The sequence below is a fragment of the Artibeus jamaicensis genome, unplaced genomic scaffold, assembly GCF_021234435.1.
Source record: "Artibeus jamaicensis isolate MK-2021 breed Jamaican fruit bat unplaced genomic scaffold, CSHL_Jam_final scaffold_754, whole genome shotgun sequence".
NCBI lineage: Eukaryota > Metazoa > Chordata > Mammalia > Chiroptera > Phyllostomidae > Artibeus > Artibeus jamaicensis.
In genome coordinates, this window is record NW_026522054.1 from 2,910,719 (window position 1) to 3,199,076 (window position 288,358).

General features: G+C 43.8%; 6 protein-coding genes and 1 long non-coding RNA gene across 8 annotated transcripts in view; 4 read left to right on the forward strand and 3 right to left on the reverse strand.

Annotated features, from left to right (window-relative positions):
* Positions 1-20,475: 20,475 nt before the first annotated feature.
* Positions 20,476-28,543, reverse strand: LOC119044424 (uncharacterized). The gene is made up of 3 exons (XR_005081608.2): positions 28,412-28,543; positions 25,929-25,989; positions 20,476-20,676 (listed from the first exon to the last, which is right to left on the reverse strand). It is a non-coding gene; the product is annotated as an uncharacterized LOC119044424 (long non-coding RNA).
* A 391-nt stretch (positions 28,544-28,934) lies between these two features.
* On the forward strand, positions 28,935-96,962 carry AHCTF1 (AT-hook containing transcription factor 1). The gene is made up of 36 exons (XM_037138821.2): positions 28,935-29,295; positions 39,499-39,626; positions 41,413-41,666; positions 45,021-45,201; positions 49,253-49,460; positions 50,919-51,035; positions 55,298-55,382; positions 56,368-56,518; positions 60,187-60,319; positions 60,399-60,580; positions 60,984-61,045; positions 61,785-61,913; positions 64,900-64,990; positions 66,023-66,112; positions 67,831-67,971; positions 68,619-68,723; positions 69,557-69,650; positions 70,216-70,339; positions 70,498-70,554; positions 71,354-71,500; positions 72,252-72,439; positions 74,757-74,901; positions 74,981-75,112; positions 75,839-75,989; positions 76,432-76,582; positions 76,932-77,039; positions 78,458-78,635; positions 80,179-80,385; positions 81,026-81,425; positions 82,710-82,836; positions 85,067-85,146; positions 87,351-87,559; positions 89,061-90,903; positions 94,342-94,475; positions 95,538-95,605; positions 96,690-96,962. Exons 2-36 carry the CDS (start codon positions 39,506-39,508, stop codon positions 96,880-96,882), a joined length of 6,786 nt encoding a protein of 2,261 aa, XP_036994716.2. The 5' UTR covers positions 28,935-29,295; positions 39,499-39,505; the 3' UTR covers positions 96,883-96,962.
* A 284-nt stretch (positions 96,963-97,246) lies between these two features.
* Positions 97,247-142,608, forward strand: LOC119044470 (kinesin-like protein KIF28P). The gene is made up of 24 exons (XM_053659550.1): positions 97,247-98,160; positions 102,349-102,543; positions 110,571-110,774; positions 114,566-114,601; positions 115,921-116,145; positions 117,890-118,044; positions 120,970-121,081; positions 123,163-123,230; positions 123,654-123,763; positions 124,775-124,927; positions 125,135-125,430; positions 126,841-126,931; positions 127,889-127,943; positions 128,967-129,090; positions 130,101-130,245; positions 132,021-132,139; positions 132,767-132,874; positions 135,891-136,165; positions 137,588-137,722; positions 138,431-138,597; positions 138,775-138,881; positions 139,084-139,231; positions 139,436-139,629; positions 142,456-142,608. The coding sequence occupies exons 1-24, from the start codon at positions 98,092-98,094 to the stop codon at positions 142,606-142,608; spliced, it is 3,444 nt and encodes a 1,147-aa protein (XP_053515525.1). The 5' UTR covers positions 97,247-98,091.
* Positions 142,609-145,512: 2,904 nt separating this feature from the next.
* Positions 145,513-163,684, reverse strand: SCCPDH (saccharopine dehydrogenase (putative)). The gene is made up of 12 exons (XM_037138822.2): positions 163,391-163,684; positions 161,678-161,790; positions 159,060-159,140; positions 157,006-157,135; positions 154,809-154,858; positions 151,486-151,616; positions 150,724-150,841; positions 149,444-149,563; positions 149,295-149,351; positions 148,086-148,197; positions 146,698-146,779; positions 145,513-145,775 (listed from the first exon to the last, which is right to left on the reverse strand). Exons 1-12 carry the CDS (start codon positions 163,578-163,580, stop codon positions 145,670-145,672), a joined length of 1,290 nt encoding a protein of 429 aa, XP_036994717.2. The 5' UTR covers positions 163,581-163,684; the 3' UTR covers positions 145,513-145,669.
* Positions 163,685-177,219: 13,535 nt separating this feature from the next.
* Positions 177,220-241,749, reverse strand: CNST (consortin, connexin sorting protein). The gene is made up of 11 exons (XM_037138824.2): positions 241,501-241,749; positions 214,505-214,969; positions 207,649-207,854; positions 204,831-204,861; positions 202,918-203,004; positions 202,345-202,459; positions 200,764-200,785; positions 200,504-200,600; positions 195,100-195,992; positions 185,770-185,905; positions 177,220-183,050 (listed from the first exon to the last, which is right to left on the reverse strand). Exons 2-11 carry the CDS (start codon positions 214,917-214,919, stop codon positions 182,845-182,847), a joined length of 2,208 nt encoding a protein of 735 aa, XP_036994719.2. The 5' UTR covers positions 214,920-214,969; positions 241,501-241,749; the 3' UTR covers positions 177,220-182,844.
* A 72-nt stretch (positions 241,750-241,821) lies between these two features.
* On the forward strand, positions 241,822-258,994 carry TFB2M (transcription factor B2, mitochondrial). Of its 2 annotated transcripts, XM_053659617.1 has the most exons (8): positions 241,822-242,322; positions 243,451-243,539; positions 247,099-247,249; positions 247,586-247,734; positions 250,506-250,595; positions 253,544-253,606; positions 256,087-256,250; positions 258,245-258,994. In XM_053659617.1, exons 1-8 carry the CDS (start codon positions 242,013-242,015, stop codon positions 258,420-258,422), a joined length of 1,194 nt encoding a protein of 397 aa, XP_053515592.1. In that variant the 5' UTR covers positions 241,822-242,012; the 3' UTR covers positions 258,423-258,994. The 2 variants fall into 2 exon arrangements, with proteins under 2 accessions (XP_053515592.1, XP_053515593.1); XM_053659618.1 differs by lacking the exon at positions 250,506-250,595.
* A 5,036-nt stretch (positions 258,995-264,030) lies between these two features.
* The window catches only part of SMYD3 (SET and MYND domain containing 3), a 460,068-nt gene continuing 435,740 nt past the window's right edge, over positions 264,031-288,358 (forward strand). Inside the window, exon 1 of the mRNA XM_053659583.1 lies at positions 264,031-264,473. Within this exon, the coding sequence (XP_053515558.1) occupies positions 264,310-264,473 (164 nt within the window). The 5' untranslated portion in view covers positions 264,031-264,309. The remainder of the gene's footprint in view (positions 264,474-288,358) is intronic.

Consider the following 288,358-nt stretch of genomic DNA (forward strand, 5'->3'; position numbering starts at 1 on the left):
GTTACCCCACCAGCCCACCACCCCCTTTTGAGCCTTCCAGGTGATTATGATGTGCCCTCAAGTTTAAGAATCCCTGACCCAGATAAATCCATGCCAAGGGTCCTCAGAAGGTAAAAGAAGAAGAGAGGGTAGGAAATGACTACCCGAGAAAAGGCTTCCGAGACCTTGCCGAGGGGAGGTGGGGATGGGACCTACGGATGAGGCTGTCTGGGCAAGACAAAGACCCTAGAGACGGGAAGGAAGTGACAGTGAATAAAACACAGATGCAGTCATAGCTCTTTGCTCATACTGTACTAATTTGCAGCAATGTCTAGAATATGATTTACCCATTTTTGCCACGTAGAATGCACACTTTTTTGCACAAAGTTTTGAGGGAAAAATAAGGATGCGCATCATAGGTGAGTGCAATGACTGCAAACCAGGAGTATAATAATGGGGGTCTCATAATCCCGCGCATAATGCACACAAAAACGCAGGTGCACATTACACACAGCAAAAAACAGTAATGACAAAGAGTATATTCACAGAATATTGACGTAAAATGTTCAGTATGAGCTCCGTGATGTAAAATGTGTGTGCATAACAGTTGGCATATAGAAACACATCTGAAAAGTTTTCATCAAAATGTTAATATTGATCATTCCTGGGTGATGGATTACGGATAATTTTTATTTTTTCTTTATACTTTTCTGGTTTTCTCCCCAATTTTTCCATGGCAAGCAGGTATATTTATAACAAATTTTTTAAAAAATAAAGTGAGGAGCTTGTTGGGTCAAAACAGTCATTTAAACAACTTTGCACGGCACTCTCCAAGAATTCATGCCGCACAGATAATTAGCACCCATTAGCGCCACCTGTCCCACTCGTGCTAAAACAGGGCATGAGGAACACTGGGTTCAGAACGTTACAAAGGGATCGTTAAACTCACTCGCTCCAGTTCCAACCAGCACAGCAGGGAGAGCTGCAGAAAAAACGAGCCGGAGCTCACCCTGCAGCACCCTGGCCTCCTCCCCTGCACTCTGGGCCCCTCCCCAACAAGAATGTGGGGTGCTGAGTGTTCTCAGCTGCCCAGCAGGACCTGTGTCCCTATGGATGGCTTTGTTCAGAAGCCCCCACGCCTCTAGGCTTTACACCCCTGTTTCCTAACAGGGAGAGGCCCAAATGCAAAAACAAAACAAAACAAAAGACAATGAAAGAGCCCTTAAAAGCCAAAAAAGGAAGAAAGGACAATGGAACGTGATGTAAGGGCCACTGAGCAGCCAGTGACTCAGCGCTTCTGTGCCATCAACACCAGCTGCAGCCTGTGGTGGTCACAGTGGTGGCAGTTCACAGAACAGCCACACAAGCACACATACGCAAAGCACACACATGCGCACACACACATGCACCGGGCAAACATCCCACTGCCCGGAAGAGTGGCAAACATTCTGGCTCACGGCTGTGCTGCAGACAAGACACAGAATCGAAGATTTCCGCAGCTGTGAACCTGGCAGAACGTGTGGGGATGTAGCATGCTAATTCAGCTTTCCACTAACATCTTTTATCGAGACTCTTTCCCTAAAGAGCCGGACATGTGTCCCTGGGGTCAGAGTTTCCAAACTGAAATCTGTCTCCGTCTGCCAGCACAGCTATATCTCATTCTAACTCCAAAATATCACACGATGAAATTAGGTTACTGTGGTAAATTTTTAAATGTTGGCTTCTCAAGGAGATTGGGGTGGAAGTGAGGGTGCAACCCCCACCCTTTGTGAGTCATGGAAGGGGCTGGGAAGATTTTGCACAGACTACAAATGGAAATGGAAACTGTCCCATGGAATTTTGACTCAGGCAATAACTCTGTCTGCAAGTGCATCATCCTATTAAGAGATGCATTTTTACATTTGGTCTGAACCACAACCCAGAGTCCTTGAAGTAACCCTGCCCCAGAGAACCCTACAGATCACGCAGGTCCCAGGGGCTCCTGAGAGCCACCAGGTCCACACATGGAACCAGCCCCACTCGTGAGATGTTATCCAAAAGCCACTTAATTTTTGTTGCCCGATACGCCTTCAAAATTTATCCCCCAAGGAAAGCTCTTCTGACAGTTGATGAAACCTCATAGACTGCAGAACTGCTCTGCTCATTCCTATGTATTAGATCATTCTACGGACAGACATTTAGATCACAAAACACGGCCCCATTTAAGAAATTAGGTATCTGGACCAAGTATGCAAAACATCAACATGGTCATATTCATCCCAAGGTGGAGTGTGACAGCAGCTCCCGCAACGGGACTGGGGGTAGGAGCAGAGGTCAGAAGACAATACCATTCTTCTCAGGCTCCCTAAGGACCTGGCAGACAGTTAAAAGGACTCTGTCCCGGCCTGTTACTTTGCTTGTCTGTTTCAGTTTTGTTTAGCAGCCTGGTGCCATCCTCCCTGGCTGCCCCCCCGACACACACACCGATTCTCCTCCATGATCCCTCATCTCCACGCCTTCTCAGCCCACCGTGGATCAAACTCAGGATGTCCCCTGGCCTGCTCTGTTATCCCCGTCCTCTCTCTGTCAGAAGGCCCATGTTGGTTGGTCCCAGCTCTCGGTGGGAAGGCAGCTGTTCCCTAAATGAAGCCCTCTTTTCTCGTTCTCCACCTATTCCCATTGCCGAGGCTGCTGTAACTTTCTCAGGCATTCCCCAAATGTAGGTTCGTCTCTTGCAAGACTCGATGCCGAAGAGAACACCTCCCTCCCAGGCCTACCCTTCTTAGAGAGGCCAGTCCAATTGTAATTTTCCTCACAAATTCCCCTCTCTCCATTTTCCTGATCCTTCTATATCCCTTCATGGAGGGAGGGTTGTGAAAAACAATTTCCAAACATCTCCTTTGAAATTGTACTTATGGCCAGTGTTACAACACACACACCTCAAATGAATATACAGTGAGTCCTCACTTAATATTGATTGGTTCTACGACTTTAAACAAAACAATATAAAAGGAAAACAATTATACCCTAGGCTAATTGATATAAACAAGAGTTAAGTTCCTGCCCTGATTGTCGTGGCTCAGTTGGCTGGGCATCGTCCTGCAAAACAAAAGGTAACCAGTTCGATTCCTAGTCAGGGCACATGCCTGGGTTGCAGGTTCAATCCCCAATCAGAGTGCATAATGAGAGGCAACCGATCAAAGTTTCACTCTCTCTCTTCCTTCTTTCTAAAAATAAGTAAATAAAATCTTTAAAAATAGAAAAGAGTTAAGTTCCTAAGGCAGCACATCAACATTCTAATGAATGGACATTGAATGAACCTACTGTTGAACCAAACGAGTTACTCAGAGACCAGACCTGCTGTACTATCAAACCACCACCTGTGTGGGGCACATAAAAGCTCTCATCTATCAAATGAAAATAATAATGTCTGCTCCCCTCCCCACAGAAGTACCGGTGGGGTTTGGACAAGACCCCTCATGTTTGCTTGGGAAGGCTGTGCGCATCTTTTCCCAACACTCAAGTTCTGTGATGTCACATTGGCTGCTTGAAATCAGCCATGGTGAGAGTATTCACACCATGGAAATGAACGAGTGCTCTGTCTTGGAGCCTTCGCGCCCTCCCCACCCATAACTGGTCATTAAACATTTACCAGCATACCTACCACCACGTGCAATTGTAAATGCAATAAATCTTACTGTTATCTGTTTTCTCCATCGGGAGCCTTTGCTTCACGTAGGAATAGCCCTGGGAGTGGCCAGCCAAGATGTGCCGAAGGAAAGGACAATACAGTTAGTTCCCAGGGACTGAGGAAACACCTGTTTTCTGGGAAAAGTAACTTACCAACAGACAGGGAGAGGAGTGGGAACACAGCTGGGGTGGCTAGAGTGCCCCCCACCCCGCCCATGCAGGGGCGGGGGGCACACAGAAGTCTCCGCTCTTGCAGGTGCCAGAAGCTGGGAACTGGCACCGAGGTCCCACAAGCGGTGTGGCCTCCACGGACCCATGGCTGTGCTCAACCTCCGGCCTTTGAAGGCAGCAGAATCTAGGACAGTGAAGGCCACTCCACAAAGAGGAAACAAGGGGGCTTCAGGAGCCATCAGGGATGAGGGGAGCTTCCAGAAGCCAGCAAGACCAAGAGGGTCTCTGTCATCTGCCTCTAATAGGCATGCAGTCTACGTCTTTGCTCATCTGGTTTGACATCCAGGGCGAGGATGGGCTGGACTCCAAGGACAAGGCTCGGGGTGTGTCGGGCCAGTTCCTGTGATGGTTATAATGTTCTCTGGACAGAGGAGGCGAACAGAGGGAAGTGTGTAACTAAAACAGCCTGCGGAATGACCCAGTGAATGCCAGGTTCCTAAAGGAGCTTTAACGTGCTGGGCGTGCGGACACGGAGCCCCAAGCAGGTGAATTGCTTCAGCAAACCTATGACCCATGAGGCCCATTTGAGAATCTGTCACCTTGATTCCTAAGGGAGAAAAACTTTTACAAATCAATTTCATTCTTTTTTCTTTATTTCTGCAGGTTCGTTTTCTTCGTGCACTCGTTACCTTTCCTGAAACTGGGTCTAATTGGATTTTTTCTTTTTCTATCAGCCGTATATAGCCCCATTAACTTTCTAATACTATTAGGGAGTCTTTCAATTATGTTAGAAATTAATCCAAATTTGCCATTCTTAAAAATGTTTAAATTTCCATGCAAGTCAGTCCCCTTGACCTGGTTTTCTTTTGTCCTCTTGGGGCACAGAATCCCTGATAATGACACCTCATGACTCACCGCAGGAGACAGAAGGGCATCAGGGTCAAAGGGTAGTGGACTCCTGAAACTGAGGAGGGACAGAACCTGAGAAGAGCCATTTCTTTCTTCCCCAGATCACAAGTTACGTGGGAGAAAAGTTGTCAAACACTAGCCTTGCTTGTTTTTTTAAATATCAACTTAGGAGGGTAGAGCCACGAGAAAGGGGAAATTAGATACTCATTTAAAGACGTGTTTGATGTGAATGTTGGGTAAACAGCCACTCTATTAGAGAGTAGTGATAAATTATATATAATTCAACATCCAAATTTAGATAAGTGAATTTAGTAAAACCAGAAGCTGTGCTAAGAAGTCTCAGAAAAACACTTACAATGCCATCCAAACACTCTAAGGCTTAAATGACCCCAGGAAGGACTCCTTGTGGTTAACTGGGTCCATATGCATAATCGGAGTCTGGGAGCTGTTTCCATGGGATTTCTCACGCACACTGCATGTGAGGAATCAGCTGCAGACGGGGCTGCTGAGCCTTCTGCACCGAGCTCCTGCCCACTGAGTCAGCTTTATAAGAGAGCCTCCAGGATGGAAATTCAACAAATAGGAATGAAAATTTTCCACATCCAATCAGAACTGCAGAGCTCCATCCTCATTTGCATTTTGATCAACCAATCACACAGGCTCCATTCTGATTAATGAAGACAGTGCTATTTGGGCCAATAGAACTGTGAGTACTTGCAGTTCTCATTTGCATAGAAATTAGCCAATCAGGAATCAAGGGCAGGCACTCTTCTCTCTGTGAGCCAGCTTCATCTCTACCTCAAAAATTCATACTTTTAGTTTTCTCCATAGGTCGTGTTTTCTCGATTTGCAAACTGTTCACCTGAATAAAGTCTCTCCTTTATTCGCCCCAGAGTAGGGACTCCTATTGGCATTGGATTGGGGTCAGCCACCTTTTGCTGACAATAATGATTCCAGATCTAGAAATAACAGGGCTTCCTGCCACTGAAAGTGAGTCCTGTTTACAGCATCGACCCCCAGGCTGACTTTCCATGGAGTCTCACGACACAGGTCTCAGGCCCCAAACTGCCCTGTAGGGCCTGACAAGAACCTGGTGGTTCTATTACCCCAACTTAAACCTCTTGGAGCTTAGTTAAGTGGGTGAAGAAAGTGACTGTGTCTCTACCCCCAAACTGTTATGTCCATTACTATACTACCATCTAATGGCAAGGAGCATTAAAACACAAGTGTAACCTGGTCCAGGGACCACTGAATACTCATAACTTTTTTCTTCCTGTCAAATAGTTACAATGTATCGCTCTGTCTCTCCAGGTAAGTCACAAGGGGGTCCTGTAGTTCATGAAATATGGCTCCAGATCTAAGATCCCTGGTAGAGAGAGAGAGTAACGAAGTCTCTAAGGGGACTCTCTGAAAAAAGATGGTATCAGCAATAGGGAGGACAGAAAGACTCCTAAAATACCCTAAGAGTGTGTGAGGTAAGAGAAAACCATTCCTTAAGATAGATGCTCAAACTTTCCTATAAACAAGAATTTAGTGACAGAAGGATTTGTAGATTATAGCACATGTGTAATGAATTATTCTCTTACAGGGAAGAGGCTAAAAATATAAATAAATAAGCCCAAACCCTAGGCAGAGACTATCCACTGTTCTAAAATTACAATCCCATAGAAAAAAAATTGAGTTGTTTGCTGTGTAAGAAAACAATAACATATTACCAGGCCTTTGACCTCTGCTCCCGCTGGTCAAGATCTTAGATTATTAAAACTTACTTGGGGATTTTCCTCCCCTTGTTAAATGTTGGGAGTGAAGGTTGTTTTGGGAAATTTACTGAGTGATGAAAACAAGGACTGCCCCTTACCATCCCCCCCACCCCCGTCATGCTCTCTGCTTTCTCCAAACGCACGGGACACACATATCAGGGATTTTTCCACTTCCTGAGCAATTCCATTAGTGTCACCGATAATTCAACTCACACCACATACGAAGATAGCCAGAATGCCGAGAATTCCAGGAAAACAGCTAGCTGGTCCACGGTGCATCAAGGTTTGCTCAGGACCCCCAGAGAGGGTCCTCTGTGGGGCTGGGTGGCTGGCATCGGCCGATGACAACCAGATACCCAACCAGTGTGTGGGGGACGAAAGGCCGTGGCAACAGCAAGCATGACGGATAGGTAGAATTAAGACCCCCTGAAACATGGCTTTAAACACCAGTTACCTTGTGAAATATTGGGAAATGTCATCCATAAACAACCTAGAAATGCGTACTGCAAGTTGACTTCTGTAGGGGAAGTGGGCAGGGGTCTCCCTGAGACCAGAGAAGATGCTTCCAGGGTTGAGACCCAGGTGGATGCGTGCCTTCCCAGACGGCCCCTGTTCCCAACTTTGGGAGCACGGAGGAGCACAGTGTGCTGCTAAGTGAGACCCACATCTAGAAGCACACGACTGTGCATCTCTCCCTCTCCTGACCTTTATGTCGGTCAGCACACAGATACGACCTAAATGAATAGTTCTCTGAGTGCTGTCAACAGGGAAGTTGGAAAGGACTTTGAAGAACGAACTCAGTAGCAACAACAGCACCTAGGGACTTGTTAGAATGCAAATCCTTGGGCCCTTCGCCAGTCCTATTGAATCAGAAACTCTGGGGATGGGTTTGTGTTTTAACAAATTCTCGGGGGATTCTGATACACACATAAGCTTGAGAACCACCATGCTAAGTGAAGACACTGAAGAACCACTTAGGGATGCAGTTTGTTGGTTAACAGATGGCCAAGTAGAGCTCAAACCTGAAGCTCTGGAATCAACGCTTTCATGGGCCCACTCAGCTCCCTCAAGTGTCAAGCAATGTCACCTTGGTCCATGCCACCTAAGCAGCTCTGACAGGTCTGTCCACCTCCTGAGCCTGGTTACTGTCCCTGGGAGCTGGTGCAAAGCTGGTAATCCACAGTAGAGCTAAATAGAGTGGTCCCTGAGGACACTCTATCTCCCTACTTTGTTCTTTAATCTTTCCGATCAGTGGTTCACTTCCAGGTCCAGCAAGAATGGTTGGCAAGCGGTGGTTGTTAGGTGGGAGAAACACTGGCCTGGAACAGTGAGGTCTCGCTGTGCTCAGAGGAAATAGCAGGGCCCGGTGAACAGCTCAGGAACTGAGATAGCAACAGAACCACCTCCATCACCGCGGGAGAGAGCACAGAAAGCCACTTATTTCAGGGGTTTCCTTTCTTCTGATAATTACAAAAGTTACAGAGAAGTGTACATAATACTTCAACTAAAACCTGTATTCCCACCACCTAGAATTAATGACCGCGAACACTGTGTCAAATTAAAGGCAGTTTTTTTTTTTTAATGCCGTGAAGTAACCGCACAGAGCAATGAGCTGGGAGAAGGTAGGAGAACAGAGGGGAGCAGTTAGAACAGGGAGAAACAAGATAAGTACAGTATTTCTGAAAAAAAATTTTAACAAATAATATCCTCATTCTTTTATCGGAAAACAATGCGACTGTGAAGTTTGCACATAGCTCCTAATAATAACTTGTACATTCGCCTCAATGGAGGATGGAGAGCTGGAATTTACAAATAATAAAGGGCAGAAAACTAGCTGCAGAGGAAGCCCAGCTCTTTTCCTTGGGAATAAACACAACATGCTTTTGGATGACCCTGCCCCTGAAGAGAGCAGGAAAGAAATCAGGCTGGTGCAAGAGAAATCAGGCTACAGATCATTAAAACATAAGGCTTTCCCATCTCTGTTTAGGAAATTGGAGCCAAAGGCCCTAGAAGAGAGAACCATCACCAAGGGCGCTCCCCTCCCTGGCCGACCTTGGACTCCATTCGTTGTCACCCACGAAAGCCAGGAGGCGTAAGAGCATGTGCTGGAGCAAGGATCATGGGTCGCTGGTGCTTGCTCCAGGTGGACAAAGGATGGAAATGTCAAGGCTGGAGGGCTGGTGGCCGGAGAGGACAAAGCCATGCAGTGCTGAGCTGGCCAGGGAGGAGGCAGGAGGGACTTGTCATCTGTGCTCTGAGCCAGCCACTTCTGCAGCCTCCCTGGCAGCCCCTGTGACAACCTTTGGAACCTCCGAAATGAAAGGACCTGTGGCACTGGAGACCTGCCCTCTGTTCTCTGATAAGCTCATTCTATCAATAAAAGGAAGAAAAGTTAAAATACTCATCCTCCCTTCCTAATGCAACCTTCCAATGTAATTCTTGCTCAGACAAACCCATTTCCCTGACAGGCAGGGCAAAGATGGCGGTGGGGGGTTCCCTTTGACTGCACAGAGGACCAGCGAAGCGGAAATCCAGACTCAGTATCCACTGGGTACCTACTGGTAAACTGAATACACTCACTGGAGAACTGGATGAAAGGTAAGCATGCAGCCCCACTGGGCAGCCTCAGCTTCCCTTCCTGCACCCCCGTCTCCGGGTGCACAGTGTGACCCCACCCCCAAAGAAATGCTACGTGACATCACAGGCTTATCGAGGACCAGGTGCACCAACTCCCCACCCACTACACGCACACACTGCTGGTGTGGCCTCCTGGATCGTCAGAACCTCTGTCAGTGCAATGGAAACCTGTTGGTGGCTGCCAGAGACCAGAGCCGAGAGCCGAGGAAGCCTGCAGAAGTGTTCAGGCTCATTAAAAACCAATAACAAGAAATGGAATTTTCACCTGGTTTCCTAGGATAAAAATATCGGGGGCAGGAAAAGCGGAATATGTGGGTGGGTGGGTGGGTGAGTCTTGCTCATGTCCTGACTATGTCGAAATGTATTCTTTCAGCCAATAAACATTTTGAAACCTACTGTGTGCAAAGCTCTGCATTAGATTCTGTAAACAAACATGAGTGAGATGCAGGCCCTGACTTGTAGGGGCTCACAATCTAGAGGAAAAAGTCACACATAAAAACTAGAAAATCGTATTATAGGTTCCATAATAAAGGCTCATTCATCCACTCAACAAAGATTTATTGTGCACGATGTGCCAGCTCCAAGTATGAACAAATAATTTTGAGAGCACGGAGGCCAAATATAACTCCCATTCCTCCTTCCAACACGAGGGATGTGACAGAAGAGGCCCCACGCACCCGCTGTTCAAGGGTGAGGTCCCTATCTTCCTGTCTACCCCTTGTACCTGGTGTGTGCCTCTCCGATATTCAATAACGGCTACTTCCTAAGAGTGGGTTTCCTGTCCTGTTACTCACTAGGCGATTTCAACCTAATCTTTCTTTGCCATGTGTTCATTAATTCTACAAACACGTACTGAGCACCTGCAACATGCGAAAACCAGAAGCTCCACGCTTGTTCGTAGCTCTGTGAGAGGAATAAGAAGAGCATCACCGTACAGGCGGCAAACACGGGGTCCCCGTGAGGGCATGCAGAGGGGGAGTGGGCTGCCACTGTTGAAGGCCGGGCAGATTCACGTGACATTCAGGCAGACGGAAGGAAATCCGCAGAGCCGGTGGGAACGTCTGGCAGCCTTCATTCCGGAGCGGGGCAGTCCACGCACGCCGCAAGCCAGCTGTTGCACCCCGACTCCCTTACATACTAAACGCACACAAAGCTGGCAGGATGCCAAGATATTATATAACACAGTGTGATTCTGCGCATTCGGGCCTGTTCTCAAGGTTATGGGAATGCTGCTTATCAGCCTGGTGAGGGGACCCGGTGACTCCATTTCCCCTACAGGAAGCCGGAGGGGAAGGGCCTGGGAAGGGTTTCTGGAGAAAAATCCAAACCGAGTCTCAATGGAGTATGTGTGGGACAAAAACCAAGTTGCATGTGTCAGAGGGACAGCCTTTCAGGCAAGAGGACAATGTCAGAAAGGCCTAGAGGGGAGATGCAGCGTGGACCATGGGGACCTCCAAGCAATGCAGCCTCTGGAGCTGCACCCTTCCAAATACTTGCTCTGCTGAGAGCTGATTTGGAGTCCAGCATGTGTCCTTCAGCTGACCAAATTCTTGAGAGGGGGGCGTAGCAACTAGAGTGCCAACTGCTTAAATCGGCGTGACTCTGGCTGGTGGTCCAGATGTTCCCGTGGCAGTGAAATTCGGATATACACAAAGGGATAAACTGCATGAGCATGAAATTGGAGCAAGGTGCAAAGTCAATGATCTTGTCATCGAGTTATGACAGCCACACTGTGTCTCCAGACCACCATCTGGCCCCTTGCCTCTGTAGCCGAGCTTCCGGGACACTGCACCTCTCTCATACCCCACATACCCCCCACATTCCACCCCTGGAATCTGGATTCTACGCCAGCTTCTCCCTGGAAGCTGCCTTCACCTGGATCGCAAATGCTCTCGTTGTTGCTAAATACAGGATTCCTTTTAGTCCTTCTCATTCTTGGTGGCTCTGCAGCTTTGGACCCGGAGACCTCCTCTGCTCCCTCCACCTCTACAACCCTCTCCTTCCTCCCTCCCTTCCTGTGTTTCTGGCTGCTACCTCTCAGGCCCCTCTGCATCTTCCTTTCTCCTGGCCAGTCCTGAAATGATGCTTTCCCCTTCCGCCCTCCCTCTAGGTGGGCTGGCAGCTTCAGTTGCCATCTCTCTATATTGTCTAAAGATTCCCAAATCGCTATCTGTGGCTCAGGTGGGTTTTCATAAAATTGTGGTGAAATACACATAAATGTTCCACCATAACCACTTCTGGGTCCGCTCTTTATCACAACTATTTTTTTAAAAGGAGACTTTTCTTTTTTTCAACTGCAGTTTACAATCAATATTATTTTGCATTACTTCCAGGTGTACAGCACGATGGCTAGACAATCACATACTTTACAGAGTATCACAACCAATTCTAAGCACGCAGTTTAGCAGCACTTACATTCACACCGTTGTCCAGCCAGCACCCCTGCCCATCCCCAGCACTCGTTTTCATCTTGTAGAACCGAAACTCTGCACTTACTCATCAACAGCTCCCCACTCCTCGCTCCCCCAGCCCCTGGCAACCACCATTCTACTTTCTGTCTCTGTGAGTTGGACTCCTCTAGCTGCCGCATATGGGAGGAATCATACAGTATTTATTGTTTTGTTTCTGACTCATGTCACTTAGCATATTGTCCTAAAGGTTCATGTACGATGGAGCATGTATCAGAATGTCCTTCCTTTTTGAGGCTGAATTATATTTCACTGTATATGAGTATATTATATACACCACATTTTGCTTATCCATTCACCCCTCACAAGCTTGGGTTGCTTCTACCTCCTGGCTGTGGTGAAGAATACCGCTACGAACGTGAGTGTATAAGTCATCTCTTCAAGAACCTGCTTCCAGTTCTTTGGGATATACACCCAGAAGTGGGATGGCTGGATTGCATTACAGTTCTATTTTTAATTTTTTGAAGTACTGCATACTGTTTTCCATAGTAGCTACACCATTTTACATTCCCACCAAGGGTCCCAGTTCCCCCCACATCCTCTCCAACACTTGTTACTTTCTGTTGTTTGTTTTTTATATTAGCCATCTTAATGAGTGTGAGATCCAAATGGCTTTTATCAGCTCTGGTCTTGCATAGCCAACTGCCTACTGGACATCTTCAACTGAATATCCCGGAGAACCCTGAACTCGCCTTGCCCCAGATGAACCTTTGCCCCCAAGCCTGATTTCCCCCTGATGCCCCCGTTTGGCAAACACTACTACAGTTCCCCCAAGTGCCACAGCTGGAGACCTGGGTTTCTTTCTTGTCAGTTGCAGCTGATAATACTAGCTCCTTCCGCTGTTCAAAATCCTTCAGAGGGCTCCCCAGTGTCTTCCAGATAAAGTCCGAAGTCCTTAGAGTGACTCTATAACCTGGCCCTTTATGTTTATAAGGTCTTCTGATTCAAGCCTTATCTCTTATCAGTTCCTGGCTTTGTCATGTAGGCTTATAATGAATGACTAGTGGTTGCCCAACTGCGTTACTCAATAATTACGATTCCTCTGACCAGGAACTCCTGATACCCCCCTCTCCAGCTCCCTCTCCTGCCTAACTCCGTTGAGTGTCACCTTCTCTGGGTCCCTCCTCGACTGGGCTGGGTGCTCCTGCTAATGCCCCCAGAGCACCCACCCTGTGCTCACCTCTACCACACTGCCCTCCCCTCTATTCTGTGGGTACTTCTAGGCTCTGGGCTGTCATTTCTTTATCTTTGGGTCCCCAGCGTCAAGCACAGAGCTTGCCACAGACAAAGTGCCTGCCTGGGTGGTCAAGGAAGGCTTCCTGGAGGAGATGACAAGCAACCTGAGTCCTAATTAATGGCCAAGATTCAGCCAGGTGAACACAGGCCTTAAGCAAGGGAGGCGACGTGCAAAGATGTAGGTGTATGGTACAAAGTGATGCATCAGAGAAGCACAGATTATTCAAGGCGGCCAGAGCACATGACATACAAATGACCAGAAAAAAGGCTAGGGCACATTTGTCAACAGACTCGGAGGAGGGCAGTTTCTGGGAAGAGTACTCAAGTATAGAACTATTACAGCAGACCAGTTACGGTTGGTGCATGAGCACCAGCATGCCAAATTCAGGAGCAAACAAATGATAAGAGATGAATGTGGTATCTTCCCAGAGGATGTCTGTTTGAACTAAGTGATGGATGGGCCATTCACCTGGGAGATCCTCATCACACCTGGCTGAACTGATTAAAGCATTATGCTAAAAATAATATTAATACTAATCAGGTATCGAATATACACTAAGATATAGTGAAATAATATTAATAAAGCAATGGACTGAATTTGCAACACTTCAGGAAATCAGAGGTGGAGGGAGATGCAGTGAGGTCAGCAGACACTGGAGTTCCTGAAACTGGGAACGGCCAGTTCTGCCCGCTCTCGGAGACCAAGAAGTCAGAAGCAGTAAGGAGCACAATCAGGAAGGGTGGGGAGGGAGAGAGGGAAGACTCGGTCGAGGCGAGCCTCTGGCAGAGGAGATTGCAAATGGGGATGGGGAGTCCTGTGACTCATCCTGCAGAGTAAAGCCCTTCGCGCAGGGCTCAGTCATTTGAACCTGTTTCCATCAGCCTTTCAGAACTGGTCTTGCCTTCTCCGCCCCTGCTCCTTCCAGCCCCACTTCCCTACATCCAAACCCGCCTTCCGACTCTGGGGGGAGACAGTCCCTTTGGGCTTTTCCCATCTCCCCCGACAGAAGGGAGACGCGCTAGCCTAGGTGACCCGAGTCTTGGCTGCCCAGACTGGTGGGACGGGAAGAGAGAAGAAAGGTTCTGCTGGGCCCCGGCCGCTTTGCCTGAGTGCTCGGAAGGGCGGGGGGGGGATGCAGCGCACAACCACCGCAGCTGAAAATAAAGCGAGGCCCTAGCCACAGAACGACCGGGTAAATGCAGGCCTTGGCCCCCACATGAAAAGTTGCCTGGTTAAGTCAGCTCAGAATGGCTGGAGAAAGAACTCTTTTCTGGGAATTGAGAATGTGGGGAAAACTCCCAAAGGGAGACAAAATCACAGGCTGCAGGAAACAAAGTTCAGGTCACAGAGAAAGTGACCGACTGGTTTTCACGTGCTGCCACCTCCTGGGAGATTTAAGAACTGCAGAACTGCCAGTCATGGCTGAGGGAAGCTTACTCAACCTCCAGGTTCTTAGGGTGCACCAGCACGTGAGAGGCCTACGACAATGTCCTGGACCTTGACGAGGTTTTAGCTTAGCACAGAAGATGAAAGTAATGGAAAATTTGTTGTAAATGCAAAAGAGAGAAGCGTGAAAGCCAGAACTCTGGAATACTCTCCACCTGCAATCCATCATCAAGTTCTCCCAATCCCAAATCCAAAATACTCCTTAGACCAACCCGCTTCTCTCCATTTCCACATCCTTCTCTCCTGATCCAACTCACCCTCTCCCCTAGCCTCCTCTCCATATACTTCTTCTTTCCCTCAGTCCAAAGATTGTCGGGTTGAGACCAAGCTCCCTGCCACTTCCTCTGATGCCCTCTCCTCCTTGCTTCCTCTTATCTGCACACAGAACTTCCCTCAGTTCCCCAGATGAGAGGAGCTCTTTCATGCCTTCAGGACTTTGCTTCTTGAGTCCTTCCATTAGGCGCAGTCTTCCTGATCAAGGCCCTCGATCTCCTTCAGCCCATGTGCCCTGCAAATGGCCACTCCAACGTCACTTTTTCAGGGAAAGCTTCCCTGGCCTGGAGGTCACAGGCCCTTTTGCTCTCTACTCTACAATTGCTCGTGCTTTCCTTCATGGCAAACATCACAGTTTAACTGCGTACACCTGCATCAGTTCATTAATACTTCCTTCCTCCGCCAAGCCTGTAAACTCAACCAATGCCTAGTATGGTAGGTGGCATACAGTGAATACTGAATAAATACTTGGGGAATAAACTGGATGGGCCTGTGGACTGCTTATGTGGAAGAAGAGAACAATTTGCTTGGCTGGATGAGTACAGAAGTGAATTCTTTACTGTGGCAGTAAAACAGGACCGGGGTGTCCATGCCACTTGCTGGGATGCTTTGACCACAGTGGCATCTCCATCCCAGTGGCATTATTCAGTCCTGGGGATGATGCCCAGGGTGGGTCAGTGGTGGGGGAGGGGAGGCGAATGGCCCCAGGGGTGAATGGAGCAGAGAGCAGGGAAAGGTAGTAAAGAGACACCATTAACGTTAAGCCACTGGACTGATGACCCCTAAAATCTTGAAGTACTTGCTCCAGGTTTCTGAGCGAGCGATGCTGTGCATACACTGGGGGAAGAGTCATAATTACCCACTTCCACTTGAGTGTCACATCCTGGGTCTTTGGCTAGTTGGGTTCATTCATTCCTTAACCTTTATTTCCTGTCTTCCAGGAGGTTATACTGACTCTTGACCTCCAGAGGGCACCCTAGAGGTGCTGCTAAGCAGCCTGTCATGCACTGAAGTACTGTTCCAGGGTCAGTGGAACCCAATGGAGCAGGCTGGGTGGGGACGTGTAGGAGCGTGTCCCCTGTATGGTGTCTGCTGTGGCCAGGGGAGTTGATTAGCCACGTGGTTGGTAGAACACACAGCAACATAGGTATGCACAGTGGCCATTTGTTTTTTTTAATTGCACGGCAACAATGGGGATTGGGATTTAAAGGAGTTCACTAAAGGAAGGTAGAATATTGGCATTCATTTATTTAAAAAGCTTTTATTAGGTACCTCCATGCACATAAAACGACAGGTAGCAATACAAGACTGCCACATGAAAGGCATAAACAGATTACGGGCTATAGCTGCTGGAGGTAGCTTTTAACACGTATAAAACTTCTAATGAAGTGTTATGACCTATTAGAAGAATGATACACATATGATCTCTTCTTTAATGATACTGCTAAAGATGGCAATTGTGAGTTAAGTATATACTCTTAAGAGTTTTGTCCCATGGTTTTGAAGTAGGTGATTTTCTTGGCCACCAACTGACCCAACTATGAGTTTCAATCAGTGAAGCAAGTCAGGACGCTCACCTGCAAGGTGAACATTTAGAAAATCATAAATAAAATAAAAACCCTTCAGCTCGAAAGATCTCCACAGATCTTTTTTCCTTTGCAGTTGCTTTTACCATTCTTAAGAAGAGAGATAGCTTTCTTGAACTATTTGAGAACTGACCTGAATTAGTGGGCAGAAATGCAGAAAAGAACTTGTCTTGCCTTACCACTCCAAAGGGAAATGAATTGTTCTCTGGGGCCTCCACACGGGTATGAAACACGGGGAATATTCTATGCTACTACACAGCACCAACTTATCTTTTCACACATGACAGATAACACTACAGAAAGCAGTGGGCCACCACACACAAAAAAAACCTCTAGACAGATCAGTCACCTTTTATTGTGCAAAAAGGCATTCAGAGCACCCTGTGTGAATATAGCAACATGCGTCTGGGTCCGTGAGAATTTTCAGGGTGGCAACATTGTTCCCTCTTTAAATACTGTACCTTTAGTGTTTCAGATACAACTATGGTTCCCCTTTTACTGATATGTTTACAATTTCTTTGTAGAAAAAGAAGAGAGGAAGTATTACAATACGATTACGTTTCCTTAAATAATGACAGGGCAAAACGTGTGAAGTCTCACAGGAAAAGAAAACAATTACACATTCTTCATGACGCTTCCTGAAGGAAGATTTCCGGAGGAAAGACTAGACCGTGCAAAGCTGGACTTTCAAGTGCAGGCTGGTTGGTTTAAAAAGAGCACCTTTGTGAAATATGTAAGCTGGTATATTAACAGGCATTGACTTCAGGTGAAATTGTTTACTTCATGAGGACAACCACCTTCCAAAATACCTAACCGTAGCTATGAAAACTGATACGGTTGCCATAGAGCTAATGAATCAGAAACACTGGCAATGTTCTGACTGCCCAGGAAAATAACCCACTGCTGCCTGTCTTCAGAGTTGTCCCTGAGAGGGGAGAACCGAGAAGGTCTCGCCTCTGCCTTCCTTTGTTCAGTAACAAACACAGAGCTGTGACACATTGTCAGCAAAAAGGGCAACCTCAGTATTCCAAGTTCTAAGGTGCCCGGTTTAGTGTTCTCGGCAGTAACCGGTCATTCATTTTCAACATTTCAATGCTTCATGGTGAAGAGAGACTGTATCTGAGCAGCTGATGTCAGGGGAGAGTGACGATAATTTATAAGGCGTTTTGAGTCTTCTCTCCTACGACTGACACTCAGTTTTCTAAATCAATAACAAACATGCTTTCCATCTCAGGATTTCACTGTTCCTGCGTGTTACTATGGCTGCATAACAAATTACACTAAAACATGATGGCTTGAAGCACAATAGTCATACATTATACTGTGTGTCATTGCTCACTGTTTCCGTGGTTAAGAGTCAGACCAGGCCCTGAATGGACGGCCGGTGTCTGATCCGCAGCGTCCAGGGCATCAACTGGGAGCTGCAAAGGCTGGCGCTGGAGTCCCCTAAGGACCATCGACTCACACGCTAGGAGTGCAGTGGATGCTTGCTCCTGGCGGGGGGCTGCTGGGGCTCTCAGCCAGAATGTCTTCATAGAGCCCCCCATGGGGGTTGAATTTTCTCTTCATGTGGGGGCTGAGTTCTGAGGCCACATATCCCACGAGAGAGGGAGAAAGCGATGGAGCTTGTATCCTTTTTATGGCCTAATCTTCGAAGTCATGTATTTTGTGACTTACTCCCAACCTCCAGTGCTTGCCTTACTGGGGCAGTCACAAGTCTCTGCCGGAGTCAGGGGAGGGAATGCCGATGGCAGTGCTCTGTGTGAGAAGGGTAGGTCTCACTGTGAGAGCAGGGAAAGAACAGGGGAGATGTATGGGTGCGGCCACCTTGGGACAATACAGTCAGCTACACTGTGCTCCTAGGAAGATACTGGAGAGCCACCTCATGATTTACATTTTAACGTTTTATTATAACTATGACATCTGCTCATGTGGAAGTTCTAGAAAGAGAGAAAAAGTGTGCAATCTAGTCCTACCACCCAAACCAACCGCAGTTAAAAAGGATTAAATTTTTCATAGAGTACACATACACTATTTTCCCCTGTGATTTCTTCCACCACCTTTTCTCCCCAACTTTGAATGGAAAACTTGAAAGAGTAGTTCAAAGGTCACCCAATCACTTTCCACATAGATTCAGTATATATGAACATTTTGCAACACTCGCTTTATCTTTTTTTCTTACTGAACCAATAGAAAGTTACTTTCAGATATCATAATACTGCCTCTAAATATTGCTATTGCAATGCGCATCTCCTAAGAATAAAGACATTATCCTAACAACACCATTATCATCTAAGAAAAATAATAATTTTGTAATATTATCTAAAACTCACTTTATATTATGATGATTCATGATGATCTTTCATAGCCTTTATTTTTACCCCTCAAACAAGGTTAACGCTGGGCAGCTGGGGGACGTTGGCTGGTTCCCTGACCTGGCTCCTGCGCCTTGGTACCCAAGTCTGCCAAACACAGGCTTAGCGGCAACATCCTTGTCCACCCATGGAATTGTGGAGAGCATTGCATTCATTCACCTCCACCGATACAGGACTTAGTGGACACCCACTGTGTGCTGGGCATGGATGCACAAGACACATCAGTGTTCCAGACACAATAGGAAAAGAATGGGGTTTCAGGGTTCATGGGCTTTGCTGTGTAAATACTGGGAATTGTCACTTCAGGTTAAAGGACTGAAGCAAATCTTGGGGAAAAAAAAAAGAACTGCTTTGTATACAATAAAATGGATTTGGATTAAAACCGAATTACTTCTGTTCTGCGTAAGTGGAGAACGCAAATGAGGAGGTTAGCAGTACCGAGTACAGTGACCGCATGGGACTGTAGAGGATATCAAGTCACTGCACAAAGAGGACCTTCTGCTTCTGACTAAAGAAAATGACATGTGTGCCTTTCGTCACACAGTACAGGCACACCTGGAAAACAGTTTGGGCTCAGTTCCAGACGACCAGCACAAAGAAAGTGGTAATTATTTTGCTGGTAAAGATCTTGCCTCCAACTTGTAAAAAATGCAAAATCTTTGAAGCTCAGTAGAAACAAGGTACGCCTATATTTTCTCCTTTTGACTCCCTCCATTATTCATTTTCTTTGTACCAAATAAGCAATAACCGAGATTATTAGAATTCAGAGATGGGGAGACTTGCAGGGGTAGAGCTGGAAGGGGTGGAGCTGGACTATAGGTCACCTGGTCCAGATTCCACAGTGTTACAGATGAGCTCATCCGCGATCACTTCAGAGGCATTTTCATGAAACTTGAGGCTCCAGGCACACGTGGTTTCCATATGCAGAAGCCCGATTTCAAAATCCTGCACATTAGATAAGACAATGGGAAGCTCATATTATCCTAACCTTGATTCCTCATCTTGGCTCTCCTGCCGTCACTACCTTGACCGTCCTGCGAGAGCAGACTCAGTAAGATCGCCTTTGTATGACGGTGATTGTCAGTCTGGAGATCGAAGTCACGCTACCGAAACACAGTGAATCTTCTCCAACAGTATGGGCCGAACGAGCGACAGCTAAGACTTAGATCATGTTGGAGCCCTTCCCCTGGAACAGCTGACAGCTGACAGGCTTTGCGTGTTCCCGTGCTTGGCTTTAGGCAGCTGGGCAATGTGGTCAAGGAGTGCAGCCAGCACTTGGGGGTGTTCCTCTCCCGGTTGAAAGTTCTTAGCACTGTGGGCTCTCAGGGAAATGAAGACAAGCTCTTTCTGTTACTTTAGGGGTCGTCTGATTGGCAAGGGGGTCTGGCCAGCTGAGGACGGATCCAAGTCATTTGTTCACTCATATGAAGTGTCCCTGTGGTTCAGAAACAGTTGTTCTACTAAGGATGGCAGAATAAAGGACGTCAGGATTTATGATAACCCCGAAGGGCTGTCCTCTTGGGACTTCTTAGGGTCTTAGTCAAGTCCCATGTGCTACATTTACCCTGAGTGTTAGGCTTGTTTTTATAAGATTCTTTGTTTTTATTACCAAGGGTATCCCGTAGGTTTTCTTAAAATAAACAATCCGCATCTACGATTACAGTTTCGATGACCTTCTAGAATACATCAGGAAAACTACAGCTGGCAATGCCATGTTAATCCACTTGAAAACCCTGGAGTCTGCCAATGTCCTCTTACACCTCTGCGCATATGATAAGGAAGCATGTAGCGCAGCAGACAAACCCGGTCCTGAGCCAAGATTCTAGGACTGTGATAAAACCAAGCTATTGGGGGACCTTGGGGAATGCTGGTGGGGACGTCCCCTCCTAAAGCATGGCCCGGGCCTGGTCAAATCCTTTTCCTAGACTTTATGCCAGAGACTTAAACAGCATAAAAAACATCAGAGAAAGTTCATTGTTTTTAATACCCTCTGCCTGATTAAAAAGGCAAAAGTGACTTGCAATATACAGAGAAACACAAAAGAAGGCTTTTTGTTATCACCTGTACAAAATACAGGAAGACACAAGGGAAATTGTGAGTAATTTCACCCGTGGTCCTAGTTTTCATGAAGCTTCCATCGTAGGGGTGAAGGCAGCACTTGGGAAGCTAGAGAGTAAACAAAGATAGAATATGTCAGCTGGTGCTGTGGAGAAAAAGCAGGGTGAGCCCTGGCTGGGTAGCTCAGTTGGTTAGAGCGTCATCCTGATACACCGAGGCTGTGGGTTCGATGCCAGGTCAGGGCACATACAAGAATCAATCAGTGAATGCATGAATCAGTGGAACAACAAATCGCTATGTCTCTCAGTGCGGGCAGTATGAAAAGCCCAAGGTTGGGGAGCGGGGATCGGGGAGTCAGGAGGCTGAAATGCAGTGACATGAGGCTGATGGCCTGGGCTGTTATCAGGGAGGAAGGCTTTGGTATTTTCATTGCTCACTCATTTAGGGGAAAGACATTGAGCTGCAAAGAAATGTAAAAACACCGTATTGGTGGAACTATTGCAAAACTTTAAATTTGTCGTACTGTTGTCGTCTAAAGCTTCCCAAGGCACTAAAAGTCTGAAATGGTGATAGACAGGATGACTTCCCTAACTGAAGCCAGCCCATCACTGAATGGGAGGCACCTTGGCACAGACTACAACCAAGGAGTTAGAACCCCGCGCTGCTCTGAAGAGAGTCCAGCTGAGGTTCTGCCTCCACAGTTCAACCCGGCTGCACCACCGCGAGTTGTAAATGACAATACATCTCTCGAAGAATCTACTTCTCATTGACAACCAGAGGTGAATTCTCCAATGTTTGTTTTTGACAGACACCTCTTTATCTTTTTCCTGTCTTGTTCCCCTAAGTCCATGAACAGGAGAAAACGTGTATTCATTCATACATTCATTCAAAAAATTTAAAAAGGGGAAACCTACAAGGTGCTAGGTACCTTGCTGAGTACTGCAGGGGGAAAAAAGATGACAAAGACATTGTTTCTCCTCTAACAAAGCTCACAAGGCAGTCAGGAAGATAACATAGAAAGTAATCTGAGTAGAGTGCAATAGACGCTGTAACGGACCCTTGAACCCTTTCCTATTTCCAGGCAGTAGGCTTCTCCACTATGCAAACAGCGACATCGTGCATGAACTGCCTTTGTCTGGAGTGCCCCTTCTATTAACTGGCAGCCAGCACATCAGATTATAGCCATGATTATGGTGCAAAAAATTTTTTTCTCATTCATCAAGCCGGAAATATTTTGTTTCTCTTTTATATCTCAACTGTGTTCTGTTTCCTAATTATCCATGCTGATGGTTTAAAGAGAGCAGGGGAATAGATTTTATTTATTTTGTTTGCAGATGTGTCATAAAGGGTAATTTATTTTCTTCTCGTTGAAGAACATGAGAGACAGGGAGTTAGGAACCCTGGGGCTGTCTGTGTAGGTTTGCCAAAACACAATACGACTTTGAGCAAAAAAGCTTATTGAAACAAACTGCATTAGGTCATTTCTAAGGGCCCTCTGACTGCGATAATCTATGATTTATACACAAAATTATACATTAGGTGGGTTAACATTTAAACCAATGACCAGCAACTCAAAGGAAAACTTTTAACGCAGTGATGAAATATAACCCATTACTTATGAAGAACAATCCATCCAGACACTAGAGAAATATGTTCCATACTATCGCATATTGTTCTCATTTATGCAGCTTAAATAAACCATCTGATGTCCAATGAAGCACTGGCGATAGCCAATCTCTGGTAAGAGTTTAAAGCTGACTCCATGTTTTCACACATCACTGTCACAACAAATGAGGAAACTGAGGCATGCAGAGTTTCAGATCCTTATCTACGGATGCCCAGCCAGCAAAGGGTACTGGTAGAGATCAGGACTCACATTTACATCATCTCCCTCTGAATTCAGTGTTTTTGTTTCACCATGCTGCTTCTGGGAAGCTCTCAGGAGGATGTTGCTTTAAACCACATGCTGGAGGTGGGGGTTGGGGTGACCCTACTTCGTGTGTCAAGGCTGGTCTAGAATGGGGTGTGGCTCAATCAGGCTGATGTTCCTGGCCTGTGGTGATGGTCTGGGGGAAAGGAGAAGGCTGACATGAATTGGGGAACTACTGTTTCAGACCCCCTCCCCTCCAGGAGTTAGACAATAGGCAGATTTGACATGTGCCAGCAAAAAATAGCAAAGGAAAGAAATGACTCTAATTAAATAACATTAACAAAAGCACTTGGTTCTTAAGGACTCTGCCTACAGCTGTCATTGAGGGGCTTATTGAGATTTCTTCTCTGTAACAAATGGTTTTCAAATCAGCTGGAATTATACCCTCGCCTGCCAAACTGTTTTTCACACATCACTTCACTCTGTAATGCTTCTGCAACACGACTCCAAGTCTTACAGTGTCAGTGGGATTGCATTTTACTCTTTGAAATCTTCATGACCTTCAAACTGAAAGACTCTTCACCTTTCTAATCTCTCAACACTGGAATGCAAAAGGCAATTCTTACACCACAGTTCTGGTGTTCCCCACCCCACCCTCCTTCTGAAGGTTAAGGTTTCCACTGTTTACCTGCATAGGAGATACCTCCCCACCCTTATTTGCTAAAGATAAACCAAGTGTCTATTTTCCAAAAGCTGCTCCATTGATGAGGCGTGTGTCTTTGTCTGAGATCAAATTAATAGACTGCATAATTGATCACTGTGCTGATCACCCAGAGAATATAAAAGCCTCCCTACTAGGCACTCTCCCTCTCTGGGGCACGCCTACGACTTTCTTCTCCTTCATGTGTGTACCCCCTAATCTCTAGGGCCCTCATCAGACTAGGAACCCAGGGAGCAATGGGCAGTGGCAGCTCCTGCTGGGCTCACCCCCTGAACCTGCCTCCAAAGCCCCGTTTCTCTGACTTCACAATGGGCCAGAGCACCCTTGGCTGGGCCCCTTCCTGTAGTTTGTTCTACCCTAGGCCCTCCCTTGTTTCACTGTCCCCAGCCTTAACAAATGTACTCTCAAAATAGAAAAAACAAAAAAACGTCCCTACTACACCCAAACAAGTGTTGTGGGAACATGTACAGCAAGGGTGGGTTTTGTTATTCACTCTTTTAACCAAAGCACTGGATTATATTTAATATCTGAAACTGGCAGAGTGTATTAAACTTTCGTGTTCCTAATCTGCTCCAAAGGTGATGAAGGGTAGTTGCCTAACTTTAAAATTAGACCCTTCAAAATAAGAGAATGCAGGATCATAAGAACACAGACATCTGGGAGATTACAGAGCTTTCCTTCAAAACCACTCCAAACATAAAAGTGACAGGCCCTCTTTAAAAGTGTCTTTTGTCCAGCTGGTGAGAAATGAGTCTCTGACCCAACCAACTGTAGCAAATAAATGTCTGGACCCAAACCAGAATGTGAAACTAGAATATTCCCATGACCGACTAGGATACTGAGTGTTATCATAATCAGCAATAAGATACTTAAGAAAGAGTTGTTGCTCTCTTTAATACTAAAAAATTTTATTAAAATATTCCAAACAAAAAGTAAATTTAGTTTAATTATTATGTCCTGATTGCATTGCTGAGGGACGTAGGTACTGGCCTCATCAAGCTTTGTATCTCCAATGCCTTGAGGAACGAGTAGCTCATTAAAACCATTCAATAATATTTGATGGATAAACAAATAAGTGACCTGAGAAAAAAACTAAATGCAAAAGTACTACCTGAGAATTATTAGAATCCTCAGGAGGTAATTTTGGTTACATTAAAGTTTTGTATTATTTTCTTCACTAAACAGGAATTAGGTGGTCTACTCAAATAATTCACCTCTAAACCCTAAAGATCTTCTACATTTAAACTTATTTTCAGGAGAAGAATGCTCTAGAGTACGCTGAATTTTATTCTGGACATTTTACTTAGGACATCCTAGCTAACATCTTATTCCAATTTTCAGACATTTCTTGGTGAAAAATTGACACCGTGTTACATATGCTTTTCTCTAATCAAATCCAACGAATCTACCTGAAGCTTATTAAAAAACCATCCCCACAGTTTATCATTTCAACCCTGTAGAGAGATTGTTTTGACTACTAATTGAAAATGCTTTGAAAACTTAAAGCAGTATGCAAACGTCACAGTGAATACGGGTCGTGCGGGTTCCATGGGATTAAAATACACTCACGAGAAAAAATAAGGCTGAGAATCCATCTGATAAACAAGGCACAAGACATCTGTCACGACGAGTGACCTATCTCCTCACTGGAATATCAGACCTAACTGTTTTCATTTGTAATACTTTCCAACTCAGCAGAGCAGACTTTTCCTACCCGGTTTCCTTGGAGGCAGGAAGATTCAGGCAAGTGAGAGGTTCGTGACTCATGAGCATATACTGGCACCGCCAGTCACCACCAGAAGCATACAACTCTTACTTGTGCCCTACGGAATCCAGCTTGACAAGGCTCCAAGGCAAGCATGAGTCTTCAGAAACTAAAGGTTCGAAATTTAACAATGCAATGATATATGAGTACATAGCTTGTAGCCATGTCTAATAGAATTTCAAGATCCCTCGTATTACTGGTTTTCTTTGGGGCTAAGCAGCAGTGAAATCATAACTGTGATCGTTTTAGTTAAAATATACTTTTTTTTTTAAGAGAGAGAGAAGAAGGGAGGGAAAAAGAGATGGAGAGAAACATTGGTCAGTTGCCTCTTGCACTTGGCTCCAGTGGGGACCTAACTGGCAAACGAGGCTGGTACCCCCACCAGAAATCCAACGGGGGACTTTTTGCTTCGCAGGACCTTGCAAAAGTCGACCAACTGAGTTACACCCGTCAGGACAAAATACACAGATTTTTTCAAAGTAACTTTGGAAGAGGAGAGTGTAAAAAAAAAAGAAGGGAATAGGTAGAAAGGAAGATAATTTTTAAGAAGAGATTAATTGTGGCATGATGTTTATGACAAAATATTACCGATGTTCAGAGAAAGAAAGAAAATCTGTGGCTTTGGGGAGTATCATTGATAAAAATTTTTTTTCAAGGGTATATATTTTAATGACAGAAAAATATTTATATTACGTTTCTTTAAGAACTCTAAATTTGACTTAATGTCTATTTTTTTTTAAATCAAAACAAATAAAATCCACCCCTAAGTATCTGTGGCAAATCATTTAACAATCTGTTTTTTCATTTACAAAGCGAGGTCTTTGGCCTAGAGTATCTCTCGAGTCCCTTTTAATCTAATATTGTATATTTTGCTTTGAGTGGTAAAATCAATAAATATATACTCATTCACTAAACAGTTATTTTAGCCCTTATTTATATACTAGCCACTATGCCGTCCCTGGAAATGCAGTGGGGAACAAGAAAGATAATGACTCTTCACTCACCAAGCGTATTGTCCATTGGAGAAATCACATTTGGGGCACTGCTTATTATAACCAATAATCTCTACAAAAATGATGAAAATGGAACTGTTAGGACAGAGGTATTGCCTCTCTGTGCGATAAATTTGATTTTGTTTTCGTTATTAAAACATCAAGTATTCCCCCCACCCCCCCCACCCCCGCTGCTTTGCAAAACAAATGAGATCTAATCCAGAACACTACAGGGAGGTTCTAAATTTTCTGAAATCAGTTGGCTATTCCTCACTACCAGGATGCTGGATTGGTATTGAAATACTGTCTCTTGAATAAACATTCCAGATGGAAGCAAGAAGGTCCACATTATCATTTTCTAGGCCTTTTACCAAAATAATGAACGACCACATGTGTAGAAAGGAAGTGAAGTGAAGTGAAGTTCTGAGCTGGGTATGTACTACCCTTTAATCTTTGCAACAGCTCCACAAGGGAAACAAATAGTAGCATCCTTTCTTTTTTGATGAGAAAACAAGCTAGAGAGTGAAGAAATTTGATTACAGTCATGCTGCTAGAGTAGTGAAAAGAATGAAAATCGGTTTGTCTGGCTCCAAAAGACCATATTCTTTCTACTACACAATGCTTCCTCCGGAAAAGTGGAGCTCTGAAGCCGAGTTGACCAAAGTTCATGGTATGGAACACTAATAAGGCAAGATCTTCCACAAGCCTAAATGGATTCATACCATGGTCAAGTAACTTTTGGAATGCCAAGCATGTTCAAGGCAGTGAACTAGTACATAAAAGAAATGTTTAATTTTATTTAATCAGCTTTCCCCCAATCTTCTTTGATGATTAAACCCAGGTTTGTTTTTTTTTTCACTTAACATTATTAATGTCTCTTGAAAACAACTTAAATAATTTGGCATATGCTTAGTTAAATGACTGAAAGGGGGAGGCTTGAATGAGAGTTTCAAATTGGAAATTCAAGCTTACAAAGCAATTCAAATGAAAAACTAGGTGTTATGAGGGAAGGATTTAAAAAAGTTTAAGATACAGTCTGTGCTCTCAGTGTAGCTAGGAGATGGGGGTCGTGGGTGGATGGAGTCAGAAGCAAAAAGGGAAACAGACGTAAAGGAATCACGGACATTTTCACTGCAAGTACTTAGTGATTAATGTGGGCGGAAGGTAAAAGGAAGATTTGGGAGAGAATGGAGGCTTGAGCTGCACCCTGACCGGTATTAAGATTTCGATAAGGGGATAAGAGGCTGGGAGACACAGAAAAACAAAAATATGTTTGGAGAAGAATGAAGAAATGATTTTCAGGAACTATGTAGGTAAGTGGAAAAGGCAGGGCTCATCCAGATTATAGATAATCAAACAGAAACCATTCTGTTGGTAATAACGGAAAGGGATGATTAAAACCTGGAAGATCAATTACAAAGTTGATTAACCTAGATATTAAGTGTGATGAGACAAATTTTTGGATTTTACAATTGGCAGGGCCCTTACAGCCAAATTAACAAATGTCTACCTAATGAATCAGTAGATCTTCTAATCCACTTACTCTTGCTCATCTGATAACATCAGCCCAGAGGTCACTTAGTTTTCCTCACCTCACACAGCTCACTAGCAACATACTTGGGTTGGAAACTCATGTCTTTGGACTACCAAGAAGGACAGGACTCACGAATTGAGCATAAAATGGTACCAAAGAAAGTGCAGAATGGGGAGCACAGCAAGGACATAAATCAACACATTGAAAAGGTCCATTTAAAATAAACAACCAAAAACCTCTTTTAACTCCTTCTTTGCAACAACTTAGTCCAGTCAGTACTTTTTGCAAACAAGTATGTTATGCTTAGAGGTTTCTGCCAGTTAAAAAACAATCATAGAAAAAAACTGCATTTGTAAAAGACAACATACCTCAAAAAACACGAGAGGGTTAACAGGAAAAGATAAGCTTTTTTAAAATAAACTTCTTTTTTGATTAAAAAAAAAAAAAATCAGCCTGCCCTGGATGGTGTGGCTTAGTGGTTTGAGCTTCAGCCTGCAAACCAAAGTGTCACCAGTTCAATTCCCAGTGAGGGCACGTGCTTGGGTTGAGGGCCAGTACCCCAGTAGGGGGTGTGTGAGAGGCAACCACACACTGATGTGCCTCTCTTCCTCTTTCTTCTTCCCTTCCTCTCTAAAAATAAATAAATAATCTTAAATTTTTTCTTGCAGCAAACCAGTGTGTCTGCTACAGCACACCTGTAGAAAATCGCTGCTTTATTCCTTTAAAAAAATCGGCCTGCTTGAATCGTCTCTACCTCACGTTATAGTCCTTTTATTTGGTATTCAGTATTTACTATTACCTATACATACCATATCTATTTGTTTGAAACGTGTATGAAGCTTCAAAGATACTAACAACAAAATAACAACAAAAAAGCTCCATAATAAAACTCAAGGGTGACCAAAAGGTAACACTGATTTGAAAGCACATTCCGGTATTCCCGCATTAGTTTGGTGCTCACCTTTAGCACCAGAAGTAGGAGCACAGAGAAAGAATAACACCGAGGGCAAATGGGGTTGCCAGCAGGGCAGAAAATAATCACTTGTCCGCCAGCAAGTGCAGCCAGACGATAATGTAGCTACTCTCCCGCCACAGACGTGACGCCGCGGGATCAAAAGGCAGGCGGAGCCCGCCCAGCGCGACTACGGTTCCCGACACTGCGCAGGGCCCACGGTCTGGTAACCCCAGCCATTCAGCGCCCAAGGCATTGTGGGAATCGTAGTCTTTGTTCCCCTCAGCTCTTTGGAGGCGGGCAGATCCTGTTTTATCTAAAGCACTGCCCTTCCCGACCCTACTTCCCTTTCCTCCCTTTTCTTTCCCCCACCTTCCACGCGGAGTTTAAAAATTCCCGCGGCGCTGCACGCCCCCACCGCCAAAGCCAGAACACTCGCGAGAACTCGGGTCTCCGCGCCGCGATCTCCTTTCGGTCTCCCCCTCCCTCGCCGCACTGCCTCTTCCCTCCCCTCCGGGGCGTGTGGGACTCGCTCCGTCTGCCCTGGGTACTGCGCAAAGGAGGGCCGGCGCTGTCCAAGCGGAGGAGGCAGAGTCGCGTGGGGGAGGACCCGGAACCGCGGCGCGGGCAGCGTCTGCGTTTCAGTCGCTGAGCGGTCAGCCGGCCCGCAGCTGGCGCAGGCAGTCTCGGGCTCTAAGGTGGTCGGTCCGGGAGGACGTCGGCGGAGGCCCGCGAGAAGAGAAGCCGCTTCCGCGCGGCGGAGGTGCGCGCCTCCTGCCCGTGGCGATCGTGTCTCCCGGGAGATGCTGTGACGGACCCGCGCGGGAGGAGCTCACGCCTCGCGCCCCACTGGACTCGGCGGCCCCGGCGGCTCGGTCACCCGCCTTTCCCAGGTAGGTAGGGGGAAGGGGAGGAGGGTGTTGGGCTCCTGCGGCGGAGGGCGGGTCTGCGCGGCCTGGGCCCCGAGCCGCTGCCCGGCAGCTCTCGCAGCGCCCTGCCCGCGGGGCCCGCCTCGTGCCGGGCCTAGGCCGGGCTTTCACCCGCCCAACCGGCGACCGCGTCCCGGCTGCGGACCGGGCCCGAGGGGGCGAGCGCGAGCGTTGGCGGTTGCAGCACGCTTGAGACTCGGCTTATGTAAGCTGCGGTTCGGGCACATGGCGGCGGAGACGCGCTTCGGTGTTTATTCCGCGATGGCAGCCAGGACCTCACGGTCTTTCGGTTCGACCTGGGTGGGATCTCCTCCCCTGGGGACCACCGAGGGCATTTTGAGTTGGTTGTACGATGGTCTGTACTCCACTTGCTGCTGGACTTGGCTCGGGTGAGTCCAGGGCTGGGAAAAAGTTTGACTCGTGATTTAAAAGGTACGGTGACTTGGTCCGGGGACGGAGATTTAAAACCACCGTACGTCTTGAAGTGGGTATTAAGTGGCTCTCACATGTTAACAGCCTGGAGAGTTAAAATAACCGTACACCTTGGAGTGGGTATTAATTTGCCCTGGATCCACCTGGAAATTCTAGGACAATAACTTTTGTTAATGGTTGACTTTTGGGGGGGAAGTTTATTTGTAAGAGCTGTTCTTTCTTTCTTTTTTTTTGAATAGACAGTTGGAGAAGTATTTGGAAGAACCTGGGTCCTTTAGGATAAAATATAAGTCTCTTGGAAACTGTAAACTTCATTTTATTTTCAAATTATCGTAAGGAACCAGGAGATTTGAAGAGCCTCTATCATGAACTATCACTGAGTGGGCCTGTGGGGAGAGAATAAATTAGGATAGGTTTCCTTATTCGTAGTATTTAGCCAGGGATAGCAAGCCCAGCTCCCATGAGTGCTTGAGAGATGCTCCGTGTTAAGCGCTAAAAAGACTGCATCTTTCTGTACCGTCGCTTTTGATACTAATTTTTCAGTAACCTAGTACCAAAGTGTCACCAAAGTGCACAACAGCAGTAATTATTTTTCTAAAGATTCTTAGGCGGCGATTTTGTGACAGACACCTCTGGATTTGAGAGGAAGCCAAACTTTGTTTCTTTCTCTCCTAACCTTGAACCTTTTTGGGAAGTCTTCCCTGGGAATGCTACCTGCCTGCCCGGGTTTAGGACCGTAGTCTCTGCAACAAGGCTCTTCTGTTCAGCCTGAGCAAGTCACACACTACACTTCAGCTACTCCAGAATGATGATCCTGGGCCCATTTTCTTAAAGATGCACTTTGATGTTCTTTGCTCATGTCTTTTCAGCCTCTCTGCCTTTTTTCAAGATCTCAAATTTCAAATCCTTTTTAGTGTAAATACCATCTTTTCTATGCACTTTCATTTCTCTTTATTCTACTTTCCTGGGATCTTACAACATCTATATTGAATACCTCCATCATGGCATTTATTTGCTCTGATATTCTAATGGGTATGTATCTCCTCTTCAGAATGTAACTCCTTTAGTTCAGGAAGTAGGTGATCTTTCTGCCCCTACATTCCTTTTCCAGTACAATGTTTTTAAAAGTACTTGGGGATTACTAAATGTTTGAGTTGGAAAAAATCACCTGCTAAAAAGTTCTAAGTTCTGGGTCCACTGTTTACATTTAAATCATAATTGTCTTTTTGAGTCAAAAAGAAAATATAAATCTGCACAAAATATTTTGTAGAAATGTTTGCTCAGTGTAAGTTGCAGTATAAATTACTGAACACCTAGATGAACAATTAGTTTTACATTCTGTAGTGGAATTTAGCCACATTTGAGGTTGTGTATTCTGTATTAATATCATTCCTAGTAATTTTGCTTTGCTTAAAACTGAAACTGTATATTTAAAAATAAATTAGGCCCAATAATTGAGGGTTTTTTTTTTTAGAGCAGTTTTAGGTTCATAGCAAAATTGCGTGGAAGGTACAGAAATTTCCAGTATAGCCCATTCTCTGCCTCAAGTCATGCATAGCTTCCCCCACCCAATCAGATGGATGCTGAACGTACATCGATATGTCATTGTCCATAGTTTACATCAGGGTTTACTCCTGGTGGTACACATTCCGTGGGTTTGGACAAGTGTATAACGGCATGTATCCGCCATTAGTGTCAAAGTAGTTTCACTGCCCATGAATCTTGTGTTCTGCCTATTCCTCTCCCCCTCTCTGCTAACCTCTAGCAACCACTCATCTTTTTACTGTTTCCAGTTTTGCCTTTTTTCAGAATGTCATATAATTGGAATCATGCAGTGTGTAACCTTTTCAGATGGGCTTCTTTCAGTTAGAGATAAGCATATAAATATCCTCCATGTCTTTTTGTGGCTTGACAGCTTTTTTTGTAAGCACTGAATAGTTGTTGTATGGATCATACCACTGTTTCTCGATTTACTTACTGAGGGGCATGTTGGTTGTTTCCAGGTTTTGATCATTATAAAGCTGTTATAAACATCCGTGTGCAGGTTTTTGTGTACACATGTTTTCAGCTCCTTTGGATAAATACCAAGGAATGCAATTGTTGGGTCATACGGTATGAATATCTTTAGTTTTGTAAGAAACTGTCAAACCGTCTTCCAAAGTAAAGGTACCATTTCGTATTCCCACCAACAGTGAACGAGAGTTCTTGTTGCTCGACATCTTCACGGCATTTGGTATTGTCAGTGTTCTGTATTTGGCTAAAATACTAGAATTCCACTCTGAGAAAATGTTTTTCTAGGCTGAGCATGTTTTCTGCAAAAGAGCATGTACATGTTAATTACCTTCAATTTACAATCACTGCAGTTCTGCCAACACACAGGTAATGCTCAGATCACCTAAGCCGTGATGTTCTGAATGTTGTTAGTTATACTAATTTCACTAACTGCCCAAGATTTGCTGGGATAAAATTCACTGTCACTTGAATCATTTGGCTGCTTTTGAAGATGAAGTCCAGAGAGCTCTCAAATGATTCTTTCTTGGGATTGCTTTCTAGACATTAGTAATTAGCAACAGGTCGCCCTGATCCTGTCTAGCACCACCGGCAATCACAAATGACAGGAGAGGAATCGCTTCACTTGCTTCAGGCAGAGCAGTTCCGTTGTTCCGTGTCTCACACTGTAGCCATGAGAAAAATCCTACTCTGGGTCCAGGGCAGCTGATACAGTGTTACTGCTGGTTAGTGTCTTCTGCAGGGTCTGTTTCATCCTCAGAAACAAGGTTTTGCCTGTCGTATTTATAGAAATTTCATCATAAAGATCCTTACACTCGACATCTTAAGAGGATTGTTTTTGTATTATCTTTTTAAAAGTCCACAGGCAACACTTTTAATTCATTTTAGAGCTCCATTCATTACTTTTAAGCTGCAACCTGCAGGTCTGCTTCTGTCTCATTGCCAAAGGCCTGAGGCTGCTTACTATCACTTTAGACTGGGACAGAAGCTGCTGTGACTTCTTGATATTTTTGTTTTGTTTTTTCTGTTGTTCTGTTTGTTTTAATCCTTGCCCAAGGCTATGCTCACTGATTTTTAGAGAGAGAGAAGCTTCAATCTGTTGCTTCCTGTTGTGCCCTGCCTGGGGGTGGAACCTGCAACCTTTTGGAGTAGGGATGACACTCCAGCCAACTGAGCTGTGTTTCTCTCAAGACATATACTATGTGGAGCGTCTTTTCATGTGCTTGTTTGCTATCTGTATATCTTCTTTATTGAGATGTCCGTCTAAGGTCTCTGGCCGTTTTTAAATGAGGTGGTTTTCTTGCTGGGTTTTAAGAATATTGAGATAGTTTTTTTTTCCTTTAATTGAAATTATTGCTTAATGCGTCTATTCCTGACCCTGCTAGTATTTTGCTGTCCTAATTTACCACGTTTATAACCTATTCATTGCAAGTCGTTGTGACCCTCTGGAATTCACAGGAATAAGAGGTGATTTTTGCCTTTTAGAAATTCATAGTATAATAGAGAAGACAGGCAAACACGGGTAATGAATTTTAAAAACTACATTTGGGTTGCTAACACAAAGATGAAAAGAAGTGATCTTAGAGATGAGATTAAATATGAAATTTCGGAAGCTGTATGCAGACCGCACTGGGAATCTCATCTGTGTCTTGGGCTTTGGCCAGTGGAGGTAGAAGGAGAAACAGCATAAATAAAAGAATGAAGGGGTAGGCTATAGCAGACTGAGGAAGTAGGTGGTTTGTAAAGATAATCTGCCACTTCCAGAGTGTGGAGAGCCTTGATTGCCTCTGGCTGAAGACGTTCCTTCTAATATGCAGCAGGGAGTCATTGAAGAGTTTTGAGAAGGGGAGTGATGTAAGCCGTGTGTGCACTGTCAAGAAAATATTTAAACGTTTTTACAGTGGCAGCCAGCACATTGTTCTTGCTGTGCCTATCTAGACCTTGAGAAGTTGAAACTTGGTAAGTTACTTTTTAGAGGTTGTATGTCACAAAAGCTTTTTTCTTTTGGAACTTAAATATGATGTTTCACTGTCATATGCCTTGCATTGTTTTCAATGAAAAGTCTCCTGCCGTTGTTGTGTTTGTTCCTTTGCGTGGGGTGCTACATTTAAGATCTCTTTGTCCCTTGGTTTTGAAAAAATTTTGGTGGAGTTTTTCCATGTTTCTTGGGCTTTGAGGTTCACTGACCTTTTTGGATTTGTGGGAGTATAGTTGTCATCAAATTAGGAAAAAAGTTGACCATTTGTTTTTCAACTATTTCAGTCTTCGCCTTTTGGAGATTAGTGTTACAAATATTAGGGCATTTGAGGTTCTGCTACAGCTGGCTTTTTCCTTCTGGCCCCAGCCTTTCTTCTCTCTCCGATTCGCTTTAGATAGTTTTCACTGTGGATGCTTACATTGACTACAACTTTCTGTGTCTAATCTGTCAATCTCATTCAGTGAATTTATCATCTTTAGAAATTCGATTTGGTGTTATTCATATCTTCCAGATCTTATTAACATGCCCATGCTTTCCTCTCTTGGACATAAAGTCTAGAATAACTTAATTATCCTCATCTACTAATTCTAACCTGTGTGTCATTTTTAGGACGGTTTCTGTTGGTTGTTTTTTCTCCACTTATTATGGGTTGTATTTTCCCACTGCTTTGCTTGCAAGACCATTTTCTGAATAACTTGTTAAAAAATCGATTTGAGAGAGGGAGAAAGAAACATCTATTTGTTTTGTTGCACTTATGGATGCATTCATTGATTATTTAAAAAAATTTTTTTTATTTATTTACTTTTAGAGAGAGGGTAAGGGAGGGAGAAAGAGAGGGAGAGAAACATCCATGTGTGGTTGCCTCTTACGTGGCCCCCCACTGGGGACCTGGCCTGCAACCCAGGCATGTGCTCTGACTGGGAATCGAACCAGCAACCTTTTGGTTCGCAGCCTGCCCTCAATCCAGTGAGCTACACCACCTAGGGCCATTGGTTGATTCTTGTATGAGCCCTAACAGGACTAAACTGGCATCTTCAGTGTATGGAGATGATGCTCTAACCCAGGGGCACCCAACCTCTGGGCCGTGGACTGGTGCTGGTCCAGGTCTGCTAGGAACTGGGCCACACACCAGGAAGTAAGTAAGCTTGAATGTAATGAACTTGAGTCACCCTGAAACCATCACTGCCCCTCCCCCCTACACACACACACACACACACAGCCTGTGGAAAACTTGATTTCCACAGAACCAGTCCCTGGTGCCGAAATGTTTTGAGGACCACTGCTCTAGCCCACTGTGCTACCCTGCAGAGGTGCCTGACGATTTTTGATTGGATGCCAGACATTGTGAATTTTGCTTTTTAAAAAGATTTTATTTATTTATTTTCAGAAGAAAGGGGAAGTAGAAAGAGCGAGAAACATCAGTGTGTGGTTGCCTTTCACATGCCTCCTACTGTGATCCAGCCCTCAACCCAGGCATGTGCCCTGACTGGGAATCAAACTGCAACCCTTTGGTTCTCAGGCCTGCGCTCCTCAATCCACTGAGCTACACCAGTCAGGGCTGAGCTTTGCTCTGTTGAGTACAGAATGTTTTGGCATTTCTCTGCATGTTCTTGGGTTTTGTTTTGGGATACAGCTGAGTAACTTGCACACACTTTGATTCTTTTGAGGCTTGCGAGCTTTTCTTAGCTCTAATTTTTCTCCCTGCCCCTGAAGCTACCGATACCTTTTTGAGTATTCTCTTCTGTGCGCCATATCTCGGGAGGCTTTTCCACTGTGGAGCTCTCCCCAGCGTGTTGTGGACTCTCGGGATTGGCCTCCTTTTCTTCTCCAGTGGTTCATTCCTGGGCCTCTGGTAGTTTCCGGGTGGACTTGGGTGGATCATACGAAGATTCAGGGAGCCCGCTGCAGATCTCTGGAGCTCCTTGTGTGGCCAATTGTGGCACAGTGATCTGCCCGTGGATTCTAGCTGCCTTTGGCTTTGTGGTGTTCTCAACTCAGAGACCCTTGGGCTCCGGCTTTCCCTCTCCGCTCTGCGTCCTAGACACTCCATACACAGTCAACTGGGGCAGCCCTAGAGGTCATCTTGTTTAAAAACGTAATTTTTAAAGATTTTTGAGTTAATAGTGATGAATCTAAGTTTTGGGGGGCAGTTGGTCACGTTTTAAATGATAAAATAGCACTTATACAGTAAAACAAAAATTAAAATTGATCTTTTGTTAACTTAAAAAATTTTTTTTCACATAAATTTTTTTGTGGGGAGGGTTTAAGTACTTGCCAATTAAAGCCTTGAATAAAGAATAAGAATGGCGAGGAAGAGCAAGAAACTAGAGGTCAAAAGACCATAGACAGTCTAGTTAGAGATCTGCCATTTAACAAAGGCTGAGTCATTGGGGATAGAAATGGTAGGAATTCAGTGCTTCGTGTGTGTGTGTGTGTGTGTGTGTGTGTGTGTGTGTGTGTGTGTGTGAGAGAGAGAGAGAGAGAGAGAGAGAACTGAGCAGTTTCTGGTGAACACATCCTACATGGTAAGGGGAGGAGAAGGAAACCATTTATTCATGTATTTAACCTATATTGTGTACTTCCTCCGTAGTGTGGAGACTGCTGGGGTGATGAGTAAGGTACACGTGTGTCTCCTGAGAGCTTGCAGTCAGGCTGGGGACACAGAGAGGCATTTGTGGGGTGGCGAGTGCCATACATGATGGGGAAGTGCCAGATACCCTGGGATCAGATAGGATTGTAGCTTAAGGCAGATGTGGTGGGGTGGGGGAGGGTTCGGGGGTTGCGGAGAGTTCCTCGAAGAGTCATTGTTTTGGCTGAGTCCTCGGAGTTTTTGGGTAAGTGATGTCAGGTAGCGTGATTTCTCAGACTTTGTTATTCTTTCTCAAAATTGCTATCTTCTGTATTTTCAAAGTTTTACTCAATTTAGTTTTAGTTCTGTTTTTAAAAAACTATTTGTCATTATTTTATAAAAATGAAAAGTTTTTAAAATTCAGGTCGTACCAAAAAATGGAAAGAAAAATGGGTCATCCCAAATTTGGATCACAAAAGTGAGCAGTACTGACTTTTTATGACTATTTCAGACGTCTCTGTGTGCAGATCCACAGAGAAGGATTCACACGGAGACTCATTTTATGAAAAGGAATAAGCTGAATGCTGTTTTTTAGAAAATCAGTTTTGTGGGAAAAATAAAACAAAATTTAAGGCACAGCTGGTCAGGGCTCGTGGGCGGGTTGTGAGTTCACACGGAGATGCGCCCAGTCAATATTTCTCACGTCAGTGTTTCTTTTTCTCCCTCCCTTCCCCTTTCTCTAAAAGTAAATGAGTACGATTTTTAAAAGGTGGTGTTTGGTTTTTAAGAAGGTCTTTTGAGTGGCTTGTTCCACTGTTATTTTCCCATGGGTTTCAGTGTGATAGTATTGGTTTTCCTCTGTGAGAGTGACTTGGGTTGAGTGTTACAACTGAGTCTGGTCCCTGCTGGAAAACTTTTTACCTGTTGAAGTGACCTGTTACTGGGATCACTCTCCTGGCAGGAAGACACCTGTGGACTTTTAATGCCTTTCTCCCAAGAAAGCAGCACAGTGTCCTAGATTAATAAATGGCCCTGGCTGATGTCTGCGGTGCCTGTATCAAAGGCTTCCAGACCTAAAATTATCTTCACCCCATTATTACTTTACTTCTTTCCAAACTGCAGGGTATTAGAATTCCCCAGATTTTTTTAACTCACTTTCTTCTGTATTGCTTCATGTCGTGCACATGTGTGCACATATTCACGTGCACACATTTTCCAGATACATAAGGAGGGTGTGGGTAACACGTGTAACTTCTTCCTCCACCAATATGTGACTTCCTTGCTGGAAATGAAAAGCAAATTGTACCAATAGCATTAATTAAATAGTCCATACTTCCTTTCTGATTTGAAATATCTAAACAGGCTTTTTATTATCTGCTGAATGTTTGTAGTTCTGTCTCTAGATTATCTGTTTCATTCATCTGTTTGTTCATTACTAGCGTGTATCAAACTGTTTTTTAGCCCGTTCTTTACTATTAGTGTTACATTGGTGGGGGGCGAGGGAATTCTGAATAAACATGGTACGTCTTCTCCCTCTATTGTCTATTAATTGTTGAGTGGGTACAAAGGAATATTTTTAAGTTACAAAGAGTCACAATGCAGTGAATACCTATGTACTTACCACCGAATTTTGGAAAAAGAACTTTACTGTTACCTTGGAGTGTCGTGTATATTCCTTTCTATTCTAATTCCTTTTTTCTCCTTTCAGAAGTAACTACTGTGGATTTTGTGTTATTTTCTTGCTTCATTTGTAGTTTTGCTACATATGTTCTTTTCATTAGGCAATGTTTTGTTTAGATTTACAGTCTTTGTAGCTTAATAAGTTACAATCATTCTAAATGTATTTTCTGCTTGTATTGTTTAATGTTGTATTCTGATGTTCGTTCATATTGTTGCATGTAGCTGCAACATTATCATTGCTCCTTTGAGTTAAACTTTATTTCATTTTTTTCTAGAAGTTCCATTTTTTTCCTCAAATCCAGTTGACCATTTTTTATTTTAATTTGTAAAGGTTTTTCCTCACTAACAACCTTAATCTTTAGACATATTAAACATACTATTTTCTGATTATTTCACTATCTGAAGTCTTTGACAGACTCATTTAACTAGCTGTTGATCATGATATCCTAATTCTGTTTTGTTATTTTGACTGTAGGTTCATTTTCATTGGAACTTCATTTTTGAGAACTCAGATTCCAGAGACTATTTGGTGGTTTCTTTGGCTTACTTGGAGCATTACCAGTCTGAGATTACTTGATAATAAATTCTTCATCTGAGTATTTTCACATAACATAGCTTGAATTCTGGCCACTAATGTGCATGAAGGGGAGTTTTACTTTTCTGAGTAGAGACTGACAGCCTAGGTCAGATCGGGCGGCTTTATTCTTCTCTGTCCTGCACCATGGGTGCTCCCTCTCACCTTTATGACGACGACAGAGCCTCACGGAGTTTAATGTGCGGTGGTGGGTTGGGGAGCCTCCTCTTGACTTATTTGCATTGGCTCTGTCAGCCATAAGCTTTGTCTTCTTCCTCTGTGGCCCTCAGAGTGCGGGAAACACGATCAGGGTCACCGGATTGGATTCGTAGCTCGTCCTTGAGGCTCAAGCCAGCTTGCTTGCCTTCCTACTGTTCTTCACTTTTGGCTTTGCTAACTCATGAACCACCAAAAAAAATACTTTTATATTTTAACCATCTTTTTTGGTTGTTTACAATGGGAGTCATTCAAAGAATCTAGTCTTCTATATATTGGAAATGAAGGCTAATTTAAAATTTTTTCTATCTAAAGACATGTATTAAACTCAGTACCTAAGGTTACTGTGGGTTTGGATATTTTTTCATGGACTTTTTTCCTTTCACCTTAGTGGTAATTTTTCTCATATATATTAATATTTTTGGTGTGTGACGTGTTCTTTTAGAGTATGTCATGCAATAAGATTAATTCCAGGGAATCATGTATATCCTTAGAACAACTGGTTTAATGAATTTTTACTTTCCTGGGGTTGTTTGGGAAATAATTGTCTTAGGAGAGAATAATACCTTGAACTTAGAAGCACATAATATGTATTTCATAATTAGATTTTAGTTGTAGCTTTTAAAGTTTTGTGGGGTTTTTTCTTTTTATTCTGGTTAGAGATAGTAGAGATATATATCATAATAATGTCTTTTAAAAAAATTACAGTGGAAGTATGCAAGACTTAACAGCACAAGTGACTAGTGATCTTCTGCAGTTCCCAGAAGTGACCATTGAAGCCCTTGGAGAAGATGAAATAACTTTAGACTCTGTACTTCGTGGGAAGTTTGCTGCAGGTAAAATGTTGCTGAAAATTTACTAATTTGATTGATTTGTAAGATACTAATAAGCATCTATTGCGATTTTGTTACAGTGAGTGAAAAGCAGAGTCTGGTTAGAATGGTCTTAATGTAAATATATTAACATCTACGACTACAGCTGTAATAGCATCTACGTACTCTAGAACATGTTTTCAGTCACTCTCTGGGGGGGGTATAGTTTATTTTTATTATTAAAAGTACCATATATTTTATATCTTTTAGTACTGAGTGTCTACATTTGGAAAGTAGAAATAACATACAGCTGGCTTTTCTTTATAATTAGTATCTTTTATTGCTGAGTTTGAAGTAGAACCTAAACAGTCTTATAAATAGAAAATTTCTCATTTTTAGGGCCCTAAATAAGACAAAATATTCAGAAAGTCTTTCTGTCATTCCATTAATCTGAACAAGATCTCAGTATATGTTTTGGATTATATCATACAGCAGAAAACTGTACCAAAGAAGCCATTAAACTATGGATTTCATTTTAGTGAAAGATACTGCAGCTGACTTTTCTGAAAGTGAATATCATAGCCATCTTTCCTAGCAGGAAGACAAGCAAAGCATGTTTATTGGTCAATTAGCTATTTACAGTGCTATTCTCTTGAATATTAAAAGTAGGAGCAGTATTAAATACATGCTAGGCACGGTGACAACTTTTTACTAAGGTGAAGTATTAGACTTTTCTAAGCAGTCGCTGTTCTGTGTAGTTCACACTCAAGTAGTGAAGCAGCTTGGTCTTAGTTGCGCAGCAGGTGGCACAAATGAGCTCTGAACCCTCTGTGTCACCACTGTGCCGGGCTATTTCATCCAGCCCCATAGCCTCCCCCTCCGCCGTAATCTAGTGTATCCAGCTATCTCTTAACCTAGATGCCTGAGAGACGTTGCATATTTAGTAGTGAAAGTTACCACCATCCATCTAGCAGCTCAAGGGAAAATTCAGAGTCTGTTCCTGATTCTCCTGTTTCACTCAGGGAGCCGTATCTTAATTCATCAGCAAGAAGATCCTTTTAATTCTGCCTCTAACATGAACCTTCAGTCCATCAACTTTACCCTCTTGATGGCAACCAGTCAAGCATAAGTATCTTCTCCCTGCTTCTCTGTGCTTACCCCTTGTGGTTCATTCTCTACATAGTAGCTGGAGGGATATTTAAAGGCATAAATCAGATCCTCAGTGTCCTGCTTAATAGCTTCTAGTTACTTTACATTGCATGCAGATTAAAATCCAAACATGACAAGTAAAGGGCCAAGAAGGGCTTATAATATTTCCTATTATGTTAGTTATGTCTCATTTGGAATTTGAACTCTTCTGGAATAGAGTCATGTGTTAACATTTTACGACACCTATTTTAACCCTTAAGGTATAATGTAGTTAAAGTTTGAGCTTTGGAATTATACAGACTTAGGATCCCAGTTCTGGCTCTGGTTGGTATTATAGCGGTGCGACCTTGGGCAAATTATTTAACGGTATGAATGTTTGTTCAGTGGCTTTATCTCTGTTTTAAGGTATGACAAAGAGTAAATGAAATAATGTATTTAATCACATAGTATGGCTCCTTTACTGACTGGCTATATTATTGTGACAGTAGTTCAATTTATTTTGCTGAATTGAGGACCACTCTTTTATAAGTGTTTAGATTTCAGTTTGGAGATATGTAAAGTTTTGTATAATGAGCTATTATTATACATGTAAAAAGCTTGTAATTGTGTTGAGTACATACAGTATTAAAATAAGCAACATATTTGCTTTCTTTTCTTCTAGGAAAAAATGGACTTGCTTACTTGAGTTGTGGTCCACAACTCGAGGTAGTGCATTCTCTGACGGGAGAGCGCTTGTCTGCGTACAGGTTCAGTGGCGCGAACGACGAGCCCCCTGTAATCCTGGCTGTGAAAGAGTTCTCTTGGCAGAAGAGAACCGGCTTGTTAATTGGATTGGAAGATGCAGAGGGGAGTGTTCTTTGTCTGTATGACCTTGGGATATCAAGAGTGGTCAAAGCAGTTGTTCTTCCCGGAAGGGTAGGTACTGTTTAAGATGCGTGGGCATTCTGTTTTCAAAACTGAACCCCTTCTGGTTACACAGGCAGTTCCACTTTGTGAAAATTCACTGAGCTGTATATGCACTGCTAATTGGTTCACTTATATGGAAATGTGTTATTTTTCATTAAAAACTTCAAAATAAAAAAGTTTATAAAATACTTTCAAAATATTTACTACTGTGGGCATTTTTTGTGTGTGACTACAGCTGGCCCTTGAACAGTGCAAGGGTTAGAGGCGCTGATTCCTCCTCACCCTCCCTACCCCAGCACAGCTGAAATCTGCTTATAACTTTTGACCCCCCCCAAAACTTAATAGTCTGTTGTTGACTAGAAGTCTTACTGATACATTTAACATATACTTTGTATGTTACACGTGTTATGCACTGTATTCTTACAACAAAATAAGCTAGAGGAAAAAAATCTCAAAAAAAGAGAAGTGGATCCGTGTGTAGAGTTCAAGCCCATGTTGTTTTTAAGGGGCAGCTATATAGCCTTGGAGCAATATGGAAAACATGTCTCTTATTAGGATTTGAATGGTATATTCAAGTAGTGGTTTCACTTATAATTACCATTTAGTAATTCTGATATCTGTATGTCCTCCATATGCCAGGCATCTTACCCAGTAGTAATTATAGAAGTACTTTGAATTTGATTTGTCTTCAGCAGGTTTGTAGCTACTCTTCCATACGTGGTGAGAATGTGCATACACCTAAAATGCATGCCCACACACACCCATATAAAGTCATAGGAGAGTAGAATTCTTTCTACACTTAGTGTGAAAAAAGTATGTACTTTAGATGTGCATAAAAATGTACGCATGGCCCTTGCCACTGTGGCTCAGTGGGCTGGAGCATCATCCCGTGCACCAAAAGTTGGGGGTTCAATTCCTGATCAGGGCACATACTGAGGTTGCAGGTTCAGTTCCCGGTCAGGGTGTGTATGGGAGGCAACCAATGGGTGTTTCTCTCCCTCTCTCTAAAATCAATAAACATTTAAAAATTTAAAAAGTGTATGTATGTATATATATGTAATACATATAGTCAGGGGTTTTTTTTGTTTTTTTATGGGGTTTTGGGGTTTTTTTTAGATTTTTTAAAGATTTTTTTACATTTATCTTTATAGGGGAAGGGAAGGAAAGAGGGAGAGAAATATGGTTGCCTCTCATGTGTCCCCTGCTGGGAACTGGCCTGCAACTCAGGCATGTGCCCTGACTGGGAATCAAACTGCGATCCTTTGGTTTGCAGGCCCATGCTCAGTCCACTGAGCTACACCAGCCAGGGCTATAGTCAGAGTTTATAAAGTTAAAAGGGAGGTTAATGACAAAATATATGTTTACAGTTGAGGAAGAGTCTGTGGGCTAATGTGGAAGTCTGAAGTAATTTATAGCCGAGTATCTCATTTGTACTTGCTGGTGGTGGTGATTCTGAAGCAGAATTAACTTAGTAATACATATATTGAGTGCTTACTATAAAAAGCTATGCTAGATTTTGAGGATAAGTAGATGAATTGAACTTGGTTCCTGCTGTTAAAAAGCTTATGGTCCAGCAGGAGAAGACCAGTACTTGAAATCTTATCACCAGTGATAAATATAAGTACTTTCATAAATTTATCCATTTGGAACACGGAAAACACCTGAATAATTTCTACTCAAAAAGATTGGACATTTCAGGCAAAAGGACAAGAATGTAAAAAGTCACGGTGTATGGAGCATTTGGAAAACTAGGCTTATTTAGAATCACCCGGGGAGAGAAAGTAAGAAGTAGGAGCCAGAAATGGTGAAGATTGAGATTGTGAATAGCTTTGTTTGCAATTAGGGGCTTTCTCCTCAAGTCTATGGCAGAATCATTTAAAATCGAAAGCAGAACTCAAGTGTAAAGAGCTCCCGGGATTAGGGTAGTTCAGGTAAATGATGATGAACTGAGCCAAAGAAACCACAGTAGAAGCAGAAGGTGGGACAGCTTCAGTGTATGCTCTGGCGATAACACAGACAAGGCAGGACTTGATTATTTGCATTAGAGTAATTGAGAAGGAACTTATCTAAGTTTTTGCAGTTCATTTCAGTGGGTGGCTGGTATTACATGGGAAAGAGGATCTAGGAGAAGGAAAGGATATGAAGAATAGTGATAGGTAACATCCAAGGAAACTCAAGTAGCTGATTTTGGGGAGTAGGGCACGGTATTCCCTCTTAAATTTGTGTGCTTTTAACTGTCTTATTTAAAAATAAAATGCAATAGCATTATCGTTTAGTCCATATAGTATTTGTATGAGGAATGTAAGCTGTGACAGATTCCTTACCCCTCCCTGAGGAGATTAAAGAAAATATTCTTTAGTATTTAGAGACATTATTATCATAATTTAGAAAAGGAACACAATCCATGAGATTACATCTTTCAGAATTAGGAACACTATGGAATGTTTTGTTTACTAATGAAACACAGAGCCAGGCTCTAGTCTATAGTAAAAAAAATTATAGCCTGAAACAAACTCTCATTTTAAATTAACGTATATAACATTGATAACAAATTTCCTCTTTCTAGGACATTTATCAGCATTGTAGTAGAAATCACCAAATAATTATCACATAACATACCTGATTAATTTTGTAAATTAATAGGAAACAGAAGGAAATCTAAGTATAAAATAAAATATGGAATATTAGGTACAGACGTTCATGAGATGAAGGGAAAATACAACTCTAATGCAGCTACAGTATGATTTTCTTTAATTGCAGTCCTTGTTAAATGTCAGTGACTCAGTCACTGCTAACGCTTTGTGTGAAGTCCATTATAATGTAGCCCTTTTGAAGAACAGTATACCTCTATTGGCTGTAAGGCATAAACAGGACCCCCCCTTTTTTTTTAAGAGTAAACAGTAAATTTTTCTGGAATGCTTTACTCTTACTCCCCTTTAAGAGAAGAGGCTATATAATCCCAGAGTAGGCAGTTAAGAGCTTTAAAGTGAGAAAAATCCAGGTTTGAGTTTTACATGTAATGAATGTATGACTTGAATAACTAATAACTTTCCTAAGCCTCTGGGTGTTGCATCTTTAAACAGATGCAATTATAGTCCAATATCAAAGGGTTATGATGAATATTAAATAAACCAATTAGCACAGTTCCTGGCTTATATTAAATTCTCAATAACATCAATATTTCAACTGCATGACTTTTAATATACTGAAATAATGGTATAATTTTATATTGGAAGATTTCATTATGTTATTCAGATTCATAACTATCAAATGTATATTAATAATTTTACATTAGAAAATGTTTGAAAATGTCTATTATACCTACTAACCTGCTGTAACATCATCATATGTTCTACTTTCTAGGTAACAGCTGTCGAACCTATAATTAATCATGGCGGAGCCAGCGCGAGCACACAGCATCTGCACCCGAGTTTGCGATGGCTTTTTGGTGTGGCGGCTGTGGTGACTAATGTCGGACAGATCCTTCTTATTGACCTATGTCTTGATGACCTGTCGTGCAGTCAGAATGAAGTAGAGGCATCAGGTGATTGATCAGTCTGTGCTTGAAGCCAAAAATCAACCACCTCAATATTCTGATATAAGGGGCTGATTTTTTAAAAGGCAAAAATTTTTATATAGAAACTTCTTTAGGTATCTTTGTTTCTTTTATTGTTTGGACCTGTGTTTTAACGTTTTGGGCACTCGATACTTTTTACATTTTACGTGTTTTATTGATGAAGTATTCATATATCAATGCAGGTATTGAAAGAAATAGGGATATTGATTTATTTGTTTTCAGATATATACTTGCATAATATCTATTACTAAGTAAATGCCAAAAGAAGAACTAAAAGGAATAAAATCTTGAACCTTATCAAGATTTCATTATCAACTCTGACTGGTGTGGCTCAATGGGAAAGGTTGCTGGTTCGATTCCTAGTCAGGGCACCTGCCTGGGTTATAGGCCAGGTCCCTGGTGGGGGGATTTTGAGAGGCAACCAGTCGATGTTTCTCGTGCACATCAATGTTTCTCTTTTTCTTTCTCCCTACCTTCACCTCTCTCTAAAATAAACAATTAAAAAGAAATAAGATTTTATTATCCATCCACGTAGGCTGTAGCCTAGTGCTTTGACATTCTGTTTATGCTGCTGTACTAAGACAAGACAAATAGAGGAATTTACTAGGAAATAACCGTGACTGAAAATCTTCTCTCAAAAAAGAACATCCCAAACTAATGCTAATCAAATTTTTTAAAAAGTGAAAAGAGGCAGTGTTTTCTATTTAATAGGAATCCTTATATTAGCAGATTTACTCGAGCGCTTTCAGTTTTTGGTTTTTTGTTTAATTTATGGGCTCTTGACTAGTTTATGTAGGAAGAACTGTAAAGCTTTTTAAAAATGTATATTTTCAGGAAAGGACTGTTAGACCTTCAAGAAACTTTTTTTATTTTTAGAGGTTTGTTTTTTTTTTTTTTTTTTTTTTTAATAATGTTGTTTCTTTTTTTTAGAGAGGGGAAAGGAAGGAGGAGAAAGAGAAGGAGAGAAACATCAATGTATGGTTGCCTCTCACGCGTCCCCACAGGGACCTGGCCTGGAACCCAGGCAGGTGCCCTGACTGGGAATCAAACGCGTGACCCTTTGGTTTGCAAGTCAGCACTCAGTCCACTGAGCCACACAGCAAACAGGGCTGGAGGACCTTTTTAATTTTGAAAGCAATCCTGTACTATTGAAGATCTGTTCATTTACAGATCAGCTGTGAAAAAGATAAATGATCAATATTTTATCTCAATTTATAATAAGCATAATCAATGAAAACTGTTAGTATGTAATAAAACTGATTAAAACTGCAAGCTGTAAAAGTTTGACCAGAATTTGATTGAAGTACTTAGTCATTTGAACTAAATTTAAATCTTCAAAATAAAACCTGAAAAATTTGACTTTGTAAAAGTAATGGTTATATAGGCACTTAAGAAAAAAAATTTTACAATAATGAAAAATACCTTAAAAATTTTATGTGTACAAAGGCCTGGTTAATAAAACCCTGGGTAAAGTTTAAATTAATGAAAATAACTAAAAATGAATTTGTAATCTATTAGAAATGGTTTAACTGTACTTAATAGAGAATTGATAAAGGAATTAAATAGTCTTGAAGTTTTGTTCCAGAGTGTGTTTTGATACGATATCATCACAGGTGTAAGGTTAATTAAAATGCTTATATTCATAATTAAAACTTTTCAGAAAAAAATAGAGTTAAAACATCCTTTATTTCAGAAGTCAACAATGAGTAGTTGAGTTAGGACAAGGGTAATTTTATAATTAAACTCTGTATTGTGATCAGAGGTCCAGAACCATTATCTCAATTATGAAAATTAAGAAGGCATTGAATTTTTATAGCACACAAAAAATTGAGTTTTAGAGTTCAATGCAAATTTGTATGAAAAATAACTTATGATTACAACTCTTACTTTATTGAAATACACATAACAAAGAGAATGAAGTTCCTTCCCTACTTATAAAGACAGTTCTGCACTGTTTCCAAACCTAACGGTATTTCTTACACATCCTGCCACGAAAGTACATGTAGAGGCCACCTTTTTTCTTAAATAAGTCTACAGTATCTCACAGTGTGAACTGTTTATTTTGGCAAAATTTAATCACTTGCTATTTTCTGAAAAAATAATCAGAAACAGAAGGGATCAGGAGGGTAACTGTTCAAGAACAATGGGATAATGATTTTTGAGCCCCTTCATAATAGCACTGAGGGAATCTACCATTGCACAACAGTTATATCGATATACAGGCCTGAGTAGTTTTCTTAAAGAGTGCTAATATCAAGCAGATAAAAGAATTTAAGAATTCACACATACCCATTGTCTAAATTCAAGTTAGTTTATAAAATTTCTATACGTGCATGTTTCTTCTATTCCCCATTCCTTCAGCATTAATTTAAAGCAAAGATTATTTTACTACATAATCATGATGTCATTACCACTCCTAACAACACTAATACTAATTCCTCGGTATGGTCCAGTGATTTTTAACCACTATGCCATTTGAATTTATAAAACATACAATACCTGATTATTTAGTCAGGGGCAGTGGCCTCTTTTCCCTCAGATTGTTAAAACAGTGACAACAGCCAACAGGACAATAGCCATTTGGAGTGAATTAATCAAAATTATACCTACTTCTTTGCCAGATCACGAAAAGATACATATTTTGGTGTGCTACAGAATTTTAATTAGCTTACGTGTACCATGAGATGAAAAAGGTTGAAATCTTTGGTACAATCTAACAATCAGATTTCCGTGATCGTCTCTAAAGCATCTTTTGCATTTAGATAGTTTGAACCAGGATCCAGGCAAGGTCCACACATTACACTTGACATCTGTTTTCTTGAGGCAGAGCAGTCTTCTCTCTGTCCTCTTTTATTTTTAGCAACACTGACTTGCTGAAGAAGTTATCTGGAATAATGCCCCACATTTTGGAATTACCTGTGTGTTCCGTGTGTTACTTAACATTTTGTATCTGATTAGATTCATTCTTAACATTTGGGGAGGATACTTCAGAAGTACCGGATATTTCTGAATTGTCATATTGTATCACATCAGGAGACACATGGTATCTTGTTCACATTTAGTGATCGCTGGGTTCAGATGATGACAGCATGATCCTTCCTCTTCCTATTTAAAATTTCCCATCAGTCTTTGTGACTATCAGAGGGAGATGTTGCTACTGACATCTAGAGAGTAAAAGTCAGGGACACTGCCTCACATCCTACAGTGCACAAGACAGCCCCCACCACCACCACCCCGAGAAGAATTTACCTGACGTTTTTATGTCATTAGAGCTAAGTCTAACAATCTTGTTCTAAATTAATTGTTTTATTTATTGAGATTGTGGCCTAAATCTCTTCTTTCATTAGGTGATGATTTTAAACTTCTGTTAATGTAAAGAAGAATTTTCTCGTTAACTAGGGCTATTTGTTTAACCTGAAACACAGTTTTTACAGAAAATGCAGATAGATGCTTACCGTTTAAGTACTAATTTTTAGAGTAAGAAGCTGGTACCTGCTTATTCCCAGTGATTCAGTAAGGTCTTCTGTAGGTGAGCAGAGCAGAAACTCATGAGGTTTGACCTACTTAATGTGTTTCATTTATTTCCTTCATTACTATTTTAAAGTTATTTTTCACTTATAGTTTGCATTCTGTATTACTTTGTATTAGTTTCAGGTCATTTGTTGTTTTTTGATGCTTAAAATGTTCTCTTTCATGTAGCCTGACAAATTCCTCTTCGACTTTAATCATTTTCTAGGTTTCTGACACTAAAATGTACCAGGCTCACCTTCTATATTTTCTGCCCCCTCCCTGAAAACCAGACTTTTCTCCAAGAGATATGTGTGGGTTAAAATTACATAATTAAATGTATCTTGAAAATTAATGGCATTTCAGTAGATAACTGTGGCTATTTTATAGTTCAGCATATTTTATCACTAATCTTATTTTGATTGACCCCAGTGGTCTTCAGTTGCCACTTGAAAAGACTCATTTTCTTTTACGTTGTTTATAGTTTATCTCACTTTTTTTTTTTTTAAAGACCTTGAAGTTATAGCTGGTATCCCAGCTGAAGTACCACACATCAGAGAAAATGCAATAAAAGAAGGGCGCCATCTGTGTTTCCAGTTAGGAAGCCCATCAGGAACAGCCATTTCGACTCTCAGTTACCTGAACAGGACGAATCAGCTCGCTGTCGGTTTTTCTGATGGCTACCTGGCCCTCTGGAACATGAAAACTATGAAGAGGGAGTATGTACAGCTTTTTCCTGGGATGAAATTTTTGGCGGTTTCTGATATAACTTGTACTCTATAAATATTTAAAAATTAGCCTAAGGAGAACAAGGTAGGATAGATTAATGATTGAAAGAGTGAATAATTTTCATTGTATTAAATTATGACTTGATATAAAGGAATGGCGTTGATGTTTTTAGTGTATATTTAAAAGGTATGTCATTTGTTGTGTTCAGTTTGCTAGTTAAGCATGACTCTGAAGATGAACTGTGTATTTGTAGAGTGTGAGTTCTTTCACAAGTACTTTTTTTCATGACTATATGTATAAATACGTATGAAGTGGTAGTTTGCAGTTGACAAAAACAAAGGCTTTTTAAAAAACTGGAGCTCTAAAGTACTGCTTAAAAATTTTTATGCTGTGAAAAACCCCAAATACAATTATACTGATACTTTTCATTAATGTTTGTGGTGTTAAAATTACTGGGGAACTAACCCATTAATGAGGGAGGTAGCAAATAGGCAGTAATAGGTTTTTAATTTAATCATTAATAGTTAAATAAATGCCTATTTGTATCTTGTCAACTTAATATTCATTTTTATCAAGGTGTGTTAGACTGCCATCTTGAGTAATTTATCTTGCTGATCAGTCAACAAAATAGGCACCCTTGGAACTTTCTGCTCTTAGTCAGTCTTGCCAACAAATTGGTACCTACTTGCCAATTTTGAAATAAAGAAAAGAAAGGTGGAAAATAAGAGTATTCCCTCATTCCCTCATCTCAAAGAGGCCCATTTCTTACCTTTAGGTTCTTTGATAATATTAGAGTATTACAAGCCCCTTAGGTAAACACAGACTGTCTTTGTACTTCCTCAAAGTCCAAGTCTGCTACACGGTAGCAGTGAAGTGCCAATGCTGTTTACTCTGTAGCAGCTCCCGGTGGAAAGTTCATCTCAGCTCTCTTTGCTGATACCTTTTTACCAGCCCTTGTCCTTGAGTTGCTCCTGAGAGAGTACCTGGGGAATCGGGCTTCTGCAGTGTCTTCTGTAGCACTGTCATTTCTTGGCTAATTATGCTTTTTAAGGTGTTTTGGGGGACTATTTGGATTCTAACTCATTTTGTTGTAGTAATGAGGAGACTGACTGTCACACCCACACAGCTAAAATGGAGAGCTGTAGCGCTGTTTCACCCTGTATAGGGTACGTCTTAGTGTGCAGCAGTACATAGTGGCACTCACTGATACATGCTGGAAGGACTGGTTCACAGCGCGTAGGTGAACGAGCCTTGTAATTTTGATCCTTCCAGTTCTTCCTGAGGGATGGATGCCATGCCCGTTGTCTTGTCTTGTCCCCCTGTGTGTTTTTAAAGATAAGATGCTCACATGAACAGTAGTAGCTCTAGTGCAAAATCTTACATTGAGACACCTTTTTTCCACATAGCTATAATTCAAAAGCATGTACTAATTTTTGTGCCTTTTCTAGATACTACACACAATTGGAAGGTGGAAGGGTTCCTATATATGCTGTTACTTTTCAAGAACCTGAGAATGATCCTCGTAACTGCTGTTACTTGTGGGCTGTTCAGTCTACACAAGATAGGTAAGTGTGATACCGGTGGTTTTAAAAAATACTTATCAGAATGGAGCAGCAGTTAATTACTTTTGGAAATTTTGTACTTTGTACTGTGTTGTCTCTTTTTAGTGAAAGCAACATAATTCCATGAATTAGGGAATGGTAGTTGAAGTGATTTGAAAAGTTAAATGATTATTTCTGTGTGTTTGAGTAATACTTAGACATCAGTGAGAGGAAGTTGGGTTTGCGTGACTTGTTTTCAGTGTTATTTCCAAGAGTAAGCCAATTCAGATGAGCAAGCAACCTCTTATTACTTTGAGCAATTTTTATTGGTGTAGTGTGTTCTCTTGTAAGAACATTTTTCTCTCTTTTTTAAAAAAATTTTTAAACTTATTTATCTTTAGAGGGAAAGGGAAGGAGAGAGGGAGAGAAACATCAGTGTATGGTTGCCTCTCATGTGTCCCCTGCTGGGAACTGGCCTGCAACCCAGGCATGTGCCCTGACTGGGAATTGAACCTCGATCTTTGGGTTCGCAGGCCACGGCAGCCAGGGCACATTTTTCTCTTTTACTATCTCATTTCTTTTTTTTTCTCTTCATTTTACACACCTCATTATTTATCCCTAATGTTCATAGTCCTTCTACCTGCCTTTGCAGTATATTTTTAGGATTAATTTGGTGAATTCTTCTGTCATAAGCTCTGGTTTTGTCTAACTACAGCTAGAGATGAATCTTTCTTTTCAATTTAATTTCCAGTGGCTAAGCTTGTTCCAGTGCTGGATCAGTATAAGTATTGATTTTCTTTTATTTCTCTTATTTAGTTCTTTTTTGGTGAAAATGAAATTAAAATTTGTGGTATAAATGCCATGGTCTTGACCACTCACTGCTTCCGGTACTTTCTCTTCCCAAGTCCCATTAGATTTTATGTACTTGAGTTGGGGACAATACTGGTTTCTGTGTTAGATGTCTCCACTTTTGGGGTCTTGTCTACCTTGCACTGTAGTAAGTGAATGAATGAAGAAATGACTTGCCCCTTCTGAAGTCTGTCAATTCTGGAGAAAAGCTGAACATCACAGAGACAGACGCCTCTCGCTGGGTCGGGTCCGTGCTCCGTCACCTGAGTATGGTGTGGGGCAGCAGCACTGAGGACTGGGCCTGGTGACGGCTGGGCCTGGTGGGGGGGTGAGGGCCCTTGAAACGACTCTGTGGGCCGCTTACTTTCACTGCTGTTTCTTCTGATGATGGTTTCAAAAATGTATTCTTTCTGTGGGTTTTTTTTTTTTTACTTTTTCTAAATTCCCACACTAAAGTTTAGAGAGCTTTCGTCTTAAAATTGGAAGTGATGCTCACTCTGTTCTTACAACTACAAAACTATCTGAACTCTCTGCTTCTGACTTTTTTTTTTCTAAAATCCTTGTGAATTATATGCATTTCCCTTAGTCCTTTCATTCTAAGCACAAAGGAAACAGTTTAAAATACAGGCAGAATAATGTTGTTGTTTTTTTAACTGATCCTCTTATTTTTTTTCATTATCCAAAACATTGAATAATTAACAAATGAGAGTAATTCTCTAATGATTTTTAGACCACTTTCTAATACCCTAAATATTCTTTTACTAAGACAGGTTTAATTTACTTTGTAATTGAGATTTTATATTCCTAAATAATTGTTGTTGCAGTCATCAGTATTATTGATGAGATTTTTTTTGGGGGGGTGGTATTTTTGTGGACTTTTAGTCGATGATTAGGGCCCTCAAATTAGTAGGTCATGCACCTCTCTGAGAATCTGATGATTGCTTATATATGTTGGTATATGTTTCCACATAAAATTTAAAGCACGGCTCCTTACCTTTGGTCCACAGGTAGACATAGGGCAGTCTGTGAGCTCCAGTGAATTGTACACAAGGTTATTTACCTTTTTTGTATATGTATATAAACAGTACATGTGTATACATCAGGAATACTGCTCTAAATTGTTCATAATCTCTTATGTTAGAGTATGTAATGTGACAGAGTCTCTTCCATATCTCCCTCATCATTGAATTTCTTAGCACCTTGTTGTTATTTTTTATCCCCCCTCCAGCATCTTACTATATTGTTATTAATAATACATGGACAAGACCTGGCTGGTGTAGCTCAGTGGATTAAGCGCAGGCCTGTGAAGCGAAGGGTCGACGGTTCGATTCCCAGTCAGGGCACATGCCTGGGTTGCAGGCCAGGTCCCCAGCAGGGGACACATGAGAGGCAACCACACGTTGATGTTCCTCTCCCACTCTTTCTCCTTCCCTTCTCTCTAAAAGTAAATAAATAAAATACTAAAAAAGAATAATACGTGGACAAAAATAATATAAATTTAGATTATAAGTTCAAGTCAGAAAGACTAAATCAGATGTGGTCTTTTTCTCCTTTCACATCAGAGCTATTGTATGACAAATAAAGGGGGAAATCTCACTGTAAAGTGACTATAGCACTACAGAATTAACATGGGCGTCTGTCTGCCGCAGTGCTGATCAGTTACAATTAAAGCCACATTTAGTTTTGTAATAACTGACACGTGAATGAAAAACTGACTTGTGTTCTCTCTAATGTTGGTTGTATGCAGTATATCCTGTTTAATCTTTGGTCTTTTAGAGGCTGTCTTTGCATCATGATTTATTTATTTATTGGACAAAATCATCGAGCATTTATTATATGCTAATAATCGTTCTAGAGAATGTAGACAAATTTCTGTTCTAGATCTTATATTTCAGTGAGGAAGACAGACAGTAAACGTATTAGTCAGTATATTTAATATAGTTTCAGAGAGTGACACAGAAAAATAAAGCTGGGAAAGGAGACACAGTGGGGTGGAGTAGGGAACTGATAGTGCAGTTGGGAGATTTGAACGGAGCCGATGAGCGGGAGGAAGGAGAGCCCTGTGAAGACCTGGGGTAGAGAATCCGAAGGTCTTAGTAAAATGTCTCAGGGGACAGGCAGGGTCAGTTAGGGTGGGGCACAGAGCAGTCACAGGTGAAGCTAGAGTAGGAGAACTAGTTTTACTATCCGGGGCTGCGTAGGCAGCAGTGTTTCAATTTGGTCTTGTTGCCCTACACCAGTGAAGTCCATTTCTGGTGGTAGGGCCTAAACATCTGTGTTTTTTCAAGGGTCCTCTGGTGATCAAATAGTAAGCAATCAAGATTGACAACCACTGGCCTCAGAATGAGAGTAGCTAGAGAAAAAAATAGAGCTGGGAAGTGAGCCTTGCAGACCTTCCGTACTTGGAAATAGCGACTGAGAACAAGAGGGCAGAGTAACCAGCACAGGACTAAACATAGTGTAGTGTGAGGAACATGAGGCCAGCACGGTGTCCTGGAAGCCAAGAAGAAGAAATGTTTTAAGAAAGATCTTGCCCTGACTGGTGTGGCTCAGTTGGGCAATGTCCTGCAAAGTGAAGGGTCACTGGTTCAATTCCTGGTCAGGGCACATGCCTGGGTTGCAGGCCTGGTCCCCAGTTAGGGGTGTATGTGACAGGCATTAATTGATGTTTCTCTTCCTCTCTTTCTCCTTCCCTTCCCCTTGCTCTAAAAATAAAATAAAATAAATAAAATCTTTAAAAAAAAAGATCAGCTAATAAGAATAAGAATTTAAATTCAGACAGTGTGGCTTTGAAATCTGTGCTCTTAATACCTACTGCATTCTGTACTTGAGTAGTGCAGGATCGATTTGGTATATTGCTTTATGTTCTTATTGTATCATTATCATCCTCATGGCAAAAGGGCAGCATCTTTATTTTATGTAGCAGCCTTAACAATACGGAGGATGAGACCAGAAAGAAAGCGTAGAGGACATGGAACAAAGCCAAACATCTTAAGGAAGGTTTCTGTAGTTGCCATTGGATGATTATGTTTACATGCTATTGGCTAGAACTTGAGCCTGCCGTACATAGCTGCAAAGGAAGCTGGGTGATGTAGTATATTGTAGGCAGCTGTATGCCTGACTAAAGCACAGCTGTTGAAGAAGGGGAGGAGGAGTACTGGGCAAGCGGTCTCTGATATGTAAAGTGTCACCTAAAGTATACAGACACTATCGGCTTAACTTAGTTAGAATAAAAAAATTAACAGTCAGTACTTATTTCAAAGGACAGCATTTTATGAAAACAACCAAATAAAACTGAATTCTTCACAGTGACCTTAGTTCTATTACATGCTCTCAATGTCGTATGCAAACTAAATTGGTTTGGACAGCAATAGATGTTTAATATAATTAATATGGTAGTATTTCTTAGGAGAAAGGCTAATCTTTTTTTCTTTCAGTGAAGGGGATGTGCTGAGTTTTCATCTGCTTCAGCTGGCCTTTGGTGATAGAAAGTGTTTGGCATCAGGACAAATCTTATATGAGGTAAATGGTAACGGTAATACAGCTTCATATTACCATTTTAGTCATTGTTTACCTGGCTTAAGTCTTTGTGTTAAGATGCTGAACAGTTATTCTTACATTCAAGTTAGTAAAATATTCATAATATAATGGAAAACATATTTGATTAGGGATTCGGAGATCAGCTGTTTTACAGAGGTAGCACTATTAGCACTACAGGTATCATTTGCTTCTCAAGTGAGCAAATTTGACAAAAATGAAGCTTATGGCCCAAATGGTACCAGGAGAAATAACCCCACTTTGCTGCTCTAATGTACCAAGTGGTGAACCATGAGGTAACTTTATAAACAGTTTTGTCAATGACAGTTAATTGTAAAAGGATAAATGCATCTAGCCTTTCACATGACTGTTTTTCTGGCTGAATTTTTGAGATAGTGGGGCGCTGCTAATAGCCACATTGGTCCACCCTCTCATGTCATTCTCTAGAACAGGTTTTCTTAACCTAGTGCTTGAGGGCTTAGGGACAGGAGTCTATGAGTCCCTGAATTATATGTGGCATTTTTATGATTGTGCATTTTGGGGGGGAAGTTTCCTGTCTTCTATCAGATTCTTACAGGGATTGATGAGCAAAAAACCCCCCCAAACTACGAGCTAATCCCGAGCAAGAATGTCAGTGAAAACACAGGAGTGGGTTGCTAGCCTCCAGTGTGTGCATCCAATTCCAGTGGTTAGTCCAGTTTATGTGCCACCCAGAAGTGCGTGAGTTTCCTGTGTTTGCTGACAGCTTTAGAAGATTTATTGGTATTTCTGAGAGACTAAAGCTAGCCTTTTATTTAATAAGTGGTTTATGCTCTATAAATTTTAGAGCCCCTGTAAATGATATGTTCTCTTCAAGATTTGTTTTCTTTGTATTGTGTGAGAAATCTTTAAACTTAGAGGATATTTAATTTTAGAATGACTTTTTGCTTAGAATTCTGTTCGGGTACAGATTTCTGTGCATTTTTTCCAGGGGTTAGAGTACTGCGAAGAAAGGTACACACTGGACCTCACAGGTGGCATGTTCCCTCTGCGGGGACAGACCAGCAATACCAAACTGTTGGGATGCCAGAGTATAGAGAAGTTCCGGTCCCATGGTGACAGAGAGGAAGGGATGAGTGAAGGTAAGATTAGTTCAGAGTACTCCTGTATGCCATGTGAATGCTTGATTTAAGATTTGTCTTGATTTAGCCCTGATGGGTGTGTGGTTCAGTGGGTTGAGTGGTGGCCTGCAGATCAAAAGGTTGCTGGTTTGATCCCCAGTCAGGGCACATGCCAGGGTTGTGGGCCAGGTGCCCAGTAAGGGGTGTGGGAGAGATAACCAATCGATGTTTCCCTCCATTCCCCTCTCAAACAAATAAAATCTTTGAAGTTCCAGCCAAGATAGAGGCGTAGGTAGGTATACTTCACCTCACACAACCAAAAGAAGGAAACAACCAATTTAAAAATAAAAAACAAGCAGCACTGCCAGAAAATTGAACTGTATGGAAGTCTGACAACCAAGAAGTTAAGAAGGAACCTTCATCCAGACTGGTGGGAGGGGCACAGACGGGCAGGCGGGGTGCAGAGGCTGTGCCCCTCGGAGCTGGGTGGCAAACCGAGCAGCCCCACATCCACGTGGGAATAAACCGGGAGGAACAGTGGAGAGTGAGACACACTGCAACTCGGGGCTGGAATGTCGGCAGAATAAAGCCTCAGCATCTGGCTGTAAACACGTGGGGAGCTGTGGTGGCAGGAGAAACTGCCGCTGTCTTGAAAGCAGAGCAAAAGCCACACCAGTGCACTGTTCCCTGTCTGACCCCTCCCCTCAGACAGTGCCTCAAGGCAGCAACGTGGGTTGCACCGCCCTGGCAGATACCTGAGGATCTGCCCCTTTCAACATAACAGGTGCACTGAGACAAAAAAATATGGCTCAAATGAAAGAAGAGATGAAAACTCCAGAAAAAGAATTAAGCAACGAGAAGATAACCAACCTATCAGTTTAAAACATCGATAATCTGGATGCTCACAAAAAATTGATTGAGTTCAGCTTCAAAATACAAGAAGTGAAGGCTACACAAATTGAAATAAAGCAGAATATACAGGGAACCAACAGTGAAGGGAAGGAAATTGGGCCTCAATCAATGATTTGGAACAAAAGGAAGAAAAAAAATTCAGCCAGAATAGAATGAAGAAACATTTTTTTAAAAGCAGAGGAGAGGCCTAGAAACCTCCGGGACAACTTTTAAATGTACTGACATCCGAATCATAGGGGTGCCAGAAGAGGAAGAGCAAGAAATTGAAAACTTGAAAAATAATGGAAGAAAACTTACCAATCTGGTGAAGAAATAGACATACAAGTCCAAGAAGCTCAGAGTCCCAAAGAAGTTGGACCCAAAGAGGAACACACCAAGACATAAGAAAATTGCCAAAGATTAAAGATAAGGAGAGAATCTTAAAAGCAGCAGAACAGAAGAGAGTTGCCTACAAAGGAGTTCCCATAAGATTATCAGCTGATGTCTCCAAAGAAACCATGCATGCAAGAAGGGGCTGGCAAGCCCTGTCTGGTGTGGCTCAGTGGACCGAGTGCCATCCTGGGAACCAAAGGGTTGCTGGTTCTATTCCCATTCAGGGCACATGCCTGGGTTGCAGGCCAGGTCTCGTGTGGGGGGCATGTGAGAGCCACACATTGGTGCTTCTCTCCCTCTCTTTTTCCCTCCCTCCATCTCGCTCTCAAAATAAATAAATAAAAACCTTTAAAAAAAGAAGGAAGGGGCTGTCAAGAAGGATTCAAAGTCATGAAAGGCAAGGACCTACATCCAAGATTACCCAGCAAAACTATCATTTAGAATGGAAGGGCAGATACAGTGCTTCCCAGATGAGGTAAAGTTAAAGAAGTTCATCATTACCTGCCCTTTATTATATGAAATGTTAAAGAGACTTACTTTAGAAAAAGAAGATCAAAACTAGGAACAGTAATATGACAAACCCAATGACTATCAACAACGGAACCTAAAAACAAACTCAGCAAACAACTAGAATGGAACAGAAGAATCACAGAAATGGTGATCAGGTGGAGGGCTATCAATGGGGAGGAGGTAGATGGGGGAAAAGGTACAGGGAATAAGAAGCATAGTTGATAGGTACAAAATAGGGGGAGGTTAAGAACAGTAAAGGAAATAGAGAAGCTAAAGAACTTGTATGTACAGCAAATAAACATGAATTATTGTATGAACAGCAAAGTAAACATGAATAAGTGGGGAAATACTGGGGGGAATGGGGATAGAGGAGAGAAAAAGAATGGGACAACTATACTAGCATAATCAATAAAATATACTTTGATTTTGGAAATTTAATTAAAATCTTGATTTAAAATTTATGATACATACTGGTTTCTAGAGTTTACATTCCTGGTAGTTAAAAAATTGGTATAATCAATTTATCCAGGGCTACATGAGGTACTGGGTATTTATTCTCCACGTAGCTATATAGAACTCATGAATTGAACACTTGAAGGAAATGAGGGATTCTTGTATTTTAATCTAACACAAAACAAAAATGGTCTCTAGTTTTGACAACTGTGAATAATCTCTGAATAGTCTATGAATAATGTTTCTTTTTTTGAGACATGACAAACATGCCTTGGTTGTCTCTCATTTTTTTCTGTTTTTAATGTTTTTTAAGATTTTATTTATTTTTAGAGGGAGGGAGAAAGAAAGGGAGAGAAATATCAGTGTGCGAGAGAAATATTGATCAGTTGCCTCTTGCACACCCCCGAACCAGGGACCTGGCCCACAACCCAGGCATGTACCTTAATCAGGAATCAATTCAGTGACCTTCCAGTTTGCCAGCCAGGGCTTCTCTGTTTTCTTTAATATGATTCCATCTTCCTGGTAAACATTCTGACATAGTAAAAATTGCATAGACTTTAGAATCTTACATGGATTCAAACCCCAGATCTGTCACTAGTTGTAACCTTGACAGACTTGATCATTTCTCAGCCTACATGTCTCTGTCTGCGAGTGGAATGATCAAGCTACAACCTTTTGCTCTAAGGGTGGGTGTTAGGGTTAAATGTGCTGATGTGGTAGGTTCATTCAGTTCTGAAATGCTCACCAGAACCATGCTTTGGTTCTGGTTGGGATTTATTTTCATGGGTAGCTCATTCGCCCAGGAGTTGTCTCTGTTTTCGGCCCACATCTCTGTTAGTGATCCAGTTTTCACATCCAACCAACCTTGTCAAAACCAGAACTCATCAAACTCTCCGACTACCCACTTGTGTCTTTTCTGTATTTCCCATCAGTTGGGTCTCATGTTTTTACTTTCCTTTTTCCTTCTATTGATGTCTCTCATGTTCCTGTCTTTTCATTCCATGGTCACCACCCAGGTACTTGTCTTTTTTACTCCTTTACCATATGGCTCGCTCAGTCCTTCTCAGCCCCAATTCCTCTAAAGAATTAAGCTCTGAGGTCTAAAGGCATTCATTTTAGGTGTTGATATTCTGGTACTAGCTGTGTGCCACTTTGGGAGATTATTCATTCAAATCATTTTCTTTCTACCTCTAAACCTCAGAGCTGACAAGATGTTAACCAAAATGAGCCAGAATAGAACTTTTTGGAGGGGTAGTTTTTGATAAGGTGTTTTGAAATATAAAAAAATCAAGATACAAGTGAATGAATCTCTGTTTACAAAGCACGTGACAAAAATGTGTTTTCACAAATTAAATAATTTATGTACAAGTCTTGTTATAAATATTATTTGGGGTTTTTACTTTGAGTTTATTCTATCATTTAATACTAGCTTTTTCTTTTAGCACTGTCTCCTGAGACAAGTGTATCAGTCTTTACTTGGCAAGTGAATATATATGGACAAGGAAAGCCTTCTATATATTTGGGGATTTTTGACATAAATCGTTGGTATCATGCCCAAATGCCAGATTCATTAAGGTATGACTCTCTTTTTTTATTCGATATTTGTATCTGTAGCAGTTTAGTGAGTTAATAATTTTGTAAAATTTTCTTTTAGATCAGGAGAATATCTACATAATTGCTCTTACTTTGCTTTGTGGTCCTTGGACTCTGTTGTAAGTAGTACTTCTCCACATTACATCTTGGATATATTGGTACAGGAGAGAAGTTTAAGTCGAGGAGTCTGTCCTTCATATTCACCTCCAGAACAGTTTTTTAACCCAAGTTCGTATAATTTTGGTATGTATTACCCTAACCTTTTGAAAAAAATAGCATATAAATATGTATGTGTGTATTTATGTGAAATATATGTGTATATGTATATAGTATTATCCATCTCATTGTCAGCTAATATATGGATAACTTAGGAAATTAATTTGATAACATATACATGAGAAATGTCGTACATGTTTTATAAAGAAATTACTGTTTTGAATTTGCTAGAAAAGATAAAGTATTTCATATTTAGTGCATTTGTGGTAAGGTTTAGTTTCTTGTTCGGCTAGAAATACTTGTAAAAATATTTTAAAATTTATTGTAATAATTTGATACTTTGGCTAGGAATCTGTTAAGATAAATTCTGTTGTATCATTGCCATCTCAAATATAATATTAAAGTGGGTTTTTAAAAATCTTTTTTCTAGATGCCACTTGTTTGTTAAACTCTGGAGTTATTCATATAACTTGCACTGGCTTTCAGAAGGAGGTAGGTAACAGCGCGGAAGTGTCTCCTACTGAACTCAGGTCACCGCACGGGTTTAACTTGATGGCAGCTTCCACTAGGCTGGTGAGGGTTCCTGGGGTGTCTAGCAACTCCCTGTGGGTGTTAGCTACTGGAACCCAGGGAAAAGAGCAACGTAGGTCATTGCCACACCACATCCCTTTTTCTCCTCCCTCTCAATTCTCCTCAAAAGCTTACTAATAAATAAAGCCATGCAAAGAAGGTGCCTCGCACAGTGACAGTGCCCGGCACAGTGGTTGTTGATGATGTGTTGAAAAATACTTCCCCAGGAAAATATCAAATGTAAGACCTTTTAATTAATAATCAGCTAGATGTGGATGCATGCCATATTTATATATCATATCAGATCTCTTCTATATTATGCCAAGGGTTTTGTGTGTGTGTGTGTGTGTGTGTTTAGTTCACTGAGGTTTGTCACCAAGTCTGTCAGCTTTAGAGAAGGTAACGGGATTACCTTTCATAAAAACACAAGGTATGGGAAGTATCCTTAACGGTTTTATTTATAATTAGGAACCATTGATTTAGCTAAACAACCTATAAACTTTTCCTTGAAAGAAGTTATGGAAATGTAGTCTTCCACAATTTCCATTTTGGTGTTTAGTTTTATTCAAAATGTTAAGTATAAAATAGGGCAATGAGTTTATTCAGTATTCTTAAATTTGTTTACTTGATTGAGTATTGATATCTTACTGATCTGTTACAGACTTTAACTTTTTTAAAGAAATCAGGACCATTTATCAATGAAGTCATTTCTGATGGTTATAATCGATGTCTTGTGGCTGGCCTTCTCTCACCAAGACTTATTGATATTCAGCCTTCCAGTTTAAGTCAGGTGAGGTGATTTTTTAACTATGTGTTTTTGTGTATAATGTTACTGTCTCTCTTCAGGATTAAAATCTATTAGATAATTTCTGCAAAAGGAGATTAAGTAGAATAATGCTCAATCTACATGATCAGTAACTGAGGTCTTGGATTTGACTTAAAATTCGTACTCCCAGGATCCAGTTGGCCATAACTTGGCACCAGGTTCACTTAGCTATGTAGATATGATAGGAAAGCAAACATAGCATGCCTGCATCAGGCACGTCATAGGTAAAAGTCACTATAACAGCGCAGGGGCCCTTTTCCGGCCCCCAGAGAGATAGCATAGGTGCAGGAGAACAGAACCACTTGAGTAGCAACCATGTTGACTTAGGTGAAGCTCATGATCTCTAGCAACAAAGTATGGTCCCTGAATAGTCCCTGACATCAGCTTCACTGGAAACTTGTTAGGGTACATATTCGTGATTCCTGCCCTAGAGCTACTGAACCAGAAACTTCAGGAATAGAGCTCAGCAATCTATTTTAATAAAGCTTTTGATGTGATTCTGGCACAGTATTTCGATAACCACTGCTCTAAAGAAACAAGTGTCTTGTGAAAGCCTATTGGTGAAGATTCCAGTTTCCTGCAAAACAAGATAGTTATAGGACTTAGACTTAGTCATGCAAGCTAAAATCTTAACTTGCTAGTGGTCTTTAGTCCACTCCAGTTTTCCTAGACCCAGTACATTTTACCAATCAGGAGATGCCCAGTGATAGCTTGTAATACACATTTATTTTAACTAGTATTTGCTAGTAAAGTATGCTAGAAGAAAGTGACCCCAAGTCACTGCTTGGGCAGAAAGAGTTAAGTTTAAATAATTACAGGTAAGTAACATCATAAGTTGGTGGGGAAAGCCTTTTAAATATGTATTCAGTGTAAAGATTGGTGCTCATTGTTTACCACTTACAGCCAATATTTAATTTCTTTTTTGATCTCTCTCTCTTTTCCTTCTTTCCTCCTTCCTTCCTTTCTTTCTCCCTAATAATTAATTTCATGGAAATAAAAACCATCAGGAGATTTTAACTTTTGTTTTTTCTGGTATTTTCAAATGGCCTTAAAAAACAAAAACAAAACCCCTGGCCTAGGCTGTCACTCACACTACCTTAACTTTATCTTAACTGTTTTTTGTTCTTTGTGAAACTCCTTTAGGCAAATGTTTACTCTCCTGAGTTGATCTTCTACTTACCTTATCTTTATAGCTCTTTGTCTCTGTTGCCTCTGGTTCATTTTTCTGGGAGATTTTTTTTTATTATCATCTTCCCTTTTTTCCTATTTTTAAAATTTGAATCTGATTTTAAATTTCTTTGGTCATTATTCATAGTCATCTGTTCTTTTTTATGGATGAAATAATACTCTGTGTATGTTTAAGTTTTACTTAGTTCTCTGTATTATCTCTATTTTTTCTGGAGTCACTTTTTATTATTTTAGTCCTTGTGATGCTAATGGCTATCCTTAATGCTTAGTGGCCCTTAGTTGCTGTTTATATGTAGAGTGAGTCAGTGGCAGATTATGAACTGTTCAGTGTGGGGGAGTGCATCCCGAGGCGTTCCTTAGGATGATAGACTAGGCGTGTACCCTTCCGTGGGGAAATCCCAGGTGTTTTCTGGGGACATTCAGCTCTTCCAAATATCCCTGTTAGGCTGGCCTCCTCAGTTCCTTGTGCAGGGTGACAGAAGGGACTGGATTCATGCACTAGTTTTAATCTGTTGTCTGTTTTCAGTCCTGTGTTTGACCACCTTTTCCCTCCACTTTCCTCTGTTCCTGATTTTTCCCAGAATTTAGCCTAATATTCTGAGAGCCAAACTGACTCTATTCTCATTTTTTGTTCCCCTCTGTGGGGTCTTTAAAACCTGTTCCCTTCACACTTCTAAATAAGCCACATTCTCTCCATTCGTTACTGCTTTTCAGAAATCTGTTTAAGCTGTTTTATCTCATGAAGCCTTTTGTGTTTTTGTCCTTGTTGACTTAGACCATTCTTTACACGATTTTTTTTTTTTTTAAGTAACAGCTTTGTTGAGATATGATTCATCTACTTAAGGTGTACACCTCAGGGGCTTTTGGTATGTTCAGGGAGACGTCAAGCTCTTGGCCCATTAAATTTTAGAACATTTTCATCACTTCCCCCCAAATCTCATACCTATTAGTAGTCACCCATTTCACTCCACTCTTTTCCCCAACCTCTTGTACCACTGACCTATTTTCTGTCTTTATAGATGTGACTGGTTCTTTAACTCAACGTAATGTTTTCAAGTTTCATTTATGTTGTCGTATATATTAGTACTTCATTCCATTTTATAGCCATCTAACATTCCACTGGATGAGTATACCACATTTTATTTCTCCATTTTCAGCTGATGGACACTTGTTTGGCAATTAGGAATAATTCTGCTTCGTGTAGACTTCTCGTGTGGTCATCTGTTTTCATTTCTCTTATGTGTTTGTACCCAGGTGTGGAATTGCTGGTTAAATGGTACTTTTGATTTTGAGGAACTATTAGACTATTTTTCCAAAGTGGAATTTACCATTTTATATTCCAGCCAGCAGCTTATCGGGATTCCATTTTTTCCACATCACCAATGCTCATTACTGTCTTTTTTATTTTTTTACGTTTTATTTATCATTAGGAGGGTAGGGAAGGAGAGAGGGAGAGAAATATCAATGTATGGTTGCTTCTCGTGCATCCCCCGCTGGGAACTGGCCTGCAACCCAGGCATGTGCCCTGACTGGAAATTGAACTGCATTCCTTTGGTTTGCAGGTCTGTGTGCTCAATCCACTGAGCTACACCAGCCAGGGCTCATTATTGTCTTTCTGATATAGCTATCCTACTAAGTCATAATACTTTTTTTTTCATAATGCTTTTTAAGCCTTTAAATTTTTGTATTCTGACCTACATAGAACATGCTACTTGTGAGTCTGTGATCATACATCTTCCTTATTAAATTTCCTCTGCTGTAGGAAGAACAGTTAAAAGCTGTATTGTCAGCAGCAGTCCACACAAGTTCCCTGGGGCTTTTGACTGGATATATCAGGAGGTGGATAACAGAGGGTAAGATGACACTTAATGAAAACTTACTTTTCTGTTTTGAAAATTATCGACTCACTGTCTGTGCGGGATGGTTAGTTACACTTCACTTGGAGCTGTTCATTTGCACGTTCACATTCAGGTGCACGGTAAGAGGGCAACAGAGAAACGTTGTGTACTCTTTCCTGCCAGTCCGCTGCCGGCCCGCAGCGCAGTCTGCAGGCCTCTGACACAGCATCGAGTCAGCGTCCCCAGGGTCCCCTCCTGCAGCTGAGCCCCTGACCCCCGGCGACAGTTGGTCTCCTTTTCTGAAATTTTGTCATTTGAGATATGTTCATAAGTGGAATCATACAGTATGTAAACTTTTGGGACTGGCTCTTTTTCACTCAGCAAAATTCTCTGGGGACTTATCCAAGCTGCATGCATTACTCTCCTTCCTTACAAACACATACACATTATTTTCGTTCGGAATCATTTGAGAATATGTTGAAAACATCATGCTTCTTTTCAGTATAATTTTCTTCTAAGAACAAGGACATTCACTTACAAAAACCATATTGTAACTATAAAAATCATGAAACTTAACACTGCTGACATGTAGATTAGATAATCTACAGAATTTACTGGAATCTCACTAATGACCCAGTGATGTCCTTTACAGCATTTTTGGACAAGGGGAATCCAGAGTTCAATCCAGAATATATGTTGTATTTAATTTTCATATCTTTTTAATTTCTCAAGTTGGTATAATTGCTAAGCCTTTGTCTTTCAAAAAATTGACATTTTTTTGAGAAAGAATATAACCTTGTTATTTTGTAGACTGCCTTTCAACTTTGTTGATTTTTTTCTCATGATTAGATTCAGATTTTAGACTTCTCACTAAAGGGATGTACTGTACTGAAAGAGATACGTGATACTAGTTTGTCTCCATTAATGATTATTTTTTCCTTGCTCACTTGGTTAGGCTGATTTTCTGTCAGGATTCTCTGCTGAAAGTTACTCTTTTTTTTGTTTGTAATTGGTAATCTTTTTTTTTTTTTTATGTTTACGAATAAGAACAACCAAATTCTGCTGCTAATTTGCGCTTTGTTCTTGAATGGACATGGAATAAAGTGATTCTCACAAAAGAGGAATTTGACAGACTATGTAAGTTTTATATTAAGAAACCAATAGTGATATATTTTTAAGTACATAATAATAATTCTAATCATTTTGAAGTTATAAACTGTATAAAGAAAGCCCAGAAGAAAACTTTGTTTTAATATTAGAATGACAAAGTTATTTGTTGATGAAGATTTTGCAACAGATGTTAAACTAGCAACATGTTGTGTCCACAGTAGCAAGTTTCAGAATTATACCTTACGTGTATCATACGTCATATACCTTATATGACAGCCACCAGTATATGGATGTCTTAGTTTAATTTATAAAACGTGCTTATGATTAAGAAGAATATGCCACTAACCTCAGAAGCTCTTCTTCTCACTCATTTTTTATTTAAAATATGTGTATAAAGAAGCTTAATAGTAGGGTAAAGCTCATCTCTGTTTTCTAAAAGATGTTATCAATGTGCCAAGCAAGTCATTTTCCTTCTTGATAGTCTTGTGTGTTAGTCTGTTGTACACTTTTTTTGAGGTATCTTGAGAGTATAAAAAACTCATTATGCCCAGTTTGTGCAAAACTAATATTAAAGGGTAATATATGATTGCCCTGTACATGATAGTAAAATTTATTTAGAAATATTTTTTTAAATCTTCATTGTATTTTTTCCATTACCATTAGTCCCCTTATACAAATGGATTTAAAAAATTGTATTTACAAAGATTTTATTTATTTATCTTTAGAGGGGAAGGGTAGGAGAGAGGAAGAGAAACATCAATGTGTGGTTGCCTTTTGTGCGTCCCCTGCTGGGAATTGGCCTGCAACCCAGGCATGTGCCCTGACTGGGAATTGAACTGCGAATGTCTGGTTCGCAGGCCCGCGCTCAATCCACTGAGCTACACCAGCCAACGCAAAAAAATTGTATTCTTAACAGGATTTTAAAAAAGAACTTTTTAGAGAGAGAGAAACGTCTTTTTGTTGTTCCACTTCTTTGTGCGTTATGTATTTCTTGGGTGATTCCTGTATGTGCCCTGACTGGGGGATTGAACTTGTACCCTTGGCTTACTGGGATGATATTCTAACCAGCTGTGAGCTACCCAGCCAGGGCATAAATCAGATGATTTGATTCAAGGAAGGAAGGCTTTAGAATTAAGATACTTGTTTTCAATTACATATTACATATTACACATATATTATTGCAGTTACATGTTGCAATATCAATGCAATTAATATTAATGCAATTAAATCTTCAAAAGATGTAACCAATAGCAACTAAAATGCCCTCCCAAAGGATATGTAAATTGAGCCTTGAATTTGAAAGGACAACTGAGTCTATAGTGAATTATAGCATCCTACAGTTCTACTGTAATAAGTCTATACATGAGTCTTCATTTTAATGTCTCACGTTTGAAGACTGGAGGTGGACAAAAGTTCTTATAAAATATTAATTGCAAAACAGGGTATATAAAAGTAATGGTATAAAAGACTTATTTGACGGAGAAGCACTTAATGAGGACAACTGATTTTTAGTGAATCTGAAGTTGAATCTGTATCACTGTGCTAACATACTGCTTGCTTCACACTACATTAAAAAAATAATAATTTGTATCCCTTCTAGTTTCCTTGAGGGTGTTTGCCACTTTTGTTAATATCATAATACATAGAATGATTCTGTTGTCAGTATGAATTTGAGGAAGTGTGCAGTTGTGAGTTGAATGCAGATTTACTGTGTCGAAACTAAGTATGTATTTTATCCTTGAAAGGTACCCCGTTGTTTGATGGTTCGTGCCGTTTCATCGACCCACAGACCATACAGTCTGTTCAGCAGTGCCATTTGCTTCTTAGCAATCTTAACACAGTCCTGAGCTGCTTCGTAACAGAGGCCCAAGAGATCACTGAAAGAGGTGTGCTGTTTGTCTTACATAATGAACGTTTTATTAAATTCTACTTCTTGACTTCAAGAAAGAATTCCTGTCTTAGATGGATCATTGTGCAGAAGGCTGTTTTTTTTTCTCAAATGCTGGTATTTTTTTAATGAAAAGCTACAGAATATTATTAAATGTAGCATGAGCCAATATTTAAATAGTCCGTGAGAGATTTGGGAATTAAATTTAATGCTATCAAGGTGGTGTATTCATAGTAGAACTTAAAGTTTTTTGAACTATTTTAAAAATAATTAAGTTTTTATTCAGAGGTCACTGTAAATTTTTTCTCTGATTTGCCATTTAAACAAAACAGTTCATTTTATTCAAAGGCCTGGTATGAACAACCTGTATGAATGTTACTGTATAGTTTGCATTAATGTATAAATTTGACTTCTGAAATTAACTAAGTGGAGATAAGAGTAGCTAAGATGGAAGCATATTTACCTAAAACATCTGCTTTAGTTGAGTTAGCGTTTTGTAAAATTTTTGTTCAAGCTAAGTTTGTTAAAAAATCTACATACGTTGTTAAAAATCATCAAGGAACTAATTAGTTCTTTGAAAACTCTTGAGTATCTGGATATCTTATTTGGGGTTGAAAGTTAACTGATATTTCCCGTCTTTTACAGGTCGTATGAACTTAACCAATAAGTGTATGGTTTCCCAGCTCATCTGTCAGTATGCACAAATGGTTCTTTGGTTCTCTCATTCTGGTCTTTTACCAGAGGGCTTAGGTAAAATATTTATTTAATCTATAAATATTAACTGAAAGCTTCTTTTTTGTCCCTTTTTTTATTGATGTTCAAAAGAAAGTTTCTTAAGTCTTTATAATTTTGTTGCTGTGTTTTAGTATCTTGGGTTTTCTTGCTTCCACCTCCTCACTTATGTTTTCTTCTATCCGTCACTTCTTACCTCCTTTGTGTCTTCAGTACCTCACCCCGTGCCTGATACACAGGTTTCCATCCATATTCATTGGATTGAATGACATTTTGAAGGAAAGAATATTTGACAAAGCGTAGCTTCAGAGAGTTGGTTTAGTGCTACCACCAGCTATATTTAGTTCCATTCCATAGAACTATGCATTTTATAATCTAGTTTGTCAGTCTTTTCTCTTAAGGGATTTTTAATGTGGCTATTACCTAATATGATTTGCCATCATTTAAATAATCTCCTTTTATCTGATGATTACTGCCAATATCAAGCACTAGAGAATTTTGACTTACTATATTTGTTTAGAATGTACGTACTTCTAAGGTCTCTAACTTCCTGCATTTCCAGGATTTGCGTTAGATTTCATGTGAACGTGCTTCTCCCACTGTTCATAATTGCTGTCAGTCCTCTTCTTTCCTAATTCTCTTAGCATCCTTGTTGTTACAGATGTTTATGAGAGACTAGGTTTCTCATCTATGCATATATTAATAAAGGGATGGGTAGTCTTAAATTTAGGGAGCCTACAAATTAAACAATATAAAATTGTAGTAAAAATATCAGTGTGTGTAACCTAAGTATTATTGGGAATTTTGGAAATATTACTAGCTTTTTTTCCAACTCTTAAAAAAAAATCTAGATGATGCTGTGCAGTTGTCAAGGTTATACTACAACTACCCTGTAATTCAGAACTACTACACCAGTCGCCGACAGAAGTGTGAGCTTTTATCAAGGTATAGTACATCCAGAACCTTCAAGCAACATTTTAGAAATTTCTTCTCTAAGAAGTTGAGCCTTTGGAGGTAGAACAGAATTCATCACGTTATAAGATGATTAAATGGGTGGAATTCTCAGCAAAGTATCAGAATTGTTACCAACATTACTGTTTTATTTGTAATGTTTGTGTTGACCTAATAATGGTCACACTTTTATTTTAGAACTTGAGTAAATAGCTATTATTTCCTAAGTAAGACTGTTTACCATGATTCATTCTTAGAAAATCTATAACTTAAGCATGTATTTTTTCTGAGAATTCTTACTCAGAAAAAGACTGGAAGCTGATATTCATTTTTTTAAAAAGCATAAAATATATCACCAATTAGTTATTTTACATTTTTTCCATTAACAGTTACATTTCAGCACTTGGAGGACTCTTTTCCCCCCCCCCCCCTTATTTCCCCCTCAACTCTTTTCCCTTTGATAGTTGGGGTCATTACTTTTGAGTTTAATGCTATTGTTTTGATGATAATAATAATGACCACCGGCATTAAATAATCCAAAATGTTGCCCTTATTGCAGAGGGAAGTGGAACCCTGATTATTTGATGATCGATGGAATGGTTTCTCAGTTAGGAGATGGAGTTGAGAAGCTGTGGAAACGGGATGAAGGCGGAACAGGAAAATACCCTCCTCCGAGTCTACATGTAGGTTTGCAGTAATACGATGCCACTTATGGCGTCTGCAGAGCTGTGGGGTGGGAGATGTGCTTAGTTGTGTTTTCACACTTGGCACAGGCTCGGGAAGAGCAAAGAGCTTGAATGAATGAGAATATAAAATGCACTGAATTTTTTCTCTTTTATAGGCACTACTTGACATATACCTACTAGACAATGTTACTGAAGCAAGCAAACATTCTATTGTATCCTTTAAAATTTTTAGTCAAATAATTCATGTATTACTAAAATCATAAAATTTGATTTTTTTTAAAGGAAGGGTTCTAAAACCAAGATCTGTAGGTTGGATTCAAGTGGTCTATGATTAACCTAAAACTACACAAAATTTTATGTTCATTTTTGTAGGGATGGAGTCCATATCTTTCATCAGATTCTTAAATGTGGCTGAAACACTACCTAAGTTAAAAAGAGCTGTTCTAAAACATTACTGGCCAAGTAGTCGTTCTCAAATAGGTTAACTTATGTACTGAATAAACTACATTTACGTTAGCTTAACATTACCTTAACATTACCTTAGACATTGTGTTGAGCCCTGTGGTCTTTGCAATAAAGGTTTTATACTAATATCAGTTATTAGTTTAAAATGTGTTTATAATTTATAAATAAGTTTATAATTTATAAGATATGATATGCTTGCTTAAGCTTCCAGGTTTTGCTGGGTAACTGGAATTTTGCCTATAGCTTTTGATTCTTGAATTTGCTAAGCTACTGGTTTCATAAAGAAGGTATGCTTTAATTCATCTCCTTTGTAATTAACTAAATACAACTGATATTGGTACTTAAAAAATTGAGAATGAAGTTGGTTGCGGGATTAGCTGTTCCCACACTTGATAAAACTATACTTCCGGTAGCTGGATATCCATAAATGCTTTTTGAGCACTGCAGTCTTTAAAGAATCTCTCCTGCTATGTTCTGTTGCTGCCAATTACAAATATGTACATAGTTTTTCTTTTTGTTTATTGTCCTTAATCATCTTTTTAAAAGACCATTTATTTGCTACTTGATATTATATATTCCTTCCCAAACAAAACAGATACTGCCATTGAATCATTTCCAACTGCCTTTGCCATTTCTTGGGACCAGGTTAAACTTATTCAAGGGTTTTGGCTGATAGATCATAATGACTATGAGGTAAGTCTGTTAGTTCACATAGAATGAAAGCTTCTGTAAACTATAAAAGTACATAATGATTAGCCCTGGCCTGGTGGCTCAGTTGTTTAGAGCATCGTGCCGTACACCAAGGGGTTGTGGGTTCTATCCCCGGTCCTACAGGAGGCAGCCAATCGATGTCTCCCTCCCTCCCTCCCTCCGTCTTCCTTGCTCACCTTTCCTCTCTTTAAATCCTCAGGTGAGGGTTAAAAAATACATAAACAAATAAAAATATGTAACAATTAAATTTGATATTAAAGATAGGATACAATCTACTTCTAGAGGTAATGTAAAGAGTCAGTTTAACCAGTACCGTCACTGACATAAGCAGTAAGAATACAAAGATAAAACAGTTAAGAACCGCAGGTTTCTCACTGCCTAAAGAAGAAAACAAACAGGTAAACAATTACTAATAGTGCCAGTATGGTGATTATGTTAGAAAAATGTTTAATGTTTTGAGGGAACCACAAAAATCAGGATTTGGCTTTGATGTAAGAAGTTGGTGATGAAAAGATTTTATATAATAGCCTAAGGAGGTCTCAAAGTATAAGGCTTTTGATAAGGCTTCTATTGAAAGTATATCCTAGATTAAAATAGATCTTCTGTTTATATTTACGCTGGTTTTATCTTGATTTTTGTGGCTTTAGCAGTGCCCCTCTTTTTAAAGATACGCTACTTTGCTAAATGCAGAGCATCATATTTGTATTTACCAGTTTTCCTGTTTATGTTGCAGAATGGTTTGGATCTTCTGTTTCATCCAGCTACTGCAAAGCCTGTGTCATGGCAGCATGCAAAGCTCATTCAAGCCTTCATGAGTCAGGGCGAGCACAGACAGGCCCTCAGATACATTCAGACGATGAAGCCGACAGTGTCCAGTGATACTGATATTATCCTTCACATCGATGTGTTGCTGCTTAATAGGTAAGTGCATATTTTGAAAGTACCATGGAACTCCTGATTGTGTCTGTTAATACGATGGAATTGATGAAATGGGTAGTAATATGTTTTGCTTTTGCTGTATTACGTTATAATCAGTGTGATATGTTTGCCACCATTTATACTATAGCAGTATTGCTGTTATCGTTGTGTTTGTCATTCATTATATTAATGGTGACAAGTTAAATGGCGTGACTGATAATGTAGTAGTCTGGTAATTGCATTTTCTTGTTAGCTGATTAGTTGGGGGGATTGCTTAGAATTGATATTTCTTCCCAAATTGTAACGATATACAAATCATATTGTTTTCTTTTGTTTTTGGTCGTTTTCCTTGGTTATTTTTATATTTTTGGAAATTGGTCGTTTTACTCACCCCAAGTTGTCATTGGTAAATGAAACAGCAAGTTAGTGTCTTTACTATGAAAGTTAAGTTTTCTTTGTTCTCTTTGGTTAAATAGAATGTATTTCTGAGGGGAGAGGGTTAAATCAGGAGAAGAGTTCTGTAGTTTAATAGTAGGTTGGCTAAACATGTAGAAACTTAAGATGTCCTTAAAAGTAATGGATTAGGCAGTATTTGAGGAAAGAATTTGGGTGAACAAAAGGGATTGGCTAGGCCCTGGCTGGGTAGCAGAGTTGGTTAGAGCGTCACCCCAAAATGCCAAGGTTGAGGATTCAATCCCTAGTCAGGGCACATATAAGAAATAACCAATGAATGCATAAATAAGTGGAACAAAAAAAGTGTTATTTCTTCTCTCTTTATCTCTCTCTCAAGATCAGTTTTTAAAAAGTGTTTGGCTAGCTTTAAAAAAATGTCTAGAATGAATGTAAGAAGGTAGAAGTGACAAAGAGCTTTAATACTGGGTTGGCAAGTAGCATGTAAATTTTTCTCAGTCCCATGTAAGCTTCTTCAGTGACTTTACAGAAGTGGTAATTGATCACTAATGCTTACATCAAAGTGCAGGTGTTGGAACCTTAGGAAAAAAACACCTTTAAAGATTTCATTCATTTTTTAGAGAGAGAGGAAGGGGAGGAGAAAGCGAGGGAGAGGTTTGCCTCTCAACCGTCTGCCTCTAGTGGACCCCCAGCCCCGGGGGCCTGGCCCACAGTCCCCGGTCCACACCAGCGCATAAGACTGCTGTGTTGTCTTCAATTTGATTCCGTGGTCCTTTGATTCGTCCTGCCTGTTTCTCTGATTTGCCGGATTCTCATTTCCTCTTCCTTTACCATAGCAAACATTATATAATGTAATTTCTAAACTTTGTTTCTCTTAAGTACAGTGAAGCTTCAGGTATCCACTCTCCAGAAATCTAGCAACATTGTGTCCTATATACTACATTCAGAAATAAAAATAAGGGACCACTCATTTTCCTAACACTTATTTCATTATGAATACTAATGGCTATCACTTGGTTTATATACTCCATTTCTTATATAGGTCATGAATTTACCAGTCTTTATTTTAGTATTTGTTATTACTTCAGTAAAAACTATAGCTAAAGCTTCCCACTATAGTCAGAATTACTGACTGACTTAGAATTGGGAATGATTTTGTAAGAAAATTATTTCCTTTATGTTCCTATTTGCTATTTTTTTATTCTGTCTACTTCTGCCTTGAAAGTTACCAGTCCCTCAGAAATTCTAAGTGCCAGGTTAAATGTCATCTAATAAATACATAAACATTTATGGGCCTTGTTTATTGGTAAATTTCTAAAATAATAATCACTCTACTGGTTTAGATTGTCTTTAACTAAACAGTACACCATGAGGAACACGGCTTTGTTCAGTGACCTGTTGCCCGCAGAAGGGTATTTCAGTGACCACACATGGCACCTCGTACTGTCTAATTTGATAAAGTTCTGCAGCCAGATCCTGCTATAGATCAGCTAAAATCTTCTGTTACTAAGCTTAAATTCTCTTCCTCCTCATAAACAGTATGGTTGTTTCCATCTTGATTCATTTTCTTTCTTACTCTTCTTCCTCATGCTGTCACTTTTTTAAGAGCCTGCCTTTCTCTGTCACACCATTTAATCTTTCCGTTTTATCCACACCACGTTAGTTTTCTATCTTGACCTTTTTTGTTTTCCTATCATTTCACACTCCAATGGTACAGAACAGCATAAAATTAAGTCTGTAGCATGCCTTGTTTACATTAGCAAACTTGGTTATGCGGTGATCAGTATTCTATGAAAGTGCCCTTAAATTACATGTACAAAGTATCTTTGAGACTCTTCAGGTGGACTAATCGTTTTGAGCATTTTAAATAGCTTCTGTGAAAGTAAACTTTGGTGAACACTGATTCCAGGTGCATGATTGAGGCCTGGACTGTGCTGCGGCACCACTCCAACAGACTGAACGCAGAGGGGTTGTTGAAGCACACGTACAAGGTCTGTCAGGAGATGGGCCTGATGGAGGACTTGCTGAAGTTGCCGTTTACAGACACTGAGCAGGTAATGACTCGCCAGTGGAAACTTGTCAGCAATTCTGCATATATTAGTAGCTTACAGAAATCTATTATGTTCTTCCTAGGAGTGTTTGGTGAGATTTTTGCAGTCCAGCACCAGTGTCCAGAATCATGAATTCCTTTTAGTTCACCATTTACAGCGTGCCAATTACATCCCTGCCTTGAAACTGAACCAGACTCTGAAGAGCAATGCCATGGTATATAGTTCACTTGTTTTATTACGGGAGACGAGAGAATAAGGAAGACCAGCAACTTGGTTAGACAAGAGCTTGTAGTTGTGGAACTAACTACTGGGCTTTATATCAATCTGAGCTTGGAGAATCAGTCCTCCTCTTAACCTTCTATAGCAGAATTAGGAACAGGGATTTATTATTTACTTAAACAGAAATGGCATATGTAAAAGAATTAAGTGTCTGTCGATCATCTTGCCAGACTAACCACTTTCCTCAGGGACGAGAGAGTGAGGTGGAGCACAGCAGTAGAAAGTACCCAGCGTAGAGAGCATGTGTTTTGGGGGGCAGGCTGATCTTAGTTTGCTGCGTCCTTGGAACATCTCTCTCTGTCTTGGGCTCCTCACATGTAAGATAGTAACTCCTCTTTCTGAGGATGTACAGAGGTGAGTGGGTGTGAAGTAACAGGTCCATATTACTGACACATGGAGAAGCTTAGTAAATGACAACTGGTGTTTTTATGAGTTAAGAAGAATCGAGGCTGGATAGGAAAGACTTGGAATGTATTGATGGATAAGGTTTGGTAAAGTAATTGTGTGTATTGAAGAGCACACACAATTACTTGATTTAGAAGAATGCATAAGTAGGGAGGAAGGAGTTATTCTTGGATATTCATAATTATATTTTAAACATAAACATATCACCTAACATGTTTGAAGATTAAATTTTTACCAGTTATGATATCTTCAATAGAATGATCGAGATCCTCACTTGCGGGAGAGATCAGTGGCTCGAAATTCTATATTAGACCAATATGGGAAAGTTCTTCCTAGAATCCATCGAAAATTAGCCATTGAGCAAGCTAAGCCTTACCGTGTATCAGCACTGTCAATTATTCGAAAAGGTAAGGTTTCATTGAAAAATGTCTACGTATTAAATTAGAAGACAATGATTTACCTTCTGCCACCATCACTATCTTATATTTCAGCTCATTTTTGCTTTGAATTGTCACAGTGGTGCTTTTTTTTCCTATTGGCCATTCTACCCCCTAAATGTAAGGCTTTCTTGGAAGCTTTTACAGTTTATTTAGTAATGTAATAAAGAATGAAAGAACTTTATTTCTTTTCAGACTCCTGTCCAACATTTAGAGAGCATGTAGAATAATTTTTCATTGTTTCCTAGAAGCCCAAATTGTTAAATTTCTGCATAGATGTTGTTAAACCAAATACAGTTTTAACTGGACTCTTATGTTGTAATCTGTTTTCCAGTTACTTATATATTAATTTACTATCAATAAAATCCTGGTGTTAGAGATGACATTAAATCCTACATTCTTCATTTTACAGTTTCTCGGCCCAGACCATTATCAGCTGTTCCAAAACCACCTGTAATAGGGAGTGTGTTAACAAGATCTACTTTCATCCATAACGTGCTATCTAAAGTTGGAGAGGTTTGGAAAAGTGAAGAACCTAAAAATAGCATCTTAGCCTGCAACAGGTGTGTTTCTCTTACACTTTTTATGGTCATCTTACTTGTTAATCTTTCCTGGGTAGCAGCAGCATTCATAAACATACCAGCCTTAGAGTTTATTAGTGTATGTAAAAAGGAAAAACTCTCTATGCTGGCTACTTTCTTACAGAAGAATGTTTTTTGTCTTTAAAAGCAAGTATTTTTGTTGGAAAAAGCAAATATTTTCATTGGTATTTGTAAATCATCAGAACTGTTCAGAGTTAAAAAAAAAAAACCAAGCCTTTCTCTACCATCTGGTTTTACTTTCTTAATATTAGTTTTAATTTAATGTTCCTTGTGATACCTAATCAAAAGTTACATTTCATTTTCTTCGTAGTCCTAACATAGAAGGACCATCTCCTGTAGTGTGTTCTCTCCCAGATTACGAGCTGCCTGGGGCATTCATCGGAACACCAATCTTAAAAGCATCACAGAAAGTTTCGAGGTAAGAATTTATTAAGTCGTTTTTAAAGACACAATGTTTGGCAGTAATTACACTAGTTTTTCATTATTTTTAAAATTTTACAAATTGTTTTAATTTCTTCAGTGAGTTTTTAGTGCTTGCTTTTTAAAATAATTTGGGCAGTAATACAGTAATTGTAATAAATTTTACATCAGCTGGTGGACTACTTAGAATTTTTGCTTAATGATTTCAGACTGCTTAGAGCAGGGCTGTCGGATTCATTTTCACCAGGGGCCACATCAGCCTCACAGTGCCTTTGAAGGACCCAATGTAATTTCAACTTGTTAACAGTTAAGGAGTAGTTACATTTATACAGTCCTAAAATTAAAGAGAAGCAAACCTCTATTAAAATTACAAGCAAAATGAAGACAGGCATTGTGGGTAATAAAAATGTAGACTGTTTATTGAGAAATCAGAAAAGGAGTGACCTATATGATCCACCAAAAATTGTAACCTGAAAATTTTACTTTCCGGTTTCAATTATTTATTTATAATTTGAGTTTTTAAGCTCTTTGGGACTATGCCTGCTTAATACAAGTCATCAGTGAGGTTGGTCTTATCATTTGATATGAACTGGGACCACAGCATTAGAGAAAACAGTTACGATTCCATTTTTCTCACTGACCTCATTAATTTGAAAAAATTGACCTTTTTTTGTTGGTGGTCAGTCTAGTCTTTATTGTGATAAGAACTGTAAAGGTAGACTAAACTGGTATTTGTTATGTACATCACATGGAAGTGAAAGGCATTTTGATGTGTAGATGAAAGTGAATTGTAGCAAGTGGATTGCTGGGGAAGTGTTGCTGTATTGTCTTTAGTATTTTAAATCATTAGCAGTTCATCTTCATTTGAAAATAAATGCCTGACATATAATATAGTAGGGGCTCATTAAACATTGGTAAAAAAGGGAGGAAGGAAGACTAGAATTTCCCCTGACCTCCACTTTTTAAAAACCAATTGTTATCTACAGTTCTTTTCTACTTTTGCTGCTGAATTACTTTCTGACTTTTTAAAGATGTATTTATTTTTAGAGAGAGGGGAAGGGAGGGAGAAAGAGAGGAAGAGAAACACCAGTGTGTGGCTGCCTCTCACATGGCCCCTACCGGGGACCTGGCGCACAACTCAGGCTTGTTCCCTGACTGGGAATCCAACCAGCGACTCTTTGGTTTGCAGGCCCATCTGCTGAGCCACACCAGGGCTGATTTTCTTGCATTTTCGAACATGCATTTAATTAATGCACTTGACTGAATTTATATTTATATTCATGTAGTTATCATATTTATCAGTGATTGTAGAAGCCTGAGTAATTAAATGGAATACTAAATTCTCTTGTTTTATTTGTATAACTTAGGAAAGGAAAACTTCTGGTAACTTTTTTACTATGTGTACTCTCATTACAGACTCTTGGATTTAGTCGTTCATCCTGTTCCACAGCTTTCTCGATGTTTGGGGTTTATTCAGCAAACCCCGCCAAGATTTTCTTTGGACCTAACATCCAGTCCACAATTAAAAGGATCCTATCAAAATACCTCCAGAGCTTCAGAGTTACATTTACTTGAAACTCCTGCTGTAGTTAAGGTGAGTGTTACTAAACAGACTTTACAGAATTTATCCTTTGTGCTTAACTGGCATTATACTCTCAGTTAACAAATGTATTGTTCTGAAAGTAATGCATGGCTCTGTGTGGTCATTGTAAATTGGCCCGCATCCTTTGAAAAAACGCTTTCACGTTCTTTGGTTTGCTTTATTTTTTTAAATTCTACTACTGATAGCATTTTGCTGTTGTTCTGTCTAATGCTTTTTAGTTCTCAGGCTTATTTAATTCTCTGACTCCTTTGATGCAAGTATAAACTGTTAGTCTTTCCCACTAACAGATACTTGTCTGTAAATTGTTTCCACTTCACTCTCTCTGATAAATTACTATCTGAGAAAACACAAAACTAAACTTAGGATGACAAGAGTGGTTTTTTCACCTTCATATTGTCATAATGTTTTTACATATGTTATCCCCTAGCTCCTTGTCCATTTTTTTAGATCCAAATTCAGAATCTTTTTTTATTGTTTTAAAAATTATTTCTTGATATCTAGCATTGGTAGTGAGCCAGGGAATTTTCTTATTTTTCAGATTGACTAAAAGGTACTTCAGTAAATGCTCATCCTAAAATAAGTTGAAAAGAAGGTTACTAAGACTATTAACTTCCTGACACTTAATATCCAATACAGAATCTCTCTCTCTTTTAATCAAGAAAAACAATCAAGCCCCGGTTGGTATGGCTCAGTGGATTGAGTGCTGGCCCATGAACTGAAAGTTTGCCAGTTGAATTCCTAGTCAAGACATGTCTGGGTTGCAGGCCAGGTCCCCAGTTGGGAGCGTGAGAGAGGCAACCTATTGTTGTGTCTCTCACATATCAGTCGTTCTCTCTTTCTCTCTCCCTTCTCTGCTCTCTAAAAATAAATCAATAAAACCTTTTAAAAAGAGGGAGGGAAACAATAATTTTATAGTGTCTACGGCTAGGTTTAAATGAAATTAAATCAGGATAATTTTGTACCTGCCGCCAAAATAATCTGGGGGGGGGGGATCAGTACAATGTTGTAACAGATTCAGTAATCTAATGGGGGTTTTACTACCTAGTTTCTGTGCTAATTATTTTTATTCACTATAATAAATCTTAAGAGGCTTTTTATTAGTAATTTAGGTACTGTTGTAGTCTAAAACATTCTTAAAGTCATTCTCATTGATTTAGATCATATTGCTATAAATAAGCTAGACTGTTCATCACACAGTCTCATCTCTTTAACCTATATAAAGTTCTCTAACCAATAGTTAAATAATTTATCTTACCTGTGCACTTTTTAAAAGTTGACTTTAAACTGGAAGTAACCAAAGGCTTTAGAATAATTACAAATGGACTTTTATATTTTGTAGTCTTCAATATAGAATGTTGTAAATAGTTTATTTTCGTTCCAGTGGTCTGTAATAAAACCTGTTATTGATGTGTTTATTGGAGATGAGAATATAGCCATCTCTGTGACTCAGGTGACCCTGTCTGTCCTTATGTGTGTGACTGTTACAAACACTAATGGACTCTTTCACTCTTTTTCCACTTGCTCTCTGTCATAGAAAGCTAAAACTCTGGCCATGTCAGTTACTTCCTCTGGATTTGCTGAGTTCACGCCTCAGTCCATCCTAAGGTCTGGTCTTCTTCGATCAACACCTTTAGCATCTCCCTCTCAGTCACCTGGAAGGTCTCTTACTCCTCCTTTACGACTTAAAGAAACTAGAATTTCATTCATGGAAGAAGGCATGACCACAAAATGGATTGCTAAAGTAAGTTTGACATTTGGAACAAAAAGAGTTAAGAATATATTTGTTCCAATAAGTAAAAAGTTAGATAAATCAATTTAAATGGTATCATTATCACTGTAGGTTTTTATATGCAATTCTGTAGATAGTCATGAAATCAGAAAGTATTCAGAAAATAACTAGGATATTGACTGAGCCGAACCCATCATTTACAGGTGGAGAAAGAAAGGGCTGAGAAGCACCACATAAATTGCCTACAAGTAGCTCTTTGTTGGCAGAAATGGGACTGGAATCAAGACCTAACTTTTAGTCCATGTTTTTTTTTTTTTTTAATGTTTTTAATCTATATTGTTTTTGCTTCTTTTATTAAGTGCCTAACTGGTTTATTTCAGGGGGTCTATCTTTAGAGCCCCACTGTAGGTTAATAGGAACCCATCTTGCCTATAAAAGTCCTAGAAATACTGATTTATGAATCAGGGAAACATTAACAGTTACTCAGTTTAATCATGTCTCTGAAGAGAACAGATTTTGACTACATGAAATTCAGTTGAGAATTTGGAGAAATATTGCACCTGGAAAGGGTGGGTATGATTGGGATGGATAGCTTAGACTTGACTGTGATTTTTACTAGTAAAAAATTTTTTCAAAACCTTTTATTTAACAGACTGCAGATGATAGCAAAACAAAAGGATTTGTTACCATGCCTTTTTATAAATCTGGAATTCCAGGAGAAACTGAATGGCGGAAGAACAAAGATAAGACATGTTTTTCCCTGATTAACCCTGAAGTGGACCATGGAGAAATGGATGTGAGGTCACAGAATACACCGTCACGGAGTTTGGAAACACTGGATGTGAGCAAGGAAAATAGCAATGTTTCAACTGAATCACTGGAGTATCAAGATGCTCCATCACCAGGAGAATTTGAGTACATTTTCATGGCCTCTAAGCCAGCGAGCTGTTCCACTGAATTAATTAATAACTTAACTGAAAAAACTGAGAAGGATGGTGATAAAGATGTATTTGAATCAGAAGTAACTCCTCTATACCTAGAGAAACAAATGGGTAAGAACTCATTTCCAAATATTCAAAATGGCCATCGATGTCCCTCATTTTGACAGAATTTTTTCAGCATAAGAAAAGTGTCTGGGTTAAGTAATTACATGACCCAATACACACATCTTATTCTTCACACAAGTAAATTGGAGGAGAGAACTTATTATGTGTGTTTTTTTTTTTAATTTGGAAATGAAATTTAGAAAAGAATGGTGATGTTTAAGGAAGACTGTCAGCTCTCACTCTGACTTAAAAGCCTTCTTACAGCTGAGAAATAATACTAACTTTAGACAAGGCTGCTATTTCAGTTTTGAACGTATCCGGCTTATCTAAAACGCTACTCTGAAACCAAGAAATTCATTTTACTCTCCATCCCTACCTTCAGAATCATCACTGGACAGTCAAAATGAATGTACAAAGGCCCATGAATTTATAGTCTTATATGTTTGTCTCAAAAAATTTTAAGCCCCTAATATATGTGCAGCAGCAGGTGGGCTTTCCCATGTGTGGGCCACTCGTTGCTGAGATGAGTGAAGTAGACATGGCACCCGCTCACCTGTAAGTTAGAGCCCCGCAGATTATGTAAACAAACAGGCACCTTTAAGGTAACTTGATAGTGCTGTGCTAGGGAACGAAGAAGGGATCAGGGGAACACTGGGAAGAAGGGGGAAGAGTAGCCTTGGTGGACTGGAAAACTAATTTCCTTTTTGTTTCTTATCCTGGCATAGTTTTAACAAACTTACTTAAAGGTAACTCCTAACTTTAAATCTGTAAAACCAAATGCTTTTATGAAAATCTGGGTCATAGTGGCTTCTTTTGGGAAATACTTTCTGCCTGAGCTGAACTAAGGTTTCTCAAGATGTTAGTTCAGTGAAGTTTGGGCTATGATATCTTTAATAAATGTAAGCTTTTCTTCTCTGAGAATTGAGGACTTTTCAAAAGCAGCATGTGTTTGGAAAGTTTACATCATTCTCCTATGCTACATTCCACTGAAATACTGAAATGGTAAATAAATAGTAGGTGAGGATCTTCATGGGAGTATCTTAATTGATATCGCTAAAATGATAAGGCAGTCTCAAATAGAAAGTTTTATTGTTTTTGTGGGGGAATTATGTAGCATAGAGTGAAACAGACTAGTTTGAATCTTTATTAGCTCAGCTACTTACCCAGGTTTGTGACCTGGGATAAGCACTGTAACTATATACTTGTTTTTTATTATCTTTAAAGTGGGGAAATAGTACTGCTGATTGGAATGCTGTAGGTTAAGTGAATTGATACATGTATGATTTACAGGCCCCTCTGAAGATGGGGAGACAAAGGGTCTCTTGGTTGCAGAGGAGGCGGTACTTTCAGGATTAAATCACTTAAGCCCTATTCAGGGGGTTGAAGCTCCTCTTTCTTTACCATCAACGCACGAGCGGTAAGTTTTAGAGAAAACTTCAAATATGAATAATGCCTAATGAAACTAAACCAGTAAGAAAATAGTCTGTGCTTGGTGGCTCTTAGTTAGATCTCTGACACATCCATATTTGTTCATATTTTCTGTTAAGAAGTTCATATAGTTGTGTGTTATTCAGTGTGTAGTGTTATGAAATCTTAGAACAATACTAAATATTTCCTGAAATGAGATGGTGATGGATTGAGGTGGAACTCACGTCGCCTGGTGGCCCTGTTTTGGTTGAAGACCAAAAGTTTCCCGCACAGTTGTGCCTGCCTTTGTGCCCTTCCATCTCCACCTCCAGTGCTTTGGGGGTGATCCGGTGCAAGTTTCCTGTGGCACCTAGGTGGGGCCCAGGGGAGGTGGCTCAGAGACAGTCTTGTCCTGCCATTTGACTGACACAAGTTTTAATTGCGGTCTCATGACTACGTGAGCTGTTAATGCTCCGAATTAGTTTCGTTTTGTACTTGCACATTTAGAAGGTGCACCCGATGACGTAGGGCTGAAGTGTGGTCTAATGGATGGGCGCCAGGTTCCAGCAGCCTGTGGTCCACAGCGGGAGGAGCAGCTTCCTCTGCTGGGTGTTACCCGGACCAGTCGGTGACCCAGCTGCTTCTCTTCCTGACACAAGCTCCCGATGGCGGTGCAACACTGCACTCACTGCACATCAGTACTGACAGTGATGCAGTGACACCACTGTCGAGGACACCCCAAAAGTTGTAATTTTTCATTATTAAGAAGTAATAAGAAGGCCTGGCCAAGGAGTTCAGTCGGTTAGAACATTGTCCCAGTACACCAAGGTTGCAGGTTCAATCCCTGGTCAGGGCACATACGAGAATCAACCACTGAATGTGTGAATAAGTGGAACACAAATCCATCTCTTTCCCTCTTTTTCTTCCTTTCTCTGAAAAGAGTAAAAAAAAATTTTTAAATAGAATAATATACTAAATTGAACACACATAAAACAAATACATTGTAAATGGTTTATTAATAATAAGTCCTGAGAGTGACTTCATAAACCACTCGCAGAAATCAGTATCATAATAGTCACCTCTCCTAGACTGCACTTATTCAAATGTTTCTCTGAGAAGAGAAATCCTGAGTAGCTGAAGTCTTTGCTAGGCCTTCATGGAAAAGGTGGGTGAAAACAACAAGAAGAGATTGTTCAGACTGTTTTATTTCTCATGTTTTAAATCCGATGAAGGCTCACACTTCTTGCATTGGGTTTGATGGATAATTATAACAATCACAAGGCAAAGGGCAACCACGTGACAGGAAACTTTGTGATCATCAGTGGTAATCTCAGTGAATGTCCTCCGTCTGGGCAAGCTAGTTTCTTTTTTTAATACAAACCAGTTTAGTTCATACTCTTCCTATAAACATTATGGTTGAGATAATCTTTCAGATGTCTCTGTAAACATATGTGTATATAGGCCATGCACATGCTTTTTCTTGAATTTGTGTTATAATTGTGTTTTTCCTGTTTTTAAAAATTAGCATGCTTTAGTTGGGTTTTGGGGAAAGGCTAGCTAGGAATAGGAGGGATCATTGTCAACATATTTCCAGAACTTAGTTTCATAAAGTACATTAATACAGGTGCCATTGGTCTCCCATTCTGAGTTATTTATCATACTCTTTACAGTTAGCATTAACGTACTGAACCTGCTTCTACTAAGTATATAGGAAATATCCCATATTCGGTGACTTATTTGGAAATTGTGGCCACAGTTTAAAAGTTGGCATAAGAGCCCTGGCTGGTGTGGCTCAGTGGATTGAGTGCCAGCCTGTGAACCAAAGGGTCACCAGTTCGATTCCCAGTCTGGGCTCATGCCTGGGTTGTGGTTCAGGTCACCAGCAGGGGGCATGTGAGAGGCAACCACACATTGATGTTTCTCTTCCTCTTCCTCCCTCCTTCCCCCTCTCTAAAAATAAATAAAACATTTTAAAATCATTTTACTTGTAATTTAAGGCCATGCCATTATTGCCAACAAAGTAAAATATTAGAAAATAGGAAAAACAAATACAGCATTACTTGTTTCTGAATTCACTTGTAACTTGAAGTTCACAGTGAACTTGCATCATGTTAATTTCCCTGGACCGTTGGGTTTTTTCAGCAGTGTGACAGGTAGGTGCCCTAGGGAGTACGGTGTAAAGCCTGTTAGAGCAGACAGCATCTTCTCACACTGTAAAGTCTGTATTTCTGTTTCTGTAGGAAAGTCCTTACGCAGAAGCCCAAAGTACCAGCTTCAGATGAAGTAACAGTTGAAACCTGCACCTCTACAATTCAAACAGGTAACAGTCAGTGTATTATTTTTACTTTACTCAAACACTAAAATGAAGTAATTCTAAAGAATTCTGCTCTTAGAACAAAGCAGTCTGTTCTCGATTTTTTCCCCTCTGTTGTGTATGGTGTCGGAGGTGTGTCAGCTGTCAAAACAGTGGGTTACTTGTAAGGCACTCCATGAGTCTAAAGGTGCAAATCTTAGAATGGTTTTTGTGGACATATTTTCCTTCAGAACATCAACGAAGAGCAAAGTAAATCACCAGTCCCCGGTCAGACTGCATAACTGCTTCTTGATCTTCTGGGCCTCGTATCTCTGCACAGGGCAACTTCCTTCTTATTGTGTTTGTGATCATCTCAGACCAAGACTGACTTTATCATTAGAAAATAAACACAGATGACTGAGTTTACTTTAAGGAAATTAACAAATACATGGATTCCTCCCCTGCCCCCCCTCCCATGCTGCCTCTTAGCCCCTGGCTGTACAGAGATCAGGAAGATACATTTTCCTCACTGAGGTCACCATTAGATTTGGGGGGAAGATATCTTGAATGCCTGGGCCCAGAACCTGCCTGCACATTTTCCTTGAGGACACACAGCTATGATGTGATGTAGGTGCACTGACCCCAGAGCACATGCTCCCTGTTACACCCTCCTGCTCATCGCATACAAATGGGATTTAGGACAGGCTTGAGTAGACCTGATACCTCCCCTCCAATTAAGAATGTAATACATGTTTATTGTAAAATAATCAGGAGGAAAAAGTCCAACATGTAAAAAAAAACCCTATAACCTGGTTACCCATTTCAGGAATCCACTGTTTACCATTTAAAGTGCCTTTTTCCTGAATTATTTTTTTCTGTGTATATTTTCCCTCATACATTGAAAGAGTAGGTAAGTATGGTAGCTAAAGAGTACAAGGGCTTGAACCGGACTGCTTGGGTTCATAACTCAGTTCTGCACTTACTATGTATAAGTTTAAGACATTTTCCCTTGTTACTAGTTTAGATTAATCCTGTCCTCTTTAATGGTTTTAATAGTATTCCGTAATAGGGATGTCCTTTGGTGTGTTCATCCTAATTATTGTTGAACACTTGGGCTGATCACCATTTTTGTTTCACTGTTTCGTTTCTGCAGTGAATATTCTTGTGTGTGTGTGTGTGTGTGTGTGAGAGAGAGAGAGAGTGTCAGTGTGAGTATTTCTGTTTGGTAGATTCCTGAACTTGGACTTGCCAGGGTAGCAAGTAGGCACAGGTTTTTAATATTTTGTTTTTCCTATTAATAAAGGTTGTTTCTGCTTTCATACACTGATGATTGGAAGGTAAAGTGCATGTTTTCTCGTTCCTCTTTGCCAAACTGACAGCTGAAAAAACGTTTGATTTTTTTTTTTTATGCAGGCTTTGTCTAGTAGGCCTGTTATCAATTAAATGTGTAAAAATGCTTTTCCCTAGTTGGTCTTTTTACTTCAAATCTGTTTATTGACTTTTATTAAACACTAGAGATTTTTAATTTAGTTACAGTTTTGTGTCATTCACGAACTCTACATCCAGATACGGCCTGCAAGTGCTAATGACATAAAATTTTGGCAAAGAGGAAGGTAAAAGGAGGAGCTGATTTTTCACGAGCCACCCGCACCCCCCAGGCTGGGGTTTGTTGATGTTGTTTTTAGTGGTAGACTATTTTTGTGGCCAAATATTTGGGTGCTTTCTGCCAAAAGAAAGATTCCTATCAGTCCTTTGCACAGCCAGATCAAGGCCCAGATCGCACAGTCCTCGTGTAATTGGTCTGCAGTGACCAGATAGGACAGCAGGTTACCTGACCTGACCCGCACAGTCCAGATTCACTTAACCAGGAACAAACACCTGGGCTCCTCAGAGCTTTCGTCAGATTGATGTTTCATGATAAGTGCAAAAATTATATGCCAGTTGAGAAAAACAGTGTTACTGTCTTTAAATGTAAATTTTATCTAATATGTTTTATCTTTGGAGGAAGCTCATGCATTGTTAAACTGAATAACTAGAGGCTGAAGAAACGGGATTATCGTGTAAATCCTCAGGGGCTTTCCCATCAAAGGGGAAAAGAAATATTCTTCAAGGAAATGTTCTCACAAGTGCATTGTAGCCTTTACCCTTCTGTTTGCTTCCCAAATAGTGTGTGTATATATCGTTTTTGTCAACTTAATGAGTGGAAGAGTGACTCCTGTTTTTCCTTTCAGCTGTGGCCGGTGTCCGTGGTGACAGTGGAAGCCCTGGGCTCATTATCCCTGAGGGTCCTGTTATCTCTGAGCACAGGCTCGAGCGGGACACAGCAGTGAATTTAAGAGAAGATCATGAAATAGAAGTTGATGTGCTAAAAGAAGGTGCTGACTTACCAGAAGAAAAGCCTCCAATTTCTGACGATTCTCCTGATACTCAAGAAGTTCATGTAAAAAAAATTAATTTTTTAATTCTTTGTCAGTCTTTGTTTTAATTTAGTTAGGTTTTAAACCATAGTTTGAGCCTAATGTATTTATTTGATTACTATATAAAAACCTCCTTTAAAAATCTGCGTTTAAAAAAGTGTGTAAGTAGCTTGTGAAATATAAAGGAACACAGCCTTTAAGTAAGAAATTTTCCTTAACCAAGACTAAAAGGCTGTGTTAAATTAAGTCACAATTATAACAATTTTGCTTATTAGTATTGGTTCAAATGAAAGTTATTTCAGTCACAAGAAAATGGATACTTCAGAGACAAGTGTGAAATTATTCAAAGCATATATATTTGAAAATAATTTAATATGGTTAAATTTTTTCCCCCATGAATTCTTGTGAGGTAATGATGTTCACTTGGCTGGGGTTGAACTTCACTCCAGAAAGGATTTTTTTCCCTTGGTACTTAATATGACCTGCAGTATCTAAAAATTCTACCAATTCTTTTTTACTATCAGCAGGCAACGTTTTATGTGACAAATGAATTTAAGATGAGGAAAAAACAACTGTTAATTATTTATAGAAATTTAGTTGTAAGGTATTGGGAAGGTTTCTTAACTCATAAAAGTATTGTGGTTGTCCATATTCATTTTTATGACTGTTCTCACTGTGAAATAGATGGATACAGTCCCTGTTGCTTTAGCTGGAAAGCTTAAAAGCTTGTGGGCGTGGTGTAAATGGTAATCCTTATTTCTGTGTGTTTCCAGTCTCTCATCTCATTGAATGTTTGGGGTGTGGGAAAATGTCATTGTCTAGGTGGGTGGTGATGTTCTACCTTCTCGGTCAGGAGATCTCTCTGTTACTTTCTACCTCCTCCTTTTTCTCCCCTTCCCTTACCAAAAGGTAAATGCAAGGACCATTCCTTCTTCCACCAAACCCTTGCAGGAGAGGTACTGAACTTGAAAGCCTTAGGAATTTCATGGTTTATGCAGCCCCAGCAAAGGGAAGAGGATTGAGTCTAGCCCAAGGGAGCTTATGTAGGTGAATTCTTCTTCAACCTTATGGGGATCATGCTGTTTAGAAAAGTGTGGATAGTTAGGTAGTTTGGGGATTATCATTAAAACACAGTTTGGGGGTTATTTCTTTTTCTCCAGTTAATTTTTTTTTCTTGGGTGAGAATAAAGTAAGTCCTTAATTCTTTTCACAACTGTTAGCATCATAATAATTTCCAAGGTTTTGTTAATTAAGATTGGCTTTTTATAGTCAGAGAAATGTGGATGTCTACTTTAATTCCATACAGAATCTCAAAATCTTTTTCTGTCTAGTTATTTTAACTGAGAAAGTCTCATTGCTTAAGTGGATATTTTGTTAAGTAAACCCATAAGTATATACCTTGTCAAATGTAGTTTATGTTTAAAATTCATACACCAAGAGTGAAATGGTCATTTAAAAACATTATAAGTTAAAATACATATATTAAAATTCTTTAACCAGTGTCTTGTCTTTAATTCATTTTAGGTGATTGAAAACGAAAAGCTTGAAGTTCAAGATTCAGGACAAGAGGCTAGGAATCTTTCATTTGATGAGTATCCCTCAGGAACTCTGAAGCTTCAATATCATTTTGAGACCATAGAGCAACAGTTTCATGACTTACCTGATAATAAAGACTCTGCTGAGTGTGGAGACATTGCTGAAGTAGACGGGGAACTTTTTGTGGCTCAGAGCAACTTTACCTTGATATTGGAAGGTGAAGAAGAAGTTGAGACAGGTGATTCTGCAGCATCTAATGTGTTAGCTAAAGCAGCTAACACAGTCACTGAGTCAAAACATGTTTACACTGGGGAAAATGATAACCACGGACATGATACAAATGTGCCATCTATCATAACTAGTGATCAAGAGTCCCAAAAGGTAGAAACATTACCATATGTGCCTGAACCAATTAAAGTAGCAATTGCAGAAAATTTACTGGATGTAATTAAAGACACAAGAAGTAAAGAAACTACTTCAGATGCAATGGAACAGTCCATGCATGAAAACATACCTTTAATAAGCCAAAAGGTAATGGGTTCCACCAAGTTAGTCAAATCCACATTTAAGACTGTTCAAGAAACAAGTACAGTGACCATAGATGTTAACCAGGTTAATGACGTGATTGCATCCAGAACTCGAACAAGAAGACAACGTGTCCAAAGCCTGGATGTCAAATCAGTGCAGCAGGAAGAGTCAGCAGATGTCGCTACTCCTGAGATGCTGGCGGTTTCAGTTACAAAGAAAACTAGGAAAACAAAAGACATTTCCGAGGCTTCTGAAAGTGCCTTTTCTAATGTCAAACAAATATCTCAGAACCAGCAAATACCTCAAAATTCTATTACTCCTAAAAGAGGAAGGAGAAAGAAAGAAATTAATCAAGACACATTAGAAAGTATTAATTCTGTGAAACAAGAATTACAGGTTACTCCAGGCAGGGAATTAAGAAGATTAAGATCATCTCAAATGTTGAAATCAGCAACCACAGAAACTTCTTACAGAAAAGAGGCTAAGCTTTCATCTGCTACCAAAAAGACTCCCAAAAGAAAGCAAAAATCTGTAGAAAATCAAGAAAGTGTTGAAATTGTTAATGACCTAAAAGTGAGTAAAGTAGCAAGTCCTAGCGTAAGTACCAAAAGATTGAGACATACTAATTTAGAAACCTCTGAAGATAAAGGAAGTGAACAAGACAGAAAGTTCAGTGAACAGCAGCTGCCTGTTCATCGTAGTAATAGTAAAAGGGTTAAGAAGAGAGATGTTAACACATCAGATGCTAGAGAAGACTCCATACTCAATCCACCCCAGTTGACCCTACTACAAGCAGAATTTGATATGCCTGCTACACCTAGGAAACGTGGTAGACCGAGAAAAATTAATCCATCACAAGATGTAGGGTCTGAGGCTGGTAAGGAAGAGAGAAGTCCCAAGAACAGGAAAGCTCTCAGCATCCAAAAGAGGTCTACGAGGAACACCCCAGCTAAAAGTGAAAACACTGATGTCGGAAAACCAACTGTAGAAAAATCTGTTTTAGTGCCAAATGAGGAACTTGTTACAGTGACGAGCTCTAAAAAAAAGATTACAAAAAGGATTGGAAGTCAAAGCCAAAAACGTTCATTACGCTCAATATCAGAAAAACACGTAGAGGAAGATACAATTCTCAAAGAACCAAATGACCAAGAAGAAAAATTACTTGCCAAAACCGCTTTGACTCCATTATCCCACAGCACAAGAACGCGATCTAGCAAGACTGTCTTACCACTGGACTTTTCTGAACCAGAAAATGAGTCTGTATTTTCTCCTCCTGTGTCAAAAGTTCCAAGGAAAGAGAGAGGTACTTTTTTTTTTCTATTCAAAGCACAATTTTCATTTTATTTAGTCTTCAGCTTCGAAATTGTTTTAAACATGATTTGATTTGATTAGCCTCTAATTGGTTATTTCTTCTAAAGGTGATTTATAGTTACAAGGAATTTCTTCCTCTTCCAAAGCAAAACAGTGTTGATCTTTTCATAGTAAAATTTACAGGTCTTACAAAGTTTACTTTGAGATTCAGGAATTTTCTGGTTGAATATGATCTTTTGAAATCCTATAAGATACCAGTGAGGGAAGCAATTAAGAAAAAAGGTGAGAGATGATAATGAAGAAAAGGTTCAGGCAGTGGCGTAGCTGACTAGATCCCATTAGGATAGCTCAGGACTCTAAGGTTAGGTGACTTTGCTGTTTTATTTATTTAAACTTTAAAACATTTGCGTGCGTTTTTAAACGTATCAGTGAACATCCTATGTAGTTTCCTCCTGACTTGAGAAAGGACAAGAGAAAGGAGCCATTTAAAAAATTTGCAAACTGATACTTTTCGTCATCATTCATTATGCAGAAACTTTAAATATTTGAATTTCTGAGAAATGATACTGTTTGAAGAAATTGTATTTATGCATTCATTTGTTATATTTGTATAGCCTGAGCCCAGGAAAGGACCTTTTGCCACAGAATTATTTCCCCTAAGATGATGTACAGTTGTAGGAGGTCCCCCTAATTTTTTATTGAGTCTTTGATTTTGGTAGTACTGTATATAATGCAGTTTCTTTCATGATGTTACGAAAATGGCCATGCCTTTACTTTGCACAGAGAATGAAATGACAAAATGTGAGATTTTTAGCTAACTACCAAGCCTATGTTAAAATTAAAAAAAAAAAAAAAAAAAAGACAGCAATGAGAGCGACAGAAGAATGTTATTAACAGAATTATTTTTTACTTTCCTCCTGGCTTAGAGACATACAGTAAACACAAAAACAGCAAGTTATTTTGGTGTAGTTTAGCAAACATATCAATAACTGTGAGCTTTTATCATTACATAATCACCATCTACTGTAACTTTTTTCTGTTAAATACATGCGTACCATAGAAAATTAGAATTTAGAAGTAGATGCTCCCCCTGCCTTTAGTTCATGAGCATTTTCTGACAGTCTTATTGTCAGAACCCTGAGTGTGCATGGTTTTGGGGGGTTGTGTGTGTTTTTACACATCGATAGTGTCCATATGTGGCATTTCGTCTCATTAACACACCACAGACTGCTTACACACTCAATTGTGTTAAGTACTTGAGTTGTTGCAGATTTTCTAGTATCGTAAATAGGCACCTTAGAGCACAAGATGACAAAATTTCAAATGAGAAATCTGAGGTTGGGATCTCTCATTTCTGCTTATTTAACCTTTCTGATTCTTTTCTCTTTTTTTAAATTTTAATTGTTGTTCAAGTACAGTTTTCTTTTACTCCCATCCCACCGTCTTTTCTCATCTTTACAATGAAGGTACTAATGCCCACCCTACAGGGTCCTTATAAGTCTCTTTAATGAAACAGTTAACACCATGCGATAGTTAGTTTCCTTTCTTCTTTTGCCCTGAAATTATAGTTTTTACACTCTCAAGAACATCCCTCTCCCCTTTGCCCGTCTAAATTGTATTTTTAAAGCTCCTTTAGGGAGGGGCAGGAGGTGCAGAGAAGAATGGATACAGAAGCATTAGATCAGAAATTAATTTAGATTACATTGGAAAGCTGTAGGCTGTCCTGTTACTCAAACCTGTCAAAGAAATAGGTTCCTTAGAGTTTTCTTTAGATGTGTTTTATAGCCTAACGAATGTAGAGCTTGACGTTTCAATAGATTTTTTCCGGTTTCCATTACTCATCAGCAGATGTTTAAGGAGAACCTGTTCATATGCTTGAGGCCATGCTAGGGTATACATTTATGATTTCGATTCTCACTAAAACCCAGTTGAGTATAGGTACTATTTTTTTCTTTACACTTGGAGGAAATTAAAGTTCAGTGAGACTGGTGGTGGTGTCCTGGAGCCAACTCCTCCTGGCTGCTGAGAGCCAGTTGTGAAAATGCTCAGGAACTTTCTGAGCCAGCCATTATGGGAACATTCATACCACAGAAACCAGCAAGTACTATAAGTCAGAGCTGTCCACCACCCCCCACACACACCCCGAAAGGTGTGTACCAGCACACCACCAGGTCTGCTTACAGCGCTGGGTGAGGAGACATGCCCAAGTCTGGTCTGGCTAATAGAAGCTTATGGAAGGTGCTGAACACTTTACACACGCTTTGTACATCCTTTGGCTAAAGCTTATGTGAAGAATATGAATCAGTCTTTGAAAAGCCCAAGAAGCTGTTGATAAGCTTCTCTGGTTACCAGCAGAAAACCCAGCCATTTATCAGCTGGGAGCAGAGATACTTTTATTTCTGACTTCATGCCTATTATTTTGTTAAGAATTGTCTGCTTTAGAAGCAGAATTTGACATCTCATAAAACATTATCCCAGTAAGTGAAGTTAACATTGAGTTATAATTTGTTAATTTCTATTTCAAAGATTTGTTAATGATATTCTTCAGTTACCATTAAACATCCATAAAGCACTTAACCATAAGCCACACATTGTTCTTAATCCTCTCACCTGCACAATAACTTCATAATGTTATTGTTGGTCCCTTTTTTATAGAAACTGAGTCACAAAGAAGTCTTGCTTTTGGTCCCACAGCTGGCAAGTCCAGAAACTGGGACATAATCACTGGTGGATTGGCATGACTGCACTGGACCACTTCCAGAATCACATTGCCAAATGCCATTAAACTCGATGGTAGAAACAAAAAGCAAAAATCTGAGGTTAAGTCTACGATAGAGTTCTCAATATATATTCTAAACCAATTCTTAATCCATGTTTATTGAATAGCTTCCTTTCAGCTTGTTTTTGAGTATTGTGTCTGCTTGCTTTTTCCTTTTATGATACGTACTTTTCTGTCATTCCCCTTGACTAGAACAGTTAGAATGAGCTGGAAGGAAAAGTTTTAGTTTCTTCTTTGTAAATAACATCACTTGTGTAAATAAGAACCCTGTCCCTGGAACAGTAGGCATTAATGAAGCAAACTAGTTCAGGTTGTCTGTGCGAGAGATGCTTTCCTCCTCAGAGTGTTTGAGGGACCGTGAACACTGAAATTAATATATAGTACTGTCTTTTATCTGCGTTTAAAAAGCTCTGTTTTTATATTATGGCATTAATTAGTTGCAATATTAACTATCCTGAACACTTAATTACATACCCAAATGAGGTTGGGGTTTTCCTGTAATTTCTCTTAAGGTTACCACGTTAGGACACTCGTGTTTTCTCTGTCTGGAGAGGTTTCTGTCTTCCTAATGCACATCGTTTATTTCAGACTTTTTAAAAATGTGTATGCTTATATAAAGTGATATGCAGTAATTTTTTTGTCTTTTTTTAGCTAGAAAAATAGAAGCTCCTGAACAGCTGAAGGAATTGGTTTCAGATTTATCTTCTCCGTTTGTCTTCTCACCTCCTGCTATAAGAAGCAGGCGGAAGAACACAGCTAACACACCCAAACGTGTGCGAGAACTGGTAAGAAATGCACAGTTTTATTCGTATGCTTGTTTAAACATGCTTCTTCTGTTTTGAAGCAGTGTTCCTAAAGGAACTTTTTCTTTTTAAGAAAAGAGCAGACATTCACATTAATAGCCTGAAGTTGCCTTGTCTGCACTTCTGAGACCCTGTGTTTACAGCAGATCTGTGTCATGTTACTGATGGTAAATTACTGGCAGCTGCTGTTTAAATCCCATTTAGGGGAAAGGTTTTAAACTTTAGTGTCTCATTAGAATTATCTGGCTGTGTTTACTTAAAATGTGGGTCCCTGAACTCCAGGAATGTTATCCACAGACCATGCTTGAAGAGAGAGTGTTTTGTAGTTGATCCCATCACCTAACTGCATGGAGCACTTAAGTAAACGTAGTTCAGGGACCGAGTGTGAGACCCTTACAGTCACCAGTGTAAGCGCATAAGCAGTTTTTTAACGTCTGCCATGAGCCAGCTGTCGTGCCAGGACAGAGACACAAAAACAGTGCAGGCAGATTACATGTCTTTCGGGGGATCAGTGTAATTGAAGAGGCCAGAAACACAATTTTAGAGCGTGATAGGAATTGTTTCTACCCCGATGCCCCTACAGACAGAAAGAAAAGGAGATAAGTGTTCTTGGCAGAGAAAACCCTCGGATGCAAAGGCACAGAAGTGTTAACGGTGTGGGGGCCCGTGAGGGAAGGCCCTGGACACTGAGCAAATAGCCCTGTGCATATTCTGAGTGGTTCCCAGGAAAAATGGTTTCTGATGAGGAAGAAAACAGTCTCTGGAGGCCCGGTTCTTACCAGGCGATGGGAGCCTGGGTTTGGGAACAGGCAGGAGGAACGGAGGGCAGCAGGCAGTGCGGCCTCACGCACCAGGATCCTGTGTGGTCACGGGGAGGAATCCAGAGCCGTCTCTGGCGGCTGAGTTTTCTGCTCAAAAATTTGAGTCCATTTGGGATTTCTTGGGTTTGAAATCATTAGGACTGTTTGGCTATATTCTGAACTTTACATTTAAAATGTTTAGTTACTTAAGATTTACCTTTTTGAAAAATTTTTTAACTCTTAGGAAGATGATGCTGTGGGACAACAGAAAGTAACAAGAATCAGGACTGAGAAAACAAAACAAGCAAGCAAGTACGGCTGTTTCTATGCTGTTCTCTTTATGTTCCATTTCTTACAATTGGATTTGAGAAGAGTTATTTAAGAGAGAAACTCAGCTCATTTAGAAAAGTGTTATCCTTAGGGGCATTTCTAAGCACTGGCTCCTTGTAACTGTTCCATTTCAGCATGGAAGCTGGATTCCTTTATAGCGTGAAAGCCCATTTGTCCTCTTCCACAAAGGAGCTGTTAACTACCCAGTGATTCTTTGCTTTTACATGGCTGGGGATGAGGGCGAGATGTTCCTCCTTAGTGAAGATAGACGACTGTCTGTCTTTATTGGTAAAAAGTAGTTGTAAACTTAGAAATTCTTTGATTATTTCACTAATAGGACTAGTAAAACTTTAACCATGGGGAAATTACTCCATGTCAGATATATTTGTTACATGGTATTTTATTTATGCTAAGCTTAGGCATCATTGAATTTCATAAAAATACAGTAGTCCATTTTATCTTACTTTAAAAACATTTAATGAGCAGTTTGACTATCACTAATAATACTGTTTACATATAAATTGGCTTTATATGTATGTAGAAAACTACTTGCAGGGCAGGGCACGAGTAGGTCTATAGTGGTTCATATGGAAAATATGTAACAACAGGAATGAACTGTGTTGCATGTGCTCCCACCTGTCAGCCCACTTCTCCCCCGCCCTGTATTATGAGAACACACACACACGGTCATCGGTAGTCGCTGCTGCCTGAGAGCTGCCTTCTCACACACCGCACAGGCCTGCCGGGCCCTCGCTCCGTGGACTGGCTACTGATGCCCAGCCACGCCCTGGATCCCAGCCAGCAGTCTATTAGTGCATATGGAACAGGAAAGAACATTCTTCAGTGATTGTTCTGAATATGCAGATTAAAGGGGGAAACACCTGTCATGTGGAACTTGAACTCTGCCTCTGATTAGCTTATATGACTTAAAGCTTCACTTCCGTCCTCTTTCATAAAATGAAAGCACTAGGAAAGGGTTATTCCTGCAGTTTCTTTGTATATATTGAGAAGCCAGTTATATTTTGCATTATGATGGGTTTGTTTTCTTGAATTATATTTTTTTCAGAATCACAGAAAAAGAAAGTTCTTGGTCACCTCCTCCAGTAGAAATTAAGCTGATTTCTCCTTTGGCAACCCCAGTTGACAGAGCGAAGGGCAAGCCAAGGAGAACTGTAGACACGACAGGGAAAACCCTTGGAAGAAACCGGAAGAAACCATCCTCCTTCCCAAAACAGATTGTCCGCAGAAAAATGCTGTAATTATTTTCAAGTTTCAATGTACACCTGTTTGTAAAGTCACAGAATTGTGAATTATTAAAAATCCTCTAATTTGGAAGACAGTAATTTATATAAATTGTAAATTTTTGTAAACAGGAAGTCTTCCACAAGTAAATGACTCCCTGTGGGGTGTGATTCTTTTAGAGGCATTTTCCCTTTTTATATTAAGACTTCATACATTTATATAATATGTAAATATGGCTTATTATTAGAATGTTAAATAAAGTATATCCTTCACAGTAGTTTGTGTCAGTTAGATTTTTGAGAGGGATTTCATTGATAGTTTTATATAATAGTAGCCATTGATCCTATTGTCTTTATCTACAAAGTAGTAGGCCAATCTTAATATGAGGACAATTGAACCGTTCATTTTTTTAAGTTGCTATTTTATAATTTATGCACTTTGCTTCTATGATTAAGATTTCTAATCATAAAATGTTTTGGGGGGAGTCAGTGGTTGCTACGTTCAAACTGAATTATGGACATGTAATTTTGCCACTTTTTTGTAGTCTTAATGAATTTTGTGTATTCTACCTCAAATGAGTAATTTTCTGAGTAATGCGTTGGTTAAATGTATGTTGGCATTTCTTGTTCAGCAGGCTTAACGGCACCTTTCTGTGAAGTCTCTGAATTACTCAGAGATGAACTGCCCAGGTTAGACTGACCGGTTCACTGCTCACTGGCAACTTCTTACAAGGGTGTGAGAAGGAGAATGTTCTAGAAAAAACAAACCCTCTTTCATGGATATACGTTGTACCTTGTGTGGACCTAGTATTGATGGAATGAAAAGTCAGAAGAAATTTTATTATTGCTCTGAAGGAGCTTGCTACTGAATCACAGAAATCCCTTAATATTCAGGTTTTAAAACTGATAAATTCTCGTAGGACCTCAGGCACAGACGATTGAGGAATGTGTGGGAGCAGATGTGGAAAAGGGAAGGAGAGAAACCACTGTTCTCAGCCGCGTGACTGTGTACTTACGTGGTGATGCTTGGTGTAGGCCATAGTTCATCAATAAATAAGTGTTGTCAAATAATTTATAACAGGTAACTGATAGTGTGTAATGATGGACCATCAATAATTGATCATCTGGAAAACAGACTGCTTTTGCTGGCTGAACGTTCAGTGTTTTAGTGTGAAGCATAAGCAGAGTGTTTTCTACGTTATTTTTCTACCAACAAACAACGGGAAGATGACGGCAGCGCCTGCGCCGGGGGCCGACCGAGTACGCGTGGCGGTGCGGGTGCGGCCCTTCAGCCAGGTCAGTGGGGCTGCCGCCTCGCCTTGTGAGGCGTGGGCTGTGACCTTCACTCGGATGTTTTTAGTTATCAAACTTGTATTGAAACTGCTTGTCATTCATGGAGTATTAAACTTATTTAAATGAACTTGTTAAATGAGTAATCTAAAGATCTAAATAGTTCAATAAACAATTTCATTCTTCGTGCAAGTAGCACAATAAAAACACTGACGAGAGAAATGTACTGTCAAGTTGATAATTTTTAAAGCCACTGCAATTTGGTGGATGTGGACATGCACTGTCTGTTTTTAATGTAATTCTTTCCCTCAACAGTAGATCATAAGCAAAAAAAAAAAAAGCCAATTTTGAATGGTTTTAAATGCATTTATGTATAAATGTATTTATATAAATTTTTACAAAAACTGGTTATTAAATTATTACTGCAACATTTACGACAAAATATGGATTGGACTCCTTCTGGGACTTTATAGCAATTCTCTACCTGTGATTACCAACACAGTAGTTAGATTTTGAGAAAATTCTGATCAGTCAGCCCATTTGGCAGACTTCTGCCTGCCTGCTATGGACGAAACGCTGTACTAGAAACTGAGGGTTCAAAGGCAAATCCCTTGTTCTCCACTAGCTTAGTTTTATGTAATTTCTTTGTAGCGGTGTGGACCACAGCAGTAATTCATTTATAGTGGTGTGGACCACAGTAGGAAGGTAGACAATCTTGGAGCCCAGAGAAAGATCAGATTTTGAAAGATCTGGATACAAGTGTGCTAGACAAAACACCACTCAGAGCTTATCTGACAGCAGACCCTACTGGACCCTGGATGGGGGTGCAAGGTAATCTGCTTTCCACTTCCACACCTGCACTTTCTCACCCAGCAGTATTTGGTACCACCCTGCACATTTTGTATCGGTTTTGTCCCTTAACATTCAGTTATACTACAGAAAATATTTCAGCAGCCAGGCGGATAGATAATTAGGTCACTTTATGGATGTCAAAGAATTTGTGGTCAGTAAATTAAATGTTTTGCGGCCCCTACCCCCAAAGGAATGGAAACTATTTTATATCCTCCAATCAGCACACTGAAAGTAGCTATTTTCTCTTATCGCTAATTATCACTAGAGTAACTCACTGCAAGTTTTAAATCCATGGATGTAGAAGTAGACAGTTACGTATTTACACAGCCTTTAGGTTCCCCCTTCAAAAAGACTGCATCTGATTCGAGTCCACTGCCCATGTCGTCAGTGAGCTTAGACTAGAATAGTAAGTGGCAATCAGGAAAGGATGGATTCGAGAGATGATTTGGAGGTAGTTCCAGGTCACACCTGGACGGCCTCCTAAGACCTGGACTCTGCCTGCTTTCTAACTCCACATGCAGCCTCCTCTTCCTTGTGGGGTCAGAGGACCAACTCTGACGCTGGCTTTGTTACAAGATTCTCAGGAGCTTTTGAAGTCAGATGAACATGAGTTCAAAACCTGACTTTTTCACTCGCCCACTGTGGAGCCTTAAGCAAGGTTTTAAGCTTTCTGAGCCTTGGATTCCTTAAGCCTAAAATGGAGATACCAGTACCTTATCTTTGTAAATATCCAAGGATGCTTGTTAGAAAGATAACATAAATCAGCAAGTAAGCACCTGACAACTACTCTGTAGCTGTGAAGGGTTCTTTTCACCACAACCTCTTCAACAGTTGAGATACGATTCGCATTTTCCACAAGTCCCTCACTTAGCGTGTTTGGTGCATGGTGATGATTACAGCCCTGGATGTACGTGACTGCAGTGGGTTGTGGAGCTTTTTTATCGCCCAGAAGAGAGTCGTGCCCTTCACTACCCTCATTCGCCCAGCCCTGAGCAACCGTTCATCTCATATGCCGTCTCCACTTGGTTCCTGAATGTTTCGTTCTTTTTGATGCTATTCGAAATGGAATTGTTTTCTGAATTTTGGTTTTTGAATAGAATTAAAATTGATTTCTGTATATCAAGCTTGCATCCTGCAACTTTACCGAACTCATTTAGTTCTAACAGTGTTTTAGTGGCTCCCTTAGCACTTTGTGTTCAAGACAATGTCATCTGCAAGCAGAGGCCCTTTTACTTCGTCCTTTCCTGAGGGTGACTTTTTGTCTTTTTCCTGCCTGACTGTCCTAGCTGGAGCCTCCAGTACAGTACTGAATAGAAGTGTCAGGAGTAGACACCTGTGTTGTCCGTCTTCTGAGTATGATACTAGTTATGGATTTTTCTGTAGACTTATCAGGCTATGTTTAATTCTAGTCCTAATTTGTTAACTTTTTATCATGAAAAGGTGTGGGGTTTTGTCATGTGGTTTCCCTACCTGTTGAACAGTGGCTTTTGGTTTTCAGTCTTGATGTGATGTATTAATCACATGAAGTCATTTTAAGGATCCCCAAGTTCTGTTTTTTTTTTTTTTTTTAGGATTTTATTTATTTTAGAGAGATGGGGAAGGGAGGGAGAATGAGAGAAACACCAATGTATGGTTGCCTCTGGTACACCCCCTACTGGGGACCTGGCCTGCAGCCCAGGCACGTGTCTTGACTGGGAATCAAACCAGCAATGCTTTGGTTTGCAAGCCCGTGCTCAATCCACTGAGCCACACCAGCTGGGGCTCCCCAAGTTCTGTTTTAGTCCGGCGAAGTAAGGCGACAAAGAGGCGAGTACCTTAGAGTTCCCACGAGAAGGCAGCTTGCCACGCGGAGCCACGTGAGGAAGCGTCAGGGTCCGTCAGAGGTACGAGGAGCAGAGTGCCTGGCCCACGGGCTGACTTTGGGATCTGCGGGAAGGAGTGGGCAGGCGTGGTGGGCACTTTTGACCAATGTTAGTTTGGACAGTTTGAGTAATTTCGGGGGGCTCTGGGCTACAGGGTGGCCTCTGGTTGTCAGATACCTGGCCTTGGAGTGATGCAGGGCGCAGGAGGTACTGGCTCGGTGTCTGTGAGAGTTGGCAAAGGAGGTGTTCGAACGTGGGCTTTGCTTGGTTTGCATGGAAGGCAAGTTTTCTTTCTCTAGGAATTCGTTAGCCCTTCAGGGGCAGCCTCTGTGGGCCCAGGGTGTCAGAACCCCGTACAATGCTCTACAAATAAAATTCTGGTTCCTTACGGGAAAGGTGTGTTTCCAGACCCAGGCTTGACATGTCTTCTGGCCCCAGGTAGTTGTCCCCGTGCCCTGCAAACTTGAAGGCTTGTAACTGAACCTCTACCTTGAGTCTCTTCCCACTTTTTATCACAGCCTTCTTGGTTCTTTGGGATATGCTCGGGATTGCTTTACTCTTCAGGGGGCAAAGGAAGTCAGTTCCTTTGGGGAGAGATGTAGGTGCTATTCCCTCAGGCAAAACCGCTAAACCAGGGTGCTGGGCTCATGGGTGGGGACAAAGGTCAACTGCCCTCTGAGTGACACCCCGCTCCAGGTGCCCAGTGGCTGGTGGGTATGGAACAGCAGCAGCCTGAGATCCTCTCCGCTGGCCTCAGGAGCAGGGGTAATCAGCACCCCCAGTTTCTCCCGGTGCTGCAACCAAAGCAGAGCCTCAGTTCCGTGTCTGCGGCCTGTGTAGATGAGGAAACCCCCCGCCTCCCCTACACTCCCTCCCGGGACTTGGCCACAGCCACAGGTAGGCGCGGGCGGACGGAAGAGGCTGTTATCCCGGCCCTCCCAGGAAGAAAGCCCTCCGATCAGGACCTGGGCAGCGAGGGAGCTCTTGTCCTTGGCTGGCAGGGGAGAGGAGGAGAAGGAAGGGCTTGCTTCAAACACCACAGACGGACTGCTTTCTTACCGAATTTTGATAGATGTTGAACACGGTTTCTCAGTGGCTGTTTGCTCTTAGGACGATGTCCAGAGATTTTCAATAGGTGTGTTTTCTCTAATTTTCACTGGGACGTGGGACAGTGGAAGCTCCTCGCATTGTGATGCTGGGAGTGGATGTTCGGCAGCTCTAGTTACTGCTGTGAGCACAGCTGGGGGTTAGGTGAGCAGCTCTCAGAAAAGAACAGTGGCTAGGTTCAAGGCTTTCAAAAACCGAGGGAACACAAGAGAGCTGCTGGTCCTCACCGCTACTGGAATAACACCATTGGAGAACAACATGAGTGAATGGTACTCCCTGGCTCAGCTGCTCACGAGGTTTAAGGATTTGCAAAGCAACGTGGGTGCCAAGAAAAGGTACAATGATTGACTCTGGACTTGTAATTTGACTATAGAGAGAGAAGGATGCGGGGAGCAAGTGTGTGGTCTCCATGCACTCCAGGAACACCACCACCATCCGCGACCCCAGGAACCCGGAACACAGGAAGACGTTCACTTTTGACCTGGCATACTGGTCTCACAGTGGATTCCAGGTGGGAGAAGATGGTGTGTTCACTTCAGCTGATCCGAGCAGTGAGTTTGCAGGCCAGGTAAATTGCTTTAAAACACAGCTTCAATGGAAGCTGTGTGTGTGTGTGTTTAATGAAGTGTTAACAGTGTAACGGTCATTTTTTATGCAAGCATGTTACAATACACGCTTTCATTTGAGAGTCTGCTTTTCGGTATATTCCCTTCTCATGCTAATCAACAGGCCCAGAAAGCACAGCCGCTGCCCAAATCCTTCTCAGGCCCTGTCAGCTGGTATCGCAATGCATTGATGAGATCAGAGGAAAAAAGCAAAGCCTGTGAGAACTTTTGTTTCATCAGGTGTTCATCGTACCATGCACCGTAACTTGCTCCCAATTCCAGTTATGGAGACAGGCAAATCAAGGCATTGCAATACTGGAATTCAGCGATCCAAGTACAGACGAGGTACAAAGGGATGCAAAGGAGAGGTGGCCGCTTCAGTCTGGACGGAGCTCATTAAGCTGCTTGGATATGTGGCATTATAGTTCCCATTAAATCCAGGAAACTCCATCTATCGTTTCGGCCTCATTCCTTCTGTGATGCTGTCCAGGCACCTGTACGTGTGACACTGTCCCACAGGTCCTCGAGCCTCTGCTTATTCCCCCCACCACATTTCTTCGTCTCTGTCCTTGTCTGCCTGTCTTTTAAAACGTAGGCCAGAGATTGCAGCCTCTGAGACCACCCCTAAAAACTCTCCTGTCGAGTAGTTCTGACTCCACAAGCACCCCAAAAAAACCTCACGGACCTTGGGATGCAGTTAGAGAACCACCCCCTGCCCCCAACCAATTTAAAAAAGTCAAACAGAAGCATAACTAATGAGTATATTGTGGGGAAACAGAATTACGAAACAGTCCAAACCACAGCAGGAAAAGAGGGGTGGGGGGAGGCAGATGGAATAAAAATATAAGTAACAAGATAATAGATTTAATGCCAGCCATATCAATTATCTCAAACAAACATGGCAACTAAAAGGCAGAGATGATCAGACTTGATAGGAAAAGCAGGGCCCTAGTGTATCTGTACAGAAACCAACTTCAACTTAACTAAGAAAACACGTATCATGTAGACACTGAGAGTCACAGAGTCTCCATTTCCACACAAAGGAGACCTCAGAACAAGGAATATGTCATGATGATAATCAACTCATTAAGAAGACATACTACAAGGGGCGGGGGAGGCTGGGATGGGAAAAATAGACAAAAAACTGTACTTGAAAAATAACTAAATAAAATTAAAAAAAAAAAAAAAAAAGAAGACATACCGTCCCAAACAGGCATGTACCCAGTAACAGAACTTGGAAGTCCATGAGTCAAAAACTGACAGAAATCGAAGGAGAAATAGAGCAGTTTACAGTTGTGTTGATGACTTCATGGCTCCTGCCCGAGTGCCGGAGAGAACAGGTAACAACAATAAAAACACCCGGAGTATCACGGAAGACCAGAGCGACAGCAGCCAACCTACCTGGCAGGCACCTCAGAAAACCCGGCGACCCCCACCGAGCACAGCACTGCACGTGCCTTCCAGTGAACGGGAACTTTGTGACAGACTATACTCCAGATCACAGGACTCATCTCAATAAATGTAACATAACTGAAATCACACAAAGGAGGTTTTCTGGCCATAAGGGAATTAAACTAGAAAGAAAGGAAAGATATTAGGAAAATCCACAGATATTTAGAAAATAACAGACCCTTAAATTATCCTTAGGTCGAGGAATTAACCACAAGGGGAATTGGTAAATATTTTGCACTGAATAAAAATCAAAATGTCTATCAGAATGCATGCAGTTTAATAAAGGATGGCCAGGCCTTTGTGTTCTCTCTCCCTCTACCAACGTGGCAGCCACAGAAGTAAAAAAAAAAAGGCTGAGAAGGGGAGGCCTCTCTGCCTAACAGACCTGCTGGCTGAGGGTGGAGGGACCAGTTGAGGGCGCACCTGTGTCCCCAAACCAGGCAGCCGGGAAGGAGATGTTTCAACCACCCGGCACAGTGACAACAATGTGTACAGGGCGCCTCCAGTCGGCCGTCCCATCCTGTCCCCTGTTCCACAAGCAGCGAGGGCATCAGCAGGACCCATCTCCCAAATCCTACACCAACTTTCAGGGGCACCTGCCCATGACATGCCCCAGTCTGCGTGAAGGAATTACTTGGGGCGGTGCATTTACCACGGGAGCCCAGCCATGCGGTGGAGGCTGACGGGCTGGGGTGAGGCTGCGTCCGAGGACTGGGATTGGCTGTTCTGTGCCCTGAGCCTCAATGAAGAAGAGTCTCTAGGCAAAGGAACTCCAGTGGGCATGGCTGATCAAGCACAGGATGATGAAAGGCAGCAAGGATCGTCCTTCCGACCAAGGTGGAAACTGGGATCCTGCCAGATCGGACACGGTCCGGAGGCCCAGCACGCCCCAGGCAGCTTTGATGACTGCCCACTTACAAGAGGTGAGGGCACCTCAGAGACAAGAGTGGAGAGTGTCGCCCCTCAGACCAGCCCTGTGCTGGGCACGGGGACAGTCGTGATGGGCTACAGGGGGATATGGACGGGGGCCAGGATCGCTGGGACGGTGGGGGCAGCAGAGCCTGGGACAGAGCCCTCAGTCCAGGCCACTGAAGAAGAGGACTGCTTGGTGACCAAAGTCAGTGGGAACGTCACAGTTTGCAAGGAAGCTGTGGGAGGTGATGGGTTATTGTGCACCAGTAACAGGGGAAATGGTACAACCTCCAACAAATACGTGAATGGCTACTTCCTGGAGCAGGGCAAACTCAACACCCATCATGATTAAAACTCTCAGCAAACTTGAAATAGGAGGGACCTTTCTAGAAACAGAACTGACTTCCCTGAATTGCACAGGTAACATCACATTTGATGATGGAATACTGACTGTTCCTCCTAAGATTGGGGAATCAGGCAAGGAGGTCCGATCTCATCATCTCTATACAACATTTACTGTGGGTTCTAACCAGGGCAGTAAGGCAACTAATAGGAAATAAGTGGTGTGCAGATTAAAAAGACAGGAATGAAACAATTTCATGTGACATGCAGAATAGCATCTGACAAGATTCAGCATCTATTTATGATAAAAACTCTCGACAAGATGGTCTAGGAAAGTACCTCAGTGTAATAAAGGCCACACATACATGACAGACCCTTGGCTAGATCATGGTCAATGGTGCAAGCTGAAAGCGTTTCCTCTAAGATCAGAAGCAAGACAAGGATGCCCACTCTCACTCAACATGATAATTGAAGTCCTAGTCAGAGCAATCAGGCCAGAAAAATAAATAAAAGGCATCTAAATGGGAAAGGAAGAAGTAAAGCTGTCACTATTTGTGGATGACCTAATTTTATACGTAGAAAATCCTAAAGACTCCACCAAGAACTATCAGAAATAACAAGCACAGTAAAGTTAATAGAGTACAAAATCAATACCCATGTATGAAAAATCAGGAAGAGAAATTAAGAAAACAATCCTTTTCACAACTGCAAGAACAAAAAGAAATACCTAGGATTAAATTTAACTGAGGAGATAAAGGACCTGCACCCTGAAAACTATAAGGCTTTGTTGAGAGACACTAAGGAAGACACGACGAAATGGAAAGATATTCATTGCTTATGGGTTGGAAGAGTGAGCATTGCTGAAATTCTCATATTACCTAAAGCAATCTACAGACTCAGTGCAATCCCTACCAAAATCTCAACTGCACTTTTCACTGAAATAGAACAAAAGAAATCCGCAAATTTCTATGGAACCACAAAAGACCCTGAATGGCTAAAGCATCCTGAGGAAAAAATAACAAAGCCAGAGGCATCACATTCTCTGAAATCAAAATATACTACAAAGGTACAGTAACCAAAACAGTGTGGTCCTGGCAGAAATCAAGAGCCCAGGAATAAAACCATTCATAGGGACAACTAATTTACGACAACAAGCCAAGAACATATAACGGAGAAAGGAAAGTCCCTTCAATAAACAGTACCGGGAAAACTGGACAGCCACGTGCAAAAGAATGAAACTCAACCCCAATCTTACACCACACACAAAAATAAATTCAAAATGGACTACACACTTAAATGTAAGACCTGGACCCAAAAATACATAGAAGAAAATATAGGTGGTAAGCTCCCTGACATCATTCTTAGTGATGTTTTTATGAATTCAACTCCACTTGCAAGGGAAACAGAAGAAAAAATAGACAAATGGGACCACATCAAACTAAAAAGCTTCTGCACAGCAAAGGCAACTACCAACCAAGGGAAAAGGCAACCTAGTGAATGGGACGAGATCTACGTGAGTGATTCACTGGGTAAGGGGCTAATATCCAAAATATATAAAGAATGCATATACATCAACAACGACAACAAAAACACTTTTAAAAAATGGGCGGAGGATATGAATAGACATTTTCCAAAGACATCCAGGTGGCCGCCAGGCCCACGGACAGGTCCTCAAGGCCACCAACCATCAGCGAATGCAGATCACAACCACAACGAGACCTCCACTCACACCTGTTAGAATGGCATTCATCAACAAGACAAGAAGCGACAAGTGTCGGAGCAGATGCAAAGAAAAAGGGTGAAAGCACTGTCGGTGGGAATGTAAATCAGTGTGGCTATTATGGGAAACAGCATGGGGGTTCCTCAGAAATATTAAGAATAAAACTACCATATATATAATCTAGCTGTAACATTTATAGATTTTATCTGAATAATACGAGAACACTAATTCAGAATTATGTTCACTGCATCATTACTTACAATATCCAAGAAATGGAAACAACCTAAGTGTCATCGACAGAAGAATACATAAGAAAAGATGTGATACCTATACCATGGAATACCACTTGGTCATAGAAAGAAGAAATTCTGCCATTTGTGACGTCGTGGATGGACCAGGAGGGTATTATGCTACGTAAAATAAGTCCGATGGAAAAAGACAAATACTGTAAGGTACCACGCTTTGTGGCACATAAAAAACTCAAATGTCCATCAAACTTGTGACACAATCTGGGTGATGCGTTGGTAAGTGTCCGTAATACAGATAAAATTCAGCAGTGGCAGGACCTGTGCAACGACACGCGTGAACCTCAGAGCATGGTGCCAGGTGAGAGAAGCCGCACACAGAAGACACACGCTGTGCAGTGCACTGGAATGATGACTCCAGGCCAGACAGAACCAGGGCGCTCGAAGGGGGTCGCTGGTCTGCAGGGGCTGACGGCCGAGAAGGGTCTGAGCGCGAAAAGGCTCGAGGGAACTTGTCTGGGATTATTAAAAAGATTTTAAGAATATTCACTGTCGGGGTCACCACATGGCCAAATGCACATGTCAAAACCCATGAAACTATGTAGTAAACAAATAAATTTAACGTATATTAATTTTACTTCAATAAAGACAGAATTTTCCAAAAGAATAAAGTACCAAGGAGGTGACAGACTCACGCGCCGTTAACTCTGACACGGACGACAGGAAGTGAAGATGACAGGAAGGGGAAGACGACAGGAAGTGAAGATGACAGGAAGGGGAAGATATTCTGTGTTCGTGTTTTAGAAGAATGAGTGCTGTTAAAATGTCCCTACTGTCCAAAGCTACATAGTAAGTGGTGCTTACAGGTTCTCAGAAGTTGCAACTTCTTAAAAAAAGGGATGTATAAGAAAATCCATTCTGCCCTGGCTGGTGTGGCTCAGTGGATTGAACGCGCGCCTGCGAACCTAGAGGATTGCAGTTCGATTCCCAGTCAGGGCACATGCCTGGGTTGTGGGCCAGGTCCTCAGTAGTGGACATGTGACACTAATATTTCTCTCTCTTTCTTTTTCCTTCCACTTTTCCTAAAAATAAATAAGTAAAATCTTAAAAAAAAAAAAAGGAACGGAAAACCCATCTTACCCCAGGCTAATGGGTATAAACAAGAGAGAAGTTCCTACGGCTTATTTCTGGTCACAAAAACATCGCCACACTTTTAAATGAAGAGTCAAAAACATTTGATAGTAAACATTAAAATAAATGTGATCTATACAAACATTTAAGAAACGTTAACAAAACCAAGTCAGATAATCCCTTTCCAACACGCGGACTCCAGTTCAGGGCCACCTGGGGCTGGAGCCTCCCTGGCAGCTGAGGGAGCAGGGCAGGACCAACCCTGGACAGGACGCCCTTGTGCTGCAGGCCACTCACTCAGATGCCCGCACTCACTGGGACTGAGACCATGGGGACACGCCAGTTCACCTCACATGCACAGCTTCGGGGCGTGGGGGGAAACCAGGGTACCCGGAGAAAACCCATGCAGATGTGGGGAGGACATGCAAACCCCAGGTGGACGGTGGCCAAAAGGCACAGACTTCCAGTTGTAAGATAAGTCACTCCTGGGGGCATAATGTACGCTATGGCGACCATAGTTCATAATACCGCCGTGCGTATCTGAAAGGTGTTAAGGAAGTAGATCTTAAAAGTTCGCACAAGATTTTACCTATGAAGTGACAGACACTAACAGAACTTATTCTGATAATCACTTGTCAACACATACAAATATAAAGTCATTGTGTTGTGCACCTGAAACCAGCATAATGTTGTGTGTCAATCATCTCAGTCATCTTAAACACAGTTTAAAGACAAGAACTGTGCTGTAAAGAAACCTGATTAACATTGTCAATAGCTTTTCCTGGCACGCCCCCAAACGTGATGACCACCTATTTTTTGTTAACACGGTGTTAAGATACAGCAGAATTGCGGTTTCATGCACCATACTGAAGGCGAATGTTCCATATAGTTGATTATGGGGCGGTGAGTAGGAAGAAATGAGAAAGGTAGTTCTAAGATTTCTTGTCTTATATTAATATAAGCCAAGCATACACATAGAGTTGATGTCCAAAAGATTATTTCAAGGGAAAACTGTATAGAAAAACTGTAGACTAACAAAATTTATTAAATGACTCTATTTTATAAGATTTTATTTAATAAAGTCCTGTATCACTTGTTTGAATCTTTCAGTCTATAAAAATTGATAATCAACGTTTCCCCAAACTTACAAATAGCACCGAGGAGACAGCAAACTAGTCACTTTACTAAGTTTGGTAACCGCTCCTTAGTTTTAGCTACTAGCCCCCAAGGGGGAGCAGATATCCATTTTAGAACCACATGTTTTCCTGCTGAGAATGTGGTCACAATGTCCACTGGAAAGCCACCAGTCCGGTGCCACATTTCAGGCCTGGGGCGTCCCTGATCCTTTAGTGGTGTGATCATCTTCACGCCCACCGCACGTGAAATGAGTACTGTGACAATCCTGGTGATTACTGCGTATTGTCCTTGGAGATATTACACTGTGTTGGTGTTTGCTTCTTTCCCAGAAACAAAATTATATAAATTATACAAAGGTATACATTGTAACACATGGAGCAAGTAATGCTTATTATTTTATTGACATTAGAAAGTAAAGAATACTGTGCTCTTTGAAACAGCCTCAGATAAGAGAATTTTTACTGGCTAGGGCCACGGCCAAGGTAATAACAGAGTCAAACCACATCCTGTCTTTCAGGCAACTGTGGGCACAGGCAGGTGTCCCGGCCCCTCAGAAAATGGTGTGTGTGGGGGGCTAGAGAACCACTTTAGAACCAGCAGGTCTTGTGAAAAAAGAGCAGAGTTCAGCGGCAGAGGAATTCATGTAGAAATCCGGGGATGCTATTGTTTGGACTGAAGAATAGAGAGAAGGTAGAAAACTCTCTGACTAGTCTCTCTCCCTCGATGCCGTGAAATTTTTGTAGGCATGCTGAATTTGAAAGAACTAGCTCACCTCTGGAAAGGCTGTAAAATCCACAAATTCATTACTTATAATAATAAAAATAATCAGAGACTCATGGTGACCCCTCGTGATCGGTGTTTTCCAAATTGACAAAACCCTTTAGGTTTCTGGCTTTCTTCTACTGGCTCTAGGACAGCAACTCAAGTCATATTTTAAGTAGCGTGTGTGATGCTAATTAAGGTCGAATTCATCAAAACCAGAAAATGTGGGAGGTTTTCAGGGTCCTGGGAAAGCCTGTGCTGAACCTGCTGCCTGTGACCTTCTTCGCAGAGAGAAGTTTTCCGAGACCTGGGCAGGGGGATTCTGGACAGTGCCTGGCAGGGCTACAACGCCACCCTCCTGGCCTACGGCCAGACCGGCTCTGGGAAGAGCTACTCCATGGTCGGGTTTGGCGCAAACAAGGGCATCATTCCCAGTGTGTGTGAAGAGCTCTTTCAAGCAATTGAGAGCCGGGAGAGAAATCAAGAATACCAGGTATGTGTTATTCCAAGAGACCTTCTTTAAGGAATTTTCCCCCGTTTTGGAAATCCCCCACCCCAAATGGAAGTTAGTGGCATCTCTATTTTAGGATAATGATAGCTTTTCACACACAAATCCTCACTGTGTAGTTACAAAATCAAACTGCAGCTAATAAAATGTTGAATTGTCTGATTCTATGGAGACAAGCCCAAGGAAATATTTATAAAAGGCATTTTGAGTATCAGAGAAGTGGACATCTTTAACACTGACTCGACTCTATGATTTCCTAGACTGCCCTCTTCTGCTAAGGTTGTGGGTGTGTTCCCATCATAATGTATCGACTTTTATTTCTAAATAAAGAATGTTACTTTGTTTCTTAATTGTCCCATCAAAGCTTCTTTCTTGTCCTCACACAGAGGCCCAAGACTGATTTTTAGGGTCATTTGAAGATTGGTGACATTATCAAGAGGAAGAGTAACGGTTAATGTGATTAGCTTTAAATGTGACAGTTAAATGTCAGCGAGTATCTGCAACCATAGTCCACATTTCTGCTTCCTCCAAGTGGCAAATGAGATGAAATTTGTGTTGTGAAAATTCAATGAGGCATCAACTTTTTTATCTTAATCCTTCCCTGATTTTAAAAATAATGTATCCAAGTTAGAGAACAGAAATTACCCATAATCTTATCACCCAAATACTACTAACGTTTCAGTATCTTTCTGATTTTTAAATTTTTTCCAAGTAATGCATGTATAGTTTACAGACTCCAATGTCCAAAAGAAAGAAGAGCCTGTGTGCACACCAAGACTTACACACGAGTACCTCACAGCAACATATTCACAAACCAACAGCAACATCACACTCAATGCACAAAAACTAAAAGTGTTTCCATTAACACTGGAAACAAGACAGGGATGTCTGCTTTCACTACTCTTACTCAACACAGTACTGGAGGTCTAACCACAGCAGTCAGACAAGAAAAAGAAATAAAAGGCATCCACATCGGAGAGGAGGGAGTAAAACTGTCACTATTTGCAGATGACATGATACTATATAGAGAGAACCCTAGAGATTCCACCAAAAACCTACTAGAACTGATAAATGAATTCAGTAAAGTAGCAGGGTACAAAATAAATATCCAGAAATCAGCTGCATTTATATATACCAATAATGAATTATTAGAAAGGGAAACTAAGAAAACAATTTCACAATTGCATTAAAAAAATTAAAAAAGAAAAAATCCTAGCAATAAATTTAACCAAGGAGATAAATGATTTGTACGTGGAAAGTTATAAGAAACTGAAAAAGATATAAATAACTGGAAGCATATGCCATGCTCATGAATAGGAAGAATTAACATCATTAAAATACCCATATCACCAAAGCAATTTACACATTCAACACAATTCCTGTCAAAATACCAATAATGTTTTTCACAGAACTACAACAAACAATCCATTAATTTGTATGGAACCATAAAAGACCCCAAATAGCCACAGCAATCTTGAGAAAGAAGAACAAAATTGGAGGTATCATGCTACCTGATATCAAACTATACTATAAGGCTATAGTAATCAAAACAGCATGTTTTTATGGTATTAACACAAAAACAGACACATAGATAAATGGAACAGAATAGAGAGACCAGAAATAAACCCACACCTATGTGGTCAATTAATATATGACAAAAGAGGCAAAAACATACAGTGGGGTAAAGACAATGTATTCAATAAGTATTGTTGGGAAAATTGGAGTGATATGTGCAGAAAAATGAAATGAGACCACATTTTTATACCATGTACAAGAACAAACTCAAAATGGATTGAAGACTTAAATGTTATACTCAAAACCATAAAACTTCTAGAAGAAAACACAGGCAGTAAAATCTCGGATATTTCTCTTAGCAATATTTCTTCTGATATATCTCCTCGGGCAAGGGAAACAGAAAAAAAAACAGGACTACAACAATTTAAAAGTTTTGTACCATCAACAAAATGAAAAGACAACCTACTGAATGAGCCCTGGCTGGTGTAGCTCAGTGGACTGAGCGCGGGCCTGCTAACCAAACAACCATGGTTCGATTCCCAGTCAGGGCACATGCCTGGGTTGCAGGCCAGTTCCCAGCAGGGGACGCATGAGAGGCAACCACACATTGATATTTCTCTCCCTCTCTCCTTCCCTTCCCCTCTAAGGATAAATAAATAAAATCTTTTTAAAAAAGAATGTAAATGGAAGGTTATTTTTCCAGAAGCAACCATACATTGATATTTCTCTACCTCTCTCCTTCCCTTCCTGTCTACAGATAAATAAATAAATCCTTAAATTTTTTTTTAAAAAGAAAAGACCACCTACTGAATGGGAGAAGGTACTCTTCATTGGTACATCCAATATGGTTTAATATCCAAAATTTCTAAAGCACTCATACAACTCAACACCAAAATAACAATACAATTAAAAAACGGGCAGAGGACCTCAACAGACACGTCTCCAAAGAGGACATACAGATGGCCAAAAGACATATAAAAAGATGCTCAATGTCACTAATCATCAGAGAAATACAGATTATAACCACAATGAGATATCACCTCATAGCTATCAGAATGGCCATCATCAATAAATCAACAAACAAGTGTTGGCGAGGGTGTGGAGAAAGGGAACCCTGGTGCACTGCTGGTGGGAATGCAGACGGGTGCAGCCACTGTGGAAAACAGTATAGAGAAACCTCAAATAATTAAAAATGAAATTGCCTATTATCCAGTAATTGCACTTCTGGGAATATATCTGGGGAAGACCCCAAAATGCTAATTCAAAAGATCATCTGCACCCAGTGTTCAGCGCAGCGTTATTTACGGTAGCCGAGACACGGAAGCAGCCAAGTGCCCTTCAGTGACTGAGAGGGTAAAAGAGTTGGGGTGCACGTCGTAGGGTGGAATGCTCGTCGGCAATGAAGAGTGAAATCTCACCACTGGCAACAGTGTGGATGGACTTAGAGGGTGTTACGCTCAGTGCAGTTAGTCAGTCAGAGAAAGACAAATACCACATGGCTTCACTTATATGCGGAATCTAAAGAACAAAATAAACAAAATAGAAACACACTCAGATACAGAGAGTGGACTGGCAGCTGGCAGAGGGGAGGGGCCGGAGGACTGGGGGGGAAGGTGAAGGGATTAAGAAGCACCAGTTGGCAGTTACGGAGCAGTAACAGGGTTGGCACAGCACAGGGGACAGGTCGACAGTGGTGTAATAATCCGCACGGTGCCGGGCGGGGACTGGAAATATTGAGGGGTCACTTTGTAAAGCACCCCGTTATCTAACCACTGTGCTGTGCACCTGAAACTAATACAAAATAATACGGAACGGAAACTGTAATCGAAAAATAAAATTAGAATTAAGAAAGAATTTCAGGGCCTTTTCTCTAGATTAGAGCCATTGCGATCCCTCCAACCTGTTAAGAGTGTGAGCTCGGCCAGCACTGTCCCAAAGCACGGCAGGGAAAAGACCGGTTTTCTTTGTGTTTGTTCAGATGGGAGGGCAGCCTTAAAGAACCACCTTTTTCTGTTCCCGACTGACACTGAGACTGAAACACACACACGCTTTTGTATTTTTTAAAACTGTGTATTAAGAGTTTCCTCCGTATCATTAAAATTACTGGAGGACCTCACGTTACACGTGAGATAGAGTTCCACCACATTTAATGCCGGTTTTCCCCTTTGTTGGGCATTTATACTGTTCCTATATTGCTTCTGTCTTTCAAAGATGACAGTTTCAAGAGAATGTTCATTTACTTTAGGCTCTTTTCCCTGCAGGTGACATTCAGTATGCTGGAAATTTACAACGAACAGGTAACAGTGATTCTGCTTTCCGACCCACACACCTGAGAAACCCCGCAGCTTCGTCAGCATCGGGGGTGGGGGGCGGCCCTTACCTGCCCCACAGACGGCATCTGAACTCCCTGGTCTGGCTCTGACCAGCCCCACCCTCCCTCTCCAGCCTCATTTCATGGCCACACACTCTGTGCTTCAGCCACGCGGCACCTGCTCCTTCTTAGAGCAGGTCACTTTCCTGTTCCTGCCCTCTCCCTGACCTCATAGGGACCATCCAACTTCAAGATCCAGCTCAGATGTCAGCCCTCTAGCAACCCGAGGCAGCTGACCTCGGTCAGCATGGTGTGTGGTGCAGGGGTTGGCAAACTTAACCTTCAAAGGGCCAGAGGCTTAGTATTGGGTTGTCGAAAAAGTTGATCTCGTTTTTTCTGTAGGATGGGTCTATTAGCACTTAGTTATCTTTAACTTCAGTCGAAACAAATTTGTTCAATTGTATTGTGACAGCTGTCATATCAGCATGCTTTAAAAAAACTTACCAAAATTGATGAATTTTTATGTACCCATTTTAATATTGAAGATGGAAGAAAACACGCAACATTTTCAGCATATTATGCTTTATTATTTCAAAAAAGGTAAAAATGCAACTGAAATGCAAAACAAGATTTGTGCAGGGGATGGAGAAGGTGCTGTGACTGATCCAATGTGTCAAAAGTGGTTTGCGAAGTTTTGTGCTGAGGATTTCTCACTGGACGATGCTCCACAGTGGGCTGGACCAGTTGAAGGTGACAGCGATCAATCGAGAGTAACTGAGAACAATCAACATTACACCATGTGGGAGATGACATACTCAGGATATCCAAATCAATAAATGTCATTGGCGAAAATGAAAACTCTTTTATTCTATGGAAAAAAACCACACGGACTTTTTGGCTAACCCAATGTTTTAGGCTTTGAGGGCCACACAACCTCTCGGGCAGCCGTTCGGCTCTTCCCTTGGGACCCAAAAGCAACCACAAACGATGTGTAAGTGAACGGACTTGGCTTGTTTATGGGCATTGGCGTGCTCTCAGTACTCGACAGTAATAAAGCCAAGTTTCTAAAAAATAAAAACTTATGCCTCTTATTTCTCTAGTTACAAGTCCCCTATTTCCTTGTTTGCATTTTCTTATTTTTTACTTAAATTATGAGGTTGTCTGGTACCTATAGAAATGTAACATATGTTTATTCAGCCAATAAATATTTGTTGAGCACCTAATACGTTCTAGCAGAGCTCTAAAGGCAAACGGCAATCCCTGCCTTCCTGCAGGGGACATGCTTTAACCCTTCTCCCCCCACAGGTGAGAGACTTGCTGTCTGGAGCCAAGAGGCCTGGAGGACTCAGGGTCAGGGAGGACGCGGAGCTGGGCTTCTATGTGGACGGTCTGAAGTCAGTGCCTTGCGAGAACTACGCACAGATCGAAAGGCTGATGGAACAAGGAACGAAAATGAGGACCACAGCTTCCACCAACCTCAACGCCAGCAGCAGCAGGTCTCACATGGTCATCACCCTTCGGTTCAAGCAGGTGAGGGCCGAGCGGGTGCCCTGTCCCCACCTCTCACCAGGGACGTCCCAGGGAGCGGTTCCCAGCGGCACAGTGAGCTGGTGAACACAGTAGAGTCCTGTTGAGTTTGACTGATAGGTTGCGGGGGCTACTTCCTGTTAGGAGGTGGTAAGTCATAAGCAGGAGAAAGCGGGGTGCTTAGGATTTCCCTGCCTCCCCGCACATCCACGCCCAGCCCGGCTCCCTGGCAAACGCAGGCCAGCTCTCAGGTCCCTGAGCCGAGGGGCTCACCAGGTAGAATGGTGCTGAAAGGACCATGAACAAAGTCTTGGAAACCAGGGAGTCCGTGTCACTGTGGACTAACCAGAGTCTGTGATAAATGAGATCCTCCCTGGTGTGGATGTGAGATCGACCTCTATGAGGTCGCCAGTGTGATTCAAAAGTGGTTCCAGTCACCCCTCCGTATCCGCAGGGTCCACAGTTGTGGATTCAACCAACTGTGGACCAAAAACACTGGGAAAGCAGGTTACGCTGTTGCTGACATGCACTTGGAAGTCAGGGCTGCCGCGGCTGTGTCTGCACTGAACTGCAGACTTTTTTCCTTGGTGTTACTCCTTCAACGGGACAGCGTAACAGTATGTACAAAGCATCCACACTGGGTCAGGGCCTAAGTACCTGTGGCTGACTTAAAGTATACGGGAGGATGTGTGCACGCTGTGTGCAAATGCTATGCTATTTGTACGAGGGACTTCAGCATCCTCAGATTTGGGTACCTGAGAAGGGTCCTTGAACAAACCCCACCCCTCCTATCGAGGAATGGCTGTTCGCAGAGCCTGGGTCAATGCTACAGTCAGCTATGATTTTACTGCGTCCCCAGGCCACAGCACCAGCAGTGAAGGTGTCCCGCTCCGACCAGGAACGGTGGGCAAACACTGGCCGTGTGTGACTTCATTTCCCAGCGCCTGAGCCTCAGTTTCCTGTTCTGAAATAACACAAAGAGCCCTCCTCACAGAAGTGAAGCGAGGTTTAAATAACACATGGCATGCTAAAGAGCTTTGGGAACTTTTAAGTACTATTCCCTTAGTTTCCCACATTAGGAAAATTCATAAACTTTGTAAGTGGTCTGCCCTATTTTTTTTTTTTACCTTGATATTTGAGAGGAGAAGAAAATGAGCTGGGAAGAAATGAGCCTAGAGACCCGCAGGGCCCTGGCATCACACGGCACTGGTGTCGGTAATGACAACGCCAGGCATGCTGAGGGCCACGACAGCGATTATCTCATACTCGCGGAACACCCCAGCGACGTTTACTGTCCCGTCTCACCGCTGAGCAAGGGGCGGCTCCGAAAAGTCGTCCCTCGCTCACTGCCACGCAGCCGGCAGGGGACTCTGTAGCGTTCTAAAACCCACGCTCTCTCCACTACACAACCACTCCGTACTGAACAGTTACTGCTTTTGCGGACTTCACGGTATTTTATATTTGAAATATTTATTAGCCACAGAAATGCTAGAGCAATCATTGGAATCTAATACATCCCTGGAAACAGCTTTGCAGAATTGGGAAGGGGCAATTGAGGCCCTCGGGCCTGGTGATATGTTACTGTAAACTGTCACCGTCCCAAGGACGGCCTGGGGACTTGTCAACTGTATTGTATCCTTTTTGAGTGTGAAACAGAACTGAGACACCTATTGTCCAATGTAGACTAGACCGGCCCCGGGGCTGCCTGCCAGCCCCCCCGAGCATGGCCTGTGCTGCTCTCCTGCAGGTGTTCCCGGACAGGGGCCTCACCAAACTATCCAGCATTAACCTGGTGGACCTGGCGGGAAGCGAAAGGCAGAAATCTTCGGGGGCCGAAGGAGACAGACTCAGGGAAGGATCACGAGTTAACTTAAGTTTAACCAATTTAGGAAATGTCATCAGGTAAACAACCAGTGGGTAGGTATTTATTTGGACCATAAGAATGACGACCTCAGGTATCAAAAATTAGACTAATCAGAAGTCCTGGTCGATGAGTCACTGTAATCATTGGCTGGTCCTACTATATATTTCATTTTAAACGAGTTAATTGCTTTTTCATGAAATGGACACTACCAAAATCACCACCCAACCCAATGAACAGCTGGCATCTCTTTCCTGTGCTTTCCTTGGAGGTAACCACCACCGTGAATTTTATATGCTCTCTCTTCCCCTGCCCTTTTACCCGGCCTTGTTTCAGTACACATGAATATCATCATTTAGTAGCATCCATATTGGAACTTTATTAAAAGGATAAAAATATGATCTTCTGGGTCTTGCTTTTTTAAGTTAAGGTACAAGTGACATAAAGTGCCCAAATTTCAATGTTCATTTTAAAGAATCTACATGTGTACATCTATGTAATTAGCACCCATATTAAGGTACAAAATATTTCTTTTAAAGATTTTATTTATTTATTTTTAGAGAGAGGGGAAGGGAGGGAGAAAGAGACGGAGAGAAACATCAATGTGGGGTTGCCTCTTGCCCACCCCCCACACTGGGGACCTGGCCCGCAACCCAGGCATGTGCCCTGACTGGGAATCAAACTGGCGACCCTATGGTTCAAAGGCCAGCGCTCAATCCACTGAGCCACACCAGCCAGGGCAAGATACAGAATATTTCTTAAATCAGCAAACAACAAATGATGGTGAGACTGTGGGCAAAAGAGAACCCTTGTGCACTGCTGATGGGAATGCAGACTGGTGCAGCCACTATTGAAAACAGTGTAAAGGTTCCTCGAGAAAATAAAAACAGAACTGCCTTATGACTTAGGGATTCCACTTCTGGGGATTTATCTGAAGAAATCCAAACCACGAATTTGAAAGAACATATGCACCCTCATGTTCACTGCAGCGTTATTTACAATAGCCAAGCTATGGAAGCAGCCCAAGTGCCCATCTGAAAAAGCGGTGGTACCTTTACACAATGAAATAGTACTCAGCTATGAAAAGAGTGGAATCCCATCATTCATCACAGCACGGAGGGACCTAGAGGGTGGTATGCTTCAGTGAAAAGGCAGACAGAGAAAGACAAACACCTCATGACTTCACTTATATGTGGAGTCTACAGGACAACAGGAATAGACAGAAGTGAAACATTCTCTTGGCTACAGACCGGCGGTCGCCAGAGGGAGGGACGCTGGGGGCTGGGTGAGACAGGTGAAGGAACGGAATGCAGACTGGTAGTTAGAAAACAGTCACGGGGACGCAGAGCGGAGCATAGGGGACGGAGTCAATAGCGTGTGACCACAATGTGTGGTGCCAGGTGGGAACTGGAAATACCGAGTGGGTCACTTTGCAGTCAGACCACTGTGCCATGCACTCGAAACTAATAAAAAATAATGCTGACTATAACCTGTACCTTAAAGATAAAAAACAATGGGAAGACAGAATTAAAAACTAGATAAAATAAAACTGTCCTTCCCGGTGAGGGAGGGGCTGAACGAGGTACAGGAGACAGGGATACAATTTCTACTTCTCTGGACACGTCCTGCTTTGAGATTTCACTTTGGAACCAGGTCCGTACTTTAAATAGTCACAGAGCAAGAACACATTTAAACGGGAATTTTTGTAAATAAAAGCCAAGTGAAAGAAAGAGGTTTACAATCCCACTCCTGGCTCTTATTCCCACCAAGAGAAACTGACCTTTGTCACCAAGGATTAGTTTTGCCTAACTGATTAGGATATTGGCTTAAGTTCTACAACTCTTTGTTTTATTTAAGAAGATTAGAATCAGGAAGGTATCTAACTCGATTACACCTGAGCTTCCATGACCTGGAGTTGATTTCAGTGTGTAAGGTAGATATTCTTTTTCATCGTTTTTTCCCTTACGGATGACTGGTTTCCCTCCGTCCCCTGCTATCGTTCCTCTGTCATATACCAAACTTGCGCACACTTAGCCATTTCTTAGCTCTTTGATCAAAAGTCTAAATACAGTAAACACTTTATTCTCTTTCTGAATAATACACAGACCCTCGTCCTACATAAGTAATTGCTGATATGTATTTTAATTCTCTTCTCCTTTAACCCCAAAGGACATTACCATTTTATAGTGTTCATTTCCATTAGCCACACCTCTTTTTTAAATTATTCACTTCTTAAATCTCAGAACTGCTATCTAAGATCGATTTCCTTCTGGTCGAGTACATGCTTTAGAATTTCCGGGGTGATACTCTGCTGATGGCAAACCCCCGTTGTGTTCCTTTCCCCAATCTGCTGGATTAATTGTGTACATTCCTTTTCTCTGTGCCATTTCTCACATAGACACTGTCTCCACCTCCTCCCCACTATCTTCAGTGCCAGCGCTGCTTTCTTTGTGGTCCCCGGGAGCGGGGTGGGGCCTGGGACCTTTGCTTCCCAGTCATCATACTCTGGTGCAGGAGTCCTAGGGAGTCCCAAGTTCATGGGCTGGTCTCAAGGCTGTGTGAGGAAGGCAGCAACGGGTGTCAACCCATGCTGCTCCACTCGCTCACTGCTAGCCCGCCACCCTCTGTAGCAGGGCACGACCCTTCTCTGTACACAGACTCAGAGCAGCCTGCAGGCTCACCGGGACTCTCCTCACAGGTTTCAGGAGTCAGCCCCTCGGGTCTGGGCTTCCCTCTGGGCCCTGGTTTCTCCGGGGTTCATCAGGAGAGGAAGCCAGGTGGCCTGGTTACCCAGCTTCCGCGTCTTCTCGGAAGGCGTCTCAACGACTGGCTGTTATCTGGAGTCCCGTCTCAGATCTTCAGGGTCCAGGGGGGAAGCAAGACCCCTCTCTGACCGATCCCCAGGGAGGTAGTTCTTCTTGAGGCACGTTTTGAATGTACTGTCTTGTGTCTTCTGTTCCTTTCAGTGCCCTGGCGGACGCGGCCGTGGGGAAGAGAGTCTTGCACGTTCCCTACAGAGACTCGGTTCTCACCAAGCTGCTCCAGCCGGCGCTGGGCGGGAACAGCCGGACCACCCTGGTGAATGACTTCCCTGCCCTTTTAGATGCTCCCGCTACTGCTGTCGTCATTAAGGTCGCTCCCCACACACCGCCCCCCCGGGCAACCGCACTTGCACAGCACATGCTTACATCCCACCTCCCGCGCTCTTTCCACTACGGTGTTCAGACAATCTTTCGAAACGCGCGTTCCAATTTTTTATTCTTTTGTGTAGTGTTCAGGTTCCCTACACATGACTCTTATTACCAGGAAAAAAATAATCGATTTTAAAAACAACAATGTCATGTTATTCTAAGTCAGCGGTCATTGCGTGGTGAGACAGGAAGTTAACTGGCCTGTGAGACACACGGGGCAGATGGGCCCTCTGGAGAGTGGCTAAAGCGTGTCCTCTCGGCAAAGACCGCATAGCCTTATCGGTGAAGGTTAGCTAGGCAGGGGCCAGGCGGGGGCCAGGCGGGATGCACTGAAATGCAGGTGCAGGGAGAGCCAAAGCGGGGCAAGCTCTGCCACCAGCCTTGTCCTGGCCTCCGGCTGCTTCCTGGTTGGGAGAGAAATGCTCCCGCTGGCACCTGTTACCAGGCTTCTCTCTCCAAAATTTGCAGGAAAACATATCTCTGCTCTGTCATTTAATCTTGCCTAACGACTTTAGCATGCTTCATTTTAAAGTTTTTCAGGTTATCAGCCCCCCTGGAATAGCCCCCAAGAACCTGGAGTAAAAGGTGGTCCATCAGATGACCTCTGAATGGTAGGCTCCAAGAATGAGCCGACAGGTGTGAGCAGGTGTGCATAGTCACGTGCAGAGGGGATGGCTTCCAGTCCTTCAAGGCGAGGCCCTCACTGAAGCGTGACGAGCCACCAAAACCCCTGGTGGGCAGAAGGTCACGGGACATCTCAGGAGGCGAAAGAAAAAGAGCAACTGTCCAGCCAATGTCCCAGCTCTAGAATCTCTAGGGCTCCAGTCCATTTTACAAACTCATCTTAAAAGTCCCTTTTTCATTCTGAGATAACAGTATCTGCTTGAAAATACAGTCAGTCTGTGACTCACAATTGCTCAGCTTATGATGTTTCGACTTGTACACAGGCAGTAGAAGCCACACTCCAAGTTACAGACTTTTATCTCCCGGGCTGGGGACAAGCATGCAGCACCCTCTCTGGGTGCCCAGCCACGAGGCTGGGCATGGGCCACAGCGTCCCACCAGCCACGTGGTCACCAGGGTGCACAGCCAGCGCACTGAGTGGCTGGCATGTTTCTGCAGGTTGTTTCTCGCCCCATCACATTTACAAAATGCCTGCCTGTGTTTCTTGCTTCCGGAGAGAGGAGGAGGAGAAAGGCAATGACTCTTGAGATGAAAGTCAAGAGACCTGCCGAACTCCAGGCTCACGGGAGTGTTGTGAGCACGCGGAAGCCAGGCTGGGCTTCACTGTGATGTTCGGTAGGCAAGGTGTGTTAGACGTGTCTCCGACCTACAACGGGCTTACCAGGCCGTACCCCTACCGCACATGGAGCAGCATCTGTACTGCTCAGTGATTAAATGAGGTGGGTAAATGCACAAGCTTTCAAGGCTGCAGAGCTGAACAAGGGAGTATGTGCCTGGCTCGAGGTGCTCTGGATTGGGGCCTCCAGGCCTCAGAGGCCAGGTCACCGCATGGACAGTCACATCCCTCCTGTTCACCCTCAGGGGCACTGCTCACCTCCAGTTTGGCCAAAAGTGTTTTCTCGTTTGAACTCTAGAGCAGTGAACCCAAAGTCAGTAGGCAGACTTGAAACCCTACGTGTGGCTACCCAGTCACAGGCAATGTTTATTGACCTCTACAATGGGAACGGTCAACTGTCATTTAAACCCAAGTGGGTCTGCTGGGGACTCAGTGCCCAGGGCGGTGGGGTGAGAGGCCGGCAGCACAGGATGCAAGTTAATTGGGCTGGTTCAAGTCCCAGCTCTGCAGGTTATCATCTGGGTGACCCTGGGCACGCTGCTTTTCCCTAAGCCTGTTTTCTGAGTTGTAAAGTTTGAACAATACTGTAAATTACAAGATGTCCTATGGACGTTACTATGTAAGGTCATTAATAATAAAAAATAAAAGGGTTTTTTTTTTTTTTACAGATAGCAGCCATAAGTCCAGCTGACATCTGCTATGAGGAAACTTTATCGACATTAAGATATGCTGAAAGGTACGCTTATGAATATTCATCACCCATATGGTTATAAGTTCTAAGCCAGGCAAAGTCTTCTGGTAACCTGGGGGGGTGGGGGCAGGGGTTGGCATTTTGGGAAGGGATCCAGGAGAAGGCAGAAGGAAATGATTCATGAAAGAGGATAGAAAACGAGAGGAATTAGAGTTGGGGACACAGGGCCCTCCAGGGCCTGTCATTCTGTTGCTGTGGTTCTGGATGGGGGAGGAACCCTGGGCTCACATCCACTGGAAGAAGCGTGGATGACATTCCCGGAGCAGTTAGTTCTCTGTCTCCCTGTCACATACCCTGGAATCTGGATTCATGGGGGGGGGGGAGGCTCGCCCTGGACCCTTTGAGGTCAGAGCATGCGCAGTGCACAGGGGCGGGGCCTGAGAGCATGTACCCGCTTGCACCTGAAAGGGCTAAAAAGGTCCGGAACAAAGCTGTGGTCAACACCGCGGCCCTGACGGCAGAGTCCAGGACGGGGAACAGCAAACTGCTGCTCGGAGATGACAACTCCAGCATGGCAGGTAAACTGAGTCAGGGGTCAACGCTGAGTCCAAGCCAGCAGCCAGAGGGAGCCCTGGGGGTCTTGTCCAGGGCATTTTGGCCTTCACTTTGAAACACAAAAACAAAACCCAACCATCTCATTTTGAGATAAGTGTAGATTCACATGTAGTTGTAAGATATTGTGTTCCTGCTCTTTAAAATGATCATTTCAGGCTATTTCATTGCCATTTTTTAAAACCTATGGTTACTTTTTTAAAAAAGATTTTATTTTTAGAGAGAGGGAAAGGGAGGGAGAGAAACATCAATATGAGGTTGACTCTCACATGGCCTCCGCTGGGGACCTGGCCTGCAACCCAGGCACATGCCTTGACTGGGAATCCAACTGGCGACCCCTTGCTTCGCAGCCCATGGTCAATCCACTGAGCCACACCAGCCGGGGCTCATTCCCATTTTTGAGTCCATCGTTTCTACTAGGACCGCTTTGCCCTCAGCACAGGTGCACCGAGGTCATGTGATGATCGTTCTGTCCCTGGCCTCATGTTATCTGATGTGCCACGTGATGTTTGAAGCTCAGTAAGAATTAGCAGCAGGGCCCTCCCCCCGCTGCGCATTAGAGCCACCTGGTGACTGGTCACCAGCCAGCCTTCAAGTGCCCCAGGTGACTCCACTGTGCAATCAGCGCGAACCCCGGCTGCGTATTAAGGCCCCAGCTGTCTCCGTTTGGAAGCACGGAGGTACATATAACCCTATGCCCTTTAATGACTTAGAAAAGGCAAGATATAACACAAAGTAAAGGTGGCAGAAGCGTTCAGCATTACACAAGTGTTCCCGAAAGTCCGAAACCTCGCGTGCCCAGTGCTCAGGCCCACGGCCACCACCCTGCCCTCGGGACCGCGCCCGCTCCCCCTGCGGGGCTCCCTCGCCCCACGGGACTCTCTGGTAGTGACAGCGCCACCGACCAACCAACCCAACACGGTCCTGCACACGCGGGTGCGCCCCCGTCCCCACACCCGGGCGGCTTCCACACTCAGCTCCCGGGGGCAGGTCGCCACCCTCGCCGCCCGCCCGGGCACACACCCGTGGGCCCCCGACTCTCTACGACTTCGGCCCCTACGAGGCTCCTACTAAATTCGAGTCGGTGCCCAGCCCGGCCCAGACCCAGCTGCGCCTAGTCACAGAGCTTTGTACCCTCGGAACCTCCACGTGCTTGACCTAAGCACGGCATCTAATTCGTGGTTCATAAGCACCGAGAACGTAGGACCAATGCCCGAATCCCCGGCCCCTGAGAAACTCCCGTAACCACGGGGCCGAGAGAAACACTCACACGTCGACGGGGACGAAAGCAGAACAGGGAGCTTCACGCCTCCTCCTACGAGGCTTCCGGGCTCTAGCTTCCTCCGCACCAGAGGGTGCGCGCGCTTTCTCACCCGGCGGCGCCATCCTCACGCGTTGGCGCAGCTCGGCCGACTCCCGCCGAGAATCTCGCGCTCCGCCCGAGAACGAGAACGAGACTTGCTGCAACCTTGCCTTCCCCAACCTGCGGCTAAGCACCTCCCTCCCCGCAGCGCTGGCCGCCCGTCCGTCCGCAGAACCCTGGCTGGGGCCCCGCGCACCGCAGTTTTCCTGGGCGCACCAGCTGGCGCAGGCGCGGGAGGAGTGGCGGCAGCACCACGTGGCCCTCGCCCAGGTGAGCCTCACCGCCTGCACCTTCGGAGGCCACGGCCGGATGCGCACTTCTGAATGCGCGGCCTAATAGGGTGATTTTCAGTGAATGAGCGATGTGACATGTGACGTGAGACATGTGACTAAGAGATACTCTCGATGGAGTTAGGGGTGAAGCGGTCAGGGCCTGAAAGGGAATGAAGCAGAGAGGCCTTGCTGCGTAGGGACTAGTGAGGCTGGGGATAGAGTTCAAGGTTGTTGACGGCGTTTGGGGAGAATTTGAAGAAACCGAGTTGCCTCCTGAGACCGTACTGTGTGCCCCTGAACCACGCTGCCTCTCCTGGCAGCACTCTCAGAACAGAAGTGGGCTGCGATGTGAATCTCGTACCTGGGTCAGGGACAGGCCCTCTAGGCCTCATGTCAGCACCGCATCCTCACCAGGACCTCACTCTGCAATACCACAGGCTCTGAACAAATCCCAAAGTCATGGCCCGACCTTGGAACACTTCAGGAGGGAGCGGGCAGGTCTGGCTTCTGAAAATCTCCCAGAGCCCGGATCAGATGTGAGCCTCTGGCGGTGGCAGTGAGCGGGGGAAGGCATATGGCATCACGAGGCAGGGTCCAGTTAGGGTCCAAGGATTCTAGGGGGCGGGCATAACATGGGGTCTCACAGCAGCCAGATGCACTATTCCAGTGAGAGGCCACATAAGGGGTAGCTGGATTTTCAACTCCTAGCTGCAGCGGTCAGGAGTCATCAGAGGCAAGAACGCAGGATTTTGTGTTCTGTGTGGACATAAAATGGGGAGGATTTTTATCCTCTTTACTCTTTATCAGAACTCCAAGATTTAGAAGCCCTCCTTGTGCCTGGCTGGTTTATTCGTTAGGTCGATCAATCGTCCTTGCACACAACACCCAGTCATTCGATGCTGCACTAAAGAATGACGTGCACCCAGGTCGCCAGGAGGGGGCAGGGCCACCACCACATGGCCAGCAGCGTCTGCCTATCTGAGCTGGCCAGCAGGACCAGGGGGAAGAGGCGTGGGTAGCAGGTTAAGGGGTGACCCAGGGAAGGATTACCCAAGTTGGGTACCAGAGGGAGGACACCTGGGGACACCAGGAGCCTGAAAGAAATGGTGGAGGTCAAGTCAAAGCGGAGGGGGCAGTGTGAGGGCAGCTGGGAAGGAGAAGAGTCAGGAACTGGCAGCGCTTTGGAACAGCCCTGTCCAGAGGACTCAGGCCACCACCTGCTGAGGGTCTCACCCCTGTGATCAGGGAAGCCCCAGCCCCACTTGGCTTCCCTCCCCTCCGTTTGCTTCACCAGTTGACAGGATGCATGGACAGATGGCTTTGATGACAAGTGGACGGGAAAGAAACATTGCTCTCTTGAGCATGCTGGCCCTGCCTGGTGATGGGACCCTCCGCATTTCTCTTCCAGGAGCAGCAGATGCTGAAGACACTCCCTCACCTCCTCAATGTCAACGAGGACCCGCAGCTCACCGGCGTCCTCAAGTACTTCATTCAGGCCGGTACTCACCCGGACTCCCTGGTCCCACTCCCCCGCCCTGCCCCAGGAGCATGCGTCTTTCCTTTTTTATTTTGGTGAAACATACATAACATCAGATTCACCGTGTTCACCATTTTTAAGGACGTAGTTCAGGGCGTTGTGCACACTCACCCGGTTGTGCAACTGTCACCCCCCGCCCTCTCCAGAACTTCCTCATCCTCCTGAACCGAAACTCGGGGCCCACTGAACACTAACTCTTGTTTTTCCGCCCCAGCCCTGGCGGCCACCACCCTTCTTTCTGTCTCCGTGAACCTGACTGCTCTGGTCCCTCCTGTAGGTGGAGTATTACAGTGTCTGTCCTTTTGTGTCTGGCTTACTTCACTTAGCAGAACATCCTCCAGGTCCAATCAGGTTATAGCACGTGCCAGAATTTCCTTCCTTTTTAAGGCTGAGTAATAATACTTCATTGTATGAGTGTACCGCATTTTATCCATTCAGCCATTGGAAATGGCAATAGAAGTATAACAACATCTAGCTTTCCCTGCCCTGTGAGCACACAAGACAGGAGGGGCTCAGGTGAGATGGGAGGGTGGTGGGAGAGGGGCCAGCCCCCAGGTGGTCCAGGCAGTGCCTTCAGCACTGGGCGGAGACAGCGCCCCACAGACCAGGGCCCGCCCTGGGCTGGACTTCAGTGCATCGCCTAAGGCCGGGGCTCAACTACTTCTTCCTCCAGAATTCCTATGAAGAAGGTGGAACTTAAAAAGTTAGGAATCTCACACACACGCAAAAGGCAGAAAAGACAATAATCCCAAAGGCAAGGCGATGTCCAAGTACCATTCTGATAAAAAAAATCTCAGTGGGAAAATCCCTTCATGTGATCCTATTGGAGTTGAAATGGCACTGCCCATACATTAGACATGTCACCTAAAGGTCAAGCCCTGAAAAAAATCTGAAAGTAAGTTACACTAACTCTTCGTAGGTTCGTGTGATGCTGGTCGAGCTGCTTCCAATGCCATCACTCTTCAAGGTCTGGGGTAAGTTTACACGAGCCATCTCCATTCAGCCTTAGAGAATTGTGACCACTCAGACCCAACACATTCTCAAACTCCGCCTGGTGTCCAGCAGGCCAGGCCACAAAGCCTGCCGGACCACCGAGAACAAGCACTCCCCAGCCCTTCCTCGCCCACCCTGTCCAGTGCTTGCAGCAGTGAGCAAGCAAACGAACGCTTTCTCACTCCATCCCTGAAACCCCTCCCACTGCACTTTGTTTCCTTGGCTCTGATCTTGGGACAAAAGGGAAAGTCAGTTGCTAGACTCTGTGACAATTCTTCAGGACAAGACAATAGTAGATCCGGCCAGGAAATGAAGAGTTAAAAGGATGGGGCCCACTGCAAAAACAAAAGCATCCTCGGGACCAGTGGGCCCTGACTTGCAGGTGACCTCTTTCCAAGGTCGCCTTCAAGGGTCCCCTATGGAGCCCTGTGGCTGGTTTCTGAAGCTCAGAGCTGCCTCTCACCTCTGTGTCTTCTCTTCTGGTGGGGGCCTCTGCTCTGGGACCCCCTCTCCTTCTGGGACCACTGTGTCCTGGACCGCCCCCACACTTCTAGCCACTAGGCTTGATCCGCTCTTCAGAGAGAGGCCTTACTGACCACCCCCCCACACACCTAAGCCCCCAGCCCCCACTGTCAACGACTTTCCCAGGCGTCTCTTCTGAAACATCTGTGTGCATTTCCCCTCCACTCAGGCCCTCCAGCCTGTGAGTTTCTGAGGACTCCAGCCATGACCCTGCGCCTGCCCCCAGCTCCTTGCATCCGTCAGCACGCAGCTGGTACTGGTCCCACTGGTACAAGCATTGCTTGGCTGTGTCCCAGCTCCGTGTGCAGGGTCCCTCAGTACCCACTCCTCCGTCCCCACCCACAGGAACCCCCCAAATGCCCCTAGCCACTCTTCAGCAGCGGGGGAATCTTTCTTACATGTGCAAAGGAGAAGAAACCCCCTAAACGTTTAACTAAAACCATCACTCTTTTCATCAGTTAGACAAACTCCTGTCTTTTTAGAATTTCAGATAAACACGCTTCCTTCACGAATTTGGATGGTAAAGTGACAGTTGCTCCGCACGGCAAATGCAAGGTTGTCGTTAATGGGGTGACCATCACAGCCAAGACGAAGCTGCAGCATTTGGTAAACTTCCCTGCCAGGCCGCAAGACTCCCCAAGTCTGACCAGAAAGAGTGGGAGGTGGGGGCTGGCCAGAGTGAGGGGCTGCCGCCTCGGGCACTGTGATGCCGCAGTCCCAGTCGGGCCATTGGGAGATCCGATGTTTAGTTTACTTGTTGTGTATTCTTGGGAATCCACTTCACTTCACTGGGTCTCACCTATGAAACAGAGAGGGGTGAACTAAATTAAATGATCACCAAGACCCCACCCAACTCCAACATTACATAACATTTTAGGTTTTTTTAAAGCCTGCCCTTGAGAGGGACTGCACAGCAATTTGCAAACATCAGCTCTTTCCACCTCCTGCCCACCCCTGCCACCTGGTCCAGTCCCCCGCCCCACAGGGGACTTCCCCACAGCCCAGCCCCTTTCCCATGCCTTCTCCAGGCTGCAGCTGAGGGTCTTTTAGACAAGCAAATTGGATTGGGCCCTCCCTTCTGGATGCCCTAGGTCTCAGCCCTTTTATGACACCTGGGTGAGCTGCCCCTTCTCCCCCCCCGCCTCCCCGCACTGCCCGGTTTCCCTGGTCGCACTTGCGGCTGCTCAAAACACCCCAGGCCCTGAGCTGCAGCAGTCTTCTCTGCCTCCCCCAAACTTCCACCTCCAACAGTGCACCTTCCCTAGTCCTCAGTGGGAACCAGGCCCCCTCGCTTGCTCTGCAGAAGCACCACCCTTCTCCTTCAGGCACCTCTCAGGTTACTGTGTTATCAGCCTACAAGGTCCCGGAGGGGAGAGGCTGGGTCTGTCCGGGTGCCCACTGATTCCCCGTGTCCGGCGGAGAGCGAGCGCTCCCTGTGGAATACATGTAGGAAGAAATAACCGGAAGCAGGCTGCCACCCCTTCCCTCCTCCTAGATGGGGCTCTTCCCGCAGCTGGGGGCCCTCCCAGAGCTGGCTGACCTCACCCCTCTGGCCTCCGGAGCGAGGGTCGAGTGAGGTCAGCGTCCTCCCCCTGCGCTGACCCTCTCCTCTGCAGGACCGCGTTATTTTGGGATCCAACAGTGCCTACCTCTACATCGGGCTCCCTTCGGAGCGAGGTGGCCAGGACTTGCGCCGGTTTGATTATGACTTTTTCCAGCTGGAGCGAGCGGCCGCGGAGGGAGTCAGTGTGGACAAGCTCGGTGAGCAGCCCTGGGCCCGGCGCTGGCTGCTCTCAAAGTGACGGCTTTCCCTGTCCTGTCACTGCTCTTCTTGATGTGATCTTTTGTGCCAAACCACAATGTTTAGAAAGTTAGGTACAATTTCCATACAACTATAGAGTGATCGCGTGTCCAGACTTAATCCATTAAATTGTTTCTCTTGCGTGGGGCGGGGGGTGGTAAGGATGGTTCAGAGGAGTGAGACCGGGGTGTATACCCCCGGGGGGAAGAATGCTGAGGTGAGACTGCTGAATGCGACAAAGCCGATCAACCGTGTCCTGTAACGTTCCCCTGGACAAAGGTCACTGTAACTCGCCAGTCTTCTGTAAAGTGACATCTAACGCTCAGGGTCCAGGCCCTAGTCAACAGTGAGCACCGGCCACACGATGCTACGCTCCCTGGGGCAGGTAGAGGCTCCGGACACCAGGCTCTGCTGTGGCATTTAAGAGACAGTCATTCTTGTGCCTGACTTCCCTGTTTTGGATGATTTTTCCTGACGTCTCTCTGCGTGTGACACCTTTCTTCTGTGGCAGTCACACGACTCACTCAGGGCACCATTCCCACTGTGACTTGGCCAGAAGTCCTCACGCACCTCCTGGCCCCACCCAGGGGCCTGAGGGCCTGCAGAGGCTGTGGCCAGACAGCTAGAGATGCTGACTGGGAGCCTGCTCTGGCCCAGAGAGCTGGCGATGGACCACATCCGGGCCCCAGCCTACCAGAAATGATAGCCCTTGGTTTTCTAATCAAATATGCCCCCTTCTCCTCCCCTCCCCCCACCCCCACCAATTATCTGGGATTCCTCACACACAAGAGCATTCAGGAGCTCTGCCGGCTCTGCCCTCAGTTCTGATGGAGGCCTCCCCTCACCCCCTCCCGTGCTGCGCCAGCAGGGCGCTTGCTTCAGGCACAGCGGCCAGGCCTGAACTTGCCGGTGGGTGGGGTGCAGCGGGATGCACCCACACTGGTGCAAAACAGTTTCTCTCTTTCCCCTACAGGGTTTTTTTCCCCTGAGAATTTTAACAAAATTAATTGATTTGAAATGCATCTTCTTGCTCATCTTCTATTGAAGTTCCTGACCAAAGACAAAATCAGACTGAGCAGTTCCAAGCCTGGGTACTCCACCCATTCATTTATTCATTCACAGGCTTCACTGCACACCTGCCTCCCAGCCCAGGGTGGGGGAGCTAAACGGGCCCCAGACCCTGGGCTAAAGGCGTTGAGCACATAACAAGGTCATCAACAAGGCAGCCGGTGGGCAGTGCTGGGGAGGCAGACCTCAGGGCCAAGGGCACGCGGCGTGAAGCCATGGGCAGGGAGTCCCTGAAGAGCTGAGAGTTGCTGACAGAGGCAGCACCAAGCTGGGTGTATTGCTTCTCCATGCTCTCCCCTCCATGCCTCCCCACGTGGAGTAGAAGTAAGAACAGGCAGCTTCAGGGTAAATCCCCAGACCTCCCTTCTAATCAACCTCCTGCACCCTCGGGGGCCACCCTGGGTCAGGACCCTGCAACCAAGAACGGGAGGGGAGGCAGAGGGCCTCCTATCACCGTGCCACCCACAGGCACGGTCGGGATGAGCGACTGCTTAGGTGAGAGCCAGGTGGTGTCTCTTCCCATACTTTAGGGTTTTTTTTTGTAATCACATGCTTGTAGTTAAAAAATGCAAATATTGATGAACAATGAAATGAATGGTCTCCTCATGGCCGAAAAGTATCTCAGAGCAAGAGACTGGCTCTGACTTCCGCTTCGCTTGGTTCCCAGGCACCAGGAACGGGGGTGCCGGGCCCACGGACCCCAGTGTCCTGGCTGTGTTCCAGGACTACATCGAACTGATGCCGCTGGTCGCAGAAGCAAATCAAATGAGTGAAGAGCTGAAGAAGGTAAGCACTAGGAAAGGGAATGATGTCAGCTCCAGAGAGGACCTCGGAGGGCAGGTTCCACCCCTCACTCCCTGCTGCCCCTAACTGGCTTCATGGGACAGATGAGGACACGGAGGCCCAGAGAGGCGAGGAGCTGTGGCCAAGACCCCACAGTGAGCTAGGGACAGGATCTAGTTCAGCGCCCAGGCCGCCCCAGTCCCAGCCCGAGCATCCTTTCTTCCATGGCTGGCCCAGCACAGCCGCTGCAGCCAGCAGGACACCAGACGAACACGAGCCATAACCACCCACCCCAGACGGTCCTCCAGCGGAGCCTCCGCACTGGGGTCCTGACAGCCCCTACGCTGCAGAGGAGACCTGGGCTGGGGTGGCTCCCGGGGACACAGGACCCCAGTCCTCAGGAGACCCACCGGGAAGGTACCCACCCTCGGAGGGCCCACAGTGTCGGTTCCAGGATACTGCTGAGGAATTCTAGTGCTTTGTCGTGGATCTTGGTGGGAATTCCAAGAAGCAAGAGTTAGACCGCCTTCTTCCAGAAAGCCTGAGTACGGAGAGAATGAAAAGCAAATGGCAAAGATGCTATGGCCTGGCAAATGTAGGGTTTTTAGTAAGACGTGCTTGTCTTATCAGGGACTCAAGATGGAATTGAAAGTGAAGAACTTGGCATCGTCAGATTCCAGGGGCTATGACCTACAGAAAGAGGTCATGGTGAAGGTGACCAACCAGAGGACTCACGAGGTGAGGCTGCCATTGAGGGTGGGCGTGGGCCTCCCCAAGGGCTTTCTGGGGACCAGGTCAGCTTTACCAGCAGCAGCCTGTGGAGACCCGGTGAAGGGGTGGGATTCTGGGGGACAGATTCTCGGGAGAGGAGAACCCTCTCCATGTCTCCCCTCCTGGGCCCCACCCCCACACAGCACCCAGTCCTGGGATCTCCCCGAACCAGCAGCATTGAGCACTGTGCTTATTTTTAACATGACTTGAAGGCTTTAGTACCAGGAGTGAGCCTGGAAGTTCCTGACTGCTAACAGTGTCCACGTGCATGTGGGTGTGCACACGTGTGTCCACGCCAGAGGGACTTGCCATTCCGAAGCAGTGGAGAATCCGCACTTGCAGGAAGCGTCCGGGAAAGGCTGGCCCAGGCCCACGCTCTTTCCCTCTGCCCAGCGGACAAGCGGGCCCTATCTCCTCGTGTCCCTTCTGTGTGTGGTGATTTTGGAGCAGCGCGTTAGCTGCACGCTCACTCCATAGCCCACCTTCAGAGCACGTGCCCCTAGTTCCCAGGTGACCTTTGGGTGGGCTGCTCCCTCCCAAATCCTCCGTGCACACGACCCTCCTTAGGAGCGAGGCTTGCAGCAAATGTGCCCCTAGAGGGCTGGCCACAGCTAGGGACTTCCCTGTCACTGGATAATTCGCTTCTCTGGGTTTGGTTTTTCTGCTTACTGCCCTAAAGTTGCCAGATTTTTCTAGAGCAAGATCACCTTTTAAAAACCTTTTGAAGCTGTGAGATATGACTCAAAGACTATAAACGTGTGCGCCCGTGTTATATAGCGAATGCGTGAGTACTCACCATCCCATTCAGGGGCATTTATGTTTGTCTCTGCCAGGTGCTGGGGCCCCCTAGGGTCACCGCTGGCGTTTCACTGGCCCCCTGGTTGTGAGCACCCCCAGAGCCTCCTGAGGAAGGGCCACCGCCGAGCCCAGACTTCTGAGACTGTCCCTCTTTCCTCCCTCCCGCTGGTCAGCGCTGAAGGAGGGCCCTCTACACCTCCCGGGATGGAGGAGATAAAGACATGTCTTAGTCCAGTCAGGCTTCCCTAGCAAACCACCACCGACTGAGCAGCCCAAACAACAAACGTTCTCACAGGCCTGGAGGCCAAGAAGTCCAAGACGAAGGACTTCGGAGGCTGACCTGGCATCCGCCGAGAACCCTCTTCTTGGTTCACTAATGGCCATCTTCTCGCTGTGTCCTCCTCCCGTGGTGGAAGGGCCCAGGGACTCCCTTGGGGTCTCTTGTACCAGGGCACTAATCCCGTCCACGAGGGCCCCACCTCCATGACCTAGTCACCCCCCAAAGGCCCCACATCCCAACACGTCATCTTCAAGGTGGTCCGTTTTTGCCTTTTAAAAGTACCAGTGACCTCCCCTCAAATGAAGCCCCACCTTCCGCAGGAGTCCTCTGAAAGGCTGGAAGTAGCTTCTGGTAGTTTCTAGGGACACTGTGTGTGTGTGTAAAAGGCAAGCCTGATGGAGCGCAGCGGAGGGTCCCAGGTGCACGCAGTGGTGCTGCCGGCAGAGGGTCCTGTGCATGGTCACCCTCAGATTAGGGGGCCGGGGTGCCACACGGCACAGCTCCTGGGAGGAGAGGGCCTTATCCCCAGGCAGTTTGGTGGGACTGTTGGCCTCATGTGATGCAAATTCAGGAGCAAGCCCGGGCCCCGTGAGGGCTGCGGAGGGTGTTCCAGGCTGGAGATGCCGCCGGCATGAAGTGCCTTCTCAGCAGGCCCTGCCCGGCGGCTGCTGGCTCCCACCTCCAGCCAGGGAGTCTGTGTGCCTGGCCTCGCGCCCTCTGGCGCAGGTTTCCCCGCCCTGTCCCGTAGAGCCTCCCCTACCTGCCAGGGACAACATCAGTTTTACCTGTCACGGGGCCATGGCCTGATGCCACAAGCAGTGAGGCAGCGAGCAAGTTTCAGTATCCAAACCCTTCATCTCAGCGCTCTAGCCTGCAAAAGGCCGCTGCACCAGGAACCCCGGCCGTGGTCTGTGCCCGGCCAGGCTCTTGCTCGGCTGCGATGACGTCCCCGGGGGAGTGGCGCTATGAAGTCCAAAGGGGGTCCTTCCAGGAAGACACATAGCACTTGAAAATAACTTACCTGCCACTTCTCTGTTGTTTTTTGTCTCTCAGAGAAGGAATTGCCAGTTTTACCGGGTAGCTATTCCTGATGTTACACTTGTGGTCAAGAAATGTCCTAAAAATCCAACTGGAATCCCTTTCTCTGAGGCTTATGCTTTTGTCCCCTCTCAGTAGCCAGTGTTGAAACAGAGGCCCCGTTCCTCACCTGGGGCAGGGACAGGCGGCGCAGACATTTGTCCCGGAGCCTCTGTAGGATCAGGGCCCAGCACAGATCTCACTGGGTTAAAGCGAGGTGTTGGCTGGGCTGGTTTGCTTTCTGGAGGCAAGGAGGAGAATCTGTTTCCTTGTCTTTCAAGCTTCTAGAAGCCACCAGCACGCCTTGGCTCGGGCCCTCTTCCTCCACCTCTCTGCCCCAGCATCTGGCACACGGCCCTTCCTCTGACTCTCTTTCCTGCCTCTCTCTTCCACACGTAAACACGTGTGATCACACTGGGCCTACCTGGATGGCGCACGCTAACTTCCCTATTTGAAGGTCAGTTAATAAGCGAACTCAAGTCCCCTCTGCCATGTGAGCTGATGTGGACTTGTGGGAAGACCACTACTCTCTGTTCCACAAGCACCAGACCTTCATTTCTCCTGGGCGGGTTCTGACTCCGTCATCTCCACCGAGTCACTCCTGGGGCTCCAGAATGCCGGCAGTGCTGGCGTGACAGGTCAGGACTGCCCGTGGTGCTCCTGAAGGACTTCCCCAAAGCTGAGTCCGGGAGAGTGCTCCGTGGTCTTGGGTACCCCAAAGCCAGCCCACCAGAGACAGCGTGCTGGGAAGCGTGATGGAATCATCGAAATGAATAGGTAGAGCGGCAGGTGAAATCAAATACTGGTGACCTGCCTCTGTGTTTCCAGGTGTGGGTTTGGTCAAAAGCCAAGTTTATCAATAGGAAGTTCCTAATGGAGGAACTCTACCAGCGCTTCCTAGATGGGGAAGACAGCTGCGTAGCACAGGAAGACGACCCCTTCTGGGACCCCATGGAGGCCGTCCACCTGGGCTCAGCCCACGTCTGGCTCCAGCCGCTGGCCTACTGCATGGAGCTGGAGGAGCAGGTGGCGTTCCTGGGCTGCGACGGGCTGGAGGAGGCACTGCTGCACATCCACGTGAGGCCCTGCTCCCCAACAGGACGGTGGGTGTCTCCACCCCCCACCGTAGTCTGGGCCTGTCTCTTGGAGAAAATTCGAGCAAACCTGAGGGCTCCTGGAGGGGGTGGTCACCTTGGTACCCCAGAGAGGTCAGCTAGGAGATGAATGAATGAGCTCTTTCATTTATGACTTGACCTCATTGGATCAGCTGCCCTGGCACATTTCAAATCCATGCTTAGCAGCATTCAAGCAGCTCAGCACTGTCCTGGGGGGGCCTTAGGGGTGAGGAAGGCCCCCTGCAAAGAGGCAGGCGTAGGAGGAGGAACTTTGAATAGGAACCAAAAACCCAGGCTGGCTCCCCGTCACGCCCTCCGAGTTCAGGAGCCGAGTGGGGTGCCGGTGAGGTGTGGCATCCAGCACGTGCGGTAGGCTCTTTCCCGTGCTGACGGCCCCCCACACACACCTGCTGGCGAGGGCCACGAGCCAGAAGCAGAACGCTCACCCCGTTCCATCCTTGGCACAGGCTCGGGTCATTTTTTGGTTCCTTTTCTCAAGGCAGGGACTGAGCCGTCTTTGCTCCCTTACCTGGCCTCATTCTGTGCTGCAGTCAGCCCTTTCTGTGGTCACAGGCTCTGCTCGAACGCTCTCCTCCATAACCTTTACCCTCCTCTCAGGGTGTCTCCTCTGTCCTCTCTTTACGCCACGGGCAACTTAGGTCGTTTTTATGGAGGTTCTCAGAGGTCTGGCAGAGGGCTCTGACCTGGGCACCAGGGTCCTCATCCACCCAATGCGATCTTTCCGTCTTTGTGAAGAGGCAACAGGCGCAAGGAGGGAGCAAGAGGCTCTCAGGGTCCTGTGACTCGGAGACCCAGCTGGCCGTCGGCTCACTGTCTTCACTGGGACTCTAAGCAACTTTCTGGTCACTTGACTACCTCAGGCCTCTAGGCCGATGGACCGTGGCATTTCCTGTCGCCCAGCAATGAGGTGGCATCCTAGTTTATAGTGTCAGACGCTGTGAGCTTGGTGGACGAGAGAGAGGCCCCCGTTGGAAAGCTGTCCAAACTGGCTTCTAGCTTGTAGGCCTGGGGCTGACGCTGAGGAATCAGCAAGAAAATGGTAGCTTGAGAGGCTGCGTCTGGGCATCAGCTGGCTTTCCCTGGGTGGCAGCCTTCCATTCTACTGGGAACCTCCCTCGATCTTCGCCCACGTCCGGGTGCACACTGCACAAGCTTTCATATCTCTGCCTCCTCCTCGAGAAGGTCCCTCTCTTACCTTGAAGTACCAGGAGCGGGCCCTTGTTGAGTGTCTCTTGAATGAAGGAATTCTACAGCTGACACATTTACTATCCTTCCTTCAGTGAACCCGGCCATCTCTTAAGGAGTCTGTGTAACTCCCTTCGACGTCACAGCCCTGACTTGCTTGGCTCCAGGCTAACCCATGATCAGTGTCCCCTCTTCTGTTTCCAGAGCATGTGGCGAGGAGGACATGGTCATGGACCCTCTGGAGCTGCTGGGCGAGAGGATGGATTTCCAGGTCCACATTGTGCGGTGCCTTGGCGCCACGTGGCTAGAGGAAGATGCAGAGCGGGGCGTGCAGATGGGGTACCGGCCGCCCCGTGGACCTGCTGTGCGCCACCCGCCCACTGCGTGGGCCCTGGGGGAGGGAGTCTGTCCTCACATTTCTAAAAAACGAGTTTATCATGAAATGTCCTCAAGTTCCCCTGCTTGCTCAACCCAAAATGACTACTTCCCCCATCTGTTCAGCAGAGAAAAGCCACACATCCCTCCAGGCTGGTAGACGGTGACCAACGTGTACTGACCCTGCTGAGGGACTGGAGTGGCAGGGTCGGAGATTTCCACGATCAGAAAGGCTGTCCAGGAAAAGTGTACTGTCTACATGGAGGGTTGTTCTGGTTTTTGCTCGGAAACAAAGGACTGTCCCAATGGGTCAGCCGCACCAGACAGATCTGCTTAAACTAATTAGGCTGAAAGGATATTATCCAAAGACAAAGCAATAAAGAAAGGGCGATTTTGAAGGAAAGCAAACCACCACCTCACATGGAAGATGAATTTCAGTCCTGGATTACCTAGGCAGGAAGTATTTATCAGAGTCCTTTTTCTGTTTTGTTAGATGTCGGATGTCATCGGTCTCGATGACATTCGTATGAAGGCTGAGAGCTGGACGTGGCACCCCTGAGACGCGCTAGGGGTCGTCTTTTACTGCCTAACCAGTGCAGGCTGTAAATGCTGGGCCCATCTGGTCCTTTTCTTTACAAATGTGTCCCTTCTGGTCTTATGTTCTTTTCTCAGGTACAGAATTTATGATCTTCCACATGCTTTATATACCAAGCCTATATGGAAAACTGAGAATCCCCAAATTGAAGAGTCTGTCCAATTTACAGCCCTAAATGCATCTCAGGAGTTTCTGAATTATTTACAGACAAACGCTCTCATTGTTGACTTATGGGGTCTTCAAGGTACAGCTTTACTTCCTCTTCTGCACAGGCGTTCATGAATCAGACCCCACGCAGTGCATCCAAGGCTTTGGAGGCGGGGAGGGGCTGGTCGGGTCTGCACCGTGGTGTGACATCTCATGCATCTCTGGGCCGGACAACTGAGACTCTTTCCGTGGTGGTGTCTCCCCCACACTACAGAGGGCTGTGCTGAACTGAGCTGTTCCCGGCAGGGCCTCATGGTCACAGGGGAAGGCCACATCATGGTGGACACCAAGGACATGACTACTGTGATGACTACAGGCCAGGTGTGTACGTTTATGTGACGTTGAAATGGATGTCACAGACTGGAAAATCTCAGTCCTTGCACCCCGAGGGGCTTAAACCCCACTCACTGCACCCCCACCCCATCTGGTTTTCCTGCCACCATAGAAACTGCCGGGCTCAAAGGGCGTGCAAATGCCCCACAGCGCGGCTAACCGAAGAGGCTAAGGGACACGTCTTTTGTAGACACCGTCAAACCGGACGTCAGAACTGCATCTGAAGCTGCTCGAGTTGGAACAGGAGACGGAGCTGCTCAGGAAGGTCAACAGGGCCCTCAGGGAGGAGAACCTGCGTCTGCGAGAATCCCTGGAGAGAACGAGTTCCAGTCAGCCAGGTGAGAGGCCGCCCAAGACCTGGCTGCTTAGCTTCCGTCTAACTCCTGCCTGTCTTTCTAAGGAGTGAGCTTTTGAGTCTGTTAGTCCATGTTGGTTTCATGAAAACGGCAGTCCGGATCGGGGCCTGATGAACGCCGATGGGGGAGAATGGCGCCTGGCAAACACACGGGAGCAGATACGAGCTGTCTTTCCTTCCCCCTCAGCACACGAGCCTTCTGCTGCCCTGACGGTGGCTGGGGACGCAGCGCCATGGCCAGAGAGGGACCGAGAGAGGGACCGAGAGTGCGCCCAGCGGGCTGGCTGCGACAGAGAGTTTGCCAAAGCTCTGAAAGGGTTCTACCGGCGCATGACTACGGCGACAGGCCAGCTCCTCAGACTGAGGCGTCATGAGCCCCCTGTAAGTGACCGAGCCCCGGGAGCAGCACAGTCCATCCCGTTTGGATACCACTGGCAAAAAAAGCATGTGATAAACTTCAGCATCGTGCATAATAAACACTGTGAGCAAACCAGGAGGAAAATGAACACTCCTTAATCTGATAAAGGCAATCTTAAACAAACACTTTGCAAGCATAATGATTAATGGTGAGTCACTGGAAGCTCTGCCTTTCCCCCAGGAAGAAATCGGGGAGGCCAGCCACCATCACCTCTGTGGACATTGTCCTTTAGGTTCTAGCCAGTGCAGCTAGGCAAGAGATTCAAGGTGTAAAGACTGGAGAGGAAAACAAGCAGTAGCAACAGCAGCACACCTTTCTATGGTACTCAGTGCTTCCCAGTCACCGACTCGGCTCTCACAACCTCCCCACCCCACGAGGCAGGTGTCAGTGCTGGCCCTGCTTTACCGTCGACGGGTCTACGGCACAGAGCGGTGCAGCGACACACAGCTGGTAAGTCGCAGTGCCGGCCTCCCGGCCCAGCCAGGGCGGCTGCACCGTCTCCTCTTCCAGCACGCCAGCTGCTGGTTATCCTTCCCAACGACATATTTATGTGAACACAAAACCCAAAGAATTTATAGGTAAACAGAACTACAAAGTTTCTGGACACAAAAATCAATACTTAAAAAATTAACTGCATTAGGATATAACAGCACCAAGCAGAAAACATTTTCACAAAAGATACCATTTATAATTGCATCAAACATAGGAAGTACAGAGTCCTCTCTGAATACTGTAAGTTCTGTGGCTTGAAACAACATATACCGAAACCAAGACTGAAGTTCCTATAGCATCTCACTAACATTGCACTGAAGTAACAGCGAGTGGGTTGACATTATTTGAGGACCTGCTATACTTCAGCCTACATACTCATAAAACTATGTGCTTCTATGCAGAAAATTTAAAAACTTGTTCGAGAGATGATCTAAATAGACAGAGAAATGTGCTATTACAGATATGTCAGGTCTCCCTGAGACTTGATGAAATCCCAATCAAATGTAATGGAGACCGACAGTGATTTAGATGGAAGTGCAAAAGCAAAGACAAGCCAAGGCAAGATCAAGACCCACAAACAAGGTGGAAAGACTTGTCCTGCCGGATGCCTGGGCTCACTGCTACAGACAGCAGGGTGTTACCCAGTCAGAGACAAGGTCACCAAAGGCAAGGCCTGGGGGACCCAGGAGGAGATTCACTCAGGACCAGAGACTTGATACACGTGTACAATCGAGGTGGGGCCGCTGAGGAGTGGCAAGGAGAGTGTTTCGAAAAACAGTGCCAGAAGAATTAAGGACATGTACAAGGAAAAGTAAAATTGTAATCTTACCAAAACTATTCTCAGAAGTCAATTTTGGTGAGAATTAAAGACCCAAGTCTTTAGGGAAAGGGAAAGCCCTGCTGCTCTTTAGAAGTTAATGTAGGAGACGCTTTGTGACCTCACAGTGGGAAAGGATTTCTTAAACAGGACACAAAAAACATTGAGCGTTAAAGGAAATGTCTCAACTACATTAAAATTGTAAAGTTTGGTCCAGATACCAAAATGAAGTCAAAAGGGATAGGAACGGTTATTTGTAACACATTTAACATACAATGAATATCCAAAATAAATAACTACAAACAGGAAAAGAAAAAGATAACCCAACTTAAAACTCAAAGGATTTGAACAGGAACTTCTCAACAGTGGAAATCAAAAGGCCAATAAATACATGAAAGAGTGCTTAATTAACCTCATGGATAGCTTGGGAAATGCTAATTGAAACTACAATGAAATACTATTATAAACCCACCACAATAGCAAAAATTAAAAAGGATATCAAGTGTTGGGGAAGAAATGAAACAGCAGCAGAAACTCTCACATGCTGCTTGGAAAGAATATAAATTGGTGTAACCACTTAAAAAATCACCTGCTGTTACCTAGTTGAGTTGAGGCTGCCTCTGCCCTAGAGGCCTGCAGTTCAGCTCCTCACAGGGTGCAGCCCTATCGCCCCGAGGCAGGGGCTCTCAAAGTGTGGTCCCCAACTAGTGGCTTCAGTGCCATCTGGGCTCCTGCATATTCCAGGGCCCCATCCCTGACCTCCTGAATCAGAATCTCCGGGAGTGGGGCCCTGGAACCTGGGCCCTAAAAAGCCCCCTAGAAGATCCTGCCTTAAACCACCTCACCAAGGCAGCCAGTGGATGTGATGAATTAGTTTCTTTCTGACATGTTTAGATTGGTACAAGTTATCTAACCATTTTTGAGAGAACTGAGCAAACAGTTGCTCAGATCACTTTCTGTTGTGTGGGTCGGGTGAGGGACCAGCTGGAAAACTGCAGAAACCCTCACATAGGTATACGAACCGCCCCCAACACCATCTTCCAAAAGAGGCTCAAGCAGGACACACCCTCTAACGTTTGAACCAATGGGAGACTCTCCACTTGGTATGGTCCAAAGAACATGAGGGTGGACCACAGTAGGTTTACAGGTGTTCGTATGGAAAATAACACGATAACTAATAACATGAGAATAAGCTCTGTTTTGCATACTCGTAACTATAAGCCTCCTTTTGCCCACCGCACACCACTGCAATCTGAAACGCCTGCGTTATCTCACCAATTGTCCCCACTGGTGGTAGCAAAGGGGCCATTCAGGTGGCCTTCCTGAAACCAAACATGCTCCCAGGTGGTGACTTTCAAATGCAGCTTTTCTGGCCCAGAGGAAGGACTTACTTGGCCCCCACTCAAATACACACAACATTTCTACTCTAAAGATGTAGATCTACCACTTTCACTCTTCTCCTTTCGCTGATTTGTTTTAGGAAGATGATCAGATGCTCCGACCATTTGTACAGCAACAGTCACAGATGTTACAGGACTTCGGGGATCTCCTTGAATCCAGCTTGTGGACACTGAAAACTGACGTAGCTCTCATTGTGAAGAAGAAGAGAGAGTGTCTGTTACAGAGCGAATGATGAGGATACGTAAAAAAATCTGAAAACGGTGTTTTGCATTGTGAAGGTGAATTGGGCAGCTAAGAAGCTTATTGAACTTGGCTGTCAGAGCTGAACTGGGGACTCAACGTATCCAACCCAATTCCCATCTTATTAATTAATCATTAATTAACTACTTCACTTATTTCTTCTACCGCTTTTAAGCAAAACTTTTCTTCATTTTGACATGAAACCATGTGACATGAACCCATACCCAGGGTGAAGGAGAAGTGGGGGCCATCTCAAGTGAATGGTTAGCATTCCAAGCTCTGGGTCTGACCGCCCAGCCCTGGTTAAACCCGTCACTTGTAACTGTGTGGTTTCAGGCAAGTGTGCCTGTCTAAGCCTCTTTCCTTATGTTACACAGGAAGGGTGGCAGTTAATAGTCTCATAGAGCCCTCGGGATAGCAGTTCCTGGCACGCAAAAGCAAGGAAGCACTTGTCATTCACTCGTCATGGTAAACAGTCTGAAACTTCAATAAAACCCTTCTGGTAAATTTGCTGCTGTCGGACACAGAGCCAATGGTGATCTTGTGCCCCTGTTTTGTGTCACTGCTCTGAAAGAGGTTCACATCCCCCTCCCTCGTTTTCTTTGTCTTGGGAGGATCTGGAGCGCACTCGGCTCACTGGGCAGTGTCAGTGTCTGAGCTGGGGGACGGGTTGGAGGCGGGGGTCTGGGGTGGCAGACACCAAGAGTGTTGGTGAGCCCCGCTGGGGGGACGTCCATCTCGAAGCAGTCTCGGTCCCAGGAAGAGCTGACGGATGGGCACTCAGTGGTCTGGGGAAAGCCTGTAAGGAAAGCTCCCGAGACTGAAGGAGTGCTCACTCCGTGCTGAGGCAACCCTCTAAGTGCCAAACATCAAATAGCTCATTTAATTCTCACCATAACCCTAAGTTTGGCACTATTATTTCTCCTATTTTGAAGCTTTGAGGGTTAAATAAAGGACACGTGTCCAGGCAACTGTGAGAAAGCAGGGGCTGACTCTAGGGACTGCAATTCTAACCACATGGCCTGCCACATTAACAGGCAGGACTGTCCAGGGGACCAGTCAGACTTGATTTGCCTAAGAAACCAGGAAGGAGAAAATAGAGGTGACAATCCCAATCCTCACTCTCTGAAATAAAAAGTGAGGGAAATCAAACAGGATGACACTGAACCTCTACTGGTCGGAGAAGTTATCGAGGGCCCCCGGAAGGAGGCACCCTGGGAAGGCGGGGGGAGCTAGGCTGGTGAGTTGTTTAATATCGGGGGCCAGAGGCTTATGGGAAAGGCTGGGGTGCTGCCTGCGGCTCTGGTCCTGTGCACACACAGGAACCAAGAGACAACCTGTAACCTGAGAGCCCGAGCGTGCAGTGCCACAGGGACCGCGGGGCCAGGGGTGAGCAAAGCGTCACCGAGTCCCAGAATCCCAGAAAGCCTCTCTGGGGGGGCAGAGCGGCGGCGAGGCCACCACCTCCTGGACCAGCCTTATAGTTCTCAAACAATTCACACAGGGTGCAGTGCTTGCCTTTCTGCAAATGAGAGCAGGTAGCGCCTTGAGGCTGGGGGGTTTAAAGATAAAATTAAACCCTGGCTGGGTAGCTCAGCTGGTTAGAGTGTCGGCCAAGTGCACTAAGCTTGCGGGTTCCAGCCCCAGTCAGGGTACATACAAGAACTGACTGGTGAACACGCAAGTAAGTAAAACAACAAACTGATGTTCTGTCTCAGATCAGTGAAGATTTAAAAAGATAAAAATATTAGAATGAGACACGCATGTATGTCAAGCTGGAGGACAGTCACCCCAGCTGCCGCACGTCAGTATCAACACTGAACAGCATACGGTGCAAAACTAGAAAGAGCGTTGACACACCTGCAGCCCCACTCGGCGGCTCCCGAATGCGGACTGAAACCCCAGATTCCGAAGCGGCCCCTCCGGGCCCCCTGAACGCAAACGGCTTGTGACCCCGCAGCTAGTCATGAGATCTGTTGCTTCTGCGCATCCTCCTAGTTTTAGAGGTGATAAAAACTTTTCGACAGTCCCCCAGATTAGGACACAGCTGAGACCAGATCCAGGGGCGGACGGAGCCAAGGTAGGAGGAACAGTACTACCACCAAGAACCTCCCTCCACAAGTTAGAGACCCTCTTTCTTCTCTGCAGGTGGCAGAAAAGGGACGCCCAACACGAGCAGTGTTCCTGCCTACATCACCTTCTCATCCCGGAGCAGAAATCCCATGAAAGTCGTGTCTGTCCTCCTTACGTAACTAAAAGGCACAGAACATCACATTTGTGTTTATTACGTGCCTATCTCCAGAGGAAAAGTCCTGTGCTGTGCCTTGTTTTAGGCCATTACTGAAAAACATACTTAAAGTACAAAAAGTCAGTCAGTGAACCATGCTGCTCAGGCGGCGAACACCAACAGACACTCACCGGCTGTACCCTAAAACGAAACGCGTCGCAGGCAGCGAGCCAGGCACACGCGGCCCAGGCTCCGTCAGCAGCAGCAGCAGCAGCAGCAGCGCAGGAAGCTCGTCGCTGCCGCCACTCAAACACCAGGCAAGTCACACGCAAAACCACCACTCGACTGGCAAGCCTTTATTATTCAACTTAGTTAAGTCCAAAAGCAGTCAGTGTAGATGGGTGAAAAACTAAGCTAAAATGGCAACAAGGGCAGTTCCATCTCACAAAGGCCCCCACGCACAGAGAGCAGCTCGCTGGAGAGCGGACCCCGGGACTGCACGTGTCCAGGACGGCAGCCTGGGCCCATCAGGAAGCGTCAGCGGCGCGGGCGCGGGCTCCAGCCCACCCTCACACCTGCCCGCTCACTTACAAAACTGGCCGCGAATTCTGCAACGTAAAGGTCGGTCAAATATCCCCATGAGCAATAAAATCACCAAGACGGCTAAGATTTGAAATTTAGGGTAAGCTAGTATAATTTCTTGCTTTTAATGTGTACATATTTTAGATTTGATGATCTCTTCCACACAGCCTTATAGGATAATTTCAAATATCAGATAAAAAGTTGTTAGTTCACGCATGTTATGACTGGTTAATTCTTCAAAGGTTTAGACTTCGGAGCTGCTAATGACACTGAATTCAATGCCGCGCTGGTGGAGCCTGTCAATCAGCTTTGTCCTGCAGAAGGCCGCTCCCGGGGTGAAGACCCCGCCCCTGCAAGACAGTGAGAAGACACAGCAGTGCAGAAGCCCGGCTCCAGCCCGTCCCTCTGCCGCCGCGGTGTGCCGGAGGCCTGGCCACCAGACCGCTACAGAGCCCAGGAAAACCTGGCTCTTTTGATGCTACTGGGGACTGGTTTGGGTTCCATCCCTAAAATCAGCCAAACAGCAGGCAGCTACTGCTCAGGGGGAGCTGGTGACCAGCACTGCAGTGTCAGTGAGCAGGTGACTGTGGCCGCAGCACACCGTGCTCGGGGCACACTGAGGTCACCAAGAGGAGCAGCGCTGCTGTTCACAAACACAGCCCTCCGACCAGGGGGAGTGTGAACAAAGGCCTGAGTGAAACAGATTTAGGTGACTGATTACTAGGAAAGCACAAATAAGACTTAAATTGAGTGAAAAAAGTTTCCTTAAACATAATGGCTAAATGTAAATGCTAAGTATTTTCAAAGGATATACAAGTATTTGAAAAAATTTAATTAGGTTTCACTTTACACAATTTTTATATTTACTACTTAATACTGTTTCAGGCCATACCCAAATGTACTTATTTCTAAGCCTAAGGGCCCATGTTCACTTGTGAAGGTGGCTACTTGTAGGGACAGCTAACAGCTGCAGTATGACTGTCCCCTTGGTAATCATCCAGCCAGGAGGCCATGAACCAGTCCACGCTGATGCCAGGGCCCAGGGACCCCAGGTCAGAATGCACAGCTCGAACTGTTCTGTCTCCTCTCATTTACCTCTGTTCCCAGAAGCCCGTACAAAATGGCCCTTCTCGCAATTTTAGTTTACCTCTAGCCTGATATCAAAGAAGCTGTAAATTCTTATGTGCAGACCCAATACCTGAAAATCGAATCAAAATACACTAAAACATAACAGGAAGAAGAGACCTTCAAATCGGAAGGAAGGAGACTTACGCCTTGGGAAGGTCAGAGGCGTCATTCAGGAGAGTCATGGCTGCCTGGACCATGGCTATGGGGGTCGCCACGTAGCCAGCCTCTGGAAAACAGGTGGCCAAGGAGAAGCAAGCGTTGGTCAAGGCTGCACTCCGCCACACCCGACAACCGGACAGCAGGTTGTATGTCAAACTCTAGGTATGTGGGGTTATTGCCATAAATACTGTTTGTGTAATACCCAAAATAACACTTATGTAGTACATATGACGGTCAGGAACTGTATTAAGTGCTTTAAATTTACTAACCTCATTTAACTCTCCTAGCAATTACATGAGGTTGGCACTACTTTGACCCCCATTTTACAGATTAGGAAACCGAGGCACAGACAGGTTAAGGGACCAGCCCGCACTCGCACCGTCAGCCAGCGGCCGAGCCAGAAGTGCACGCGGGCCACTCCTACTGCACCCGGTTTCTCCATGAACACGCCACACTTCCCTTCAGGAAAGACTCAATTTCTCAAAGAGAAATGCTGAGTAACTTTAAAGGAAGTCTAATTTCAAGACAAAATAACTTGAAAGTGGGACAGTAGTGTTTACACGTCTGTCAAATAATAAAAACAGCCAACTGCCCTGGCTGGCGTAGCTCAGTGGATTGAGCGCGGGCCTGTGAACCAGTGTATCGAGGTTCGATTCCCAGTCAGGGCACATGCCTGGGTTGCAGGCCAGTTCCCAGCAGGGGATGCATGAGAGGCAACCATACATTGATATTTCTCTCCCACTCTTTCTCCTTCCCTTCCCCTCTCTAGAAAAATAAATAAATTAAAAAAAAAAAAAAACAGCCAACTTATCTTAATAACCTAGATGGAAATTTGAAAACAAAACAAGATATAAAGACATCTTTGCCATCTCACTTGATAAAAACTGCAGAACAAATCCCTGGTAACCTATCAGGGATAACAGTTACTGAACTAATATTATAATTTCACCAGTGGGACTGTCTGTATAGTTCTTTAAAATTTACAGCAAAAGTTCTACAACTTTTTTGGATGACAGTTCCTTTTAACAACCTATCAAAAGCTTTCACCCTCTGCAGAAAAATGCACAAGTCACACCCATTCTATAGACAATGTCAGGGTCAGCACAGCCTCCAAAGAAACCCTGGATCAGATGGATCAATATCAATATTAAAATCTGCATTAGGAACTACTGAAACATACCAAAAAAGAAAAACGGAGGGAGGAATACACCAATAAATTGAACCCTTCTTTTGACAGAATCATGTATCGGTAATACTTAAATAAACTGTGCGCATGCATCTGTAAACCAGAAACGCTTTGAAAAGAACAGCATCCCCCTTACAGTCTCAGACAACGTGCAAGTCCCCAGCGACCTAAGTCCTCGGTGAGATACCTGGTCCTTTCACCTGAGTACAGATTCTGACGTTGGGTTTGCTCGTGTCGGGACTAGAGCCTTGGCTGTATCCTTGACCAAAGAACGTCATTGTAAATGATGAGGCATCCATCTGAGAAAAAGAAAGCAAGGAGTTTATTTAAGAAACATGTCCTTTCCTCCTGAACGCAATCTAACCCACTATTCTACTTCATAGGAGACATTTTCACCTGACAAAAACATCAATTTTCTAGCTACCAGAATATCCTGTTATCCTTTAATCCTTTGAAGAGGTGAGTCTTTTTTTTAACTGATGTGTTTTTCCAGTTCCTTACCCTGCATTTCAGAGCCCAGGTGGCAGAACCACAGGAGACACCTCTCTGAGAGAGTGGGAGAGGGGTGAGGGAGGAGTGATGGCGATGGTCCAAGGACGGAAGTCTGGGGGGCGGACCCCAGAGGACCCCGGTTCCACAAGTAAAGTGAGACTACTGCGGGGGGGGGGGGGGGGCTCGCAGATTTGAGAACAGCCCGAGGGCAGATGCAGAGATGACTACTGAGAAGTAAAGGCTCTGCAGGCGGCGTTCGAAGCTCCAGTGAGGGGACGAGTGAACGTGGGGTGCTGTCTTCCTCTCCGCAGTGGGACTCCCACCCCGCCCGCCCCCCGGCAGTGCCCGGTGTAAAGGAGATGAAGGCAAACTGGCCCAAGGCCTGAGCTGGGGTCTGAAAACCAAATCGTCCAAAAGGAAGGCACAGGGTCAAGAATATTCAACGAATGGTAATTCCATTTATCTACCCCGGGGAGCCAGGGCATGCAGAGGGGGAAGGGAAGCCTGAAGAGAGGGGACCAGAGGAGGGGAAAGGAGACAACAAAGGAGGAGGGAAAAGAGTAAAAATAACTGAAATCTCAATGAAACAGAGAATACAATGAATGGAGCCAGATGGCTGAGTTCTCACTCCGACTTGGCTGTTTATTCACTACAGGACTTTGGGCAAGTTTTTTAACCTCGCCGTGCCTCAAGTGTCCTCATCTGTAAAATGGAGATAATACCCACTTCTCGAGGTGTTTGAAAAAACTAAGGAATCTAGTTTATGCAAAGAATGTCAGAGAGTGTCTGACGCACAGGAAGTACCATGAAGTCTCAGCTGTCACTGTCACTGCACTGAGGAAAAGTAAAAACCAAGTAAAGAAAAATACCACTTTAGAGACCTGGACACAGAAGAATGAGTTACCTGTTTTTGTGTTGGACCGTGTTTTGAAAAATAACCGAAGGAGAAGAGCCATGGGAACTAAAGGGGGAAAAAAAGAAACCCCTCAGTGATATTCTTTTAAAACTCATAGCAAATACTTTTAGGTCTAATTTCATAAAAATATTACTTACTTTTATGAGAAGTTGCCTTCCAATGCCAAACTTCACAAAGAACAAAAAGAAAAGCCCCGCAAACATCAGCTTCACGACAGAGGAGAGGCCCCCCACCGTCACGTACGCGGCGTACTGCACCTGGGGAAAGGCAGCAGGTCAGAGTGCCGCCCTGCTTTCTTAGGCCAAGCAACGTAAGAGCGTTAGCTGCTCATAGCTTACTCTGCGGCCATAAACACCGAACAGAAGCAGTGTCGGCTACACAAATATGTTAGGTTCTGAAAACTTGTTCAGAAACCAGACAACAGGAGCATACTTTTAAAAGAAATTGCTGCAAATAGTATTTAGCTTTCTCACTTGAACACAAAAGTCCACATAATCCATAAGTAAAAAGTTCAGTAATAGCCCTGGGCTGGTGTGGCTCAGTGGATTGAGTGCCGGCCTGTGAACCAAAGGTCACCAGTTTGATTCCCAGTCAGGGCACATGCCTGGGTTGCGGGCCAGGTCCCCAGTAGGGGGCGTGTGAGAGGCAACCACACATTGGTTTATCTCTCCCTCTTTCATCTTCCCTTCCAACTCTCTCTAAAAATAAATAAATAAAATCTTTACTAAGAAGTTGAATAGTATACCTGAATTTAGCAATTATACATTATAGAATGTAGACTACATTTATAATCTCTTTTGTAAAACAATATTCTTATCTTGTAACTTGAGATGGCTTCCTCTTCAAGTCTCAGCTGAGGGAGCAATCGTGTACATCCCTCAAGAACAGGAGGAGTGTTCTAGCAGCTGCAACTCTGAACAGGGACTGCCGGGTGCTCATGACCAGGGTCTCCTGCACTGAACTGGTGCTGTGGTCTTACGTGACAGAGGTACTCAGCGGGCCAGACGTGAATTACAAGGGAGGGTGCTGTACACTACCGATTCTGAATACTTCCAGAAACAGAAGCACACATTATTTAGCTTCTTTTTCCTTTACAAACCTAAAAGTCCTAGTCAAACTATAGGGGAAGTATAACAAACACAGAATACTCTTTATTAAAAAATAAATCATATAGCCCTGGCTGGTGTAGCTCAGTGCATTGAGCGCAGGTCTGCAAACCAGAGGATAGCGGTTCAATTCCCAGTCAGGGCACATGCCTGGGTTGCAAGTGAGTTCCCTGCAGGCCAGTTCCCAGCAGGCGATGCACTAGAGGTGACCATACATTGATGTTTCTCTCCCTCTCTCCTGCCCCTCTAAAGATAAATAAATAAATATTTTTTAAAATAAATAAATAAATAAATAAATCATATACACTTACAGGCGACTGCTCTAAATTTTCATGCAAGTAACGCTGTGTTCGCTTCACAACAGACACGTCTGATCCCACAAAAGGAATGGAGTAGCTGCCGAGCTCCCTGCAGTAGGACACCAGCCACCTGCAAGACAGACCTTGCTGCACGTTCTCCACTTACAGTGACCGCAGTTCTAACAGGCACGCTTCTGGGCAACAACGTTAGCTTTGCCTGAGGCAGTAACAACAGTGAAGACGGCAGATCCACTCTTGATTACTATTTCAGTATTTGTCCCCTGTTCTTGACACCGACACCCAAACAAGTGACGGGTGAACGGAGCAGAATTCCGCACACCAGGGGCACTAAATGCTTGACTGTGTGTTACCCATCGATTTCACTGGCCGGTGATTTAAAAAACCACTCATTTCAACAGCTCAACTCTGAGGTTAGCATTCTTACATATAAATGTTATTAACGTTTTGATTGATCTACATGAGATCATCGCACTTTAAGTGGATGCTTTTATTGCACAAAATTGATGTTTAATGTTCATGTTGATAGTGAAAAGTAACAAAATCCATTTTCCAAGGGTACAAATGTATTATTATATATGAAAGTACTTAAGCTTAGGATAATGTAATAAATATTACTTATTTACCTTTGAAAACAATTCTGGATTTACTACAAAACAGTCTCCAGGCCCTTCTTACTAGCATACCTTATTAAGTCAGATCAACACAAAATACTTAGACCGGATATGCTAAGGAACAGGTTTTGAATTAATATACCTTCTTTTCAATTTTGGACCAACAATTGGGACGGGTTTCAGATTTGCCTGTTTTCGTAGCTTCGTCAAGTTCCTCCTGTTTGCGAAACCATAGACCGCGGACTTCCAGGTGGTATCGTGAATGCACGGTCCCTGATAAAGCAGGTCAACAGTTAAAGACAAGTCTTGAGAGACACTGAAAAGCAAAGTTGAGTAGGAGATCATCGGCGCAAAGAACATTTTACCCAAATTTACGCAGGGCACACTCTCTCTTATTTCATAATTTTGAAATGAATTTCCGTGACTAGCTGGGCAACGATAACACTCGGCAGTCTGGTCATGTCCAATATTTGCACCAACAAGCGCCCTTTCTCCTTCCCTCCTACCGTTACCTATGCTCTTTTCAATAACCATTGCATTTCTCTTCATTTTCAGTCAACTAATTGATCATACACGGTCTGTGTGGGAAACCTCCAGCCATTGTGAATATCACAAGAACGGTTTGCACAACATCAGTGTAACCTGGCGGCCAAGGGGAGTGGACTGGGATGCACATGCACGAACAATGCTGACTACACTGCACTAGTCAGTGGGGGCGGTAGATGCCGCTGAGTGCGCATGTGCACTGTGTGGCTGTCACATTCAAAACGACTGAGTGAGGAGAGCAATGAATCTGCGTCAAACTGTGTATTAAGCTTGACCATTCCTCCACAGACACTATCCGGATGACGTAGAAGGCTTTCAGGGAAGCCTGAGCTTTGGCTCACAATTTAGAATTGACTTGGGAGTTGTACACCAACACAAAAAGGAACACATGAAAACCTATTTGGGATACTGATTGAAACGACAGACTCTGGAGCCGAGGAGGAACATGATGTGAGTGACGTTTTGAAAGGACCGTCCTGGCTGTTATGTTGAGAACAGACTGTCCAGGAAAAGGAGGCAGCAAGAGGAGTGGTGAACAGTGGTCAGATTTGGACATATTTTTAAGGCAGAGTCAAAAGGATTTCTCAAGAGACCAGATATAATTTCTAGGAGAGGAGACAACAGTGACTCCACTGTTTGGCCGGAACACTAGGAAGGACACATCACTATCACCTGACACTGGCCCAGCTGTGGAGATGTCTACCAAGTGTTTGAGTGGGGATGTCCACTGGGCAATTAGATATCCAGTCTAAAGTGGAGGAAAAAGGTCTGGGTTGAAGACATAAACTTGGAGTATAGTTCTTAATGCACAAATATAGAGATTTTCTTTCTTTTTTTTTTTTCTTTTATCCTCACCAAGTACATGCTCACGGATTCTTGAGAGAGGGGAAGGGAGGAAGAGAGAGAGGGAGGGAAACATGGATGGGTTGCCTCTCATATGCACCCCACCAGGGACCGAACCTACAATCTAGGCAGGGCTCTGACCACGCGACCTTTCAGTTTACAGGACAATGCTCCTTGGTTGGCCAGGGTTCCTGCTGCTTTCAAAACATGCCTCCATTCTAGCTCTATCAATTTTCTCACTGTCTCCTGTAGTCAACAATTTTTGTCAGTCCTGCAGTAACTCCCCACAACCTGTACCCTATCTTCTGCTTATAAAACCCCCTTTCCTCTTTGGTACTTGTTCCCTGTTGTGTAGGTGGACTTGACCTTGTGATCCTACCTCTAGAGGCCCATGACCCAGGCCCGGGAAATCTTCTCGCTTCATCACTCCAGGTCGCACTGACTGGTTCAAGAATGGCCAATGACCCACTGCGTGACTAACCTTCCCTATCACTTAACATATAAACTGGTAGCTGTTTCTGGGAAATCATGAACCTTAACAATGAGCATCAGGGGCTGCCAGCAGCTTCCCGGCCATGCTGAGAGCCTACACAGAGGAACAGAGAAGAAATGAAAGAGACGGAAAGAGGGAGGAGAAAATAAAGAGCTCTGATAATTTCACATCGAGACCCAATCACACTACTCACTTGTAGACATTTAGTCACGCAAGCCCAGAAACCCCTTCCCGTTTTGTCGGTTTAACGGGGTTTAGTTGGGTTTCTGACACATACTACCCAGAGCTCCGAGCACGCCTTTCATCCTTATTTCTGAGTCTTTGGTCAGGTTGCTGCCTCTGACCTTCCAAATGCTATCCACATTTTAAGGCAAAATGTAGTTAAGGCCTCTGTGAGGCCTTCCTGAATTTATTACTCAGGCCCATTCTCCCTTCCCTTTAGTCTGATTGTCTGGTGTATACTCTCTGTAACCACAGATTTCAGCATGTTTTATATAGTTCTTTGTGTTCATTGATCTGAATCCACACTCCAGGTGAACAGAACCATGACGTTTAATTAACGGGCTCTGCACCATCCCACAGTTGTCTTCATCACACGATTTCCTCTCCCTCATCCACAGCTCTGCAGCACCAACCTTTATAACTCGGTCCACATCCTGGCTTCTCCAAAGACTCTCGATCTCTGGCCTCCCAGCTATGTCCACTCTCCATTCTCAGAATCCCACTGTATTTGATCTGAGCACTCTGATAACACTTCCTGCCAGGCTACATCAGCTCTTTGAGGGCAGGGTTTGCATCCTATTCATTCATGTGTCACACTACCCTGAACTTGAACTACGCAGACTTGCACCACGCAGAGCACTTGTTGGATGAATATTCTTAAAAGAGAACAAACACTTAGGAAGCCTCAAGTAAAGACACAGAATTGGGTTAGGCAGCACTGGCAATAACAGCACTATCGTAAAACACGTTTTTTTCCCCCAGAAATGCAACTACCTTATGTTCCAAAATAGACTGTCAACTCAGTAAGATTACATTGACATCACACATCCCCTGCAGGGACATAAGAGCACCTAGCTGTCAGCCAGGCACACGACAGAAACGTGCCAACTCTACACCGAGGTGGTGACTCTCTGAGCTGACATCTGTCGCACAGCAATGACAAAACTTCAGTTAGGGTCACGGTGACTCATTCCAATATAACCAACTGTTCAGTTGTCTTCAAAGTAGAATAGTGTGGGAAATGTAGAAGCTAAAGAACTTATGACACATGGACATGAACTAAAGGGGGAAATGTGGGTGGGAGGGGGTGTGCAGGGAGGAGGGGAATGAAGGGGGGAGAATGGGACAACTGTAACAGCATAATCAATAAAATATATTTAAAAATAAATAAAAGAAAAAAGTAGATTTTATTCTTAAGTCGAAGGACTTCTCAGCAATCTAGTATCTTCATTTTTAAAAATTAAAAACAGTGGCTTTCATACACTAAAAATTACAAATAAATATTTTTTAAGAGGCATATATCATTTCCAAAATGTTTTCAATATTAACTTAGAAAACACTTGACAAATAGAAAAACTAACCTCGGGTCCTGAATGTATGGTCAGGAAACTTTCCACTGCGGTCAAAGTACCTACAAGAGTAGAAAAACAGTCAAAGTAAAATCAAACAGAATCCACTAAGCCAGGACAAGTAACAATGAGCTATTTCCCTCCATTTAGAGACTGCTTTTTACTAAGGCTACTAATGAATAGTCAGGAAGTCAGTACTGGTAAGTTTTATTATGTTTTTGGAAACAGTTTTAAGCAGCAGTGGAAGCCAGGTGAATTGTCAGGAAGAGTAGTTCAGCATCAGCTCTAACTGCTAGAACTAATAAAATATTTTCTAGCATTCAGACTCACGCTAAAAAATCTCTTCCAGTATGGCAACAATTTTGCTCTCTTGTTCTGGAAGGCCAGCGGGACATAGTTATCAAGATTATGTCTTGTGGCTCAGTGGATTGAGCGCGGGCCTGTGAACCAGACAATCGCAGTTCGATTCCCAGTCAGGGCATATGCCGGGGTTGCACGCCAATTCCCAGCAGGGGACGCACGAAAGGTATCCATACATTGATGTTTCTCTCTCTGTCTCCTTCCCTTCCCCTCTAAAGATAAATAAATAAAATCTTTAAAAAAAAAAAAGATTATGTCTATGGGAATTAATCAGTTTTCCAATACGACAACTCTGAAGGATACTTATTCATAGTTCTATACACTGGATGTACAGAAAATCTATCAAAAATGGCCTTTGTGATGGCTTGTAAAATACTTAAAATAAGGCTGTTCAAATGAAATAAAAATATAAGTGTAAAATAAAAACAGAAAACCCAAACCAGAAAAGGTCAGAAACCAACTAAATTAACCATGAGGACTAGTATATAGGTATAGTGACTAAGTTTTTAATTAATCTCTGAAATTCTCCAGAGCAGTAAGAGAAGAGAAACACATAGTGGGATGGTTAATTCTCAAAAACCCGATAAAATGACATATATCAATCCAATCTCGTAAGAGATGTTTAATCCCAAGAGGAGAGCAAAGCATGGGCGCTCAGCAAAGTCGACAGTGAGCGAAACGATGGCGCACCGTGTCAGCAACAGCGTTAAGGGGACTGCAGCCACCTAAGCACCACTGGTCCGACCACTGACACAAACTACAAACAGGTCATCGCGGCAGCTCTCTCTGGAGATGGTTCGAAGGGCTGATACGAGAGCTGGGCCAGAAACCTGGCTCTGCGACCAAGCCCACACCGAGGACAGGATAGAGCCCTCTAACTTGGTGTGCGGTAAAACCTGGACCATCTGCACCAAAAGGCAGCTCGGGTAATTGTTACGCAGCTGACTCCCAGGGTTTAGTATCTGAAAAGAGTTTTGAAGCAAAACTTGAAGTATTATTTCTCCCTTATAAAGAAAAAACAAGCCCTGACTGGTGTGGCTCAGTGGGCTGGGCATCGGCCCACAAACTGATTCCCAGTCGGGGCACAGGCCTGGGGGTGCACGCCAGGTCTCCGGTTGGGGGCGCGCAAGAGGCAACGGGTTGATGTTTGCCTCTCACATCAATGTTTCTCTCCTCTTTCTCCCTCCCTTACCCTCTCTCTAAAAAATAGATAAATAAATAAATCTTTTAAAAAAATGACCTATTTAAAGTAACAAAAAAAATTTAAACGTCTGGGAATAAGCTCAACGTGAAATACGTAGGACTATCATATGTAGGACTATCGTGAAGAAAACATCTAAACTCTGCAGCCTTAAGAGACTTGTTTATAGAAATAGAGATAGACCAGGTGTACGATTGAAAGACTGTTTCAAAGATGCTCAGTTCGTGGATTTCATTTCACTGGGAGTGGTTCCAGTGTTGCACCATTAAGTGTGAGGTTGGTTACTGCTCTCCGACATTTATTATGTTAAGAAAGTATTCTATTCTTCACTTCTAAAACTTTGAAATCAACAAATGCCATGAAGTTTCAAATCTCTTATTGAGATGGCATATAGTATTCACCTCTGGTAGTCTGATGTGATGATAATGTAACTTCCTAATACACCTTGGCCTTGATATAGTATTCTTTTAAAATTGCCATCTTATTATCATTTTATTTAGGGTTTTACAACAAGCACAAAACATGTTTTAACATTACCCATTTAAACTTGTTTCTTTTCCCAACCTGATTTCAGTTCAATACAACTGCAAATAAGCAAATATGAAGCCCTTCTACTGTTAAGTTCAATTACTGCTGATTGACAATTACCATTAATTTTATTGCTCATATATATTACTCCCAGATCTGCCGGAATGGAGTCAAAGCCACTGCTTCCAATGATGTAAACCCCTTTTTCCGCAGCCTTCTCGTGGTACTTCCAATGCATTAGTTCCAGAAACTGAAAAAATTCAGGACAAAAGATCTGATCAGAGCTCCGCAGAAGCACCCCACCGGTACGACATGGTCAGAGACAAGCCCGGTGCAGTGTGGGAGCGCCGACCAGTGCGGCTCTGTGGCACCGCGGGAACCGTCAGGATGGTCTGCGCTCATTTAGCCAACGTCCACCACATGTGCCGGGTGCTGGTCTGACTTAGGGACACTACCACGCTACTGTCTTCGAATGTCTCGGAAAGGCAAAAGTACGACTTCTCATAAAAATACCTATCAGTACAGAGAAATACAAAGAAAGCCAAAAAAGTTCCCCTAAATCACATTGTCCAGACATCATTACAGACCTGTATCTACACGTATGTTGTTAAAATTAATAAAACAAAACCCACACATTATCATTAACATTATTAGTCCGTTCTTTATTCAGGACATTTTACCTAATGTCCTTCTTCTGTCTGTTTCAGGACTACGTCCAAGAGACCACGTTCCATTTACTGTCACGTCTCCTTAAATGCCTTCTGAGGGTGACAGTCTCTCAGACACTCCTTGTTTTGGATGACCTTGACAGTTTTGAGGAGCATTGGTCAGGCACCTTGTAGAATGCCCCTCTATTGGGGTTCATCACATGTTGTTCTCATGATGAGACCAGGGCCACAGGTATTGGGAAGGAAGGCCACAGGGACACAGAAAGCCGTGACACCTCAACATTGCACTACACGGTCTATCCCTGTTGCTGGCCTTAAATACCTGGCCGAGAAGCTGTTTTCCGGGTTTCTCCACTCGGAAGTGACTCCCCTCTCCCCTGCTTCCTGCACCGCACCCTGCGGGGGGGGACTCCGAGGTGCACACTCGGGCACGGGGGGCAAGCCCCCAGTCCTGGAGGCCAGAGAGCTCCCCAGATTATCTGGAATTCTCCTGCACAGATTTGTCTCCTCATCCTTCTGCCTCTTTTAATGGGATTATCTGAGCTTATATGATGACTTGTAAGAGTTCTTTATAAATTCTGGATCTCTGCTAGGTTTTGGTTATTACTTTTATGGTAGTCTATAAGTTCCTCACCATTTTCTCTGCTCTTTCCCTATCTTAACTAAAATAGGAATTGGTTTTTGTTTCATTCATGTTTCCTCACTCTTCGTGAATAAATTTTGGTAACTGACACTTTCCTAGTAGTTTCCAATGCGTCATCAATGGATAAACTCTGAGTAGTACTTTACTGGCGCACTGATGGGAGAGGTCAGTGACCACAGGGACATTCGCGGTGGTGGTTTTGAAGGAGGCGGCGCAGCTCGGTGCCACTAACACACCACTTCCTCGGCCGGGCAACCCTCAGTTCAAGCCCCAGTTTTTCTACTTACTGGTTGCATGACTTTGAGGACAAGTTTCTTAGCCTTTCCAAGCTTCGATTTCCTCATCGTCAAACAGAGAAAAAGATGATGCCTACTCTACAGGAATGTTAGAAAAGTTACACAACACGCCTAGTTAGCGCACTGCGAGGCGCGTGGCCAGCATTCAATGAAGGTGAACGTAGAAAATTTTCTAGGTCGAAGAGATTTTTATGTTTATTTTTCTGTAATGTTGTAAAGATGTCTGATTTTGAACAGGGGATTTATGATGAAAGTTACAAAAATAAGATTCTGAGAGTTACTTGTAGTACACTATTTGAATTAATTTGGTTTATGGCATGCAGTGGCATAAAAAAGTCAGCGTGCCTTACACACAGAGGACTTGAAACACATGAGAGCGCGTGGGAGAAGAACACGCGAGAACACCGAAGCCGAGGTCTCACCCTCATGTGCTCCTGGAAGCCGTCGACGGGCCGCTCCAGCAGCGAGCAGACGTCAGCCTCTAAAATGTCCGTGACACTGCACTCGGTGTTTTCCACGTCAGCAGCAAACCGTGCTGTTTTCTGTCCTCCTTCCCTTTTTACTTACCTGAGGCTCTCCACAGATGTCAACACAGCTGGCTCCATTTTCCACACAGGCTTTTACTACAGGTTCTCCATAAAATTGATACTGGGGAGTAAAGAAAACCGTTCAGCAAGCTTAAAAGAATGAAATACCACTCGGTTTTGGAAGTACTGTCTTGGTTACTAAGAAATCAAATATTAATAAAGTAGCCTAAAGATCGACTGAGAAAATAATGTAACTGTACTACACCGACTCTCACAGGAATGAATCACAGAGAAACGTGTCCTTACCTTTGAGGACAAAATGGGACGTTTTACACAAGTGATTCATTTGAGCTAAATTCTGAAGAGTAAGGATTTGCTTAAAAAAAAAATCCAGATAAAGGACAAAGCATATGCAAAGGTGTGAGAAAGGGGGCTGCCCAGGCAACCTGAAGCACAGGGTAGTTGAGAGGGCAGCTGTAAGCGATGAGTCGACAAAACTACTTACAACACAGGAGGAAGGACCCTGATTGCCACGCTATCATCGCTGAATTGTATCTGTTCTGACAGCTTCTACTTTCGTAATAAAAAAAAGTAGTAACAATAATCCCACAGACATGGACAACAGTGTGGTGAGTCGGGATGACGGGGGTAAACGGTAATGGGAAAAAATACAACAAAATAACAAACCAAAAACAAAAGTAATGATAACAGTGAAAAAACAAAACCCATACACAGACGACAGTGCGGTGATGTCCAGGGGGAAAGGGGGATGGGGGCAGAAGAGGGTGAAGGGAGGATAAAGGGGGAGGAAGGAGACTTGACTTGGGGTGGCGAGCACACAATACAGATGATGCGGCAGAGAGATGTGCACTCGAAACTTACACAACTTTATTAACCAGTGTCACCCCAATAACTGAAATAAAATAAAATAAAAGTCACCATGTAACAGTGAGAAAAAAGAGAGGATGCTAAAAGTGTGAGGAAAAAGAAGTTGTAAAGCTGCTGCTTCTGAGTGGGAGAGAGGACAGCAGCCTAGGGGAATGGAGCAGCCCCGCAGGGGGTGTATAACCCCAAACTTGACCGGTCTGCGTGGGGATGCACTTTTCTCCGGCCATGCCAGGCTGCTCGCGTTCCCGTAAAGAGCAAGCAGAGAGCTGGAATAGCCAGGACTGGGTTCTCCCCAGAGTCCTGGGGCGGGGAGGGCGAAGGAGCTGGCTGAGGGCGTATCTTTTAGAGTAATTCAAGCAAAGGACCGCAGAATCTAAGCTAGTTAAGAATGAGGTAAATCTAAATAAACAATCATTTAAACACATTTTTACTTGGTAACAATCCCAAAACCTTCCTGCTTTCACGTTTTAAATGACCAACCGTTTTCCAGATGCTTCGTGTTCAAACGTCTTGCTCGTAGGTGCTCTGGCACCTACGGCTTCCTCAGACCGGGAAAGGTCGCCCACACTCACTGTCACATGGGCCAGAAACGTCTCTTTCACACCCAGTAGGTGCCAGAGCAATAGCTGGGGGCTGTCCTTTCAAAACACGGACTCGCCCACTGCTCACGCCTCTGCTACTCCCCTGCCATCTGTGTTTCCTCTCGGAAGTGGACCCCTCGTTTCCAGCCATCCAATGACTCATCACATTTAGAAGAAAATCCAAACCCTGACCTGTCCAACCCTACGACCCCTGGGTACCTCCCCCCTCCCCTGCCCACCCCTCTGCCCTGCTCATGGCCCAGCCACAATGGCCCCTCTCACATTCTTCAGTCTAGCCATGTACATGCTCACCTTGGGACCTCTGCACCTGCCTCAGGACCTTTGCACCTGCTCTTCCCTGGGCCGCCTTCCTCCTCAAACCTCATGTGCTTTACTCCCTCGCTTCTCAGGTCCCCAGGTAAATGTCAGCTCGTCACAGAGACCTTCCCTGACCATGCACTGACTAGAGGCTGATGTGTCCATCTCCTTACTCTGCTTTCTTTTTCTTCAAAGCACCTGTCACTGCCTAGTGATATAACCTTGTTTCTTTGTCTGCCTCTCTGGGCTGTAAGCTCCATGAGAGATTCTATCTTGTTCACCATTATGTCCCAGGTACCTAGACTAATGCAGATCACATATAGGGGTGGATAAAAAGTAGGTTTACAGCTGACAGTTCACAAAACAGTTTATTCTCATATTACTAATTTATTATCGTAAACCTACTTTGCCTGCTCCTGTATAGCAAATATTCAATAAATACTGAATAAGTGAACAAGTCCTTTTCTAATCTCTATTTTTGTGCATTTTTTAACAAACATATTTGCACAGTAATACAGAAAAATAATTTACAAGTAAATAAAAAGCATGTTAGGGGTACATGCTCAAATTTTTTTAAATAAGGGGCATACAGTAAAGGGAAAAAAAGCTTGGCAATTATAGCAGGGAATAAAACAAAGCAACAAGCCAGCACAGCTGCTGAGTCTGGGTTTAGAGGATCTGACACTCTCTCCCTCAGGCGATTTTGGTCAAACCCAATTTGCTAATCACAAGAAGGGAAAACCCCGTAGAGGGTGAAGGCCCCAAACGAACTGTTCTGTCCCCTACTCCATGTTCCTCTGGAACATAAAATACGAGATTCTGCTGGAGATGAAAAGATTGTTTGTTCCAATACAAAGGGCTGACTACTTACTGGTCCTACGCAATTGAGGACAACTGTTGCCTGTTTGGCCATTTCATCAAGTGAGGCTGGATTACTAACATCACAAACTATGATTTCAACTTCAGATGACAGAGTTGGTCTTCCTGAAATAAGAAGGAAATCATTTTAAGTGAATCCCGATACAGTGTTAGACCTTCCAGATCTCCTATTTATAGTAACCAGGGACAGCAAAATCCCAAAAGCTAGCCTTCCCTCTCAAACAGAAGAGAAAACTGTTTTTAATCAGGTAATAAATAAAGAAAAAGGTTATGAGGAAAATGGAACTAATACTAAGGGTGATTAAAAACATTATTAACCTTAAAAAAACTCACAAAAGTAATGTCTAAATGACAACTTTACAATCATTTAGACTCTGAATAGATTGTCTAGACTTCCTCTCTGCCAAGAATTATATTATAAAAAGTTTCTCGACAACTACTAAACAATTACATGATGATAAAATTATGTGGGGAAAGGTGAGTTGGTAATATCAACATAAAGAGAAGAGGACTCAGGAGGAGTCTAGGTAAGAGCACCAAGGCTCACGAAATGGAAATAACTGGAATTCACTGGATCAAGAGAATAATGCAGGTTTTGATAGGCCAAGGTGTACTCCCCAGGATAACCTGATCTGGGTATATTACTGTACAAAAGGCACGTAACTAGGTTATGTCTGGAAAAAGGAATGGAAGTATGTATTTTTAACAGTGGAGTTATTTCTTTTGGAAAAGTAAAGAAAGGCCAAAAAGTCCTTTGGTCAAGATCCTACATGGGTCGTAGCAGCGCGGAGACTTGGAGGAGAATCCAGCCTCCGCGGGGTATTTCGTGCACAAAACCACCAACGAAATAGACGCTACGTCCCCACCAGAAACAGAACTCTGTGTGGAATGATGGGGAAGTGAGATGAAAACTGAACCGAGGAATCTAGTATCCCCAGAACTCTCACAGGTGCTATCTGCCTGCCTCAGGGGACACAAGGGTGGAAAAAGCCAATTTAAAGGCCACTGAGTCTTAAATCGGAGATCTCCGCCACCAGGAGGGTAAGGTCCGTGTGTCTGTCTCCCTCCCCGACATCTGCAGCCTGGCACTGGGAACTAGACCTGGTCTAGAGACGACCACTCAATACAGATCCGTGAAATGGAGGCTAAAAGGACACGCAAACGCCCAAACCAGAAATCAAACTTTGCGGTGAGGGGTGGGAGGTGGGTAAATAAAGACTAAGCTTGCTGGAGGATTCTTAACGAGAAAAAAAAAATTTTTTTTAAGCCACAACCAAGTCCGCAGTACAACTGTTAAGCTTTCTCTCCCGCCTCCAAAACCCGAGACGGAGAGTTACAACCAAGAAACCAATGGTGTACTTTTCTACGCGGCCAAATACCGAGAAACCTCCAGTTGCACCTGATACCCGTGCTCTAGAGTGAGACGGAACAAAAACCAAAAGCTGTCGACTATCTCGCCAGTGGGGCTCCCCAAACTTAGGGAGAAATTCAAAAGGTGGAAAGAAATTTTATTTTGAACGTGGGGAGTAAAACAAAGCCACGACACTAAACGAAGCAACGCTGTCCTCCGCCGGTCCTCCAGCAGAGCTCCGGGAGCCCCTGCGCCACTCCCGACGGGGAGCCGCTCTGTCCAGGCGACTGGCGCCCCCAGCCGGGCGAAGGGGCCCGGGCAGCGTCGGCGCCCGCCCCGCCGCGCCCCCTTTACCCAGCTTCAGGGCAGCCCTCTCCAGCACTTGCTGCAGCTTCTCCCGGGAACGGCCCGCTACGGCCCAGGGCAGGAGGGAGCCCCCCTGCGCGACCGCCTGCTCCCGGGCCACCTCCTCGGTCACGAACTGGCCGGTGAAACCAGAGGCGCCGAACACCACCAGGTGGTAAGGCCTCCACTTGGTCGCCATGACGAGCTCACAGCCAGCAGAGGCCCCGGGCGGGCTGCATCCACCGCGCCTGCGCTTCCGGCAGCGACCCCAGTACCGGATGCAGCAACCGCCCCCGCCGCCGCCTGCATTCTGCGCTCCCTACGCCCTGCGCGCACGCCCCCGAGCCGGGCCACGCCCACAGCCACGCCCATGCCACTCCAAGCCGCTGTGCAGCGCAGCTGCTGCACCGAAGCCCCAGGGACGGCCTGGGGCTGTGGCCCCGCCTCCGGGCCTGGCAGGAGCTGAAGACCACCCACTTTCCCTGCCCTAGGTGGCCCCGCTCAGCGCTGACGCCCCTCCCGGAGGCCCGAGGAGGCGGTCCTTACTGGAGGCGGTTGCGCAAAGAAAAAATTTGAGAAAAACCTTCTGATGACGGAGGGGACCGCCCACTTCAAGGGCATCTTTTTGTATTCGAAGCGCGTTGGACAGGTGTGGGTTTGGGGTCCTCCGCGGGTCCTCTCAGCCCTGCCTGGGGCCCAGCTCTGCAGCGCCGCCAGCCCCTCACCCCACCCACCCACCACCTTGGTGCCGGAGCCCTCTGGGCCCCCAAGCCTTGGTCAGTGACACAGCTGTTAAAGATTGAGGCTCCGTGGGGAAATAACTCCCAGAGCTATCCTGCCATTTGAGCTGCGAAGTAAAATGAATAGTGGTTCAGGAAGTCCTTAAAATACAAAAGAAAGTTTCTTTTTTTTTGTTTTTAAATATATTTTATTGATTATGCTATTACAGTTGTTCTATTCCCCCCTTTATTCCCCTCCACCCTGCACACTCCCTCCCCCACCATTCCCCCCCCCCTTTAGTTTATGACCATGTGTCTCAGGTTCTTTAGATTCTATATTTCCCTTACTATTCTTACCCTCCCCCCTATCTATTTTCTATCTACTGTCTATGCTACTTATTTTCTGTACCTTCTCCTCCCTTCTCCTTCTTCCACTCCCCTGTTGCTAATCCTCCATGAGATCTTCATTTCTATGGTTCACTCCTGATCTAGCTGTCCTCTTAGTTTGCTTTTGTTTTAGGTGTGGTTGTTAATAACTGTGATTTTGCTGTCTTTTCACTGTTCTAGGAATGAATCCTTTTCATCCTTCTAGGATTCCCTCCTTCATTTTAATCTTGGCTAATATAATTATGATGTTCCTTGGTGTGTTCCTCCTCGGGTCCAACTTCTTTGGACCTCTCTGAGCTTCCTGGACTTCCTGGAAGTCTATTTCCTTTGTCAGATTGGGGAAGTTCTCCTTTATTATTTGTTCAAATAAGTTTTCCACTTGGGGCTGTTCCTCTTCCCCTTCTGGTACCCCTATAATTCGGATGTTGGAACGTTTAAAGATGTCCTGAAGGTTCCTAAGCCTCTCCTCATTTTTTTGAATTCTTGTTTCTTCATCCTTTTCTGTTTGGTCCTTTTTTTCCTCTTTCTGGTCCACTCCTTTGATTTGAGTCCTAGTTTCTTTTCCATTACTATTGGTTTCCTGTGTATTTCCCTTCATTTCAATTAATTTAGCCTTCATATGTTCCTCTAATTTGTGACTAAAATCGAGCAGTTCTGTGAGCATCCTGATCACCAGTGTTTTAAACTGTGCATCTGAAAGTTTGGCTATTTCTTCATTGCTTAAATTTATTGGCTCTGGGGCTCAGAGTTGTTCTTGAGCCATGTTTTTATCTGTTTGTGCCTGTTACGTATGAGGAGCGGAGCCTTAGGTGTTCACCAGGGTTAAGCTACCCAGGTTGCTGGTTTGTGACTCTGTATGTGGGGGCAGGGTCAGAGAGGGACAATGGCGATTCCCTCTGCTGCTTCCTGCCACTGGGGCCTGTGCGGTCTGTCTCACTGCTCGCTCCTTCACCGGTTTATCTGTGCACAAATGTGTGACCAAGGTCAGCCCTTAGTGGGTTGAAAGAAAGTTTCTTGACAGGTGCTATTCATATAGTCAACAACATTAATATAAACAAATGATTGAATACTAAATAGATAAATAAATGGGGGAAAGAGACAAATCTCCCAGTACAGAGCCTCCACCAGGAGAGTTTCTCTCTCCTTTGAATACAGGCTCTGCCTAGTGACTTGCTTTCGAACGGTAGAATATGCTAACAGGGGGGAGGGGATGAACCCACAGTCCAGAAACTTGGTAAACAACACTTCAGCTAAATAATCAAGGTGAATATCGTCTTTGATAAGCTGTGTTGATTGCACATAACATTGATATGATGTGATAAGAATGACACAATCTCTGCGGTCTTCCTCCCCAGAACTCATGGCCTCTGTCTATGGGGAATATTCTGCAAAATGCCTGACCAAGGTCAGACCACCAAGGTCACCAGAAGCAAGGAGAGTCTGAGAAACTGGCACAGACCAGAGGGGCCTAGCAGGACTAAATGTAATGTAGCAGCCCTGCGCAGAAAAAGGACATCGGAAAAAGTGGTAAAACCCGGAAGTGTAGAGTTTAATTAATAACAATGTCGGAAGCAGACAGTACCCAAGCATGCCATGCCAGACTTCTGACCTAAGATTCTTTTTTTTTTTTTGCCATACAAATATTCAATGAGTTCATCAGCATTTATTGAAATAAACAGATATATTTAAAATTTATTTAAAAATGTGACATTTGAAAAAAATGACAGGCTAATTGGGGGAACTCGAACACTAAATATTTGGTGCTGTTCCAGTGTTAATATTATTTTTCTTAGCTGTGAGAATGGTATTGTGGTTACATTTTTTAATTCTTATCTTTTAGAAATACACAGTAAGGTTTTTTTTTTTTACGGATAAAATAATATGATGTCTGGGATGACTTAAAAATAATGCAGGATACCTTTTGGTATCAAAAGTTAAAACATCTTTGCACCCTAACTATAGTGGTTATTTCTTCTAATCTGGATAAATTTGTCATGAACATTAAAATATTCTCAGGATGAGTAAGGGAAGTCATACGGCACATCTAATAATACATATTTAGCCATGTTGACTCTAGCTGACTACCCACCCACGTCTAGCTGGCAGACACACTCTTCCTGGTTTGCCATCTGTCTCCTGCACGTGTGAGCCTCCTGTCTACACGATGGGCGGTAACTCAGAATCATCAGGGAGACTGTGTTTTGGTTGCTTGAAGATGTTTCTCATTTCCGCCTTCCAAGAACATGAGCACACATAGGAGAAAACCGGGTGTGCTCTCATGTAGACCCAGGCTTGCCGTCGGCCCGCGGGCCATGTTTTTAGACTGTCTAACATTTATCTGACACTTAGGAACATTCCAGGAAATGCTGAGTTTCGCTGATTGTTAGACCTTTGTCTTTGCTCTCTCTCTCTCATCCATGCCCATACACAAATGTAAACTTTATTTCCAAAAGTTGTCATTAATTTTTTTCTATCGTTTCCATTTTCTCTGAATTCAAATAACCTTGTTTTTTCCAAGGTGTTTCCTAAATTCTAGTAAGAAAACAATCCACCATTACTGTAAACTGGAACATTTCAAACAATCAATGTTCTCTTTTGTTCAAACAAAAAATGTTCATAACCACAAATAAAGATGATACGACTTATCCAACAAAGGGATAGATACATTGGCCCATATATAAGGGCTGGGATTCTTAAATGAATGACAGTGTCGTAGTTGCCACTGTTGTTTTAGGAACACAAAACTCTTCCTATAAAAAGGAAATGTCTCATTTCACTAGCAATCAGCCTTATGGTGTGGATACTCTGACCTCTGTTCACACGCGTCTAAGCCCCATGCACTGTCCTTTAACACTGAGTTTCACTTCCAAGGCCTCTAATCTCTTTCGGGCAGTCAGCTTCTGTGAGAAATGGGCCTTGACCGCATTTCCCAGAGGTTTCCTCGGAAACAGCCCTGTTGCTGCCTGCTAGATGGTGGTCTTCGGTCTTCTTGCCCCAAAGCTGCAGGTTTTGATTGACAGCTGTGCTCTCAGGATGAAAGTACCCTGGGCATTCCCATAACAGGGCCTCCCACTGCTCTGGCTATAAATAGCGTCTCTGTGCACAGCGGCCTGGGCCTAAGCTGTGCTTGAGTCTTGAGTCTGAGTCACTCAGACAACACACCAAATCTGAGTTTCACCCTTTTCTGGAGACCATTCTCGTAAACATAAACATCGCCATCTTTAGACCAGCAGGAACATGTATCCAGTGTCAGAGTCTCGCTAGCTGAATTCCCCTTGTTTAAGTAAAGGACTCTTACAGGAGGCAGGAATACAACGTAGACACAAGCCACCATTGCCATTTACATTACAGATGCTTCTCCTGGGCCTGTCCATTTGTCACGCCACATGTGTCTGCGGCGGGACCCAGGGCGGCCTGCCGTGTCCTCAGCCCAGGGGGAAGGGAGTCTCCTAGCATTGTGAAACCCCTTCAGAACACTTAGTAATATCCCGCAAGCAATATTAACGCAGAAGAGGTTTGTTTGTCCTCTTTGTGCCTGTCTCTCTCAAGTACTGCGCCGTTCAGGGACACCTATGAGATTCTGGTCATCTAATTTGGAGGTTCAGATTTGCAGACAGTAAAAACCCCAAGTTAAAGGTGAGTAACTAAGCACTTTATTAGGGGAGAGCAAAGTGAAAGCAAGAATCAAGAGCACGAATCACCAGACGGGAGTTCGCCAGCACCCGAACACAGACGCTGGGGAATCCTGGAGACAGCATTCAGGGTCCGACCAGGAAAGTTTGGGGAGAGCATACCTATTATATTTTATTCTTACAATAAAGGTCACGGCTTGGGCATAAACAGGGGGGATTCTCAATGTCCCTTTTACCCGTCAAGCACCCACGATCGGGGAGTGTCTGGAATGCAGGAGTTTGTGGGAGGTGGAGCTGGAAAGGGTAGAGAGGAGAGAGAAGGGAAGGAAGAGGGGCTTCAGGTATCTCACCCCCCGCTCCACTGTGGTCTGAGCACAAGGTGGAAGGTTACCTACAGGGAACAGCAGAGAAATATTTGCATCATCATTTAGCCCTTGAGTGTGTCCTTGTCCATCGGCGGGTAAGAATGAGTTCTGAACATCCTGCCAGGAGTCTACGGGCTTAATAATAATGAGTAAGTGCCATTCTCCTTGGGGGACACCTTTCTATCAGACCTGTGTCCTGCCCACTGTTTATCTGTCCAGCCCTACTCCAGAATCAAGGTAGAGAAACTGATGTTAATTGGCAAGATCCCGGTAAGCCACCAGTAAACACATTATCCTGAGCCCCAAACATCCAACTTGGACTGAAAGCATCCATTTGTATGTGCGAGCTAAGTAAGGGTAAGAGTAAACATGAGGAAGAGTGATGCCAGCAAAACGGGGACATAGGTTGTTCCCCACGTCAGCCCCCTACACAAGACCACTAGCAGCTTTCCCATTTTCCAAGGAGTGAGGCCGAGGCAGCCCCTGGGCCACAGAGACTGAGAAGGACCACAGGAGAGGAAGAAGAGGGGCAGCTGCACTCCGACCATATCGCCCCCCTCAGGCCAGCACGGTGCAGCACTGAGAGGGCCCCTCTGGGCCTGTGGATCCTCAGGAGGGAAAAACAGAGCCCACGCGGGACGTCCACTGTCTCAGTGTCACGGCTCCTCTGAGGCTCACTCAGGTCTCACTCATGGGGATCACAGTGGATCGGACAGCTGGAGAAGGGAGGTGGGGCTTACGGTGTCGGATCGAAGGTGCCCGAGTAGAAGGCGTCCAGGCCAGTCTGTCTGCCTGTCTGCAGAGCCCAGCCAGTGGCCCCTCTGGTCAGGGAGCTCTGCCTGATTTGGGTCCTTTGCCAACAGGCTACACCAGCTCTGGAACTTGTTCTAGGGCCACTGTTCTACTTAGACAGGGGAGCAGAGTCACAGTTCCCTCTAACTGCTCAGCAGAGCCCCCAGTCTCGCCCCTCTTGAAGTGTGGCTACAGACACCCCGCAGCCCACCCAGGCAGGAGGCTAAGCCAGTAGCCCACCAGCCGTCCGCACAGCCTCTGGCCCCACCTGAGCAGGGAGCTCGGACTTTGACCCTGTGTGACCACTGAGCCCAGTCTGTGGCCCTTCCCAACTGTGGGAACAGGTGGGGGCCCTATCGGACCATAAATCCCAGCCCGCAATCTTGCCCAGTAGAGTCAATAGCCTCCCTGACTTAGGAAGCCTGGCCTGCAGCCCTACCCAATTTGAACTCGGTGCAGCCGCAGCATCACCCAGTCTGGGAGCACCGTCTGAAACCCCACCCCTCCGACTGCGTGGCCCACAGCCCTGCCCTGCGGTGGAGTCCAACCAGAGCCAAGCCTGGGAACCCAGCCTGTGACCTTGCTTGACCAAGGGTGATTACAGATCCCAGGCAGTGGCTCGCTGTGACCCCAGAGCCCAGCCAGCAGCCCCACCCAGTCGGGGTACCCACCCAGTGGCACCTTTGGCCTCAGAGCACAGGCAGTGGCCTTGCCCAGCCAGGGACCCCTCGTGCAAGCCCCACCACCTGCCTGTGGATGCTACCAGCTGACCCATCCCAAACACGAAGCCGAGCTGACTGGCAAATGTCTTTTTCTGCCGAAACAAACCTGTAAAACCCAGAAGGGGAGATCGTGTCCTCAAATGCATAGACCCCCATGCAAGGATCCAAGTGCACAAAGAATGGGGAAGCAAGACCACACCCCCAAAAAATGACCAAGCTTCGTAACTGACCCAGCAGACAAGGCAACCAAAGAACGGCCTGGTGAAACCTGCAAACTACAAGAACACACAGACGGCTGGACAAAATCGGGAAAACAATACATGAACAAAAGATGTCGAACAAAGACGGAAACCACTAAATCAAAAGAACATAAAAATCCTAGAGGTGAAGAGTACTAGAACAGTGACCTAGCAGTGAAGAAGGCTTCGAAAGACACGGTCTCTGGGGGTGAGCGAGGCAGGGACCTCCCCCAGGCCTCCTCTCTGCTCCTGGGTAGAAGGTGGCTTATTGCTGTCTACCTCCCGGCTGAGGGCGCCCCTGCCTGCCTGTCCTTGGGCCCCTGCAGACCTCGCTGGGGCCTCCTCCTCTCTCATCCCTGCAGGGTATGGAACAGGTCCGGCGGGCTGGCTCCTGGGTGTGCGAACGACCTCCGTGCACGGCTCTGCACCTGCTTCGCTCCTCCTGGGTGAGAAACGTGGAGGCGGACGTCTCAGTCTCGTCCAGACATCTCCGTTTCTCTAATGGCCCCAAGGTTTCCTCTCGGCGTAGTTTCCATTTGATTTTCCACAGGACTCTCTACATTCCCAGGGGGCAGGGGTGAGGCTGGCCACCTCCATAAGGCACACGGGAAAGACAGATGAGACCCTGGGAGAGGTTGGCCAGGCAGCAGGCTCTGCTCCCCCAGGGAACCGTCTCCCCTGCTCCCCTCCCTGGCCAGTTGCTCCCTGAGCCCAGCCTGATGAGGTTCCCCCAGGAACCCACCAGGTGGCGCTGCTGAGAGGCCGTCCTCCTCGCCTAAGCCCCTGGCACATCCCCACCTGGTTCCCCCGTTAGTATCCCGGTTTATTCATCGATTTTTCCATCTCTTCAAACAGACATTTGCTAAGTGCTACCGGGAACCAATACATGGAAACTGGTAATAATCAATTAACACTATCATCCGACCACTTACAGATGCTCTCTCAGTGGAGACCGAGCCCACGAGTGGAGCTGAGTTGGGAAGAATGAGGAGGGATTTCGTGGGGGAGGTGTTGAGAAAGAAGTAGGTCGAATGTGCGGATGGGAAAATGGGGGGACTGTCGGGTGCAGGGCCGCTGAGCTGAGGCCCCAGAGCGCGGCTGACGGCGGCAGGAGTGGCCCAAGCTGTTCCGGGCCTCACTGTCATCTGTGAAACCAGGGCCTGGCCCTCCTCCGCAGGCCCAGTCGATGTCTCTGTGCACACCCCACCATCCTTCAGATGCGGCCCGCGGGTTTGCCCTCCTGTGGAATACTGAACCGGAGCCGGGGTCGACTGCAAGGCCGGAGGGGCAAGCTGGGATGGGCAGGTGGGCAGGCCCGCGTTTAAATCCAGCGGCTACTCCAGGGGCCTTGGCCAAGTCTCCAAGTGTCCCCGACCTCCAGTTTCCTCTTCTAGAAGATGCCAAGGGTGTTTGCTTTCATCTGGGAGGAGGTGTTCTGCACCGTTTGGGAGCCAGGAGACCTGCATTCAAGTTCTGGCTCAGTTGCTTCCTAACCGTGTGTTCTTGGAAGTCAATGGATCTCAGTTGGTCAGAGTGTCTTTATCACTAATATGAGGATATGAAATCTATATCATAGGGTTAATGAAAACTCAGGTAACATGATGTTTTAATCCCTGGGCCTAGGACATAGCGGATGCTCAATTACTGTTACTTTTCCCTCCTAACTCACCCAGCACTTCTGATGGGTACACAGTTTAACAGTATATTCTGTTCTGTGTTGTTTGCAACTGTTCTATTTGTTGGTCTGGCCTCTGCAACAGCTTCATAAGTTCAAGATCATGTTGTCTAGCACTGTGCCCAGTACTAAGCACAGAATAAACAAGTTTCCAGGCCATGCCCCAAGCAGGCATACTCCGATGTTGCCACTTTCGTTGATCCAGCCAGTATTTGCGGAGCCACTGTGTTCAGGCTTATAAACTCTGCAACTATTCCTTTCAGGACCTGGACTTTCTCTGTAACAATGTTCTAACATAGGAGATGCTCCTGCAATCACAGAGTGATTCTGTGGCTACTACTACTAACAACAATAATAACAACACTAATAGCTACCATTTCTTGAATGTCTCCCGAGTATTACCTAATTTAATCCTCATAGCAGCTTTAGGAGGTGACTTATTATATTCCTATTCTACAGATAAGGAAACAGGTTCAGAGAGGTTAAGTAAGTAGCTGAGTGTCACACAGCTAGTAAGTGGGAAAACTGGGATTTAAGTCCAGGTCTTTCTGATACTAGAGCCTTGCCTATGGTTTCCACCATCCTGCCTCCCGATTAGACATGCATGCAAGCACCTCCCAGAGTAATAAAAGCTGGCTTCCTTCCTTCAATTAAAAAATGTATACACTGAATGTAAGATGAAGCAGGACCCGTAGTGTACAGGGAGGTGCAAAACCTTATCACTGCCCTTGGTGACACTCTGTCCAGTCACAAGTTTTTAAAAAAATGTTTTAAATGTTATTTATTTTTAGACAGAGGGGAAAGGAGGGAGAAACTTCAATGTGCGAGAGAAATAGCAATTGGTTGCTGTTAGCACGCCCCCAGCTGGGAAGTAGCCCTGCAACCCAGGCATGTGCCCCAGCTGGGAATTGAACCAGTGACCCTTTGGTGTGCAGGCTCTCGCTCAGTCCACGGAACCACGCCAGCAGAGTAGATGCCTAGGGATTGTCCAGCCAAGCATGTGGCAGGCTTGTTTCAGGCAAGGTGTGAGACGGGGACGGTGCAGGTGCTCTTCCAGGTGCCCAGCGCCTCACGTGACGGTGCGATCATCCGGCACGACCTTCCCCGGAGCTCTCCTTCCCAGGGGAGTGACGGGAGGGCCAGGAGACAGCAGAAGGCTCTGCCAGAGATTCGGGAGCTGAACCTGGCACCCTGAGAGACAGATGATGATACGTCTGTGTCCTCTTCCCCAACCCTGAACCCCACAGCCTGTGACCCATATGCTGGTCTTAGGAATCTCTTCTTCGGAGGAAAAAAAGAAAGTGAGCCTGCCCCAGAGCTTATTTAGGGAACAACCACGGAGCTATCTGGAGCAACTGTCCCCAGGAATCCTGATGGCCCATCTTGTGTCACTCACCGACATCTCGCCCATCGGAAGGACCCTCTGGAGGGTGAACCCGAGCGCAGCACAGTGAGAGGGGAGCCCTCCCTTCGCCTCTTGTTCACCCACGCGCCCCACCGGGCAAAAATGAAGACGCCAGAGACAGCAGTGGTGAGGACTAGACTCTTTCTTTTAATCAGCTATAATCTGACCACACAATGAAGGTAAAGTCACCAAGTCCTCTGGCTTTTGTTTTGGTATTATCCTAGCCACTGAGGGTGGTCATGGAAACCAGCAGACACTCTCAGCTTTGAGAACAGAACCTGAACTTAACTCTGATGTGAGAGCCTTTTAAAAATAGAAACTGTCTTGAATCTGGATGAACAGGTCTCCAAGTTTTGCCTTTGCCTAGTTTGGAAATGTCCCTGTGTCTCTTCTCTGGCTGCACGGAACCTAATAATGCTCTGTGAATTCGTAGTGGTGAAGTCTAGAAGATGTTTTATTTCAGTCTCAGGAGAGAGAAACCCAAGTAGCCAAGGGAGGTTGGGTGAAAAAAAAAAGAAAGGTCATGTCAGAGGGGTTATTTATCAGTTTACAGGGCGGGGAAGGACTAAACTCAAAGATGAGGTCAGGAGTCTCTCTCAGGCTTGCTTGTTTGTCTGTTTACCATTGCAATGTTTTCTGTTGACCTTTTTTGTTACTAAAATCATTGCTCTCTGAAGTATTGATCGATGCCTTGCTAGACGGAGGAGCCACTAGCTAGATGGGAAAAAAAGAATGACAGGCACACTTTCATCAATATGCATGATTTCCGCACTTCTATTACCTGGTACTGCTTTCCCCTCCATTCTTACTTGTGTTCCCCTCTGACTCACCCAGGATGCTTCGCAGACAAACGTGGCATTTTCTGTCTCCCACACCGGAATGTCCAGTGGCCGGGGAGTTCAGGAGAGGGCACGTCCCAGGACACACGGAGGTCAGTCTGCACCAGGCGTCTGGCATCTGGGCAGGCCTCGCCTGCTCCCTGACCTTCCTCTTTTGCCCTTTTGCCAATTCATCACTCTGAGCAGAAAGGAAGAGACCAGATGGATTCGGGCCCCAGCTAATCCTAATGCACTTCTATTGACGAGTAATCATTTTTAGCAGGAGGATATAGAGGCTGCTGTTCTGAGAGGTCAGACCGAGAGGAGGGACGCCCTCGTCACAAGCAACTGGTCTCGAGGATCGGAAAGAAAAAAGGTGGAGAGGCTATCAGTTGCTGGGGAAAAGCAGTGGCAATCGAAAGCTGAGCCAAGGAACACACACAAAATTAAAAAGCCATCTTTTATCGCAGAGGAGGAGGTGAATAATTTAGTTTCAGCTAGGCACGGCCAGCACCCTTCTATCTGGAACAAGGCCTGAATAAAAGCTAGGCAACTTACAAGCTAAATAAAATGGGTATTGCAGGCCCTGTCTCCTAATCGTGTTGTTAGCTGGTGCTCTCTGAAAACTGGGAGTACAACGCAATTTTGCAAATGTGGATGTGGAGTGTGTGTTGGACACTCCAGGACACACAGTACACAGGGGTAGCATTAAATTAATGTTTTGCGTTGCATTCTAAGGTCTGATAACATTCTCACTTTTGTGGAAGAGTAAAAACATTTTTAAAAAAGATTTTATTTATTTTTAGAGAGGGGAAGGGGGGGAGAAAGAGGAGAAACATCAATGTGTGGTTGCCTCTTATGCACCCCCTACTGAAGACCTGGCCTGCAACCCAGGCATGTGCTCTGACTGGGAATTGAACCTGCGACCCTTTGGTTTGAAGGCCCAGTGCTCAACCCACTGAGCCACACCAGCCAGGGCTGTAAAAGCATTCTTGAATGTCAGAGACACACAGTTTTAAGTACCAGAAATGCCAATGAGTTCTGGCCACATTCTGTCTCTTTGCAGATGCATCAGCAGTCCCGGAGCTAAGTCTTCTGTTCACAGGCACGGCACAGGGCAGCTGCTTGGGACCTGCAGAAAGGGGAGCTGAACTGCTCCCCAGAGCTCCCTGCATGTCGAGTCCCTGCTGCTTCTCTCTTCCTGATGACCATGCTCCCCCATCCCAGCCCCACTGGCCCTCAGCAGGCTGTGCCAAAAGACCACCAGATTTAGCAAGACAAATATAGGATACCCAGTTAAATGTATTATTTATTAGTGTAAGTAGGTCTCACGCAATAACTGGGCATGCTGCATTTTATCTGGTTCTCGGGCATCGAGGGTGTGTCCAGGGTCTGCCAGGGAAGCCCTCTGCCTCCCTCCAGGGGCCGCCCAGGGTCCCTCACAGAAGCACCGGATGCTCCACACCAACTGCCCCTGTGCCTGTGGTTCGCGGATATGAATGGCTTCTGCTGTCTTTTCCGTATGTAAGACCCAGAGCAGCAACAATGCAGGTGACAAAGTGGCAGGTAACAGAGGAGCAGTAAGAGCGGCACCCCCAGCAGAAGGAGGCTACAGCTATGGCCTGATGAGTGTGCTCCCCCACCCCAAGAAGCTTCTTGTTCAGAAGTGGAAACCCTTTTACCACGTCTGCTGATCTTGACCTTAAGAGGGTCGCTGAAACTCCTCAGATCCCAGCTTCACTTCCGACACAGCAGAGCCAACTAGACAGTGTCTCCCACTGATTTCCCGGTAAGCCTAATAGGACATGGTTAAACGGCCAGACCCTGTTTGCACAAGATCTGGTGTGTGGCTCTTGATCTGCAGGAACAGGCGCTTTCCCAGGTCCCCTGTGTAAGGAACCCCCTGTGGCGGTCTCTTCCTCAAGCAGGGACTTTGGGCCCAGTGGAGGGGTGAGTATATTCCACCTCTTACCTTCCCAAACAGCTTCAAAGAACTCCCATCCAACCTAATCCAACTATTACTGGCCAACTCACCAAATACAGACATTGTCTTTTCTCAATGATGGAAGTAGACTGCTTTTGGATAACCAAAGAACCGGCAGATTTTGAAATTTCAAGTTGTCCTAGAAATTATGTAGATGAGAAAACTGAAGTGTTCGGAGGAGACCGAGATGCTGGTTCACGTGACCTCGCCCATCGGCAGGGAGCCTGTGGCAGGGACCGCCTCCCCTCCGTGGCTCTCTGGGCCGCCAAACTGCCCTTCACCCGCAGTCTTCTCTCCAGGGCCAACCACACCACTCCTCCCATCCCAGTAATTTTGTTTTTCCCATAAAGAAAAAAGTAAAATGGGGTGGGGGGAAAGCAAACGGACTGTATTTACAGTTACTTGTAGGCCAAATTCCTGTCCAGACCAGGACTTTAGGCCAAGAATGGAATTCTTGGCCATTTCAATGGCCATTCAATGGCCATTTTCCCTTCTTCTTCTTTGCTTGGTTTGTTCAGATCTTACCAACCCCCAATCTTGCACTTGGGAAAACCAGAACCAGCCATTTATGGGCAGTCATCATTTTCATGACTAATGTGAGGCTACTCTGCTCCCTAAGTGCGTGTCTCCTTCCTGACCCTCGATGCACGGCCATCGCAAAAAGCAATAAACATCCCAAAACTTCACTTCTGATCAATGCATTCTGGCCAGAAGGAGATCAGGTTGTCCTTAGAGTCTACTCTATAATTAGATTAGGTTCAGAATTTGGATGGCTGCATTGAGTGAAAAAAAAAAAAAACAGCATAGATTTAAATCACCGTCTCAACATTTCAGAAGGACCTAGAGGGATGAGAAAGCTGAGAACAAAATTGGGACTGAAATCAAGGCACTTTGAACCGAGTTACCTCATTGCAACGCTCTGTTCAACAGCAGCCAGCTGAGTAGTTGCCATGTACAAATGAGGGGCTTGGAGGCCGCCATCTTTTTCTAACAAATGAAGCAACAACAGTGAAAAGGAATAAAGTAATTGTGATATGTGTTAGGGACTCCCTTGTCCCTGTCAATCCCTTGAGATATCATGAAGCTCCAAGCCGAACAACTCTTTTTTAAAATAACGATTTTATTGAGGTATAATTTCTGTACACAACCGCATCTAAATAAAGTGCACAACTCATTTTGAAGATGAATTTCACCCATGACATGACGACCGCCATAGAGACCCATTTCTGTCCCTCCCCAAAGCTGCCCAGGACCGTTCTCCCACCGTCCTTTGCCCCTCAGGAGACCACTGGTCTGTTTCTGTCACCAAGAATGAGTTGGTCTTTTCTAACATTTTATATACATGGAAACATCCATTACATCCTCTTTTGTTTCTGGTTTCTTTCACTCACAGTGATAATATTTTGAGATTAATTCATGTCACTTGTGTATCCACAGTTTTGTTTTTTTTTTAATTGAAGAGGCATTTATTGAAATAATGAGGGCTGTTTCCACTTTTTTGGACTATCATGGATAAAGCTAGGTGTGGAGTTTCGGGGTCATGCAGTAGATGCGAACTTAAATTTCTAAGAAACTGCCAAGCTGCGCCCCAGAGTGGTTGCATCATTTCGTATTATCACTAGTTGTGCATGTGTTTCATTGTCCCATATCCTCGCCAACACTTGGTAGTGTCGGTTGTTTTGCCTGTGTGCACACTTATGTGAGAATATATGTGTAACACAAAAGTTGCCATTTTAACCATTAAACACGGTTTTATTTATTTTTAGAGAGAGAAGAAGGGAGGAAGAGAGGGAGAGGAACATCGATGTGAGAAGGAAACATCTATTTGCTGCCTTTCCTATGTACCCTGTTCGGGGACGCAACTCCCAGCCCACGTATGTGCCCTGACCAGGAATAGAACTGGCAACCTTTTGCTCTGTGGGACCATGCTCAACCAACTGAACCACACCAGTCAGGGCGACCATTTTTAACTGTACAATTTTGTGGTATTATGTACATTTGCAATGCTGTGTAACCAACACCCTCATCCTATATTTTCAAAACTTTGCATATCTTTTTTGGAGAAATGGATACTTCAGTCCTTAGCACATTTTTGCATTGGGTTCTTTTTGTTGAGCTGTAGGCAAACTTTGTCTATTCTGGATACTAATACCTTATCAGATGTTTAGCTTGCAAATATTCTCTCCCATTCTGTGAGTTGTCTTTTTATTTTCTTGATAGTTCCCTTTGATCCATAAATTTTTTAAACTTTCGATGGAGTCCAATTTATCTATTTTTTCTTCTGTTGCTTGTGTTTTTGGTGTCCTATCTAAGAATTCATTGCCAAATCCATAGTCATGAAGATTTACCCTGATGTTTTCCTCTAAGAGCTTTATAGATTTAGTTAATGCTTAGGTCTTCAGCCCATCTTGCATTGACTTTTGCGTAAGGTGTGAGGCAGGGGTCCAATTTCACTCTTTTGCATGTGGAAATCCAGTTGTCCACGAACCCTTTGTTTAAGAGTATTCTTTCCGCATTGAATATACCTGACACCTTCATCAAAAACCAAGTAGCCAAAGATGTGTGGGCTCCATTGTGGACCATAATTCTATTCCATTGGTCTGTCTGTCTTTATGGTAGTATCACAGTTTTGACTACTGCAGATTTGTAGTAAGTTTTGATATTGAGAAATGTGAGTCCCCCAATTCTCTCTCTTCTCTCAAGACTGTTTTGGCTACTTAGGTCCCCTTGCAATGCTATATAAATTTAATAATCAGTTTTTCCATTTCTGCAAAAAAAGAAAAAAGGCTATTGGGATTGTGACAGGGGCTGGTTGAACCTATAGATCTCTTTGGGGAGGAGTGACATTTTAACAATCAAAGGTGGGGCAACAGTGGATTTACAGTTGTTCGTACGGAAAAATAATACAAATGATTAATAAGTAATAATAGAAGAATAAACTGTTTTGTGTACTCACAACTGTAAACCTACTTTTGTCCCCTGCCCCGTATTATCTTCCTACCCATGAGCACAGGGTAGTTTTCCATTTATTCAGATTTCTTTAATTTCTTTCAGCATTGTTTTGCAGTTTTCAGGGTACAAGTCTTCTTTGCTAAATTTATTCCGAGGCATTTTATTCTTTCAGGTACTATTGTAAATGAAATTGCCTTTGTAATTTCCTTTCCAGAACATTAGTTGCTGTTTAGAAACAACTGATTTTGGTGTGTTGATCTTGTACCCTGCAAGTTTGCTGAATTCATGTATTAACTTTGGTAGCTTTCTTGTAATTCTTTGGTATTATATAGAGATGGTCCCTGACTCACGATAGTTCAAGTTCTAATTTTTTGGACTGTATGATAGTGTGAAAGTGATACACGTTCAGGAGAAAGTGTCGTTTAGATTTTGGATGTGATCCTTTTTGGGGCTAGCTGTATTCCCTCTGATACTTCCTTGTGATGCTGGGCAGCAGTAGCCAGTCGCACAATCACAAGGGTAAACAACTGATACTCCAGGGCAGTATCAAATGCATTTTCAACTTATGACGTTTTCAACAGATGACAGGTATCTTGCAATGTAAGCCAAGCCCACCGTAAGTCAAGGAGAGTCATATATATGTATGTGGGTATATCCATATATATATACACACACACATTTACTTGTTAAGCATATTATATGAATAATTTTTCTAATCTTCAGCTTGCTTATTAATTTTCCTAACCTGTTTTTCAAAGAGCACAAGTTTCTAAAGTCCAGTTAATTGATTTCTTTTCTTTTACGGTTGGTGTATGTTTGTACTGTAAGTTATCTTTGCTTACCCGTGGGCTGCGAACATTTACTCCTGTTTTCTTCTAGAAGTTTCAGCTTTACATTAGATTCACTCTTTCAAGTTGATTTGTAGGTGTTACACAAGGTAACGGTCTAAATCTATTTTATTCCCAGGAGGATATTCCAGAGCGTTACTGACCATGCCCACTTCTCCTAAGACCAAGTTCAAGTCTGTCCTTCCAAAATAAGGCCAGTCTTCAAATTTCAAGTCCTCTCAGCATGAGACACAAATTCACTGCCTAAAAAAATAAACCTCCGAGGAGGTTCTGATTTTTTAATCTTAAGGGATGAATTTTAGGAGCAAATTCCAGTGATTATGTCAGGCAGACAGGGGAGGTGCTGTTGGAGCGGCGGAACCTCTACCAGGGACCTATTTGACTTCCCAGAATAGACAGCTACCTATTTGTGGGGCCAGGCCAACTTCTGAAAGCATCTGACTTTCACTTTAAAGTACTTTTTCTCATCACCCAAGGATGCAAATAAAGTCTCTGAGACACTTGGCTGGTGTTGCTCTTAAATTGCAAGCCTGAACTGTTACCCTCAAATACAGTCCTTAAGGAAGACTGGGGACAAACAGCTGTCAGGACTTCCACATGGCAGAAAAAATTACATTATAGTGAAGCTGCGTGAATTTTTAATGTGTGAGATAACAATTCTTTCATCACCAGATGGATGGGATTAGTCCAATTCATGCAGCAAATGACTATGACATCCTTAAAATGCTGGCCTTATTTTTCTGGCTGGGATTTTCACACCTGCGTTAAGTCGAGACATTCATATGCTCCCGAACTCACCGAACCTTCCCCAGGAAGCGGTGAGGTCGCACACGGTTCTTCTGAGACCCAGCGGGGGCCCCCCCCCCCAGGACCAAGGGACTCCCTCCATCCCTCCAGTTCAGTGTCGAGGGAAACCCTCGGTGTCAGAATGGTGGTTCTGGTGGTCTCTAGGCAAATCGAACACTACAGTTTACTAGGGACTTTGACAGCGACCTGAAAGGGGGAGAACAGGAGGGAAGTTTTGGTTTACCGTGATGTACAAGTGGCAGGAATCAGACTCACCGAATTCCCGTGACTAGAAACCAGAGGGCGGAACACACAGGTTTGCCTGTGATGGTCCTCCCAGCAGGCGTGGTGAATGTCTTTTATAGAACCACGGAAGGTAGTACCGTCGACATTTACACATTTTACATACACTTTGAGTACGAACTCTTAAAATTTATAATAGAACATTAAAATAATCTTCTAATAAAATCAGCCTTAAGTATAAGCAATCTAAATTTCAGTATCTTGTACACTCCTAAATAAATATCTTTGATCTATAATCCTGGAAAATATTAGTTGATGGTGATGAGACAAATTGAATAATATTATAAGTGAAAATAAAACATCAATTTAAAAAATAAACAAGCCTAAAAACATGAGGACTTGAATTGACAGAGAATCAAAATGCTAAGTACACAGTAATACCTACATTGGGATAAACCAAATGCATGCTCGGCAACACACTTTCAACATATAGAAAAAGCCCTTTAAAGTTCATGGAATCTAAATAAATAAGCAGAAACACAAAAAGGAAGGTACTGTACCAGCCAGTAACAACTAGAAAGTAATTTCACCCTTTTCTTTCAAATGATTCTGACAGAAAAACGTGAAGTAATGATCACATGCTAAAAAACTATAATTCATGTATTTTCTTTTAAAATGCTGTCGATGATAAAAAAAAGCCAACCAAGGCTTCCTAACTGTTAGACCTTAGAAAAGGAGATGTCACCCGACAGATTCTAACAAAACTTTATCAGACATTTGCTTGTATAAGACATGATTGGATTTTCGCCAAGACCCCAGAAGAGGTCTAAGTCAAGCCCGAAATGTGAATGCTCATTCAAACACCCGACTGCATGACCTGTTAATACTGAACTACGTATGGCGATTTAATTTCACTTGCCAAAGTATTTTTTTAGCATAAGGCGGAATTAAACATCCAGAGCAGGAACTAACATCTTATTTACCTTTGTATTTGAGTTCTTAGCTTCTCAGAACACAGTAGGTGCTCAATAAGTGCTCGCTGAACTGAGTCCAGCAACCATCGTAGTTTGGGAAGCGCCGAATCCGTGAAAGAAATGGCTGCCTGAGATGCCAAGGGAGCTCTTTAATTTTATCTTTAGGCCTGTGATTCATTTCTGGCTAGTCAATCAAGTTCACTGTCACAGATCTGTCACGGTTCCTCATTTCTTGGCCAGGATTTCGACAACTCACTTGTTCCACAGTTTAACCATCTTTAAGGATTTGTGCCTGCACATCTATAGTCACGTTGAAAGAATAAAGATTTGTTATGTCGTGTGGGGTATTTGCTAGTGAGTAACTGTCTGAAATGCACACGCATGCACACACACACACACACACATGGCCATTCCACAAACAGAGGACAGAATCTGGAAGTAACACATCAAGCCTAAATTACATCGCTCCCGAGGTTAACTGAAAAAGACATCGAAACCATAGGTGACCCCTTGGGATTGCACACAAACTTATTGCGTGACGGCCAGAAGCCTTGGGTTTGGACCGATGTAAGCCAGGAGTGTCCTCTGACAGCTTGAAAAGCAAGCTCACGGAGTGGCCCCGACACCGCCCTGCCTGGTTCTGCTCCGCACAGCTCATCACACCAGGGAGAGGCAAGGAGGAGAGGGACAGCTCTCCAGTGACCATCCCTCAGTCCGCAGGGCTCAGCCCGACCGCGCTTCCCTGCCTGGGGGATTCTGCGAGTCCCTCCACACCGCCATTGCAAGATGCTGTTTCCGATGTCCACGGCTGCTGACGGGGTGGGGAGGGGGCGCACATCACACGACTCCTAAAATAAAAGCTGTTGAGACAGTTCGGCTCCGTGACGCTCACTGCCAGCACGCCTGTCCCTCTGGAACCCTGCTAGGACAGGTAGACCCAGTGCTTCAGTCCCGCCACGCCCTGCAGGAGCTTTGTGTAATAGAAGTCCACGTTGTCCGCGAAGTCCACGCAAACAGGCGACTCCATGTCGCCGAAGGCGCAGTACAGCGCAGTGCCCCCGACGCTGAGGAACACCGTGGCGACGCACAGCAAGACCAGCAGAATGCAGGAGCCCCCTCCGACCTCATCTGCGAACGTGAGAACAGGGGGAGGTTAAACCCACACGACGGGGGGGACCGGGCACCCACCGCCTGCTCACCAAGAAGGACGACCGCACGTCTCGCCAGTGGTTCCCTGGGGACAGGTGACACAGACAGAAAGCCAGCGCACCTGATGACCCCAGGAGGACCGACTTAGGAGTTACCACAAAGACACACTCATGGAGCGCGTCCATGCTCCATTTGAACCCAGCTCATTCATATGATAAATACGGCCACTTCCACAGAAAAAGAAGGGAGGCAACACCCTCTTCGATGACATTATTTGAAAATACAAATTAAAACCTCACTGTTACAATATCTTTGCAGGTCACTTCATGGGACTACCTTAAAGCAAAGTCAACTTGATATTAAGCAATAAAAAAATGACTTTGGGATTATTCTCGCATCTTAGTAATACTCAGTTTCATTCTTATTTAGTGGAGTAGTGAAGTTCAAGCTGGTAGAGGGATTTCTTTTCATTTTGTTTACTAACTCAGGCAGGCTTGTTTTTAACAAAAATGTCCACATCAGTTTTCTATAGTGAAGAAGTATAGGAAGTCCTAATGATTCCAGAACAATGAAAATATATTTGGTGAAGACTAAGAATTTTATGATCAGCATAACGAGGGTGAACCAAACCTTCCTGGAAGGCAGTTCGGCAGTATCTATTAAATTTTTAGATCAATTCACCCTCCGGACTGGAACACTCTTGCGGGTGAAAGAGAGCATTGACCAAACGCAGTGTGGGACATCAGGCGTGAACCAGAGCCACCCCGGCCACCGGGCCCTGTCACTGGGCCCAGCAAACCCACGGTTGGGGGTCAGCGACAAACTCGCGTGACACAGCGCATCACCTTTACGAGCAGGTTCACTGCAGCAGAGTTGGTCATAACAAAGCCTGAGAATAACTTACTTAGTTCAGTTACAGTGGGATTGTTAAATTATTACAGAACATTCGCATAGTGTTTACTATGCAATTGCTTCACGGAGTGAAGTAAATCCACATATTCTCTCACAGGAAGTTGTCTGAGATCAATAGTTAAGTTGAAGGCACAACATTACATAGCAAACCCATGTGTGTTAAAAAAGACATGTGTGTCACTGTGTACGTGCACACACATGCACATGCATATACAGAATGTGTCTCGAAAGGGTAATGAGAAACTTCAGTCAGTACTTGGGGAAACCTTCTCAAGGGAGCACTGCAGGACTTACGCGTCTGTAACTCCTTCCTGCCTGGGTTTTCAACAGGAGCGAGTGTTACTTTTGGAAGACTTTACAGGAACAGGTGAATACACTGTTCCCGTGAAAATTCAGACACCAAGTCTGCTGTAAGGGACTCCCCCCCTTTTTCTCCCACCCGGCCACATTCCCCTCCCACCCTGGGGGCCAACCCTGGTGTTCGTCCTCCCAAATCAAATGCAGACGGTTCGGGACTTTCACGTACACAGGATTCCCTTACCACACTGTGCTGTGCTCTACAAATGTCTAGTTTAACAGGTTTTAAGTTAAATAGATTTAATACTTTATAGGTATATATGCAAATGCATTTTTACACAAATGAATAAATACGATCATTTATCAGTTGTGTTTTTTGTCAGTTTGGTATTTTCACCACCTTTTCCTCCTTTTGGCCTTATCTATGTGAATAATCTATGTATCTTCCCGTATTTTCCTTCATAATCACATATTTACACATGGAATCTAAATGACGCTACTCAGAAGCACCCATTCGGTCTTGTCCATGTGCTGAGACAGTGTGGAGGGCTGCACCGTCCACGGTGCAGACCGCGAGGATGCAGTGTCTCGGTGTAAGGCAGGACGGCTCCCGAGTGAAACAAGCCTGTCGGTTCAAAAGCCGGGGCTCCTCCTGGTCAGCAAGGATTCGGGGCCCATCAGTGCAAGCGAAGAAGCCAGCATTTCCTCTGGGGAAGAGTGTGAGTCACGGGCAAGGGGCAGCGGAAGCGTGAGGGGGGGAGCAGGTTATTTCCAGGGCTCCTGCCAGCTTTGTAGGCACAGACACCCAGAAACCTCCGTCCCTTAGAGTTATACTTAGAAAGCGCATCTATGTGCTTCCGCTGTTACTCTGTAAACACAAGAAGCGCCCTCACAGGTTTTTGGCTCTGTTCCCACTCCTCCTCATTTACCCAGGCCTGAGGCAAACCTAGCAACCACCTTCCACACAGGCCCAGGAGGGGAGGCAGAGAATGGCTTCAGTATTAAATTGCCGCTCTGAAGAGACTCTTCCTTCTGTAGAGCCAAGAACTCACTGGAGAGAACACACGTGTGATCTATAAATATTTTCCACACATACAAAATAGGAGAATTAACTGTTGCTGGAAGGAAGACAAAGATAGCAGACTCATTAAAAAAAAAGCAGCAAAAAATAAACCCAAAACAAAACAGAACACTAAACAAGGAAATTCAAATCAGTTCCGAACATCGAGGACTGAATGTGGGATAGGAAGGCTATGAGCTGAATTTCGCAATGTGCTCACTTACCTGAGCTAACAAGATGCTCTGGAATTATTTAAGAACTGAGGGTAGATCACTTCTGTGCTTCTGCACAGAAGATTTTAAAAAGAGCAGGCCTACCTGTTCTTTTACAAAGCCTGTTACCTCTTACATCAGCGGGTGCTTCAGCGCATGCCAGTAGTCGAGCCTGCGTCAGCCCCGGGGCCGAGCCGGGCACTCAGCACTCACTCACCTTGATCTAGGTGGTCGTCTATCTCCTGGAACCTCACTCGCCGCTTGGATGGTCTCTGCTGCATCTGGGCAGGGCGGTCTCCCCCGGCATCGCTCCTCTTCTTTAATATGGAGACCAGGCCCTCAGCAGGAGCCACCTGCCAAGGGTTAGGAAGAAGCGCTCGTTCAATTACTGCAGGGAATATCAGTGGCATTTTATAGGCACTGGTAACGGGGCTAATTCAGTTCAATGGGCATTTGAATTTCTGTTCTAGGTTGATTTAACTCCTACTAAAAATCTCAACCGTCAAAATCTAACAGAACGACACTCTCATGTCTATGTAGATGACTGCCAAATACACGTTCAAAACTGCTTCTTCTGAAGCCCCGAAGGACTCCAGGGCCAGGCAGTGGGCGGAGCCAGGCCTCCTGTAACTGCCTTGCTTTGCCCTTGGGCTCCGTTGTCCCTGTGAGATAATCTGTGAAATGATCACTTATGACCTCTTTTTGCTTAATTGTTAGCGCTGGGCTTGGCTTTATAACAGAGGCCCATAATCCGCCACTGCTTTTGTCATTCATCGGCAACTTTAATGAAATAAACACGTGAGACTTAAAATATATTTGAGCCCTGGCTGATGTGGCTCAGTGGATTGAGTGTCGGCCTGTGACCAAAGGGTCATAGGTTTGATTCCCGGTTGGGGCACGTGCCTGGGTTGCAGGCCAGGTCCCCAGTAGGGGGCACCTGAGAGGCAACCACACATTGATGTTTCTGTCCCTCTTTCTCCCTCCCTTCCCCTCTGTCTAAAAATAAATGAATAAAATCTTTAAAAAATATATACTTGGTACCAACTTTAAGAAAAAAATTTTATTTATTTATTTTCAGAGAGAGGGGAAGGGAGGAAGAAAGAGAGGGAGAGAAACACAGACTGGTTGCCTCTCGCGTGCCCCTACTGGGGACTTGGCCAGCAACCCAGGCATGTGCCCTGACTGGGTATTGAACTGGCAACCTTTTGGTTTGCAGGCCAGTTACTCAATCCACTGAGCCATACCAGCCAGGGCTGATAATAACTTTTAACGGCAAAACAGGTGTTGTCCTCAGTTCCTCTGAGAAAAGATACATTTACTTAAGAATGCTCCACCGCTCAAGATGTTTTAAGGACTCCCCTTCTAGAAATATCAGAGCCAGTTTACTAGGGACATAGGATTTTGTAATATGAACACACAGGCTGGCAAACTCAGGGTCAGTAGGCCAAAGACCTTCTGCCTATGTTAATTTAATAAAACTTAATTGGAACAAAGCCAAACCCGTTCATTTACATATTGTCTACAGCTGCTTTTGGGCTACAGCGGCAGAACCGAGCAGTTTGAACAGACCAGAGTCTGGAATCTTTACCACAGACTGTCTAGCATCTCTTCAGTGCCCCTGCCTTGACCCCTTTCTGTCTCCTGGTTTTCACTTCTTTCCTGCCTCCGCCCCGCCCCTTATTACAAACCAAGACAGAAATAAAAACCCTTGCCATTTAGGAGGGAAAAGACTCCAAGGTGCAGGGAGAATGAGGGGAGGACCCTTGGTGGAGCCAGGCCAGGGAGCAGGAAGCCTTGAAGGTCCACCTCAGCAGCAGCTGGTTCACACAAGCTGACCTGCGAGCTGCCTGCTTGGCCACCGGTGATGACACAGGTGGGCATTGTGGGCCTAACACTGTAGATGTCAGGGACTTGCTGGTGTCAGACCTGAAAGCTCAGGACGGCTTGTAATGGCACTGGTCTGATCAACGGCACAAAATATCTAACATGATCTCCAGGTCCAGCCAGCCACCTCTGATAATGCGTAGTGCAGGAATATGAGAGATCCCATTAGTTCTTTTTATAACTCAAGGCTTTTAGGGCCAACAATTCACTCAATATGGTCTTTTACAAGGGTCTATGGAAACCATTATCTCAAAAAAAATCAATGTTAGCAATGTATTCTTTTTATAGGGATTACATAATGCATACAGAATTTCAGATGATGTCCCTCTTCTGAAAAAACTACTTTGGTGACATTAAAAACAGTAAGCACAGATATGCAAAGGAACAAACGGCCTTTCCAATCCTGCTTTAGGAAGGATGAAGGGCCCCTTCATACAATAAAGAGAAAAGACTTTACAAGCTGCTCACCCTGAAAGGGGAAGCAGTCCTAGTAACTTCTGTAAGAGCAAGAGATGGAAAATCAAAATTAATTCAACCCATACATTACTGTTACAGATGATGCTTTTCTTTTTTAGTAACTGTAAAAAAATGAGGTTCTGAAACACTGTTTTCTCCGTTAAATAACAGTTGTACATTTACCAATGGTGACTTTACATACCACGGGCATCTTCAAGTTGCTTTAACTACTTAGAAAAAACAGGCTGCGAATCAGCCCTGGCATGGTGTTACTGTTTGTTAGCTGCGTATCTTTGTGATGTGAACTTTGACTCTGTAAATTCGACTCACAGGCCCAAGTCATCAATCAAAAGACATTGCAAATATGAACAAGTGAACGTTGAAAGACTGAGAAAGACTTTGGAAATCATCTGCAAAGACACAGAACGTGCTTCCCCGACGGACCAGCTGGTCCCACCGCGGCAGCTGTCAGGCTCCTGCCTCGGCTCCTGCTTGGCCTCGTCTGGGGTGTCTGGCTCTAAACGTCATGCGGCCAAGGGACACAAGCCTTCCCAAGTGGCCCCATCTTATTTATTATATGACAATGAACTTTGGCAGCTTTTTGAAAGAGGGAAGAAGCAGCATACGAGAAATGACAGTTGGGTGGGATGGGCTAACATTTGGACACTCTCCCCCACTAACCCTTCATCCTTGGCTAAAAATCTAACCACACGCTTCAATTCCTTTTCATTTTCTCTCCCACTGAGACCAAAGCCTGTTGTTTCCTTGGGGCCTGCCCCACCGTCTGCGGGGCAGTGCGCCCTTTCCCAGCAGCCCTTCCAGGCTTGCTCGGTATCTTCTCTAGGTCCCTCTGCCTCTTTTCTAACCGCCCTCTGGCCCTGCAGTGGACAGATGCTGATGCTGGAGAGGCTGGCCAAGGGGGCAGACTCTTGACAGACAGGTGGGTGTGGCCTTTCTGTTCTGGCAAGAGTTTTAGGCAGACGTCTCAGAACCCACCTCAAGGTCAGAAATTTGTACTCACCACACCGCGGCAGTCAAGCACAAAGAGTTTAAGAGATGACTGTGGTAGAGTTTTCCTTAATTCTATGATAGAAGGGAAGTGAGCCACAATAATGAAGTCGCAGTACTAGTTTGGGGTCTCACTCAAAAGACTGCCAAGTGGTTCTGAGTAGGGTGGGAAGATGATTCAGGGCACACGGAAATGTGTCTCCTCCAAACTACTTAAAATATTGATGTGAAAACATTGAAAGAATTTAAGTCTCAGAAAATAAAGCTTCAGAAACTAAATTTGGCTTTCCACTTGAATTGCTGAATTTCTTTGCAACCCAAACAAAATATACCAAGCCCTTCCATTAGGAACTAAAAGACTGTTTAGGCAGTAATCAACGTAATTGTTACTGCTGGTACTCCCTGAAAAAGTGCAACACTCAGCAGCAACAGCAGGGCATCCCGTCTGGCCTCGTTCTCAGTATTTGCAAATAAACGGCAATTCATTCGGTACTTCCCCTCAAAGGCCAATGCTCATCTTCAATGGCCTTTGAACGATGAACTGCTTGTAAAGACACAATTATTTTGCAATCCTATGCGCATAGTAAATCCCACCGCGACAAAGTAAACATTCAGAGGTCTCTGATGTTAGAACTAGCCCCTCGCAAAATTTTTTTTAAAAAGGATACTGAATAATATCTTTTAATGACGCAGGCTTTACTCAACCCAGAACCTCAAGGCTGGTACATTTTGCACACAAACACGCTGGTTTCCAACTAACTTGAGAATTAACTTTCATAAGGCAGATTGGCACGATCACAAAGAGTTTAACTGCCTTCAGTCCCTTGTGGAGGCACACATCAGATTTTCCACTATTATTCTTCACCGAAGGGACAACTGACAGTCAACACGGGCTCTGTAAGAAGACCTACAAGTTAGCTAGTCTGCCTGCTTTAGGTAAAGACATTTACATGACATATCGTACTCAATCTTTGTGACTCTCATTACCAGCCCCGTTTTCCAGAAGATGCCAAGTGGAGAAAGTTTAACAAACATTCTTAACCTTGTAGTACCAGCTACTGGCAAAGTCTGAACAAACTCAGGATCAAACCTCTTGCCATTTTCCTAATGTGACGATCTTAGTTTCTACGACTATTAGTTTGGCTTATCCTGTCTGACTTAGCTTGCTCAGCATGATGCGTACTTTCGAGATCCATGCATGTTGTCACAAATGGCAACCCTGCATTTGCGATGATGGAAAAGGACAAGAATCAGATGTTTGACTCATATATGGGACATACAACGAAAGCAACCAATGAACAAGCAAAACAACACAAAACTCAGACACAAAAAACAGTATGGCGGCTACCAGAGGGAAAGGGAGGTGGGGGGGTTAGAAGAGGGTAAAAAGGGTCAAATACGAGCGAACACGAGGAAGTTACATTTGGGGCAATGAGTACACAATGCAAGTGCGGGTGATACATTCTAACACTGCACACTTGAAACTGACATAATCCCATCAACCAATGTCACCCAAAGGAGTTTAAGAGAACACTTTCTTTAGTGTCCTGTTATATTAAACCTAGTATGTGTCTTTTGTCTTTTTAAAGTAGCGTATACCTCTAGTAACAAATCTGCATCTTACACATCACTCAACTAAAAGATACTTAAACTAATGACTAAATCCATGGATACAGAGACACGGGGGAGATGATGGTTAGATGAAAGACCTTTTGTGTCATTCAATTAACCAGAAAGTGGACTGATATCACAGGTACGACTACAGTGAGTGATTACAAGTCACAGCGGGAGCTGGGGGAGGAGCCACATGGAGGAACACGTTCACCGCCACCTCGCTGTGTCTTACAGCTCCGCAGGTGTAGAGTGCAAAAGAGGAAGGAGTGAAAGACCACGAAGCATGTTAATGCTGAATTTTTAAAAGATGTTAAAAGAGAAAGGTTTGCTTAAGATAAAAAAAAATAGGAGTTTTGTAATGTATCTAAGTGTCTAGATGAGGCAGTACCTCGTGTTTCTGTAAGTGCTTTGGTTTGTTTAAAGGGACCATACGATACATGCAAAACAGGAAAAGCAGTGGTAACAATGTCAAGATGCCATCCCACCTTTTAGCCCCCAGTCAACCGTTTTAAACCGGAAGATTCCAAAACAGAATTCTTGATTCTCTCCCCCTCGAAACTGGTCCTCACCACCAAACCCCAACCCTGGTCCATTAGCACGTCCTGTACGTCCCTCCTTCAGAAACACATCGTCACCACACACACCACTACTACCTGAACCCCGTCCTGAGTTACTCCTCACCTGAACAGCTGCAGTGACCCGACGGGTCTCCTTCCTGCAGCCCCTGCCTCCCTGCCGTCTGCTCTCCACGGAGCAGCCAGGGGACAAAGCAGCCCCCTCACTCCCTGTGCTGCCGGCTCCCTTCCGCCCTCCCACTGCCTGTGGAAGAGAGAGTCCATTCCTCCCCTTCCTCATCGGTCAGTCTCTGCACCCCCTCTTCCTGCTGAGGCTTCTCACAGCCGGTACCCATATCTGAAACGGCACTGTTCATTCCGTGTGAACTTGTTATCATGTCTTTCCCTCTACAGCACGAGCCTCCTAAGAACAAGAACTGAATCTGCATCCCCTCCAGTCCTCGGACACAGCAGGTGCTTAATAACATGCCAATGAGTGAACGACTACCTGGATAAGCAGGTTACGTACGGACAGCATCTACCTATATTTATTTGAATAACGCAGATTTTCCCTTAAAGGTTATTTCCTTTTCAAAGTGAACTCAGCATAAGAAAAAATTTTAAAGTCTTCCTGTGTAGAGGTGGCTGTTAAAGTCTGTGCTGGCTTTGTTGAGAATATAAAAATGGTCAAAAGGATCCCCACCCCTGAGGAGCTGTAGTTTAGTGCAGAAGACTGTGTGTGTGTGTCCCCGACAATAACCAGGGAAGACGACAGTGAGATGGGACTTCATGAGTGACGCTGAAGCCACTCCCTCATGTGAAGTTCAGAGCAGCAGTGGGAAGAGAGTAAACATTACAGACCTCAGGGGTCAGTAAGGGCAGCAGTTAGCATTTACTCACTGCTGATCACGAGCCACTGCTTTGCCTGGCAGGCTGTGGGCTAAAAAGGCACAACGACATCCTGGGGGCCGGAGGAGGTAAATGTCTGAAAGGAGGTTCATCGCTCGGAGCAGTGACACACAGGGTGAAGTTCAGAGGTGACGGCACGCGAGGCGTATCTGGGAGGCCAGTCTGACTCGAGGCCAGTCTGACTCGAGTGCAGGTGGAGAACAAAGAAACAGCAGGAGGGGACCCTGGAAAGGCAGAGGGGGCCAGGGCACTCAGTCCTGAATGCCAAGCCATGGGGTGTTGCCTTCGTCCCGGAGCCAAAAGGACCCCTGGGGAGAGACAGACACTGCACATAAGAGTTTATACCAACAGCCTGTGTGTAAGGCCCAGGCCTCGGGCATGTGGGTCTCGTCTGCAGACCCTCCATAGGCCGAGACCCACTGAACAGCCACGTTCATGACCTGGCACAGCACCGCTGCTTAGGCCTCCTGTCTGCACGGGGTCAGGGTACCCCACGGGGTCGAGTCTTAGCGTGACTTGGCTTCCCCAACCCCAGTGACCTGGCCGAGAGACAGACGGATGGAGGCCACAGGAGCCGCCTGGCAGACAAAACCAGGAGCAGTCCCAGGCTGCCGTCTGTGTGCCCCGCAGAGAGTTTAGGTCGTGCCCTCTCCCGGGCTGTGAAACAGGCCGACCTGAGCTATCTGAGTGGATGTCATCAGTTTAGACAGTGGGGGGGGGAGGGGGCCGAATACTCTGTCCCTTTTCAGGTGACGGGCTTGTCAAGGACCAAGCAGTAGCCACGCGGCTACTTCCTCAGCGTGTTTATTATGAGTTACTTCTAAAAATTAAAATTACTTGAATGCGAAGTATTTAAGATAGTTTTCTGAACATATGACATCTCTGCAAATAGATCACACATGGAAATGTTAACGAGGAAAATGGTTTATTTTCGTGAGGCAAATGAGGTTGCTAAAGTCTGCTGCCAAGGCCGTGATGAGTCCTTTCAAAGTCAACAGGTCTGCTTTATAAAGCTTACCCAATATCTGAGTGCCGTTTATTTAGAAAACAAAACAACTCCTTCACCCCTCCCCCATATAACAATTTATTATCAGCCAAATGGACCCTAATTAATTAGCAGTGCGCGACTGGGTCTCGACGCACCTTGAATTTGTGCAGCGTGTTTCTTCCCGCAGGTTTCGGCGCCAAGACAACAGAGGGATTGAAAAGGAGGACAAGGCAGCCCTCCCAGGCCCCAGCACCCGGCAGGTCCATGACTTATCAGCGGGACCAGCTTCCTCGGTTAGGGGGTTTGGCTCTGACTTTAAAATACATGATGGGCATGGCGATGAAACGCCGTCTTCTCCCCACGACTGGGAAACTCAAACTCAGTGGACAGGTGAGACTGGGCTCAGGTGTCTGTTAGACTATAGGTGTCCCTCGGGCAGTGTCCTTGTCTGATGTGTGGCACTGCCCCACGGGGAAGTGAGTTACGATCACTGAGCCAAAGAGTAAACGAGTGAGTGTCTTACCCGCCGACACTGTGCACGTGATACACTTCTAATAATTTTCATGTGAAGAGCATAAATGTTTCCGACGCCTTTTTAACAGCAGAGAGGTGGGGATTATACTTTTGAGGACAGTGTCATCCCCTTTTCTACACAAGAACAGTAATGTTTCTCAGATGAAGCTGTCATTTCACTTAGCAAAATTATTCCTGTATTCAAAAAAGCTTCCCAAACCTGGACCCTTCCCATCAATGTGCATCCCATTACTGTAGACACTTCCAGTTCTCTGGGAGGCTGTGTGTCCATTAATCCATTTTGGGGTGAATCTACTTGTCTAAAAAACACCACAAACGCTTCCACTGGGTGCTGGTTGGTTGTGGAAGCCGAGTTCCACCTGAGGCCAGCGCTGGGCAGCGCAGAAGCGGCAAGAAAAATGAAAGCAAACAAACAAGGAAAAGGGGAAAACTGGCAAAGAAAGAACATACCACTGTGTTCTACCGTCAACACAGTGGTGGAAAGAGTGACAAGCAGCGAGGAGACCTGTGAGGGGCAGGGTCACTGGCGGGAGAAGCGAGGTTTGGGGAGAAAACAGAGGACCCACTGGGCCAGCTCAGCGCAGTGGCGGAGGGTGGCCTCATGAGTCACAGCACTTCCCGAGGGCGTGAAAAATACTGCTCACGAGAACACTCAGTTATTAAGAAATTACGTTTTGAATCCTGTATTCACACAAGTATGGGAAACTGTTTCAAACACAAAGCTGGTAAAAGGAGCAGATGGGGTGGCAGAGAACTCCCAGAGCTGGGGAACTTCACCTGATCCCTCCTGGGTCCTCAGCACCTGCTGCAAGGGACCTTTCCCAAACGGTCTCCACCCCCCCACCCCCCGAACTTTAAACAACTGTATCATCGAACAAAGGAGAGTGGTCACCTTGGTCCTCTCCTCCTTTTCACTTCTTTTGGGTTTGATTAGACTCACTACTTCTCGGGGAAACTTTAAAACTTTGATTTAAAATATTTGTCTTAGCCAAGTAGTTCAGTATTGTTTGCTCAAATCTAGAGCTTATAAATTAAATACTGTAAGAAACAGAACCCTCACAGCATCTACTCTAAGGGCTTAAAAATGCATCCAGCATCTTCTAGTCTTACTGTATTTTAAAGTGTTTCCTTCATTCTCTTATACTGTTCCAAAGAATTAAAAATACATTAAGAAGAGGAAGCAACAGAGAATAGACATTCTATTTTATCTCCTAGTTGTATGAGAAGAAAAATGAGATTTCCCCATAAGAAAGTGACTAATCCCAATCACAACTCCCACGACTGCCAAATAAAAGACCCAAGGACCTAAAAAACCAAAACCAAAACCAAAAAAACTCCAAAACCACAAACAACCGATGTTCAAAATGCTTCTCTGTGGGGGCCTGCGATTTACTTCCTGCAGTATAAACATCCCGACCAAACGAAATAAAACCCCTCGTTATTAAAAGTGGACGTCAATTAAATTTTCCCTCAGTGTCCGAGACCAGGGGGCAACTGATAAGGACTAGGCAACCTTCAGCACAGAAGCATTTGTACAGATTTGGCTCTTTACATTTTATTCTACTTTTCAGAGTATTTATGCAACGAATGGCAACTTTACCTCCGCAATCTCTATCCTTTTGGCGAGATCGTCCAGGGAAAGGCAGCTCTCCTCGGCAGGCTGGGGCTCCTGGAGGGTGTAAGAGGCTTCGTCGGGGGACAGGTCTTGAAGATCAGAATCCTCCTCTTCGTACGGAGGAGAGTCTTCGGCATCTTTTAAGCATCCTTCCAAAAGGCTGTTCAGATAGTCCTCCGTCTCTTTACTGACTTGGTCGCCCTGCTCTCCCGGGCCCTCTGGGGCCATACACACGTCCGGAGGCCCCGCACTTAAGTCAGACCCGTCCGCATTCCCACAAGGCACACTGTCGGAGCCCCCGGGGCCGGCCTGCCCCTGCGGTGATTTTCCATCCCTGCCCCTGTGGCCGGGTGGCTGCAGCTCATTCAGTTCATTGTGCTGGGGCTGGTCGGAGGGCCACGCCTCAGAAGCAGCCTCTTGGAGTGGCAGATGGAGCTCCTTTCTTTGAGTCTGTGAATGTTTACCCTCAGGACACAGCGTAGGAGGTGTGTGGTCAGAGCCCGGTGAAATCAATGGCTCTGTCCCCGACTCTCTGGAAAGGACCACCTGAGGGTCTTCGGCAGGGCCCTCTATTTCGGCCACATCTTGGCAGGCGCCTGTCTGACCCAGTGGCACGCTTCCGTCACCCTCACAAGTGTTCTCTGCGGAGTGTGGCCCGCAGCGGCTCCCGGCTGTCTCTGGGGGCTGGGCGTGGAGCTCCCTGGGGGCCCCCTCCGCGCAGCCCAGTGGCTCCGCTCTGTGGTCGCTCCCTGCAGCTACAGGAAGGCCCAGGGGATCTGCCTGCTGGGCCGTGTGACTGCTGCAGGGGTTGCTCTCCCCGGCCTCTGCGTCAGGCTGGCTTTCTGGACTTGGGTCCATGCCAGGATGAGTTTCTCTCTCTGAAGAGGAAGAAAAACAAGTGGTTTTAAGATTCAGAACAACGCTCTGTACAGGGGGGAAGAGAAAGGACATATAAGTGACAGGCGTGACCCAACAATACTGTAAAGCACTGAAAGGATGTATTATATCCCTGCCCCCAGCTTCCCGTTACAATTCAACGTGCTTTGGGGCAATTCAACGTGGACACGCACACCTTACTGTGGCTTTGTTCACCTGACTCACGCTGGCCCACACTGGACACCGAGACATTTTTCTTTCTTATTTACATTCATTTTCCTTGGTGTTAATAACCGGCTCATTGCTTCATTAAACAAAGTCTCCATATACGTTTCTCTAAACTCTGACAGATGTACAACAAAGGCATATATGCTGGCAGATAATCGAGCAGCTTCAAAACGCATCCTTTTTGAGAGCTCCTAACCTGCAGCCGCCCTCCAGGACTGGTACCCGGGGAACTTCCCTTCCGGGCCATCCCAGGAACCCCCTTTGCTCTACGTGGGAGACCTTGCTTTCTGGATCCCAGCTGTTCCTCTTGTTGGAACATTTCCTAAGAAAAGGTACACGGCAGGTAACCTTTTTAGGACACTTCACATCTGAGAAGTCCGTGTTCCTTGACCCCTAAAAACTTCAGGAAGGCTTCCTGGGTCAAAGATGACTTTCGCTAACAATTTGGAAGGTGCTCCTGCAGTGTGACTAGCTTCTAGTAGGAATGTCAAGTTTATTAACCATTCTGACTACCCACCCCGTGTAACCCACATTTTCTTCCCGGAAGATCTGGATTCTTTTCTTTGTATCTGGTGTCCTGAAACTTCACCAAGCTTCTCGTGCTTTGTGTTGGGCACTAGGTGGGACTTTCAGTGTGGAAACGCATGACCTTCAATTCTAGGAGGTTTTCTTTTTTTTTGATAAATTGTCCCGTCCCTTTTCTGTTCTCCCCCTTTAGGATGCCCGTCAGGATTCTGGGACCTATGGGCTGATCATCTACCTTTTCTGCCATACTCTTCATCTCTCTGTCTTTGGACCAGCTTTCTGGGGCACTGCCTCAATTTCACCCTTCAGTTCTTCCCCTTTAATTTTTATGGTGGCCAGCACACATTTCAATTTCTGTGCACATTTCTCTAGTTCACCGAATGTGCCTTTTCTAGAAAACAGCATCTTATTCTCATTTTCACACATACATTTTCTCTAATCCCTGAGATGACCATTAATTAAAATTTTTTTCATCTGTCCTCTGCTTTCATTCTGTTTCCTTTGAGTTTCTTTTGGTGTGACTGTCTGATCTGGTCCCCATCTTCTCTACCTGAGGTCGTCTCAAAGAAGGTACCAAACAGCTCTGCAGTTAGAGGCAAGCCTTCTCCGGAACTCTTTCTCGCTGTGAGGCAAAGAGGGGCTGGAGGTGTTAATCTCCTAGCCGAGGGGCTAGTTTCCTAGTGAGGAGAAGATACAGCTGTCACAGTTCGGAATGCTTACTGCAGAGAACAGGCTAACGGTCTCATGGCTCAGTCCAGAAATTTTCATTCAATGCTCGCTTTCTCTATAATACCCCTATCCTTGAACCTGAGTCCACAAGGCCTCTAGTTCATGTTCTCTACAAAATAAACCTTCAGCCTCCTGCCTGGTACAGAGGGAATAGAAAGGTCTCAGTGCTTCTTGTGCTGTCTTTTGGCCCCACACCCTTGACTTTAGTGGCGCCCTCTGTGTCCCCGGGTCCAGACCTTTGCAGGCAGGGACCAGCACTTTCCCTGGGGACACACAGCTCCCGGCTTCCTCTGGTGCGCTGAGCCAGGCGCCACCCAGCCACCTGCGCTCCAGCTTCCACATTTTTCTGAGGATCACATCTGCTGCTGCGTCCTTGCCAGTCCTGTTCCTGTGGGTTGTGGCCTTTTAAGAAGCCCTTTCTGATGTTTTAATGGCGTTCCAGGAAAAAGTGGGGGTACTTGTGTGATTCGCTGTGTGTGTGCACATATTTTCACAAATTCACAATATTTTCTGAATTTTTACAGGTATGTATTATAACATAAAACTTATTCTTGTTAGTACTTCTGTTCATATTAACATGGATTTCTGTTACTTAGCTGTTCTGAAATGAAAAGGTAGACATTATGTGAACATACACATTTGTAGAGACTCCCCAAATTACACACTTAAAATGGGTACATTTTTACTGTGTGGAAATTGTATGCCAACAAAACCTATGAAAAATGGGGAAAATGATAAATTTTGGGGAACTCAAGATGATGGTTCCATCAGGGGAGGGGTGAAAGCAGGGGACACAAAGGCAGTTATCGGAGAATTGACAATAATTTAGTCCTTACTTGGGTGTTAGGTTCAGAGGCCTTCTGTCTGTTATCATTTACCATGCATGTAACACATTACTTTTACATATAACATATTCCTTAAACACATATAAAAATATGAATTTATAAGAATGCACAGGCTCCAGGTTCAGAAAGCCAGGGTTTGGCTTTGAGTTCTAATTAGTGCTGTTCCTGCATAAGTCACTTAGTTTCCATGAGTTCCCTCAGATGATCCAACCTGGCTTATGCAGGTTGTTAAGAGAGACAGACAAGTGATCAGATACTATGTAAACTACTTGAAGACTTTCCTAATGGGAGATTCCTATGCAGAGAATGTGTACCGGATGCTGGTACCGGAAGGCAGTGGTAACATGAGGCGGAGCTGGAGGGATGGGGGCCTTGAGCGTATACTGAGCCCTTACTTTGGGCCTGGTGTTGTTCTAAACCCTTAACATGAAATCATTAACATAATCCTCACAAGCACCCAAGAATTAAGTACAGTGACTTTTGGAGCTGCGGGAATGGAGGCTCAGAGAAGTTAGGTAACTTGCCTAAGATCACACAGCTTTAAGTGGTAGAAGCTGAATTCAAACCAGATGAGTTTGGCTCCAGAAACTGGCTTTAACCACCACACACAAAACACCACGTTCCACATTATGTAAGAGGCTTGGGGTCAGGGAATGTAGAGAGACAGACAAGGAAAAGGAAAATCTAGACTGTACTACAAGTCTTACATTATTCAAAATGGGAAAATATAAAGCAAAACCGGAACGATGTATTCGATTCAAATCACGTAGAGTAGTATTTTCATATTTTTTCTTCTTATATCCTTATGTTTCCATGTATCTATTCACAGAATAACCAAACCGAGGAGACTAATTCTGGGAGACTGGACATTTTTCTTTAAAAGATACTGTTTTATCAGACTTGGCGAGATTTCTTGCCCCAGGATTTAGTTTGCACTCTCCCCGTACGATGGTTATTAGTGAGAAGCATGCTGCATTCTAATCAGAAATCAGAAGGCCCAGGTTCTAGCTGTGAATCAAAAGGTCAAGCCAGTGACGGACAAGAGGCGTCTCAGTTTTCCTGTCTGAAACACCTTTCCCAGCAGAGGCCAAACTCCCGCCGGTGCCAGGCTGGGGCTGGGCAAGCAGCAGTACTAAGTGTCAAGTTTAATCAATCGGCCTGTTATAGCACTCTTCCCGGTGCGCACGCCACGGAGGCACATCCACGCCCACGCCAGGTGGCCATCTTGTGGCTTTTTCTCCCTTTAAGATTTCTGCGAAGCTCATTTGACTCTGATTTCCAGTCTAAAAACGACTGGAACAGAGGAGCCGGGAGGAAGAGTATATAGTAAGGCTGACCTAAAGCGAAGTCCTACATTTGCCTATAAAAATAAAGGAGATGAGGGAAAATTTAGGGAGTAGGGGGGAAGGACTTTATAAAGAGAAAAGGGAGGATTAAACTGCAGACATCCTCATCATCATTTTATCTCTCAGGCAACTCAGGTCCAATGGCTGATGCTGCTTTGTTTAACACCAGGGCTCTGGGACATAAATCCGGGGAATGCAAATTAGTAGTAAAATCAAACGTCAGGAAAAATAGACACCCTACCGTGTAATAATTTATCTTTATTTTCTGAAGTGTTTGTAATGAACGCGCTAATGTAAAAAATAGTTTCTAAACATCTTTGACTTTTGACATAGACACAAAGTCGTGTAAGATACATCATAAATGCTTTGGAAATGTACCCGTGAATGTTAGCCAACATAACAGGGAAGAGAATCAAATGCTACGGATAAATGATCAGGAGACAGAGCTTTTAAACAGTTACATGTCCGGAATAAATTTCTGGTCATGTCTGTGTAACAAATGTTGGTTTTTAAACAGAACACGATGTGTGAAAACACTAAAACCAATTCTGTTTCAGAGCGTGTTCTGCAGTCTTGTCATGGTCTGTTACACACATACAACCCCTGCTGAAAACATGGAAATAACTTTAGGTTCTTATCAGAATTTAGATTTAGTCATTTCTCCTACTAGACATGTAAACAGAGTTACATAATGCTTCTAAAACATCTCCCTTTGCTATTTGTCTGGAAAAGGTATGTGCAAAAAGAGAAGTAAGTACAGCAGTGGGGATGGAGCAGTGATTCAGACGTAACATGTATAAAATATCAGAGGAGGCAGGTGTCTCTAACTTGCAAACGTACCCGGCTCTTTGGCTGGAGCTCCACTTCCCTTTGGATCTTTAGATGCAATTGACGGTGTAATGCACTTCCTTCCCAGGGACTTTTTTACAGCTGCTATCTACAAGTTAAATTAAAAAAAAACAACTTTGGGGGAAACTATCACATTGAATTAGAAGGTGAAAATAATTTGAGAAAGGTCTATTTTCTAAACGAGTTTATACGATAGACATCTGACACTTGACATTTTTCCTGGAAATACTTTGAAAAAAACGATCCCTTACCTTATGTTTGGATGAAAGAGGGCTGTAGGGAAAAAGACAGAGAGAAGAATTAAAAACAAAAAAACGACAGCAGTGATATGCTTCCAAACAAATGCCACTGAAATGGCTGTAAAAGAAAATGACCGCTTCTCAGGATTCTAATCTTAGCACAGAAGAGCTTCACTACTGAAACATTACCGCTGGTTCCCACGGTTCAAAGGGCAGCGACCTTGTGTGTCTGTCTGTCTCCTCAGAAAGCTAATTACCACAGACTGAGAATTCCCGAATAAACCACATCTGCCGAGATCCAGAAAATGTTACTTATTCTTTTTGCTAATTATGTACATAAAAAGTATTTAACACGCATGTCTTTTTAAAATTTTAGTGTGTCATTATAACCTAAAATAGATTAGAGTAGAACATAATTTTATTGGCATTATCCATGGAATCAGATTATAAAAGCTATTTTTAAATTTTATATTTTAGGGAATACCTGATTTGACTGAATGCATATATCCACCAAAAGGCATGAATGAAAATGTTCACAGCTATTTTATTCATGATATTCAGAAAGCAGAAATGATCCAAATGTCTATTAGGAATAAATTAATTGCTCCAGTAATATGATGAATACACTCAGGAATAGAAGAGAATAAACTGCTATCACATGCAACAACATGTACCACGGACACAACGATGGGAAAAAGATGCTAAATACAAAAGTCTGCCGTCTGTGTCATTATGCACGTATGAAATCAGAGAACGGACACACCCTGCCACAGAACTCAGACGGGATGATTTTGGGGCCTGGGCACTGCCTCGCACGGGCCTGAGGGCGCTTTCCGAGGGCTGGACTGCTCTGCCTCTCGGTCGGGGTGGAGGCTGCAGACGGCTGTGTCCATGCCCACGGCCAACAGGACACTGTGCTGAGGACCGAGGACCATGCGTCCCATCCCAACCTGGCCTGGCTTTATCATTGTCGTGCCCCTCACCTTTCAAATTCTAAGTCTGCATATATGAGTTAAAAACAGATCTAAGATCTAAGTGCTTTATTATTGCTATGATTTAGTTTTAAAGCTCCAACTATGATTTACTTTTAAAGCTCCAACTCTTAGATACAAATCAAGCCATTTAAAATTATCTGGTAAATGCAATTCTCCTTCTGCAGTATTTTGGTTACATATCCTCCTGTATTTGATTACCATTACTAGACTACTCTTTAAAATGTGTTTTCCACTATATAATATACACACATTGGCAAATAACTATACTAAAAAGCCCTAATACACAATTTTTTTCACCTGAATGGCCTAATTTCTTAACCAAACAGAGATCAAAATTAGAGGTTATATTTAAAATTCTCTAATTAAAAGTTACTTTGAACCTGTGTAGAGTTGACCTTTTACTGAGCTCAGTGTAAGACACAGATAAAGCTGGGAAAGGAACCTGATCATTTCATTTTATCTGGTTTAATTTCTCTAGTTTAAAACATTAACAAAACAAATGAAGAAATGGATCCTGTATTTCAAATACTCGATGCTACAATGGCTCTCCAATACTCTCTAATCCACGCTCACTCTAACCAAATTCTGAGATACTCACTCTTGATGTGTTGTACAAAATTCAGCAAGCCGTTCAAAGTCGTCACCATTAAATCCCTTGTCTGAATTCCTTGCAGACATAAGTGTATGTGGTTGTGCAGTTTTCCATTTTGTTTCTAAATGTAAAATATGTTAGTCACTATTACGAATCATCATATTTAGGAGGGAAAAAACAGTTAACCGGCACTACCGATAAAGATAAGCAGGCAAAATTATCTTCTCAAACAACCCAAAAGTTAACACAATGAGAAACAGCCAAGTAATCACTTTTCAATGTAAGTAAATATTACCTCCGAGACTAAGTTAACCAGGAGGGCATGCAAAGGGATCAGGAGAAATGCAAAAAGTTGCACGAGTTCTCTTCTTGGTATTGGGTATGAAGAACAAAGTAACAAAGAGAGATTTTTCTCACAATAGACTTGTGTTGAGAATACGACTCTCTTTGCAACATTAACTTGACAACAGAAAGTTATTTCCTGACTTACAAATTCCAGTCAAATACCTTAACTTTTTAGATGGCAACTTGTTAGGTAACTGATACATAATTCCAAATTCTGTGTTAGTCTACACTCACCCCATTGTTCTTGAATGGCAGACAGATTTGCGAGCAACTGCTCATGATACAGGCGTTCGAGCTGTATGAATTTCATCGCTTTTTCATCTGAATAGAAAGCTTGAGGAAAACAGAAATCCAGACTATTTGCTTAAGTCCCATACTTGAAGAATGATATCCTATATACAATGAGAAATCTGAAGCATTCTAAAAAACGAGAGGACTTGAAATATTTTTAAATTTAGACAAATCTTAGAGTTTCTTGGTTTTGAAGTAGGTTCATTTTAATGTAGCATATTATGCCATAGCTACTTGGGTTCCATTCTATAAGCAAACAGTAGAAACTCAAAGAAAACTTTAATGCTCCAGGAATGCCTGCTTGCTCATCATGTAGGCCTGGCAGTCCAAGTAAATGTAATTTAAGTGGAAATGGGACCCATCTGGAATCCTGCAATCTGTTTCCTTAAATTACTTTCTGTCAAGCAACTGTTACCCTCTTGCCAACCCGTTTGTGATTTCAACTCACCTTGATCCTTGACTGATTTCTCACTGAACGCTTTTCTCCCACAAAACCAAAGGGTCACACGCCCAAACAAGGACAGAGCCAAATAGTATACGGACCTTTTGTAAAACGTTCATGAACTTGCCACAGTAATTTTCACAATTATGTGACTCCACCTTTTTGTAGATGTTCTTATAAACTTCTGCCACCTCCATCTGCGTTACATAATTAGCATCAGATGAGGTCAGGATAAATCGCCCAACTGTCTATCTTCCTTTGGGCCATGTTCTGAATGTTGACCCAGAAAGAAGGAAGAGAAAAACTGTTTCGTTTTCTGCCCTTCACAAGATCACTCAGAGGTTCAGTCCTCTCTCTAGTTTGTAGACTTAAAGATACGCCAGGGATCACAAAATAGGCCACGAAGAAGCAGGGACAATTAATGCCAATGTCCTCTGCCCATAACCTACAGTATACCCATGTTTCTCCCTTGACTGAACATATAAGTTATCTGACAAATTTGCTAAAATACAGATTCATGGGTCTGAGCTCCAGAAACTCTGATTCTAAGGCCCATGAATTTTCATTTCTAAGAAGCTCCCAGAGGTAATGATGCTGGTCAGCACTGGGCTACATCAGACTCTTTAGCTGGAAAAAAAAAAAGGCAGGCATTCTAGCATCATTTCATTTCCTCCAGAATTGGGCTTTCTACATACTTAGTAATAAACCGAAGACATCACTGGCTTGCTCCATGGAGTTCAGGGTGATAACTACCTACCTCTCAATGTGCTCCAAGCTGTGGTGGAAGCCAACAAGGTCAGGAGGGGAAAAAAGTCACCCAAATGGGGAAGAACAGACCTTGATGATACATTCTTTCTAGGGAGTATATATATTGGGCCATCCCTCAAACACAAGAGTCATATTTAAAGAGGGACACTGAAAAAAGGAGGGAAGGCTCTTTCCTACACAAAGTTAACATACGGCCTCCCTTGACAGTTATTCTGTGTATTGGGGTGACAAAGGCAATCTCCCCTTTGCGGGCAGATGGAAGACGGTTGGGAGATGCACCATGCGAGGTGTGTCGACCTGCTGCACCATGAGAGTGTGAGCGGCCTTGTACCTCCGCTCAGTTCCCAAGGAAGAAAACCCAATCGAGTTTTAAATTCCGGTTATCAGCAATGTGCTCCCACACTCTTGCAACACACAAATATTTAGACTCTGGTCAAGTTAGGGCTCACTGACTGACAGCCAAACTTCGTTAGTGCTAGAGAACTTTCTGGAGCGACAGAAATTCCCTGCATCTCACTTTCTGTACTGATTACCCACTGAAAATGACAGATCGACACATTTTACTGTATGTGAATCTCAATGGAAAAAAATGGCCAGTTTTTTAAGGGTTCTGTGAATTTGTTCCTGGAATTAAGAAAAAGGATACAGTCCTCCTCCTGGAAATAGGACTCGGCCATCTGTTAAAAATAAATAAAAAACAGTTATTTAAATTAATATTCAGATGAAAAGTCAAGTTGGGGAGAAATCAAGGCCTCGAAACCCTGCAAGTCTTTAATAGCAAACAAAGAAAAACCTGAACTGCACTTCCCAGTTCACGAGAAATCTGACCGTGGGCACAGGACGCGTTGCTGAAGCCACTTTGGTCAAGCCAGGCAGGCAGACACTCTGTGGCCTTCCTGCCGCCTCCCTCTTCCTGTTCCATTCCAAGTCAAAGCAAGCTCTACTGACTCATCAGAGTTTACAAGTCAGAACTCTAAAGAATGAGGAAAATACAACAGAGGCTTATAAAGAGACACCAGGAGTTTGAGAATGACTTTGTTTATTGTCAATTAAAAAGTTGATACATGTCATATCATATGAGACCTTGAAACGCCACTCATTTCATTCCTGTTTCACCAACTACCTTGAGGGACACTGACTTCTGGTTCTGTTTTGCTGTCACGGAGAAGGCTGGGCCACTTGCTACGTGATGTCTGAATCTGAGCAATGTGCTACAGAGAGTAAAGGGCACTGGATGGAGGGTCCAGAGGGGCAGGGTCTGGTCCAAGTTCAGGCTGATCCCTTATGAGATTCATTCTAAGGCACCTTTCAATGGAGAAACTCTTTGATTCCAAAAACTTGGAGATTTTTTATTTAGAACTTTATCTATAAACAGAACCTTTTATAAAACAGAAAATATTGTCTGAGAAATACCTGCATAAACTGTTGCCATATTGAGAGCAGTTCATGTAAGTACTTTACATTTCTAAAAGTTTCCACTGACTTGTACTAAATCTGTAGTAAAAAAAGGTGCCCCAAGTATAGATCAGTATCTCCATTTTCCAGGTGGCTGCCAATGCAAAGAACAATAAGCTATTTGTCAACTCTATACACTAGGAATGAGAGAAATGGCCTTTTCCAAATTCCACAGTGGAAACAGCATCCTTTTAAAGGAAAATACATGCTTAACTTAAAGTTTATTCTACAGATGTAACACTTTTCCACGAGCAATGTCGATGTCACCGTTCTGGAAATTTTTAGTTTAATCTAAAGTTTGAATCCATATTTTCTACCCTGAGGACTTCAGCAGGGATCAACTGATTTTCAAGATTCTGCCTGTGTTTTATCAGATCAGATTAGTCTGATCTGCTCCGGGTAGGGCCGATTACCCTCTCCTTCCTGGTACATAGCTGTCATCTGAGAATCTCTGTTCACCTGGAGATTCCCTTCACCTCTCTCCTGGGTAGCATCCCCAGCTGCCTGTTATCTCACATCTCCCTGTTCCTCAGTTTACTCCCTTGTTTGGGTGGAGCACACCCTGCAGTAGCTTCCTGAGAAAGGGTAGAAAGGAGAGACCAAAGGCCCTGAAGTAGGAACACCTTTGGTCTATATGAGGCGGTCCTAGGAGGCCAGTGCACCTGTAAGGGAGTGGATCGGAAGGGGAGTTGTAGGTCTAAGAGGTAACAGCCGGATCACGTAGGGTCTTGCAGGCCAGGACAAGGATTCTGGCTCCTACTGTGAATGAGACAGGAAGCCAGTGCAGGGCTGTGAGCAGAGGAGTAGCGTGACCCGACTGGCGTTTCGTCTGCACCCCAGGGGCTGCTGTGCGGAGGAAAAACCACATGGAGGCAGGAGTGAGAGCAGGGAGGTTTCTGGTGGGCGTTTACTGCAGGAACACAGGTGAGAGTCGACGGGGTCTTGTACTGAGACAGGGGCAAAGGAGGAATAAGAAGAGATCTGATTCTGGACGTTATTTCGAAGCAGATCTGCAGGACCTGCTGAATGGATCTGGACGTGAGGGAAGAGTGTTTCCACGGGAAATATGTGGGGACAGAGGGCAAAAATTTGGCGAAAGGTCAACAACTGGTGAGTCCAGGTGACAGGCACAGCGTGGGGTGCCCAGAACTGCTGAAATAAAACAGGTGTCACTTCCCCTCTCCCTGATCTGAGTCTCCCTGGGGAGGTAGCAACAGTTTTGCATTGTCGGGTTGAGGAGTACAGCCATCAGCTGGCTTCCGTTGCCCCGATGTCTCAGTTGACCGCGAGCTTCCAAGTGTCTGTTAACCCCCGTCCTCCATTCGAACTAGCAATCTTTGAGTTGGTGACAGTGAGAACATGGTTATGCTGCTTGGTATTTACCTGAATTTACTATGTACCCAGCATTACATTAAATGCTTCTGCACACATTATGTCATTTACTCATCTACAACTTTCCAGAAAAAACAGAAAGGCCCTTAGCTTATCAGTGGTAGAGTCATAACCCATACCTAAAAAAAAACATGAAGTGTATCGGGCTGTTCTTGTTTGATGGGATTGTGTGTATATGTCTATGACGCACGATCTGCATGGTAGACTGTGTGCTCACCACCCAAAGTCAGATCATCTTCCAGCACCAGCAATTTGGCCCCCTTGACTCTGAAATATAGAACTGAAGCCCATACTTTTATTTTATGTTTTGTTATTATTTTTACAATACGTGAATCGTACTTTTTCCATTCCCATGCACGCCCCCATACTCACTTCCACCTGAGCTTATTTGCTAAATAAAAGAAGTTAGCGACTGTTCGAAGTACAGATCCACTACCCACGGGTGGCCTTTAGCCCATCATTCAAGTTTCCCAGACCCCCTCCCCCAGGGCCACCTGTTCCTGGGCTCACTCATGACACGTGCGGTAGAGTCACTCACACAGGACTGGACTTCAGGTCATCACTAACGCTGGGGCCGCGATGTTAGTGAGGCAGCAGGTGAAGGGTTAACGTCGTACCTGATGAAGGCAAAGGGACAGTGCCCTGGAGTCCAGCTGCTCCACTTCACCCCGGATGAGTGAGAACAGGGATTGCAGAGCCAGCTTTGGGGCTTCCGGCGGGTCGCTGGCGGTGACTGCGGCAGACTCTTCGTCACCAAGAGCGAGGGTGGCTGCACCCAGAACATCTTCTTGCATGAAAGGTGTGGCATCTCCCGCAGCAAGTCCTTGAAGAAGTAAATATGATGCCTATGTTAGGATAAATTTCCACCATGGTAAACACCTCAAAAAATTATGTCTGTTCACAATAAAAGTTACAAATAAAACCAATTCCATGAAAAAGCCCCAGAAGCCACAGTTAATGTCCTGATTAAGACCGTGCTGACATTTGACTGCTTCTGTCAGCACACACGTAAACCGACTTTTGCAGGATTGTAATTAAAAGTATTAATAAGATGAGATCTAAATAGAAGTAGGCAGGTTAAGACCCGAACAAAAACTTGATTATCCTAAAGGAAAAAATGGATTAGTTATAATTTGAAGTCTGAGCTTGCCCCACATGAAACAGAACTGAACAAGAAGACAGATGTGTTTATCCCATGAAACTGCTGGCTGCTGAGGTGAACTTTCCCTCTGCAAACTCTGGTCTGTTAACTTTGGAACTACTTCTTAATCCCAGAAGAGCAGACATGCCAAAGCTAATGGCCACAGAAACATTTCTCCTAATAAGAAGAAGTTAAGTAATACAAACTTCTAGAAAGAAAAAAAAATCACTAGTAAATAAATGCTCGGCCCATAGCTCCTGAAATGATACACAAGGTTATAAAAAATTAGCCATTATCATTGTAACTTCCACCTCCACTGAAACCTCAGTACAGGCCTTCAGCTAGTCTGCCTCAGCAAGGCCCTTCCTTAGCGATTCATGTGCGTTCGCCATGACTGTGTCTGGAGCCCTGCTCCTACTGCCTTCTAAACAAACCCACGGCTCTGGCCAGACTGGTCAATGCTTCATCATACACATACTGTGACATGGATGGACCTGAAGACATCCTGAGTGGAAAAGCTGGTCACAAAGGGACAAATACCCTACAACTCCACTTAGGTGACGTATTTAGAACAGGCAAATAAAACAGGAGAACAGAGGCTTCTAGGGGCTAAGGGAAGAGAGATGGACAGTTCGTTGCTTTCTTCCTACAGTCTCTGTTTGGGGTGATGGTTTTGCAAGGAGACAGTGGTGGTGGTTATAGTGTGTAGTTGATATCACTGAACTAACTGCACACCTAAAATGGCAAATTTACATATGCACTTTACTGTAATAAGAAAATAGAACAAAGTGCCTTCACGCCTGTGGTTTCACGTCACTAATCTCTGAGCTACTGCACACCTGAGTTCCTTGCACCATCTTCCTCGTTCGCGCTGAGGTGCATCTTGCCTGTACCTCCGGGAGATGGGTCAGAAACAAGTGTTAACACACGGTGTACGTAGCTCCTGCGCTGGACACTGTGTCTGCGGGTTCTTAGGCTGTAAAAGTAGGAAACCCCGTGGGCAGTGACACCTTCTGTTGTTTTTTTTTTAAAATCATAGCACTTGGAGCAATTCCCTCAAGTTCCACCACTTTGTAGACCGCCCTCCCAGTTGTTTCTAACTCACACAGAAGGCGCGATTCGTTACATCTCAACATCGCTGGGGTTTAAATTTTGTCTGTGCCCACCAGCACCGATGTTTTGGATCCTCTCAGGGGTGTGATCGGACAGTTTACACTTTAACATGTTTTATTACATATTAGAAATATGCAAGGGATTTTCCTAAGCATGCAATTAATTCTGCTAACTTTTAAACTTCTTATCCAGGTGTACAGGCAGCTGGAGTATCAGAGTTGCAAATGCAATTAATAATTGTTTTCCCTCCAGGTGTACACTAACAGCTTTGCTAATACTGAAATGGCTAAGTTTCTACCATATTTCCCAGTTCATTCTAAGCACACTGAATTCATCAGCTATCATATAAATATTCCTTGATTCTCCAGGATGAATAAAATTATCAAATTTTATGTGCCCATATATAAATTATATGATCTTCTCACAAGCCTGAACATGCAAATATTTTCTGTCTCTAACAAATAGAAAGACATATATATTTAAGGCTACCTGTAAAGGTTCTCTGGTAGAAGCCAGATATGCAAAATGCAAATCTACTTTGTGGATTCAGACTTCCAGCATCACCAGTTATTATTTCAGATACCAGTGAACATGCCAGCGGGCATGACTAGCAGGCACTGCAGATATGTTTTTTTTTTGTTTTCTTTTGAAAACAGAGCCCCGCCAAAGCCAGTAATCTTATTTAAAATTTTTATTTATTTATTTTTAGAGAGAGGGGAAGGGAAGGAGAAAGAGTGGGAGAGGAAACATCAATGTGTGGTTGCCTCTCATGTGTCCCCTACTGGGGACCTGGCCTGCAACCCAGGCATGTGCCCTGACTGGGAATCGAACCACGAGCCTTTGGTTTGCAAGCCCGCGCTCATTCCACTGAGCTACACCAGCCAGGGCTGAAGCTATGTTTTTAGGAATATACTTTAGGGGAGAGAAGGGCAGGGTGGGTAAATCTAAAAAGCACATATTACAAAGATCTCAGAAGAAAGACAGTGACAAAGAGGTCAGATGGCTTTAGTCACATGACACAAATGTCTGAATTTTCCTGAATGCTGCTCCTCGCCACGCCACTAAAAATCCAGTGACACAGGTGACAACCACCAATATTCTACCGGGCACTTTACAGAGCGCTTCCCATTTGGGAGGGCGCATGTTAAGGACAATGCTGCGAGACAGGGTGGATCTGTGCTCCCACAGAGAAGAAGAAGGCTCGGGGAAATGAGTTACTGCCTCTCTGGGTTACAGAGGCAGGAACAGCTAGAGCCACCATTCAATACCGACGTCTCCGTTCTTTTCACTACCCAAGCCCAACTGCAGGATATGAATCCATTTCTAAGGTTTGTCTGTCTTCAGCCTGCAGACCCTCTTTGTCACCTCCCAGAGGCCACACTGTGAAGGACTCCGGTGGAACAAGTCTGGGCACTGAAGAGTGGCCAAGTCCGTCTGGAAGGGTCTTCCTTTTTCAGTTTCTGTCTGCTGCCTGTCTTTGGCTTCCTGCCATTGGCTGAACTGTTCCGACAAATGTTTAGATACCATGGTGACCGAGGGAGTAACTGAAGTGTGCTGTTTGCGGACCATCAGGCACTTAATCTGAACTTGTATCTTATGACCTTGCAAAATTTATGTCCCAGCTGTTGCCAGGGGATGGGGTGGGGGAAAGTGGGGAGTGGCCACTGATGGGTTCAGAGCTGTTCTGGGGGGGGTGAACCGCTCTAGAACTAGATGGTTGTGTAACCTTGTGAATATACTAAAACCAGTATGTTGTACACTTTATAAAGGTGAATTTTATGGCATGCAAATTACATCTAAATTGAAAAGAAACTGTGGCTGTCACCAGAAGAGTCAGATATTACCAAGTGATTGGAGAAGTGTGGAGAAATTATAACTTTCATATATTGCTGATGGGAATGTAAAATGGTGTAGTCACTTTTGAAAATAGTTTGACAGGTCCTTCAAAAAGTTAGTTACTTTATGATCCAGTAATTCTACTCCTCTGCATACATAACCCCCTCAAAGGAAAATGTATGTCCCCACAAACACTTGTACACAGATGTCCTAGGACCATTCTTCATAACAGCCAAAAAGTAGAACTAGCTGAAACACCCAGCACTGGACAAATGCATACATGCAATGTGATACACGCAATGTCATACACGCTTACAGTAGAGTATTTGACCACAGAAAGAATAAAGCACTGATACACGCTACAACACGGGCGAAGCTTGAAAGCATTATGCTGAGTGAAAGAAGCCGGTCATTAAAGACCATACACTGTAAGGCTCCCTGTGCATGGACTGTGCAGCGCAGGCAAGTCCAAAGAGGAAGGAAGTAGACGGGTGGTGGCCCAGAGCTGGGACGACTGTGGGGGATGGAGAGGGGCAGCGAACAGGTGCGGGCTGCTGTGTGCAGTGACAAAAGCGCCCATAAGCGGACGGTAGTGACGGTCACACAGCTCTTTGCTAAAAGTCATTGAATTGTACACTCAAGTGGGTGAGTTCCACGGCATGAGAATTATGCCTCAATAAAACTATCAGAATTGATAGGCTAATTTTCGGAATATTACTTACCTAAATCTATGCCAGTGAAAACTTGTTGTGATGATACTGCCTGTAACCCTGCATTACATGAAGGGGATTCAATTCTCTTAAGGAGGAAAAGCTCATAATGTAATGACAACTGGACTTAGGTGAGGCCAAGTTCAAGGTTTTAGCAGGTTTATAGAAATGTTGTCTTATACATAATGACATGTCTCTTAATAAATACTATTACTGTTCTATTTTTTTTTTACAATACTAGCTTTGGGATGCTGAAAAAGTACTATAAATTATAAACTAGGTAAGGGAGCATAAGAATGAATAAATTTACCTTAATATAGGATTCTAAAACTATATTGAGAGAGCACTTATCTACCACAAACATTTCTGGTTTGGGATTGAATGTCCTGTTTTATATGTCATTTAGCATTTTAGAAACTATTCTGTTACTAAAAAAATACTTATGTGCAAAATTTTGAGACTGTACTTACTTAGGATTTTAAAATCTCAGAGTCAGAGGGAATGTGGGAGGGGATAATGGGGGGAAAGGGGTAGAGTTTTCAGGAACAACTGTAAGGGACACATGGACAAAACCAGGGCCGGGTGGAACCAGGGGAAGGAGGTATGGATGGCTGAGGTGCGGGGGGAGCAGTGGGGGGTACATGCAGACAGCTGTACTTGAACAACAATGAGATAATTTTTAAAAATCTCACAGTAAAGAGAAGAGAAAATGTGCCCATGTCGAGCACAAACTGCCTGCTTTGCTGGTTTAGACACAGCGCGGGCTGTGGAGAATCACGGTGGGAGACACCTTCATGGGCTTTTGCAGGACTCCGGCTCGACACCCTGACTCCGAGCCCCGGCAGTGGAGATGGAGGGGAACGGGCCTGCCAGAGGGAGCGCAGGGACCACGATCACTTAGAGCCGGTGACCGCTCTGTGTGCTGGTAAAGGACAGGCTTCGGGGCCTCTCAGGGCAAACCGAGGAAAGCTTGCAGGTAATCCCGAGGCTTCCCATGCTGGGTCCCTTTCAGGTCACGAGGGGGTAATTCCAGCCTCAAAAGAATCCTTTCATTCAGTTTACAATTCTTTTGCCCACCCTGACTTCTTTTAATTTAACGAAACGTAAAGTACAAATAAAAATGTATCCCTTACACATAAACAACTCTGCAGATACGCTAGAGGGGAATCACCAAACTTTAACTGTGTAGACTATGCCATTTCTATTCAGAAGTCTAAGAAATTCACTGCTCAGTATAGATACATGCAGATGGACATCGTCATTATACAGATGAGGAAACTGAAGAACAGAATAATTAGGTCTCCACCAAGTGGCCTAGAACCAGAAGGAAGATTTAAACTTAGGTTTCACAACTCCTAATTCAGTTTCTTACACTCATAGGGTACATACAATACTTTAACAAATAATCTGTACAAAGACTATACCTAAGTTTTAGAAATCATATTAATGAGATGTATTAGGGGAGGGTAATTTTAGACATACCTGCTCACTGGGAGCAAGTATGAATAACTTTAAAGCATGCAGCCACACCTTGGGAACTGGAATAAGGTCATGGAGGGGAGGGACGCAAGGAGTCGTAATCTGGGCGCTATTACTGACCCTTATATATATGTAACTAGGTCTCGGTTCCTAAAAACATCACATGATCAGGTCAGAGAGGCCCAAACTGCCCTTGAACTATAAAGAATAAATCAATTTATATACAAATAGCACTGTATATATCATCTGCTAATTCAGACCTGTCAGAAAAATGCTTTCATATCTCTTGCCAAAATTATTTTAATTTGCTCTTAAGCCTACTAAGGAAAATCAAAGACAAAGGGATTAAAATTCAAATTATGAGTTACAATAAAAAGTTATCAAGTTGCTTTATAAAATAAATAAGGACTGATCTGTAGAAACTGGAAAGTTTCGTGTTTTACTCCAAATAAAAATACAAATAAAATCAAGATATGAATGGACCGACTGTATCTTTAATCAGCCAAAACAGCAGAAGCAAGGAGAAGAGCAGAGACAGCGCTTCGCTTGCTGGAGCCTGATGTCTGGGTGAAGCGGTGCTCTCCTAAGGAGGCCCAGGTGGGCCGTGCCGAGCGCTCTGTCCCGTGTTTCTGATCAAAAATGACCAGAGGTTCCCCTGGCTGGTGTAGCTCAGTGGATTGAGCACGGGCCTGCAAACCAAAAATGACCAGAGGCTGCCTTTTCCCAAGGCTGCCCTGCCATTCAGGTGAAACCGTCCACAGACCAAAACTCTAACTGCCAAACCACACACCCAATAAAAAAATACTCTGGATTGCTTTGTAACCAAAGTGATTAGAGATAATTAAAGCCTGACATCTTATTCAACCTTACATGTAAATGTCCATTATTCACCTATCGGGCGCAACGCAAAGATTCTATAAAGAGGCTGCGTAAGACTGTGCCAGCACCACAAACTCACAGGTCCAAGATCAAAGTCACAGTGATGACAAGTACAAAGAACGTCAATAGATGATGGTGCACCAGTACAGTGGAACGCTACGGAGACATGTCACATGCAAGGCACATCACACAGCTGGACACGTAATAAGCTCTAAAACAAGAGAAGAAAAGCAAGATGCAGGACAGAATCTACAGTATGGGGTGGGAGGAAGATTTATTTTTAAGAACAGCATAAATAGTAATTAAAAAAAATACCTGGGGGTATCTTCTTAGCAGTGCCTCCTTTGCTTCTTGAACTTCTCTTTCCAGGTATTTTTTTGTCCTTTCCCAGCCAGTCCTGCCCATCTGTGGGGCCCTCACAGGGAGACCAGTCCTGCCCATCTCTGGGGGCCTCACGGGGAGCGGTCTCCGAGTTCTCACTTGCAGCCACCTCACAGCTTGGGGTGCAGCTGGCGTTATTGTTGAGACTGTCCTGCTCGGTCACTTCGGGTCTGCCCATTGTGCTGCCACCACTGGTCAGACATTCATGCCCGTCCCCGCCAAACTGGTTTTCATTTTCATCTGCTGCAGAAGGCAAGGGTATCACTGTACTTTCCACACCGTCCCCAGGGTGACAGCCATCTTGTGGTTCTACCTGAAGGTTATATGCAGGTGTCTCACAGTCATCCATTGGAGCATCTTCTGTTGAATCATTTACGTTTCATTGAAGTCCTTCCATGTCTACAACGACAAAAAGAGAAAAGTGACTCTAAATTCTGGATGCTCAGGGAGCTTTCACTTCCCTCTTCTCTTGGGCTGTTGGATGATAAGCACGGCAGCTCATTCCTGCTGCCTCTCCCACCTGGCAAGCCCATCTCACCTCACCTGGTTCTCATTGGAACCCAGTGGTTTTCAACCCTGGCTGCATGTTTCTTACCTGTGGAGCCTGTCCAGTTCTAAACTAAGTCGATTAAATCAGAATCGTGGTGGACCAAGCCCAGAAAGTATGCATTAAGTTCTTTAGGCAATTTTCACAGGCAAAATGTTGGGACCACGGCCTTCATGAGAGATTGCTGCGTAAAGGAGGTAATTTCAATGTCAAAGTGATCACTCACGTCAGACCTGGACTCTTAACCAGACAAGTGACACTTAGCGGTGTGAGTCCTTATCTGGCCAAACACCAGAAGTATTTGCAAATGGAAACATTTAAAAGTATATATCAAGGGCATGTGGGGGGGGGGAACTTTAGGTAGCCTATGTTTGTACTATATTCTCATTACATTTTTTACTTCCTGAAAGTAGGCCCTGGAAAAGCACCTTAGAATTCTCAGCAAATTTCTTTTTTTGTTGTTGTTAAAGATTTTATTTATTTATCTTTAGAGGGGAAGGAGAGAGGGAGAGAAACATCAATGTATGGTTGCCTCTTGTGTATCCCCTGCAGGAAACTGGCCTGCAATCCAGGCATGTGCCCTGACTGGGAATCGAACCAAGATCCTTTGGTTTGAAGGCCTGAGCAAATTTCTTTTATACAATAAAAAAAAAAAAAAAAAAGAGAGTCATGATTAGTTTTAGGCTATCTATTTGAAACTGGAAAAACTCTCAATCTGTTCCAAGGACCCTGCTAACATTTTAAAGATCTACAAAATAGATTAGAAGCCCCTTATCGGTCATATTTTATCCCCTCTGTTCAAAAAGCACATTACATTTTAAGGGAAATGATGTCAGCCAGATTTAGATTTATTTTTATGCTTGCCAAGCATTATTTTGGATTTGAATCAAATCTATTCCAGTCATTCTTGAAAAACCTAAATAATACAACTTTTAAAATTCTTCTAATGAATAAACAGAAATGCTTACTCCCTAGACACGTAAAGTACCATTCTTTAAAAACAGGAAGAGGAAGTATAAAATATATCATCTGCTCTGCACTGATTGTATCATGTGCTTCCACCATATTTTACAACTGGAATACTTCATTTGATTCAGAGACATAAAAGTAGAGCTTGGCAAACATAAAAATATCTACTAACTCTGGCAGGTACCATCTTCCTTAAAATATATTCTACATGTCTCTACCAATAACTACGTAATATGAAAAGTACAATGATTTAGCTTGATTGGAATAACTCAGTGTAGACTAAAAAGAAATTCTGAATAGGGTATAGTTTTTAATTTAAAAAGTTACTACATTTATTTATTTAATTCACTGTGTGTTTCACAATTTCCCTCACACTTACTCGTGTAAATACACAGTTGTTTTTTTTTTTAAAGATTTTATTTATTCATTTTTAGAGAAGGGGGAAGGGAAGGAGAGAGGGAGAGAAATATCAATGTGTGGTTGCCCCTCATGCCTCCCCTGCTGGGAACTGGCCTGCAAACCCAGGTATGTGCCTTGACTGGGAATCGAACCATGGTTGTTTGGTTCGTGGTTGTTTGGCCCGCGCTCAATCCACTGAGCGACACCAGCCAGGGCGAAAAATAGTCACTACTTGTAATGAGGTCTTCAACATCACTACCACGAGGAATTTCAAACTCAGATACTTTTGAAGTGTACGTGGCGAAAACAGTGGAGACAACTCAAAAGCCCATCAACGAACAGGAAAACAAAACGTGGCATATTCGTGCAGTGAGACATTATCCAGCCACGAGAAGGAATGACGTTCTGATAAACACCACAACGTGGACGGACTCTGAAAACATCTGCTGAGTGAAACGGCCCAAGACACAGAAGGGAAAACACTGTGTGATTTCCCACACATGCAATACCTACGGCAGGCAACTTCCTGGAGACAGAAGATGGGTTAGAAGTTACCAGGAGCTGAGGGCGGCAGAGGCAAGAGGGAGTCACTGCGTAATGGGGACAGAGTTTTGCCTTAGGGTGACAAGAAAGATCTGGAAACAGTGGTGACAGCCGCAGGACAGTGTGACTGTAATTCATGCCACTGAACTGCACACTTAGTAACTGTTAAAAAAAATGGCATATTTTATGTTATATATTTTTTCCTTTTTCTTTCTCTGTTATATATATTTTATCACAATAAAAACAGTAAAAAGGAATTTATATGGCCATGTAGGAACCGTCAGTCTTTAAAACAGGTACCAGCCTCAGTTACTTTCTAGTTTGAACAAGGAAGGCATATTCTGCATGCATTTGCCCCTGAAAAGTACAAAGGTTTATTTTTACCTCAAAGAGACACCGAGGTCACATGCCAAGGGGGACCCTGGGACATAGAAAGCAGTCTAGAGAGCCCCAAACTGTAACGACCCCGTCACTGGAGTCGCTTTCGAATATCAGAAACTGCGCCAGGTCCTTCGGTGGCTTATTTCTAATCCGAACGGGCCCACAGAGGAATCACTCATTTTGTGTTTTAGATGGAGGCTCTGAGCTTGGAGTTGGAGAGGCAAAAGCCGCTCGCTCAGGACCACGGTCCCGGAAAGAAGTGGAACTGGATCTGGAACCAGGCTGTCCTGCTCTGAGTCCGGTGCGGTGCAGCGCAGCACAGGGGCTGAGGGGGCAGGTGGAGGCTCTGGGGCTCACACTCTGCCTCTGCCACGGAACAGCAGGGTGCGGCCTCAGGGAGTTTCCTAGCATCTCCGAGCTCTACTGTTCTGCTCTGTAAACGTGGAGAATTTTAATAACCTACCCCGAAGAGTCATTTTTGAGGCTTAGCCAACACAGGTGGAAAGTACTTTGTGCGGTGCTTGGCCCACGGCAGACGCCCAATGAAAGCCAGCCACTGTCACCTCCGAAATAATCTCTGGGATGGCGTGAAAGACTGGTAGGTTTACTCTGGCAGGTCCCTTGCCTTGCAGTAGGTTCTGGAACAGCAGGTTCCCAAACCTCCTGGGAATAGTTAGTTTTTGAGCTTGTTCAGAGGTTCTAGCCTGGGAGTGCAGGTACCGGTATACTCTTGACAGAAGGCCGGTCCTCTCCTCTAGTTGAAAAGGTTGTCCTCTTTGACTGAGCGCACTGCTTCAGGAGGGACACACATGGATGGGTGTGGGAGGAAGGGGACACCCGCCCAGCCAGCCAGATCCGCCGAGGCCACCCTGGCCATCAGTGGGCTGACAGACGTCACACCCAGACCGCCCTCACACCCAGGAATGATTAGTTCTTGATGATAACCAGCACCATTTGAGAATGCTGCGAAGTGTTAATTTATGACGGGATACCTGAGTTACTTTCTGGAATGCTTAAGCATCTGTTCTGCACGCCCTATTTCAGATGATTCAGATAGCCAGAAATGAGTGATTAAGGCCCCTGGGTAAGGGCAAAATTACAGGTCATATCTGCAGCTTTGTGCTGGGCGCTGAGTAAAACTCTTCAGACCACTACTTGCATTCAATGCTCACAATTACTTGGCAGAGAGCTAACTTTAGTTCTATTATATTCATGAGGAGACCAAGTATCATATCTTGGCAAGAGTCACAGAGCTGGTGAGTTTGGAGCCAGAATTTGAATGAGTGATGATCCTGAGACGGCACTCTTGATCATTGTGCCCTAGTGACAGCCGGGAGAAAGTAAATGAGAGGATGTTTCCCTCCCACCGAGGTATGTACGCCAATGAAGAATCTCCACCATGCCGCAGGGGACGCATCTCCAATGACCAAGGAGTTCAAGTTCCTGGAAGTTCTCTCTTTCCCTGGCAAGTACGGGATCCGCACAATACACCATTTCCTGTATAGCCTATCTTCTGCTGAGAACCATTCAAAACAACAACAACACCACCACTAATTACTGCTTGAGTTAAGTAGCTATGACCAGTGAAGCAAGTGCTCCTTCCTCTGGACTTCAAGACACTTTGCCTCTTATTTTATAACGACACAGTTTAATTCTCAACAGGTAACTGTAAACTACTTTCTAATACTGATTCTTAGGGTCTTTCCACATGTCTTATAATTGTTCTTAGAAGACATCTGCCATTTCTCCAAGTTGTGGCTCAATACATCGTTCCCATTTGCTTGCCCTGACTTCTCCATTCCAGAAGAGCCATGATACTACCCCTCCATGGCGGTCTGTCCCCCACACGGAGTCCTTCCCGAGTACTGCCTTATGTCGTGCATTTTTGCACATGTGGCCTACTGCATGTAAGCCATCTGCATACCCACAGCCCGGCCACAGATAACTTTCACTCTTCACAATGTCTAATGTTGGGCCTGGCACTTATCAATACATGAATGAGGGAGGGAACCAATTTTCTGTTTTTCCTCTCTGAAAGGGGGAAAGGCAGGCCCGTGGGCTCCCGTCCCCTCCCTGCTCCTACTCCGAGAGGTAAAGGAACCTAATATATAGTATTGGTTGTATTCTAAACACATTTCAATTGGAATATTCTAATTTAAGCAACAGGATACCTTCCTTAATGGGATTTCTAATCAGTACAGTCCTACTGCTTTGGAAACACTTCTAGCTATTATTTTTGCCTCTTCTTTCTCCTCTTTTCCTCTCCCTCAGTTTGACACCAGAATGTTTATCAGCATTAAAAAAACATACATAAAAATAGTATGAAAAAATGTGACAAACCATCAAAAGGGTGATGTTCTGGAACATCCATATCTCATCATAAGAAAGCACTTGGACAAGGCGGAATCTCCAGGAGACAGAGAGCCCGCTGATAAACAGCATTTAAAAATATGCTAACGTAGTATAGGACCTGGAGTTACGAGTACAGTTGAAAGAGCCCTTGTGCCTATAACCAGCTCGCAAAGACCCAGCAACCCTGCGGTCACGGCACAGCGCTGATTCTGGCAGATTTTGCCTTTTAAAAGCAGGACCGTGGGTGCTGCCCAAGTTTCCACCCGCTCTGGCAAAACAGCATCCCAAATATGTCCCCTGTATAAAAGCTATTTGACATGTTGGCTCATACGGCTGAAGAATGCCAGGCAAACATATCGAAGAGAGGCTGATACAAAACTCGAAAAACCACAAAACTTCAAAAGCTTTACTTAAAACAGATAACAGAGTTATCAGAGTCACAAAAACTGTAGATTTCTGGGCTTGATCCGAGGCTGACTTGACTTCATTTTTTTATACATCTTAAAGAATCGGATGAGATTATAAACATCAGGAGTTATTAAAATTAATAAATACAGAATAGCTATATACGGAGTATGACTCAATTGCTTTCTTTAAATGCTTTAAGGAGACTGTGTGTGCCATGTTTCTGTAATTCATACAAATGAGGCCTAAATGCTATATTTTTACTTTTGAAAGAACCCAAGGTTCTCCAGATGCAACCCCAAGTTTAAATCTGAAAATTTCCAGTCCAACTGAAATGTAGACGAAGACCGCTCTCAGATCAAGTAGGTGTTCTAGTGACCCCGACTTCAAATGTGGCTGCTCGCAGTCAATTCCGGAGATTTTTCACAGAAATTTCAGAGATTTACTGTGAGTACCAAGAATGTAAAAGAGCTTATGAATACATTTAAATACTGATTGCATACTGAAATAGTATTTTTGTCTATTTAAAAACACCTTATCATTACCATGAATTCCACCTTTTAAAAAGTGATTTAACACGGTCACTAGAACACGAGATTCTGTAGGAAGCTCACGTGTCCCACAGGCACTGTGAGATTAATGCTGGCCCTCCCCCCTCCCCCGCCGTGGCAGGGCCCCATCCCCACGAGCCGTGGCACGCAGTGAACCACTCCATTAGAGAGCCTTTCTTGCTAACGTAAGATATGCTGTAGACACTTCCTGGCTACAGACAGCAATATTGCTACAATCAAAGAAAGTGAATACTTACTAAAGGAAATGAACACTACATGCTTTTATTTATTTGTTTGTTTATTTATTTATTTCCCTGGGCCCCCTTTTTTATTTGCAGTAATATCAAACCATCCATTTACAAGGTTTCTGGTCTCCCATTAGCGGGAAGTAACTAGGAATGTTTTTGGGATGGATCTTGTAGTTGTCTGCGTCCACTTTGGTGGACACAAGGAAGGAACACTTCTGGCACCGGAACATGGGGCTCGCGGCCTCCTACTCTGGCTGGAGCCCAGCAGGATCCCCGAGCGTGGCTGCACCCGCACTCGGTGCAGGAAAGGAGGAGAGATGCTCTTCATTGCTTTTCACAGCCAATTCATTTGAGAGAGTGAACAAACCGTCATCATTAAGTCATATGTACTAATCACTTAGACCTGCAGACTAAAACACAATTTTTTTCTAATATCCTACCCTGAAATAAGTTTACCAAAAGAATTCTCCAAGATTTAGTACAAATAGTACAATTCATACCTGCTTTCCTCTTTCCTTTCTTTAGACAAACACCAAATAAAAACGCAGGTGAAAGAGATGAAATACAACTCGGTCAGAAGCTGACTTAGCAAGTTACAAGACCCCTACAAAATCTAAAACAATTATGCTTGTAATGTGAATCAATTTAAAATTAGGTGTTTGGGTACTGCTTTTTAAATAAGGTAACAGCCATACTGCTAGAAAATCTCTGGGAGGGAAAAGTAGATTAAGAACAACCTTTTCAAAACCCACAAGGCCGGCTGCTGATAATTTATTCATTTATCTGTGGCCATGGACAGCATCCCGATTTTCCGTAAAATCCTCCTGCCTGTGCTGCGATACCACAACGTAAAAGATTCAAAGCGCCACTAGACAGAGGACTGGGTTTTTGTAGAAACCATAAACCATGAACTATGATGTTGGGTCAGGTGGGAATGGGAACATTTGGTATGGACGGTCAGGTGGGAGATGCCAGAATATCGTAGATGCTTTTAAATTTAGCCTGTAAATACTCATTTATATCCTCCTTTCAGGAAGAAACTCCAGGACCACTCTATCCCCTTTTTGGTTCTTCTTCATATTCAAATGCTCCTGGCACTGCATAAAACACTGAACAGCAATTATAATTACTGAGAATGCCTCGCTCCATTCTTTCTCATTCTTCGAAATCTGAGACAGTACCGTACAAAAGTAAACCAGGTTGTTTTAATATTTCTTTAATAAGAATAGAAAATTTCATAACAAGGAATTCATTCTTTTTTTTAAATTAAATTTATTTATCTTTAGAAGGGAAGGGAAGGAGAGAGAGAGAAATGTCAATGTATGGTTGCTTCTTGTGCACCCCACATTGGGGAACCTGGCTTGCAACCCAGGCATGTGCCCTGACTGGGTATTGAACCGCGATCTTTTGTTTCGCAGGCCCGTGCTCAATCCACTGAGCTACACCAGCCAGGGAGGAATTCATTCTTAATATAGAAAAAAGACATCACAGAAAAGTCATGCCATCAGATGAGAAAGCTAAACATGTGAAGAATATATAACAAAACTACAAGAACATAAAAGGATAAACAAAAATAAATGATCAGTGATAGCCACATGTGAAGGCAATGACTCTAAGGGAGAAAACCACCAACATGAACTTTTATATATGCAGAGAAGACACTCTTAAAATATGAAAAAAAAAAAAAACCCCAGCCCTGGCTGGTGCAGCTCGGTGGACTGAGCATGGGCCTGCGAACCAAAGGATTCTGGTCTGATTCCCAGTCAGGGCTCATGCCTGGGTTGCAGGCCAGTTCCCAGCAAGGGACGCATGAGAGGCAACCATACACTGATATTTCTCTCCCTCTCTCCTTTCCTTACCCTCTAAGGATAAAGAAGTAAAATCTCAAAAAAAAAAAAATATATATATATATATATATATTTAAAAAAAAAAACAACTGAAACTATGTGAGTCCTAAGCCCAAACAACCTTGGGGCAGATAAAGTGAGTGCAAAGAAGCCCAACTTGTTCCATTTTCCCCGGTCCCCCCTTTCAAAGTGGGGCTCAGTTCAAGATCGCTTACTCATCCAAAGAGCCCTGAGTTCAAAAACCAATTACATGCGTGGAGACACGACAGGCCACCAGCCCCACCGTGGGTGCACCTGAGCCCCGCGGAAACAGTCACCACGCACTCTCCCCCTCTCTCGTACATGGACCTACCACACCGGGTTTGCTCACAGGTGCAGCACAGACGCAACTCTGCGGAACGGCAGGAGCTCAGGGGCATCTCTGGACACGCAGCAAAGCATTTAAAGAAACAATTTCTAACTTTTTTCTTCTACTGAACCATTAATTGGGAAATCTGCCTACTTCGGGGTGATGATTTAAAATGTTCTTAGGAACGGACCTCTCTATCACCTGAAGATAAAGGGTGGGCAACTCCTGGCACATGGCATGATCAGCGGGCACATGGCATGATCAGTGGGCAACACATTTTCTTTAGTTTCAGGGGATAAACACCACACACACAAAGGTGTGGAGGAAGGAGTCGTTTCCCTGGGTTCACACACAAATTGTGCTTATTTGGTTTTAAATGCTTCTCTGTTACAGAACATATTGCAACCACACTCTGAAGCCACAACAGCCAGATCTAAGAACTTGAAAATGCCTTTCGGTTCACACCATAACCAATCTTTGCAAAACAAAAATTATGTTTACGGCTACATATAGACCTTCATGAAAACTGTCTTAACTGACTGTTAAACTTTGAGCACTTTGCTTGGCAGTCTACACTTTAATCATGAAATATACACACAAAACTATTTTGTTAATAATGTATTTTGATAATTTTTTCTAATATACTGACAAAATAGTTTCTTAGAACTTTCCCTTAAGAGGCCTGACAAAATAGTATCATCTGAATAAACAGCTAATTATCATCGACAGTCACTGAACACTTACCAAATATTTTTATATACAAAATTTAATCTTCACACAGGCCATACCAAAGTAGTTCTGTAATTATATCCATGTTATAGGGAAGCCACAGCAAGATTCAGTAAATAGGCCAAGGTCACATAGCTAGTACATGGCCAAGTCCAAATGCAGAGTCAAGGAACCTGCCTCTAGAGCCTGTATCCTTAATCACTATTATCCTCAACCACTATGATTTTTATAAAAATTAAAAAGAAATCAACCATTTTCACATGTATATTTTATACACGCCAGACTGCTACCTTTGAAAGGAAGAAGCAACACAAATTCTAGACTCTTGAAATGTTTTTCAGACACAGAGTTTAGAAAAGAGGTTGAGGAAAAAATACAATAAAACTCACCAGTAAGATTATTTATTTGCTGTACTCCTTAAACATGATGAACTCGGGTTTTTTTGGTTTACACATTAATCTATATAACACGCTTGATAGAAATCATCAAATACTGGACACATCGCCTTGTACACAGAGAATAATTCGCACTGGGCAGATCACAGGTGTTTACAGAACAAACACCACGGCTAACGGGGAAATAAAGTGCAAGTCTCACACTCTGAGAGAGAACCCCGAAGGCACAAAGTGACTGATTCTGTACCGCTGCACGTAGATTCGTTCATAAATTATGGGCACACGTGCTGTACTAATAGATAGGTGTATACTCATTTTGAAACATATAAAAATAAACAGGAAGAAAGGGTGAAAGAATTCTACCTCTGGCAAGGACAGACCAGCTCATTTCAGACACGTCTTCATGATGATGATAAGAAAAGCTGGCAGGAATCTCTCTCAGTGGAGAGGCCAGAAAAGCTGAGCAGAGTCACGGAGCTGGCAGAAAAACGGGAGTTCAGGGCCTGCCGAGAAGTGGGAAGCCCGGGGCTTTCAGGTGGCACCTGTGAGGGCTACTCTCCAGGGGAACAGATGCGCCTGAACTAGACCAGCCCTCACAGGGGACGGACGCCCAGGGGAATCACCTCCAGCTCTGGATGAATTAAGGTGAATCTGCACTAACTTGATGGCCTGCTGACAACATAAATTCTCTCTGAAAGAAGGAATCCAATAATGGCTTAAATAATCTACACACGTTTTCATCCATAATGACTGATGTATAATACAACACGACCAGGCATTTAAGAGATTAAGATTTGACAAAAAGCTGGGAAGAAAGTAGTTAACAGAAATAGACTCATAGGAGAGCCATGTATCAGAGAACTTTAAATCAGCTATTGTTAAAAAGTTCAGGGACTGAAATGAATAGGAAAGAACGTTTCAGAAGAGAACTACATTGATAATACAGTGTCGAAAGCTAGTAGTTTGTTTATTTTTTAAAAATATTTTTTAATTTTTTTGTACCATATTTTTATCTTTTTTTTCCTTTTTATTTATTTATCTTTAGAGGGGAAGGGAAGGAGAGAGGGAGAGAAACATCAATGTATGGTTGCCTCTCGTGAGTCCCCTGCTGGGAACTGGCCTGCAGCCCAGGCATGTGCCCTGACTGGGAATGGAACCGCGATCATGTAGTTCGCAGGCCCACACTCAATCCACTGAGCTACACCAGCCAGGGCGCAAGTAGTTTATTTTGCTCTTTCATCTAATTACTAGATTTGACTTCTAAGAGGACAGCAGAGGGAGGGCCAGAGAGAGCGAGAGAAACACTAACTGCTTGTCTTCTTGTACACACCCCAAATGGGGCTCAAACCTGCAACCCGGTTATGTAACCTGACTGGGAATCAAACCTGTGACCTTTTGGTCTATGAGAAGACGCTCCAACCAACTGAGCCGCCCCAGCCAGGCTGAAATGAGTGTAAGGTAATTCCTGAATTCATTCAAAACAGTGTCCAATGACTCTTCAATCCATTTAAGAAAACTTCATTTAAATGAGTCGCTAAGGGGGAAAACAAGAACAGTAACTTTCCTCAACCCTGTTTTCTACTTTTAGATCCAGTCACCGACGTGCTCGGGGCCTGGCCAGGCACGCTACCCTACCGTGGACAAATCTTCATCTGCCGTACCTCTTCTTATCTCACACCGATGTATGAATGTTTTCTCTGTGGTAGTTTTAGAATAAATGCTAGCCTGAATGAGGGCTTATATCCCTAAACATTTAAGTTCTAACTAAATTAATGCATAGGTCAGACATTAATCCAATACTGTCTCTCCCGGAAGCACACCAATCTATACGTCTGTACCACCGGCAACAGTCTTAGGTGACTTAAGAGCTGACACGTTACTGAACGGCCCAGCTGTTTACACTGTGTTTGTTTACTTATCGCAGTGTTTAATAAGTAAGTGCTCTCCTTGAGTCCCCGTGGTTTAGTCGTAGTTACTAAGACTAAAGACAGAATTGACATTGAACTCAATGATGGCAATGGATGGCACGGAATCATATTCAAATTAACAGAAAAAATTCCACTGCATTTAACTTCTGACGAATGAATACATACTGTGCTGTACTTTGTAGGGGAGAGGCAGCAAGACAAAAATGTTGGCTGGCGGCGATAATAAAACTATAGCTCCAAACCATGAATCATTAGTGGGGGTCATTAAATGTGCCTCTCAGGATCCTCTGAAAGATTTCGAACCAGAGCGACATGGTCAGGTTTACATGTTAGAAAAATCACTTGTGTTGATCCTTCAACCTCTTCGTAATGAGAGGTTCCTTCTCCCTTTTCCTGGATGATGGAGAGGATGGTGATAGGAAGGGAAAACGGCAGCCGAGGGGAAGAGTTAAGGAAACAGGTGAGACAGCACTAAACAAACGAGGGTGCAAAGGCTGAGGAGGTGGGTGGCACCCGGGACACCGCGGAGGGACAGGCCTTCTGCTGGGGAAGGGGCTGCTTGGAGTTGGGCTGGAAGCATTTTCATTTCCTCATCTGCCTGGAAACAGGGAGGAGGGGACCTGCTGAAGGTGGGTGGGGGTTATTGGGAGCAGGGGCTTGGGAGGCATCCAGAAGGTGCCAAACAGCCAGTTGAGGGCCCACCGAGGGCAGCTCCACGATAAATCCGTCGTCTCCATTCTGCTTGGTCGTATACACTGTCTTCAGATATTCTCATGGTGCAACCCCCTGCCTCCCCAAAGAAGACTCTTTCTTAAAGATATTTATTTATTTCTAGAGAAAGGGGGAGGGAGGGAGGGAGGGAGGGAGAAAGAGAGGGAGAGAAGCATCAACGTGTGGTTGCCTCTCATGCGCCCCCAACTGGGGACCTGGCCTGCAACCCAGGCATGTGCCCTGACTGGGAATTGAACTGGTGACCCCCTGGTTCAAAGGCCCATGCTCAATCCACTGAGCCAGACCAGCCAGGGCCAAAGGTGACTCTTTTATCCTAACCTTCTACATGAGGACTAAGCATCAACAGAAATGCTGGAATCTTCTCACTGCAATGGAGAGATTTCTTCTATTTCCCTCCCAATTTCCATTTGCACTCCTCTTCTTTATTCTGCATATCTCTGCCATTCTTACTCCTGCTGAATGCACTCCGCAAAGTCCTTGCCTCTGGTTTGTTTCATTGAAGAAAAATGAATTCTTAAACTCCTGATCTTTTGTCATTGTACTGAAATGTACACCAGAATTTTATTTTTTTAAAAAAAGTGATAGCCCTGCATTTTAAATCAGAAAACTTGAATTCTGTTATTATCTCATTCCCTAGGATCTAAATTCCCTCTGCGATTCCTCCTAACTTTAACATTTGATGATTCTAGTTGTTAGTTCCCAAGTTCTCTGTTGTCTTTCACTGTTTCAAGTCTAAAACAAGTATCACTTTCTGGTTCATTGTTCTGTGAGCTGCAACACTTGTTACCGACTCAAAAAGTATAGCTACAGGCAAACTCACACATTTTCTTCCGCCATGGTTCAGCCCACCTTCCTTATCTTGAAAAACAAAGATACAAGGTTGTCCTTTGAATGGGAACATGATGCTCCGGCCCCACACCCAGGAGAATACTGGTTCTGAACTATTTGCACAACACAGGTGCTAATGCTTTGTTTTGCACCCAGTGCTCTCTGTAATCAAAAGCACACATTGGGCCAATATGAAAAGGTTAGAGGACAGGAAACAAAGTAAATAAATCCCCACGTGGAGACTGAACTCTGACCTCAGAAGCAGAGTGCTGAGCTAGCCTGATGTTACTGTAATCAATCCCCACTGTCGACGATGATTAAGATATACTTACTAGATACAGGGAAAAGGAGAGGAGATACAACCTGCCCTTAAGAGTTTACGCTTTCCTAGAAACGGCTACAAACCCTGTCCTAACCTTCCTTCTTCCCCCAAAACTTCTGTTATAGGTAAAAATGTGATAAATAACAGGTAAGTTCTTTGAGAATTCAAAAGAAGATGACTTATACTTGTAGGGAGGCTGTGATGTGTGACTTTAAGAATATTAAACTGTATTATAGAAACCAAGAAGGGAGATGAAAGTAAGAATAGACTCAAACAGCTTGACACGTCAGAGGTAAAACCTAGGGCCTACACGAGCCAACCACAGTCAGGAAGGAGGGAGAGAACCAAAGGCCACCCAACATGTATGACACCATGGAGGAGACACCGAACATTCATACGGACATCTGTGAGTTAGTCAGTCAGCCACCCACAGGCGACACCATTCTGGACATGCACACCCTTTTCCGGGAAACACAGATGACACGCACAACTGCTCATCACGCGAGCTGGGGGCCAGCTGCACCGGTCAGGTGGACCCGTCCCCTTGTGGCCCCCAGAAGGCAAGCGCGTGGTGCCTCCAGGCGCCTCACCCGGATGCGCTGCCCTGTCCAGCCTCTCCTCGGCCCACACCACCACCCGGGGGGGCTCGCCAGGCCGAGGGAAGACGGGACGGGGAACACCGTGTAACCCAGCCCTCGGGTGGGATGACGGTCCTGCTGCTCTGCTTGCACTTTCAGGAGAAGAAACAAATGTGAGCAACACACGAGGTGTGCAAGCGCAGGGTGTGTGTGGAGAACAGCAAGTGCCTGGACTTTGGAAAGGAAGTGTTGGAAAGTAGCGAGTGGAGACCTTGATCTGTCGAGGCGCAGCTGGTATCCCGATGGAAGAGGAACCCAAACCAGCGATTCTCGTACCCCTGTCGTGGGGGCCAACTTTTCTCCTTCCAGCAGGCTGCGAATCTTTTACTAGAAACAAGGAGAAGGCACACGCCTGCTGTTTAAAATTACTATGTCCAAATAAAACGTACTCTGTGGAAATGTCCTGGAAGCTTGCGAACACTTTCAATTTCTGTAACCACTTCACTGCAGACAGGCAGCAAACAGGCGGACGTCACCGGACCAAAGGGCACAGTCTGAGCGGCACTGGTCCAGGCTGGGGGGTGGGACTGAGAGGCTTCTGAGAGAGGGGCCGGGTTGTCAGAACCCTGTTTGGCAGACAAGCCTGGTGGTGATACACAAGATGGGTCAGAGAAGGAGCCGCAGGGTCAGAGAGGAGACGAGAGGCAGATGAGGCCCCGATGGAGGATGACAGCGATGGGAATATGAATGTTCGAACGCTGGAGGCAGAACGGATGGATGGTCTAGACTACTGTCTTGATGTGAAAGGTGGGGACAGTAAGGAACCCAGGACACCTCCGGGACTTTGACCCCACAGTCTCTCAGGCAGGACACAGGAGGAAAAATCATTCTCTTTACTAGGTACCTTCTGAGTCACAGCTTCGCTCCTGCCTGGCCCGTCACCCCCAGAGACCGGACCCTCCTTCCTCCAGTTGTTGGTGGTAGAAGAGACCACAGCGGGAGAAGGTGCATGAAAGACAAGCGGCCCTGGCAAAGTTGTGCTTAATTTAAGCTTTTTGGTTTTTGTAAAGGTTGTTATTCTCTGTGTGAAGTCAGTATATTTGATTAGCACATGTATCTGAAAGTTTCATCTCACTAAAAATAAGGAGTACTTCTAAGAATTTCCTATTTGACTGGTATGTACAAAACAAAGGTTTACAATGGTCTTTCACGTTGCAACCAAAAAACACCTCTACAAATTCAAAAGATGTTAATTATACTGGATACCGTTAAAATAATGAGAAACAGTACACACTGGAAAATAGTTTTCCTTACGATATGAGCAGGTGTCTCACGCATTTCACCTGTCAAACGTCTCTCCCTTCCAGCTCAGGAACCGGCTGGGACACGTGGTGGAGAACAAAGCAGCTGCCGTTAAAGGGAATCAACCCAGAGCCGAGTAACGTTTCTTCAAAGTCACAAAGGACAGCTCATCACTGAACAGACTGGAGGCCGCATTCGCTAATATCATTTCGTGAAAGCTTGTTCAAAATGTAAAGCTGTAAAGTACACTGTCTTCTTGGGACGGCAAGAGAAAAATAGCTCTTTGACACGGAGGGAGTTGATAAAAGGTGACATGCTATTTAATGAGGGTTTCCCCTGGAAAGTCCCACAGGGCCGGTCTCCTAGTATCTCGACTTTTTATACAGCCCTTACCTAGTTCTGTCTTTAGGCCCTTTTGTACTGTATGTGCTTTCCACCCCCCCATAGGCTTTTTAGTATTTTACAATTCTGCCATGACATAAAAATAGTACCAAAAATTTGAACAGAAACTACAAAATAGAGAACAGTATTATATCAACATTAAAATGTCCTGATTCTCATGCCTGCACTGTGATTAAGAGAACGTCCTTCTTCTTAGGAAAGTCACCTCTGGATAGATTTAAAAGTAAAAGACTCTAAAATGGTTCAGACAAAGCCCATGTGCGTGTAATTGTGTAACACACACACACACAGAAATATTCACACACAGAAATATTCACACACACAGACAGCAAAGGGAGAGACTACACAAACTCAGTGAATCCATGTGTGGGATATTGGAGAGTTCTTTACACCACTTTTGCAATTTCTCCATAAGCTTGAAGCCAGCTTAAAACATGACCTCCCAAATCTTTATACTTCTCTAATTTCTTTTTTTTTCTGGCCACCTTTAATAGAAGAGATTCTCTTATTTTTAGAATATTTCCTTTTAGATAAGTGAGTGACAAAGTTTTATTTGTAACCTTCAACATTAATAATGCATTTTAAAGTCCATCCTGCCTCTTCTCCCCCCCCCCCCCCATGCCACCTGCTTACAGCCTCCTTCCCCTCCCACCTTCGGCTCCTTATTCCCATTATCTTTCTAAACCTTCTCACCAGCCTCGGGGGCCGTTTTACTAATTCATGCTTCTGTTTGGGGATTTTGCTGACTCGTTATGTTTAATCGTTCAAAGACAAAAATACTCTTTGCTTTAGAATTTCCCCTTTACTTCTGTTTCCTACCAGATAATACTCCACGGGTTTTTGTGAAGTGAATTTTAAACATCATCTGAAGTCACGTAACCATTCTTTCCTAAATCTGTTTCCTTAGGTAAAAGGTACTGAGAAAGAGACTTAGTTTGGTTGAACAAGCACGTACCAGGCACCATGGCGTGCCCAGGGCTGCCTTGTGGTGAGGGCTGCAGAGGAAGCAACCCGCGTTCTTTTGCTTCAGGCCCTGGGCAAGCGAAATGGGCGCATGAAATGACTTGTGAAAACGACCACAGCAATAAGTAAGCAGGCACAAGAGAGTGTCTGCTAGACAGTTTGTGACCTATGGTGCTTATTTCATTTAAAAACAAGTCTTTGATATGTTTTAGTGTAGACTCTGTATTAGCCAGTGCCTTCAACTTCGACGGGACTTTTCTCAGGCCAAATAAGAAAGAGCCTTGCAATTTCCTTTCCTCCTTTCCCTCATTTGCCCAAACCCTTCATCATGGAGCTCAAAGTCCACCTTGTGTGTGTCCATCAGAGATGGCGCAAGCTCTGTGGCCAGGCGGCCTCCGCGTGGGGCCCCATCTGACAGCTGTTCGACCTTGAATGAGCTGCTTAACCTATCAATCAGTGTCTCATTTTGCTTACCCATTAAATGGTGGTGCTAATAATAACTACCTAATGGGACTGTTGGGAGGATAAAAGAGTTCATGTATGCTCGGCACAGAATAAACATTGTACAAATATTTGCTTTCTCATACTATTTGTATTTCTCATCTCTATTATGGGTGCCCTTAACAACAAACTTAAGCATTCTATGAAGCCATTCATTGCAACTAGTGATTTTTTGGAATTGCCTGTTCTTTCCTTTCTCTCTCTTTTTTTTTACCCTTCTCTTATAACATCTGTTTTAATGTAAGAATGATATCTACCTTCCTTCCCCAATTTTTGGAGTGAATTGATGTTACCAGAAAATGTGCATTTACCACCCAGGGACTCTGCAGAGCCCTGGCAGCTTTTATTCTTCCTCTTTGCCTCTTCTGTTTTTACTGACTGTGCCCAGGAGGGTCTGTGTGTGCACTCCACTAGCTTATAAACTCTTCTCGAGGAGGCGACAGATACGACAGTTACAGAACACCTTACCTGCTGCCTCTTGTCTTCACTAGAAAATGTGTGATTTCGCAGGTAGTAACAGAGACATTTTACTGCTGTCATTCAAGAATGAAGCATGATGGGAGCTGCCATCCAATATCAGCTCTACTCTTAGAAACCTACCAAATACTTGTTCTCAGGGTTTTCCCCAACAAACTTGAACGCTGGAGGAGAGTGTGTTCATTTAACAGATACTCCCTGAGTGACCGGGTAGCTAGTTCTAACCCAGGCGCCAGGAAGAAGCTGTCAGGAGTGCTAATGCGTGGGAACCAACCGTGCACAGTCCACATTCACAGGGACCTGGGTTCCCACCTCAGGGCTACAACTTAACTTCCTACATAATCTTCAGCAAGTTACTTATCTCCGTTTCCTCATCAGTAAAGTGGGGGAAAACAGTAGGGTTTCTAAGAGAAGGAAACAGGATATGTAAAGTGTTAGCACCCTTCTTCGCATCCATTAAATGTTCAATAAATACTATATATCATCAACAGCTATTTCAAGAGAAGAGGCCGGGGGCAGTTAGCCAATGAACTTGGATTTTAACTGCCACATTGGGACAGAAAACAGGACCTTGAGACTGAGTCAAGGAATGGGGTGTTGGAACTTAGAGCTCCACACATAATCAGGACCCTTGCAGATCTCTGCTCCCCAAAAGAACGGATTTCGAGGGAAGGGGGAATCGCCCAGTAGCAAAGGGATTAGACGTTTTTCTGTCTCTGCCTTGACCTTCTTGAAGAGAGGGGCTTCCCTGAGAATTTGTACCCATGAGTCTATTAACGCTGAGGTTTGGGGAACCACAGAAATGCTTTTCTCAGCTGAGAATTAATATAAAAACCAGCCCTGGCTTGTAATACCACCTGCTTTTCTCCCCATTAGTCGGCCTCCTCCCGGCATTACTTGCTTTCCCATCTAGCGCTGAGTCTGTCATCTCTACTTCCTTAGCCCTCTTAGACTTCGGCTCTGCCCACCTGTAAAACCACAGAACGGAGCAACCTAACCACTTTCTCTGCTCTTAAACCCCAACTGCTATCTACTGCTGAAGAAAATCACAACCGTGTGGACTGGTAACTCTATAAAAAGCGGTACCCGCCAATCTCAGGTGGACCCCCAGGGCCGGCCAGGCACCCTTCCTCACAGAGCTCCCAGGACCACAGCCTCCGGAGCTGTCCTGGCCCTGTATCCCTGGCCTCTATCCCTTTCCCATCTCTAGCTCGGCTGCCTCGCCGGGGCCACAGGTGAACAGAGGTTATCAGAGGTTGGATGGAAACCAGTCTCTCCCCCTTCTTATCTCAGGAGAAGAATGTCTCGATCTGCGGTTCAAGGGCAGTCTTTCTGCCTGCACCTACTTTCTCACCCTCTTCCACTTCATCAGGGAGCATGTCTCTGTCATCAACCCACCTACGGACTCATTCCTCTCGCTGGGTAGGGCGTCCTTACAAAGCATAGGTCTCCTTTGCTACCGTGTGAACAACTCTTTGGTTTTCCAGCAAAAATTCAACCATTAGAATTATCTACCCGTAATACGTACAAAGGGCAAACACATGATTTAAAAAACCCAAAACACCAAAATATTCTATAAGGTATTAAAGAAATATAAAGTGTAATTGCTAAATGGATGAAAAATACAGGGTAAGATATTTAAGGAAGATTTTTTTTTTAAAGAGTCGCTACGCCCTTTCTTATATAATCTACTAAGTTATCTTTAAGTTAAAAAACTACTAAAATGAAGCTTATATAAAAGGATCTTTACAAAATTATAGCTGCTAATAAGAGTTAGAGATTTATAACTAAATTCATTCTGTGGTTTCTATCTTTTCTTGGGGAAGGAAGGGTTTTTGAAGAACCTGATGAAAGCTAAGAAGACCCTCCTCAGAAAAAGGCAGATACTACCACTAAGTTATAAATGTTATTTCAGGGAGCTTACAGATCCCTTACAGCTTATTTTGGGGCACCTAGTTAAAAAGTCTGATGATTCCCCCCCCAAATTATATTTTTATTCTTGTCAAATATGGTAGCTACTGTTTTCCATTCCTACAATAAAATATCTAAATGTTTATGACATCGATCCTTATCCTGATAGTTGACATAACAGTGATTCTTATCTCTAGCACATGAAGTTAACAGAAAAACAGGAAGAGAGTTAAGTGTAAAATTAACACAGCTTTTTTTGTACTTAGTCATTCTAGAGATGTATTTTGATGGGGTCTGGGGAAAAGAAAACTATTCCAGGGAGGGTAGTTTAATGCTTGCTTAGAAATTCCAAGACAAAGATAAACCTATAGAAGAAGAAAAGTTATCCCAGAGGACGAGAACTTCTAATGCTTGGAAGCCTGCTGGTGGAACACAATTTTTCCGCAAAGATGTTTTATTTCAGTGGCTGACATTCCCTAAGAAAACCCACATGACAAGAGGAGACCCTACTACAGACAGTCTAGTGCAGACCAGTCCCCATGCATTCAAAGTTTCCCTGAACTCCAAGTTTCTTCCTGGCAAACCCATCAGGCATCCTAAGTAGGATGAGAGAGACTGAACAGATTCTGACTGCTACATTAAAGTTTTGTCCCGTTTTCATTATACAAAAAAACCCGGCAATTCTGGAATAACCATGTTTTCCTCAAGTTACAATGTATTCGCCTTTTTTCCCTCTTTGGAGCATTATTACTTTTGTTATAGAAAAGGAAGGAGAGGAAAGAGGGAAGGCATAAGATTTGTACTACTACACTTTCTTCAAGTTTATAATAAACCATGTCCTGTTCTGACTTTTTAGCTTTCCATGGATGACAGAAGAAGGAAAAGAAAAAAGAGGTTAGGAGAATGAATAAGCTATAGAGTGTTCTGGATATCCCTTTACGTAACGTGAGGCGCTAGAGCAAATGAAAACTGCAGCGAAGACGTTACGAAATACATGGTTTTATACAAACTATTACACAAGTCCATGGAAGCTTTAGTTAATTGGGCTGGCCAAAAAGTTTGTTTTAGTTTTTTTCCATAAAATAAGAGACACACTTTTTTCATTTCCACCAATAATTTTATTGATTTGGATATTGTGAGTATATCACCCACGCAGTATAACATTGATTATTCCCAAAAAAATGTCTTGATTTGATCACTATCAACTTCAACTTGTCCACCCAATCCATGGAGCATCGTCCAGCCAGAAACTTCCAGCAGGAACATTTGCAAACCACTTGTGGCACGTTCAATCAGTCACAGCACCTTCTCCACCCACCGCACCAATCTTTTTATTTGTTTGCATTTCAGCTGTATTTCTACCTTTCTTGAAATAATAAAGCATAATATGCCAAAAATGTTGCGTATTTTCTCCCATCTTCAATATTAAAGTGGCTATGCAAAATTTCACCAATTTTGGTAAGTTTTTAAAAAATGCACGAAGATATGACAGCTGTCACAACACAATCGAACAGAACTGTTTTGAATGAAGTTAAAGACAACTAAGCGCTACTAGAGACATCTTACAAAAAAAAATTATGGAGTTTTTGGCCCACCCAATACAAGACTAATGTTCTTACAACACCTGTTTGCTCAGCCTAGTTAAGTGTTCCTGGAGCAGAACTTCTTGTTCATCAGTTCTTTCCACATATAGGTATAACCTTTGAGGCTTTCAGGGAAGGCTTTCAGGAACCTTCCCTTTCAGGGAAGGCAAGCCACATATACAAGGTCAAATCCTTGCTGGGTTGACTAGGGAATCCCTAGGTTTCCCCAACATACAGCTGAGAAAGGACAAAAACCCAATAGGCACCAATATCCACACATTTAAAATCACCCAAGAGGCCAGTGGATAGAATAAAAAATACCCCCTGAATGAAATACTTAAAACAATTTTTTTTAAAGTTTAGGTCAATTTGAGATAGATGTTTCTCTGGCTGGTGACAATATGAGCTTTGGTGGATACAGGACTTAGAAGATCAATTTTAAAACTAAAATTCAAGTGTAAGACTTAGAAGACAAACCGCCTTTTCTTAGTTACAAAACATTCACACTATGATTAAGATAAGGAAGTCACACAACATTGCTTCTAATTTTGGCTGTTTACAGTAGCTACCTAAGGCTAGAGATAGAACCCTAATTGGCGTGGCAAAAATCGCCACAACCAAACTGTAAAACCTGTTGGAGCAAAAGGAACCTAGTGATCATTTGTAAATTGTTGAAGAAAATAAAGCCCGATGACTGAATTTGGATTAAGAAATCACAAATGCATATACATAAAGTCTTTTCCAGGAAACTAAATTTCATAATTTTCTGGTTAGCATAGTTTCTACAAACTTCATTCCTCTTTTCATCCAAGCTGACCTCGAGGGAAGAAGTTCTGTTGTTTACTTGGTATGGATCCTTGTAAGACCTGATTTGAATAAAAAGTTTTCATTCTCCACGAATGAAAAAAAATCAAAGGTAATCTTTGGTGCTTCATAAGCTAATCCTAACTCTCTGCTAGGCTTCAGTAAATGAAATAAATTTTCACAAATATAAGTGGTATCCTCACAAATATGCAGAAATAGCATTCTTTACTTTACAATAGAGCCCACGTATTTTTAAATAAAGCATTTTAAAATCTATACTATAAACATTATTTTAAACTGTTTTTACCTTCACTCTCAAATTATAAAACCACAGCCACCTAATTCACTGAGTCTGCAAAAGGTCACTCACGTAGAAAAACAGTATTTATTTCATCTGGTATTACTTTTCCAGGAAAAACAGGCAAAGTATTCTCACAGAAGAATTTAATACATATGACAATTACAAAATATTGTCAATTCCTAAAGTCTCCTAGGTACTGTTCATTAAAACGTCAAATGCCCAAATGTCAACAAAGGTGACTAAATTTGTCACTCACTGCTTCTGAATTCTTTCTGAAAGGGGAGTTAAAAGGGAAAAATCATAATTTGTGAGTATTTTCACAGACACACGCACAGTTTCCTTTCCACGTGGCTACTGATGATGAAGAACGGGAAGACCTGAGGGTGGCAGGGAGGACCTGCTATGGTGGCAATAAGTTTCCATCTCCAAATATGTCACAGAGCAGAATGTCAAAACTGTGACGAAACAGTGTAAGAAATCTCAGGTTAGTGTAAGAATCAGAATTTTTAAATGATGCTTCTTCTTCAGACATGATTTTTATCATTCATGGAGGTATAACTGACTGATGATGTTTTTCTTTAAAGAATATTATACGTGCATTATTTCAAATGCATGAAAAACAAAGGTATTCCCTGCTTAAAGGAAATATAATTTCCCTCAAGAAAATGATTCCTAAATAAAGCTTGTCTTCATGTCAATCCTAAGGGCTCCTAATCGGAGCGCATGCTCCGTAACACAGGCATATTGAGTGCTTAATTTCTCAATAAAAATATTAGCCTTGTAGAGGCCAATTAAATCGTATTGGAACTTTTTTTTTTAACTGAAAATTGGCCCTGGCTGGTGTGGTGAAGTGGACTGAATGTCGGCCTGTGAGCCAAAGGGTCCCGGATGCGATTCCCACTCAAGGCACATGCCTGGCTTGCAGGCCAGGTCCCCAGGAGGAGGAGCATGAGAGGCAAGCACATATGGATGTTTTTCTCCCTCACCTTCTCCCGCCTTTCCCCACTCTCTAAAAATAAATAAATAGAATCTTTAAAAAAATGAAAAATTGCTAGACTATCAATTATTCTTCCTTAAATAACTTTAAAAAATTGCTAAGACTAACATAGGAACAAAACAATTTATTCTCTTTCTTATCCAACTAAAATGCTGTCAACAGAGAGCCATTTAAATACAAATGAAAACACTGTATGAGCCAACAGAACATGCGTGTCTCTCCCGTGGAAGCAGCAACATTCAGTGACTGCCCACTTGCCCAATTCTGTCCGTGACCCTGAACACCCCACACACTCCCAGCACTGCACCAGGCCTGTGAAGACTAGATTTTACAGAGGAAGCCTGTTTACCGAGGTAGTTTAAGATGTCTTTGTAGCACAAAGGTTGGGGAGGGGGGAAGTTTTTTCTATTACATTACACTGAGTACTAATTAGGCCTTCAGATGAAATTTGACATTAAAAATACATATGTAAAATAGTGCAGCTAAAGTAATAGGAAAGTTTATTAGAGTACAGAGGTCAAAATTGAACCATGACTGGTCCCTACGGCTCCCCACTGAGGTCGATTAGCGGCAGGGTTACCTTCCTATCCTTCAGTTCTAACAGCTCTGAAAGGAGAAGTTCCCATGCAAATCACCACCTCTGGTGCAAAAGGAACTTAAAGCCCCCATCTTGCCAATATGTCAGTAGCTTTCTATAAAAACAGCCATATTTCCTTTTAAATTTCCCTTAAGCCACCACACACACGTAACTCTCACTACTACGCATACGCACAGTTTTACAGCCAAAAGCCAGATCCTCTCCTTTAAAAAATTTTGCTCAAGAGTTTATCTTTTCCTTTGATAAGGAACACCGTGGTATACAGAAGCGCATTTACAAAACTCTCAGCTATACCTGAACTTGATTCAGAAAAGTTAACAACAGCAGGTACTCCACCTGTTTGTTTACCATAAAGTTCAAACTTTCTGTAGGTCCTTAGCTTCTGCTTACTAGTGATGGATACAGTAGCCAAAGGCCTTGACACATTGTTGACACACACACGCAAATGAATGTAACAATGACACTTCAGGAAATGACTGAACCCGCTGTCATCCTATGACCCTCACTAGACAGGCGCTGGACACCTGTTTACCTCCCTTTGTTAACAGAGTCAACACCAAGAGGAAGAGACTTCTTGGAACCTTCTTCCTGCATAGACATTTTCAGGTTGAATGCAGTGGCACTTTAAGAAAAGGATTTTTAAATTTATGCTATAGAATATACCTGACTCTCAGGGCAAGACATCTAAAGAATCACACAGTGAGAGAAATGTGCTGTCCATTGAGGTCCTAGCCATCAGTGACCTGCAGCCACTTGAAATGTGGCTAGTCTGATTTCAGATACACTGTAAGTTAAAACGCACAGCAGATTTCACAGAGTCAGTATGAAAGAATGTGAAATTATCGCATTACTAACTTTTCAAATGGATTACAGATTCAAATGATACATAGATTTAAATCAAATATATTAGTAAAAATTAATTCCACTCTTTTCTTTTTTCTGTTCATGCGGTTAGAAAACTTTAAATTGCTCATGTGGCTTTCTATCCTGACAGTGAACAACAGCTATCTTTTGGCATTTCCCAATTATATACAAATGTCATTTAAAAGTCAGAGGAGAAAGCAGTATTTCCCCTTCTCTACCAATTATGTTGAGATAGTAATAAAAATAACTTAAGAAGAGTGTAAAAATAATCAGCAGGATCACTTAGCTGACACCATCTGAAAGGAAGATTACCTCAAAAAAGCAAAAATAAAAAATAGCACAGGATGTGAAAAACCACACCTTTTAAGAAAGCTACGATGTTAATACACAAACCAAGTTTTTCTAATAGAGTAGGTCTAAAAGCTGATTGTAAGGTTCATCTTTAGAGTAAAAAGGACATTTTTTTTTCATTTCCAGGACCTGAGGCCATGGAAACAAAATGCTTAAGAGTCTCTATTATTACAACACCTTCAATCACAAACAAGTTATTAGCACTGTAAACGTGGAAATAATGACCATAACCTAATTCTTGTTTCCAAAGCCAGAAGAAAATAACTACATCAGTTTCTCTAGGGCCAAGTAGGCTACCTTTGGTCCACAAATATTATGAAATAAAAAAGCATTATTTTAAGCTTTCTGCAGGGGTAGTATTTTAGCCAATGAGGTTCATACAAGTCACGATTACTGTTAAATGAAGAAAAAAAAATGTATTTTAAAGAAGTATTTTCTGAAGTGAGAAATTCAAGAATACGGCCCTACAAGTGAATCAGATTTTCCTCTACTGGAAGACATCGTTCTGCTTTGATTTAAAAATATTTAGGTCTCCAGGGCTCTGGGGGCCGGGGGATGTGTTTCTGAATCTGTGAAATATCTTTTAAGGGGAGGGAGAAGACAGTTCAAAAAAGGATGGTATTCAGGTATTCAGAGGATGCCAAAGTTACTACTAGAAAACTGTCAGTGGGGATACTGCCCATAAAAAAAATTAAGGAAATTAAGATCAATGCATCCCCAGGGCTCCCACAACAGTTGGTTAAATTCTGTGGTGTCCTAACAAATTTATAGTCCAAAAAAGGCCACAGTTGACTGTCAATTATTTATCCATTTGATATTTATCAGCTAAGTATAATATTGAGGCTTCTATTTGCTAGATGATGCATTCCTTAAATACTTTTTCCTTGTGTATTTAAATGCCAAGCTCAATTAGACTCCCAATACAGTAAGCAGAAAGGATTGCACATATTTCAAAATAGGGAGTAGCTTGGCTGCATTTCCTTCCTTGGTGGGAAGGGTAATGGGTAAAGTTCTAAGTATAATCCTTAAACACTGAAATCACTTGCAAAGAACTGAGTCCTCTAACATTACCCAGTGGGTAAAAAAGACTGCCAAATTTTCCATTAGAGCATCCTATTTTTAGTGTTTGGAACTGGTCTTTTAAATTGCATTCCACAGTACAATATGTTTGACTAAGTTTACACAGGGAACAAAATAAGCATCCTAAGGTCATAATCTTCTTAAGCTTAGAAAGCAATTTTAAGCTTTTAAATAGCATGTTTTTCCAATCTTAACTTTAAATCTTTTCAACACGCAAATTAAAAATTAAGGACATATTGACCCAGAGGGGGGAAGGGAAGGAAGACACCAGGTGGTTCCTGACAACCAGAGAGCTGGGAGGGGAACAGGTAAGCAGGAAACCAGAAACCAGGGTGCTCCAGGGTGGGGAGCCAGCCGAGCTGTGGGCTGCAGGATGGAAGAAATAGAGGCACAAGGCGGGGGGGGGGGTAGCTGCAGGCTCCTGGGGGAGTCTAGGGAGAAACGACTTCTGGCGCTCGTCCCCTTAGGGAGGCAGAAATTGGCGCGATGCGCAGGAACAGACCACACAGGCTAGAGAAGAAAACAAGGGAGCGGAGAGGGGGCGGAGGTGGGGAACCGGGGCTACACCTCACCCAGAGGGCAGAGGAGGCGCAGCTGGAGGAAGGCGCAACGGGAGGAGCGAGGGGCTCCAAAAGGCTTTGCACCCAGCCTTAAGCCGGTCAGTTCTCTGCATCCCGCTCTCCCTCTCCTCACCTGGGAACTGCAGGCGAAATGAGGGCTACCACTGGGCTCCGGGGCTGTCTGCAGCCCTACTCGCTGACATGGCGGCCGACGAGCTGTCACAGATCTTGCTCAGGTCTCCCGCCGCTCGGGGAGAGGAGACACCTCTGCCTTCTCGCCCCGCCTCCCTCTGCGCACCCCTCCCGGCTAGGCAGCCGGCGACCGCGGAGCATAGAGCGCGAGCGGCTAGAGAGAACGCGCAGAGGGCGGACGACCATAGAGTACACAGCCCGGATGGTCCGTCTCCTCAGCGGTCCACTTACAGTCTTCCAGCGTCAGCACGTGGCCGGAAGCGGAAGTGAGGGAAAGGCAAGTGGGAGGGGTCGTTCGCAAGCGTAGTTTGCGGCGTTTGCCTCCGCACCCCTCTCCCGCCCTCACCTAATCAGGTGGTGGGGAGATGTTGCACGTGGTGTTCTCTGTTGGGCGCTTGCCGACTTTTTGACGTTTTGGATGACTTTGGGACAGACAGACCCTAGAGGGTGAGGATGTGGGTTCCAGTGGCTGGGCTTCCTCCGCGGCTGAAGCTGTCAGCTGCTTCTGTTGCTGGTCGCTTTTGCATTTGGAGGTCGGGAGCGGCGAGGTGGAAGGACGCCCCGGTGGTTGCTCGCCGGGGTTTGTCTGACTTCCACCCGCAGGTGTTGCCGGGTCAGGATTTCAGAGAATTGCCCTCGCGGCCGTCCAAGTACGGCGTGGAGCCCAAGCGTTACCTAACCAGTCCAAGACTGGCCGAGACCGTGGTGCAGTTTCTGCTGAGAGAAGACGATCCGTGCAAGCTCATCCTGGAATGCAATCCTGGTGAGTCCGTCGTGGACTGCCTTTTCTCCGATGTTCATCACCTTTGCAAACTTCTATTGACCATTCGTAGGCTGCCGTATGAGACATGGCGCCTTCCTTTAGGCTGCCTATATAGTTTTGTGGATACTACAAACTATTTCTGTAGTAGTTTGCACTCCACATAGTATTTTGATAGCGTATGCTCTTCTTTTCCGTCGTCTCCCCAAGATAGTTCCAATCCACTCCCCGAAAAAAGAACTTTTGTTTTACCTTTCCGTGAATCTCCTTTAGACCATTAGCAGGAGGCTGAGAACGCCAGATTTATTTTAAAAAAAAAAACTTAAAAAAAAGATTTCATTTATTTATCTCTAGAGAGAGGGGAGGGGGGAGACAGAAACATCAATGTGTGGTTGCCTCTCAAGCACCCCCTATTGGGGACCTGGCCAGCAACCCAGGCATGTGCCCAGTCTGGGAACTGAACCTGGCGACCCTTTCGTTCACAGTCGGGCAAGCAAACCACTGAGCCACACCAGCCAGGGCAAAAAAATAACTTTTTAAAACACCATCTTATCATGAGGAGTCAGTTCAGTTTAGGATAGTCCATGATTAAATGGTAGGCTGGAGACAACATTTTTTTTTTTTTTGAGACGATGTGGTGAAACGCGACTAGAGCATAGGTTTTATAGTCTTTGATTGAATGGAGTCAAAGCCAGGCAGCACCCTTGAACCGCTTGTGTAGTTGGAGTCCAGTGACTATAATTCCCAGTTCCATATATGTAAATATAAGGAGTATAATATCTACTTTGGGGATGTTTGTAAGAATGAAAACTGCAGCCCTGGCTGGTGTGGCTCAGTTGGTTCCAGCGTCATCCTGTAAACCTAAGGTTGCCAGTTCAAGGCAGGGTCAGGGCACATAACCTTGGCTGTGGTTCTGTCCCCAGCTGGAACTTGTACTGGAGGCAAGCAAGTTTCTCTCTCTCATCGATATTTCTTTTTCCCTCTCTAAAAGCAATGGAAAAAAATGTCTTCAGGTGAGGATTTACAATTCTTTAAAAATTAAAAGTAGAAAATTCATGTAAAACAACTTTTTTGATATTGAAAGACATTGTCTCTTTTGTAAATAATTTTTCTGTTCTGTTAACATACTAGGTCCTGGAATCCTGACTCAAGCATTAATTCAAGGAGGTGCCAGAGTGATTGCCCTTGAAAGTGACAAAACTTTTATTCCACATTTGGAGGTATATTTTAAAAATAATTATTTACTGATTGATTGTTTGGAGAGAGGGAGAGAGAAACATCAATCCGTTGGTCGAATTACTTATGCATTCACTGGTTGATTCTTGTGTGTGCCCTGACAGTGAAGTGAACCCACAGCCTTGGCAAATCAGAACTACGATCAACCAGCCGCGCTACCTGGCCAGGGCTCTGGAAGTTTATTTTTAGTTTCCAAAAATAACTTACTGTTCCATCAGTTCCCACTGCAGTGGTTCAGGGAAGTAAATTTAAGTGCACAATTTATTTTTCTAGAATCCCTTTCTAGTCATCCCTGGTGACTAGAACGTTCTATCAGTGATGGTTGAATAACTAAAAGATTGGAGTTCTGAGACTTGTTTTCTGCTTGTAACTCTGCTACAGACTAATTGAGTGACTTTGAACAAAGTGTATAAGCTGGTGTTTCTGGGCTTGTTTCCTGGTCTTAGTAGACTGTGCTGTACTGTGACCCTGCTTTCTGCAAGCTTAGACTCTAATTGGAGTGCTCAGATCGAATTAATGGGACTCTGTAAACTGGATTTAGCGGTATGGGGGCAAGGAAGCTTTGGTATGGTCAGACACAATTGCATGGAGTGCGGGCATCATTCAAATGGACTTTTCAGTGAATTCTGTTTTGTAGCAGACAAGATCACATAACAGTAAAGTGGAAAATCCTTGCATCAATTTCAGCCTGTTTCTTTCTTTCTCTTTCTTTCTTAATGAATCTGTACATTCAGTTTAGGAAACTAACACTTTTCTATGACAATTTCCTGAAGTCATGTAAATTGTAAAAGTACGGGTTGATAACAGAAAGTTATGATAATGTCCACCAAATCCAGCTGTTTGTGTCTTTATTAATAAAACTGCGTGCATTAGATAGTTATTATTTTACAGTGGACTGCTTTGAAAGAAATTCAGAGTTTTAGCCAGGTTATTTAATTGATTAAACATCTGCTGGAATTCCAGAAAGTTAAAGAGAAAAATAACACAAAATCGTTCAAAGATTTAAGATCATGAAACGTGATTTCATACACAGAGCCATCTATAATTTCAACTTGGAAATTAAAGACAAGATAGCTTTTATTTTAATCTTTTTTAAGAAGGCATACAAGTTTTTGCCTCAGTTAAGGTTTTCATTTACTTCTAACCCCCCAGTCCTTTCTCTGACCAGCGGTAACTTGAACTCAGCCTCCAGTACTGTTTTTTCACTTACTCACCATCTTTAAGGTTAAGTGGAAAGCCATTGCAATACAGTTTTGTGCGAATTCATGTATCTGCCAGAATAAAAGAGAAGAAACCATTGAAATAAAACCTTTGCCTGGGATGTTACAATGGTGCTCTTAGCAGACGATGCTTGTAACCTCCCCAAGGTTTTCTAGTGTGCTCCTAAAACCTGAAAGGACTTCAAAGGATGATGTTTGACTCTGGGTTTTTATCTAACTTTAAACTTCCTCCCATTGACCTGGTAAAATTCTTGGGACTCCACATTAATAGTGTTCGGAGTTGGTGCAGTTTGTTTTCCTCTCTCTCTGATGTAGAGATACACATGCTACAGACTGTGTTCCCTACTAATCACGATCTATCCCATGAACTGTGAAAACTACTATCGTGCCAATGCTTAGCTGTGGATGGTCAGTTGAAGAGACATCAGCTTCTGTGATGAACTGCCTCTTATTTCAGCAGGTTTAAAGCATAGTCTTTTCAAACATTGCTGAGCCTCAGGCCCAGGGATTCTCACCTTTAAGACCCTTGGCAAGTAAGAAATTTAAACTCTCTGAGCCTTGGTTTTCCCATATGTAAATCAGCTATGTTAATTCCCACCTATTAAGGATCTTGATGCTTAAATAAGATGAAATAAAGTGCCTAACATAATGACCCGCAGAAATCAACAGTTGTTTTTCCTGACCTTTTCACTTCCTGATTTTGAATCCTAAATGCAATCAAGTTGAGTTCCAAAATGTGATTTCACTAATAGATGAATTTATTCTGGAGGTTTGGCTGTTACTGTGTTTGAATTATTGACTAGTAAATGACAGGTGTTACACCAAAAATGTGTAAAGTTATAAAGTATCCATTCCTTTTTCATTCCCACCAAACCAAAATACATTACCTTTCTTCAGTTAGAAAACCTAAAATATAATTCTTGAGTAATTTGTGAGGTTATTTTATTGCTATACACATAGAATACTTTGTAAGAGTTGAATCAGTTTTTTAAGGTACGCATTATTTGAATGCTCTTTCTCTTTAGCTTTCCAGAAACCCCACCCCTCTGGTTTTCTTCTTGGTTTTTGGTTTAGTCTCAGCTCCTTGTCATGAGACTCTGAAGTTACTCTGTCCTCAGCATGGTTCTGTGCACCTGCCCCTTAGAGATCTCATCTGGGTTTAACTACCTTCAACAAGCCACATACTCACGGATTTGTATCTTCAGCCTGGATCAGTGTCCTGATCTCCCTGCGGAGGTCTACAGCTTTGTACCTGGCCCCTCCCCTTGGGTCACGGCATTGGGCACCTCAGCATTAACAAGACCAAAAATGCATGGTTTCCACCCCCAGTAGCTTCCTTCCACTGGCCTTTTTCCAGGGTCCTCTTGAAAGTGACCATTGAAATGTAGTAGATTTAGAAATTAAATAATATTTATAGTTTGAACTTACATGCTTAAGAAAAATTAGATTTTTCATTTATAACTTTTAAGTCGCACATTTGTTGAAACCTTGATAAGTGCCAGGAGAAGTTTCTGTGCATGAGAGCCTAAATATGCACATCAAAGCATCCTGCCCTCCTCACCGATTTCTTGCAACTTCAGAGTAAGTTATGGGAGTCTGTAGCTAACGCTTGCTCTCTTTACTGAGTTCGCCAGTACTACTGTAGGGTGAGTGGATCAGGGCGGTACAGAATTGGAGGCGCATCGGACCTCTTCCAGTGGACAGGGAGCCTTTCTTGTAGACTCGTCTGTCTTTTGCAAAAGCAAATGAAAAATTAGGTGGGAAATGCACAGTGGCCCACACAGTGAGCTAAGTTCTTAGCTGAAGGACTAACTAAACTCTTCAAGAAGAAAAGGAGTACTCTCTTGAATCAGCTGCCTTTCACTGTAGTATTTTTCTTGTTTTTGTTGACTCTGAAACATCTTTCCATGACCAGTAGATGGATCACAGCTCTGAGCTCAGACGTGTTCTCAGATGCTCTCCCGGTGCCGCAGGCGGCCGCTGCCCGGGAATTAGGGATTGGTGTGAAGGAGCTTTTCAAACAGCTCCCGATGCCACTGAGAATAAAGGAAAGAAAGTAAAAGGATAAGGAAGATTTGTTCAAGGTGTTTTGTTTGTTTTTTGGGCTTTTTCTGAAGATAGTTGTACTTTTATTATTTTTCAGGCATCAGTTGATTTGTATTAACTGTTAAATTTTAGGCTATATTTAGTCATGTTTTACCAATCTTTATTGAGGTGGTCATATTTATGATAAGAATTATTTTTCGAAGTAGGTCTTTGAATTGTTATAAACACTTTTTATAACACTGAACCTCCCTAACACTTTGTCTCGGCTTCTCTTTAGTCCCTAGGAAAACAGCTGGGGGGGAAGCTACACGTGGTCCACTGTGACTTCTTCAAACTGGACCCTGGGAGCTCTGGAGCAGTGAGACCCACTGTGGACTCCCGGGTGCTTCTGCAGGATTTGGCCATAGAAACACTTCCTTGGTCAAAAGGTGATTTTTGTCATTCACTACAGCAACTTCCTTCTGATTGGCCAGCTTTCTCTCGCAGTGCAACAATGGTTTATTGATGAGATTTGTGTGTGGTTTATATTGTACAGTTTATGGGCAGATGCTCCGAAGTTGACTCTCACTTTCCCCTCACGCCTGGACACAAATAATCCGAGCAGATGTGCTGAGGCCAAGTTTTATATCAAGGAAACATGTTGAGGCTTAGTTTTAATTGAAATAAAATTAATATAGTCTGTTAATGTAGTTTGGCTCAATAAAACATGATCCCAGGAGAAAGGATAAAGTATTTATTCAGATATTTTTTGCTTGTATTTACAGGTATTCCTTTAAAAGTAGTTGGAATCTTCCCAGCCAAAAATGAAAAGAAGATGATGTGGAAATTTTTACATGATATATATTCCTGTACCTCTCTATATAGATATGGACGAGTAGAACTGAACTTTTTTATGAATGAAACGGATTGCCAGGTGGGTTATCAACAAGTACTTGACTAGTATTTCTGTCTCAAAAGAGTTCTGTGATTGTTCTCTAGTCTTAATCTTTGTGATTTTAATTTGGAATCGTGACATAAAATTTACCGTTGTGACTTTTTAAGTGCACAGTTGAGTGGCGTTAAGTACATTGACATTGTGGCACAACTGTCACCGCCGTCCGTGTCCTCTCAAGACGTGTTCATCGTTCTCTGCGGGAACTCTGTACCCACGAAACACTAATGCCACCTCCTCCCCTCCCCCGAGCTCCCACTGTTCTCCATTCTGTCTCTGCGAATTTGACTATTCTAGGTACTTCATATAAATAGAATTATACAGTAGTTCACTTTGTGCCTGGCTTCTTTCACTTAGCATGTCTTTAGGGTTCATTCAAGTCGTAGCATGTTTCAGAATTTTACTCCTCTTTAGGGCTGAATTTTATTCCATTGGACAGTGTATATACACCACCTTTGTTTGTCCATTTTCTGTGTGTGGACACTTGGGTTGCTCCCGCTTTCTGGTTATTGTGGAGGCCGCTGCTGTAAACACCGGTGTGCGGGTATCTCCGAGTCCCCGCTCTGCGTCCTTCCCGGTGTCTGTCCAGAAGGGAGGTTGCGGGATCGCACACTAATTCCATTTCTATCACTGTTCGCCATGGTGGCTGCCCTGTTTCACATTCCCACCAGCAGTGCACAAGCGTTGCAGTCTCTCCACGTTTCCTCCAATGCTTGTTTCTTGTTTTTTTTGTTAATACCCATCCTGATGGTTTAAAGTGGTATCTCATGGTGGATTTGAATGTCTGTTTTCCTAAATGATTAGTGATGATGAGCATCTTTTATGTCACTGTAGATCATTTGTGTATCTTCTTTGGGTGAATGAATTGTGTTGTCTGTTTTTTGTTGTTGAGTTATAGGAGTTTTATAATCTCCATATTAATCCCTTCCCAGGTGTGCGAGTTGCAAATATTTTCTCCCCTTTTATGGGTTGCCTTTTTACATTGTTATGGTACCTTTTGAGTCCTAAAGTTATTAATTTTGGTGATGTCTAATTTGTATTTTCTTTTTGGTGTCGCCCACACCTTGGTGTCATCTGAGAAATCATTGCTGAACCCAGTGTCACAAACCTTTTCCCTCGTGTTTCCTTCTAAGAGTTTTATAGTTTTAGCTCTTATGTTTGGGACTTTGATCCATTTTGAATTACTTTTTTTATGTGGTGTTAAGTGAGGGTCCGGCCTTGCTCTTTTACCTGCAGACATGGAGTTTTCCCAGTACTCTTGTTGAAAGACTGTGCTTTCCCGTTGGCAGGCACCATTGTTGAAAAATCGCTTGGCAGTGTATGTGCATTGGAGTCTGTTTCTGAGCACTTTTTTATTTCATTGTTCTGTATGTTGTCTTCATGCCAGGGCCATACTGTTTTGATTACTGTAACTTTCTTTTTTTTTCTAAGTTTTAATTTTCAATTTAATCTTTATTTATTTTTTTATTTTATGTTTCCTTTTAGTCCCTCATGCTCTCCCTTCCCCACAGTGATTATTGTAACTTTGTAGTAAGTTTTGAAATCAGGAATTGTGAGTCCTCCAATTTTGTTCTTTTTAAAGATTGTTTAGGCTATTTGGTGTCTCTCAAGATTCCATGTAAATTTTAAGATGAATTTTTAATTTCTGGGGAAAAAAACAACTTTGGGATTTTGATAGGGATTGCATTCAATTTGTTGATCACTTGGGTCGTACTCACATCTTAATAATATTAAATCTTTCCATCATAAACACAGGATGTCTTTTTATTTATTTTAATTTCTTACAGTAAAATGTTTTGTAGCTTTTCGTGTAAGTGGAATTGTTTTCTTAATTTCCTTTTCAGATTGTTCATCGTTAGTGTATAAAAATGCAACTGATTTTTGTGTGTGAATTTTGTGGCCTGCGACTTTGCTGAATTCCCTTTATCCTAACAGTTTTTGTGTGCATTGTCTAGAGTTTTAGCCTCTACTTTTAATTCGCTGATACGGAAGGTCCTCCTGAAGACCTGGATGTTGCTTTGGGAGTGATGTTTCTTTTCTGCCCAGAACGCCTCCTGTCATCACTCTTCAAATGCATTGTAACAGGAGATGCGTGTTTGTCCCTAACAGAGCTGTGGGGCAGGAAGTGAAGGGGTGCCTCATTCTCCCAAACCCAGGCAGTAAGCGAGTAGTCACTGCCTGTGGGAGGAGAGGGGACTCCGGACCTATGAGCGGCGCATGCAGTACGCAATGGAAGAATGGAAGGAGGAGAGAGAGCACAGCTTCGTCAGGCGTCGTCTTGCTGCTAGGAAGACGTTACGGTGGTTTTTTTGTTTTGTTTTTACCAAGGATGCTCTTACCCGTTGTTTGCTCTGTCTGAGGTGTCCTCTCATTCACTGGGGTGACCTCTTACCTTTCAAGTGTCAGCCTGACTCAGAACTGGATAGGCCACCCGGTACCTATTTCTAATACACTGTGTCCCTTTCCACAGAAATGACGCATTTTTGTTTAATTTTTTTCTCTAACGAGGTTTTGCCCTAATGGATTAAAGGAGATCAATCTCGAATACTTTCTGTTTTAAGTGTACATGATATATCTCTATATGAAAGTTTAAAAGTTCTTTCTCTGCTTTGACATGGTAACAGCTAAGATTTTGCATTTGATTTGAATTTTCCCTAATTTCTAGAGAATACGAAGATATTACCATTAAGACCACCTTTGCTTTTGAGGGATGGTGGTTTTGCATGACCAGTGCTTTCTGTTTTCCCTACTAGAAGATCATGGCGAATCCCCAGCATCGGAACCTGTACCAGGCCCTCAGTGTGCTGTGGCAAGTGGCTTGTGAGGTTAGGCTGCTGCAGAGGGTGAGTGGGGCCCACGTGCCTTTCAGCGGGGCCTCGACCAACCGTGCTCAGAGCGGCTGCGTGTCAGTGCCCAGGGACCGGGGAAAAGTTCAGCGTTGAGTTGCTTGTTTTTCCCAGCCGTGGAATACAGTGGGGCCAGGCAACTGGTTGCTGCTGTTCTCGTCACAAGCCCTTGTTTTCCTCTGAAAATAAAAATAGCGCGTGTTCCCTGTAAAAATGTTAGAAAAGAATTTTTAAAATCCCCTACATTTCTGCCACCCAGAGGCCGCTGCTGCTGTTTGTGGCACGTATTTTGTTTGCTATTCTCCCTGTGATTCTTTTTCTCCACATAGTGAAGATTCCATGATTTTTATCTCCTTTTTTTGTTTAATAGCCGATGCTTATGTTTTTTCCCCTTGTCACTGAACAGTTTAAGTTTTTAATGACTGTTTAATACTTTATTATAGATCATTCCCCCCCATTTTTTTAGTTTATGTCCTTAGGAAAATCAAAGTTGTCCAATAGAAATATAATACAAACCATATATACAATTTTACCTTTTTTAGCAGTCACAATAAAAAAATTTTAAAAAGAAACAGGTGAAATTAATTTTAGTATTTTTCTTAACCTCCATTCAAAATGTTGTCCCTTTAGCATGTAATCAATATTTTAGAATTAGTTATTACACAGTTTTGATTTTTGTGTGTGTACTAGGCCTTCGAAATCCAGGGTGTAGTTTACAGCATCTCAGTTCAGACTAGACTCATTTCAAGTGTTCAGCAGCTGTGGTGATTAGTGCTACCGTATTTAATAGCAGAGGGCTAAAGTGTAAGAAAAAAATGATAAATGCTATTTCTTTCATACCATAATTTGTGTATTCTTTCACTTTAGTAGATAGAATATTGAGTCGTTTTTATGTATGTGTTCATATATATATATATATATTTTTTTTTTTAAGGTTTTATTTATTTATTTGAGGGAAAGGGAGGGAGAAAGAGGGAGAGAAACATTGGTGTGAAATGTCAATTGGTTGCCTCTTTGACGCCCTCACTGGGGACCTGGCCTGCAACCCAGACATGTGCACTGACTGGGAATCGAACCAGTGACCTTTCCGTTCCCAGGCCAGCACTTAGTCCACTGAGCCACTCCAGCCAGGGCTGTTCATACATTTTTATGAGCCCTTGTTCTTCCAAGGATTTCATGGTTTCAGTTTTAACTTTTGCCCTGTGTCCTCACGGAGCCCCTCAGTGCTTTCGGCAGGAACACACTAAGCCCCGTGATGCGCACACTTGCACCGTTACCTTGTTTGATTGTAGCTTTGGTTTCAATTGTTTTTTTTTCCTTCAGAACATCTGAGGTTCTAGGCTGGCTCTCTCTTCCTTGCCTTTAGTAATCCGTCATGCCCTCATCATCTTCTCGGATTCCCAGAAATGTTTTCACATTTAGTCTCCCCTGCCCTGACCACAGTGGCACGGGTAGTGGAATAACAAATACAACTGTTGCTCATCCGTAAAACTGCTGGCAGCTCCAGCAGTTCTGTCTGCACTGACATTGTCGTCTTGGCATGTAGTTCTTGGCTTCTGTAAAATTCTTTCTTACCTGCCCCCACGGATCTCCTTTCATTCTGTGCGTTTTTCGTTGCAGCCCCTTCTGTCTTTGCAGCTCTCCACTGGTTTCTCCATCAAGGCCCGCAGGGGACTGCCTTTCAGGAGAGTTTTCTCCTCTCATTCTGCAGCGTTTGTTTGCCTATGTTGAGTGTTGCCATTTATTAATCTCCAGAAAGGAGAGGTCTTCGTGAACCCACACTTTAAACCCCCGTCCGTTACATACCTCTAACTGGAGGGTCAGCTGTGAAACGCAGTTCCCAGGGTCGTTCGGGTTTCCTCTCCTGTGGCTTTGTAAGGGGTCAGGCCCCCTCTGTGCCCAGGGCTATTAAATAGACCCGAGTGTGGGACGGTGGGAACTGTGGCACCTCCTGCACACTGCTGTGGCTTTGCCTTCCTCCTCTTGGTGACATTCTGGAGCTGCCAGCAGTTTTACGGATGAGCAACAGTTGTATTTGTTATTCCACTACCCGTGCCACTGTGGTTAGTAATAGCCCTTTTGACAATACCCTTTCAAACCTGTGTCCAGTTTTGTAAGTTTTAGTTTTTATGTCTGTGTCAATGCTGGTTTAACTCATATTTTGGAATTTAATCCGTGTGTATATATTTGTATAATAAAAATTGCTTCCCATGTAAAATTGTATATATAAAAGTTAGGTACAAAAAAAGTAATGATCTTTAAAAAAATTCACACAGTATCTTTATTTTTGTGTCTCCCTACATGTCCCAGCATATTCAGATGAGTTTGAACAAGAGGCTTTTCCATGAAGTTAGGACAGAAATATCCTCAGTATTGAGCTGATGACCCCTAACCTGATTGTGACTCTCCTCTTGAAATGTTGGTTATTTAAAATTATAACTTGAGCCCTGGCCGGTGTAGCTCAGTGCGGGCCTGTGAGGCAAAGGGTCGCCAGTTCAATTCCCAGTCAGGGCACAGGTCTTGGTTGCAGGCCAGGTCCCCAGTGGCAACCCGTTTAAACGTATGAGAGGCAACCACACATTGATGTTTCTCTCCCACTCTTTCTCCTTCCTGTCCCCTCTCTCTACAAATAAATAAATAAAAAAAAAAAAAATAAAATTATAACTTGAGACCCTATTTGTGTAATCATATGAAGGGTAACTTTCTTTTATCTAAGTAACAGAGTTACCAATATCGGGACAGACCTTTGATTTTCCTTTCCTTTATCCAAAAAAAAAAAAAAAAAGATAAATGATTGAACTGTTACATGTTGTTTTTCTTTAAACCAGTTAGATTGGTGACTAGGGTTCATTCTGCTGTTTGGGCGGACATTTCTAAAAGCAGCAGCGATTTGGGGCCCTTTGGCCGAGGAGAACTGAAGGGACGACTGTCTCACTTGTTTCCAGGAGCCTTGGTCGTCGTTTGACAAGTACACCCGAGCGGGGCGACCGGGGAAGCCGGAGCACGGGGTGAGTGAGTGAACGCCTCTCCGCTCTTTTCTGAGCGCAACGTGCTTTGCTTCCTTTAAGATCATCTGATGTTCTGTATGGATTTAAATTTTTTAACTTCAGAATGTCTGGAAATGTGCTTTAAAGATATCTTACTGCTTTTTAATAAATGCAGATTATTTTGGAAGAGAATTGTATTTTCCAGCTATTTTTCCAGAGGATGAACATAGCAGTAGACTTAAACAGAGTCTGACTTCCATGTTGCCCTCTCTGGAAATGAAGATACAGCCCAGATTTGGAAGACATAACCATTTTACTATTCATCTAATTTGTAAACTTAAAACAAAATGTTGTACGTTATTGATCAGAAATTTGTAATATTGCTACGCATAATGGTTGACTTTACCAATAGGTACATAAGTACGTGTGTTTCCTACCCAGGAGGTTGGGCTTTAGTTATTTATTTTTTTCAAGAGATGATGTTATAAAGCAATTCTCCATTTCATTTATATTAGGGTATTTGTAGTGAAATTGTAATAAAGTAGCTGAAGTTTCAAAAACAATTTCTGAACTCCTTTAAAAAGTTCCCCGTTAGGATTCAATGCTAACGATGCCCTAATCCCGGCATTCTAGCTCCGTCTGAGGTTCTCCTTTGCTTCCCTCTTTATTTTTTTACTCTTGCCACTGAATGAGAAAAAGGAAATACGCACTTAGAAATGGTCTGACCTTGGAGCGATCGGTACCTGTCATGACCATTGTGATCTTAGTTCTCTCTCACTCTTCAGAAGTACAACCTAATAGGAGTCACACGTTTTGTCTGGATGACATCAGGAATTGACCAAAAAGCCCCCGAAATGAACGACTCTGTGTAGAAGACATTCTCTTATTTTTCTTAATGACAAGAACAAAAGCTAAAAAGTTTTTGGCCAACTTAAATATATACACTTCTAGGGGTAAAGAGGAAATAACCAAATCTCATGTTTCATGAGAGAATTTCATTGTTTATTTCACACATACCTTTGATGTCAGTGTGTTAATAATTGCTATGGAAGCACTTTGAGACATTGAGAGTTTTTTAGAGCTTATCATCGTTTCCCCCCAAGTTGGAGGTTTCACACTTGGGAAGCCGTGTGTCTATGTCGTCCCTGGAACCTTTGCCCCAAATTACAAATCAGTCCTCATTTAACATTAGGAAAGTTTTTCTTCCCTATTTGTCAGGTAAATGTATATCTTTAATGTTATGTACCAGGTTGCCTTTTAAAGTACCTTCAAAAACTTGTCAACAACAACACACAATACTTGGAATTGTATTATCCGTGTTGTTACATGAATAATTACTAAATATTTTTGAATTTAATTGCCGTTGTTTTTACCAATTCCTTACACTGTAGACACCCAAAACTAGGAACTAGGATTGATTATAATTTGAGGGGGTCACCCATTATGTTTTCCACAAATAGGACTTATATTTAAATATATATAAACAATGTATATTGCAAGTATTCAATATTTATATTTAAATATATATAAAATAAGGCATATAAGTGGTCACACCTAATGTGTGAAATTTCCTAAAGAAACATAAAGCTCCCTCTTTTCTGAGGAATCATTTTAGGGGAAAAATGCCTTACATTTACATCAAATCATATAGAGTTTTCATTTTAATCTGTGTAATATTGTATATTGGAGCAGGTAGGCAAACTTTTTCTGCATAGGGTCAGTTGGTAAATATCTTATGGCTTATGCTTCCAGGCCACTTAACAGTTTCTGTCTCATGTTCTTTGGTGTTAGCTTTTTTTTTAAGGAAAAAAACAAAACAAAACAGCAACAACAGTCCTTTACAATGTGAAAAATGTTCTTAGCCCCAGACTACAAAAAGAGGGAGGCCATGGACCATAGCTTGCTAAGCCCATATTTAAAAAAAATTATCCTATTAAAAATTATGTGCGCACAGTATTTTTTTATGCCTAGGCTGTGGTGGGGTGCTTCCAATATAGAAGAGACTCACTGCATGTTAGTGTCATGTTTGGGGTTTGATTTTAGCCTGTTGACAAGGTAAGAAGCTGGGACTCTATGGATGGTGGCCAGAGACACGACTCCTGGACCAGACACGGGGTTCGATTCGCCTCCGAGGCCACAGAGCAGTGTGGCGTGGCGCAGTCAGAGGGCGTGCGTTCACAGGGTTTGCGTTGCAGCTGAGGAACAGTGCAGAGCTGGGGGACCCACCCCTTTCCTAGCAAACATTAAGCAGGCCTAATTTTTTGTCCTGGAGAGAGAGAGAATCGTCCCTCAAGGTGACTCACTGCAGACCACCCTGAGGAATGGCCCAGGCAGAGAGCTGTTAGGGCTTTGCGTGCTGGGCACAGCTGATAAGAACACACAGGGACACTCGGGTCTATGGTGATTGCCTCTTCCAACAGGTAACTTGAACGAGAAAGTGAACAGTGTCTCGCTCGGGCAATACTTTATGACTAACACAGTTTATTTTCCTTCCTTTCCAGGAATCATTAGAACAACAAACACAACAAAACCTGTGTTTTATTCAATTCACTCCTCGTAGAAATTTATTTACACAAAATTTAACACCTGTGAACTATGATGTATTTTTTCACATGTTAAAGCAGTGTTTTCTGAAGCGCAATGCCAAGCTGATAGACCAGTTACAGTAAGTAAGAGAAATGAAAGTATAAAAGTAGCATTTTAGGGTGGGAATTATACTTTCATGTTAGAGGCCTATTTTTTGTATCTTGTATATTCTTATTTAACAGTGAAGTACCATGTTTCCACTCATCTGTTTCTTCTAAATAGTGAGTTGGCCAAAAAGTGCGTATGGTTTTTCCATAAAATAAATGACACATTTTTCATTTCCACCAACGATTTTACTGGTATTTTGAGTACATTGGCTGTGTCTCCTGCTATTGGCTTCTAGTGAGTTGAGGCCAGGGTTGCTGCTAAACACCTTCCAGTGCACAAGACAGCAAAGAGGTATTTGCACAAGACAGCAAAGAGGTATTTGGCCGAATTGTCAGTAGCACCAGTAAACTTCACAAACAACTTTTGACACATTCCATCAGTCACAGCACCTTCTTCACACACTGCACAAATCTTTCCTCATGCTTCACTTGCCTTTTCATCTTTGTTGAAAGAGTAAGGCACCATATACTGAAAATGTTGCCTCTCTTCTTCCATCTTCAGCATTAAAATATCTGCCCCAAAATTCAGTTTTGGAAAGTTCTTTTTTAATGTACGCTGACATGACAGCTGTCACAATACAAGCTGACAGAATTGTTTCAAATGACATGAAAGACAGCTAAGCACCACTGGAGCCATCAAATGGGAAAAAACGTAATGGACCTTTTGGCCAGCCCTATACTTCGGCCTGGTGCACAGTTTCAGAAAAGTATAATTGTGTTTTCCACATGATCTCCTAAGCTTAATCTCCTCCCCCCATCTTTGAAAAAACAAACAGGAAGGCCACAATTTGTTTTCATCTTTGTCGGATTTAGCTGGGGGTACCTGGTCACCTTCATGAAGAACTCGCTGCTTGTCACTGGCCAGGATGGAGAGTCAGTGTCTACCTTGTCAGTGAGCTCGTGGGTCCTGTTTCCTAACCAAAGTAGGGATGTGCCACTGTATTAGTTTTCCCGCCCTGGACCAAAACTTTTGTTCATATAAAGCTTCACAAAAATTATAGCTACTTTGTGTCTATATAAGAATAGTTTTTTTATGGGGTGGATTTATACAGTTTTGTGAGTTGTGCGTAACATCTTGTGATCAGCAGCCCATAGTCATTCAAAGGATTGTCAGCGGGTAAACAAAATGTTAAACTAGTCATTTAAATGAATTTGATCATCATCAGATAAATAACTGAATGAGCTGTTGAACAAAATTTAGGTAAAAAATAAATGTTAAACGTGGCAGTAGACCAATAAAAATAATCTATTTTTTATCTTGTTCCCTTGTGGTAGTGGTTGTTTTGAGGGAAACCATCAACAATATAGGGAATTAAGGAATAAATGTGGTAAGCCGTAGTACAAAATATTGAAAATTCCCTTTGAGATGTCTGTGAACCGAAATCATGTTTCTATCTGTGACGAGGATTCCACTCAGAATTAGAAACTATTGGCAGGATTTCCTACCAAAATATTCTTTTGCAGTTGCTTGCTTGGTATTGTCAGAGGCTCATGTAGGCTAATACATAAGGTGGTTTTTGTTTTATGTAATACTCACCAGTAATTGTTATGTAAAAATGTGAAAGATTATTCCCTCTTTGAAAAGGGTGAGGCAGCAGTTTCTGCTGGTTGAGCTTACTGAACTTTTACATGAACCTAAATGGAGTTAAAGACCATTTTTGGAAAGAGAGTTAAAGGATGAAAGAAGTAGACAAGAGTCTTTTCAAAGGGCAGCGTTAAATGAGTTTTGTGTAGGAATAGGTCAGAACATCTTAACACCTACATGTGCTCTTCATTGTAGGTAAGCCAGGAAACTTGAGGGATAAACATAAAGATACATGTTACATGCAAGCTCTTAAACTAAATAAGACTAATTATATATGTTAGGCATTTGACATTGAGCTTACAAGCCACCTTTATCACTGTTAACTGACAGTTGTTATGGAAAAGAATTTCGGAAATTTACTTTGAATTTTTTTTTTGGCAGTTCTTTGAGTCCAGTGGATGCAGAAGATGTACTGAAGAAAATGAAAAAGAGAGGAACAACAAAAGTAACAGATATGCACCCTCTAGACTTTAAACGCCTCTTCGAAACCATAGAATGTTCCAAAGATTATTCCTGCAAGTGGCTGTATGACGAGTTCATGGAGGATGTTGTCTTATAGGGAACAGGGACCGGACTGGCAGGAGAGCAGCTGGAGCCGTTCACTGTGCTTGGAAGTTACGACACATGTGAAAAGGAGCTACGTTTGTAAAACTCACATCCTTTCAGCAGAATGGAGCTGTTCTTGTTTTGCACGAACAAGGCAGATCATTTCTTCCGAGGCTGATGCCGTTAGGACATTGGGTAAAACAGTGGCTGCTATTTTATTCACAACAGAATAAAGAACGTCCCTTAACGGTGGATTTGATCAGCTCAGATTTGTTTTGTTTTAAACTCTATCTACTGTCAGTGTGCCCGTAGTTGTATGGAGTTACCAGATGAAATTTAGTTTTAAAAGTCCTTTTAGTCAAACGCATTGTATTAATTTAAATATTCCCCGTGCACTGTTGATTTTTGCATCCTCCAGGAGGGCAAAGAGTTGGTACAGTTTTAAGCTTAGAAAGTAAATACAACTGAATTACGTGGTTTGTTTTACTTTTCAGTTTGTTGAAAGTATTAAATACTGTGCAATGAAATAAATTAAACTTTATTATGGTTTAAACGTTTTTAGAAATTAAAGTATTTTAAGTAAGATTTTGTGATTCTTTTTTTGTCCCTAATGAAACATAAAGTTGACCCTAACTTACTCACTTTAAATTCTGTCATGTATAGTCAGTATACATTGTGAATAATTCAGTCTGTTATTCAAAAGTCTCTTGCATTTTTGTTCCTATCAAGAAAGTTTATCTGCAGTTAGACCTTTTCCTGAACCTAAATGAAATTAAGAATGTTTTCATAGGTCATTGAAGAAGCTTCTGCATTTTAGCTGAGAAACCCAGTCTCCTGGGTTAGATTTGTTTGCTGTTACAGCACTTCGTGATAGCTAAGGCGTATTAGTAACTTTCTGACTTCCCTGCTGTGGTCACTGGCTTACATATCAGTCTGGCTGGAAACTCTGAATCCTCTCCTTTCTCTTATAATTCCTGTCCTGCCATTTCATAACCTTGTCTAAGCTTCCTAGTGTCATGTAGTCTGTCTTCTCTCCGTGTTTCTTTCCTAGTCCCGTGCTTGAAGCCTAAATTTCTGTTACTGGGTTACAAGAATATCAGCTGAGAAACGTTTTAAATATAGTTCCCAGGGATTAATTGGTGGCTGTTTGAAAACGGAGTGGGCTTCAAAAACCAGAGCAGCATGTTTTGCTCTTGGCCTGGATAAAAGGAGTCGAGTATGGATTCTGATATAAATGTGAATTAATGCCTTACAAGTAGTACATGCACAGAGTATCAGGCAGTGTCACTTAAGACAAAATGGAAGAGGGGACTTAAGAACAGATCTGTTAATTGCTTTGGGAGTTTAAGAGAGAAACGGACTTAAGGAGGGTCACTAAATAATATAGAGAGTCTAAGCCCTGGCTGGTGTAGCTCAGTGGACTGAGCGCGGGCCTGCGAACCAGACAATCGCGGTTCGATTCCCAGTCAGGGCACATACCTGGGTTGCAGGCTGGTTCCCTGCAGGCCAGTTCCCAGCAGGGGATGCATGAAAGGCAACCATACATTGATGTTTCTCTCCCTCTCTCCTTCCCTTCCCCTCTAAAGCTAAATAAATAAAATCTTAAAAAAATATATAGAGAGTGTAGCTAAGGATAGGGACCAAGTTGATAGTGGGAGCATTTTATACTATTGAGTCATTTTAGGACGGGAGCAATGGAGAGCGTGGACAATCAGATGAATAAAAATTGTGCGCTGAAGAGATGAGCCTTCAGGCCTGTGCACAGAGTGGTTTCCATTACTTACAAAGACATTAGTTTGACTAATTTAAACGTCTTTCAGTGAGAAAGATGCTGCCTGAAGGCGCTGGGGTGTGGTCGGATTTGCCGGGGAGAGTGCAGCTGGCTGACCTCTCCAGCTTCTCCCTGGGTCCACCGCTGTGTTTATGCTGAGGTCGCACTTCCAATCAAGGCGGTTCCCAGGCCATGATTAAGCACCGAGCTACAGAGGGCAGGCCCCTAACTGTGGCATCTAAGAAAAGGAATTAATCTCGAAGTGGACCTAATTTTGAGTTCCACTCCGAATTTACTAGCCGTGTGTCGGGGGACGGGGTGGGGTTGGGGGCGGAAGATAGGCTCCTCTGGTGACAGACACCACCCCCATGGACAGTTCTGGCTCAAGGACTCCCTGTTGGTGTGAATAAACCTTTCTTGGAATTTCACGGTGGCCCAGGACGTCCTGTCCGATCTTTCTCTTTCCAGTGTCAGGCCTCCAGTCGGAATGCCATGCCTTCTCCTTCCTTCTCTAAAAACCTTCCAGGCGTGTCAGCCTGTCGTAGCGCCTGCTTCCCTGCAGACCCAAACTCATGCAGGACTCAGGGGACGTGGGAGTAACTGGAAGAAAGTGGTTGAAACATTGAAGCAAGTGTGAAAAGCGCCAGTGTGATGTCATTTACACTCCGGTTCTGAGGTGCCAGAGATGGAGTGATTCCTGGTGATGACAAGGTCCATCCAGATCCCGTGCCAAGCAGTTCAGGGGTGAGCACTAGCACAGGTGTTTTGCCAAGGGGCCTTTTAGTTTTGCTGGTGGCTGGTCTTTTTGAATCCTCCCCAAACCCGATGAGCTTAGCAGAGTGTTCTAATGGAGTACTGGGAACATGGCCAGGTAACTGAAGAAAAGTTTTCACGCTACAAGAGTGAAATAGTCGCCCATACAGTCAGCTTTAGGTAAGTTCATGGTGACTAAAGATGGCTAGGAGAATGAAAAGTTTGAGTTACCAACAACACGAGGCCCTCTTGGTGGTTATTTAAGGTTCTTTTTAGGTGTTTGTCTCTGGACTACGTGTAACTTTCTCTAGAATGTCTGAGAATGCAGTATGAGTTCACAAGGTGATTGGCGTCAAAACAGGCACGCTGTGTAGTAGGGTAGAAAAAAAGTTCTATTATGGCAGAATGTCCCCATTTGTTCTTTCATCTCTAAATTGCAGAATGCTATTATTTAGCAGGTATTATTTATCTGGGCCTTCGTTTTGCATGTGCAAAGTGAAAAGGCTTTGTCTGGCCCTGTGTGTGATATTTTATGCTCGTCTGACAATATATTATGAACAGTGCATCTCCTAAAGGGAGGATACTTTCTCTTGCCCCCCCCCCCCCCCCCACACACACACAAGGAAACTCTGGAGAGTGAAATCAGCACAGAGAAAGCCGAGCTCACACAAGGAACTAGGGAGATGTCATTCTGATAACATGTTGGCTCCTGGTTCTAACCACACCCTAAGTCAAAAACATGTCCAAAGCCAAGCAAATGCCTGAAGCCAATTTCCGTTTTTGTTAAAACTAGTTTGGGATGGAATTCTGTCACTTTCAACCAAGAGCTATCTTGGTTGAAACTACAAATACTATCTTAAAGACATTCCTCACTAGCTTCCCATTCCTACATCACCACAGGGACTCTTCTGAATCTAACGAATAGAAATTAGCACATCCGCTCTGGAAGCGATGCCTCTCATTAGCGACCTCCAAGCCACAGGCCTGCACCTTTGGATTAGTAAAAAAATAAAAGGGTTTTTTTTGTTGTTGTTCTATTCTCTGTCAGTATTTTATTTGCACCATTATAAGGCTCAAAAGAGCAATTCTAGTTACCCGATGAGACATATGATAGACTTTTAAAATAATCCAGTGATTCTTAATTAAATTTCAATTGGTTTATTACTAAAACTGCTGGGTAATTCTGCATTAAACATTTATAGCGACTACTTAATTTACCTCTTGCTAATAAAATAGAATGTTAAACCTTCAATTAGAGTTTATGGGGAATTGGGCACGACATTCCATGTGCTTGGTTTTAATTTGCTCATTAAAAGCAAGGATATGGAAGTAATGGAACAAACAGGGTGAGAAAACATTGATTTTTGTATAGTTTAGAAATTCAATTTAGATTCCTGGTGAAAGCTAACTGTAAAGCCAATTTGTAATTGGTCAATGAGCCAATCGTTTTCATTGAAGACATCAAATCTTGGAAAAAGATGGTCAGTTTCGGGATCCTACCCAGGATTCCCATATCGTTTATGTTACAGAAACCTCTGAACTCTGTATGTCATGAATTCTGGTAACATCCTCCAGTTCTCGTTAAACTACCTTCCATCTACTGTTTTCATAAGAACCCCTCCCCCGACAACCTGTTGAGTGCGGGATAGGACAAAGAGCCTAGAGATTCTGGGATAATGTCCCTCCCAGGCAACCTTGAAAAACAGTAAGTCAGTCATCTTTACACTTCCTGAGCAGTCTTTGTATAGAAAATCTGGAACCTGATACTTGTCATTTATCAGTGAAGAATTCTGGAAAGCAGGACTGCCCATTTTGCGATGAGTCTTACTAAGAAAAACAACCTAAAGCCTCTGTTACTGAATATGCCGTTCTCGTTATAGGACATTACGAGCACTGCATTATGTTGTATTATGTAATACAGGTGGTGGGAATCAGGGTATTCTTATAGCACCAGAGTATCCCTCCAGAGAGTGCTTACTAATTGCAAAGGTACAGTCCACTTCTATAACAAAGACTTCTGGCAGCCACCACTTTAACCAACTAATCAACTTAGTTTTATTAATAGTGGCACATTATTCACATTTAAGGTTTATGTGATGTGATCATAAGTGAACAGTACAAGTTGTAAAATGTTTTTGCTCAACAGTTGGATCGAATCAAGCCTCTGGACTCTAATGTCCAGATTTAGTCTGCAGTTTACAGGAAATACAGGGAACAGAGCAACAAGTTAAATGACACCATCGGAGAACAGCCAGACAAATGCAGAATGGACAACATTTTACAAGACTCCTAGTTTGGACTCTTCAGAGAACAAGTACAAAAAAAAGAGTCAATGTCATGAGAAAGAAATGGACTTTTGATTGAATCTTGGTTTTTAAAAAACGTTACAAAAGTCAAACTTAAAGTGAATATGGTTTTTGCTTGCTAGCCTAGAATAACTTTTTAGGTGTGATGATGATTTTGCTGTTTTTAGGATACTGTTCTTATCTGAGGAAATGCATGTTACACTATTTAATTAGTAAATATCCTGCACAACAAACGCCATCAACAAGTGAATGAAAAAACAAATAACAGAAAAGTACCTGGCAATATACAGAAACAAAATTCTGAGATACGCAGGACACACCACGCTGAAATTGTTTTGCTTGTTGTTGTTCTTTTGCCCCCTTAGCTGCTTCTCCCTGCCCCGTCCAACACCCCTTCCACTATAAATTCCCTGAGATCAGGAATCGTTTTCTCTCTTTCATCATATCCCCAGTGCTTCGCACGGAGTCTGACATACTCTGTGAGCGCCCAGTAATTATGTGTTGAATAAAAGAATGTTATTGTTTTTCAAAAAAAAAAAAAAGAGAGAGAGAAATGCTACGATGTAAAAGTATTAGTTGTGAAATGTTATGTCTGCAACTTACTTTGCAATGATTCAAGAACACAACTTACGTTCAAGTGGTTCAAACAACACACGTTTATGCACACATACCTGCAGACACGTGGAGAGAGAATGTGCAGAAATGGCAAAATACCAAGAATTGTTTGATTTAGGTAAAAGGTATAAAGGCGTTCATTGCGTTGTTTTCTCAACTTTCAGTCTGCGATCAAACTGTCATAGGAAAATAGTGGAGGGGGAAAACCATCGCCTCTCCTTGCAGAGTTGCCTGGGACTCCAGCAGCCTAGGGAGTCCGACTGCAGCGCCTGCGCCGGCTCACTCTCCCAACGCCCCGCTGGCTTCGGGACGCCGTCTGCGCACGCTCAGAAGCCCCTCCTGCCCCGCCCCTCGGTCTATGTTTGCGCGCAGGGCGCAGGCGCGAGGTTCCCGGCAGCCCTCGAGGAGCCGGCAGCGGGAGGCTGCTGTGGTCCGAGGTGTGGAGCGGCGGCAGGATGGAGCCACTGAAGGTGGAAAAGTTCAGCACCACCGACAGGGGAAACGGGCTCCGCGCACTGGCGCCGCTGCGCCCGGGAGAGCTGCTCTTCCGCTCCGATCCCCTGGCGTACACGGTGTGCAAGGGGAGTCGTGGACTCGTCTGCGACCGCTGCCTTCTCGGGTGCGTACGTACGGGGCGCCGTCGCCCACCTGAATCCCCTCAGTGCTGTCCGCGCGACAGGCCGTCCCGGGACTCCACCTGGCCGCGGCTGCACCGGAGCTCGTCGGTGCTGCCGAGTCCAGCCCCGCACTCCTCTTGTGCGGGGGGTCCTGGGGACGCCTCGCGGCTGCCGGGCGGGGGCGTTGGGACCATCCCAGGCACGGTCCCTGCAGGGCGGAGCTGGAGCTGCTAACACCCGCACCCCTTGGGCTGCTGTAGGAATTGGGGGGAGCCGGTGAGACAGATTTAAGGGGACGCGTTGGGCCGGGGATATAGGCGCTGGAGAACAAAAGTCCGTGTCTTGTGCGGCGTGCTTAATTAGTGTGGCCGTGGAAATCATAATTGGCGGGGGATGGTGGAAATCAGGCTCCCAGCTGATGCTCAGCTGGGGGAGGACCTGGCTTGCAGGAGGCGGAAGAATCTTGGTGTTTAGGAGACACCTTCTGTGTTTTGAACGGGACGTTCTTAAGACTCGTTAAGGAGTAAATAAGCGAGAGACGTAGTTGATTTCAGTGTATGCGAACTGCTGAAATAGGCAACACTGTGCGGTGGGAGCCTAGGTTGCCGAGTCCCGGGGTGCGCTTTGCGTTCGAAGGCTGTGCAGGCAAGGCTAACCTAGATGTGAGAATTCATGTGGAAGTGTTTTCTAAGCCTGGAAGCCCCGACCCAATGAAAAATGTTATGTGAAAGCGATTTATGGAAATAGGCAATATTTATGCACAGGCATGAGAATTATGTTTAAGCAACAAATATTACTGAGTTCCTATTACATGCTTAGGAGAAGAGCTCCGTTTGAGATGGGCTGGATGATTCCACCCCCACCCCCACCCCATCACTGCTCTTCCAGACCCATTAACTTGGAATTTGGGTGAGTGGAAGTGAGGAGGTAAGTGCAAAAGCTCAAATCAGTAGCTGGACCATTAATCTTACTAAGCCCTTACTGGATTCATAATTGAGGAATTTACTTCATTTTTTTATTTTTAAAAAATATTATATTTATTTATCTTTAGAGGGGAAGGGAAGGAGAAAGGGAGAGAAATAATAATATATGGTTGTCTCTCGTGTGTCCCCTGCTGGGAACTGGCCTGCAACCCAGGCATGTGCCCTGACTGGGAATCAGACCTCAGGTTCCTCTGGTTCTGGTTCGCAGGCCCGTGCTCAATCCACTGAGCTACACCAGGTAGGGCTAATTTTTGTATTTTAAAGTTACCAAAGAGTAATTGTATCTGTTGTTTCCTGAAGCAAGCATAACAGCAGCAACAACAAAGATCTATTGAGAGAATGCTTTGAAACTTTTGTGAACTGGGTGGTTGAAAGCCAGTCATTCCTTTCAATACTTGACTTTTTCCTAAAGCCCCAGCATTGGCAGTTGTAGGCCTTTGATTATCATTCAAGAAATTAGAGAAAGCTGTGTTCTTCACCCTTGTAAATCCTTTGGGGCTGTGCCTGCAATTTGAATGTAGTCCAAGTCAGAGAACTGGCTGTTTCCTGTGATACTAATTGACGCAGAAGATGTGGATCATCTTGTAGATAAAATCAGACTGCCAAGTTATTTAGTAGTTGGAATAGAAAAATTCTGGAATGAAGACTTGATGACAAATTACTCAGTGAATGATCAGAGCTAGAGTTGAATCATAGGACCTGGAATGATCCATTTTCCAAAACTTGACTGCACACATCCAGCTGTTTGCGGGTGGGCTGTTTCTTGATTTACCCTATTTTCTTCATCACTGCTGTCTAGTGCTCATTTTTCTTATTAGCAGGGACTGTAATGAGTTAAGCATAGAAAAAAAAAACACTTCATGGAAGAATATGGAAGCGTTCTCTGCACTGCTTTAAAGTCAAGTGTGGCGGCAGCACAGCTCTGAAAATGGGCAGGACCCCAGGGAAGTTCCACAGTCAGTTTGGTGCTTTGGAAGCACTTGAGGTTGGGACCCGAGAGTACGGCATTTTCGATGCTGTCTGGAGATGCTGCGTTCTGCAGCGTGTGTCACCAGCACTGTGACACTGCATGCTGCTGCTCCTCTTGCTGCCACTGGCTCTGCGGCGGCCTGGGACACTGGTTGCTGCTTTCTCTACCTGGCTGCTTTGTGATATTAGCTTCTGATTCAGGGTCCTCACTGGGTGCCTTGCATTGGTCGATCTTAGGGTCATCGCCTGCACCCTTGCTGCATGGGAAGTTGAGAAGGTGAGTATTTGGCCTTTTCGGCCTTTAAGAAAAGACAGGCTCTACTTCCCACTGATACTCACATGGTGGAAAGATCATCAAACATATAGGGAAGGGGGTGTAAGTAAATGCCAGGCATCCAAACGAAACAAGCTAAAGCAAGTAAATGGTTTTTCTTATACTGATTAACCAATGCTGTTTATTAGTACTTTACACAAAAAATATATTTGCACTTCTTTTGGATTGGTAGGCTATAATTTACTTGTTCTGTTGAACAGTTCGTCTTCAACAGGTGGGTTTCTGACGAGCCTAGCTGGGAATCATTGCAGCCCTAACATAGTGTCAGAGAAATCAAACTTTAATGCATTGTCTCATGTCGTTTGCTACCATTTTTGAAAGTCTGTTAATGTGGGGTGCAGTTTCTCTTGTTCCTGGTCCCCTTGTAAGTAAAATGTGCTTCCTCAGCCACAATCAGTGTTGAACTTCTTGAGAGCAGAGATCACATCTGGAATTTTTATAGCCCCGATGCCTGGCACATGGTGCACTCTTAGTTTGTATTATGAACGTCTAGCTGAGTTGTCCTCCTGCTGGTCTTGCCCTTCTGCTGTCCGCCTTTTGGATCAAGAAATGGAATGACAACGTTAGTTTGTAACAATTTACAACAGTTCCATGGTGGGGGAACGGCACACTAGATAAATAAAAGAACAGATATTTATTATAATTACTCCATTAGTCTCCGATGATTTATTGGTGTCAGAATATACCTGATTTCCTTTGGCCTTGGGGTGTTTTGATTTGTGCTTTAGTTCTTGCATTTATTTACTTACTTATTCTTACCTTTTCATTGAATTTATTGGGGTGACATTGGTTAATAAAATTGTATTGGTTTCAGGTGTACAGTTGTGCAATACATCATCTGGTATTGTGTGCTTACCACCGTAAGTCAAGTCTCCTTCCATCACTGTTTATCCCTCCTGTACCTTCTACCCCCCCCCCCCCCCCCTTCCGTCTGGTGATCACCGTGCTGTTGTCTGCGTCTATGGGTCTTGCCTATTTATTTTATTAAAGAGAAACTCGAACCTGCTTCATGGCTTTTTTTCCCCTCTCCCCCCCTGTCATTAAAGGTTGGCTTCTTGTTTTTCATGTGGTTGTAAAAGAAAATGAATTGTGCAAATTTGGTAAAGATTAAATGGTAATTAAATCGTTACCTGAAATAATTTATATTATCCTTTGTCTGCTGTTGCACACATTTTCAGTTTGAAGGAGCTCAAAACATTGACACAGGGGTGATTTGTGTTGCCTGTTGGTTTCGGCAAATGTGGCACTTGAACTTCCACTGTAAGGCGCCAGGTCCCCGCTCAGGGAAGGAGAGAGGGAGGGAGGAAGGCCAGACCCGCCAGGCACATAGGAGGCTCCAACTGTTGAAGGCATGAAGGGGTAATATTTGGGGGAATCTTTGAGTCACTGTGTGATTGTTTTCGGTTGTAAACTTCCACATTGCCTGCACTTTCCATATCAGGAGCTTCCTCTGAAAACACGAATGACAGTTTCTTCTGTGGGATGGAGAGGACATTTCTTCCATCCTTAAGGCCGAATCGAGGTTTGGTGCCTCCCAGGAGCGTGGAGAGTGAACAGGAAGTGGAGAGTCCGTCTTTTTCAGCTCTGGTGGACTGTGGGAAGAAGGGGCAACAGAGGTAGGGAGGACAGACTGAGAATACATGCTCTGGCCTACTCTGTCTGGCCAAAGTTCTGGGGTTGAGGTGAGCGTGTTCAGTGGTTCCAGGGGTCAGTACGAGTAGAAGGCCTTTAGCGCTGATCCTCATTTGGAATCTTGAGATAGCTGTGTCGGTGAGTGCTGTGCCCACACTGGGGGTTGGAGCACAGCAGTGGAAGGGGGAGTGGAGGGATGGGTGAATCCTGGGTAGCAGCAGGGCATTCCGAAATGCTTTCATTCCACAGTGAGAGGTGCGGAGGAGCTGGAGGTCTGGTGGGTGAGCAACAGACATCACGATTGTGTGACTCTGGACTGGACTGAAGGTCAGGGTCATGGATACCAGAGATGGGAGCCACCGTGGCATCCCAAGAGGCAGATCACAACAGTCCAGCCAGGGGACCTAATCACCTCCTTGCAGAAGAGACTAGAGTGGACCCACAGACACCACGATCCAGGGTCTTCCTCCCACCTTAAGAATGTCTCATAAGCCCCTTATGGAGAAACATTTACCCGGAAGCAACTGTTTATGCCAGTTTTGGTAGAATTAAACTTGTATGTCTGCATATTAACCGGAAGAGACTGATGTATTATTCGGGAAATTTTTAAGTTTCTGGCTGTTTACTAGGGTGAGTGTTCATGATGAAGATTAGATTAATCATAGAAAAACAGCACCATGTTCACGAGACAGGTGAGATCAGTTACAGAAAATACAGCACCTTCCTTTGAGTTAACAGCATATGGGTAAATATGACCAGGCAATATAGGGGGAAAAACACCGGTGAGATGTTATAATCCATCTTGGCCACGGACCGAACCTGGGCGGAGGCAGGAGGGAATACCCACTGGGGTAAGAAGGAGAGGTGCCGGAGGGGGCGACAGCAGTGATCGAAAGGTTTGGGGACACTTGGGAAGTGGTTGCTGAGTGACTCAGGCTCAGGGAAGAGAAGGTTCTCCAGGAGAGAGGGGGAGTCGCCTAGTGCAATGTGCTAGGATTGCTGGGAAGCCCTGAGGGTCCACTTAAGGGCCGTGTGGCAGAAGCCTGAGCCTGGAGACTTGCTGGGAAGAGTTGCGGTCATTCATTTAAAGTGACAGCAGATAGCATACCTGTGCTTTATGCTGTCCCAGTGGCAGCTGATTGGCTGTGAGAATTGGGGTTTCCAGGTTAGTACCACGGATAGAGAAGGGAGTTGAAATTGTCGGCTATGGAGGGTGTGATCATGGACCATGATTTCTAGGCTGGGACTGAAGTTAAGAGGGAGGTGATGGTCCATAAATGTGCTAGAATCAGTGGCTTGGGGGACCTGATGCTGTCATCGAGGAAGTAACAGGGTGATTGAGAGTGGGAGGGGTTGGCATGTATTTGCCGTAGAACTAGTGTATGTGCTGGCACCACAAGGTTCAGGGTATGACAGAGAGCAGCTGAGACGGGCGTAAGAAAGGCGGTGGAAATGATCAGGAAACTGGGGGGCTTGGGTGTTGGATGACTTTTCTGAGCAAGTGAAGTCACCAAGAATGTTAGGTGTTGGAATGAATGGTTTCAACCAAAGCAGAATTCTCCCGTGATTGCCTAACCCAGGGTTTAAGGGCTAAGTAGAAGGAGCCACTCGGGGACAGGAGGGCACTTACCTGTGTTCAAGTAATAAAGAGCAGCCTTCAGCTTTACAGTTGATTTTGCGAAGCACGTGAGCACCGGGTGCAAAGGAACTGGGTGAATTGGGAAAGGGCTCAGTGGATATGACTTCCATTTTTATCTCTGAGTGGGAGTTACAATCCGATTCTTTTGCTTCTTCCTTTTCTTCTGCAAAGCAGCGCAGGGAGGGCTGGATGGCAGAGACCTGAGCCTGGGAGCATTTTGTGAATCCCGCAGGAGAGGACGTGCTTAATCAGAGAGGACGGCCTGCTTTGTGTGGATGGCAGTAAAGTTGTTCCTCGGAAACCTGGTGCTTGCTCAGAGGGCTCAAGGACGGAGCCACTGTGGGGACGGGGATGGAGGCTGGTGCCTGGAAGTCTGCAGCACAGACGCCCCCTCACGGTGGCTGCGTGGCGTCTGCTGGTACAGAGCACCCCGTGTGCCGCCAGTGGTAAGGCATCCCGACTTCCCCAAATGCAGGCGCACCTTTGGGACCCGCCAGCCCACTGCTGTCTGGTTTTAATTTTAGACTCTTTTGTGATCGAGGGATCATTGACTTGTCCTTCTTGGAACGCTCATTTTTCTCTTGCACTTGGATTTGTCTTCTCTGCCTGTTACTGCCATGTGTGAGACAAATCCTGAAAATCTTCTAGAGTCTGGGGTTTTCCTCCCGGGCCTGCCTCGGACCTTCCCACGGAGAATTGAAGCAAAGGGCGAATGCCTGTGGTTTGACTGCTCTTAACAGACTGTCATTGGAGGCATGGCGATTAGCCTTGAATGTCAAGGAAAAGTAAGGGTGCCTCTTCTCATTTCCTTGTTACCGTGATACGCGACGACCGAGTATTATTATTCAGTAGCTAATCATGACTGTCACGAAGCAATGCCAGACATGACTTTAAGTGCCTTTCCTCTTGGTGTACCACCTCACGTAATTCTTATGAAGAACAACCATAAAAAAGCATGTGCTGTGTTCCCCGTGGGCCGCAGACCATTTGTGTGTTGGCGCCGATCCACTGGAGGGCAGTTTGGTCGTGCTTTTCAGGCTGGAGCGCTGTGTTTCCTGGATTCTCCTTTTGGGATTCTGATGGAAATACAAGTAACAGTGGATGAGTAGAGATACTTAGCATAGCCTTTTGGTAATTAAAAAAAGGGGGAGAATTTTAATGTCCATTGAAAGGGAAGACTTGTTGAATTATGGTGCAGCCGTATTACAGGGTACCGTCGGGCTGTTAAGACCGAAGTGGGTCTGTTTGTACAGGTGCGGATGGGTGCCCCCACCCACTGCTGGGTGAATGAAGTTGTAGAAGGATGTGTGTGTTTCACTCGAAATCCTGTGTGTTTCTTGATGTGCTCGTGTGTGTGGGAAGGTCTGGAGCCCATCCCCGAATTCCGATGTGATTATTTCCGGAGGCTGGGGGTTGGAGGGGGGCAGATATCCCCTTCTACTTTATATATTCTGAATTTCTCCCCAACCAAGCTTATATCATTTTTTGTAATTACAGATTTTAATAAACTTTGAGAAAGCCTTTCTTAGAACTTTGTTTCATTTGGAATTTATAAAGGGGTGTGTGCTGCCAAGGGTGAGGGCAGCTTTGCCAGGGTATGCCTGCCTGCCTGCCTTTGACCTCACATCTGATTAGATCAAAAGTGAACCTGTGGTAGAAGGTGAGCCAGTCCACTGGCTGGCCGTTGGCTGTGGAATTTGAACAGAGAGAGCTAGAACTCTTGTTGCTGGACCTCATAATTTTCCTCCTCTGCCTTGGCTCTAGTCTAGTTATTCAGCCTTTTCCCTGGTATTTCTGAGATATCAGAGTGTTCGTTAGTAACCTTACTCATTTTCCTCCAATAGTGGGCACACGAGAGGACTACCTCTCAGCCTCCTAACAGTTGGATTGGGGCCCTGTGACTCAGTCTTGGCCAGTGGGGTGTGGGCTGGAGGTTATGAAGTTATCCAAGCCATTTCTGCGCCTGCCACCAAATACCCACCCTGTCTTTCCTGCTCTCCCCTTGCCTCCATGACTGTGGAGGCCGCGAGTTGAGATGGAGAAGCAAGACGCGTGAGTCTGGGCGTGGAGGACAGCTGTTCTGGAGAATCGCCCGTCCATGCATCGGATTGGGCGGGAGCTGGAAGTAAACCTCTGTTGAGTGAAGTCAGAGCATCTCTTCTTCGACTTCAATGTGCACGTAAATCACCTGGAGATCTCGTTCAAGTGTAGGTTCTGACTCAGTAAGGTTTGGCTGGGCGTGACATGGTGCATTTCTCACAGGCTCCTAGGTGATGCTGCGGCTGCTGGTCTGCTGACCAGACACAAGTAGCGAAGACTTAAAAGGCTTCAGAGAAATGACCCAGCCCACTCTGAGTGCTCAGTAAATGGCACCCAAATGGCAAGTCTCACCCATGACTTCTGCGGCCACCTTAACTGGGAGTCACACAGTGAGGGGATTTTGGGGAATGTGGGCCCAGCTTGCTGTGTTGACACAACCCAGAAGCCACCACCATTGGTCCCTTGTCAGTGTGCGCACACCTCACCTAACCCTCCCGCGATGTAGGACTGGGTTTAGGTGGGCAAAGGCCGTTCTCGTGGCTGTGACTCGGGCGTGTCTACTGTCACAGCCATTGCTCTGCGGGCGAGGAGACAGGCAGTACAGGGGATCCTGCCGGTCCCTGAGGATGTCCGCGCCAACTGCGCATTCTGGAACTGGAGAAAAGGACCTCCGGGTGGATTCGGGGGCCTCGTCTGCATTGCGTGGTGGCCCTGAAGAATCTGAGCCCAAACCCACTATCTCCCAAATTCCATAAGCTGTTTCTGAGAGTCGGAACACAGGTGATTTGGGTCTTCAAGAATTAACCTTAGTTCAGTGCCAATGTCCAATAATCCCCCCAGAGTTTGGTTGTCTTCTTCCCCAGTGCCAAGACATTTTTGTAAAAAAAAAAAAAAACCCCAAAACAACAACTCTTTTGGAAAGCCCGGCAGGGAGATTCAGAGCACCCATATCTGGCCCTGTGCTAGAGCTTTTCCTCAAGGGGACCTGACCTTAGACTCGGTCTGTGAAGTGGCCCAAACCTGAGGATTGGCGGATGGGGCACAGCGCTTTATTCTTTCGGTGGTTTAAGTCATACTTCTGTTTACTGGGCCTAGAGCTTCCTCACTAATACTCACCAAGTGACACCTTAGTAGGTTGCTCATCTGTTTCAGTTCTAGGCACACGGTGATTCGCTAGCCAACGTCTATGATCTCTGCAGTTCAGGCTTCTCCGCTGCCGTCTCGGCTGCCACCCCGGTGTCCACTCCCACCTTGTCTGGTGATCAGGTGCTCCCACTGTGCTGGTCCCTGCGGTCCTGGGGTCTCGCCACCCCCACCGAACCCAGGAGCCAGCGCGATGGCAGGAGTCAGGACTTCCATTTCTGGTCCTTGGTGCGTGCATGGCCACCACAGAACGCTTCAGGGAGGCCCCAGCTCCTCGCAGGAGTGCGCTTTTCTCATCGCTCTCGCTCGGTGAACAGGATGTTTTTTGGCTCCTCCCCGGGGCCTGGTCAAGGGGTGGCTTACATGGTCTTAGAAAGTTCCCTCTATATTCTGTTCTCGCTGATCCGTCACATCTCTTCTTCCTCAGCACAGCAAAGGGGTTCTGACATTTCGGCTTCCTTTATTGCTGGTCACTGTTAGGTCCAGTTTCCACTCAACCAGCCAGGCCGTGTTGCAGCCCTTCCCAGCTCCTTGAGCCAAGCTGTTGAATTCACAGTCTGCTCAGTGCCCCCACACCGAGGAATTCAGCTTCATCCAGCACTTTCAGCATCCTTTCCCATACGTGTTCCCCAAGTTTTCGTGGCTAGAAAGGGGCAAAATCCTGTACTTACTGCAGTGTGTAGTGCCCCCTCCTCAGGGGTTTATCCTTTGGGGCCCGCCAGACCTTGAGTCTGGTCATAGATTTGGAAATGCTGAGAGGTGGTGAGGGCTGCGGAGGGTCAGGGGTCCCCCGGTGAGGCACTTGTAATGGGCGGGAGGCCGCAGCAGGCTCCTCAGACAGAGGGGGACCCCCCCACACCCTGCACAGAGTGCTTTCATTGGTAAAGGCCAGTCATCAGAATGTAGGAGTTCAGGTTTCCCAGTTTCGTGAGTATGTGCCCTCGTGGTTGCGTCCTTTATTTGGGGCTCCTCTTCTTACCAGTTTGCTAATTTTATGTAACGGTTATTCAACATGTAAGTTTGGAAATTCAGTTGACATTGTCACTCAGTTCTTGCTACTCCACGTATGGTCTGTGAATCAGCAGCATGCTTATCAGCTGGGGGCTGGCTAGCCAGGCAGAGCATAGAGCTTTCTGTAGATGATACCAGCCCATGTGCAGAGTTTGTATTTACATTAAACTAATTTCTGAAAGTACTCTTAAACTTGAAGTTCTCAGCAGCCCAGTTATCTTATAAATATTTCCTTTGAGATCTTTTGGAAAGTATATGATTTGATTTTATCTTTATCTATGATTTGATTTACAGATTAATTCTGTACAGGCTACTTTGAAAATTTGCAGATCAAGTTTTACATGATTTCTCATTTCCTGGTGGGGGTTTCCCGTGGTCTTAATTGGATATGGTGCTCCCTCTGGTGGTCAATTTGGTGAAAAGCATGCAAACATTTTTCAGAGCGGCGACTAGGTTTTCAGCCATCAAAACTTAGTATGTCTGTGTGAATCTCCTTTCCGAAGTGTTCCCAACCTCTGACATTTGTCAAAGGTTTTGTTTTCAAGTCTATCAAAAATGCAAACAAGTCAAATTTTGTCACAAGTACTCCTATAAAGCTCACCGTGATGAAAGAGTGCGGGGTCAGATATTGCCGTCAGTGCCTTAATAATGGGTGTATCATCCGCATTAGGACTCAGCACTCACGTCTGACGCTGGTGGTCACACCTGCATTTGCGATGAGCCAGGGGAAAAACTGAGCCTGTTACACTACTCACCACGGGGTTTATCACTGTGAAACATTTCGTGTGAACAATTCAGTCCCCCCAGTTTTTGCTGTAATGGTTACATGGTAGGGTGAAAATAATCAGTGTGACTCTGTGGGATCATCTTGCTTTTATATCTCATTCTAATCGTAGAGCTCAAAGGGTTGCTTTCCAGAAACACAGTTATAGTCCTGAGCAGTCCCTGAAAAGGCACATATGGCCCATGTGATAAACACCTTAGACGTTTGATTTTTAAATAAAAATTGACAAGTAAAGCCATTATTTTACTTGTTTACACATAGTAAAATCAGGAAAGTTTCCTTTTTAAAGCTAACTCGGTGCCAATTGACTGTTTTGCACATGGCTTATTCATGTTTAATTTTAAACATCTAAGACACTTAAAATTCTATGTTACTACTTACTTTTAATTCAATACTTTGGTCTGGAATCATGTCAGAAGGTCCTCTGTTCTTGTTAGCCTTTCAGGCAAAAATAAAAAGAGAAACCACACGAGAGGGAGAAGACTGGTCGCTATACGGACGGATGAAACTTCAGAGAAGAGAGGAGACATGTGCACGTCGGGGCTGCGTTATGGCGGAGCCACAAAACGGAGGGAAGCCTTGTAACATAGAGGCACACGTCCTTCATCTGTAAAAATCACTCACAAATTAATAAGAGAAAGCAATTTGCCTTCTTCCTGGGACTTTCGTTTTTCATTGCGTCTGCTGCTGAACAGATCTTTGGAGAGGTTCTCGGTTCTCCTCTCATTCATTGGTTCTCAACGACGGCTGCACGTTGGGAGCCCCTGGGGAGCTTTAAAAAATCCTCAGGGGTCTCACCCCAGAACTTACAACTGGGCTGTGTGTGTTTAGAGTGTGGCTTGCACGTGGCGATGTAGAAAGCTCTCTGGTTATTATAATGTACGCCCTGGGCCAACAACTGCTACCTTTCTGTTTTGTCCCCACTCCCCTGGCTGCCTCTCTCATGTGTGAGGGTGAAGGCGAGACCGTCACGGCTGGTCCCGTCAGGCTGCCCGGACGTAATCCTGTACATCGGGCTCCAGACTGTACGGGACCGTGTTCCGTTCACATTTCAGTGATTGTCACATGTGAGACAAGCACGTATTAGGTTGAATTTTAAATCTGAACGGTTGTAGTGTTTCTCACAAATGAATTGGATGAGTATGTTAACATTTGATTGTTGTTAGCATTTTTCCGGCTATTGTGTTTACCTCTTGTTGGGAACTAGGTATTGATTAGAAAGATTGTATTACACAGGTGATTGCTTGGGTGTGTGGGTAACAGTTTCTCTGGGCAGTTTGGTTTTCTATTTTTGGACTAATACTAGGTGCCCAGTTTAAATGCTGAAAACTTGAAACATTTTATAAAAGACTTTCTTGCAGTCTACGAGTCATTGGTTTTTACTCTTTTTACCAGTTTGCCCGCAGAACTTTGAGGATACCAGATGTCTGGGCCTCATCCCTGGCGATCCTTTCAAAGCACCACGGGCAGTGCTGATGCGTGTGCCCCGAGAACCTTTGGGAAAGAAAAACAAGACAAGTGCATAGTAGTAGGTGTGGGTGGCGAAGACAGTGACTGTGGGGGAGGAGCTAATGGGGAGGTGCACGCGGACTGTGCAGGGGCCCATTTGGACTGCGTCGGGGTGTTTGTGAGGGAGGCTACAGGGACAAGGTCAGGATAGATTCTGGAACAGAGGAGGCCCTGATGGTCAGGCCAGAGAATTCGAACTTTACTTAGTAGGTGCTGAGGAGACTGCAAAGATTTTTGCGTAACAGGATGAAACCTACAAAATTATAGAAGGTCAGTGCAATAGTGCTGATTGGGGTGGGTTTTGTGATTGGGGAGATGCGGGAAGACTGGGGAGGGCGGCTCCAGGTGAGAGAGCAGTCGGTTTACTCCGCTTGTAAAGTGATGAGACAGCCTGGGGTAGGAGGTGGCAGAGGCCTGGGACTTACAACCAGGCCTTTTGAGAGCAGCGTTGACTGGATGATGGGCGGCGGGGGTGGGGGGTGGTGAAGGGTGAGTGCAGGGTCTCAGCTCCACGTGTGGGCACAGTGGTGGGACGACTGCTGGTAGAAGTCACTGGTGTGGCCGAGATCGCCAGGGAGACAACTGTGCAGCAGAAGTTGGTGCCGCTGAGGACCCTGCTTACCAAGAGTCACTTCTCGGGAGTGGGAGGCAAGAGAAGGCATTTTAACAAGTTTCATAGTTCCCTTTGCTGGCCTAGGTTTCACTGGGTAGGTGAACACGGCAAATCATTTAATTCTGAGTCTCAGTTTTTCCTTTTTTGAAATGAAGGGGGCTTTAAATAAAGAGATTGAATGGTTTATGACATCCTTCGTAAACTTTCTACGGTTCTCAAGGCCATGTCTGTATTTGCTGCCTCCTTTCTCGTCCTGGCAGTTTTATTGAGATACAATTGAGACGTGCGCAGTCACGTGCTGCTCGGCTGACACGTTCTGGTCGGTGGTGGACCGCACACACTGCGTGGTCCCGTAAGATGACAACAGAGCTGAAAGATCCCTGCGGCCTGTCGATGCCACAGCGGTCCCGACACACACTGCATTACGCTCGGGTGACGGCGTGACCCGTCGTGCTGCGCGGCAGTCCTATCGAACGATAGCACGTGGTGGTGGTAATGAACGACCCTGCCACCGGCCTGCGTGTTTGCCGAACCGTTCTTTCTGTTGTTACTTGAGTGCCCCTTTTACTTGGAAAAGAAGTAGGCGTTGAAACAGTGCACCGTGTTACACGGGCAGCAGCCTCGTGTGTCGCGTGTGAGCCGTGACCCGGGAGGGCATCGCTTTCTTCTCTGCGGATCTACTTTCTGCCCTTTGGCGCAGCGGCAGACGGCGCAGGCTTGTGGCCCAGGGGCCCCGCGCTGCCCATGTGGCCCCCGCTGTGCAGAGGGCTGGGCCGCGCTCCTCCCTGTGGCCTGCGCAGGACAGAAGAGCCTGGGGATGAGGCCCATCTCGGAATTCTCCCTGTTGTTCAGGGCACGGGCTGAACCACACCATTCACCCTTTTAACATGGCAGAAAATAAAATTTACCATTTTTTCCAGTTTTTAGTGTTCAGTGGCATTGAATAAACTCAAAACGTTATGCGTCACGACGACTGATTTCAGAACAGTTGAATCAACCCCAGAAGAAGCCCTGCACCTTAAGCCTGTCCTCTACTCTAAATAAACGGAGGAAAAGATAAGGATCAAACCCTTGAACTTAGGCTCTTGACCAGCGGCCTTGCAACCCAGTGAGTTCAGAGCCTCCTGCATCCAATTCACTTCCCGTTTCAATCGGCCCCTTCCACCCCGAGCCACTAGATGGCAGTGTGGGAACACCAGGCAGGAAGAGTGGCCGGGCGGAATCCACCTCTTTGCCCACAATTACAACGATAGTACACAATCCTGTCGGTGGTAGGTGGTGCAGTGGTTACGGAGGCAGCCTCAGGGGACTGAAAATCTGCTTGAAGGTTTTGCTAATGCAGAATATCGTCTTTACCAGCTGACCATGTTTTGCAGGCATCCAAACCCATCTTACCATCCACCCCGCTGGGCTCTGCCTATGCTTTGACAAATGCAGCAACTCCTTAGTTAACTTCCATCACTCTCACTGTGTCCGGGAATCCTGTTCTGTCTTCTGGCCAGTTTTTTGAGTTTTTTTTTAAGCCTTTCGCCCCAGTAGTTCCTCGGATCTGTCGGGCATTCTCGTAGATAGTAATTCCCAACTTCGGCTGAGCACTGGAACCTCCTGGGGAGCTTTTGAAACCCTGATACCCAGGCTGCAGTCAAGACCTACCCAATGGGCATCTTTGGCGCTGGGACCCAGGCAGCATTCCGTGTCTGTCTCTCAGTGGCCTGCTAAGTATTACGTCGTCCTTTGTTTCCTACGCACTGTGTAGAAAGGAACTAACTTAACCATATCCACTCTAAGTTCGTAGTACTTTAGTCTGAGCCGTCCACTTCCAAAGTGATAAACGATTCTCGACTTTTCACTAGGGCCAAGTAAATATTACTTGAATTACTTGAATGTGAATATTTGCAGCAGTTCTCAGTAACAGCCTGATTAAAGTCTGTATTATTTTTTCTGAGCTCATACTTTTCTTAGTTAACCTTGCTTCTTTTGTCTTAATTTTGCTTTTTAACGGAATTTCCTGAATTTGACCTTTTTTTAATCGGAAATCTGTAGTCAGATCTTCCTTCTGTTGGTCTGAGTCAGAACATAGGATTCAAGCTGGTAGATGAGTATAGAAATGTCTTAAAATGTCCGGGCTTATTTTGAGTGAAATTATTCGTGTAATAAATTGTATTTAACCATTAATTATTAGTCACAGAGCAAATACGTTGATTCGATTCTAATTTGGAGCCCGACCCTCAGTGAGCAGGGTGTAACGAGCAGCTCACTGGTGGAAGACGGAGTTGTTGAGAGGCCAGGTGGTTCCCGCAGCTGCTGTGCGCAGTGGATGGTCAAGGACGCATAAGTGGAGCGAGTCGGACACCGAGCAGGGTTCTCCACAGCAGGCTGATGCCTCGCGTATTTTTCTTGCGTTTAGGGGCACATTCTATTTTATTCCCCTTTTCTTTCCGTCAGGGAACAAATTATTTGGTTACCCCTTGTTCGTTTAGAGCGATGGTCTCCTCCACGCACTCACAGCCTGCCGCTTTCATCCCTCTTCCGACGTTGTATTGTACTTACTTATTTGGACCAATATTTATTTCATAGTTTTCTGTGTCCCCCAGAAGCTCTGGGTGCAGGACCGGGTCTTGTTGTGCCGCCGATATATCCAGTCCTCAGTTTTCTTCCTTGTGTACCTTAAATCCCTCAGTATAGTTTTTGGCCACTTTTTCTTTTAGTCCAGGTAGATAATTTTATTTATTTTTGTTATCTTGGAGACTGACGGATCCTCCGCCTTCCTTTTAGGTCCTGTAGCCCTTCTACCAAACAGTGTTAAGCTCCTCTAAATCTTTTCCTCTCCAGAGATGTTGCATTTTGGGGAACTGCGACATTGCTCTGTCCCTAAGGCTTTGGTCATTGGTGAGAATGAGCATGATGTGTGGATTCCTTTGTGTGTGAGAGGGAGACAGTACTTTTTTATTTTATTTTAGTATTTTATTTATTTTTTAATATTTATTTATTTATTTATCTTTAGAGGGGAAGGAGAGAGGGAGAGAAACATCAATGTATGGTTGCCTCTAGTGTGTCCCCTGCTGGGAATTGGCCTGCAGGGAACTCGCATGCAACCCAGGCATGTGCCCTGACTGGGAATTGAACCGTGATCCTCTGGTTCGCAGGCTTGTGCTCAATCCACTGAGCTACACCAGCCAGGGCTGAGACAGTACTTTTTTAAAGATTCGTTTTTGTCAGTACTTACTCATCCATTTGTCTACATGGTATTGTGAAAACAGCTCAGCACTTGGTCAAGGAGAGCTAGATTTCAATCCTTCTTCCCAGATTTGTCATATCTGTGACCTTTCATTTTTCTCGTCTACGAGATAGAGATGATAACTCCTGCCTCTATCCATGGGATTGGAGTGAAGATCAAATTAGCAATTTACACCAAAGCATTGTGTAAATGTGGTATATTGTTAGAATCACCCTCATCCCTGAAATAAAGTCCTAGAAATGAAAGACAAATGAATAAATCAATGGATGGAGTTGGGTTTTGGGTTTTTCTCTTCTCAGCTAAAATATTCAGAAGTTAGTGTGGTTGGATGAATACCACCTATTATGTCTTTTGGGTAATGAATCCGCTATTACCCCTTTGGGAAGAATCTGAGCCTGTTAATAGGGACATCACATTCACTAAGAAGCTTGGCTGTCAGGTAATGGTTGTGCCATTTACTGGTGGCGTGAAACTGAAAAATTACTAGCTGAACCTAGTTTACTTGTTGATAAAATGTGGTTGTTAATAATAATAATAATACACCCACCTTCCAGCATTGCCGAAAGGAATAAATGAGAAAATATGATAAAGCATCCAGGGCAGGGCCTGGAATATTGCTTGTTTTCGATAACTCAGTAGTAACGACAACAGTAGTCAGTATAGAGAAGGACGATAGTTTACACTCATGAAATACTTGCTCTGTGTCAGGGACAGTGCCAAAGGCTTAACGTGTGGCATCTCGTAATCTTGCAACACTTCTAGGGGTCTCTGTGGGCCTTGTCATTATTCCCATCGTGTAGAGGAGGAAACTGGAATTTAGGCAGGCTACAACTTGTGGAAGCCGTACAGCTGATGCTACCTGAACTCAGAGCCCATGATCTGTACTAATAATTAACTTTTCATTCCTCTAAGAAGCTTGTCAGGTTTTAACGGTAGCTGTACATTTTGTGACACAGCAACATTGATAATAAAATAACATGTCTTTCAGATTAAAAAAGAAAGTTGAGATAGGATTTAATATGTAAAACTCTTCGGTAATGTGTAGTTAACACAGTAATTTCGAGATTTAGTAAAAGTGACGTATATTTTTGTTCTTCAGCATCTTCAAAAATTTTTGTGACTGGCATCTATTAAAATTGTGAGAAAATGGCAGACTTACTAAAATATGAAACATCACTTGGAATTAATCATAAATCTGCTTGGACTGCACTGAGATTTTCTTTCCTTTTATCAGAAAGGCCCCAAACAACAGAATAGATAAAAGGAGAGAGAGAGAGAGAGGTACCAATTACTGGGTTTTCTGAGGATGTTCATTGCCATTTTCCCCCTATGTTGTGGCCTCTTAGTCCGTCCACCCTCTTGTGAGACAGCTGATGTGAGAGTCGTGGTTGTAGGAGAGACAGCACAATTACACAATTACACAACCCCGTTCCCGTCAACGGTCCCCTGAGCCCTTAGGTCAGCAGTGGAGGTAAGTGAGTGACTGTTCTCCCAGAGAAGTTCTTCAGTTTCCTTTCAGAGAAAGAGGTCGTTGCATTTGCACACAGCAGTGCTTTGGTCACTGTGTACTGAAGGGGAAGCGCAGGGCACCTTCGGGGGTTCAGGTGAGTATTTTGATGTCAGGCTGCGAATGGTACCTCGTGACACGCTGCCGCTCCAGGTGTCGGGAGTCGTAGTGGTGGTTCTTTTCATTTCCGTGTGACTCATTAGATGATGCTGTTTAACGCTTTGCTTGGATTACTGTGAATGTTGAGGAGAACGCGGGGCTCCAGGGACTTATCAACAGTTTAATTCTCAGTGTAATGTCACAGCACATCAACTGAGGGGTACATAGCATCAAGGGGGAAATCCTTGCTCACCTTGCCTTGGTGTCTTAAAAAGGAACGTTAAAAAAAAAGTCATCTGGGCGCAGTAGAAAATCGGTTTGTTGCTGTGAACAGCAAATCCTTTCTAAGGGTGCAACTGGGTTCTGTTTTTTGGTCAGGACAGGGGCATTGAGATCAGCCTGGTGGTGTAGGAACATGCGGGCTGAGTCAGAAAAACCCTGAAGGTTGGGTTAACTCGTTTATTCCTTTGGGAAGTCTGCTTATAGCCATAGACTCCTGGGAATCTTAGAGGTGCTGGTCCACCCTTGCTTGTGGGGCAATGCTTGCTTGCTTTTAAGGATTCGATTTACTGATTTTTTAGACAGAGGGAAGGAGAGAGAAAGAGGGAGAGAAACATCAATGTGTCGTTGCCTCTTGTGCACCTTCTACAGGGGACCCAGCCCACAACCCAGGCATGTGCCGTGACTGGGCATGGAACCGGTGACCCTGTGGTTCGCAGGCTGGTGCTCAATCCACGGAGCCACGCCGGCCAGGGCAGCCGTGCTTCCTTCTCTTTGTCCCTGACCAGCGGTTTTCCTGGACATGTCCCCTACCGAGAAGTAGACAGCTTTGATGTGCCCACCCCTGAGTTTGGATCAATCCTTGTTTCTCACGGCACCCTAAGTCACTGCGTTGATGAGGACACATCAGAAATGCAGGAGTGTGTGGGTTCCAGGAGTCCTGGGCCTGAGGGGCGGGGGGGCTGGACTTGTCCCTGCTTTTTAGTTACTGCGTCACCTTCAGCAGGTGTATAAAGGTCATGACATTAGTTTTCTCATTTATTTTTTTTAAAAATTTTATTTATTTATCTTTACAGGAGAAGGGAAGGAGAGAGGGAGAGAAATATAAATGTATGGTTGTCTCTCATGCGTCCCCTGCTGGGAACTGGCCTGCAGGGAACTGGCCTGCAACCCAGGCATGTGCCCTGAATCGAACCGGGAATTGAACTGCCATCCTTTGGTTCACAGGCCTGAGCTCAATCCGCTGAGCTACACCAGCCAGGAATTTTCTCATTTATTAAAAAGGGTCCTATAACATCTATTGCAATGATAATAATACTGTAATTGAGTATTCACTACATGTAAAACAAAGAATTAGGACGTAGTAAATTGAAATAAACCCTCCCATTGGTTACACAGGCACCGGGGGGAGGGTCAGTCCAGGATGCCAGCGCCGGGCTGCCTCAGTGCCAAGGCCATGCCTCCTTTCTGGTACCCGTGCCGTAAGTAGTGGTCCCCTTCTTTGTCATCAGGTAGCTTCTCTGGGTTTCGAAAATAATGTTAGACTATATTCATGTTGAGAGATGATTTTAGAATGTGGGGTTTTTAATAAGTATGGTACCTACTGGAGAAAACTTAATATAGTTAATTTGGTCAATAAGGGTAAGTTTTAATTTCATAATTAATAAGTTCCTTGACTGCATTTATTCAAGTATCACATAAAAAGAAACAAATAGAATGTGTAAACAAATAAAACTCTGAGTAGTCAAAAGAGACTCTACAAGATCATTTTTAGAAACATTCACTTTGGGAAAGAGAAATGAAGTGTAAGTATTTAGCAATTAACTATTTTAACATTGGTCTAGATTCAGACAAGCAAATCTGTTTCAATTTGTGTTGTCTTCAATATAGAAGTAGGACTAGTTGGAACAATTTCTTTATGTAATCCCTCCTTTAAAAAGTTGCTGAGCTGGAGTAATACAGAGACAAGCTGTCTTTTGTAGCTTTCTGCAGCATATTTGAGAATTGAGTACTCAAAGAGTTTTGAGACTTAATGATGTGTCTGTTTTTACATGTAATTTTCAGTCAAATGCCAAGTTGAAAAGCTTGTCTGCTTCCCCTACTCTACTCCCAAGGAAAAAAAGAGTTGTTTTTCTTCCTTATATTTGCATAGGAATAAGGAGAGATTGGTTTTGTCCTGAATAGGGGGAAAAAAAAAGACATTGCACAAATACAGTGTATTTTAGGTGGGTCTTGAACTTCATTGTAGTTTGAAACTCTTCATACAGCTTGAAAACAGCACCTTGGTTTAGTGCTCGACTTTAGGATATAAATGCCTTGTTGCTATAGTTTGCAAGGTCCTTACTTAAATGTCAGCCTCTTCTTGGTGCTTCTTGGGCAGCACAGCAGAGTGGTTTTGAATCTTGCCAGTAAAATGTTGGTATAATTACATGGTTTTTGTAAATACAAAATTTAGGCCCAACTGGATTAGGTTAAAAAAAAAAAACAGGTTCAAAATAAGTCTTTGGGAACTTTTGGTAGGTCTCAGTTTTGGTGAGTTTGAGTGGCCATACAGATATTTTGTTTGTTTGTTTGTTTGTTTCAAAGATCAAAATTTTAGCTTTCTTAGTGATAGAGCATTTGGAAAACATGGCTTTCATGTACGACAGCAGTTGGCTTCCACAGGGTTAGGGAACAAAAGCCAACTTAGTCTCCTGCCAGCTGGACAACCAGCGGCCTTTCCCCGAGTGCAGAACCTGCCCCTCTAAAATTTAGACATGGAGGAGCTGCCCCAAAAAGGACTCCAAAGGCACCAAACCACATGTGTCCAGCTTCCCAAAGTCACCAATCATGTTAGTCACAAATGGCTTTTGGATTGCCAGTGTGTAATGTCTGTTCACTGTGAGGGGGGGAAGATTTCACTACTAAAAAAGTCGTTTTCAAACCCTACAAGAACTATTAGGAAGTCAGTAATATCCTAGCTAGAAGCAACCGTACTTGTAAAACAATGTTTTCAGAAAAATAGTTTTGAAAGAAGCCTAGAGCGGTAATTTATAGAGCTAGTCATGAAAGATTTCTTCTTTGAGATGAACAGAATTCCCATCAGCAAAAGTAATAAGGAGCCAAAGCACTTTTTCCAGTTAAAAAAAAAAAAGATGTAGTAAATAATACCATAATAAATCAGACTCACTCTAAGTATGTTCTGAATCCGAATTGCTAAATTACTACTTATCTCCAAGATAAAAAATGATTTAGACTTACTGGTTTTCCTTATTGCCAGAACTAAGCCGTGTGAAAAGATTGACTAGAAAATTAAGATACCTACTAAGTGAGGGAAGGAATAAGATTGATCAGAGGAGACCAGATGGACTAGACAGACAGTCTCCTATGAATCTTTAACAGTTACCAAGCTGTTGAAAACAGGGAATCTTAAAGGGAACTGTCTCACTCTGTACATTCAAGTGAACATCAAGCCCTGTCTGCTGTTTCTTCAAATGTAACTTGAATTTACACATTTCTGTTTGGCAACTTCATCTAAGCAGATGCACACACACACACACATGCATGTAGCCATGCATATAACACATGCATGTGTATACACACATATCCATAGACATGCATGCTTGTGTGTATATGTGAACGTATCTTTGCTTGGATGAGAGGTGTGTGTGTATTTTAAGAGCAGAAATGGTCCACCAGCGTGCACTAAGGCATCTTGGGAACTTGTTAGAAATGTGAAGTCTCTGGCCACACCCCAGACAGTCTGGATCCACAGCTCAGTGGGTGGGGTCCACCTGTGTTCCAACAAGTTCTCTCGATGATGATCCTGATGCACATTGCAGCGTAAGAGCCACTGCTCCTGACAGTGCATGGAAGACTTATTTACTGACGGCAGGACAATGGAATGTGAATCTTAAGTCTTGAACAATGGGAAAAAGCAAGTACAGCTGACAGAAGCTGGGAGGAGATGTGGAAGAATGGGTGCAGGTTCTGACAACATTGCTTTCAGACGGAGGAGTCAAGGTAGTTTGTAGTTGATAGAACAAAAAACGAAGTTGCAGGTACATCTTAAAAGTAACCCACAGAAGCGCTAAAATTGTGAGAAGCATAAGAGGAAGAAGAGAGGGGTGTTCATGGGACGTGTACGTTCACCGAAGCATCATGTCCTAACAGGTCATGGCTCGTAGATGTTTTCAGGGGCAGGTTCTTCAGGCATGAAGAGCTAATGAGAAAGGTCTACTTAGAAAAGCGAGAGTAACTGCCAGAACACCACCACCGCGAGACGATTACATATGATTGTCTTTGGGGGGGCCACTTGGTGGCCTTGGACTTTCCAACCACAGGCTGTCTATTACTTTGGTTAAAAATTGGAAAACAAATTAGATGTGCTTCAGTCCATTGTGGTGGAATGTCTGTGTGCCGAATTGAAGGAAGTGGCCCATCACTTTCCCGGGTCCTTTTTCCTGAGGATGAAGGAAGCCTCTGGTTATTGTAATTACATCTGGCATTTTCCCTGTGGGCTAGCTGGGTGAGTGGACTTGTAGAAATGTGTGTGTTTTTCTGAGGCTCTGGGTAATTAACCTTTGGTTTGTATTTTCCCATGTTTTTATTACTTCAGGGAACATCCCAAATCATTGAAACACTAAAATCAAGTATTAGATGAATGCTTTCATACTTGTTATAGAATTTTTCATAGGAAGACTAACACCTTCTTTATGGTTTTGTTTCCCAAGATGGGTCTGAATGCCCCCCACTTTCTGTGTTTGATCTGTGCTTCCCGCTAATTAGCTCCTGAAGCCTCACGAGATGAGGAGCCGAACTTGGTGCCTGTGTAGCTCTCAGCCCAGTTGCTTTTAGGAGCAGTCTTCCTACATTTGTATAGAACTTCTTGCTACTGAAATGTAATGATCTATTTATAGATGAGATAAAGTGTTCTAATTTTACTCAAGGGATCCCTGACAAGCCCAAAATGAAATCCAGTGGAAAAATAAGCCGAGCAGCAGCGCATAATTGCCGTGTGAGCTGAGGCTTTAATCCTCTCATAAAATATTTACCTACAATTTGTATTATGTTGATTTTTTTTTAGATCTTTTCCATTGGAAAATATATTTTGTTAGCTTGTAAATTATCATTGAAATGAAACATGAAGTGTAAATGCATTCTTATATATTTTTTGGAATTCTTTTTTTTAAATTAAAAAAAATATTTTATCAATTATGCCATTACAGTTGTCCCATTTCCCCCTTCATTCCCCTCCACCCTGCACACCCCCTCCACCACCATTTTCCCCCCGTTTAGTTTATGACCACGTGTCTCAAGTTCTTTAGATTCCATGTCTCCCCTACTATTCTTGTACCTACCGTCTGTGCTACTTATTTTCTGTACCTTCTCCCCCCTTCTCCTCCCCCCACTCCCCTGTTGCTAACCCTCCATGCGATCTTCATTTCTATGGTTCTGCTCCTGATCTAGCTGTCCTCTTAGTTTGCTTTTGTCTTAGGTGTGGTTGTTAATAACTGTGTTTGCTGTCCTTTCACTGTTCATCTTTTTGATCTTCTTTTTCTTAGATAAGTCCCTTTAACATTTCATATAATAAGGGCTTGGTGATGATGAACTCCTTGAATTTGATCTTATCTGAGAAGCACTTTATCTGTCCTTCCATTCTAAATGAAAGCTTTGCTGGATAGAGCAATCTTGGTTGTGGGTCTTTGGATTTCATGACTTGGAATACTTCTTTCCAGCCCCTTCTTGCCTGTAAGGTCTCTTTTGAGAAATCCGCTGACAGTCTGATGGGAACTCCTTTGTAGGTGACTGTCCCCTTCTCTCTTGCTGCTTCTAGGATTCTCTCCTTCATTTTCATCCTGGCTAATGTAATGATGATGTGCCTGGGTGTGTTTTCTTCTTGGTCCAACTTCTTTGGGACTCCCTGAGCTTCCTGGATTTCCTGGAAGTCTATTTCCTTTGCCAGATTGGGGAAATTCTCCTTTGTTATTTGTTCAAATAAGTTTTCCACTTGTTGCTGTTCCTCTTCTCCTTCTGGTACCCCTATAATTTGGATGTTGGAACGTTTAAGGATGTCTTGGATGTTCCTAAGCCTCTCCTCATTTTTTTGAATTCTTGTTTCTTCATCCTTTTTTGTTTGGTCATTTTTTTCCTTCCTTCTGGTCCACTCGATTGATTTTCTTCCCAGTTTCCTTTCCATCACTATTGGTTTCCTGTGCATTTCCCTTCATTTCAATTAGTTTAGCCTTCATATGTTCCTCTAATTTGTGACTAAAATCAGCCAGTTCTGTGAGCATCCTGATCATCAGTGTTTTGAACTAGGCATCTGATAGGTTGGCTATTTCTTGGTGGCTTAGAATTATAGACTCTGGGGCTTTGAGCTGTTCTTGAGCCAAGTTTTGGTTTGT

What these genes read in the sequence shown, in the direction of transcription:
- SCCPDH (XM_037138822.2), bottom strand. Translation starts at nt 163,580, where the DNA reads ATGGCGACCAAGTGGAGGCCTTACCACCTGGTGGTGTTCGGCGCCTCT. An exon ending in TATGAGCAATAAAATTAATG is followed by an intron (nt 154,859 to 157,005) that starts GTAATTGTCAAT and finishes CTACTCTTGTAG; the next exon opens with GTACTTTGACCGCAGTGGAA. An exon ending in CCATACATTCAGGACCCGAG is followed by an intron (nt 151,617 to 154,808) that starts GTTAGTTTTTCT and finishes CTGCTTTATCAG; the next exon opens with GGACCGTGCATTCACGATAC.
- AHCTF1 (XM_037138821.2), top strand. Translation starts at nt 39,506, where the DNA reads ATGCAAGACTTAACAGCACAAGTGACTAGTGATCTTCTGCAGTTCCCA. An exon ending in CCAAGAGATCACTGAAAGAG is followed by an intron (nt 67,972 to 68,618) that starts GTGTGCTGTTTG and finishes CGTCTTTTACAG; the next exon opens with GTCGTATGAACTTAACCAAT. An exon ending in ATACCTAGAGAAACAAATGG is followed by an intron (nt 81,426 to 82,709) that starts GTAAGAACTCAT and finishes TATGATTTACAG; the next exon opens with GCCCCTCTGAAGATGGGGAG.
- TFB2M (XM_053659617.1), top strand. Translation starts at nt 242,013, where the DNA reads ATGTGGGTTCCAGTGGCTGGGCTTCCTCCGCGGCTGAAGCTGTCAGCT. An exon ending in AACACTTCCTTGGTCAAAAG is followed by an intron (nt 247,250 to 247,585) that starts GTGATTTTTGTC and finishes TTGTATTTACAG; the next exon opens with GTATTCCTTTAAAAGTAGTT. An exon ending in AAGCTGATAGACCAGTTACA is followed by an intron (nt 256,251 to 258,244) that starts GTAAGTAAGAGA and finishes TTTTTTTGGCAG; the next exon opens with TTCTTTGAGTCCAGTGGATG.
- LOC119044470 (XM_053659550.1), top strand. Translation starts at nt 98,092, where the DNA reads ATGACGGCAGCGCCTGCGCCGGGGGCCGACCGAGTACGCGTGGCGGTG. An exon ending in CAAGTACTTCATTCAGGCCG is followed by an intron (nt 126,932 to 127,888) that starts GTACTCACCCGG and finishes AACTCTTCGTAG; the next exon opens with GTTCGTGTGATGCTGGTCGA. An exon ending in TGAGGCGTCATGAGCCCCCT is followed by an intron (nt 139,630 to 142,455) that starts GTAAGTGACCGA and finishes GATTTGTTTTAG; the next exon opens with GAAGATGATCAGATGCTCCG.
- CNST (XM_037138824.2), bottom strand. Translation starts at nt 214,919, where the DNA reads ATGGATGACTGTGAGACACCTGCATATAACCTTCAGGTAGAACCACAA. An exon ending in TGCTAAGAAGATACCCCCAG is followed by an intron (nt 207,855 to 214,504) that starts GTATTTTTTTTA and finishes TACTTCTTCAAG; the next exon opens with GACTTGCTGCGGGAGATGCC. An exon ending in AGCTCCAGCCAAAGAGCCGG is followed by an intron (nt 195,993 to 200,503) that starts GTACGTTTGCAA and finishes CTTCCTCTTCAG; the next exon opens with AGAGAGAAACTCATCCTGGC.